Source organism: Chroicocephalus ridibundus, chromosome 8 (assembly GCF_963924245.1).
Source record: "Chroicocephalus ridibundus chromosome 8, bChrRid1.1, whole genome shotgun sequence".
In the NCBI taxonomy this organism is placed as follows: domain Eukaryota; kingdom Metazoa; phylum Chordata; class Aves; order Charadriiformes; family Laridae; genus Chroicocephalus; species Chroicocephalus ridibundus.
In genome coordinates, this window is record NC_086291.1 from 27013459 (window position 1) to 27240265 (window position 226807).

At 38.6% G+C, this 226807-nt stretch overlaps 6 protein-coding genes across 12 annotated transcripts; 3 read left to right on the forward strand and 3 right to left on the reverse strand.

Annotated features, from left to right (window-relative positions):
• Positions 1 to 11932: 11932 nt before the first annotated feature.
• Positions 11933 to 125048, reverse strand: CDC73 (cell division cycle 73). Its single transcript, XM_063343136.1, has 17 exons — positions 124882 to 125048; positions 120051 to 120156; positions 118989 to 119058; positions 117934 to 117996; positions 117793 to 117845; positions 115960 to 116048; positions 113464 to 113680; positions 100773 to 100871; positions 99429 to 99507; positions 88683 to 88747; positions 36671 to 36728; positions 33387 to 33422; positions 32920 to 33007; positions 25347 to 25508; positions 23367 to 23467; positions 21179 to 21320; positions 11933 to 19950 (listed from the first exon to the last, which is right to left on the reverse strand). Exons 1-17 carry the CDS (start codon positions 125010 to 125012, stop codon positions 19914 to 19916), a joined length of 1596 nt encoding a protein of 531 aa, XP_063199206.1. The 5' UTR covers positions 125013 to 125048; the 3' UTR covers positions 11933 to 19913.
• LOC134519249 (beta-1,3-galactosyltransferase 2) lies at positions 58283 to 66602 on the forward strand. Its single transcript, XM_063343137.1, has 2 exons — positions 58283 to 58897; positions 63783 to 66602. Exon 2 carries the CDS (start codon positions 63920 to 63922, stop codon positions 65186 to 65188), a length of 1269 nt encoding a protein of 422 aa, XP_063199207.1. The 5' UTR covers positions 58283 to 58897; positions 63783 to 63919; the 3' UTR covers positions 65189 to 66602.
• Positions 119553 to 119929, reverse strand: LOC134519144 (ubiquitin-conjugating enzyme E2 D2-like). Its single transcript, XM_063342801.1, is given in 4 exon segments — positions 119553 to 119617; positions 119620 to 119671; positions 119674 to 119876; positions 119926 to 119929. Coding segments are annotated over 4 exon segments (324 nt in total).
• A 3837-nt stretch (positions 125049 to 128885) lies between the features above and the next one.
• GLRX2 (glutaredoxin 2) lies at positions 128886 to 132501 on the forward strand. 5 transcript variants are annotated; one of them, XM_063343277.1, is made up of 4 exons: positions 128886 to 128946; positions 129519 to 129588; positions 130994 to 131170; positions 131622 to 132501. In XM_063343277.1, exons 1-4 carry the CDS (start codon positions 128897 to 128899, stop codon positions 131739 to 131741), a joined length of 417 nt encoding a protein of 138 aa, XP_063199347.1. In that variant the 5' UTR covers positions 128886 to 128896; the 3' UTR covers positions 131742 to 132501. The 5 variants fall into 5 exon arrangements, with proteins under 5 accessions (XP_063199347.1, XP_063199352.1, XP_063199350.1 ...); XM_063343282.1 differs by having other exon boundaries at positions 128931 to 128986; XM_063343280.1 differs by lacking the exon at positions 128886 to 128946 and adding an exon at positions 128953 to 129406.
• RO60 (Ro60, Y RNA binding protein) lies at positions 132453 to 145770 on the reverse strand. 3 transcript variants are annotated; one of them, XM_063343276.1, is made up of 8 exons: positions 145552 to 145770; positions 144441 to 144661; positions 144055 to 144201; positions 142463 to 142600; positions 142015 to 142131; positions 141074 to 141187; positions 140443 to 140589; positions 132453 to 139157 (listed from the first exon to the last, which is right to left on the reverse strand). In XM_063343276.1, exons 1-8 carry the CDS (start codon positions 145751 to 145753, stop codon positions 139005 to 139007), a joined length of 1239 nt encoding a protein of 412 aa, XP_063199346.1. In that variant the 5' UTR covers positions 145754 to 145770; the 3' UTR covers positions 132453 to 139004. The 3 variants fall into 3 exon arrangements, 2 of the variants coding, with proteins under 2 accessions (XP_063199346.1, XP_063199345.1); XM_063343275.1 differs by having other exon boundaries at positions 145174 to 145770; XR_010072182.1 differs by having other exon boundaries at positions 139026 to 139157; positions 141081 to 141187; positions 145174 to 145770.
• Positions 145771 to 150647: 4877 nt separating this feature from the next.
• UCHL5 (ubiquitin C-terminal hydrolase L5) lies at positions 150648 to 171284 on the forward strand. Its single transcript, XM_063344376.1, is given in 12 exon segments — positions 150648 to 151272; positions 151275 to 151401; positions 152927 to 152990; positions 154678 to 154783; positions 162586 to 162711; positions 162794 to 162855; positions 162935 to 163065; positions 164669 to 164732; positions 165838 to 165940; positions 166403 to 166516; positions 168039 to 168137; positions 170665 to 171284. Coding segments are annotated over 12 exon segments (1344 nt in total). The 5' UTR covers positions 150648 to 150969; the 3' UTR covers positions 170710 to 171284.
• The last annotated feature ends 55523 nt before the right edge of the window (positions 171285 to 226807 follow it).

Consider the following 226807-nt stretch of genomic DNA (forward strand, 5'->3'; position numbering starts at 1 on the left):
ATGTCCTTCATTTTTCCTATTGTTTGCATAGGCCAATTTCTATGCAGATCAAAAGTTTGACACATTCTAGTGCTTCAAGTTCGTAATCACAAGACAAAACACATTTATATGTGACTGAAAAGTGGCGTGCTCAGTTTTTAATCCATATGAAAAGGGATGGAAAAAGCCACAGCTCCCGTACACATGTCATGAGGGAAGTGAAGGGAAGGCAAAACTTTGTTTTATGATTGCTGAATAGAAACTAAAAAAAAAAAAAAAAGAGAAAATAGCCTCTTCCCCCCCCCCCCCCCCGGAGGCCACTTGAGAACTTCAGCTTATGAAATAAACTGTTCAAATAAACTATTTTCCACTTTGATAATAAAGAAAGAATTGCTTATCTTCCATGGAAATTAGTGGCGTTAAGTAGGGTTGTACCCAATAAAAGTGTAACAAAAAACACCATAGGCTGAATATAAGATGACCTCAGTTTACACAGATAAAGCAATGAAAACACCTTTGTCTGACAGAGCTGTTCCCAACCCTGCAGTCCTTAACGGTGCCAGCTGAACTTTCTCCACCACAGAGTCTCTGCTAAGCAAGGGGGAAGATAAGTTTAGACAGTGCTGGACCCTACGCTCCCTTTCCTGATATTTGCCAGCTACGGCTGTGCCTGTCACTGCAAAGAGCTTAAAAGCACATTCCCTAAACATAGCATGAATTGGATTTTCTAGATCAATTTTGGCTTATATGTGGATCAGTAGAGTGTGTTGAGCTGCCTCCCTCCCATTACTGCATTGCCAGGCCACCCCTTTTGGGCAGGCAGTACACAACCGTATCTTGTTGTTTGGTTATAACAATCTCTATCATGCTTGCAAGCTAGTCTGCAAATTTGTATTGCTTTAAAGATTCATGATGCTATTTCCAGAAACCCCACATCTGCAAACCAACATACACATAATGTCTTCTATCCTTGTTTGGAAACACCAACTTATGATCTATACATATAGTCATAATCAATAGTCATAATCAATACATTACATGAAGTTAATCAGTTTGTCTTATTACAGATCTTTAAATGAACATTGGAAACAGAAGTTTTACTTAGCATAAGTAGGTAGATTGGTGAAGCCTTCCTTAGGCCACAAGCTGCAATCTAGCAACATAGTGAATTTAGGCTGAACTCCTTCTTAGCCCAAGAAGAACGGCTAGTAGTTTTGGCTAGTGACATGGTTAGTATGACTGATACATTGTAACTTAATTAACATAATGAAATTATATAAGTAATATTAAATGAAGATTGTATGCTTGAACTATAATTCTTGGAAATTAAGAAGGAGGCCATTCTACCTGGAGTCAGCAGAGGACAGAAGAATTTCAGGTGCAGTTAGTGAAGAAAGAGACCATTCTACCTAAAGTCAGCAGAAGACAGATGAGATCCAGGTGCAGAGGGGCCAAAGAGATCATGAAACTGTCTAAGAAGGTAAAAGCGCCTGCCCCAAAACTCCAGTCAAAGGGGACACATAACTATTGAACAATTTGATTGGAAAAGAGACACGTATTTGCCACATGAACAGGTGCATGAACATCTTATGTCATAGATTTTGAAGCTTTACAAAGCACAGAAAAATAACCAAGAGGGTCCCTCTTCTCAGAATCACCCAGCTTGAGCTGTATTAAACCAACTGTGACAAAACCTAGGGTCTGAACTCTTTTTTCCAATTGGAGGCTAAGATTGGATCCAGCAACAGCTAGACTCCTCTCTGAGGACTTTAGAAAGCAAGAGGGTCCAGTCTGAACTTCACGACTTGGCTGGAGGGTCATTTCATCAAATCATTTTCATCAAATGATTTTCTTCAACAAAGATGAAGAAAATCCCTTTTTCATCGAATGATTCTCTTGTATGAGATTGGTCAAAAGATATGAAAAGTAGCATTGCTTGATACTGACTAAGTTCCAAGCCTCTCGTGAAATCATTTTTGTACTTTCCCCTGCTTCTCCCTTTTTCCTCACTAGTTTTCTTCTCTGCCCCCTTTCCTTAATTCCTGATATTTTGCTTGTGCTCTCTCATTTTACACCAAAAATTAATGCCCTTACAAGTCATCTGTTAGTCACAAGTCACTCCTACATATTTTTTCAAACGTTGAAAAACAGAGATACAAGAACTGTTCAAAAAGTGATTTTTATTTGCCTCCATACCTATGTGAGGCAGAAGATAATAAGTTTGAAAATAATTTAATTCTTTTGGGGGTGCAGGGAGAAATAACCAAACCAAACCAAAAATGCCCCATAAAACTATTCATGCTTTCTTCTAAACAGAACTTTTTTTATGATCCTGCCTGTGAGCTGAATCTTTCAGAAGCCAACCAGCACCTCAACATGAATTATTTTATGTAAAAAGATTATGTATTAATGCAAAGCACACAATGTCTGTGTTGAGGAAAGACAACGTGGAAGGTGAAGAGTCGATATTTAAAGGCTGTTGAAGCTAGAAATGAGGGAAAATATGCTTAGAGTATAGAAATATCTCACAAAATAGAACTTCTGGGTGTTTGCAAGTTCTGCAAAGGCTTCTGAAGCTGAGGTGTAACTGGGACACAGACTGGACCTGAAAATTGCAGGTTTGGTGTCTTTTGTGGTTTGGGGGTTTTTGGGGGGGCTGTTGTTGCTATAGTTGTTTTTTTAAAATGTACTCAGACTGCAGGGACAGCAAAGCTTTGTCAGCCTTTAATTCCCCAGAGGAATGCACACAATAGAAACTGCTGTCATCTTAAAAGGTGTTTTCTGCTGTCTGTATGCCCCTTCTTTAGCCTTCCCCGAGAATACAGTGCCAGAGGAAAAGCACTACAGTCCTGGATCAAAAGCCCGAGGGATCAGGAGGTTGAAGTTATCCAAACAGGAAAAACCTGTGCAGGTACAGCAAGGCACACCCCCCCCTCCACTCCCCTTCTTCAATTTGAGATCAGCCTGAGGTTTCAGTTGAGCTGTTTCCAGCTATCAGGATAGCAAAATATTTATAAAGTTGTTTTTGGGCTCTTATGTTAGGATATCATACAGAGTCTGTCACTTCTTGAGAAAACTGAGTCACATCACTAGTCTCTGGCAGAAATTATATTTAAAGCATATGTTGCTATCATAAAGTGCTGGTTTTATTTTAGGAAGAGATGACTCTGAAGCAGTCCGCATTGCATAAAGAACTAACAATATTGCCATATGCCCATGCTAAAGATTTGGTGCTGAAAGCTGCCTTTTACTTCTGAAGGAAAAACTGCTTTCGATCTCCTAAATGAAGTACAATAGCACCAACTGCTGCTATCTCAACCGATGACTGCTAGGTCCTATTACTGTAAAAGCATGAACTACTTTCCAGCACAAAGGCTCATTTACCTCATGAATCAGCTGCAACCCATCTTTGGCCTTAGCTGCCAATGGTACTCTTTCATCTCTATTCAGACGCAAACCTCCCTGATCTGTGTAATAAGATAGAAACCACTCGGGGGAGTGGGAGACTCGGCTAGAAAACATCTTCCTGGTTACAAAACAACAACAAAAACATCTCCCCCAGAAAAGTCAGCAGAGAAGTATTTTATTCTTGCAATTAGATATTATTAAACAACTCCTGTGTCATTCTTTAGCTTTGAAATGGCCCTTCCAGATGTTACATATCTCCATCACATATTTCTATGCCTGTCCTGCCTCCTTTGCCTCGCTCACTGATCATGCGCAGCATAGAGATGCACTGAGTAACCAGGAGCAGACTCCACAGTCTAACAAAAGTACTGTTGGAGCTGAGAGCTTTTAGCAGCTGTATTTGTCAAACGTTTTGCAGAATTTGACTTGCACTCCTTTTCTAAATTCTCTATTCTAACAGAATATTTGGGAAAGGAAGCAATTTTTACAGAGAAAAATCCCAAACATTGCACTTTTCTGCTCGATTCTTATTTATACAGTCTTTCACACATGATGCTCCTGCCATCAATAAAATACAGCAGATTGTGTGGGCATGTCTTTTAATAATTTGGAGGTAAAAGTAATGGAGCAATTACAAGGTAACATATACACCTGTAAAGATGTTCAAAATCAATAGCTAATAATATTCAACATCAGTAAGAGGTTAAATATTATTCATCATTTTTGGACCACATCACTTTACAAAGTCTTCACTCTGGTCAGAGATAATTGGCTGTTTTCTAAGTATGATGATGTCCTCTAATCTGTGCTACAATTTGATTATTACAGCTTGGTTGTTTATCTGGATTATGATAACTACAGAACTCCAGAGCACTAAAACTTTCTTGACTGCTACTTTTGAACAATTAGAAATATGTAACAAAATACTTCTGCAAAGCTCAGGGAGGAAATTTTTAAATATTATATACAAAGACATCAGACTTAATTAATGCAAATATATCGATGACATCTGTAAACACTGTTTGGAAAGACAGCACAGCTGTTTTTCACCTCTAACACTTCTACTTTAAGAACGAAACAAATCATATTAAGGTACCAGCTCTAACCCAAAAGTTAATGCCCAGAATCAAAACTAGTGTCCCGAGATAAGCCACTCTCTAGTTTATAATTTGCTTGGGAAAGCCAGGTAACAGCCGTCTTCATTTGCAATGGGTACATATCTTATGCCACCTTCCTACACAGGAATTCGCTTCTTCATTTTGATCCACTGCATTTCCCTATAAAGGGAACAGATTGTCTTAATCAAATGAGGGAACTCTGGAATTGGTTCAACATCTTTCAGGGGCAAGACGTTTTCAGCAATTGTTATTTTTAACATGTATGAACCTGTTCTACTAAAGTTTCTTCTAGCATTGTCCAAATAAACCTGTCTGATTATGTAAATGTTTCATGTGTTCTGCTTTTTCTTTTTTTGAGCTACTTTGATAGCAAATGACGTTCCTGTGACAGTTACAGCAGATTGTATTTTCTAGTACAGTAAAGAAAATCTCTCCAAGCTTTTTCTGTACAGTAGACCAAACCACTCTAAAAATCACTTCATTTTAAGGCTAGAAGAGACTATGATGATCACCCAGCTTCCCAGAGAACAAATCAGAGTTTCATCCTGTAATTCCTACACCTAACTCATCTCAAACTCATTATTCCATAGGCATCTTGAAGAATCTCAGTCTCCAATAAGCAACCATCTAGAGTTTTTCTTTTGACTTTGAGTAATAGTTTACATATCCATTTATATATCTAGGGATCATTGCAAGCAAGAATCCTACACCCTCATACTTATCGGACAGGGCATCTTGGCATACTTCATGCAAACAAGTGCTGAAAGACTGCTCGACTAAGCAGTGAATCAGTCCTTGGTGTCTCAACAATAACAGAAAGCCTCATGAAAGCCTTGAATTTATCCTGAATAGTTCCTTTTATGTTAGGAACGGGGATGCTTCTCAGGAGGTTCATGACCTTGTGCCACAATGACAAGAGGAGGTTCCATTTGGCAGCCTTGTTGCAGGTCAGCAGAATCTGCTGTGCAGAAAGAGGCTTGTGACACGGCCACAGTCCTGGATTTATCAGCTGGCAACACAGGACAGTTGTCCTGACCTCCCCTCTATGAAGAACTGAGTATTGAAGAGAAGACAAATTAATTTATTGAGTAATCAGAAAAAGCAGCGGGTCACCAAAGCACAAAAACACACCATGTTTTGTATGAAGATATTTCATCAGAAGGGATTAAATCGCCTCCAATACCTTGTTAGAGGTGATAGTTATGGGGTAAGATATCATTATAGAAGGGTGCAATAGTAAGGTAAGCAAGTAAGTTACCAGTGGTTAAAAAGAAGTCCCAACAGTATGATCATATTGAGTTCCCTCACAAGACAGCCTTGCTAAAGGTATCTTTACTGTTAACCTTATCAGGAACTGTAAAACGATAGGGTGGAAAAAACAGATGCTTCCTGAAGTTGGTAGGCTGATAGGTAAAAGAGCTCTATTAAATTTCACTTGTCATACAAGGGAGAAATTTGAGATCGCGAAACTCAATTAATCCAAACCATTCAGTGCTCAGTTCCAGTAATGAGAAACGCTGAAAACCTGGTTCACTTTGTGAGATACATGCATCTCAGAGTTCTTTTTACTGCTAGCGAAAAGTACCTTTACTGATGAGAAGCAATAATACCAAGAAAAAGATTGATTCTGCAAAAGAAACCACAGTGAGACCAGATCAGTGAAACTTCAAGACCTCTGTGAGATTTGGGAGCAGAAAACAAGATCTTAGAGTGTTCATAAGATGCATAAAACTATATGGATAATGGATTTTTGCCTTTGCATTAGTCAGTATCTTCAAGTGGAGGGGAAGAAGACATGTACCCTAAATTAAACGCAGAAGGTAACAAGCAGAGACTACTGGCTACCAGGCTTCAGATATAAAAAATAAAAAAATAATCTGATTATCCTGATACCCTGAGACAGAGAAGTCTCAGAATAACATGAAACCTGAAAAAAATGTCCTCAGAATATAGAATCTCCCACTTATGAAAAAGCATAGACTGAGTCAACTCATTCACCAGTGGTTAGAAGATCAAGAAGGCAAACTGAGAGGCAGACGGATCTAATTCTTTGTCCATGAGTCTCAGAGCTCACCTACTTTTTAACAGAGGGAAAATATTTCAGGCCAATTTGTTTGGAATTCACATGAAAATCCCCAGACTCTGAAATGCCCTGCACACTGTTGATCACTGCAATGAGGTTTCTCTGAACACGATTCCCATCCCAGGACAGATGCAGCTATGGAAACAGATTTGGATAAGGAATGGTGGGTGAAAAGATGCCAGCTCTGGATGTGCCCCACCACTGTGACAAGAAGCACCTCACACTCTGAACAGTAGCTAGTAAGGAACAAGGCACTTCAGACAGATCACTATTTCAATTAATATCAAATGTGTACAGTAACATGTCAAGGCTTACAACCGGTTGGGAGTTAGGGAGGATTTGCAAACATGGGGAGCAGGATGACACACAAAAAAAAAGCTAAGAAACCGAGTGGGAGTGAAAAAGGTACTGGGGAGTATTTGAAGCCAAGGATTCCAAAGGGCCTGCTCCTTCTTTGCTGTCCCTTTTCAGTCAAATTGGCCAGGCACCTACATAAACAGGGTTACCCCATTCCCACTACAGTGACCTGCCACAACCGCCAGGAGCTTGGTGAAGAGCCATAGACTCTGGCAGCCTGGCCTCCTGGACTTCTCACCAGCGTGGTCAATACTGTACTGAACACACAGGTCCAAAACACATGCATATATAACGAAGGTCTCTTCGTTATACCACTTCATTGAACACTTCAACAGGTCTCTCCAGTTTGTCAGTCTATTTTTAAGCAAAAAAAGTTATTTCATATTGAGTTGATATATTGGGGGAGGGGGGATTGGAAGACAAAATCTCTTTCCCTCTTCGTTTCATCTAACCATTGAACCCCTCCAGTCTTTCTTTTCACCTCAGTTCTCTAGATTCAACCCTGATTCATGACTACCTTCACTCTGCCACCATGTGCAGCTTTTTTGCCCCTGAGAACATTATTCTTTAAAAAGCATTCAGCATTAATCTGGACTTCAAGTTAAAAAGTTGAATTTACTTCACTTATGTGCCCAAACAGTCTATTGTTAGAGTTATTTTCCCAGTGAATATAAATACATTAAGGTCTGTGAAGGACACCTACATCTCCCACAACTACTGCCCGTAGCACACCAATTTGCAGTAATACCTGGCTCAGTTCTACCATTTCTGTGAGAAATTATCACTTTAGTTTATTAGCAAGTTCCTTATGAAATGTTTCAGATGTAAGGGTTATGAAAATAAATGAGGGCTAATTATATTGGAAGTTGCCTACCTAAATCATCTTGGCAACTCTGAAAATACATGAAGTTCCTATAAAATGCATATTTAAAAAAAGGTTTTTCACGGTATGGTTTTGATTTCCACGTATAAAAGTGTACCACACTGGTTTGAGGGAAGGTTTATAGAAACATTAATTTAGACAACACTAGAAACACTGTGACTATTCTTAAAATGTTTGGATATCAATTAAAAAAAACCCTGCAGTTGTCTCAATAACGGAGGGAAAAATATCACAGCTAACGCTTGAAGAAAGGCAGGAATACATTTTTCCACAAACAATAACTATTATGGGTATAAGCTTACATTTAAAGTACGCTACCATAAGTAGCCTTCTCAATTGGGATCTGAAAAAAATACGAAGCAACTCTTGTGTTTTTCTGCTTAAGCTGAGGTAGGTGTGAATTAAGCAATGCTACTAATCGGCAGGGGAAACAATCAGCAAATAACCTTGATTGTTAATATTTACATAGGAAAATCATCCCGGCCATTATTAGAAGATTACTTAGAACAACATTTAAATAACACCATGTTCTGCTAATTATAAACTGACTGATTAAACTGAAGAGACAAATGAAACGCAGCAACAGGCGCGAAAGCCAAAACTTACCCCTTTCCTCTGCGTCCCAGAGCCTCCCGCTGCCTCGGCCGGGCACCTCACCAACATGGCGATAGGAGAAAGAGGGGAAAAATCACTTCAGTTTTGTTAAAACTGCTGGGGGGGAAGCAGGGTCAGAGGCCTGGGAGCGGGGACAGCTGGGGCTGGGCTGTGGCTCCTGGGCAGGGCCTGAGGCAGCGGGTCCTGAGGCACCTGAGGCGGGGGGTCCTGAGGGACCATTTGCTACAGCCCAGCAGGCCCCCACGCCAGCATGGGTGCCTTGCTGGCTGTCCTGGTTCCGGTGGGGACAGGGTTAATTCTCCCCGGGACGGGTATCCCATGCCATGTGAGCCATATCCACCCTCAGCTGCTGGGGAAAGTCGGGGGCGACCCGGGTCCGGTGAGTGATCGGCAGTTTCGTAACTGTATTTGTATATTCCTCTGTCCGTGTTAGTGCTGTTGTTTTCTTGTTCCCTTGGCTGTTCTGTTAAACTGCCTTTGTCTCAACCCAAGAGTTTTGCCTTGTTTCTTCCGATTCTTCCCATATTGGGAAGGCCCGAGCGAGCGGCACTGGTTCTTTGTTGCTGTCTGAGGCCAAACCGTGACACCGGCCCTGACAGGAGGCAGTCAGTCCGCTGCTGCTGTCGTCCCTCCCTCAGAGGGAGCCAGTCTCGCTTTGGAGCAGTGGTTATTGTTCATAAAGCACCAGTAAGTCTAGCGTCATTGGAGCCCTCGACTCAGTAAGGAACATCAGCGCGTGACTAACTTTAGGTGCTTCTATTAAGGACAGGTACGCGATTAACTGGGTGCCAGCATTGAATGACACATTGCATATCTCTACGAGATACGCAGAATAATCAGTGGTCTTGAAACACCATGAGATAGTAAGGATTTGCGGGCTCATGGAAAAGTCCAAGTCTTAGGAGACCCCCAGGTCTTCCTGGCCACAGACTAGTTTATCCAGAGCCTAATTAAGCCACGTCTTGAGTAATTCCAGTGAGGAAATAAATTTCCACCACTTCATGAGCAACCAACTCCTGTGCTGAATTGCTCTAATGAAGACTATTTTTTTCTTTTTTCTTTTCTTTTGTCCAGAGTTTCCCCGGAAGCAGCTTGTCCCTGTTGCCTCTTGTCCTGTCAGTATGCATCCTTGTGAAGAAAGAACCACTGTCTCCTCTACAGCTACATTTAGGTACAGGAAAACACAGTAGATCTTCCCTGAGCCTTCAAAAAAACCATGTTCGTTTTTCTTCCAGTGATGAAATGAACAACACTGAAGTCAGACAGAGCGTCCAGTCAAAACAGGAGAAACATACTGCATGAACAAAAGACGACAAAAAACGCCAAAGTGCATTCTTAGAAAAAAAAACTAATGCTGACAAAATATATCTCTACCCCTGAAAAGAGAAAGCAAAGTAACCTGTTTACATTGAAACATCTAAATACTACCTCCTTTTAAAAAATAATGTTTTATATAACAGAGAAGTCCCCAAAAGGACTAGTTAGCAGGCTTAAATTAGCCACAAAGCAAACCTCACCACAGCTCCTAGATGAGTACAAGTTTTAGGTTAAAACTACAAGCCTTTCACTTATCCTGAAGGCTTAGAAGATAAGAGGACAAGAGGAAACAGCCTCTATTTATGCCAGGGGAGGTTTAGATTGAATATTAGAAAAAAATTTCTTCACCAAAAAGGTTATCAAGCTTTGGAACAGGCTGCCCAGGGAAGTGGTGGAATCGCCATCCTTCTTTAAAAGACGGGTAGACGTGGTACTTAGGGACATCGTTTAGTGATGGTTTTGTCAGCGTTAGATTGATGGTTTGGACTCGATGATCTTAAAGGTCCCTTCCAAGCTAGACAATTCTATGATTCTAAGATCCTTCCAACAGCAACTGAATTAGCAGTACCAAGAGCCTAAGTTTCATGGATTTTATTTTTAAATTTTTTTTTCAGAAAATCGATGTTGGTCATTCTTGACCTTTTTATGAACAATCTAGAGTGAGCTTCACAGGGTGCACCTACATTGGTGCTGCAGTTTGGATGAGGAACATGTTCCCACAGAAAACCTGAACGTTCCCCACTTGGTTTGCTTGCACTCACTGTTGTTGCACGCTATGCACACTTTCCACATATAATTTAGTTAGATAAATTTACTTTAATACTGGAAATACTTGATCTAGAATCATTAATTTTCATTCTTTGTGCTCTTTTGCAAGCATAATAGTTAAAAAGACGTCTGTGGAAAATTATAGGAAAATCATATTAGCTCTGCATGACACAAATAATGATATTAGGGATTGCACTTTATCCTGTAACTTTGGTGAATCAACTTTATCGTTCTGTTGAAAGATGCACATATTACTTCAAATAATTGGAGTTAAAAGGGGTGCAACAGGAAGGTAGAAGTTAATAGCACAGAATTTCTTTCTGAAGTACACAAGGCACGCCATTTAGAAGCGTAACTCAACAGCAATCATTCATAGACTCTAGCAGACAGCAAGCAGAATTTGTGCCTTCCCAGGCACATATAATATGATGTTTGGACTTGCTACCCTCACAGGAAGGCAAAGAAGTTATCAAACACTGGTGTTGGTGGGTAAGAGCAATGAATTTCTAGAAAATTTGAAGATTCCAAGTAATCCATCTCAAAATTACTACTTTACAGTATCATTTATACCAATCACATTATGGCATTGCTGATGCAAAAGGAATCTGGTCCTATGCAAGCAGCTGCTTTCTCAGACACAGGTGGGGACTCACTGCTTTTTTCCTAACTTTAAAAAACTTAATAAAATTTTTTACATTGTGATCAATTTCCAATAGTAGAAAAACTGCTGTCTTTAGCAGTTATTAGCTACATACTCAGCTAATGTAAAAGCTATGTCAATTTACCTCAGGACCTAAATTAGGGTTTTGCCAGGTCAGCTAGCTTACCCAGGGAGAAAGATGTAAAAGTTAGCTGAGTCAGACAACTACTTCATTAACACTGTTTCAGTTGCACATTCTAATAAAGGCAATAGCATGATGAAAAAGTGGCGTCATTTTTTAGCACGTAAATCTTAACCTGAAAGTTCCCGTAAGACTTTTTCTGATGCTTCAGATAGTAGAGAAACTACATATCACTTCCTCTAACCACTGGAGCCTAAAACCACAGCAAAATAAACAAAAAGTTAAGCTAAGATAAATCGTGATTGCCTGTAGCCACTGTGGAAATATGACTCCTTTGACAGTCCTGAACCTCCTCACCTTATCATCATTTTATGACACAGCAGAAACCCCATTTCCCTGTCTTGTTGATAAAAGCTTCAACGTTATTGCTGGTTTTTTAAGGAGTCTTTTAGTCTGCAGACAATGCCTGCACTGCATTGCCAAGTGTGGTATTGAACATTAAGAAAAACCAGACACTTATGTCTGTATTTCAGATATAAACTTTATCTCATGTTTCATTACTATAAAAAAAACCCAACCAAACAACAGTTGACATGGATCTGATACGGTCAATGACTGTTTACAAGGCCAGCAGTATAGTACTGATCACATGAATTATTTTTACAGAAATAAAAAGTGGGCAGGTACTGCAATACGGCAGAAAGATGGGAGACTGAAAACAAGTGGAAGTAAATGCTATGAACAATGGGCAGGAGCTAAGAAAATTCCGCTACAGGTTGCGATAGTGTGGGAACGATGACGACTTTGCATTTGTACTGTTGTGCCCACAAAATCCCACTTCTAAACACTGACCACAATCCAATTATTTTTGCATTTTTCTATTACGTATTTCTTCTCAGCTACACCATCACCTGCAACGGACATTATTTCCTGTTGCAAGAGATACTGCATACTTAAGGAGATAAAAATTAGAAGATATTTACACCCACCCCCTCCCCTGATGTGACTGGTAACACATCTGAAGGCATTAATCCCAGAAATAACAGTATAAATCACGATTCCAGAACATAAGAAGAGAAACAGATTAAAAAACTTGTCGCATGATATGATGCGCAAAGAATTGTTGGGCGAGCAATGGCGCATTTATTACCATTTTGACTTGCAGACTGTGTGAAAGATGAGAATAGTTTGAAGATACCTGCCTGACATATCAGGACCGTCTTGTATTAAATGGATAAATCCCCGACATACTCAAGGCATTTCACAGATTTTTGGCAGATTCTGTTCTGCTAAAGTTCTCAAAGGCTATTTCTTGCTTTTGGGAATGGCTAGAGAACACAGCCTTCTGCAGTCTGTAACAGTGTAAAAATAAGCCTCCCAAGAGGCAAATTATTAAATGCAGAGTTCTCCTTGCCCATAATTTCTTATGTAGCTTAGTTACCATATTGATTATTGTCTCATGTTGTACGGTCAAATGCCAAATTTGTTCTGAAAAAATAAATTCAACATATGGAGAGCACTGCACTTTAATTTTGATACATTACAAAAGTAATGATGTAAAAAATTACAATGTGCATCATGAGGGATGCACATTTCTTCTCAGTGGAATAATAATGTGAATGTACATGCATATAAGCATAAAATTAGCTGTAATTTTGTACTTACAAGATCATCCAGCTGCCTTGATGTTTGGGGGAAAGAAAAGCTAGACGAACAGACCAACAGCTACTGAAAAAAGCCAGAAAAATCCAGGAGATTAAAAGTGGAAATCAGTCAAAATTCAGGAGAGATTTTTAATCATTGAGTGAATTTGTGGATCATTCAACTTTATAAAGCTTAAACGAGATTACTGGGAAGATAATTTAGGGCATTAATCCACTGAGCACAGAAATAAATTTGTTCTACACAGACTTCACAATGAATTGTTGTAAGCGTATTTCAGTTTAGTAATCTCACTTTAGGAAGATTTTCTATGCTTGGGGTTTTTTTAATCTTTAATCCCATTATTCCCTTTTTAGCAACTTTTCGGCTACCAGACTAATTGCTTCCACCATGCATAAAACAGAGGCTCTTTCATACAAGTTTTATTACAGAATAAAAAGATCATCTCTCTCCAGCGGAACCTGCAACCTAAGTTTCACACAAAATGCAACAAGTGAATTTAAACAAAGTTAGCTCAATGAATGGCCGAAAACACCTACCAAACAAAGTGGCAATACATGACATTCTGAAGTAATTAATTTAATCTTCCACTCCCGCACCTGTGTTATTTGCAGGATCTTCAGCAGCGATATTTGTCATAAGACCAAGTAGAGCACTGCTAACCAACTTTATTCTCTTCATTTAGGTTAAAACCTGCAGATACACTTCATTAGCACGTCAGCATCAAGAAAAGAATGACAGCCGTTCTCAAGAATACCAGAACAAACACCTGGCAGACAACCAAAACTGGCTCCACAATGGAGGATTTGAACGTGTAACAGACCACCTCCTTCCTTGCTGCTGCGATCATGAGTAGGAACGCTCGAATTGAGGCAGGGGTCAGCCGTGACGTCCCGCTACATACAAAGAGGCAGCTGGCGAGGCACCATTCAGTTACACTATCCTTTTCTGTCACCATGCGAACTTTTTAAGGACCATAGAAAACAACCAATTCCAGGCTTTCTGCTCTTGGGATTAGTATTAGTTGTTGTGGTCACCTCTTACGAGATTGTAAATAGCTTTGACAAGTGTTGACTAGCATCTGAAAAACAGGTATCAACTTTTTATTTTCTTCACTTCTCATACTTTTGTTACATTAGATTTGTCTCTCACTAAATCAATAACAAAGAAAACTACTGTGGTGCTCCTCAAATCATTTGCCAGCTGCCGAACAAAGACTGTGAAGCAATTAAGTGGTTAGATATCATTCAGTCTCAGGTTAAGATTGACTCAGCGCAGTGGAGCTCCGGATAATCATTCACCATTCTGCTCTTAATACCTACCTGCAGTAACAGGGAGAAATCTACAGTTAAAGATCCTTAGAGAATAACTACAGGCATAATAACAATTAAAGAATAACTAGTATGCCTTCAATATTTTTAAGTTTAACACCTCAAAACTTAATTACTACAGGTCAAAACTAAACGAGGAAGAAGCACAATGAAGTATTCAGTAGGTCATACTTGCCTTTGGTGTTTTTTTTTTTTAAATATATGTTTTTTTAAAGTTGGCAGTTTGTAACCAACTCTTGGATACATAATAGGGAGAAGCTTGTGCTTCTGCTGCCCTGTTTGTGCACTAACGAAGATGGGGCAGAGGAGTAATTTGTGATTGTGCACTGAGCTGAGATCCTCAGAAAACTTGGAGGTTTGGTAACAGTCCCAGTTCGGGAGACAAATGCAGAATGAACGAGTCAGGGAAGACGACGAGGGGCTCCTGGACAGGATTTCAAGAGGGCAAGAACAAATGAAAAATTAAAAGCTGTTTCTTTAAAGTATTTTTTACATCTCACTTCACTAATAAAAATCCATTCAGTATGGATTCAGGGTTGGTCTTGATTGATGGAAGCAAGAGAAACGTGCTTTTTTTGTTTCTTCTTTCATGGCTAAATTGACTATTACATTTAGAAAGACAGTCCACCTTTTAAGGTCCTCAAGATATTTTTGCTAAGAATTTTCAGAAGTTGGATTTGAGTTGATACTAAACTGTTAACTCAATAATATAGACCAGATCTTAAATAACTGGTCAAGTGGCAAGACATATCCAAAAATGTAAGATTTATCAAAAGTCACTAAACACAAGCTTTGAACAGTTACATTAGAGTTTAAAGGCTTAACCTCATGAGAAGTTTGTGTTCTCCTTTCCTTCAATAGCAGCTGTCCTCAGCAGATTCTTACAAGATTTCATTCTAACTTGAACCTTCAAAACCACCGTTAAAATTTGGGCCCACTGACACAGAATGTATAACCTACAAACTCATTTAACCAAACCTTCAAGTAACTGCAGGTAAAGATTAACCTCTGACGGTTTTCAGTGATACATGCAGGAACCTTGTGAAGCAAGTAAAGTTTTTCTGAATTTGAAGTAAAACATGCTAGAGCAAAAGAATTCACAGATGCAAATAAAAACCATAAACCACGATACTTTTCTTACAGATTTTTATGTACCACCTCATTATCTTTCAGTTTTACATGTGAACTAGTCTCTGCAAGAAAGTTTCAAACATTGGAGATTGTTCTTTGCATTTGCATTCTTATTTAAAAAAAAAAAATCATAAAATTTATTTTTAAAGAAAAAACAACACAGTAAATCAGTCTGGATGCACGGCCTGTCACTGCATACTACCTACCAATGAATTTTGCTCGATTAAGCATCATTATTCTCAAACGTGCCCTCTATGATAGCATCACCACTGAGAAGAATGATCCAGAGACAAGTCAACGACAGCTGAACAATGGACTCGATGTTACCCACTGGACCACAGATCCATTACGAAACCATCTTTATCAAGTGCATGAGCTCCACTAAAAGAACTTCATACCTGAAGGCATCTGTTTTCAATCACTGCCTCAGAATTGTTGTATCATGGTAACATTCTTAGGGTAAAACCAAACCAAAGAAGGTAAACTACACAATTGCTATTGAAGTATATAACTGTGCAGAAAACAAAGGTAAAACTGCCATCTCCCTTCAAAAAAAAAAAAAAAAAAAAAAACAAACTTAAGTAACAAATGAGCAGCTTGGAATATGACATTCAAAGATTCCAGTTTGTGGCACATTTTTCCACAGATTAGCTGAACTGAAACCTACTTGGCCAACAGTTTCTTCAGGCAGGGATTTTAATTTTTCATGAACACATTGCTCTAGTAAAGTACTTGGCATTAGTTATGGCTTTTGAATTAAAATGCATTCATGACATTGAATTTTAAAATCCCAAAGCCATTAATTTTGACCAGCTTTCTCCCTCCCTCCCCTGCACAGTGTTCACAAGAATTAGCAACTAAGTGCATATTTCACCAGCAAAAGAATGAAAGCTGTACTAATAAAACTTACATTTGGAGGTCCCTGCAGAGAATGGTAGTATTTTATACACTAACTGTATATCAAATGAAAGTCAAAAACAAATTTGCTGTTTTGATAAAGGCTTATCTGTCAAATATAATAGTTCAACTTATGATCAAGGGCAACTTAACACACAATGTGCTATCTACGTTTTCTTCTGTGTTCAGAAATAAGAAGGTTTCAGCATTGCAGAAGAGTTCTATAAATTGTCTAACTCCAGCACTGACTTTAGTACCTATTTGTGGAACTATCTTGCTACAAAAATTTTCAGGTAATAACTAAATAGCTGAGCCTACTCAATTGAAGACGCTGATCCGCAATTTCTTCAGCTACGCAAGTCCCTGCGGTCGCCCTACTTTACCTTACAAAAAATTCCCCCTTTGTCTGCTTTGTTCAGGGTAGCATTCGGAAAGCTCAAATAGTACAAATCATAGGTATTTTAGTTTTTAATATGAAATCATTGCTTTAGATATATCTACTGGCCCCTATAACCTTGCTACTAAAGAAATAATCACCTGCTGACAGTATAGGAACCCAATAGCAGACTTCAAACCGGTTTTCATCTTGTTTTATCTTGTTCCATCTCGTTCATCTTGTACTTATGAAACAGCATAGAGTCATGACACGTAAGATGTTTAATAGCAACAGCCAATTTGATATCTGATTCCCATGCTAGTATCATTCTACTGTTCAATAAACTAGTCAGTGAAGTAGCTCAGTTTTAGTTATAAATTTTAATTGAGTACAATTTACACACTTAATACACTTCTAAGTAGTGTGTCAAACTTGCTCAACAATAAGAATGCAGCTCACTAAAACAGATGTCTGGTCCTCCAGCTTCCCCAGTTCTTAGCATCGGTTTTCTTTATTACTCCACATTAACTTGTAGATAAATTAAGCATAACGTAAGTGTCTAAAGTTCCAGCTGTGTTGCAAAATGCTGCTGTAAGGCTAAATTTTTAAGTCCAAGTAGTTTCATCATCTATGTTCAGTTATTTATGAAGGCAGCAGGAATGCTATTCTGACAACCTAATTAAACTTCCAATAATGTCAGCAGGAATCTGATTGCAAAATGGCTCATTTTATAAACATCACTACTTTTATGACTGACAAAAATATGCACGATCAGGTGCCAACTCCTTCACAAATACATATTTTACAACTTGTGTCGTAAATTGCCTGCAAGTACAAAATTCTAAGATGTTAAAGGTCTATGCTCAATCCATAAAAAATGGCACAGTTCATACAAAGATTTAATGGATTTTGCTCTTCTGCCAGTTTCACAGCCATGTAACTTCACTAGTTTCAGAGGAGTTATTCCCAATATATACATAAATTTACATCAAAATCAAGCGATCTCCTGTATACAATACTGGATGTGGGATTACACATGCGTTTAACACACAAGTGAAATACAGGACAGAGAAAAGATAATTGGATCTTGCCTATTTTAAGACTACGATATAGTCTGTATATCACAGTGCTCATAAAGCACACATTTCTTCGGAATTTGGTTTTTAAGTTTGTTGCCCATTGTAGAAGCCATGAAGTGCTGATTAAATCTGAAAAAAAATTACATTTCTAAATGGAAATGTTTGAGAGTTAAAAATCCAAACATGATATCCAAACTATAGAAAGCAGTAATGGAATGAACCCTAAATTGAACCACTTCCTCGTGATAGCAATGGCTGTGGTTATAGCCACTACAGCTTTTCTAATTACAGTACAGCTTAAAAAAAATATCGAATGTTTTAGCTCACTCATGTATGGCATGGATACATTTATAATAAGCTCAAGTATTGGGAAATTCGGTACTGACCAACTGCCCATACAAATAAGACACCTTCTAGTTGTTCTGTATTGCCTACGCTTCTCAGTCACTTTGCAGAATCTATTAAAAAAATCCACTGTCAACTTCTTCTAACCTTGAAGTCACTAAGGATTTTTGTTTGATGGTTTGGTTATTATTTTTATGTTTCCATTAAGACCATTTAAAAATAACAGTCTCGATATAGCAGGGATGGAAATATATAATTAAAAGTCAGACCTCAAAGCCCTCACAAATTTAACACATAGTTTAAAAACCTCTTAAGGAGATGTGCCTTCTGGTTTTATTAAAAATGAAGGTAACATCAAATAAAAAGCAAAACTAAAGAAGAACAGGTAGAACATTTTACTTTTGTCAAACCTTAAATGTAAAGTGTATTAAAAAAACACGGTTTGGAATTTCAAGAACAGGAATATAAACATGTATTTGCTATCCCAGAAAAAAATTCATGCGGGTGTTACAGTATTTGATCATTCTCTACATCCACTGGTATGCAACATCAACTTAATATTATTAAATAGACACAGAGATACCATAAATTCATACAAATACCAGGGTCTTCTGACCTCAGTAATATTGTAGATCAAGCAAATCTGTTCTTTGGTAATTGGAGTAGGTTCATTTTCCATTCCAGTGCAGGACTGTTAGGAGACCATATTAGCCACTCGTCTCAGAAAATCACCACTCCTGCAGGCATAGTCTGGGCTACTTTTGTCACAAGAAAATAATATTACATGTGGAGTTAGAGGTATAAATGCACAGAAGTTAAAATTATTCTTTCCTTGTGGTGGCTGTTTCAGGAAAAAAATTCCAAACTCTCTCCCTCCTCTATTCATTGTTTAATCTAGGTAACATTTAGACTCATATGTTAAGGTATTTTGATAGATGGGAATGTACACATGCACACTTTCAGTTTAAATAAAGAGACTTGTGTGGAGAATTTAAAGTTAGCATGACTTGAAGGTATGCCCATAATAAAGTTTAAAGATTTAGTAAACTGGGACATTACAAATCCAAAAGTGTTTCTAGATTTTTTTCATCTTCCCTTTTTCAACAAAGACTGACAGAATATACATATACAGGTTGACATTTTGATTTATCCAAAACAATTTTCACTTTGCTCAGTATGCAAGTCCTATTGACTAAAATGTAATATAATTCACAACAAAATATTTTCAGTAAGTGAAACAATAAGCAAAGAAAACCAAAACTAAGCTCAGAAGCTAAGTGGTTTAGAAAGCCTGGTAACATCTATGTGTGCGTAAGTGTGTCTATGATTTTTTTTTTATACATTATATATATAGACACACACACACATATATATATACACACACGTGCGCACATGCGCACACACACACATTTGTAACCTGCAGTGAAGATCAATCTATTTTCTAATAAGGAACAAAACACATTATTTAAAAATGTGGCTAATATAACAAAACAGAGAAGAAACTGCTGCTATCAAAATATACAATTTGGATTGCAGACTAGAAGGCTAACAACATTAAAAAAATAGTTTTAAGCAAAACCCCTTTGCTTCTGAATAACAACAGGTATCAACCTGCCATAGCATGAAGCATCCAAACAAGATTTTATAAAAAGTTTAAACTGTGACCCTTCTTCATTTGTAAAGTTCTTGACATATCGTATAGTGCGAGCTCTGGTCTCCAAACTGGAGCCCCTTTCATTTTCCTCAATCCATACTTCAGGGAATAAATGGCAGCTGAAGAATTCAGAATCTCAAGTGAGATTTGTGCTTTACCATGTACCTGAAAAAAATTAACAGAAGACAACATTACTACTTTTTCAGTATTTATAGAAATTCTACTTTCAGGAATAATATGCACAGACTTTGTTAAAACAAAATGCTTAGAAAATTAGGAAGTTGCCAAAGAGATGCAAAGTCTTATATGACATATAGCTCTGTATAATGCACAATATTTATCCTGCTAAAAGACAGTCAGCTAAAACCATTGCTTTGAAGAAAATTCATGTTTTCCAAGGCATCACATGGTTTCTAACATTGGAAGACTCTAGTTCATTCTGGGAACTCAGACATATAGTTCAGCTGAGACTTTTAAATAAGAAGCCACAGAAAGTTTGATGGTTGGAATTATTTTGACAATTGCCATAGGATTTTTCTTTTTGAAGTTCACTCAATCATTCAAGCAGTTTGCTGTGCAATCAACATGAAAAGATTAAACATTCATGAAATGTATGGGCTTCTCCCTTCCCTCAACATTTCTTCAACTGCTTGATGATAAGAAAGTCTCTTCTCTACAACACAAAAAAAGGTATTGCAATGAACTTCCTATCCAGAGAGGGTTCTGAACCACAGAGGAGCAGAGTCAGAAGCAATGCTGCTCTTCACAGAGCTGCTGGTGCTCCTCCTTCCCTCATTCCTCACGAAAAGCAAGGCTAAGTACTTGGAAGGTCCCTAAGGTACAGAAGAATCACTAGTCCAAAACTCATTATGTGCCATATCTTTTTGACTTCCTTCCTCTTCTACCCAGTGCTGTGGACTCAAGGGCATCAGGGTAAGATAACACTTTGTGGCTCTTTATCTTAAGGTAGTTCCTCACCTTTTCTAGACTGTCATCTAGTGAGGTGTTGAGCCTGTAAGCTCAGAACTGCAGTCCAAGGGGAGGGCCGGGGGAACAAAAGGAAAACTCTACACCGCCTCCCTTGTTCTCCATTCCTCTCCTTCTGCCTAAAGGGAGGTGACGAATCATGGTGCTAATCCATGATTAATGGCAACTACCTTTCCTTCAAATTCGTGCCTATTACACTTTGGAGATTATTATTTACAGTCTATAATAAAATATAGCGGTATGTATTTAACTGTATCACCAGGGAAAATCTAAACAAGCAGTATTTTCAAGCTAAAACATTGTTGAGATGTCTAAGCTGTATACAATTCCTTTGTTGCCATAGCTTTTCATTCCCATTAAACATCATAAAAGTGTGAGCATAAAGGTTTTTCAACAGGAAACATACCTGTCCAAAGTTTCCCAGAAGCGCAGAAATACTGGCCTGTCCAAGTGTCTTTTGTGGTAGCTTAGTTCTAACACTGTTACATCCCATTTCTGTACATTTGGATCCAGACGTACTTCATCATATTTGAGATGAAAAGCTTTAACTACAGGAAACAGGAAAACATGTAGTGTACAAACATGACGACTTTACAGTACTTAATTATTAGTCAAAAAGAATTCCCATTCCATCCCTCTTTTTGCAAAATAGAGCCTGAGAACAAAATTAATGAGTCCATCTCTCAAGAAAGTCAACTACTTAGCAAAGGGCACTGAGCTAAATATAGTGGTTGGTGGCCATTATCAGGCTCCCATGCTATTACAGGTTTAAGTGAAAGGGCAGCCCCTATTTTTAGATGCACAGATTCCAGGAGAATAGCAGAAACTCAATGTCAATTCAAGCACATGTTCCTTGGGAAACAAAGATGTTCTTTCTGAAAATCTCTGAATTGTCCAAGAATTAAAAAAAAAAAAAAAAAAAAAGGCATTTCTGAGACCATTGAGAAGGAAGTCTGGCTATTTACTGAAAGTCTGTGTAGAAGACTGACTGCAGAATGCCGGTGCCCCAAATGCTACATGAAGCATTCTGAGAAATTTAGTAACTGCCTATTTTCCCTGATCTACTACTCAGTTAAATATGGTAAAATATTAACAGCTATTTTGCTCTTGGGAAGTATTGTCACACGTGAATTATGTAAAGCCTAAGCATTAAGTGAGTATCAAAATCTTCTTGCGATTCTTCTTGATTTCCTTAGACAAACCATAGTTTTGACATAATCCAGTGCAAAGTATTTAAGTCTTGTACAGTTGCTGCCTCGTAACCAATTTGATGCATTTTCTACTTTGGATATTATTGGAGAAGTAAAGCAGAAGCATTTGTAATCCAGAGGGACTTGGACAGGCTTGAGAGGCGAGCCCATGCGAACCTCATGAAGTTCAAGAAGGCCAAGTTCAGTGTCCTGCACCTGGGTCGGGACAATCAATCCCAAGCACAAATACAGGCTGGGCAGAAAATGGATGGAGAATAGCCCTAAGGAGAAGGACTTAGGGGTGCTAGTTGATGAGAAACTCATCATGAAACTCAACATGAGCCAGCAATGTGCGCTCACAGCCCAGAAAGCCAACTGCATCCTGGGCTGCATCAAAAGAAGAATGGCCAGCAGGTCAAGGGAGGCGATTCTACTCCTCTGCTCTGCTCTCGTGAGACTCCCACCTGGAGTACTGTGTCCAGCTCTGGGGCCCCCAACATAAGAAGGACATGGACCTGTTGGAACGGGTCCAGAGGAGGGCCACAAAGATGCTCAGAGGGCTGGAGCACCTCTGCTATGAGGACAGGCTGAGAGAGTTGGGGTTCATCAGCCTGGAGAAGAGAAGGCTCCAGGCAGACCTTACAGCAGCCTTCCAGTACCTAAAGGGGGCCTACAGGAAAGATGGGGAGGGACTCTTTATTTATTGCTTCCCCCTCCCCCTTTTTTTTTTTTAATCTGTAGGTCAGATACCACTGGATACTATAAAAACATTTATTTTCTAAGGCAGTGTCACAACAAAGCAACAGAGAACAGAAGCTGGCAGTGCAAGAAAAGTGCTGTGTGTATAAAAGCATACTGGGCACAACTGCAATAACTGAAAGAAACTGTTCAGGTCTATACAGTCATAACATCCAGCTCACAAATTAGGAGCATTTTTATCTTAAACTTTCCAGTTTTTGTCAGACAGCAGATCATATTTGTAAAGCTTTCTTAGTGAAATACTAGGCAATTAATCCTCTGTTCAAAGTAGTAATGAAATCTGAAGACAGCCTGTAAACCTGTTATCTATGAAGTGTTATAATATACATTGTCTTTTCACCTTTTTTTAGAAGCTTGGAAAGTAAATTTGTAGACTAGCTATTTCTGAACCTCTTGTAAAGACAACAGCTCTGAGAAGATTTCCATGAGCTTCCACAGGTGAGAACAGAAGAACTGCAGAGGGCACACTAACATTTTCCATCTGTGTGAAGACCTAAGCTCCTGCCTTCTCAACCACCCAAGTCAACAGCACTTTGGCAGTACTTGGTAGTACTCTGCCAGAAGCATAAACAACCCACAAAAAAACCCAAACCGAATAAAAAAATGCCAAAACATTTAAAAACAAGACAAAAAAAACCCCCTTACTTTTTGCAAAGATATCAACAGGTGATCCATCGGGCAAGAGCCAAGGCCAGCCTTTGAACTGCCAAGCAGGACCCTGTACAAACACTGCCACCACACGATCCCTACAAACACAGAAAGAGATGGACATGTTGATGGTCTTGAACATTTAAATTACATGTTTTCTTAAACAGGCAATATATCTTAGCATAGTTTCTTATTTTAGTAACAGCACTACAATGTATTTTATCATACCTCCAGCACAACTGCTTTTTCTCTGTGAATTTTCCTGGACTTTTAGCTCTGTCCCTTTGCAGAATGAGGCCCAGCTTCTCATGTTACATTCATAATAAGTCAAACAACTTTATTTCTGGTAATTATTACTTTGCTTTTATAAAGTGCTCCAACATTTTAGAGATAATCTTCTATGAATAACACTGTAAACTGAGATGCATCAATTTAAAAGCCTTTATTCTGTATACTGTTAACTTCTATTCTAAAAATTTATTAGAAGAAACAGTTGCTAAATTTCTGCCTCCAGTTGCAAAGTGCATCATTTATTGTAAGGGTATGTAACCATTACCTACAGTCCAAGAAAATAAATTTGTGATTAAGAAGAAGCTTTTACATTAATAAAATTTTTTTAAAATAAAGCCTTTGAGCAAAAATGTCCTCCCACTTAAATTCTATCTTTTTCTTGAGCATTTACATCATCCAGTGATGGTTCTTACCTACTTCAACAAGTAATTACCTCCCTAATCTAATTTCCAAATTTAATTCATCATAAAGTCTACCAAATCCCAAATGGAAAAGAATAATCAAGGTGGAGTTTTAGTTTTGGGGATTTTTGTTTGTTTTTTTAAGAGACAGACTAAAGCATTGCCATTTAAAACGATGTTGCAGGTTTTGTTATGGCTAACATCAAAAAAACCAAACCAACCCGTGGCAACATGTTAATTTCCAGATATTAATATCTAATTCTCCCTTGGATAAAAACAAGCTAAAAACCCCAAACGACTTCATCTCTTTGGTCAGAAGCACTTTAGGAACCATTTTAGATGCTTCTTAAAAGTTCAATCATTAAACATTTTAAGTGCTATTTGATATCTAGAATTTCAAAACCACAGATTTCTGATTAGTCCAAGTTCTCAATATAGAGAACAATTAATTTAGGAACAGAACCTTTTCAAATTATTCCTCTCCATTAAGATCTATTTTGGAAGTTACAAAACCCACCGAAAGCATTGTTGTGCGTATCTAAAATCTTCACACTTGTGAGGAAGAAGCAATAATGTTGCCTAATTCATTACATCTAATAACTAAAAGATGTTTCTCCAGAATTGTCCTGTTCAGAGAAGTATGTTTTCATAGCATCAAAGTATGGGCTACAGACAAAATAATGTTTCCAGCTTTTTCCTAAAAGTAAAAGCTATCTACGATTCCCTTTCTGCAACTGGGGCTCTCCCTTCAGAAGTAAGGTTCCATCATTGAATCCAATTCAATGAATCTGATTCAATACTGAAACCACAGGTCAGCCTTTACTGTCTGATGCGTCATCTTTCTTTCTTAAACTATTAAAAAAGTCAGAATGTCAGACGCTGAAAAGGCCTGCAAACGTATCTTCCCAACAGACTCTCATTCAGAAAGCAGATGAAAAAGGAGGATTTTTCTCTCAGACCGTGTTCCAGTGACTTGCACATTACAGACCAGACAACTCATATGAATATTCCCATTTGAATTACTGGAAAATTTCAGGCAAACCTAATACAAACAGTTCCGCTGCTCGTACTGTTAAAGTGTAGAGCGCTGCGATTCTTAAGATCTTTTAAAGAATTTTAGTTTCACATTATTTCCACCTGAAGACTCCTATGCAGTTAACGATCAAATCCATTCTTATATCTTGTATAAATTTACTTTTCAGTGAATTTAGTAGCATTTTATTGGTCCCCTCCACATTCTGCATTCTCCTGGTTAAGAAATTTCTTAAAGGGCAAATTGTTTTACCAGTCTTGTGGCATAAGTTTCAGAGGTTGGTCTACTACTCGATAAGGTACAGTAACGCTGACTGTAGTTCCCCCAGGCTGCATCTGGTCCTTCCTTCTCTGTATTAGAGTTTCGTTCTCTCGTTGACAGCCTTGTTTCTTCTTTTCATCTGATGGTACAAACCTTGGGGAACACAGAAACATTCACTAGATTTCTTTGATGTAATCAGCAGGAAAAGTAACAACTTTATCAGAACTTTGCACTATCGGTAACAGTCACTGAAGCCATCATCTCATCTTCAATATGCCAAGCCTCCATCACTTCTCATTCAGAATAACAAAAAGCATAAGAATAATATTTCATAAGCCCTTAAAACCAGTTGTAGTAAGATGTCCCCTGTCCCTCAAAGCTACAGCCAGGCCCGTTCTTATACATTCATCGCATTCCTCGCCTACCTTACCTAATACATTTGCAGATGAGAAGCCAGACCACAACTTGCTGAATGGCTGTAACTCATTCTTTTTAGCGATGGAGGGTAACACGGGGAAGCTGGGGCACCAAGGAACAATTGCTTCTTGGAGCAAATTTTAGAGCTGTTGCTCTTGGAGCCATCAGAACTATGTTTTCTCAAAAAAGCTGGGATTTTTGGTCAAAAAGGTTTTTGAGTGAGGTTTTATTTTTTTGGATGGTGGTGATTTTACATTATCAATGATCCATCTGGCTACTATGATGGATGATACTACAATTCCGGATTTATTTTTTTTTTCTAAATAGCTTCTCTGATAGATTAAGTGCTCTGAAAGTAAGGATAATGTGATCCTCACGTTTTATGTAATCTCCATATGACAACAGTAAATGCTTAAGATACAACCTCCCCCCCCCAAAATGAATTACAGATCTTTTATTCTTCCGCCCCCCACCTTCAAAAAAAATGAAATTTCATTTCAAGAGTCACTTCTTTGTGGCCATAATAAAGTAAAATACACAGAACAGTTCTCAAAATTGGCATCATAAATGCGAGAGTAGTGTAAGCCTTTTAACTGATGAATCTCCGTGCATTTTGTCAAAAGGAAAGATAACAAAATCATGCATTTTATAGAAGTAAAACTACGTCACAGAAAGGTAAGCCGATGTGACTAGCATCACCTACACCAGGCCAGGAAGAGAGCAGAGCTCAGACCCACATTCTCCTAATATTCTGCTCAGACCCACCCAGCTGCGCTACTAACACTGTTTGCTGCTGACATGCCATTTCCAAAACGTCTGATAAAAAGAAACACTATGTTTCACTTAGCTGCAAAAATTATGAGAATATTGGTGCTACATTTTAAAAACACAGTACTCTACATAATTGGTACCATTTCTCTTCATTATAGTACAGATGGTGCTTTTAAAAAGTTTGCTACATTTTTTGGGTAAGTTGTTTGCACCATTTCTATTTGTTCTCTTCAACCTATTTCTATTTGAATACTAAAACCCAATTTGAATGTGCTTAAAACAGGCAGACTGCACTTCTTATTGCTGGGAAGACAGAAAAAAGAAATGAAAAGCGATTTATGAGGAAAAGTTAGTTACTCAAGCAACTTGAAAACACCAGTTTTTGCTACTATCTTATATCCAACAAGAAAATGGCATCTTGGGGAAAAAACCCAAACCAAACACTCTTTAAGGTAGCACGTAGAAATTGCCAGTAAACCTTCAAGCAAAACTCTTATTTTCTTAACGTAAACAGATGAAGCACCCTTATACTCTTCATGACTTAACAGTGTTTCAAAAATGGAAAGTCACAAACCAATTTCTGAAGTGTGTGTCCAAATGCATACAACTGCACTGGAAAATTAAGCTACGTATTAGATCAGGCTCATCTATCTAGTACATGTAAAACACCACCATTCTAAAGAAAATACAGACAAAAAAGCTATACAGGATACACTGGGAAAAAACACACTTCAGCCACCTAGAATATTATAAAAAGGAAAAAAAAAAAACCCAAAACATAAAGACAGTAATTTCACCAGTAATTGAAGTAATCAGAAAACAGTTAATTTTTACGTATAGTTTACCCACCACAACCGACTGGCACATACAACTGTGTGCTACACACAGAAGCGTTCAACGCAGTTTATTTTGGAAAAAGCTATGAAACGTGCCATCAGAATTAAACATTTCTAATCAAGTTGTTAATTTAAACTCAAAAGCGAGGTGAAACTTTAATCACGATCATACCTAATGGCCTATCCTGCCAGCGTGTTGCAGGCTTTGCTTTGCCAATGCTGACTGATAGGAAACTGTATTTTATAACTTAAAATGAGGATTTGCTTGGCTGCCTTGAGCTTTTAAGAAAGCCATTCATGAGTCTCTCCTCATGCATCAGAACAAAGAAATCTGGGCTGGAAAGATGGAAATAAGATGTTGTTTGTGTTGTGGGGTTTTTTTTAAATAATTTTTAAAATTACAAAAAAACCCAACAAACCTCCTCAAACACCTTCTCCCCAAGTGGGAAGGTCAATATAAAAAGGCAGATTCACCTAAAATGGTGGAGAGCTTGAGATGAATTTTGTTATTACATGTCCCATGCACTGAATGAAAACAAACTCTTACAGAACATGTAAATAAAAACCAAATTGCAGTGATAATCAAATATTCATAAGAACAGCAATCTAAAAGGTCACATTTTTAATTTAATTCATAAATGTGAAGGAGACCAGTTTTAAATGGAAACAGGAAACCTAGCCACCCTGCCAAATTAGACAAGCAATATTGGTATTCTACAGTCTAACAGTTTCCCACTATATCTGAGAACCCTCAAATTTGGCTGAAACAGACAGACAATCTCAACTCAACTTTTAGCTTCAAATGTTTCTGTGTTTAAGAATTTGCTTCAACACTAGTTTATTGACAGTTTCTCTCCATTTCAGCTAGAAACTGTGTTAGAGCCATTAAGGCACCACTCAGTTGTGCCTCAGTTATGCATCTTCTAGACAACAGCTTCAGGTTTATTCACTGTAAAAATCTGAATGTTTTTGAAGACATTTCTCCAGGACAGAACATAAAGTATCTTGTTATCTGAATTTTCTGAAGAAAAAACATCAATGAGCAGATTCACATTGAACAGTACAGAAGATGACTGTCATAAGGAAGCACTGAAGGAAATGGTTACATATATGTACACACACAGAGTACAGGAATAAGTGACAGCTTACAGAAAGTTTAGGAAATATATGCTTGCATTTCCAGGAACCATCAATTCAGTAAGTATAATAAAAGCCCTGTGCTCAAGAATTGAGAATCAATAGAAATTACTGTATAATTATAAATATGATCATGGCTTATTCCATCACTATCTGCACATATAAACAAGCTTAAGAAATCTGAGTATTAAAGGAAAAAAAAAATCTTCTCTTCGGAATTATTTGCCACAATATTATAGCTGGTGGGTTAACTACACATTTGTACTTGACACCTTTTTCATCATCCAACACCCTAGAAATGTGTTCTGAATTCTGACTGTGCAGGAGCTTACATTTTTTTGTTGCTTCTCCAGATTACTATTCCTTAGAAAAAAACCAAAACAAAACACCCAAACCAAACCCATATCTACATAGAATACATTTTTATACCCCTACTAGGAAATTAATAGCCCTCAATTCTCTTGCTGTTAATTGCCAAAATCATTATTCACTCTCTCACTTTACAAAGACGGCAGGTCCTTTTTCTAAGGTCACAGGCAAGCGATTGAACAAGATCAAATTATGGGAGGCAATTGGTAAGATACTATCCACTGAGCTGCCCGAGCTGATCACGCCTAGGCTCTAAACTCACATCACTTGCTGGCATTAACTTTAAAACACTTTCACTGAGGTCAGGGCAGCACTTTCTGGCCAAATTCAGGTATACTGAAAAACGCATGAACAACAATAAGGCAACTCCAATCCTGGACAGTAACTGAGATCATCCTAATATACATTTGATTGTGTTTAGAACTGGAGATTTATTTTTACAACCCCCTCAATATTTTTTTTAGATTACAGTATCAAAAGCTTCATGCACCTATTTTTGCAAGAGAACAAAGGGGTTTTTTGTAATACATCATCTCTAAATCTTCCAGACAGTTTGCTCAATATCAAAGCTGGATAAATCTCAGTGAGTTGCCTGGCCACATATGGTGAAACACATCATGAGTAAAAGCATCATCATAATAAAAATACATAATCATCATCTAATCATTTACATCTGCCTGATAAAATTCTTGCCTCGCTTTTGTTCCATGTAAATCAGAAGCATTGCCTCTGAAAAGCCCAGCTTCAGATATTCTCAAATACTTACTTTGCAAAGCCAGATTTTACACTATAATTACGATATCCAGCGTTGCATTCAGACAGTGAGTAAGAATAAAGTGTATTATATGAAATACTTTTAAAGAAGCTTCCCAATATAAAGTATTGCAGTTCTAATTTTAAATGAAATTACATGTTTTTAATTTTTTAGAAACTCTTCCTTTTTATCTTGTACTTGACTGTTTAAAAAAATAACCTTTCAAAAAAAGGTTATCAAGAATACTTGCATATTATACAGCATGTGAAGTGTATCTATTACAATTATATACAGAAATGTCCCCCTACAATATCCAAGTTGCAATAAATACATCCAACAGACAAACCAGATATCTTTAAAAAAAAAATCTTAAGCCAGTAACATGCTTCCAGTTCATCTTTATATATATTTCATTCTACTCCTGACAGTTTTCCCGCTTTCCATATTCTCTATCTCAAAAAAGAGCATAACATTAGCGATGAATTAAACATGCTAAGCATCACATAAATGTCAGCCAAATTTGGCAAGGGAGAAAAATCAACATACTACAGAGCTATGAAAAGGGTTACTAAAAATATTGGTGTAATGAATTAAGTTTCCTTCAGTCCTTGACAATTAGTACTGGATGCAGACTGTCCCATTTATTTTACAACAAACAACCTAAAACATCTGCCAATGATACCACAATTACTTTTTCTCATATCCAATGCGATAATGTGTTGCAGTCCAGTTACTTATAAAAAAAAAAAATAATACAGCATCCTACACAAAAATTATCCTGAAAGACAGGAATTCCAGCTACGACAGTTTTGATTTTAAGTGGTTTGATCACTAATTACAATTACAGCTAACTTTGTTCCTTATTTTGTTTTAAGAAACAGTTAAATGGAGGGAATCACAAAAGTTTGTTCTATTTATGAAACCCAAATACTTTTTCTTTATTATCACACACTTCAACGATGTGTGCTGCCTCAGGTATCAGGCATGGAAGAAAAAGCTGCCCTGTAAACAGCCGGTGTCACACCTGAATCACAGCTTCCATACCCTAACAGTCCTGGGGGCCTCGTTCTCCCAGAGTTCTCCTACGTTTCTGAGCAGTCTCCCCTGCAATGGCTCTTACTCTTCCAGCTCCTAAAGTCCCCTCTCCTTGTGCTCTATCATTGATCTCCTCTGACAGCTAACACGAGCAGGCTGATTACCTATAGAAATACAAGAAATTTAAATCTACCTGCATCGTCCCCAGCAGGGGTAAGGGAGGGAGTATTAATTTGGGTGTGTCTTAATCTGTCTGGACAATATTTCTTTATTCCAAAAATTGTGGTGATGACATGTGTCTTCCAAATCTCTACTCCTCCTGGCAAATTTAGCTGAGAGTGGGGAATGAGTTAAAGGAGGCGGTGACTTACGAGGCAGAAATTAGATAAGTCTTCTTTCCTTGGAAAACTACCACGTATCTATCAATCACACTTTACATCAAGGCTAGTTTTACACTTTGCATACCTGAACAGCAAAAACAAACCCCGCAGCCATTCCTAAACACACTACTTCAATAAATTAGAACGCAAAAAGTACAGGCCAGGTGGCATATTTTCTAGAAGAGTGCTAGAACTGTCATGGCTAAATTAATATTTTGCTCTTCTGAATTCTGCTATTGCATTTCTGATTCATTAACATACTTTGGCTTCTTCACTTTACCTTTCATACTTTTTAACTATATCAGTGTCCTCCTTTGACCCCTTAAACTTAATTTCTTTTTTTCCCTCGATCTGGAGGCTCTAACAATCCCTGGGGCACGTCTTGAGAAGTTAACTGTAGCTCTACCCCAGTGGAGCTGAAAATAGTGCAAGCCTCCTAGCACAGATATACTTAAGACACTACATACAGGTGCTTTATTCCATTACAGTTATTCCTGGACCAGAAGACACAAATTATATTGATGTAAAATCCAGGGCTTGTACTTGGGAAGTTTTCTCTTAAACATGAAAACTCACATAAACAAGCAACATCCTGTGTCACCACAATTGTATCAGTCCAGTAACTGCTTGCACATTAAACTATAATGTTAAAAGCCAGCCTTCTCGCTGATTAAATACTTCAGAAGAGGCACCAAGAGTCCAGTACACTTACTGGATCTTCGAACCACTTACGTGGCAGTTATCTAGGAACTAGAAACAGCTGGAGATCAGAAGGCACCTGGTATCTCACAGCACAGTTCCAAAAACATTCTAGGACAGCTCCAGTGAAAGCTGTAAGCACCACAATAAGGATGCCTAATTTTGAAGAAAAGCAGCACATAGTTTCATAAAGGACAAGCAAAGCGCTGAAGGTGGAAGAAAGAAGAGCTCTCTGTTTTTTGAGCATACCATTGAATACAGTCTATAACAGTGTATTTCTCTGTGAAAATGACTGCCTGTTTCAGAAAAATTAAGATAGGCAACTCTAAATATCATGATCTTGATCATGACAAGCAGAAAGATACTTTGGGTTTTTTTGGGAGGGGAGTGGGTAAGTGGGTTTTTTGTTTGTTGGGGGGTTTTTTTGTTGTTTTTTTTTGTAGTTTGTTTTTTTTTTTTACCATAATAGTGAATTTTACCTTACTATGAAGAAAGTAATTTGCAGTGTTGATTGCATTCATCCATACTGAATTAAATCTTAGAATCAGATGTGTGACACAATAAAAAAATTTTTACCAACTTATTGCTATTTTGCTGAATGAATTTGCATCAATACTTAATGACATTGCTTTATTCTTATTTTTGTTGAACTTTAAAAAAAATAATTCTTTATTTACACAACCCACTGACCTGCTCAGTTGATAAAGCTGTTTATCTAAAGCAGAGGCTACCCTCTGGTCCCCTTCTCCTTTACAATAACTGTGGTCATTTCCCAAAATTTTTTTTGGAGCTCCATGAGCACATTGCCCTTGCTTATCTTCTCTAAGCCTTCCTCCATTGTAAGGGTGTGTTGATCAGTTGCACATGTCTGCGTATACATTACGTAAAAGAAAAATCGCTGCAGAGATTAGAAATGGTACTGTAAAACTTTCTTCTCAATCTGCCCATTGGGCCCACAGGTCACAACCGTGCAAAAATTCTGAGAATAAGTTTTTGCTTTTTTCCTACTATTCAAGCGGCATTCATTTCTTTTATACTCAGGTCTGCAAAACTAGCTTGTCATGAGACAGCAGATACTCCCTCTTGCCTAATTACTAATTTGGTACTAGTATGCCTTTATATTTGAAAACAGTTTTTTATACAGTATGTTCTAATCAGCTACTTACTTCAGATCTTGCAGAAGGTCCTTTGCATTAAGCATCGTTATTAGAGAGGTCGTGGCTGCTGGAATAATGATTATGGGAGTTCGAGATCCTGTTGAGATAATAAAGTTACATTTGCCTGTGGGTTTTTTTGTTGTTGTGGTTTCGGTTGTTGGGGTTTTTTTTCCTCCCCTTTGTACATTAAAAGAACTGTACATAAAAACAAAACTCCTGCTTAACAGATCATAATAATGGAAAAATACTCAAGGAAAATTGTAGTAAATCTTTTCTAAACTGAAGGTCTTCATTCACCAAAAAAAGCCCATCTCTGTCGGGAGTCTCTAAATATGGGTAGGACCCATATTTAGCAAAACAGATTGCTGTCTGCATTCCACTGCTTGTTTATATTGTTGCTTGTAATTCCAGCAAAAGATAGAGTGGGCAAAATTCACACAAAAATGAAAAGGATCCTGTAACTAAAACTGACTCACCTTTTTTCTGGTTTGGAGGTGGTCTTGCTTGAGAAACTGAGAAGAAAACAGAAAATATGATAGAATGACTAATACATAAATACAAATATCATTGTAAGGCAACATTTCGATGTTTTTAGTTGCAGGATTGAACAGAGAAGAGTCACACTATAATCATTAGATCATTTTCACAGATGCAATACACAAAGTTGAAGAATGGATTTATAATTTGGGTCTCGCTATGCAGAAGACAAAGAGCTTTTGAGCATCTGAAACAGATGTTAAGACAGTTGAGTCAATCTCTCCTCATTTTACTGAAACTAGTCATCCCTGTCCATCCTCCTCAAAGGGTCGAGGCACTACGGCATTGACAAAAATTGCCAGCAGTCTTGAAAAAAGCTGCTTGTAGATCTTAAGTTCAATAGTGCTGAACAAACAGGAAGACAGTTTCACAGAAAACTAATCTTTACAGACCCTCACCTTTTCATTAGTAGTTATTACTGTAGATGATATCTGTAGAATGTAGCTATGAACAATCAAAATCTGAATTTGAGGCGTACTCACGCTAGTTTTCAGATTGCAATTTGAATTACACGAGCAATCTGGATGCCAGAAACAGTGAAACTTGAGAGATACAGTAGCACTCAAGCAAAAAAAAAAAGAAAAACAAAACAAAAACAAAAACAACTAAACCCCAAACAAACACCAACCACCCCTCCAAACAAACAAAAAACACACCAACAAAAAATAACCCCAAAACAAAACAACAACAAAAAACACACCAAAAAACCAAAACCCTCAAACAACCCACCAAAAAATCCCCCACCAAACAATACTAGCCAAATCGAAACCAAAGAGCGTGTCCCCCTCCCCCAGTACAATGTTTCCACTTCAGTCTTCCAAGTTGTGACCTCCTCAATACGGGAGACACTTCAGTCCAAAGTTGGAAGAGCATGTATGTTTCTTCACTTTGGTGCTATTACTGAATAACCTGGCTTCCTCCAAATAAATATTTTGTAGTTCAGGATTCATGAATCCTAATTTTAGGAAAGAACTCTTGTGCTTGATCATTACCATCGCATGTGTTTATCCTAATTCACAACATCAGAAAATAGTAACTAGTAGAAACACTGATGCAGACTAACTCGTCTCAACTGCTACTATGCATGACAAATTTAATTAATTGACTTCCAATTTCATAGCACCAACTTATTCATGTTTATTTATGACCAACTGTTTCAGAAACTGGCTAGAACACTATAAATATTCACAACACATAGTTGCCATTGTTGAAATATTGAGACCATATCCTTAATTATCTTTTCCTGACACTGTCAAGTGCACAGATATAATTGGTGACACTATATTGAACTCCATGAACTTTACCTACCCAACGATTTTTTTTTTTAAATCTATGTTTCTCCTTAATGTAAAACAGTTCCTGAAATATATGTGAAGCATCAGCTGACCGAAAAAAAAAAAAACATAAAAAACCAAAAGCAAACAAAAGAAAATGGGGGGGAACGGGAAAGGGAACGTGTAAGAATTTTGATAGCCCTACCAAGACATGTTAGTGGAAAATTAGGTACTGCAGAAAGGTGCACAGAAAAAAAAAAAAATCTTAAATTAAAAGCACATCTCATAGGTAATTTTTTCAAATCAGTATTGTACAATGGTTTTGTCTAAATTCAACTAACGCTTCTATGTGCGCAGCATCATCCTCCTGGAAATTGCATGTTTTAAATAATTTGACTGCTAAGAACAGAATAACTACTTAATTTAAAAGTGCCAAACCCCCAAATATGGGTCATGTTGGTTTGGGTGGGTTTTTTTTTTTTTTTTTTGGTTTTTTAAAGGAACAGCACATACATTCTTCAGACTAGACCTCTCTTCTTTATTCTCTCTTCAACTTACAATAATATAGAGACAAGATAACGGATTATATTGGCCTTAGAGAAGGGCCATAACAGTATAACCTGTATCAGGTAAAAAAACCCAAAAAACAAACAAAACCAAAAAAAAAAAAACCCAACGAACCACCACTCCCCACTTCTGCCACTTAATGCCCATGAAGTTACAGCTATCAGTAGGGACCTGTGACAATTCAGTCAGATTTCTGCTCTTGCCACTTCTACCCTTTTCATACTGCTGTCTGTCAACTCTATTTGCATTATTATGCTTAACAGGGCTAGTGAGATAAATATGACAGGCAGCATGACCTTTCTAGCACCAAAATAACAAAACAGAAGAATCTGTGAACAACAGCACTCAGGTATGCTGAGAATATTCAATATTAGACTAGATTTTTTTGGGGAAGTATCATGTTTACAATATTAAATCTTAGCATTAAATCCTATTAATAAATCTCAAGGAAGCGTTTAGTAGTCTCAACAAGACAATATTGCAGCAGTACTGTTAGAAAAAGTGTATTAATTTTTAAAGGTAGCTTTGTTTCCAAGAAACCCAAAATGTCCCCTTTCCAATACCTTCATAAAAACAGCAACCATCGCATTGTTATTAAATAGCACCTTTCGCTCAAGACTTTCTTCCACCAAACCAGAAATTCTCATAATAGGTAATCCAGGTGCACATATGCACTTAGCTGTTTAGAAACACTGATCCTCTCATGTACTCTCTGTGCCCTTACACACTTTTAAAAACTCTAAAGGTTTCTCATTAAAACAAAACAAAGTACCTATATCATTCTATCTTTGAATCTCAATTTGAGATTCAATCTGATATACAAAAATGACTTGATAGTTAAAGTCGGAATGAAAAAGCCAGTTGAGGACTCTGGCCCCATTACAAATACTTCACATGTTAAGAAGTGTGAAGAAGTAATGATAACACATTCAGAGAAAGACTTTTTTCTGATGCACTGACAACAGAAGTAATAATTTTTATCTCTCTGAGACTTTTTGAGATTTTCTATTTAGGTTGTTTCTCCTTGAAGTATTAACCAGGTCTCCTGATATATATTTGAGCTGGCATTTGTGAACTACCAAGCTGACAACCAAGAAGTTTGTAATTTTTTAATTTCACTAGTGCATCCTTTCAGTGGGATAAGTGGGCAAGACACCAAAGAGAATAAACCCAAGCCCCAGACTCTGGACCATTTCAATTCCATCTATGCATGGTATAACATTAAGCAGAAAGGTATGTGCTATTTCCAATATGTATGCAATTAAAGGCCACAAATAAATGATCCCCACTTCATTCTTCAGCTAACTAGAGCTTACGATAGTACTTCTTTGAAACTCATACATATCTGGGACAGAAGCACAAATGAAAGCAGGTTACTTTACCTGGTCGTGGTACAGGCTGTGCTGCCGGAGTTTGTGTTTTTCGAGCAGAAGCACCTTCCTTTGAAAAGACAGAAGAGGTATCATTAACAGCTGGCCTTCCTATCATGCATGGTTTTTTTTAAATGAACACAGAGCTACAGAGGGTATCATGAAAATGAGGACAAAACATTTACATTAAAGAGGAGAAACAAAATAGTGAATGTATTCAAAACTCTTTACAGATTCTGTTTTAGACTTGGGAACGACAGACAACCTCACAAGCTTTTAGCAGGTTTACATTTTAACCATCAAATACCAATCAGAAACTTTTTTCTATATTCAAAGAAACATCTTCTATTTATAGTCTTGTTTTATTTTACCTACGATCACTTTCACCAAGGGTTAGTAACTTAAATGCAAGCAGTTGGCTATAGAAATTTCAAAACAACATCTACTTATGCTCTGGATGGAAAACTAGGATCAAGAAAATTGCAATGCATTCCTGCCTTGAAGAGTTTTAGTGCCCAGAAATAGCATTCTTATGATAATTAGTTCTGCTCATGCCTTATCCAATTACCTTAATGTAACAAACAAAAGACTTGCACTACTATTTATTCTTGTTAACTCTGCAGAGTCAACACACCACCTCAGAGAACAATGAGGTCACACATGTCTGGTTCCAAAGCAACACTGAATTCCTGCAACAACAAATTCTGTTCTCAGTTACTTCTGTGAAACCTCATTGAACAAAACATATACTACCAACACTATTACTACAGCTGTAAAAAAATGCTATATATTCCAGCTACTTCAATTTGCAAGGCTGACAGAAAATCTGCTAACATGAAACCGTGAATTTTATCTGAAAATTACTTAAACGCTACGTGAAGCGTATCCTACAACTGTGAGACACTCAGAAAGGTCAGAGATCCCACCCTGGTAAAAACCTGTTTGAAAGGACTCCAATACGACATTATTACATTTGTGTGTCCATGCATAAATAACAATATGTTCTGTAATTCAAGATAAAAAAGCAGGCTACTACATGCAAGTAGCCTCAAGTTCCATGATTTAAATAACACCCAAAGAAACTGCTTTTAAGTCCGCACCATGAAAGTTAAAACTGTTTTTATCTCAAGAACTGTGAAGTACAAATGGAAGAGAAGATCGCTTGACAAGCCCTTAGAAAACACAAATTCACTCAAAATATCTCTTCCCCGAGCTTTAGTCAATGCCACCCGTGATTAGTTACAACAGGCTGGAGCTGACATTTGGTACAGCGCACAGCTTTTGTAACTTCTACAGTCAGCAACCGCCCGTTAATCTTCAGTATAAGGACTTAACCCCCCATTGCAAGAAATGGATTAAACTAGAATTTTTCCTGTACTCTCTTCTGCTTATTAAAATACCAACATTTATGTAGGGCACTTGAGTCAGTAACTGTTATTTTAAGACTTACTTTTTTAGTATTCAAGAAAAGGTATTTTTGCCAGTGTCCTTTCACAATAATTACTCAGAAAATGATAAAAATCAAAATACCACACTGTAAAGGAAGAGCAGCAGGAAAGGCTGACTGCCTTGGAAAGGTGCCTTGTGACTGAGAAACAGCAGTTATTTGAAAAATCACCACCTTTCTTTTAACCAAGAAAGTGGAAATAAATAATGTTTCTTTTAAGACTGTTCCTGTGGTGCACTAATTTCACATTTTGAAGAAATAACAAGAATTCTCCCATAACATTTCCTTAAATTCACAGCATTTCATGAAATGAAAAAAACCAACCAACTATCAAGCTAAAGAAACGTCACTTCCTGCGATGCTAAGTTTCAGGTTTCTAAATCCAATTCAGTTTGCTTGGATGCTTAACTATTACTGTCTGCAGCACCACACATCCATTCCTCTTTCCTCCCCTGCAGAATCAGTAATGCAACTTTTCTGCCTCTCCTTCCACATAATTCAGTGCCTCCAACCTCTCAAACAGACCCTGCAGGTGCTACGGCAGCTGCAACAGGGGAGGAAACCAGAAGCTGCTTCAGAGATTCTGGAGTTTTGGTTACAAAGCTTTCCAAGAATTTCCAAAGTTACAACCGAAGTCTTGCTTTGGTTTCCATACAACTTGTGCTCATGATTTCTCTTGTCACCAAATTTTCCATAAAGCACCAGAATATACATAGAATCATGCCTAACAAATGATCTATTTGGGAATGTTCCCATGCTTTCCTCTAAATTGCCTTCTCTGAAGTGACTGAAGTGAAACTTAGTGCAGAAGCCTAAAAGAAAAAGGCAGAGCTTTAAGAATATTGCAACTGAAAAAAAAAACCCCAAACCAAACCCCCAAAACAACAACAAATCACATTAAAAAAAAATTAAATAACCCACATGAAAATGTCTGATTAATGGTAGGAAATAAATTCATTTAAACGAGTAGACACAGAAGACAGCTACCCCTTCCAGGCCTATGACCTTTCTATTTGTAAGAACAATTTCTGCAAATCAATAAATGATGGAGGTCACAGCTTTCAGTCCTGTAAATCACTGCCTTAGACTGATAATTTCCTGGATGAACCGCAGCTCACAACTCCTGATATTCTGGCATTTTAGCACAGTAGCTCAATTGTCTCCTACTGAAGGCGTAACATCCATTCTTTGTAACTGATTTACATCTCTCTATGATTATCAGTGACCTAATCACCACCTCTTATTATGCAAAAACTGTAGACAATGTAGCAAAAGAAACACTATTTCAAGCCCACATTCCTTAAATGGTTTGTAACGAGGAGAGTATACTGTTTATATGAGGAAAAAACAAAAGTACAGAGCAGTCATGGTTGACAATATACACTAAGTGGAGAAGAAAACCTGCTTTCAATAAGCTTTCATTAGCAGGATTATTTTACTAACACTTTATTCTGTCCTGAAAACAGAAGATATGAGTTTAGATACAGAAGTCATGCTTTTCAAAAGCGTCTAGACAGAGGTATAAGTTTTTCCTAATACAATGCACTAATTTATGACACGAGCTCTGTTTACAAGGCGGGTATAGCCACAGAGACCTACATGATAGGATTTCTCCCAGAGGAGAAGAAAATTAAGTTGATGGAGTAAATGCCATTGCTGTTGGTTCATTCAACCACACAAGGTAAGTGCTGCTGGTAATCTACGGCGCGTTACCTACTTGGAGGCAACTTCTCGTTTACATGCTCCAACTCCTTGTAAAAACAGTAGCTTATTTCTCAGTGTGCGCTCAGTAAGACACTTCAAATCTTCTAATGTGAAGGTTTTAATGTAAAATTTACTCTTAAGTAACTAGCACACTGCAAATTCAAACTCCAGTTAGGGGAGCTTTTGTTTGTGCAGCTGTACCCTAAGCATCAGAAGCAGCAGAAATCACTGTTTAGCTATTTAAAGAACATTCATTTCCTCAAAGTTTCTGAACACTTAACAGTTTTGCTCGAAGATGACATACCTCATTCTTATGCATAAGCCGTTTGAGACTGTTACGGACTATATTATGAATATTCATAAGTTGAAACTAATTTAGTAACAAAACCATGTAATTTGAAAAATACAAATCTTCTTTAAGACGACCACTTAACAATGTATTTTAATCAAGAACGTATTACTTGGTTTAGCTGTGCTAATTTACCATAGAAGGTTATACACAGTTTACTTATGATTTACATTAAATATATGAGTATTTAACCATTCAGAAGCAATAACCTGACATAGAATGAAATCAGGACAACAGATACCGAAAGTTTCATACTTTCCTGAATTTCACCACACCATTTACACAATGGTATATATTTTTCAGTGGAATTCATTCCATTTCAATAACAGTATTTCCTATCATATTAGATGTTTACAAAATGTCTGCTCAATAACTGTTGTTATTTTAGTGTATGTCTTCTGCTATTCAGCATTGTCCTACCCCAAAATATTGTGTTCATAAACCAATGCATGAATAGAAAACAGGTTAGTACATGTGGAAAAAAAAATAAACCATTTTCTCACTTAGAATCAAACAAGGAAAAAACCCCACACCCTGAAGGATGATTGACTTCTACTATTATTGTACGCCTAATTAAGCTTTTAGTGTGTTCTTTTCTTCCCTCATTCCTTCAGACAATTTCGATGTTTGTCTTAAAAATTCAGACACTGCTATGTGCTCTGATAACTTTTGTGAGAGTAAACTATGTTTACAATAACAAGAAGCTTTAGGTCTATCGCCTAAAGTCCCTTAAATTTGTATGTTCTGCGTACAGCTTACTTCACACCTTTCTTTTCACATGTGCATTCATTTTCCCGTCCCTGCTTTTACATCATACAGGCAAGTTCCAATATATTACAAAGACGCAAACTGTTGTGGACAGATTCTTACCACACGTGTCTGTCCTCCAATACATTGAACTTTTCATGTTAAAATGGGTTGAGGATGCAACAACTTTTAAAAGTTCTACTTCTTGCAATAGTAAATCTGAGATATTGCATTACACAGACATCAAAAATTATCTATGATCAATCTACAGGTGTATTTAGTTACCCACCAGTGGGTGGCTTTTTTGTTTAACAGCTTTTAAAATCTTCTGCAGTGTTTGTTGATCTTTTTAATTACAAAAAGTCATTATTTGTGTTAATTTGCAAAAATCAACAATTACCAATATTCATGTGATACCAGGACCTAACCAGTATTTTTCTATATTTTATAATAAATATTAAATCTATATTTTAGATACCTCTTACTTTTCTTAAGTCTAAATGAGCATTAACATCCACAGTTCAGTTACTTTCACTCATTTCTCAACTGGAATCACAAATTGCCTGAACATAATTCATGCTACGTTTTAGGAAATGAACGCTCATGTTTTAAGCAATAAAACATGTTATATTGGTAGAATTTTTTCGTGGAGGCACATTTCACACATACCCAAGACAGCTTACTCTCTTGAAGCACAAAAAGAAGCTACTAAAAGTTTCTTATTGTGGCTTCACAAGGTACAAGTGATGGAAGGAAAAAAACTTAAAGTACTTCATTGCACATTCACTGTCCCAACTGGTTTCCACGTAGAGATCGATCCATAGTCTGTAATATTTTGACCTTTAAAAAAAAAAATTTTAGGAGCAACAGACAGAATTGACAATTTGATGCCATCTTGTGGCTTTTTTAATTTAGCAAATTTAATTTCTATCTCGTTCCTTTATAACATTTAAATTAGTACAAGACGTTTACCCAAAAATCTAAACGTTATTAGGTAACTTGCATGCTCCTGGCACAGTAGTAGTACAAGTAAAAAGTAACACTTGATTCTGCAAGAAGTATTAGCAACTGCTTGCATATGAAACATAAAGCAGCTTTCAGCTTCACCATCCATGACGGAAGACAATTCAACCAAGGACTGTTCATAAAGATGAACATCGTAAAACTGCAACACTTGGATCTTAAATGAGAAAGAAAATAAATATACGTGGATGATAAGCTTGTAAAATTATCTTTAAGAACAGACTTCAATTGATCTAGTCAATTTAGGGCAAAATACACTAAGAACTCATTTTAATTACCAGCAACTATACTACCATTGCCTGAGTGATTTAAGGTATTGAATCTTCGAAAATTCTAGTAAAGCCAGCCTAAAGAACTATGGCAAAATCTAAAACAACTGCATAGTTAAAAATAACATTATTTTTCTAGAAATTAAATCTTGTATACACCCAGGTATGTTAAACAGACAGAACAAGGGGATGACTTCAAAAACAGGTATCTAACATCTGGTCCAGATGCCCTACTTTAATCTTGACAGCAACACCTTTCTATTTCATATAAATAGCTTAGACTCCAAAAACATAGGGCTTTGTTCTAAAAATTTAAAGCCCTTAAAAGCCCTGGGGTGGAAAGAAAAAAAAAAAAAAAATCTTCCAAATAACCAAGAGATCCCGTCCAATCCAACACATCCTATGATTCTAAGCTCTGCCTCTGCAGTCTTCCTAATAATTCTCTGATTTCTCTTCATATCAAGAAAATTTTAAAAACATGTTAAGTTTACTAGTGTTTCACATCATCATTTTACTTCACATGACACTGGTATAGCTTATTTGCATATTTTATGCACAGAAATCTGCATATGCAGTCCCCCAAGACAGCAAGCTTTTAACTGCCTTCCTAATTTTAAACTATGCTGTAAAAAAAAAAAAATACCATTTGATAACAGGATACTGCTAATATCGCAGTCATTTTAACTTCCATTGCTTACAGTATTCATAAAAAGGTCATTTCTACTGTTTACATTGTTTCAACTTCCTTACAGTTAGAAAAGAGAGTGGGAGTTTAAGCAGACTAGAAGATATTTTTATAGAATGAATTTAAAAAGGGGAAAAGTTTACCATTATTTATCAAAGACTTCTGATACCAACTGCCTAAGGAAAACACCACCGAAGCTTCGCTATTTCCCACTTCAACCACTAAAAAAACCTGATGTGACAAAGGGGTTACTAATAATTATATAAATCATATTTATTTCAAAATACAGAACTGCTTATACGGAAGATCATGTCTTATAAAGCACAGTCTGGAAAAAAAAAATAAATCAATGGAACATTGCCAATCCTCAAATGCAGCTGCAAAAAAGAAAAGTTGATGCCCATCTTCTTAGAAAGATAAGGCAAATTTCATTATAGTTTTCAAAATAGTGTTAAAGTTAGCACATACAACAAATTTCACAAGTGTAAGGAAATCAGATGTAGACAGTCTCTTCTGAATGAGTACAGCATTACAATGATGAGAGAGAGGGTGAAAGGAAAAGCAAAGGAGAGTGGCAGAAATAAAGTTACGCTGATATCATCAAGGGACTAACTGAAATTTAGAAATACTAATACCTGTTGTTCCCCAGCATTGAAATTAAATTCTTGTTTACAGATCTGGTCCTTTATTAATCCATTATGAACTAAAACAGACAAATTCTGAAACACCGACAATGTAAAACATAATAAAGTAGCAGCAGGTTAGGCCTGGAGATCAGTGTCATTGAAAGAAATGAAAAACACTCATTGCGATTTCTTTTTTATTACAACCAGGTTAAAAGAAGTTCAGTTTAAACATGGAAAAATATGACTGAATGAACTGGTCTGCTTATAGATAGCTTAGGCAATGTCCTGGTTCTGCAAAGAAAATGGTTCTAAGCAACACATCACAACTGAATCTAAATGAATACTGTTGTGGCTAGTGATCAACTAGGGACAAAACCATATAAATATGCTAAAATAATAATAATAAAAGATTGGATATACTTTTGGAAAGAGTTAATGAAAGCAGCAATTACTGAGATGCCTTAAAACTTAAGCATTACCCTCAAAGCCAAGCTTTCCAAACGTTCCTGAACAGTCGTCAATGAAGTGTGATAGAGCTCCTCCCATCTTTATCCTTGCTCAAAATACCAGTAAAATTAAGATCTTCATCTTGAATTTACATCAGTCATGTAATTTCAAACTGTTGCTATTGCAAAAGCAATTCTGAGCTGAAGAGGAATGTTAGGGACAAAGCCAGATTAAACATGTAGGCACTTCCATTTTCCTGGGGATAAGCTGTTTTCATCGAAAACCAGCAACTCTTAATCCTGAGAAGAGAACTCCACAGGTTTTGTTTGTTTATTTTTTTTTTAAATAAAGGCCTGCCTATAATATACATACTATGTTTATTTAAATGACTCATTCCCTTGAAGTCTGTGAAAAGACAAAAGTAGTATCACTAAAACATTATTTTTCCTTAGAATTCTTTCCCTTTGGGTTAATTATCTGAGCTGGCCTCACACATATTACTTGGCAATCAGTAAGAGTTTTGACAAACACAATTCGAGAACAAAAGAATTGTTTTGTCTTTCTCAAAAGTCAGGTGCAAAGGTTTACACACACTGGTTTTTCTGTATACTAAAATCAGAGCGTGGCACGTCAATTCAATAGAACCAGAATTTAAATCATTGTGAATTTACTATAATTTGCCAATGTTTTAGTCTCCAACTTTCAGCTTCACAGCATTCATGAATCTCTAGCTCCAATATCATCTGTAACCGTTACTCACTCGTACAAAGTGGTTTTTCACCAGAAATATCACAGAATATGGGGCTCAAGCAACTCATTTGCATAAAAGCACTGCTGACATGCAAACTCTGAATATATGTAGAAAAGCACTGTCATTTTTCTATTCAGATCCTGCTTTGAAAACGGTATTCAAGGGAACCGTCATATGTATATTAAAGAAAACGTTGCTTAGTACAGAGCGATGGGAAGATCCCACTTATACCTGCATTCTGTGAGCAACAAATTTGCAAAGGAAAAGGCTTATAAAGACCTCAAAAAGGTTCCTTCGCAACTTCTGGAAAGACTCAAAGTGCTTTGTGTGAGCAGATTATTTTGAAAAAGCTCTGCAGCTGCCTAAATGAACACAGATGGATCCTTAACTTCTGCGTGATTCCCCCCCCCCCCCCCCCCGCCCCCAAAACCCTCAAACTGAACCAAGACCCAAGTGACTGATTAAGTGATGCTATTCTGTCTCAATGCAACAGAAACCGATGAAGCTCATCCCAGACTCTCCTTGGTTATACTGAATCCTGTTGCTAGAACAGAAGATGCTGTAATATTAGAATTCTAATACATAGGAAACTAAAGACTTTAGGTGGTTTTGTGTTTGCTTGTTTAACAAATTACCCAGCACCACTTTTTCGCAGTTGTTCTGATGTTATCATCTCCTTTCTATTCACTGAAGAAAAAGTTTTAATATTATTCCTCTGTACCTTGCCAGCTCTAGCAAACCCAGCACTACGGTTACATATTGCATTATGTTACAAGAAACCATAGTTAGCATGAGTGGTCATGGCCAGAGAGATGAAAGCAATTTTCCAAGTAATCACCTCGGAATACTTAAAATATCAGGAGAAAATCCTGAAACTGTATTCCTTGAGGACCCAAGGCACAAAGCTGAACAGTGGAGTGACGAACTCTTAGTTGTTTGTGTTGCCTAGAAAAGTAACTGCCGAGTTCAAAACCAGCGTGAGCTTTTTCAGGATCAAAAGCTTTAGCTGCAGCTATAATAAATTGTAATAAACAAGCCAAGAGATAAGAGGGCTTGAGCGATGACAGTGATTATTATAAGAATACAACAGACTATAACCACTTCAACGTGGAAAGGGCTATTTTGAACTTTCACAGGCCAGGGAAAAGTCTAGAAAAATGTTCTAAATGTAGACTGTCTTGACGCTCAAGGCTTCCTCCTTTATGAGCAGCTAATCTACTATGCGAGTTCAGCTGCAAAAAAGTAGGTAGCTTTTTTAAACCACAAAAGATGATGATCTTGAAGCATATTATAACTGGCACAGGCTGCTAGTAGTACTAAAGTACCGGTCCATACGGTCAGTCAGGTAATACTGGTAATGAAATTTACGCTATCTCAATTTTTCTTCTTAACTCTTTTTGTATTTCTTTACTTTGCTAGTTGTATGCTAAGGCACCCCAAGAGGGTCTTGTTTGACACCCACGTGCTTTTGTCCTGCTCTTACTCTACAGATCTTATTGCTTTAACTCATTTAAACAGACTGAAGGGAAGAAAATATGTTGTGTACCATGAAGACAGGAAGTGAATCAAAACCGGATGCAAGTAGTTTTTTTGGTAGATGGTGGTGAGAGAACGATGGGCAAACAGACTTTTTTGTTTGCTTTTGAACACTGTGGCTTAGCACCCTTGGATCATGATGGCAGCAAAAGGTATCACTTCTCCATGGCAAGAATGCAAATTTGGTTGTTTCCCCCATTCTCAAATGACTAACGACAGCCTTACGTTTACAGTTTGTACAATCAGAAAAGCCCCTGTGAAATGTTTGCCAAGCACTATGTGTAAACACAGCGTTATTCAAGGTTAAAATACATGGGAACAGCAGCAAAAATTTCAGACAGAGGTTTCTGCAATAAAAGCATCTCTAGCTGGGGGTATGGGATGGGACCTACTGGCGGGATGGGACCTACTGCCAGCCCAGATTCTGTTCCCCATCTCCTTTCCTCACACGTGACAACATAACAGCCTTTGTCAACAGGCTGATAATGTGTTCAGAGGAACTGATCCACACACAGTTTTTAATCACAAGAAGCTGGGAAATCTGACACATAACAATCTGCCCCCAAACACAAAGTTATTGGTCATCTTGTGATTAAGCTTTCAATTCATTAAAAATACTAAATATGAGAGAAAACATCTATTTTGAACAGAAACAGAATGCCTTATATTTTCAATGTACAGGCTTGCTATATGGTGCCGTATGAAAAAGCACTGTTTGGAAAACTGTTATGACGGGACCTGACATCGGATTGCAATGTTTCTTTCTGCCTAGCTATTTCATACACTTTTATCAAGTAAAACACAAGATTTCAGTAGGTTTTGCTTCAAAGAAAACACATCTATGGATCAAAATATTTACGTTCAGATTTCAACAAAATAAACAGATCCATGGAAACATTTTCCCACATTTTTACTCAGGGCATAGAAGCAATTTAGGATTTAAAAGAATAGTCATACAAAATTCAAGAACAAAACCTACAAAGTTCATAATCAGTATATTAATAGTACCTCAGTTGTTAATATTAAACTTCAGGAATTACATAGCCTCTAGCTTCCCATGCTTTATATATTTAACACAGCAAAGCATCATGGAAAAAAAACTTGCTCTCTTCAGTATCCTCAAACGGCTGCTTCACCACTAGTAAAAATCATTAGCATATATTTCTCAGTACGATATTCTGAAGTCTGAGCACTTCCAGAATTTACAATAATAGCATCCCACTTACAGCAGTCACAGGAGCTCTGTCAAACCGTCTTCTAGGCTACCTAGATCTTTTCCTTGGACTGCGCTGTGTAAAAGTTTCACACACACCACCATAATTAAACATCCTGAATAAAAATCTCATGTTTTTGGTACTGTTATATGCCATTCATGATCCTATTCTCCAGTTCTCTTTCCCCCCAGCTTTCCCAGTGAGATCCATGCACTACGTATTTTTCATTATAGAACTCTCGTTCCAGAATTCTGTTTTAATTAAAATATGATTTTATCTACAATTATGAAGGAGCACTCAAATTAGACCATAACATTTTTTACTGCCTCCCCCCTCCTTTCCAAGAAATTCCACTCAGTGCAACTAGGTAACCTAGTTCCCTCCCTAGGCACAGATGCAAATAGATTAAAAAGTTTAAAAAGTTAAAGTATTTTGCAGGGATCGCTACTATGTAGCGCTAAAATCACACTACTGTACACTCTGCAGAAACAGCCAGGAAGCTGCTTGAACCTAAAATTCTGTACTTCTTAGATTAAGCCTTTATATTTATACGACTGGTTCCAAGATTAAAAAAACCTAATAAACCCCCAAACACTACAACAAATTAAAGCCTTCTGTTTCGTATCCAAGGAGAGAACAGACAATGTACTGTTCAACTTTCAGTTGTCTTCATTTAAGTGTGTTCTAAAAGTCTGGCTCTTTGACATAAGTTATACAGCCTTTTGATAGGGCTGTTTTACTTGAAGAAGAAATCATATATGCAGATCAAGCAACAGAATCACAGTATTAACCATCAGATAACAAAGTCACCTGGGACACAAAAGCATTTTAGTCACCCATTATAGATTCACGTGTTGAGGACAAACAATAGAAGAATAGATACCATATTTTCATCATAGCAACAACGTGTTGCTACTTGTGTCCTTCTTGACAAATATTTAGGTTGAAAGAACTGCTCTCAAATTTTTTTCCACTAGCATGCACGCAATAAGATTTGTGTATTATTGCCACAATCTTATATACCAAATAGATTGTGCAAAGTGCTATTGGTATTTGTGTCCTGAGTAAACTTATGAGACACAACACCTTACTGTAGAATATAAAAGCCATGATGTTATATGCTGATATAAAAAACTAACTTTAATGGCAATAAATCATGCATAAAGTTAAAATACAGGAAGGATTCTGGCTGTATCACACGAGAGGAATTTTTCCATTTGGCCTTCTGCCTCTACTTTCAGCTTCCTTTGGCATTATATCTAAATTCCCCATTATTCTTCTCTCTTTAGTAGAGAAGATTAAATTAAGCCCTTCTCAAAGCACTAAGACGACAGCATTCAACTTTTATTTTTTTCATTTTATACACAATCCATATAGAAGATAGACTATCTCCAAGCTTCTATCTATGCATTATGAGATCTGGTTTATAAAATGGCTGGGGCACAGCTGTATTTTTGGTAGTGCAGAAATGCAGTCCTCTTAAATGAAGGTCAACTGACAAGGTCTCGTTTCTCCAGCCCGGGGCCATTCTATTCAAAGATGAAGACAGGATAAGGGCCGTACAAAAACTCTAGAAGTTTTGGAATCTTCCTATTATGCTATGACTTTTATACAGTCTTCATCCATCGCTGCAGAAAAAATAACCCCCTGACTAATAAGCAGACTCAAAAGCATATTTTCAAATAGGTTTTGAAAGTTTTCAAATGGTTGCCCCTCTCTCTCTCTCCCCACTCCCCCTCCATGGGTATGTACACACACATACATACACAAATTCATCTTTAAGAACTTCCCACCGTGCATAAACGTCTAAGATGACAGACTATGCCAGTCAGCACAGACACGGGTGAGGTTCACGGCAACTACTATTTCTGCTACTCACATGTTAGCAAATATCAGTCATCCATATCCATAATGATCCCGCGGCTTTCACAGTTTATCTGAAGGAAATCTGCCTTAAGCAGCAAGACCTCTTCAGCTCTCCTTCAGCCCTCACATCTGTCCTGTTACTTCAAATAGTTGTTTTGCCTTTGAAAAGTCTACTGTCAGTGATAAAATATAAATAAGATTATTTTTTTTCCTACAGCAATCTGTTGCAAAGTAAGATCCCCTCACTGGAAAACTAGGCACTTAGGTGGCAGGAAATAAAACTGAGTAAGCCACTAAGAGCAGGCAATGTTTTGGAAGACAGTTAGGCTTCCAATGCCAAGAATGATCGTGATGAGAAAAGAAAAAACAAAACAAAACCAACACAACAAAGCGTAACAAAATTCCTCTGTTATGACACCCTGGAACTTTCTGTACATGCTTAGGAGGGCTTCACCAGTCACAAACAGATTCAATTTCAGAGACTCATCCAGTAACTTCCTTGTCTTATTAATCTGGCAGTGCTCTACTCTTATGAGAAAAACAGCAAAACAAAATAGCAGCGTCACCTTTTGAGAAAGGGCAGCATAGTAATTTTACGTGTAGCTCGAAAGGCTGGTAATAAGTACAAAACCTCACACGTTTCTATTTATTCCTGTTCTTCTAAAAAGGCATTTTGAAAATGTATGAAAAAAACCAACTATTCAAGAGCTTATACCAGACTATATATTTCTTTCTTATTTTTCAGCTCCTACATTGACACATTATTGGGTAAATGAATATATGCCTATTTTGAAGCAAGAGTAAAAACCCTTATCTTCTCAAACAGACATTTTTGTCAGTAGCTAGTGCCCAGTTTGAAGAAAAACATCTGAAAATTAGATAAAAACAACGACAAGGCACTACCAGTATGAAAATTGTTGTAAAAAACCACCAACTTAGCCATCAGATCTCAATCAACTGGGATCAGATATTCTAGGTAGCACGGTTTCCATTCCACAAGACAGAGGTGCCTTACTTTTGGCGATTTCATGAGCTGAGGGACGCTTCATAGAAACACAGCTAGTTTACTTCCCAGGCCAGCAGGGCTTCACAAGGAGCATCGCCACACAGCATGGAGCTGCTATTTATAAATCTCGCAAGCATCTCATGTATGCTGCAGCATTGTTTCAAGAACAAGCAAGCAATTCTACGCAGAGTCATCAGAGCTTATTAGCTCCGGCCACACGGGACCTGAACCGACTCCACCAGACCATTCAGAGTAGGCTGATGCATCTATTCCCTAATGGTCAACATTCCACAAGGCTTATTAGATTGTGTGCATTATCATGTGAATACACAGATCCAATTTTAATCTGGCGTTGGTCCCAACCAACCTGCTAGTGAGAGAAGTACAGGGATTCAAGAGACCTGCTCTAACTTTCCCAGCTGCATCCAGTGTTTCCCACATTACTGACATACCTCCTTGCCCATTCCCTTCCCTTCCCCCAGCACACCTCAAATAAGTGAAAGTTAATTACACATAACAAAAAACCCCTCCTCTTGTCATTAGGGAAACACAGTATAAGAGTACAGATACTGATGCATAGTTCCAGACAGCACTGTGTAGGGTCAACTGTAAAAAGAAAAAACAAACAAACAAAAAGAAAATGGCAAAGAAAATATTTTTTCACAGCAAAGAACTTCTCCATATCTCCCTATGAGGTGACCTAGATTCTCAAGAAAAAGGGGATTCCCTTTTCGTATTGTATCCAGGCCTCATTAAATTAAGAAGGAATTTTTATTCTATTTTATTGCTTTGCTGGCTTACCTAGATATGCAATAGGAAACAGAGAATGACTGTCATCTTTTTTGCGCTATTATGCTTCTTATTGACATTAATTGAATTACAGGGCTTTTTATATTTGGCAAAATAAGTAACTCCAAGGAATACAGTAAGATGGAGATCCAAAAGTGCGAGGCGGGGAAAGAAAAAAAGAGAGGGAAAAAAAAATATCAGGTTTGGTCTCCAAAAAGCTATTTCTTTTCTTCTGCAATGTAAACCATAATACTTTGCACATGGGTAAAGCACAGGCATGCATTAACCAAAAATTACAGAAAAAGCATTTGTAGAAGTCTGAATGCTTAGTTATGCAAATCCTTGAAAAGAGACTTAAAAGAATCTGCAACATGCAACCCTTCATCCAAGGTCATGAGATTTGTGGGGTTATTAAGAAGATGACAGGGTTTGGTTTTTTTGTGTGTTCTTAAGAGGTTTTGTTGTGGGGTGTTTTTTTAGATGACAGATGCTCCCTATAAGTTTACTCTACTTTAGTAAAACGGATCAGCGATAGAAAGCTTTGCAGATGCTGATTAAGAGTTACAAGGATATATATTTTTCTGTATCTGTAATAGAGATATAATATTTAATTTTCAGCTGAATGTTATGAATTCAGCATTATTATATTAAATATATCCAGTATTTTTTTTCTGTTAGACACACACTTCCCTACAGTATGCGCTAATGATTTTTATTATTATGCCAAGATGGATGAGATGCAAGAGAGCTATCTCTGATTTCTTCTTGTTAGAAGCCACCAAGTTACAGAAAATAAAACATCTGGAATTTAAATTTGAAATATAGTTTACGATAGCAAAGAACAATAAAAATTCTCTAGTTCTGAACCAATATTCTCTATCAATTAACATAATACAAACTGAGCTTTAAGGATTTCCTCTAAATCATGTATTTGAGGACTAGGAGTCCTGGTGACTCTGACTCTACATTAGCAATTTACGTGAAAAATATCCTCAGGACCATGAAATTAATCTAGAAACTTACAGATTACAGAAGGCATTATGAACATTGTTATTCAGACAAAAAGCATGATTTCCACAGTATAGTTTCCTTTTCCTTAGAAGTCACTAAAGGGATGCTATCATTTAAGTTTAATGTGAATTTCTAAAGTGGAAAGAGAAAGTCTGCATGACAGACTGGCAACTAGGGGGATGCAAAGTCATTTTGTATAGTAACTTGATTTCTTTGTTCATGAGAAGCATATACAAATGAGTATTTACTTCCAAAGGATTTTTGCCACAAAAAAGAATTAACTTTGAAACAATTGGTTTGATGATATTAAGCACACTACATGATAAAACTCAGCACATATTAAAAAAAAAAAAAAATCAGCTTTTCATTAATACACACTGACTGGAAACTACTTCAAGTTAAGGGAATCATTAACATGGAACAACATTAGGAAAAAAACAGATACATGATACTGGTTGGCCAAGCTGAAGTAGTTTTACCAAACTAGGTGGTGTGCAGGGTGTTTTGAGTAATTTTAGTTTCCCCAACAGGTCAAAGAAAGGGCGGTAGGGAACTGCTCTTAAAAGGGGACTTATTCTCCATTTTCTAATCCAAGTTTTCTGTTGGATATCAAAAAATATTGCTTAGATCTATTAGAGATAGGACCTCTTGGATCACTGGAGAAAGGATTTTTCCACAGATTTTTTGTTTGTTTGTTTGGTTTTTTGTTTTTTTTTTGTTTTTTTTGTTTTTTTTTTTGTTTAAGCACCTGTGCTTGAAGAAAAGGCTTCAGGCATTTAAGACACTCACTAAACCTTTGTTATTTCTGTTGTAAACCCTCTGTGTCCCACTGAATTAGCTGTAAATGAGGATACCTACAGGATGGAGCTGGAGGAATTAATGTTCTAAAGCTACTGAGGAAATGTGACAGATGGAAAGAGTAAATACAGGTCTCAACCCCAAGACACATGAAATTCTGACAGTTCTGAAAGTCCAGCTCTTCAATTTCACATTATTTAACATTAACTGAACATCTGCATCACCAATTTCAACTTCAAAACTAGGAATTTTTGAGGATGACAAAACGCCTCCAGATTCACATACAAATCATATATACAGGGGAAAAAAATTAGCCAACAGATGAACAGTTGGAGCTGCTAATCTCTTAATCAGCCTCCTCCCAAAAAAATCTTTTAAAAATAAAAATTTACATAGCCCATCCATCAGTCCAAGGAAGACTTGCAAGGCAGGTGGTCTGCATCCTGGTGATGAACCTGATGGGCCAAGACTCCTCTAACCATTGGGAGAAGTGCTGGATGCCTGAAGATAGCCTAAGGGAAAAGGGTCTTTCTGTGCCTGCTGCGGGAAGGAATTGGACAGAGAGAAGGGGTTGGAAGGTGATAACAGCTGGAACAACACATTTTTCCGCTTAGGCAGAAGAGCTGGTGGCCCATTAACTCCCATAGGATGCCACTTTCCTACTTAAAGATATTTGATACTTAGTAGCAGTTCTTCCCCCAAAGTCTCACTTTCCATAAGCATTTAAGTTTTCATTTAAAATTTTCATGCTAGGGCTGTGAGGGTGGGTGTTAGGGGTAACTTTGATCATATAATGCAGGCAGGTGGAATGAAACAAGTCATAAGGTAAGGGGAAAAACAAGAGTCTATTTTCCACAGTTGTTCTTTAAACTGCCTGTGAACGTTTGGTGCTTCTGCCGCTTGGCCTTCCCTCCCCTGCTGTGCTGAATCAAAGCTTCATAAAGTCCCCACTCTTCACAGAATGCAAAAGGAATACTTGTGACAGGCAGAAAATATTACTGCTGGCAGTGGATCGTCACTTCATCAGGGGAGAACCACGCAACCAAAAATACTGCACAATACAAATGAAATTATGTTGTCCATCCCCTGGAAAAAAATAATCTGCATTTAGCACTTGAGATCAGCAATAATTGGATGCAAAGCCTTGGGGAAGACATGAAAAATCAGAATACAGAAAAGAAAGAAGATGTGATAAAGCAAACAACACATTACTGAGGGAAGAAACGTGTCTGGACATCCAACTGCATCCAATATGTAAAATTTGCAGAAGGCAAAACCAGAACAGAAATAAAGTAGACTAAAACCATTTTTATTTTGTCTTTTCAAGTGACTTTTGAAGCACTTCAAACCTGTCTTCCTCATAGGAGGCTGTGGTAGGAGAATGGACTGAATCCCAGTTGGATACCTAGAACGTCAGTTTACTTAATAAAAAAATACAAGCGTCAGAATTATGAAACATTTCCGAAGGCAGACAAAATGAGAAGCACCCTCCTGACTTGAAGAGATCATTCAGTCTTTTCCCCCTCTCACAACTTTGCAAAGTTAGGGGATGTGCTTATATTCCTTACTGAATGATACCCAATTATCAACTATCATTAGCAAACAAAAATATACACATTTCACAATAACTGGAAACCTTTTCTAGTGTTCTGTCACCGTTTCAGAATGATCTATATCGCTGTATTTCTGTTTAAGACACTCAAAGATGAATGAAATCACTAAGTTCATGGCTTGGGTATGATTAGAATAGGGTGCAAAGTCCTGATCATTTATAAAAAAGAAATGTAGCAGGTGTAAACTGGGTTTCTCAACTAGCTAAGCAATGGTGAAAATCTGCTAAGGAAAATAAGGCAGGCAATACTGACACTTGTGGTCATTTCTAGATTGCTGTTTTTCATAGAGTTAAAAACACACTTGTGATAGTTAAGAAACATGTAGAGATCACAAAGTAGCCAAGCAAATTACAAATATTCTACAGCCCTGTCCTCTTCACTCTAAATGACTAATAGCAGAAGAGCAGAATGGCCACTGGCCATGTACATAATAATTCGTAGCAATGAAAATTGCAACTAAGCATTTATGACATTTTGTATTAACACATTTCCAGAATAAAGTTCAAAAGCAAATAACCAACCTTGAAAATGTTGCCACTAATCATTTTGAACTGTCAACTTGAGAGGTTTTCAACACATTACAGCTGAAATAATACCACATTTTACTATGATAAAACAGAATAATCTTTGCAAAGTATTCATGAAGTATCCAGAAAGCACGGTCCACATAGGAACATTCAGTTGACAGGTCAGCTATGATGTACGTGTTTAGTTTAACTTTCATGGGACTCGTGGCCACCAGGCAAAAAGTTACCAAGCAATACACACCTGACTGTCGCGACCACTCTGAATTGATTTGAGAAACTTCTGTTAATGTTGTCAAGAGACAACTTTATTTAATGGCCCATCCTTAGGGTCTGATTTATTTTAAAACCAGTTAGACAAGATTCTACTGATAACCTCTAAAAACAACATGCAGGAAGTTTAAGTTTTTTGAAGAAAATATTCCAAACTTACACACTTTTGTTACACATAAGTACATTTTGCATAGTTCACAGTTGCCATGTGCACAGGTTATTTTAAGTAGATGTCTTACTCCTTGCATCTGCTTCTAGCTTTGCAGAACTCACTAAACCGTCAGGCTTTCCCTGGCCACACAGTAACTCTGTAGCGTTCCTTACACACACGCTGCACATCTTCACATCAGAGTAACTCCTTCTTAGTCTTAATAGATGGCAGCATTTCAAACACTAACGTTGCAGCTTCTAATTTAAGATGTAACCATAGTAACATTACAGAACATACTACTCCTTGGATCAAGAACAAGCAGTCCACTGACCCTTCACGGTGAGATTTAGCCGAAATAAAGCTCATTCCAACCTCCAGCCCAGCAAGATTACTTAAACGTCCAGGTCATATTTCCAGTACAAAGCAAGCTCTGCCCTCCTGAAACACCCGGAAACATAGAGTATCATATAAAAATAGTAAAGAAAAAAATGCTATAAAAGAAAAGGAATATCTACCTGAAACTTCGACCCTCAAAACATGCATCAATCACAGCCAGATAGAAAGTAGCAGAAAAATACAAGCTTTTCCTTACTTTTTGTAAGATGAGCAAAGATCTGTTCATCCTTTAAAAGCAAAGAATAAGTGAATAAAAGAAATTGTTCATTAAGATTTAAGAATTCAGTATTCAATTTATTCATATAGCAAGACGACATGTTCTACACATATCAACAGGCAACGATTCTGCCTGAACTTTACCAGCTGCATACAAGTGATGTTGTCACATAATTAAAAGCCAAAGCTGATGTCTGTTCCCTTCTAAATTTACTTTAAAACAGATTCCATTTAGAAAAAATGGCCCTTGGGATTTTGATATCTTTAATAATTAATAATGAGCATTTATGGAAAAACAAAACCAGCTCTGCCCACCCCAATATGTAAACACACTAAAAAAAACTTACAAACCTTAGGCGATACACTTCAGGTATAGTGAAGCAGTAGTGAACAAATTAAGTGGAAACACTATGGATTTTAATAACCATTCTGTTGAGATTTGGACTTGTTTCCCAAGTACAATGCTATGTGTCTTATCTGAAAATTCAAAAATCGGAGGCAAATTTACATGCTGATATTAAAAAACCCCATTACTTGCTTCTTTGTAAATTAACATGGGTAAATTAACTACATATATCACTTGATATCCTACTCATAGCTCAGAATGCAGCAAATTGACAATATTCCTAGTCAAACTCTGTCACATATTTCTGTACATACAGCAACAGATTATATAAAGTTCCGTATATTATATAGGGTAAGGATAAGAAAGCTTTACGTGTTTAAGTGGAAAATTCAGTAGCCTGAGCACGTATGCAACCTTTCAAAGGGCTGATTCTCCATTATTCATAAATTGTCCCAGAACAGTAAATGGTGCTGGATACAGGTGTCTCCTCTCTCACTCCACCATCCCACTGACACCCCCCCGCCCCTTTATTTAAATACAACATTTTTTAGAGTGTAGGAGATACAAGTCTCTATTGATATGCATGTTATATTTATAATTAATATTTAGGGAATATGCCCATGCTCCTAAAATGTCCACAGATAGGATCACAGGATTTATGGAAATTGTCATCAGGATAGGAAATGCATACATTAAAAACAAGACTAAATTAGCAGAGAAAGTTAGTGTACACAGATGATTTCATTAGGAGGATATAAATCTGATTATGTTTCTACTAAATTATCAGAATACGTACCTAGAATAGTAAACCACATTGACTGCCCGGGGAAGCCTTATTTGCCAGTAAAGGATGTACCTACCCCCAATCCTACTACTTGGAGATACCATATGATAGAGCAATTTATTTTCTTTATCCTTCGGCTATTTAAAAAAAAAAACAAAAAACCACACCACAAAAAAAAACCCTCACAACCACCAACAGTCTAAAGAACTAGTCATTAACTTTTCAAAATAGATTGGACACACAGAGTGGCTAATAAATACTTGGGTAAATATGCTGCTAGCTTCCTATTTTCTGAGCTATTGTGATGTTTTATTTATAACATATATTAAATATAATAAGATGCTTCGGCATAGAAGGGTCAGTCATTAAAAGCACAGAAATGAAAGGAACACAAGTTTCATTAGGACCAGAAAGGCAAATTCTATAACACAGGTATGTCTGTAACAGACAAAAGACATTTCAGATCCATCAATAATTGAAATCAAGTGCCCCCAATTCTGCAATATCAGACTTCGACCTTTACCAAGGAAGAAAGCCATTAACAGCAGAAAGGCAGCTTAACAGCATGTGCTTATACATTAGTGTCGTCTAGTTTAATTGACTAACCTAAAATTACAATAGGCAGCTTTTATAGAGTAAGCATGTGTAAAGGAAGTATGAGCAAAGTACATTTTTATTTTTTCTTAGGCACGAAGGCAAAAAAGATTTACAGTCAAAGAGAGCCAAATGGGTTAAATCAAGCTTCGGTATTTAAATGCCTATAATTCCTTTGCACTGCAGAACAGCTTTTGGAATACGGGAATAGAATGTCTAGCATTAAAAATCCCCTGGAGAATCGTAAGTTACAGTGTCAAGGAAAAGTGAAAACAGTTTGTAAAACCCCTCAATCACTCATTTAATAATCATACAATTTTTATACTATTCACCTATCATTGTGCTTGAACTGATGATGTATCATTTATCAAATAGGAGCAAGAGCCTGTAAAGCTTTCTGGCTGCCTTTGCATTTAGTCAAAATGAATGCAAACAATCACGTGGGATTCAGCCAAGCAGTGACGTTAAATTCTGCTCTGTCAGAAGACAGCATCTGTCAAAGTCCACATTTAAACTGCTGCCTGCCTGTGCAGCAGCTGAAGAACTACGGAATGGATTTTATAGACCAGAATCCTCGGTTAAAGCAGCTCAAACCCATTTCTATTACTGCCTAGCAACAATGAAGGAATAGAGGGAAATCCTATTACTGAAGGCAAGCGAACCACTACGCGCTAGCACTCCCTGCTAACATTACCATTAGAAATATGGATACTGGGGAGAAGAGAACACAGCACTGCATTGTCCGACCAGGGAAACACCAGATGTAAAAGCTCCAGTACATCGTCCGTGAACGCCAGACCGCCCCCGATCTGAAGAGAAACGAGAACTACTGTCCTTTTGTTTGAAGGATGAACAAAAAGCCCCGAGACAAGGACAACACTTATGAGCAAGGAAGGTAACACAGCAACGAGCAGACAGATGGACAGATTGGATACCGTGAAAAGCAATCGCAGGAAGCAGACTGTTGGGGGATGTGCGCATGTTCGATAGCATCTTTTTTGCTGAAGTGATGGCGTGCCAAAACTATTTTCTGTGGATATAATCCTCGCACCATAAATGGCCTGACCAAGGAAGGTATGTCAAATCCTTGTGTGTGATATTCATTTGATTTGTCTGTTACCTTTTCAGCCATTACAGATAACGATCGTTCCTAATTTGCAGAGCCCTGAGATAACATGTCTCTGAACAGGGAGAAAGAATTCCACCAGCAGGTTTTCCTCTCCCACAGCACAATGTCACTGCCTTACACTTACTAAATGCATTTGCTTTCAGTCTGCACAAGGCTGGTGTAGCTGGAGAGGAGGGATTAAAGGGATAATGTTGCTACTGTAATGATTGCTTTTAACTGAGAAATTAAAAACTCAAGCCCCTCTAATATAGAAAAACCAGCTAGAAATCCTCTCAAACTAGGTCAGAATTAATCCTTATCTGAAGTAATCTTAAAGCACCGGTAAAATGGACATGATGTGACACACTGAGAGCACTGAACCATCAAAACAGACCACACGGTCAAATTATGCTATCTTAAAAGTACCTTCAGACCTTTTTACACTTGCATTTTCCCCCCACAACATAAGCAAAATGTCATCAGGCGAATACCAGCCAAGCATATACTGGCACCGTGCAAAAGATTGGACATGATTTAAACTATCAGCAGGGCAATCAGGCACCACATTTTACAAGTAACATCAGGCTCCCCTGACATCCCGAAAGGAAACCTTCAAACAATATACACTCAAAATGGTGAGCATGTAACTTATCTCGTGCCATCATTACAATTTTTGTTTAATATGAAAACACTGACTGTTTAACTTTGATTGTAAAACGACATTCCATCTAATTGCCATTCATTTCTATTTATTGTTGAAATTTAAGTACTTCATCACTAGTGGCAAACAAACAAGATGAATATTTACAGTACAAATTTAAGACCTAAATCTATAGCAATTTAATACACCACAGAAAGAAAGTGCTTATCTGCAGAATCTACCAGTAAGCTATAATAAATCATTAAATGTCAATATAAATGTGCTTTCTTTGCCCAAGGCAATGCTAACACGCAACAAAGCAACTGCAACTGCAAAGAGTTAACAAACCTAAGGACGCAGCATACAACAGTCACTGGTTTCAGACCACTTTTAAGACATTTAGAAGGTAAAGTCTCCTTCCAGAACTTTTAAAACAAAAAATTCTACCCTTGGGCAATACTCTTGGAGAAGCATGCCTAGCTAGCGCTGTGACTTTCATATCTGACATTTAAAAACCTGCACATCAAACCTCATCCCAAGCAGTGTTTTGTGCAAAAGATTAACGCAGTTTGTAAGGGAGCTCAGGCACTTTAGGTGAGGCCTAATATGCAACCGCTGCTGCTGTTTATCAGAATACAGACTCGGGCTGCCTTCTGAACTCTTCCCTCTAATTAAAGAGTTTGCCCACACAGCTAATCAAAATATGAAAATCCAGGACGTATGAATAGGAAGTCGAATGCTTCAATTTGTAAAGCTATAATTATAGAGCAGAACTGAAAGTACAAGGAACCAAAACACCAGCAGAGCACAGACCACAAATAAAAATTCAAGAGGCATTCACAGTTTATATATTTGGCATTCGATAATGCATCAGTGACTGCACAGTCAAGTGCCAAAAAATGAAGCAGAAATACTATAAATCATATCTTCAAAATACAGAGCTACATGCAACAACACACTTTCAGAGGACAAGGTGATTGTATAGAGACCTCTTGCTATACTTAGGGGTTTTTATCTGCTGCCAGTGGTTGGTACCTGTTCACAAGCTTCTGTGAAATGAAATTTTAAGTATTTGGACAAAAGCATAGCACTCTAACCCTAATTAAAAAGTGAGAGGAAAACAGTATTCTTATGACACTATTTGATGTTGTTTTAATACATATTGATAGCTGCTTACATTACTTTTAAACAATGCATTCTAGCATATAGTATTTTTTTAAAGGAGCAATTGCTATCGCCGTATTTCAAATGCTTAATACCCGCTGTATATTTTGAAATGCTTTACACCTGAATTACAAAGAAAAAGAGACTTGTTTTTTGAAGTCAACAGTTTTATGAAGCTGTGAAACAGATGTGGGTCCTTCCCCTATCCATACAATGCCTTTTTAAAGGGCAAACAGAGATCGAAGATTTTCTAGGAAACTCCCACCTTAAAGAAAAACCAAGGAAATACGTTGGAAATTACTCTAAGTCACTTATGACTCCAGTTCCATCCCTCACTGTAAAACTTATTTTAATGTGCACAATGTGAGCAGCCTTAAAGAAAAAAAAAAAAAAAAAGGTTTCAGCCATTACAACTGCCTTTTCTGGGACACTTTCTCACTGTATCATGTGAAAACAGCACCTGAAACAGTTTTCAGTTTACACAAATATTTACATAAGATTCTCACTTTCACCTATTACCATATGAAAATAGGTGCACAGCAAAACACTATCTCAGTTAAAAAATAAACGCAGATTAATAGTGCAGTGCAGATTTGCTGAAGTATTTGCATCTAATAACTGCAGTTTTAGAAGTGGAACAATTCGCTGTGACAAAATTAATCTGAATTCTACTATTCCTACTACTCCACATTCGTGAAATACTGGTTTTGACTTTCTTCCTGAACTGCGTACACATGCAATGGAATGATAATTAATCAAATATTCCCACTGTTGCCCTCCAAACTGGTATCAAACAATTAATTTCCCTGAGATCTAGGGTGACATTTATGTTTGCTTATGCAGAGATATTCTTCCCAAATAGCTGACTGTTCATTTAAAACTCACTGCACACTGCAGAGAAACTAAAAATTATTAGTTCTGAAGGCAGGCTTTTAGTTTCTAAGCAGGCAAAAGCAGGTGCAAGCAGTCAGATAAGCATAAGTCTTCTACATTGGGGGCTTATTTTCTTTTACTTAAGGATAATGTCTGAATTAAAGCTGCATAAAAAGAGTCGTGTGGAATTTCAGGTTAATTCTCAGGCTACATACTTTAGACACACGTGTTTAACAGCTGTAGACTGGAAAAAATAATTTTTATAAAGATAGCTCAGTCTTCAGTAAGTGGCATCATTCCCAAGCAGGTTAAAAAAAAAAAATAAAAATCAGAAATACTTTCAGGGAGCTTGAGAACAAAATTTACGAAGGCTGTGTAACAGCAGAACGACAGAAAAGAGCTTAACAGGTCACAAGGTAAATATTTTGCTATTTCAGAAAGAGAACTGAGGAGCCGTGCCGCCTCTTTAGATGCGTGTAGACTGTTGCAAGGCACAGTTAAAATCGCCGCTCACTTGCTCCTCCTAGCGGCGGCCAGCAAGAGAGACAACTCCAACCCGGCGCAATACCGCTTCCCCCTCGCTTCCAAAGACTGTGCATGAGGCGTCTTCCGCACACCCCTTATTTTGTTTATATATAAACTGACATACAGTAATTAAAATAAAGCTCAGTTATGCGTCTCTCCCTACCCTTTTGAAATACAAATTTTCCTTTACAGGAACCAGGCAAATTGAATGTTGTCACACACATACGATTTAATGATATATTATTCAACTGCCATCTCATCTTAAATTACTTCCTTACAATGTAAAATCCTGTAATTTCCCATATAACACGTCACTTAGTTTCTAAATGCAGAAATTAATCCAAATATTGGTTTTAGAAGATAGTCAAGGAATTAATAAATTATACATTTATATTAGAAATGGCATTTTCTATGGACTCTTGTTCAAGTGTCATCCTTTCTCCTAGACAAAACCCTAGGGCTCGGAAATAAATTAGAGCAAATTGAAAATCACAAACGAATTGCTACTGTGCAGTGAAAGGTTCATTTACGAGATGATATGATCAGCTTTTAATATGCAGCATCATGAAGCTGCCATATTGACTCTGCTCTTGAATATGAAAAAAATTTAAGAGAAAATGAAGCACAGACTACTTTGGCACCTTTTCCTACAGTTACAGCTGCTGGTAACAATACTTGGAATTTCTGTACGATACCAGAATTATAGTAGTTACATATAAATTTATAGAGAAAAAAACAAAAATCATGTTCCTCAGATAGTCTGCCAGTAACTTAGTGCTGTACAATTTTCCTTCCAGTAGATATGAATGTTCACCTAAGATCTCTGCCTACTAAAAAAATCAACAGCTTAATTCTACATCAACTGCATATGAGCCTGGCACAACAGCCAAGCGTCCCATTCAATATTTTCCTTCAATGTGGAGTAGAAGGTTAAAGGTGCCTGAAAGGTGACCGAAAATGCGTTCCCATCCGAGGGCTGTGCAGTGAGGTTACTGGACCCTGAAAATTAATTTTGACAGGTGCATCTTCTCATTGACTTTCTGAACACAGTCGGGGCCGGTGGAAACACGCCAAGCAGTGTACTGTGACTAACACAACTCTGCCATAATCAACCTTGCGCCGTCTGTCCCACCACCAATACATGACCATTTTACAAAAAAGGTTTTTAAACTGTGAGCCGTACTAGCCTCTGCACGTCAAATCAATTTTAATTAATGCCAATAAACCTTCCATCTGGTATCAAGGCCTTTTCATTCAGTCCTTCTCAAACACTGTACAAGGATTTCACAGTCGGGATACATGAAGTTATTTATGTCTACTTCACAATTTTTCCTGCTAACATGATTAATTTATTATTTTTTCTTTTTATCTTTGGTACCCAGGATGTTTGTCAAAACTTTTACCATGAAAAAAGCATTCTTAAAAGCTAACAAACCAAGTCAACTTTAATCATAAAACAAGGTTGTTTTTTAGCATGAAAAAAAAAATTATCAAACTTTGTTCATATTAACATGGGCTGGATTTTTAAAAAAAAACAAAAAACACCTGAAGTCAATTTTATGTTTACATCTACTTTCTCATTGTAACCTTTTATATTATAAGCATGTAAAATTAAAGATTTCTGATTTTCTTTTTCTAAATCTTTGCAGAGTGAGCCATTTGGAGACAATTACTCGACATGAACAAAAGAAAATGAATACCAAAGAATAGCAGCGGATTCAAAAAAGATCGAAAAAGCATTTTGCTTGGCCATTGTCTCATACCCCCATCATTGGATTCTTACAACATGCTTCAGTGGAGAAGACGACACTGCTGCTTTGCAAAGATGACCTGGAATACCAAAAGGTCTCTGTTTCGCACCCATCTCATTGGCCTGGTCTCTCTCGTATTTCTTTTTGCTATGTTTCTGTTCTTCAATCATCACGACTGGCTGCCAGGCAGGGCTGGATTCAAAGAAAATCCCATGGCTTATACTATACGAGGATTTAGATCCACAAAAAGTGAGACAAACCACAGCTCTCTAAGGAACACATGGAAAGACACCGTACCTCAGACGCTCAGGCCTCTAACAGTCACCAACTCCAACAACACGGATCTGTCACCGCAAGGAGTAACTGGTTTGGAAAATACACTCAGTGCCAATGGAAGTATTTACAATGAGAAAGGTACTGGGCATCCAGCTTCGTATCATTTCAAATACATCATCAACGAGCCTGAGAAATGCCAGGAGAAGACCCCTTTTCTAATATTGCTCATAGCTGCAGAGCCGGGCCAGGTGGAAGCTAGACAAGCTATTCGACAAACCTGGGGTAATGAAAGCCTGACACCTGGCATCCAAATTGTTCGTATTTTTTTGCTGGGGTTAAGCATCAAGATAAATGGATACCTTCAGCGTACCATACTAGAGGAAAGCAGGCAGTACCATGACATCATTCAACAAGAATACTTAGACACCTACTATAATTTAACCATTAAAACTCTGATGGGAATGAACTGGGTTGCATCTTACTGTCCACATGTTCCATACGTTATGAAAACTGACAGTGATATGTTTGTCAATACTGAGTACTTAATACACAAGCTTCTGAAACCAGAACTTCCTCCGAGGCACAAGTATTTTACAGGTTATTTAATGAGAGGTTATGCACCTAATAGGAACAAGGATAGCAAGTGGTACATGCCACCTGATTTGTATCCAAGTGAACGTTACCCTGTATTCTGCTCTGGAACCGGTTATGTTTTTTCTGGAGATTTAGCAGAAAAAATATTTAAAGTCTCCCTAAGCATCAGACGTTTACATTTAGAGGATGTGTATGTGGGGATCTGTCTTGCCAAGCTACGAATTGACCCTATGCCTCCACCCAATGAGTTTGTCTTCAATCACTGGCGAGTTTCTTACTCCAGCTGTAAATATAGCCACCTAATTACCTCCCATCAGTTCCAACCTAGTGAACTGATCAAATACTGGAACCACTTACAACAAAATAAGCACAATGCCTGTGCCAATGCAGCGAAAGAAAAAGCAGGCAGGTATCGCCATCGTAAACTGCACTAGAAGGACAACGCTCCCTCTGCCAGACGTACTCCATGTGCAATTTGTAAATACCGCTGAACGCATGTACAGTGAAAATGGATGAGCTTAATGGGACAGCCTTTAGTTGATCCCCATCACATAGTGGAGTCTGAAAATTATTTTTTTAAGTTAAAAAAGTATAGCTCTCGATAACACGAATATTGTGAAACTATAACCAAAAGGTTTTCCCAGCAAATTTGAGGAAAAAAAGAAGGTGGTATATAGGGATTTTTGTGTTAATGTGCAATAATAAGCATGCACACTTTGGTGGTACAATTGCTGATTTATGTGCCAATAAAATATAATTGACCATATTTTCCACACTAAAACTTTGTTTTAAAGATGCATTCATAGCTCTAGTTCTCTCCAATGTAATGATTTCTTGTTATCTAGAATTGCTATAAAATGAAAAATGAGAAACTAAGGAAATGCACAAAGGGCAGATCAGTTTTACCTTCAAATACCACATTCAAGTTACACGCTTCATTAAGGTCCAACACATTTACCAATGTCACTTTTAGTAAGACACTACCAGTTCACCCTAAAACACTAAGTACTCTCTTAAAGTAGGTCCAGTTTTGGGAAGGTTGCTTATTTTGGTTAGGAAGGAGGGATAAACGAAATCAAAGTTCAGAAGATTGCTGCTTTGTACGTCACTTTTGGAAATGCAAGTGATGTTCTAGATTCAACTGTGGATTCAACTAGATTCTCCTCAAAATGCCGACTAAGTTACTTCACTCTCTAGAAGTCATAGGGCGAGCTCCTAAAATCTCGTGCCAAGTAACATTCATCTTGGCATCTTTAATAGCAGATTCAATTAATTTGTGTAATTTCCTCATGTAACTTCAAGATAACTTAAAGGCTGATCAGAAATGCAAAATGGAACTTCAAGTCTTTCACTGTAGTCTCAAAAATGTCCCATTTTGTGGAAAGAGGGAGAAAACCAACCAAATCTTTGTTGATTTTGCTCTTTCCTGCCTGCCAAAAAGAAAAAGGATCAGTCAAGTGAAAAATAGGTCTGCTGGAGAAAACTAAGCCACACACCTTACTTTATAGGTGGGGAAAACTAGGTCATGGTAAATTGAGAGTTCCAGATAGCAATATGGGCAAGAACAAAATCTACGCATTTTTAGAAATTAAAGCCACAACACGTACCACTGAAAATAAGTTGTGAGAAGTAGGTTAACCCTATTTACAGGTTTCCACTTTTTTAAACAAACAGAACTTTTAAAGTTTATTTTCCAACAAAGTTGCAGCAGAGTTGTATCAGATTCAGGTTATTACTGTTTGTCACAGTGCCAGGGTAAGCAATACCCACCTCTCATTTAGCACCAAATGATGGAACTGTGATTAGTTTTCTGTTTGACTGGGACTTTTTAATTGGATAAAATACAAATATTTGATGTACTTTTATTATTTAATAAAATTGATTATATTTATGGTCTTCAGACTTCACTTTTTATGGGAAAGCTGCTCAGGAAGAAATAAATTTCTAGCTTTAACATTACCCTTAGCATAACTTTTTTAGTGTTCCCAACTTCTTAAAGCCTAGTTTTCATACCATGCACAATACAGAGATCACAGCAGGTTTTTTTTCTTCATCATGAAAAGACAAATCATATTATTGAGGACTCTCAGCAGCCCTAAGACTGGCTGTATCCAGGATCTTACACGCATGAACAGACTGTATCACACTGGACTAGCCCTCTGAAGAAATTCTAGGAGCTTTTACTGAAGATGAGAATTTGCTTGTCACCATTTATTTTTTTTTTTTGATCCTCCACTATTTTTGTCATCTGCTGTATTTGAAGTATGATAATAACACTTTTGTGCATTTCTCAAAATACCTCAAATTGTAGAAATGTCCGTTTCTGGGGAAAATAAGTGTGTGTAAAAATAACACCTCTCTACAGAACAGATTGCTCCAACTAGATTGAAAGTGCATCTACCTAGTTTTGGTGATGGCTATTGGCGTTCATATAACAGAGATGCAAGCTGCATTAGAAAAAGTCTTTGGGAGTGTTCTTTCAACACGCATTTGTAGTTTTCTTCACACTCCATCTGCCTGCTTCCTTCCAGGCCCCAGTTAATATCCCAGCTGAAAGCCACCTGGCTTAAGTTAACTATATGCAAGCTTTACACAACAGTGCAAGTTTTAGACAACCAGAGTAAGTGTTGAAAGCCAGCTACTCTCAAGGGTATTTGGTTCTGGAAGATGTACGATCCCATAAATAGCCTCTCCTCAAGTAATGCTGGCCAAGAACACAGTCCATCCTGTGGAACAGGACACTGTTCCCTGCCTTCAGCACTTTCAAGCTAGACTGTGATGTACTCTACTTGGATTTTACCAACTCCAGCTAGTCCAAAATGCTGTTACTGGCTTCTGGCTATAGTCCAAGAGGTTAATAACTAAACCTTAAATAGTTTGGCACTTGAATCATAAAGTTTGGCAGCCAAACAACCTCTTGGGTACTCCACTTCGGAACTCATGCATGATGCCAATCTGCCTGAGCTTGGCAGAATTACAGTACAATGCCTACGAGCTCAATATATCAAACTTTTTTCTAGTTAAAATACTAGTGAGGAGTATAAGATACTAAACAAAAAAAAAACATTTTTAATGCCCTTTTAAGGGTCCAACATAATTTTTAAAAAAATCATAATAAAGTTTGGGTATAAGTTCAAACTACTGTATAAATATATTTGAATCATTATCAAGACAGCCAAAGGTTACTTAAATCATTTGTATCCAAGTACTGGTTTTTTGCACAGTTTGTTACAAAGCTTTCAGAAGCAGTAGGGACAGTTTGTATAATGAAATATGCAGTTATGGAATGAAAGATCTACATTCCATTCTCTGAATGTTTTTACTGTTTTCTAGCTTGTGTTCAAGCTATTTACTCTACTAGAATATAAAAACAGTTCATGTTCAAAATAGTGTAATAACTATTTATATCATTAAAATCTTTAACAGGTTCTCTCACTTCCTTTCCCCATAAAGCAAGACAAAAAAAAAAATGCATTTTCATTAGCAACAGGATACAAGCTTGTATGTAAAAGTCTAACATGTCTGCAGTGCAGTAAAAAAAAAAAAGACAGGATTAACTACTTCACTCATAGAGGTATATAAGTTTGCATAATATTTGCTTTAAGTGTTTTTACTTCTCTGTGTCTGCTTCAGGTTGAAAACAAAGTCATGACGACTCAAAATTTATTATAGGAAAAAAGTATGCAACATCATCAGTACCATCATTATGGCAAAAAAAAATATCTTAGAAAAGTGAAGCCTGGTAACAAAAACAGAGACTGGAATTCTATATTTTTTCAACTAAACTTTCAACTAAATAGAAATTTACACATTGATACTAGATGACAAAAATTAAGTCCCATAAAAAATTGTTATTCACCAACAACAGAACTGTTCCTTTCACATCTCCAATTAATCAGAGATGTGGGTTATTTGCAGATCACACATCAATAGATTTGAGCATGGAAAATGCACAACTACAGGTTTTGGTGTAATACAACTGATCCTATCCCCAGCCATTGGCAGATTTCTCATGGGTAAAGTTCACGATCTGCTACAGTCTGAAAAAAAAAAAAAAAATACAGACAAAGGTACTTCCAAGACTCAATGGCTGATCTGAGGGAAAATTCAGTGTCCATTAAGATCTTCACTTAAATGTTATAAATTATTAGTATGTCCTATAAATTTAAAATTATATGATGGCAGTGATCTAAGAGAGATGAAACAGACTGGCTTTCAGGTTAGCCTTACTGGAATAGCAATTTAAAGTTTGCTTTTCTTTGCAATGCAGTAATATAAAATGTGTCATTCCATATTTACAAAATATTTTCAGAATATATTAACATGTTAAGATATGCACTGTCTCAAAATACATGCTTAATCAGGCACTGGAGGGGAAGGAAGCACCTAAAAGCCACTACTTTAGACTGCCTCCCCATTCTACTAGTTTTCTTGTTACATTAACACAATCCCAATCATACTTCAATCTAAAATAACTACATAATCCCACAGTGCAATAAAATCTTATCTTTTGAACGAACAGTCATTGAAATGTGTGAAGACTTCCTATAGGAGGAGATGAAAGGGAAGATGCTAATATAGAAGCTACTATTTCTTAACATTTGCGCTATTAGCAAGAACAGGCTTGTAACTGATTTGCAAAAGCATCGGTAGTTGTTTATATGTTTTTCCAATTTTAAAACCCATTTCTTAATCCCTATTTTATGCCGTCAAATACCACAAATAAATATTGGACAATTACTTAATTACTCTACTATGATAACTGCACCTATCAAATTTTAAGAGCATTACGATCCTTTTCATTTCAAATTGTTCTTTCAGAACAGCATGCGATTCAGGTGGCACGCAGCCTCACCCTTGCTGACCGCAACGATTTCAGATTGCAGATCATACCCAACAGACAGGGCACTTGCTGTGTTACTACAGATCACAGCCCATGCAGTCCCACCTCCGCTTCCTACGACTTAGCCGCTCTGGGGGGGAAGCACGGGGCGATGCAGGGAAGCCACACCGCCAGCATTGACGTGCCGCACCGTGAAAACGTAGGTCAGAAAGGAGAGAATGTTGTCTTTGCTTTGTACCCACAGCAAGAGTGAAGTCAAAGGCTTTCCGGGGTGGGAGGCTGGGGCAGGGCTGTGGAGAGCAACTTCTTACAGTAGGTCAGTTAAAAAAAGCTCTTGAATATGTCAGAAAACAGAAGAGTGAAACTAAAAACACAGCAACGGATCAACACCTCACAGGTTAAAAACTATAGGGGAGGCGCAGTGGTAAGGGAAAGTATTAAAAGTGAGGCCAAATCAGAAAGCAGGATCTGAATTTCTAGTGACAAGTGTTTTCACTTCTCCCCTTCTGAAGAAAATAAAAACCTATTAGGTAAACCATTCTTTTAACAATTTTTTTAGTTTGTGGTTGCAGTGCATGCTTTTTATTATGGCCTGAACCAAAGGAATTGCAAGACATGACACAATGTCATGAATAGCAGGTCAGTAACTCCACAGAGAGTGTCTTACATATAGGACTGTCAGCACACAGTCAAACTAAAAGCAAAGAAAATTAGATCACTATTATCTAGTATTTATATTTCATTTTTGAAGAAAGTGTTAATTCCAGTCTTCATTTGTCCCTGGTTAACTCAAAAAAAATATCTAGCCTGGTACAATATGGTACCTTCCTTTCACAGTTAAATGACTGCAAAGGAATTTAGCTGAACATGGGATACGGATGAAAACTACCACGTTCCCACTCCGATATTACCATGGCAACAGTTACAAGAGCTCTCTTAAGCATTTAAATCTGACAGTTTTCATGATAACGCTAACTGGATGATAGTAATGATGCATTTTGGTTCATGAGCTAATGGCTGTATAACTCAAACCACAGGGTATGAACCATTCCCTTCGCTTTTCGCAAGACTACACTTGTGGTCAAAACGTTCTGACCAAGACTGTAACCTTGAATTACCACTCTCAAAAAAAAAAAAAATATGTGTCCCTCCAGCACAGGGAGTTCTGATGACTTAGAGCTTTATGTACTCCCAAAGTTTTCCATTTGAATGCTTAAGCTGTGCACAGTTGGTGTACAGTCAAAACTGAAAAAAAAATCTTTGATGGGATTCTTCTCAAAGGGCTTTCATTCGCCTGGGAAGGTTTGAGAGAAGAATATGTTTTCTAAAGAGTGAACTGAATTGCTGCTGGTATCTTCTGGGTATCATTTGCCTGAGAGAGGAGGAGGAGGAAACTGGTGGTTTTGTACAACCTTTACCGGTTTGTAACCAACATACACTTTTTAAAACCAGAAAACACTGTAAGCTGCTTTACGTCACTGGAGGCCAAAGTGTTCTGAAGAATATACAAGTATGCCTCTGAGGACAAGTGCATCAGAACAAGCACATCCATTTCGTTTTAGCCCATTTAACTTTATCTAATATTAATTGACATTTCAACTGCTTAATATGAATATTTGGTGAAGCACTCAATCTGATCTCCCAGATGCTCAGTGTGGGCATAATGGAGAAGTGTCTTTTTCTTTACCTCATTAGAAAGCGAAGTGTGTGAAACACGTTTCTCACGCTAACATTTTAAGGATACCAGCTTTGATATTGTCTTGCAATTAATTCAACTGAAAAAGACGAAGAAACTGAGAACAGTGTGAAATCCTTAAAGGTTTAAAATTTCCCAAGATAACAAAAATCAGACTAGGGGAAACAGCCATGCTTGCAAGGATGTAAGACATTTATCTTTTCAACATAAAGAAGTCCTCAAGAAGTTCAGTATTCACCGTTCTTTCCGTGTTAACACTTTTTAAAGTTGAGCTCTAAGAAATATTTTGAGAATAAGAAAGATTCTAGGTTTCATTCAGGATTTCTGTGTCACTGCCATCACTTACAAAAGAAGTGTGAATTTAGTACACATTAAAAAAATAATCTACGTCATAACTTAACCCTGTTGTGCCATAACATATAGGTTGATGCAAGATGATGAAACAATAATGAAACACTGGAAAACACCATCTGTGACTCAGTCAAAAATTTAGTACTGCCACTTAAAGCAAATGCCAGTCTTTTTATAGGCTTTCCTCCAAAGTCCACCTAGGCATTGATTTTTGTAGACATAAAAATTCAACTCAATTATCCAAACTTCTGAATCAAAAGAATAAACAATTTCCCATTGTATCATCTTTGAATAATTTAAAGTATTGCATTTCATTGATTGTTTTTTTAAGGTAGAAAAGGCTAACATTTTTACATCCCAATAATTTAAAGAAAAAAGATTACAATGCAGTGGTACTCTTAACGTTACTTAAGACTCTAAAATAAAAGTAAATATCATATACATACCTGAGGGGACAACTAACATCTGTTCCTCAAAAAGCAAATTACAAAGCTTATAGTGTAAGCGCACTGAGGCATAACAAAGGGGAAAAAAAAACAGAAACCCAACAAACCCACAGAAACCACATTGTTCCTATATAAATGCATCTTCAACAGAAAAGTATTTTCAAGAACGTCTTTATTAATGTCATGAGAAAATTCTGTTTTTCAAACCTGAAATGATTTTTAGAATTTCACCAGTTTAGCTATTTTGGAAGTAAACCACATTACTTAAAGCTAATCTTCCTGAATTCTCAAAATGGTAAAAAAAAATAAATCATTAGAGGAAGAATGATAATCACAATTCTTTTACTTTACAAACATTATAATTTATTCAGATTTAAAACCCACAGTAACTATTTCATACTATCCAGCCGTGAACTATCCCCTTTTTAGAAGTAGGCAAGTTTGCTTGTTACATCCAGCAAAGGTATGATTTTCTTTCTAATCAAAATTCAGTTGAGAAATGAGTGCTGCAAACAAGATATCCAACTTTACTCAAAGTTAGAAAAGGACTTCTGCCAATAATTCGGGGACTTTAAGCGTGAGTAAAACACAATGCTGTCATATTCATTAAAAAAAAAAAATGCACTGTCTGGGTCCCTCAACCATTCATTAATTTTATTCCCTTCCACCATTTCCTCATTTTCTACTAGTAGAATTTAAACAGTTCAAATGATTTATTGTCCAAATTTCATGCTAGCAGGGTGGAATAGAAAAACTAGAATAAAATACACAATTACATTTCTTCCCTAACCCCCCTCCTATTCATCAAAAAGCTTTATACACATGAACACATACTTTCTCTAACTAACATCTTCTACACACATTCCATAAATCCAGCCTTTTTGAGAAACACTACCTTTATCGCATGTAAGAGTCCTTATGACAACCAGTCAAATATTAATATTTTACCTCTTCCAGTTCTGTAAGAGGAAAAACATCTATGAATCTTGTATTAAAAATTTTTCATTGTAAAAGATTTTACACGCAATTGGGGTCGTCCCCCCCATTTCTTATCACAATATTCTCTTAGACTTGTGAGCACCAGAAGTACTAATGTAATTACTTGGATTCATATCTTGATTTACTCATAGAACAGATGAATCCTAGAATGTTTATGACAAAACCGATCATCATGAGCATTAAATGCCTTTTCTTTTTTCTCACCATCCACGTACAATGGAACTGCAGAAAGCAGTACATGCTATCATATTCTAGCTAGGATATAGCAAAGTGCTTTTGTACCAGGTTAAAGTGCTCAAAATAAAATACTCACTGTCACAGTCATAGCTGGCCTTCACACTGTTTATCATATACAGAGGTATAATGCAATGTGCTGGATAATTTCCATTATTTTCTGTGACACTTAAAGTGTCTTGGGCAAAAATAGCTTTACATATTTGCTGAACATATTTTACACTGGATTTGCTAGTTACTTGAAGTGAAAAATGATCACAATGAGATGTGTTGCCACAGAAATAAAAACTGCCTCCCACCACGGCCAATTAAAAAATTTGGCATTTCGCTAGTTTCAGGCGCCAATACAGACACAAGAATCCATGTTCATAGTTTGCCCCTGGCTTTTGGGAAGTCAACAAAAATAGAATTAATTTTATAATGGTCAACAAAGGTTTCTTATCTTGTTGTCCTACTTACCTCTGACAACTACCTCTTCACAGCTAAACTTTTTCTCAAGTTATCAAAAAGATACGTGGCAACCCACTAGAAGAAAATCTCTGCAAGATGCAATATGAAAAAACTAAGCATTTTTCTAAACAAACCCCATAATAATCTCCCTCCCAACCCAAACACTTCAAGAACATGCTCATGATGAAACATTCTCCCTCAGAGAAATCTCTAACCGGTCCTGTTTTAAATAAGTGAACATCAACTCTCTAAAGATCACTTTTTAAAAAAACCATTCAGAAGAGATGACAGAAACCTGTCTAGTTCTGATAAATACCAAACTACGGTTTCTGAGTTTTCTATACAACATTTTCAAAGCTGACTAATAAGCTTGAGTCCTTTAGACGTCATCAGAAAATTGGTCATATATTGCAGACCAACTCTTTCCTTAACAGTGGCATAAGATTCTACTAGACCAAATCAAACTGACTTGTTTCAATAGTTTGCCAATGTACCAATACAGATTTTAAAAAATCCAATAAGTATAAATAAATGTCAATTAGGATCTGTTATTACCAATACTCCCTCCTGAAACAGCTGATAAAAGTCATCCAACAATTCACAGAAATGTTGCCTGAATTTCCCCGTTAACTGAAAAATGTAAGGACAGAACAGAGAAATTCACCCATACAGACTCAACTATAGGGATGTTTTAATCTGTGACTATACTCCCTATGCAGTATCGGAGTAGAAATTATCAATAAATTTACTGTGCTGCTGCTAACCACCTGAAATGAAAAATATAAAAAAAAAAAAAACAGCAGAAATACTTTGCAATTATTGTCCATTATTCTAAACTTTTAAAATTGAGACACTTCAGTAAGTGTTACATAGTACATCACTTTCCATTAAACAGAGGAATAACAGATGCAAAACCAAGAAAGCCACACTTCTGGGGAAATACGTAGGCAGAACAAGCCCCAAAGACATTGTAAGAGAAAATATTCTGCCCTAAGCAGCTTACATAAGTAAAGGAGGGGACGAATTTTAAGTGGTAGGCTTCAATTGATCAATTTAAGTACTGGAAACGAGTGTTTTTCCTTGTGTAATGAAAATTGAAGTGTGAAAGGAGTGATTATGCCCTAAAATAAACAATCACGCCATTGAACATCCACAGCAATTTAATTTCCTATTTCCTTCTCACCTTAAAGACCCCAAACATGCTATGTAAAATTGAAATCAAAATCAACTACCCTTGGGTTTGCCAATCAAACTAAAACCCGAAGTTAAAAAGACCTGTGCAATGTTTTGGGGTTTTTTTTTTGGTTTTTGTTTGTTTGTTTGTTTTTTTAATATGCACAGAACAACAGCATTATGAAAATTTTAAGAGATACTGACTTTACATGAAATCCAGAAGATCTTGAACTGTGCATGCTAGAAAACGCGCAGTCTTTACAGGCTAGTTAATAAATATAGTTGTAGTTCTACATAATTTACCCATTACTACCTGGACTGAAGAGCGAAAGTTTAATTTTATTCATGGCTCTGATTCAGATCAAATCTGTAATCCTATGCGAGCTAGTACTGAAGATGCCCACAGCACTAACAAATGGGACCTCAGCAATGAGAAGCGGGAAATGCATATGACAGTGCAGGGAAGCTGCTCCCAAACTTAATGGGCTAACCAATGATCTAAAGGTTTACAAAGATTCAAGTAAAGGTGAAAAGTCAAAGCATATTAATTTAAATGCGTTAAATTCCCACATGAATTTTCTAATGCAGGAGTAAATTGGCCTTCACTCACTGTAGGCCACGGAAAATAAACCACATCTGACTAAAGTCATTTTATTCCTAAAGACATCACCCGCCAGTGGCAATTTTATGCATTGTAACTTATGAATGTTGATGTTGTACACTTTGGTAATTTGCCTTAATTTGCTTGAGTGCCTTGATCTAGATATAGCCTTAAGGAATACTTGTATATTGCCGTATTAGATTGCATCATCCCTTGTATTAAGGAGAAAAGGTTATTTCTGAATGGCAGAACTACGAAGCACTTGCTTCAACAGGAAAATGGAGACAATAACCAAAGACTCTTAAATTGCTAATGACCCCTAGCCACGCTCAGGTAGCAACGGCTTCAGTCTGGAAAGACCTGAGGTGTTTAATTACAAATGAAAAATAACTTAAGATTTATCCTTTAAAATAAACCCTGTATTAAGGAGCTCAGCAGCTGCCAGAGAATGCTGGGAGGAAATTCCAGAAGACCCTTGAGTTCCTGAAGGGCACTAACTAAGACTCAAAGGCTACCAAGAAGAAAAAAGGTCGCAAAGGAAGGGGTTTTTTACCCCCTCGAAAGCTACAAACAGCTATTGAGCTTTGATTAACATTTGCATGAATGTAAAGGCACTTCCAGAAGTCTGTTTGTCACAAAATCCCTAAACATGATGGGAATCAGGAAGATCTGATGCTGAAAGTGGCAGGTAACTTACGAACTTAAACTATTAAATAGCTCCCAGGTCAGCAGCAGGCTGGAGGCTACGACAGCTGGATGACAGGGTACAGTGGTTAAGAATCAGTTTATATCAAAGAGATAACACATGTGAACACTGCTAGAAAGCACGCGGGGTCCACCATGAATGTCTCCTACAGCAACTTTCTAATAAGGAATAAGCATGACTTCAGCCAGGCCTTTATCAAGAGAAGAGAAAAATATTAAAAGATTAATCAAAAGAACTGAAAACTAACTGAACATAGAGTTAGATAAGCATATACCATTTCATGTAGAAAGTTTCTAAGTTTTAAATATTTTACAGTGAAAAACAAAGAATTCAAAAGTGAAATACAATTCACATAATACTTGAATTTACACTGAAGTATAACAAATTCACTACAGTTCAGTGTTACAGTGATCAAACTATTACTAAATAAAACCAGACTACACCTTTGTCCTCCACCAAGGTAATGTCACAAAGCACAAGAAGTTTAAAAATAACTGAGAGCCCTCCCTCCCCACCAAAAAACACGAAACCCCAAACTTAAAGGCATAAATGCCTTTCTGTAATGTAACTAGAAGCAAAACATCCCCCCCCGCCCCGGCATCATCTTCAGACTTGCTAGAGAATCTTATTCTACTTCCTTCACCCTTGAGAAAGGAAAACATCTGCCCACCCCATCAGCTTTTAATCTTCTTATGGATAGAATTACTTTAGGGACCTTCTGGGGAATGTGGTAGGAGAGAAAATTGTCTAAGCCTACTTGAGCAAAAGTGAGTCTTTTGTTTAAAAAAAAAAAGTAAAAAATATTCATAACATATTTTTCAAAGCTGTGAACATTCTTTAGTTATGCCACATTTATGAAGTATCAATATATCTCTATGCATTTTAATATAGTTTAAATATGGCTTCACTAAAGAAGCATCACTTTACTGAACATAAGGCAGAAACTCCTAGAAGTTTGCCAAATATTAAATGTCAGGTTTATCAGTCATTTTCATTCCACTTATGAGAGGCATCAGAAAAAGTTACATTATTTCCTTAAAGGTATGATTCTTATTCATAACTGAGAACTTTCACAAATATTAGTATCTTAGTAACTACTGTTTAAATTTAATGCATTCTTGATCTTAACCTGGAGGATGCTGAGTACTTATTATCTTTTATATTCTTTTCCTCTCAGCTCCATATAAAGATGTTATAAAATAATACTTGAAAATATTTTCCATGTATTGTAAATTTCCATCTATAAAAATGTTACCTGCATATGGATTATTGTTATGGTACTCATTGTTTAGAAAGATCTAATACCTACATTCGTATTTGAAAGAATTACAATACACACTGATAATACAAGCCAACTACAGGCAGCTTTCCAGACAAGAAAATAAAAGGACATTAAAAGTCCTGCTGAGAACTGCCAGGGGATGGAATATAAGACGTATTGAATATGTGATTTTCTTGTACAGTACAATAACATGAATATGAAAGCTGTCCATATTAAATATTTAGTACATCCAAACAAAGGTGAGCAAACTGCCTGATTAAGATATTCTTTCAGTCTGAATGGCAACCGTAACAAGCAAGTAAATACAATTTTCCACATATTTCAGGTATGAAGAAGCAAGTTGATTTACACTTTCAAATTTCATATATAAAACGAGCCAACTATAACACTACCCTTTGAAACCAGATGTAACATTACATTACACCACGCAGTCCCTTTAGATTTTTATCTAAGAGAGCATTATCATCCATGTAGTACTCTAATATGCATTTTACTACTTTAATCTGCATTTCACCTGCTGTTCATGTCCAGATATTTTTGGAAGCTTTTTCATGGCATTATTGTCCAAACCTAACTACACATGTGAAACCTACTATAAAATTATTGGTTTGTTACAGCATACGGTGTCACCCTAAAACAGAACAGATTTTATAGACCAATATGAGGTAGCTATATATATTATGTGTATTATAATATATTGTATATATATTAGCTACAAATATGAGGCTTAAGCCCTCATAAAGCTCTCTCCATCCAGAAGTCTTTTGTTTTACTTAGTAAACACAATAAAACACAATTAATCAGGCAGGTTATCTTTTTAGTGACAACTGAATTCCATTTTCATTTCAGTAATACTGCAATCTGTCTGTCTGATTTACATCAACTGCTCCAAAGATAACTAGCAAGTAGGACTGATGAATACGGCTGTACGACATACCCTCAAGTCTCCTTATTCCAAAGTAAAAGGAGAGGGGCTCCCCCCGACACCTCAGGAAACAGATTTGTTAGCAGCATGCTTCAGTGACATTCCCTCCCTTCTTCCACAGTAGGTTTTGAACCTACTTTACAGTTTCAATAAAACCTATACAAAACTTACTGCCTTTGTCAATTTTTATGAGAATTGCTGGCCAGGGCAATGAAACCCTCAAATTACTGCTCCCAAGGAGGGAAAGGCAGGTGGTGCTTTTCCTCTGTCTCCTCAAAGTGGCAGCGCCAAGCAACCCAAAAGCAAACATCTCCAACTCCTCAACTGCACATCCTTCCAGGTCAAGGGAGTGTATGAGGAGATACCCACTTAGGTGGAAGAGAGACTTAAGTGATTCTAGAAAAAAAATACACTACCTTTATTCCCTATGATGAAACCTACAATTAAAAAAAATATTCTAAATTAAAAGTACTATGAATTTACAGCAACTAGACTGACAGTTAACTACAAGCAATCTTATCACCACATCACTTTGCTTAGTCACACAAAATTTTGCTTCACACTTTAACTGAATTTTAAAAGCATATCTGCTGCTTATGCACAAAACCCACTCATACACCTTTACAGAGCGAAAATGTCGCCTGCTTTTAACCTCAAAGAGCCAAAAAAGCGAGGTATTTGAATTCCAATAAGTCCTAAGTCTCCTAAAACAGAAAGCCAACTGAATAGTTCAACGTCCTAAAACTTAGTTTGCCAAACGCAATGGCTATGTGAGGTAAAACAAAAGTGTGCTTTGTTTATATTCATGTTGTATGAAATCTAACCAGAAGTTTTATAACCTAGCTAATCAAAACATGTATTTGTAAAAAATCAGTTGTTCTCAAGGTTATTTATCAACTTCTTTCAATTTACCAACTGCTTTAGATAAATTTGACATTTTAAGTACATTGGACTTCATTATTTGAAATAGTAAGTACTGAAGATCAATATGTTCATACAGTAGGAAACAAGAATCTGAGAATTGCTTTTACACTTAAAAAAAAATCAGAATTTTTTATCTCAAAGAAATTCACGGTCATCCTATGCAATTATCAACTCACCAAGATTAGAAAACAGATGTGGTTTTTTACCCAATTGATATCTTCAGTGTTAAGTCTGAAGTCCTATATATATGAGGTTCCTGTGACTTAGCAAACACTTAAACCAAAACCCTCAAGAAAATCCTTTTGGGAATAAAGACAGACAAAACAGAAAGTGGTGAATGAAAATTAAAACAGACAATATATTTGTCAATGCTTACCTACGTGCACTTTCATACATACACAGGTCTCCCCTTAACTCACTTAGCTTAGCTGAACAGTGTCTTTAAGAGAGTTTTAGATTAATAAAGACCAAAGAACCACCCTTCCAGCAGCAGCGATGCAAGTAGCTTCCACAATAGCATATTGCTCAGTGAAAACATAAATACAGCTCCAGATGGCAGCTCCGCAGATCGCAATCACAGGTATATTCCGGAAGGTACGATCAGTACTGCCTAAATGCTACTTGAGTGAGCCGTAACTAATGCGGAGTTCATTATATAGTCTTTACAGTCATTTACCTAATGAGAAAGCCTACACTGAAACAGACTGTATTCAGGACCACCAGTAGCCAGCCTGAATAAACCAGGACTTTGCCTACAGATTGTCCTAGCAAAGATAAAACAAAACGCATTTAAACGTTCTGAACATGAGGATGCAGATGCAAGAGTAACAGCACGTGGCTGCCTAAAACACAGGCAGATGAACACCTGGATTGAGATGGAAGAAAAAATGGAAATAAAATCACATAAAGTTAGAGACCAAAATATAGTCAGCCTTAATCAATTACCTTCCTAAGTGATGCAAGAAGGAATTGCCTTAAAGACCTATTTTGCTATTCTAACTGGACTTTCTCATCACACCTGTGAAGAAAGTCTGCAACACTGAGATACCCTGTGGTTGGATTCAAACAGCCACATACTGAAAGAGAGTTCAATATAAGCAAAAAAACAAACGACAAAAAAAAAACACCACAAGACAAAACAAACCCACAACTGCAAGAGGAAGGAACAGAGGTGAACCTTTAAAACAGCAACTCCACAACAAAGTCCACAAATTGAAACAACAGTCCTTAAGAACATTCAAAGAGGGCCTTGACAATAAGGACAAAGTACAGAATTTACAAAAACAAAAAAACTCAGAGGAGAATTTGCTCTGGCTCAACTAAGCAGTATTAAGCAGCATGAGTGAGATGTACATCAGACTGGACTTTGAGGCATGTTCCTATGGATGTTGCTAGGGTAACAATCAAGCTATCCGACTTTCCAAGCTCAGAAAAAGGTATGACTATGACGATAAGTTGCATATAAGCAAGTACTCAAAGCAGAAAACTTGTTTCCACAAATAATGACTTGTATCTTACTCCATTAAGAGCAAATCAAGTAGTAAAGTGTCACATGGCCTAACGAAAATGGTGTAACCTCAACAACTGAGCAGAGGGGGAGATCGCGACTGGGTCCCCTCAGATTAGTTACACAGATGACTCAGATGATCATGAAACACTTGAATTGTAACTTTGATTTAGTTACTGTATCATGAATTGCAAACTGTGTTAGAAACCTTCAAAACTGCTTTAAAACTCTTACTCAAAGACAGTGGGATAGCTACCCATGTGATTATTCTGGCAAATGCAGATAAACTTTCAGGGAGAAGAAGGGATGTTAAAGTGAACTACTTCCTGGTCCCCATCTGGCACATGGTCTTTCCTACTGGATCTGTAAGACCTTTATACTGCCTTCAATAGTTATGAATAAGTTACGACACTACACAATAGCTATATTGTTCTTTCCCCATTAGAAGAAATTTAACAACAACCTGTCAGTTGAAGACGCAGCTATTACATATTCAGTAGATGTCTGGATATAGTTTGTAGAGGGAAATATATTGACGACATTGTTTAACATACAAGCTGTGTGAAGCACATGATGTTTGACTGTTCAGAACAATTAGGACAAAGTATAAAAATCTGTAGCTCAAGTTCAGCTGGCATCACTGAGCAATGCCCTATAAAACTTTCATTAATAGATACTACACATAAATCTTAAGACCTGAGAAACACAAATTAATTTAAGCACCTATATAGCATTCAAGCAGAAAGCGGACATCCAATCCAAAGAACACAAATGAAGTTTCCCAGACATTTTTATTTCGGGTCACGTTTCCAAATGAGAGTAATTCCTGAACCATTCATAAAAGATCTCAAGGGACACCCTTGACTTTCTCAAGGGACACTCACAGGGCTAGCAACTCAACTCATATCATTCAGCTTTAGGTCAAGACAGGTCTAGCAAGTCATCTCAAAATTCATAGCAAGGATTTTCAAGGCTCTCAAGCTTTTTGTAAGTAAAGCTCCCTGGATGTCTAAACCTCCACTTCAATGTATACTGAGAAATACTTCAGGTTCTGCTACTTGGCACTCCTCCCTTTGAACCACTCAAGGACCTGACAGGCATGCCACAAGCACACTTAGCACACTGACACAATCCAGTTTTACACAGAACAGTGACTTCAGACACTTTCATTCAGCAACGAAGCTAGATGGCTCTGGGTCTTGCTCCCTCTTTTGTTCCGTAGCATACCAGGCAACACAGCAATGCCTAACTTACAGATGTGTGACAACATCCACTTCTTCTCTTGAATTTGCAGTTCTTAGTCTCAAATTAAAATAAAACCTATTATGAAGAACAGAACAGGCAGTTCTACTGTATAACGCGATACAATGGCAAGATATCTTGGCACTGATGTACATGATTTGCAGTCGCTGAGAAAACGAGTGCAGCATTGTTCAACCTAACACGTTTTCTTGAAAGTGGCATTCGTACGTCATTTTCCTTGGTCTCTATCAGCTTGACTACTTACACTAAAACTCTTTAAGGGACAGTAACTTATTTAATGTTTGAAACACGACTGAAGCAATGAAATGCCAACCACTGAAGTTGTTGCGTGGACCTTAAATATGAAATACAGTAATAGTTCTTAGGAAACCTGGTTGCATTTCATCCACTCTAATGAGAGTAATATAGACACACAAGGCTGCCTATTCTGTTACCCCAGAGCAGTGTAAGGTTGCTGGCAGACTATTCTGCGGAAATATCCAGTTCTCCAGCTGAAGGATTTTTTGAATTAGTGGTCACGTCCTAGCCCTTAACCCTCACGGACCAAGAACCTCATGGTTATGTCTGAACTACAGTTGTAGATAAATATGATTAATATGAAAAAAAACCCTTACAAATCCAATAAAAACAAAAGTCTCCACCCCCAGCATCATCTATGGGACACACTTTTAACAGGCAATTATTAGTTTTCCTCATCTCTTCTTGATGGTTAAAAACTGAACAGCATGCACACAGAGAGTTTACACAATGCTGCTTGGCCTGCGGAGAGGAGCGGGGGCATGGGCAGGCTGGTGTCACACTCGCGCTGAGAATAATGACTGGCTTATGCACAGACTGCAGGAAAATTATGCTCCGCTTCAAAGCCCGTTTCAAACTCTTTCAAAGAGTCTGTTGTTTTGTTGATTCCTCCCTCAATACCACTGCTCTCAAATATTTTAATGAGATTAGGACATGACACAGAAAACCAGTGACGTGTGGATAAGTAGTTATATCTCTCCTATCTAATATTTAAGATGTATTAAGTTTTTATTTGTTTTTTTAAAGGTAAATCGTGTTTATCTGTATATTGAGAGACAATGTCCAATTCCACCATAGGCTTCATTTCGAGTTTGGGCACCAAATCACAATCCTAATTCCTCACCATAAATTAAAAAAAGATCTTGTGAATTTACCTACTTACACAGAAGCATATCAGTTATCTGAAGTCTTTTATATCAAATATGTGCATATAACATGTTGATTGCTTCTGCCCCAACATGCTTCCTCTCCAGTAGCCCAATCTTTAAGTTGCCAGAAACTTGGATTCCCCTTCATTCTACTACACGCTAATCCTTTGAAAACACATCAGAGGTTAAACAACTCTCAGTTAAAATAAAATCACTGAAAATATACCATACCCAAAGATTTTGAGGCCGATAACAGCAAAATTCTTTGATTAGTTAATGCTCAGAATCTGATACTGACCACAAACTGACGAAAAATGCTGGTGACTTTAGAGGTGCTGAACCAGTCCTCCAATTCTTCTGAAATTAAGCCTGCTTGTACAGTGGCTTACACTTTTTATTAGTATTTTTCTGTCAGGAGTACAGAATGTATTTGTTTCAACTGAAGTGTAATGTATTTTCTTTAATTACTGATAGTCTCATGTTTATAGCCAGGGTAATTTTACAACTGAGAGACTGTTGTAAAGCCTGGCAGTTTACACTGGAAAGATGGATGTTAATTTGTAGGAAAAGAATTATCGCTGAACTCAGAAGCACTGAAAACTTTCATCGAATTTCCTCCTAGAGATAGAACTTACATGTTTGAATACACTGCAGAAATCTGCATTTAAGTTTGCTACAAGTGAAGTGCCCCAACTGAAACCCTCACTAACCATACCGATTCTTCAAGTGTAGCCCCAAACTATCTGGTAAGGATAACATCTCAATAGCTAAAAGAGCTGTTGTATCCACCTGCCTACTGAACAGTAAGAGAGAGAAACGCCAACAGTATTTCTGGTTGCTTATGAGTGCAGATGATCAACGACAGATTCCATTACTAGCAGCAAAAAGAAAAAGACAAAGGAAGCTTCTAAGCTTCAGCAGCCGTGAATACTAAAAGAAACCAGCAGGTAAAAACAGGAAAGCTTTCTAGCAATTAGGAAAGGTAACAAAGTAATTTCTACAAGGGCCTATATGCAGATCATATTTGCTTGCACACAAGTTTATAACCACACTGAATCACAGCTCATGACCAGTCAGAACTCAGGAAATCATTCCATAGAACTCCACAGGTTATCACTCTATTCCTTTCTTTCATATTCAAGTAATGAAAACTTAAGAAAAAACCCACAAAGATTAATAAAACCAGCATCACCATGACTATTATTGTCATAGAGAAACACATTATTTGCATGTGCAAGTGTGCAAAAGTCAATCCAAAGCATGCCCTCAGTTTGGAAGAGGATACACGTTAGCACCAATCCATAAAAGCCAGCTCTCTCAGACACTCACGGAACAAGCAGCTTCTCCCGTATCCTGTCATAGGTGCCGATAGCTAGTTTGTTCTGATCTCGACATCTCAAGCTATAGTAACACTTTAATACTTCAAATATTCTAGTTACAGAAACCAGCAGTCCAAAATTCAATTGCATTATATATAAAAGGTCAGACCCACTTTCCAGGCTTCCACTAGATGACACTGGCTTAGTTAACATTTCTCTTCAGAAAAGCAGAAGGCTAATGCCCTGAACATGTCAAATTTACACAAGTAAGAACGAACGTGTTGAGAATATCAGCTTAAGATTCTCTCAGCATTCCCTCACACCCTGCATGGTACAAAAATACTAGCGTACTTATCTTCCATAGCTTTTATTTTATCTCTCTCAAATGGTAAACTTTCCTACTTAAAAAACAGAAGTGTCCCTGCTACGCAGAGGATTATGCTTTGAAGTGAAGACTGCAGGTAGACCTGTAGGTTTCTAGAAGTCACATTGCACAATTTGCAACTGCTGGGTAACTAGCTAGCAAGAGCTACCACCAATATCTTTTTCGTTTCCGAAACATCATTAGGCAAACAGAAGGTGCCACAGGTATTTAAAAAAGGCTTTCTGAGGGAGCTGTCCTGTTATAAACAATTCCAGGTCCAGAATAATGAAATCATGCCTTCACAATAAAAATTCATTAAATAAGACAGTTCTTCCTAAGAGAAAGTAAGTGTGCCAATTAAGCAAAAACCCTGTTACAGGGAAGAACTGCCAGCAGCACAAGTTATTTTAGCTGACATTACTTCAGAAAAAGCCCACCATTCACCATCTGTTCTGGCACAAATTTTGAATACTAAGAAACTTTCCAACATCACTGATGAAAAGAAAGCAGTCAAGATGCAGAAGTTTTTGTTTTGCTGTTAAAAAGAACAAGCAGCAAGAACAAACACAAAACAGAAGTTTTGCACATTTCATAAAAATCATTAGAAAGAATTACAGTAAGGCAGAGTGCAAGTGGAAGACATGTAGAGAGTGTAACATGAAACAAAAAGCTTCTTATGAATTTTACGTGAGTGGGTCATGGTTTGCACTCCAGGTAATAAGCATATGTCTACAAAAGTTTTTTCCAATTGCTAACAAGATCAAAACTTTTGGAAGCTAATGGCTCCATCAACCTTTTAAAAGAGAAAGCTAACCATCAAAACAAAGTGTTTCATTCAAAGAAAATAAAGGACAATGTGTGACACGGAAGCCAAAGGAATCCCTGTAAGAGAGAGAACAAAAGTCAGGGCAGATGGTATTACCAATAATGTTGAACCCTCAAATGAGCCACCACACTAGGATGAAAAAATAAATAAATCTCTTCCAACTTGCAACTCATAACCAAAGTGGAAACTAGAGCAAAAATAAGAAGATACAAAAAAGTGATAAAGAATGAAGATAAAATAAAATGCATAATTCATCCATCTCAAGGCAATATTTATAATTTCAGAAGCAGTAAGAAATTCTTAATGCCCTTCTCCAAACTATTGGTGAGATCTCACTTAGAAGACTTCATGAAATTTTACTTCTCCATGCTCGGAAAAAAGATTAATTCTAACTGGAATAATTAGAGAAAGAAAACTCATGTGGGAACTGAAAGATTATTTCATGATAAGATTTGTTCAGCCAAGAAAAACAAGAAGTTTTATGAGAATATGACTGCTCTCACTAAATACTTTAACCAAAAAAAACATCATAGGTAGCTCCTCTGTTTCTTATAAGTCAAGGAGAACAATGACATAAAAATGAACCTTTCAAATTTCACCATTCATCTGGAAATCAGAGGTCTGAAGTTTGAAGACAGACTCTAACAAAGAGCTACCTAACACTTAAACTCCCTTGAAATGCTTGATGAATTCACAATAGGGATTATACCAATACTATGACGATAGCAAAAGACACCATGCAGGAAGAATGCAATTCCAATGCTATCCTCCATATTCCAATGATTTGGCGAATGAATATCATGTACTTTTCCGTTAAACCTCTAGGGGAAGAAGTTACTTTCCCATTGCCTCCCTCATTTTGTCTATCATAAAAAAATAGGAGCGAACCACCAAGAAACCCTGAATAAAAGCATAATATGAAATTTGCTAACTGGTAGGAGATTAAGTATTCTATACAAAACAGTGATCTGAAGATTATGTGTTAAAATTATGTGGTCCATCACTGTGACAAAGTTTAGACAAAAACAGATAAAATTTCTGTGCCACATACTTAACAGATTTATTTCTCCCCCATCTGAAGCAAAGTCAGCATGTCATCGCAATTTATGAATGAGCTGAATATTTAGGGCACCTTTTTAATAGTCTGGAAAATAAGGCTCCAAAAATCCATTACAAGTTTTCTTAGAAAAACGCTAAATGACAGATGGAGTTTTAAGATTTTTCATGACACCAGATGATGCTTTATTCGTAGTCATGCAATACCTCTTAAACAGTTATTTCAAAAAATTAAAGTTTATGTTGCAAAAAGATTTACTAGTAATTTAATATCAGTTATGTTTTCCTTCTTAATGGAACAAACTAGCAAGGATAACCCTACCTCAAAACTCTAGGTAGTATGCTGAATACATGAGCTAGGATTCCTAGAATAAAAAGCCTTAATTATTTTTTAACTTCACAACAGAAAAAATGTTAGGGTTACTGTGCTACCCTTCACTGTTGCCATTTTTATACTGACAAGCTTAAAACATTTCAGCATTTCTATTTTACTATAATGTTGCCTTTTCTTTTTTCTTTTTCCTCCCCACGAACCAATTTAAAGAGAACCTATTTACTAAGTCATTTCAAGTCACTGCCACTTGAAACAGGCACATTATACCATAGAAACCTGGGTTTGGTATAACAACACTGCTTGATCCCTCATAAAGCAGCCCCAAATTTAGGCAAAGTTCAAGAACAAATATTTGGACATAACTGGTTATTTTTTCTTCCTTCGCCCAATCAATGATCTCAGAGGTCCCTTCCAACCACTAAGATTCTGTGATTCTGTGTGATTCTGTGAATTTCTGAATTAACCTAGAAATAATGCTGTTTAGAGCTAAGTAGATTCCTTCCTTAAAATATTCCCTTTTTTTTTTTCTTTTAAAATATTTTTAAGTGCAGAGGAGGTTGGAAACAAAAGACTTGGGCAAGAACTTTCATCAAACAAGAAAAAGCCCTAATTTTTAAGAAATTTACATTCAAGATACTATTTTATGTTCAAATTAGGAGCGCAAACTAGAAGTAGTGTATGGATTTAGGAGAGTGTTTAGTGCTATTCACCAGATTTATATAAGTATGCAGATGGCAAACACCTTTATGACGACTCTACATTAGTTTTGTAGCATCTGTCCTACTTACCAGTAGATCAAAACAGCATTTGTTTGAGAGCATTCAACCCACTTCCACAAAAGCAGACAAATATTGGCAAAAAAAAAAAAAAAAAAAAAAAAAAAAAAAAAAAAAGGAAGTCTGTTTGAGGGTCTCTTTCTCATCCATGTACGCAGCAATTCCACTGACGGCATTGTGAAGTCATACAAAAGAAGTTCGTCTCACTAGTTAGAAAGCTTCCACAGTAATGCAGAAGTCAAATTTTTCTACCACTAAGTAAATGTATTGTTACCAAATGCAGCATAGGAAACAGCGATATTCCAAAACCCAGTTTTATTACTTCAGTTTTGTGAGTAGAGTTTTACCAGTTATGATTATGAAAGATGTCCTTCATAGACATACATAAGGCCAGCAAAAACAGGGGTATCTTAATATAGTCGAGTACAAAATGGCTGCACCTCCACAAAAAGAATGTGCCAGCAAAGCCTTCCCAGCACACCTTTTTACTGCAGACAGATCCCTTGAGCAGAGATCTCTAAAATGCACAGACCAAACCAAAACATGTTTTATCTTTTCAGAGAGAACTTTCATCAATTCTGTTATTCAACCAAAATGATATTCCAGAACCTCGGACAGGCTGACAGAGATATACATACATATAGGTACACTATCATTCCTTTAAAACATATTTAAGAAAAGACTTACTGTTACAGACTTCAGAGTCATTCCATGATAGGTGCCCATCGTATCAATTTTAAAGCCTTCCGTTTCTGCAAAGGAAAATAGTCTCTTGTAAGTCATTATGAACACAGGGACGTCATGTCTAAATGGACAACACTGGCAATATCTTTGAAGTTATTTTTGCAAAGAACGCATCTTGCTACTGGTAGTGATTTAGATCCTGTTCACAATACAAAACCTGGTTAGTAATCAGGAAATCCATATTTTCTTTAGACAGAGGTCCATTTGGTATTTCTGCTTTCTGTAACAAGAGTAAGCTCTTCCTGATTCATGGAATCATTCAAACCACTCCAGAGAAAGGACAGAAATTTAAATCTTTGTGAGAATATGTTACAACACATCTCAGAAATTCTCTCCACTAGAAAATGAAGCAGTATTCCCAGAATGCATTATAATGCAACATATTCGACTTTTAGTTGTATTAACAGAAAAAAAATAATAAGAAACGAGTTTGCATGCTGACTATAAAAACGTGGCCACTTAACGTGATAAATTCACTTCTGGAGTGCAGAAGAGCGACAATATCATTGTCATATGATATAGAGGACAGAATCTGCATAAATTCACACTAACAGACTAAAGGTGATAAAAAGGGTTGTTTTGGGCTTGGGTTTTTTTCAGTAGTTTTAATCAGATTGAATTTATGCTGAGTAAGTGCCAAAAGCCTGCTCAGTGACTAAGCCTGCTGCCACTAACCTGTTTGGTTTTCAATACTCCCTTTTCTGTCCTCCTATTCTCAGCACCCTACGATCAGACACAGCTCCTGAATATTGCCACCAGGACTTGCAAGAAAACCTTCTTCTTTTTGTAAATTCCCTAGCCTCATGCATCTACTGTCAACTGACCCCATCAACCAACCATTCAATTAATTCGTACTTATAATGGCGTGATAATCACCAATCAAACCGTGGTAAGTATTTGGCTACACTTAAGCAACTTTTGGGCTATTTCAGCTAGACTTGGGTAAAGGTAACTTATACTGGTGCAGAAACAACTATTTGGAACTGGAAGATTTTTGCCATTTATTACACCACCTTCATACAGTGCATCACTACAAAAAAATAACAGACCAAAAATAATGCAGAAACAAAGTAATGCTCATACCTGAACCTACGAAAGGTCCAAGAAAAATATTAGATTTTCAAGACAGTTACAGCTTCTTGCCCTTATCATGAGTAAATTAACTTAAATTGAAACCCAGACAACCTTGAAAACAATGCAGATGTTCTTGGGAAGCATCTATGGTTGCTCATCCTTTCTTCCTTAGATGAGGAAGATTATCAGACACTTGTAGGAAATGAGGCAGAAAAGTTTCCCAGATTTAATAACTCTTCAGTGCCTAGAAAAATATACCTGGGAGTTAAAAAATGATCGTACTCCTCTCACCACTGAGACAGGTATCTACTTCCTGAACACTGTTTTTGGTTTTACCTTTCCCCCCTCGATTATGCTACCACACCTATCACCAGCTGCCAAGCGGAGAGGCCTAGTGTTACCAACCATGTTTTGTTTCACACCTCAGCTCCAGCCCTTCTTCCTCTTGGCTTCTCAAGGCCATCCCTCCCCTTCTGCTGGATTTAACATTTCTGAACTACAGCCTAGCTTCCCTTTATAAACTGATGTTGCCTTAAGCCTTTTCACCCAACCCCAAGATGTAATTATGCATTGAATCTTAGTTCAGGCCTCATACAGCTGAACTTGAGCTAAAGAGTGAAGTTGCATCCAACCAACACTTCCACGGATAACAGTTTTCTCTGTGACTATACATACGGGTCACTGTTTCCAGGCAAAGAGCATATTAATATTCCAGGTGGTGCCTGAAGCTTTGCAAAATACTTGGTAGAGCTCCCCTAAGTTGAAGAGATCCTTTTGCTGACCTGCAGTGACATAAATCACGTGTATGATCTAGGCTGACAGTTGCTGTGAATTTCAGAGGGTCACCAACAGAGGAACCTTTTCCCCTTTCCAGACTGACCTATTATGGGTTTCTCTTCCCTGTGACAAGGAGAATTTCCAACTAGTTCAACCAGATGTTCTTCCCAAACTCCAAATACAGATGGCCCTTAACAAGACCAGAAAAGCAGCATGTCCCATTGTGCCTGGACTGCCACAGCTTCTTTCCTCTCAGCATAAATCCAGGTTCTATAATCAGTTCTACATGCTTGTTCCCTGTTTCAGTTATTTCTTTCCACTGGACTCTTTTTCTACTTTTTTTCCTAATAAAACTTTGCATTCCTTCTCAATTAATTAAAAAAACACTAACCCAAGTCTCCATCAGTGTTGCAAAGGGAATAAAGGCCCATAGAGTCAGCAGCACAGTTTGAAAATAAATGAAAGGGGAAAGGGGCACCTGGCAGGGAACAAGCCTCTGCTCAACTGCCAGTGGTTTCATCTTTTGCAAAAATCTCCCCAAGCCTCTCATAAAACATGTCCTGGATCATTTAATGAGCCACAAGAACCACTAACCAGAGGCCCCGGCTCTCACCAGCTTCCTGCTCCCAGCCTAGTGCTGACCCTTCCTCCCAGCAGCGACACAAACAACTAGGATCCTTAAGAGCTACCTGTTGTCTCAGGCATTAGAGCAGGCACTCACCTGCTGAACGTTTCCAGCAGCTACACAGGCCTTCTAATGACTAAAAAGCTACTCAGGTAGTAAATAAAACAGTTCAGATAATGTATAAATAACGGCATAGTACTTTTCCTTATTAATGTAAATTTAAGAGATGCTAAATGGTCCAAGTAGAACATAGGTACCCACTTACATTCCTGCAAACAGCTACTGCAGCCACGACAAGGTCTACTGTAGATCCCAGGCTCTGCTACCTGCAGGTAGGGTGGGGTGAATAGAAGAAACCACCTCCCAAACTGCCCCCCAGCTCTCAGATTTCCTGCCTCAAACTCTCAAGCACCTGTGAGAGTTAAGCACTGCCAGCTTCCACATAACCACAGTGACCCTCTTAACTGTAACAGCACGGACGCCCTTTTCTCAGAATATAGCTTTTTTGACCTGAGCCTCTCACATTCACCATGTGATGTTCTACCAGTCGGCCACTGGCTTTTCTGACAGAAATAAATACTGCTATAGGCGAGAGCCCTGCCACTTGCACTTTTGTGCCTTTTTATAAGGTCTCAACAGCTTGTACCCTTGCCAACATACAGCAATACCTTCAGCTCCACTCACTGTACACAGCCCGTGCAAAGCAGAAAACAAGTGCTTCCAAGTCAGGGACTCCACAGTTATAGCTGCATTCCCACTCCAAAAACTGCTGTGGGTGTTAGCCAGGTTAATGCATCTGGTTGTAAAAGACATTGAAAGACCAGGCTAGAAAGCAGAGTGGCACTTCTTCCAGAGCATTCTCCGAGGGCAGCAGCTGACCCTGATGCAGCTGCTCAAAAGCAGACCTGGGATACAAGAGGAACCACAGGCCACAGCAGAGAGGAGCAGAACACAGAGCAACCCGGAGCACCAGGGGACGTGCCCCCAGCACACGTCAGAATAAACGCTGTACCATACCCTCTGACTAAGAGCACAAAAGCAGTATGTTTCTCCTCTCCCTCCCAAACCAGCTGAGTCATGCACCAGCACAGAGATGAAATATTAATGCCTGGCCAAGAATTAGCTTGCAACTCCAGCTTCAAAAATCACGGCTTCACTGATGGTAATAGAGGAAGCAGTTAAAATTATAAGCCATCTACTACGAAAAGGGTACTTAAGAAGAGAGCCCTTTAAATAAAAGTATAGCGATGACAAGACTTTGGGCTTAGAATTAGATGCAGAACAACTGTCAAAAAAAGAAAAGCTTACTTGAGAATCTTCAATGCACTGGGATTTTTCAGTAAAATTACAAAGTATCATACACATTTCCTTTAGGCAAAAAGCAGTCCATATTAAATACTTTAAACACAGGTCTAACAGAAGGGAGTAAAGAATGCAAGCAAAGCCCAGCATTAACTTATTGCAACTAACTGTATTGCAACCTTTACTGTTTGCCAAATACAACAGGCATTGTTAAAAACACCGACATTAACAAATGCCTTAAAAACTACATCTTGAGAGACTAAACACAAAAACTAGTACTGAATAATCAGTTCTAATGCTTCAAAAACATAAACCATCGTCAGTTAACATTAAGACTACCTTTTCTCCTCCAGTCATTGCATGTATTATGATCACAATTTCACCACAAACCCAAAGACTATCAAAAAAACCATACACTTTTTCTAGTACCGTTCCAGCATCATATGGATCAATCTGAGTGCCTTCTCTCATTTAAAAGAATTAGACCTGGAAATGAAAATATGCACCCTAATGCATCAGTTTATTGGACTGATTATATTCTCCATCACCATTTGGGCATATGTTCCATTTCCTTGCATGCGAATATTAATGTTCAAAGTGCCTTCCATTTGCTTAAATCCCACTGCTCTACGTCCATCTAGCTCACTCTACATTTTGATTCTGCACCTGCTGCAGCTCTAGCCATCCCATCTGGGTGCAAACTTGAGAGCTGATACAATACCAAAAGAATAATAGCTTTAAAAAGATTCAAATTAACCTGAATTTCTGGAAGGAAGTCTAGGCAAACAGAACAAAAGGAGCATGTCTGAAACACTGAAGGAGCTCAAGTTAAAGACTTTGAACTGCGGATGAATAAGATTGAATAACCACTTCTTTTTTCAGCTGTATACTCTTCAAACTCCAGATAGCAACAGCTCTGCAGACTGCCTGGAAATGATTCACTACCCCACTTCACACCCATGGTAATTAAATCACCAATACCAAATTTCATTCTACATAAGAGTTTACTGAAACCTCCTTTTCAGTAAGTACTACACTCTAACAAGTTAAAGTTTCACGCCTAAATTTCCAAGCTATACTAATTAGTTTATGAAATTCTCTGCACAGTTCAATACATAACAGTTCAGTAATAATCTTACAAGTAATTAACACCCAAGTTCTTAAAAGTTTGTCCCACTACTAATAAAAAAAAAAAATACAGTATGAATCTGTGTGTATTTTCCAGCACTGAAGTGAATGTACTGAAAGTTAGCAAGCTACTTGGTCACACAAAGCCAGAAAATTGTGATAGACCGCAATCTTTGTCCAAATGTGGATCTCTTGCACATATTTTCTGCTAGAAAAAAAAAGCAGAATCCTATAACCCTAAAAATGAATGCAATAAATAAAAGTCTAACAAGGCAGTCAAGTTTCAGAACTCTGGATCTCCTGCTACCAGTTCTCCTGTTCTCTTTGAGCAAACAGCAATCATACAGTTTAAAATAAAATAGTTATAATGAGAAATACTTTAAAAGAAACTTTCTTAACAATGCATAGGAGAGAGGAAAAAAAAGTTTTTATGGTCCAGAATCACCTCAAGTTTAAAAACTTCATTGACCTCTGTTGCCTAGGCTTAACACTTATGACTGATTGAAAGCTAGGCATACTTAACAAAAAATGCAGCTATTTTTGAAAATCCAACACAAGAATAGTTCAAAAAGTGACAATAGTAGGAAGTCAACAGCAAGCTTTCCTAAAGGAAACACTTGGATGTGCTAAGTATTCTTTTCATCATTATGGACTGAAGTCACATGGTTGTATAGCAAAACCCTCTCCAATTTACATTAAATAGGACTAAAAGTTGGGGTGGGGTGTTTATTGGCTTCTGCTATGTTGAAACCTTGACAACAATAGCAGACAAACACGAACAACACTCCTCGAACACCCCTTGAAGACCTAACACTTGGAACAGCACAGAGAAACTTTGCCATCTATCCTGAGAGAGGCACTCAACGGGTCAAGAAAATGTACACCTTCTAGGCTCCCCGGTTCAAGAAGGACAGGGAACTGCTGGAGAGGGTGCAGCAAAGGGCTACCAAGATGATTAGGGGACTGGAACACCTCTCATGAAGAAAGGCTGAGGGCTTTGGGTCTTTTCAGTCTGGAAAAAAGATGACTGAGTGGGAATCTTATCAATGCTTATAAAAACTTAAAGGGTGGGTGTCAGGAGGATGGGGCCAGGATCTTCTCAGTGGTGCCTGGCAACAGGACAAGAGGTAATGGGCACAAACTGGAACATAGGAAGTTCCACATAAACATGAGGAGGGGCTTCTTTACTTTGAGGGTGGCAGAGCCCTGGCACAGGCTGCCCAGAGAGGTGGTGGAGTCTCCGTCTCCAGAGACATTCACAACCCGCCTGGATGCGTTCCTGTGCAACGTGCTCTGAGTGACCCTGCTCTGGTAGGGAGTTGGACTGGATGATCTCCAGAGGTCCCTTCCAACCCCTATCATCCTGTGATTCAAGATTATCATCCCAGAACTATTTCACAGCCTGGAATTACCGAAGAAACATGCATGTGAGAAGGAGGAACTCTGGTAAAGCCACCCAAAAAACAGGGGGGAAAAAACCCAAAGCCTATTGTCCAGAACAGTTTAGTACCTTGAATGTCCTATAGAACAATTGCATCAGCTCAAAGTTTCGGTATACCACTGGCTGAGCTGCGAACCACATACCTTCTTGTGTGCCGCAAATGTTTGATATTTAAATACATATTTATTGATGTATCTCATGTCCTCTCCTCAGTGTCCAATGACATTTGGGCAGAAGATTTTTAAATCCTGAAAAGGATTTAAAAATTATGTTGCTCAAGAAGATATGACAGACTGTAGTTTGAACAAGATGGCCTGTGGCACAAATAAAATACTACTAGTAAAAGTGCACATTAATAAAGTGTAAAAATAAGCTAAAGGGAGTAATATGAAGGAAACGAATTAAACTACAAAGGCAAAAGTAGAGAAAGTTTAGCACAGAATAGAGCTCTAGAGAGAGGACAGCATCACTGCCAGCCAGCATGAAAGAAACAAAACCAACAGGAAGGAAAGAGCAGTTGAAGAAAGTAATTGCAGGGCATTCACCTCCTCACCTCAAAGCTGTTTGAGCAGTTCAGCATGATGGGTGCACTGCCATATAGCATGTTCTTCCCCTGTGGAAATATCTAGGGCATACCAGTCCTATTGCAAGAGACATTCTAACACATTTCCTATGGCATATATCACAGAACTTTAGGAATGTCAAAGGGAAGATTTCTCTCCCCTGCCTAACCAAAGCTGCAGTAACAAGACAGCCATTTGAGAGAAAACTACCAACTACAGGCTCAGGGTTGCGTAAGCAGTTCCATTGACTGCAGGTGTACCTGGTTATTTGCTCTTCAGTAGTACCTTACAATTACCACCCCGCCACCCCCTCACGTTTACTATTAAAGCAAACTAAACCATTCTAGCAGCAAAGCCTGTCCCATCTGGCATGAAGATTTTGAGTAAGACGGAGAGGCATCCTGATACACCACATCAAAAATAATGATCCATCACAAGAAGCAGAGACATTTGGCTGCAAGTCAGCAGCTTAATGCATTTTGTGTTAAAATTCCTAAGTTTACCATCTTAGCTCTACAAGCTTTGCATTGTTTACGCTAAGAACAAGACTGTTAATGGAAAAATTCCGTACTAAGCCACACAAATAATCAAAGAAGAAACAGTTCACCTCTTTGCTGCCTAAACTTTAAATCTTCATGAATACTGCAGTATTATATGAAACTGCAGATAGACAAGAACCTGCAAAGTAGGAGAGGACTACTGTGAATCCTTCCTATAGTTTCAATACCTCTGAGGAAAGAGCAAACAGGTGAGACGCAAATACAAAAGCTTACAGGTGCCGCCCCTCTTGGCTTTGGTTCAACCTTTACAGAATCGGTACTACACACACTGTTCCACGCATCATACAATCCTCCCTTCCATAATCTCTAGCCAACCACACGCACAATCACGTGGAAACCCTTCAGTGTGACACAAATTTACAGGGTTCAACTTTACCCCAGGTGTTACCCATGACTACTAATAAACATGGATACAATGGTATAAAGACTGCAAATTACTATACCTAGAACTCAAATAACCATCCTTCTGTTCCTTCAGCCTTCTTTCCCAAAATCCCCAACACTGCAAGCTTTCCATAAACACATGTAATTCCAAGTTCTTACTAGATTAATCTTAAAAAAAAAAAAAAAAAAAGCCTTTAAGGAACGAGAAATGCCTTATTTTACTTTCATTGACAACTATTTCTGCTTGCAATCTCACTTCTGCACTGAATACTTGGGGGCCACAACTTAATTTTGAGGGCAACTAAATTAAAAATCCTTTAAGGAATGAGTTCGCTTGTGATACAGTTGCAAGGTATGTGTATAGTTGGGGGTTGGACTAGATGACCTTTAGAGGTCCCTTCCAAACCAACACATTCTATGATTCTATAGTTCAGTTTTAAGCAAATCACATTACTAGTGCTGAATGGCATAGGAAAATGTTAATGCATAATTATGGCTTTTGAAAACTACCTGCAATGTGAGTTTCAGTTAAACTATAATTTTAAAGTTATAGATTTATAATAGAATACCCCAGAAGTAAATAAGATCTGTTATTTTCTGAAGTTAATTTGGAGCTGAGGAAGATCTCTAATCTCTCTAGGTCCTCTCCTAAGAATTCCAGACATTAACTACTAATTCTATGTAACTTCCATAAATGCTGTATCAGTACCCTTCATAAGTCAGTCCTGTATTTGAAATACATTCTTTCAAACACCTAATTTATATTTCCAATACTAGCCTACATTTTTCTAACTTGCTATTACACCACTGCTTTCTTAAACTATGTATTTCTTTAAATACAGCTAGAAAACTGAAACACAAAATTAACTCCCCATGTGACTAAACCAAATAAAAGACACCGGAAAGTCACGGCACATGAACGTATCCTAGAAAGAAGCAGACTGATAACGACAACTACCCACGCAGAATATGACCATTTCAGGCGTTTCATAACCACCACATCCCAAAAGAACTTTTCAACTGAAACAAGAGCCGCAGCCCAGCCCAGTCCACTTCAGCACCGACCGAAACCCCAAGACCACATTCTCAGAATTGCATAACACACAAATGGATTTTTCACCAGTATTAATTACAGGCAGAAATACCTTTTTTTTTCCCTGGCAATCATTTAATCTCACCTTTGATTTCTGCTCAGAAGTTTCTACATTAAACCTGCACTGGTGAGCTGCTTGACAAACTCTTCAGTTTCTTTTTTCCTGCCGTGCAAAATCTGTTATTTTCTGTTCCCTCTTGAACCGCACACATGTGGTAAAACCATCAAATACATTCACCTGTTCAGTACAGATGTTGTCTATGTGGGTTGCTTATCACTAGAATGATGTAATTTGCCCTCTAGAAGAACACAGACCATACCTTTACTTAAGTTTCTTGTTGTAAAAGAGTCCATAATGAATTACATGCATTGGTACATTTGAACTGTTACACCTGTCCATTAATTTCTTTCTCCACTTTTTATTTCAGGCTGTCCAGTATAGATATTTACTGTTTCTAACTCTTAATAGGAAATGGTACTAAAAGTAAATAAAAACTACTTGGCAAATACACAAGTTGAAGATTTAAAATATTATCAGAAGCAAACTGAAGAAATTCCCTTGACTCTTATTATAACAATGAATTCTTCATGATACTTGTACTTTTCCAATGCTGAAAAAGCTAGCAAATATCCTACTTGGCTTTTTTCTCCTCCCCACCACGCAACTGTCAATGAATAGTAGTAAATAAAAACCACTGCACAGAAATAAAAGTATATTGAGACCAACAGGGAATAGACTTCAAGAGGATATAACAGAATATCTGACCAAATTTATTATAGTAAGTTTCACACACACAAAACAAAAATCCATAAACCTAAAGGATGTATTCATATGTAAGCACATATTTACAAAACTTCTTTTTTCTCAAATAACTTCAGAGATGGCTATAGTCAGATTCTGAAATTCCAGTATGAGGTACAAGGAAAACATAACCTTCACAAATTTCTTACGGCATGGAATTCTCCTTGGTGTTATATTTCTTGCTTTTCTTTCTCCAGTTACAATCAAAACTATCTAAGTATACTGTAATATACTCTTGCTTTTTATTATTTATATAGCAAAAGCAATCATGTCATTTCAATATAAGATTAAACACAACCAGCTACAGTACAGCACTCCCACGTAATTTGAGAATTCACATACACAGCATATGAATGTTATTCAGTTTCCCTGAACAAAAAAATTATGAGTTAGAAAAACAAATCATCAGTCAAGTTCAACCTTCCGCTCTTTTTTAAAATAAATGAGAATTCTTAAATATTGTAGATTATTTCCACCTTCTTTTCAGAAGGGAGCTAATATTTTGCACTGCTGTTCCCAGTTTGCTTTGTAATTTAAAGAGACATAACAAGCTAATAATATTTACTTGTAATTACTGGAAGCAACCTGTAAAGTAATTGTGATTGCTTGAGGAGGCAATCTATTTCATTTTATGCATCTGACTCATATTTGCAGTTCTACTTTTTTATTAATTACAGATGACCTTCCCCAAACAAATAATTATATTTTTCCCCAAAAAAAAGTTCTGGTTTTAAGCTTTCATTTTGCTTCCTAAGAGGTGGAAATAATTTTTAATAAATCATATTTTTCAACTTTATTACCTGGAAAAGCTATCTTTAGGCATAGTTACAGCCTTTTTTGGTCTTTTCATAGTTTTGAAAAGTAATGGCACAGAAAATCCTCTAACCCGAACTCTGTAACTCATCGATTTCCCTTTTAAAAGAAGCATTGGTCAACTTACCCTCTTTGCCTTTGAATCTTTCCTGATCGTATCTGTTATAGGCAGCTGGAATAGGTTGCTTATTTCGTAAAGTGGGATCCTAAAACAGATTAAATAAGATCTGTAAAGCATACTAAAAGATATTTGATGGTTTTTGAACTTCATAAAGTATTACATGGAACCGTTCAAGAGTATAAAGTTAGTTCACTCTTATCAGAACTTTTCAAATGCATTGAAATTTCTACATGTTTCCCTTCAACATTCACTTACAATCCCACCGAAAGGGAGTTCAGATGTACATACTGAAAGCAATGACAACAACCTGAGGCAAAACTAAAGTAGCAGTAACAAACTACGTTAGCTAAAATCTGTAAGTTTTATGAAATCACTGAGCTTTTGCAATATCTCAAGAATTAGCGGGGGAAAAAACCTGTCAACTGACACCCATGATTAAGCCTTCAGCCACACATACAAAACGTTCCTTGCCAGCCTGATTAAGCAGAAATTCTGCTAAACCTACAGAATAAAAACAAATTTGGAGGGGAAAAAAGGCATTCTAGGAAAAAAAAGTTTTTAAAAAGCACCAATCTAGAGGCACACTACACACCAATCCAGGCTTTTTCATGGATGGCTTAGTTATGTATTCACAACTACTCTGAATGGGACTTTTGAATAGTCCCATGCACAATTTACAAGACTCAACACAAAGCCAATATTTAAATGTTGAAATTCATCTTGCTACATAAATTTAGTTATTTGTTAAATGCAGTAGCAGCAAAACTAAATCCAAGTATGACCAAATAGCTTTTATATCAGACTGCCACCAAGTTCAAGAACATATTAGGTTTAATAGAACTCAATAGCAAACACCACAACACAAAACAATTCCTGTCTAATACCTAGACAGACTTGAACAATAAAGCTCGAAGTCTGTCCCTCCTGATTTATTACAGGCAAAAGAAAGCTGGTTCGAGCTGTTCCCACTCATGAGTCACGTTCCAGATTCTTAAACATTTGCTACCCTATCTGTCAGAAAAACAGCAAAACATTTTGTTTGAAATGGCAGTAGTCTCATCTAGTACATTTGTTGCAAATCGATGCAGGATGTCCCTAGTGTTTGATAGATGCAGAAGCTGGCACTAGCAGTTTAATCTCTAAGTAACAAGAACATATTGAACAAATTAAACCAATATATTCAACTCTTTAAATACCAATAAAAGTAATTTAAGTCAAAGAGTATCTGTAAAGTTATGCTTGAAAGTTGTGCATTCATTGGAACTAAGGCAAAACAAATTTCGTACTTAATAATGACAAGACACGCTACTCTCGCTTCTGCCTTCATATTCCCCAAAGCACTGCTCTTACCGTTGGTGCCGTATTTGGTGCAGGTCTTTGCTCAGGTGCACGGCCTTCTTCTCTGGCTTTTACTGATTGAAGAATTGCAAAAATGTTCTTGGCAAAGTTCTGAAAAACATATCAGATACCCGTGAACCTTGCTGACTGTTTTTCACATAACAACACCACAGGTACAAGACGTCATTTGGTTAATTTGTACTTCACAGAAAAACAAAACCTGTGCACCAATTTTTTTGAATAGATGTTTTCTGATTATTTTTCTGTGACAGGATCCAAATATAAACAGAGTTCTAAGGCATTGCTGCTACCGCCTATTCTTTGAGGCCTAAACTTGCTAAATCTAACTAGCTTCATTATACCACAAGGTAAACCAAACTATTCATAACGTCCTTGTAATCTCCTTCTCCCCTCTCACCTACCATGCCCTTGCAGTCCCTTTGCAACTCTTCGTGCTGTAGCAAGAAGGAAAAACTTACACTCAAGACTTCCTGGACAAGTCTCGTCTCTGAGGCTCAGGTACACATCCACTAATGAGAGCCTGTCTGCTCACTTTTGGCCTCCTGTCTGCCCAACCCTGTGCCACAAGCAGCTTTCCTCCACCCCAGCATGCCCAGCCACTCTTCAGGAAGAGTCCTTATGAATCCGCAGGAGGCTTTCCCTGATCCCCCATGGAGGAGCCTAGGGGAGGCAGACAGGCAGCCACCTCCTGCGCTTTCCAACAAGGCTCTTGACCAGAGCCGAACATCCTTCAGCTGGCTGTTAGCAGTTCACGAGCACAACCCCGCCACGTTGTCGTGCAGTTCTTTTAATATCTATCTTGAATTATGACTTCACTCCATTTGGCACCAAGTAATTTAAGCAGCCGAGCCTTTCATTTTAAATTAGAGGAAGCAAGTACAGAGATGGCATTCACAAATCCTCAATTCAAGTGTGATCCAGGATAATTCCAATAACTTCATGCAGTGTTTTGGCACATAACCAAGTCGTTGAGGCACAACCGGAAAAAAAATAATAATAATAAAAAAAAAAAAAATCGACCAACATTTTTAAAACACTTTCCTCGTGGTAATATTAGTAGGACTGCTTTATTCTAAACAAAAATGTAAACACTAGTTAAACTTTTGAAAGGCATATGCTCGTTACATTACCACTCAATAGGCATTTCGAGCTAGAGAGATATGTGTACACCATGTGTGTCACTGCTGACAATTTTCAGTAATGGTTCATCAGTAAAAGAAACCTTTTATCAGTTAAGCAAAATGGCTTTTCAGAATAGTATAAAGTATTCACAAAATACTTAGATCCTTCCAGAGTATTGTATGCTAACACTGAAGTGGTGTTAATTAACACCACTGCCATTATAAAACAAATGCATGAATTACAGAACAAAAACTTCTGGGGTGAATTTTGTAGAAATCATTTAGAGGGAGCTGTAATGCAAAACTTCTCTAAGCTTATTTCACTTGACCTCAGTCAGCATGTTGTCAGTCTGCTCCAAGCCAGAGGGGCAGGAACTGGAAGAGCACCAGAAACCACTTATAAAGGCACAGCCATTCCTCGAGGAAATCCAGTTCTTTTCACAAAGACTGAAAGAACTCACACAAAACTGTATTTGAATTTCTTTTCAGTCAGAAAAATCCTGGGAAAAAAAGCCTTTAAAGAGTTGTGAGCCATGCACATATGAATTATACAAGGATACTCAAAATTAGCTCCGTTCTTCAGAAAAGAGTCTAAACTGCACACTTTTACTGAAAACGCAGAGATTTCTCCCAAACTGTGGACTGGGCAGCATATCAATCACAATTCTTGTCATTGCTATGCTTTATCACATACTGTCTCTTGGAAATGACAAGCTACTCTGTCTTCTGAAATTCAAGAGGAGGAACTAATTAAATAACAAGAGGAGGAATTTTGTAAGAGTGATTGTCCATGTAGAAGCCAAGTCATCTTTCAGTCACAAGGAAGCTACAACCAGCTTTCACATCCATATTTCATTCATAAAACCTGCAGTTAACACACTCTCAAAGTGAGCCTAAATTTCAAATTATGAATTTTTCAAAGGCATTTTAGCATCTCAGATATTAATAGCCTGAAATTGCATGTCCTGGACCAAATTTTAAATTCTTTAAGGTAAAAAAAAACAAAACCAAAAAACCAAAAAACCACAAAACACCAAAACACACAAGATTTTCTCCCATCTGCTGAAAAGAAGTCACTAATAAGCATGGAAATACAAAGTGTTCACACTGATGTCTTTTTTCCGCAGTATGAAAATGCAGGTCCCCCAAGGCCACGACTAATACCTGTTTGGAAGGGGAAAACACAGCAGTGTTTTAACAAGCACTTGAAATAATATCATCATCTTGCTGTACATTGGCTTGGTCGGGGATATGGGATTACATTACGCTGACAGAAAAATGATCGAGCAGAAAGTCCACTGCAAGTACCAACCGATTTGCAAAGCCCTGCAGAGTTGCAAGACTGCTAAGTTTTCATTGTTCATCCCTTCAGAGATCAGAATATGAATATCCCCTAGCTTCTGACCTAGATTTAGTTAAACTTGGTACCAAGTGCAACATTTTTATTACCAAAAACTTCTGATCTGGGTGACAGAGCAGAAAAAAAAAAAGAAAACAAAATACCTGTTTCTCTGCACTAAGTCTTAAAAAATTCTGAACATGCTTTAAAAACAATGCTGAAGAAAATCCTTAGTATGTAAAAGGACAATTCCATCGATTCTTGTCCTTAGCTGCCTAGAGCGCTGCTACTCCCATGAAAGCTCTCTTTGTTGACTCCAACCATGTCTACACCTAATAATAATTCGTTACACCAGGGAAAGAAGGAAAAAAAAAAAAAAAAAAAAAGGAAGAGGCAAAGTGTTTCAGCAACTACCAAATCAGGCTTTGGATACTGTCTTAAGTAAAACCCTATCGTAATAGATTTTTCCCTCACTCATGCCTCTAAAAAGAAGACACACGCACTAGATGTAAAATGGAAGGGAAAACAATGGTAGCCAGAAGACAATCCATAACAGCAGCTGTGGTCAGATAAACATAACCATCTTACAGAATGGGAACCACACAGGTTCTGTAGGAAAGCCTGCAACAGCATGTAAATTCTCAAAACTTACTGGCACAGATGCTCTATCCCTCGCCAACGTAGTGACTAACAGATCAAGTCGAGATACTACCACTGCTGTTAATTTAACATCAGGCTGTTTGAGGAGAAATACCAGAGCAAGTAAGATCAGCCTGCTCTGCTGGGGAAGACTTAATGAGGTTCCATCACTAACAAGACTCCTTTTGTAGTAAAAATACGTTCATTTAAATATATCACAATTTATTCTAAAAAGTTGCAAACTCCATTCTGCACTACTGCTTATCAACAAAGACTTCTAGTCACAATAGGAGCTTTATCATGCTAGCAAAAAATTAAAATAAAAATTTTTTTTCTAATATAACAATCAAGGAGAAATATTGATTTCAACTTCACAGAAAACAAAAAAAAATTAAAGAAAAGTATACTTTATCTCAATCATCTGAACAAAACCAAAAGATTAAATCTAACATACAAAACTAGAATCATATATGTTGTTACACAGCACCGCTTACAGGGCTTCAAAATTTCCCTATAGCTAAGTTGTAACCAATTTTTAATCAGATTTTACATTCTGGGGCTTCACTATAGAGAGAGAAGAGCCTAGGAACAACCGTATAAACTCAAATAAACTGTTATTTGAGCTGACAATACGGATTTCTTGTTGGACATGCAACCCAGGATGATCAAGAGCTGCAGAACACTATAAACATTGACCAAACTTACAGTAGGGCTGAAGAATGAAGAATCAAGCCCCTACCACACTTCTTTAGGCATTTACTTGATATGCTCAGACATACTGCTAAGTCCTTTGCAGCCACCAGACTGAAAGGCATGAGGCAGTACTGGAAATGCAATATTCCCATCACTCATTTTCAGCAATTCCTATGTAGTGCATGACATGAAAAATGTAAACAGTATTCAGGTGGTCTTGTAAAAGTACAGCAGAAATTACAAAATTGTTCACATAGAACACAAACTGATGAACTGTGTCTTTAAAAAATATTTTGCACATTTACATTTAAAGCACATATTTAAATCTGGAGTCCTTCATTTAAGGCATCACTCACCCATGCCTAAGAAGCTGTATCTTCACCTTGTAAACTATTCACTGACATTGAAGCTGATCTCTCCTCCTTGCTCCTCTATTTTAAAGATAGTCCTAAGCACTACATTTTATATTGTGTGCTAGGTTGCCCTCAGAATCAAAGGATGGACATATGCAAGATTGATATTCAGGGACAGTCGCAAGCAACGGCAAGCATGCAAATATATTGGTAGAACGGCTATGTGAACTATTGGTATTTTCTGCCCTGTGCTTGTTCAGACCATAAAGGTTTCCATCATTTTTGAACCAGCATCTTTCCTCTCCTTAAACAAGAACCCTTCAGATAAAGGCCACAACTAGAAACATAATCTTGAATTATATAGCTGTGATGAAGTAAATCCTCCTTTTTGAATTACATACACATTACCTCTCCCATTTTCCTTATTTGCTTTCATTTGAATAACACGTAAAATGCAAGAGATGCTCAACTGCACTGACAGGCATGTTTGCACAGAGCTCACAGTACCTCTCAAACTACCCTCCATACACTTTTGACCTGTACATACCATACTATAGTTAGTCATACAATAAGCATACTACCACACAGACAATTTTAAGAAGAACCACCTAAATAAATAGGTCGTCTTACTTGCGCTTTCAGGAAAGTAGTGGTTTAAGGAATTTGCAATGAAGTACTGGAATTTATATAGCTAACCATTGAAACAGAGCACATGACTTCATTTTTTTTTTAAACTGTCAGATTAGGGAACCTATAAAAAAAACTAATAACGAAACTGAGCTTGTTACTAACTGCTGGGAAAAGCATAAAAATCAGACACTCCCTTCGACAAAATATTACTCTGGGAATCAAATAACATTTCTTTATGTTCCAGTCAAAAAGTTTGAGTATTACTAGTCTACTGCACTGGATTGAAAACATCTTTTCAGTAAAAAGTTCTACTTCTCACTTGTTCTGTATTATCTTCACTAATTTTCTATAGCAAGAGTATTATATGAAAGACAACTCGAACATTTGATTTTAAATAGCACAAAGGCTAATTCAGAAGTATGAAAGAGCAGCAACACCATAGTATCCTGAAGATACAGCACAGCATAAAATCTACTAAAAAACACCCCTCATAGATAATCTGAGTTTATTTCTCCTGTAAAAGCAGCACATGGAAATACATTTTTTTTAAACAGTTATATAAGAAGTGCTTAAGAATGGTGAGGTCACTGTATAGCCGACCTAAATTTTCTTTCAGAAAACATAATGCTTTATTCCACAGATTCTTCCCACAAATTTGAGGTACCTATTTAGAAAACAAGATTAATTATTGCCCAATATAAATACAACTTTTACAATCTGGCCCATCTTTCCTTTAAGTGCTGTATTCAAAACGTCTGCACTGGTGCCTTGCAGCAATGTAACAGTCTTCCCAGTTTTACTATGTAAGCTAATACAGGATAAAGTGGAGTTTAGGAACTTAGGCTACACCATGTCATTACACTTGTGCACTGCCATTCTAAAACCACGCGCTTGTTCCATTTGAAAGCATTAATGAGGATACCAGTTGCTATTAACCTGGTAAACCTTCACCTTTTCAATTTTGCTATTAAATTTCACCACTATTGTGAATTTGAGTAACATAGAACAATTCTGCCACCTAGAGTCCAAACATAAAGTTGCTTTTAAACATAAAAGTTTCTTTTAAAATATCCAAACTTATACTCTCAGAACTTTTAGCTGTCAAAAGTGACTAAAATACTATTAGACTCACTATAAAATTATTTTAATATAAATATTTTCCAGTTACAAGATCATATAAAAGAAGGTATTGGAATTGTGATCATAATTAGTATTATAATTGTAGTATTAATCCACTCATAGGTGATGTCACTAGTAGGAATGCTCAAGAGGTATTAGAACAAAAATATGAGAATTGAAAGTAACTGAAAAAGCGATTTCTCACAGCATTTACTTCAAATGTTAGTTACTGCTAAAAGGATCAATCCTACAAATAAAAGACATCAATTTAAAAAATAAAGTATGCAAGTACTAACTGCAGTGGTAATATTTTCCGGGTGATAATACAAAACTAAAAATACTGACCACCACAAAGATGAGATTCATTTGGGGAAAATGAGAAGTCCTGCTATTTGATACTTATGCACAGGAATACAGAAAACCACAAAGGGATAACATTCTGAAGTAGTTCAGAGTTAAGACACTATAGTAGATAAATTTGCAATTGTGGGTTACATCCAAGGTAAACACCACATACCAGGAAAGCACTAATCCCTCTAGCTAGGTCAGCTATAAACTCCCATCATCTTACTCAGTTCTGGACTTCTCATCACTATGCACACAAACATACCCAAGAAGCCCAGGGCGGGGAAATAAAATCAAGATTATGGAATTTAACACATACAACTCACAGTCATGCTCTATAAAATGAAGTTACGGCTGAATCCATTCCCTTCTGTATTAATGTCCTTTTTTATGGATACAGTATATACTGCACATCATCCACCTTTTTTTCCAAAGAAAAGTATAGGCAACTAGTACATTACAACAGGACTGCAATAACTAAAGATATCGAAACTGAAAAATTATGAAGGTTTTAATAAAAAAATAAAAATCAAACAACATAAAAAATCGTTTATTTAAGTAAATTGCTTGTTATACAAGGTAAGATTCCTGTGCTTTCAAAACAAAGCTTAAGAAAAGCATGTGCTAGATGGCCTCGTCTAAGTCTTTCACATAAGAACTGAGAATATAAAAATATCAGGATTTAGGCAGAAAAACATCCTGTTTGATTCAGGCAAAGGAAAGGGGAAAAATTATATATAAAAAAACATAATCCACAATATTCTCTTAGTTTTTTGGTAAATATTAAACAGGGAAAAGATTAGCTACTCACATCGTGAGAGAATCAAATTGGTCAGTCTGCAGAAGCGAAGCAACAGCAAGTAATAAACGAGACCTTTGCCTCCACAATCCAACCTAGACCTACCAAGTAATAAGCACTTAAAGAAACAATCTTACATTGACAAAAAGATACAATTTCATGATTCAAAGGTAATGAAACTAGAGGGATCGAGTTTCACCTAACTGATCCCATAGCAAGTTTTAACACTCTAAAGAGTTTTTCCACTATTAACAGATACCTGTATAAAGGAGCCTACATCTATCATTCTTTTATTTTATACACAACTAATTCCATTAGAAAAATGTTTACCTCAAATTCAGATTTCTCATGTCCAATTTCTGTTGTTCCACTTCAGTGCTTTTCCTTGGAGTGTACTCAGGCACACAACGTTAAGACATTGTACAGGTCACTCTAGACTCCTAGTGCCTTACAACGCCTTCAGAAGACTTACACAAGGCTCAAGGAAGACAGCAAAGTAGGGATTTACAGATCTGTTAAAAGAGGCCGAGAAATCCACAAAACCAGCAGCTGGACGAGTCCCATGCAGTTGCTGCACACAGATATATAAATGCGTGTCTGTGTACGACCCACATACACAAAGCACGTATATAGTCATTGTTCCAGCTTCTTAGCCAAAGCGATTTAGAAAGGTTATGCGGTATAACCTTTTAGACTTCCCATATGTTCAACAGGATAGATTATGTTATTTCTCTCCTGTATGTAGGGTTGGAGTTCACTTGTGAAAAGGTAAGTCTAATATTTACTTGCAGTTGCGAATGTATGACTGAAGAATGCTACCCAAAATTTAAAGTTTTAGCAATAATCTCTAGTATATCACTACAAAGAAAAGGAGGTCAGAGCTCACTATTCCTATAAGAATATATTTCAAAAAGTTACAAATTCACAAGGGCAGTATTAGGGCATTTCCAAGATTCCAGTTTTAAAATTTCTCTACTAAGTAGAGCATGTTCAACCCAGCCCGCCCAGTTACCATGCTGCTTATCCAAGAAATATTTCTGAGTAATCTGGGAGATTAAAAAAAATTTAAAAAAAATAATAATTGAGTACATCAGCAGTCGCCAGCAAAAACATGCCCTCCAAATACACCTGTGAATGCTAAAGCTCCAGCTTAGGCTACTTTAATTTGTTCCTACAGGAAGAATTCGAGTGCCACAAGCACATTTACAGTAGAGATGGAATGAGGAGGGTTTTCTTTCAGAAAAGATTGCTGAAGCCTGCTACAGGAGATTATAAAAATCAAAGTATTATTCAGGAATGAAAAGATAGAGGAAGAACATGAAAACAAGGAATCCATTTCAGTTTAAACACAGCTTTTTCTAGGTGTTCAATAGTTTGTTTTACAAAACAGCCAAACATTTATCTAAAAACACATACACAACAGAACTGAAACCTCTGCAAAGCAGTAATTCAAAACTTAACACTCCAAACACTTATGATGGTAAACATTCTATGTATGGGTTCAAAATTTTAGCTATCAGAGAAGATATATCCAGTTCTATATACAATGGTTCTCTCAAATAAATAAGATACAAAAGTAATATTTTGTTATATTTTCCCCTAAGATTCGCAGTTTTGAAAACGTCAGTGTTAATTCTGACATATTTTCACCGGACAATATTTCAGTTCCAAGTGATTTAACATATATAAAAACCTGACAAACTTAACCTGTTCTCCAAAAATAGGTTCTATAGTCAACAGTGCGACTATATTATCAAGAACTCATTCATACCCTTCTAACATGAAGTAACATGCAAGCATCTGAAATTATTATGCCTGCTTTATACAAAAAAGGCCACCAAATAAAATAGTGAGACACAGCAGCAAGACCCCTTGTCCAAATATCAATCTACAGATTAAATAATTTCCACTTTTTCTTCTTTAAACTTCTCTCCCTACACCTGTACTGCTTCTCCTTCCCAGCATATCCAGCTGTATCAGGTCTGAAGATAGCAACTCCCTTACCCTGATTTTTGTGTGTGTTTGTGAAGATTAAGAATGAGAATTGGACTGCATGAAGTGTGAGGACAAACAGAAAAGATTAATTTCTTAAAGCCCCCAACAACTGTGGCTGCTTAAAGAAATGGTAGAGGAATTCAGAAGCAGCTCTACCATCAAGTGCTTTTATCACTTTTGAAATCTGCCTAAATTTTCAGTTGGTTAGACTGTCAGTTGACTCACCGGAACAGCAATGTTATGCTGCATGCCTTTAGCCAAACCTGAAATTAAATTGCTTTAAACAATATATCTTCTCAAATGGTTCTAAAATTAAGATACTATGAGACAGAAAAAAACTCCTTAGACTAAACAGATGCAATTTGGCTCTGAAAAGTGATTACATAAAAATGTCACATTATTCATAAAATCTAGAAGACTACACTACAGACTTGGGGAAGGCCAACAGATGTTTAAAACAGACAGTGCAGGATGACTCACCCACTAGCAATTAAATCAAACACTATTTCCAAAAAGGGTAGAATGGCATAATAATCAGGCAGAAAACTATGGAAAAATACCTGAACAAATTTCTAAGCAAAACATAAAAATAGGCAGACAAATGCAAATTCTAGAAATCTTAAAAACAAAAGAGGACAGAACTGCAATGTCTGATTTTACAAACAACATGAACCTCACAAAAATCTGTAACAAGACAGCCAGGGATCAATGCAACATCTGATCAAAACAGGGTAACAGAAGGGTTCATACAGATAAGTGACCCGTGTGATGCATTATGGAAAGCTTAGTCAAATAATCTATGAAATACAACCAAAGAATGATAGTAAATGAATGATAACCTGTCCCAAATCATTAGGGGATACATTGCCAATATAAATGGGACAGTACAGAGACTTCCAAAGAAGAAAACAGTAATTATGAAAGACTGCAGTTACTTTGCAGGTTGGAGAAGCGTCAAGAAGAGAAGTGATGCAGCAATTAAATCTTTAGCTATCACAAGTAATTGCTTCTTGGAGCAACTGGCCAAAGTAGTCACAAAAGCAAAAGCTCCTCTTGGTTTAGTCCATAATACCTACTTTAGAGAGGTTGCTGGTGAAGGAGTATCAATGCCTTCAAATTCAACATTCTTGTAAACAAAGAAACAAAAAAACCCAACCTACAGCCAGGAAAAAATCCACCACTATAATTTCAGCAAGGGGAGCTACGTAACAACGAAGATGCTATCAAAAGACAATTAAAAGCAGCATCTAAAAGGGCAGAACACAAGTATCATGAAAGATGTAAAAAAAGAACGCTACGTGACTGGAGACTTAAAAAAAGTATTTCTGGAAAAGTTCTATAAAGCAAAAAAGGGTATTTGAAGTAAAAAGCAAACTTCAGAATCAGAAAATGTGTCCAAAAGGAGAATCAGTAAATACTCCATAAACATACTTAAGATTATTACCATCTGCATAGAATTTCAAGCAGCATCTTGCTGAAGGAATCAGTACTTTTTTCAAACACATCAAAAACAGAGGAAACCTGCCAGAAAGCTGATAAGGATGACAGATTATTTTCTTTTTGTTGTTGTCTGATCTTCCTTGTGTTTTTCTTTTGCATCTTAAACTACCTCTGCATCTTTGTTTACCACAGAGAACACTGGGAACGTTCATACATAGGAGTTTTCCTCTGTGGAGACAGAGCTTAAGGAGCTGCCTCAGACTGAAGTAATTTTTGGAAAGAAAGAATAAAATTGACGTTATGGGGTGCTCACTCTATCATTCACCCAGAAGTTCTAGAGGAATTCAGATATTAAAAACTCAGACACTATATGGTATGTAAACTACTGTTGAAGTCCATTTTGCTTTTAAACGTTCCAGGAGGATTCAAGAGACTGCAGATAAATCTATACCAAGCAGATAGTGAAAATTTATAATAAAAAGAATTATCAGGCACATTAGCAATTCAAGTACCATACAGAAAAATCAAAACAGCGTTTGCAGAGGGGTATCATGTTTCCCTGATCAACGTTCTTCAAATGAACAGGCAAGTAGATAAGGAATGATCTGCCTGAGAGAACATATCTGAGTTTCCTAACAACTTTTGAGAAGGTCTTCACAAAGGTTCTTTAAAAAAAAATAAAAAAAAATAAAGAAAATCAACCAAAAAACCCTCCCAACCAACCTACAAAGAAACAAACACCCCTGAGCTGTTCTGGGATAAATCACAACTCTGGGTAACAAGTGATGTTTCCCCATTACTTACTCTCACTGTTACTTGTACAAAAATATAAACATTAACATTCGATGATTTCTGTCCATGCTATCAAGAATGCTCCTGCAATCCTGCACGAAAGAAATAAAGACTAGCTATTATGCCTCTTATATTCATCAGGCTACTCAAAGTAACTGCATGCTGGAGTCCAAGAACAAACTTTATCTCTTGGTTCTTGTCTTTGTCCCTGTGTTAGTTTTTTGCTTAAAATCACTACCTCATCTCACTATTATTACATACTACAACAAAACATGCTACTCTCTCCAGTATCTTCCCAAGTTTCCCTTGGAAGACATGTAAAGATGTGAATGCCACGAATGATTAGCTAAAGGAGTAAAAGCTACACAGACTCCTTCAGTACAAACATTTCCGATGACTAAAACATTAAAGGCTTTTTACCAACTGTTAAAAGGCAATTTATCAGCTGTTCAGCAGTGAGATTGCTACAAATCTCACAGACTCAAAGAAGCTCACAACTCAAACACTCACTCTGTACGCAGCATGCAGGTACGTGCCACATAACTAGGAATTACCCCATAACTCATGAACGCAATTATTCTACCACTAATGCCATGAGACCAGGTTGCGAAAAATCAGTGCTATGTGAAATACTGTTAAAAACAAGACAAATGAAAACTGGGACCTCATTTACTTCTAAACATTATTTTCCTGTGACAGTACTCGAAAAGGAAGTGAACGCAAAGGATGCGATTTGACAATAACCTAAGGAAAACAGACATTTGCAATCTTTTATAAGTTGACTTACTGCTTCTTTGAGAAATTTAGTGCCAGGAGTCACTGCAATAAAGAAAGCCTAACTGTCCAAAGAGAGCAAGCTGTCAGCTGTGCTTGCAACCATGTTCTGGATGGCACATAACCAAGTGCAGCTAAAGACATGGATTAAGGGAGCGTGAAGGGACAAAAATATACAGAAAAGCCTCCTCATGGTAACACTTTCTGGTTTTGTTCATTTTAGCATTTTCTCTCCTTACTTCTTTGTTTTCCACAGCTCAGAAGCCTTTGGATTTTCAACATACACATGTTGCTACTTCTATCAGTTACTGTCCACTTTTGTCCATTGCAAACCCACAGGTACTTTCATACAGCCCTCCCAATCGTAGGGCTCAAGCCAGCTTTGTTTAAGAGGAATTAAGCGATTACTTGGTATCTTTTAAATGGCTGAAGCAAGTATTTTGAGATACATTTTACGCTTATGCTAATGAGGTAAGAACAAACTCTTCTGTCCCTGTGCTAACAGCTCTCCAAGCCTACCTTTACCTAGAACACTGAGCATAATCCCCCCAGTCATCCATAGTTAACAAGCTAGAGATACAGAAAATAGAAAATGCAGTTTGTCATTTGGATCATAAAAATAGCTTGGTCGCCAGAGCATTACCTTGCCTGTGCTTTGTAAGATTGTAGTTCTTGTCCTCCATACTCTCTCCCTGCTGACAATATCTCTGGTTACATCCACTTCAGCATCAACAAAACTTCTCTGTTTAAGAGCAGTTATGTCATCATCCAGATCAGTTTTGATAGTGGATCTTTTCTTTGCCATGATTTTTGCTTTGATAGCAGCAATTTTTTCCACTGACATGGCTTCAGACAAGGACCTAAATGAGCAAAAATAACAGATGAGACTGAATAACTGCACAAACAATTCTTCTGAAAGAATCTGTGAGTTAGTAACTTCATCCTGTTTAAAGTTTATGGCTATGCTATAAATCATAAAATAGTTATCTTACGTATACTTGAATATTACACAAGCTTGGCATTGCTGCTTTGGGCATGAGAATCAAGCTTCTGACAAAAGATTCCATCCTGGTATTAGCACAAAAACCATCCAAAAATCCCAACTATAACAAGCAGAAGCAAAGACTGCAGATATAAAGCATCAGGACTAATGTTTGCATTTACAATGTCATCTGAATTTCAGCTCCCCGTTATTTTTAGTGGATTACAATTTTGTGTCCAGTCAGTCAATCCCTGGCTGCTCTGAGGCTTTCAATGCATTAATCTAAATTTTGGCTGAGGTGCTGTTACGTGGACTTGGCCGCTTGGAAGATGTGTTATCTTTTCAGAGCCTGTAGGCCAAACAAACAACAGATGGTAGTAACTTTGTCCACATTAATCTGTGTTTGAGGTAGCTCGGTTCAGTCCAAGAGTGCAACATCTTTATCTGTTTGCTTTTAATCGTAAACACAGAATTTGGTTGCCAAACGGTGAGCCCTATTGTTTTGCAGGGGAGCTGAAGTAAAAACAAAGGACTGAATTGCACAATCCTAACTGCACATACCCAACTCAATATTACGTGAATTTTTCTTTTGAGATTATATTGAAAAATTAATACAACAAGTACTGGTTGTGAAGTATTCTCCTTTTACAACTAGGCTATTGGAAAGGGAACTTTTTTGTGTTGCTGATCAATAAAGTAACGACAGTGACAAGTACCGAGTTCAAACTCACTGCCCAAAAACGTTATTTGCAGTTTCTTTAACAGGGCAGTCTTTTACATTCAGCATTTAAAAAAAAAATAAATCTGTAAATACAGAATACAAAGTAATTACGAATAATACCCAGTAATCCTCACTGCAGCATTGTGTCACAACTCCAAAACAAAGCTGTGATATACTCAAGCTAGTATCCAAATTAGGATATCCAAATTAGGATCCAAACTAGGTTATACAAAAACAATGTGTGAACTTTCTGATCCTTAGACTTTCTGATTTTTAAGTCAGGTATGACAATCAGCTTTTCTTTTTCTTCCTTTATAATTTCCCTGTAAGCACACCTATATGAGAGACAAAGGAAAAAGACACTCAAAATATGTATTTTTCATGTGATTAGGTGTAAATATGGATTCTATAAATGCCTCAACTGTGCTATATTACTGGTTGTAAGGCTAACTGTTAAATTTAATCCCAGTAAAGGACAGATAAGCATTCACAGTATTGTTTATACTCAAGAGATAAATTTCTCAAGAATGCTGTTGGTCTATCAAATGAAACTACTTATCTGCAAAACTCAATGCAGACAAAGCAGTACATTAATTCATATTCATACACCCTAACTGTAGGAAGCATGACGCCTATTTTACACAACGGGAGCTGACACACTAAAGAAATGAAGCAGCTACTTTAAGGCTTCTGAACTCAGGTATCTGAAAACTACTAGAGTCTGATATCCTACTAAGCCCAAGTTCCTTAGCATCAACAAGATGTCGCAAGAATTTAATTTCCTCTCTGCTTGGCTTTGGGAAGATACGGTGCAAGATTCAAAACCAACTGTCACTCTTTGCAAAAGTCTGGATTGATACAATGGAAGAGGAAAAGTGATGGGCAAGTTTTTAAGCACCTGAATACTGATTACTACTTACGGCAATGACAGTGCATTATCCTCTGGTAGCCTACTGCCTCTTCAGAGGCAAGAAGCTCACCCCTCTAGGGAGTCAAACAGAGGTTGTGTTACCCTTTGATCACTTCTCACAATGTTTTCCTCCTTTTGCATGCAAGACATTCCTCAATACAGCATATTTTTCTTTGAAATAGAGAATCAGCTTCCCCTTGCAGTTCTGCTCATTGTATCCAACTGCTTAAACACCACAGCAGAAGGGAGCAGAAATAGCAGGCTTGTTGGGAGGAAGAGACAACTGTCCACCCACTTCGGAAGACAAACCAAATGACATGCCATGACACCTGAACTTCCACTCAAGAACAGGAACCTGGCCAGCCATGAAGTTCTGCCTCCTCGGGCATAACTAATGATAGCACCTAAGGGAGGGAGGCTTCCACTGAGAGCTGCTGGACAGAAGTAAAACTGGCTGCCTTGAATAGCACAAGAATTATTATCAGTCCTTCAATTAAGCATTATCCATAAGAAAAATTATTCCTACCTGATCTGTTCCGTTTGCACGATACCCTCTTTATGTCCTTCCAACCGAGCTGCCAACCGCTCCTTGTCAAGGCGCACACACTCTTCATCCTAGCAGTAACAGTAATGTTCAAATGTAATGTTTAATTTTTTGTGTATTCTTTTTTAAAAAAACAAACACAACTAGAATTAAAGCTACTCAGAATTTAATTTTTTTTTCATTTGCAAGGTCAATTTTATTTCCAGTTATTTTTCATCTACGCACTAGCATTAACTGTACAGCTATTGGAAATTTCCTCTCAAGAACCACAAAGTGTAATTAGAATAATGAAAAGGAAACTATCATTCCCTCATAAAGAGCCTTTCTCAGACAATTGAGAACGATAGAAAAATCAGTCAGAGAACTTAAAGCTGGCAAACAATGCACACATTCAGGTAGGACAATAAATGGACACGCATAAATATTTAAGGTAAATTTATCAATTGACTCAAATTTGACCTGATATTTAATCAGTGACATTTTTAAAGAAAAGAACTGCTCAGAACTGCTGAATTTTGATGCAGAACTTTTATAAATGACATTCATAGTAAATATAAAAAACAAGTCAAGAGTAAGGAAGCCTCTAGTTACTCAAGCCAGGTTTGAGACAGATGTGTAATTTGAGAAAGCAGGAGAGAGACGTAATCTTATGCCATCTTTTCAGCTTCTTAATGCTGGTACCATTTGTGTTCAATAGGTCTTATTTCCCCACAAAACTTAAATCACCATCAAGGCTGTCCTATTGACAAAAAAGGATGAAGCACCACAAAACCAGTCGTGCCCATGTATCAGAAGATTCTCTACACCAAGATGACATCCAAATAACTTAAAACAGACTTTACAGACTCTGAGCTGCCAGAGTAGGAAAGAAACAAAGAAAGATAAGCTCATTAGGCTCATACGCAGAATTCTTGATTCTCCAAATTATGAGAAAACATACTGGCATCACAACCACATAGGGTAACGTAGACAAAAATCTACAGATCACCAATAGGTTATCTCGCGTGCCATTAAGAGTGCTTCAAGATTTTATGATTCTTATACAGTTATAGCTAAGCACAAGCAATGCTCAAATCCAATTCTTGTATAAGGGAATTTATGTATTTGGTAACTTCTCTTCTAGGAAGAAATCTGAAGTCTCAGTACTCTGAAAATATACAGAGCCAGATTTATAACAACTCACAGAGGAGACAACTGGATGTACATATTAAAAAAAAAATCAAGAAAAATAGTAAGTTAGTTTTTAAAACCAGGCAGAGCTAAGTAATACAATGCGCGTAATAACTAGACACATTGCTTCTATTCAAGAGGCAATTGTGAAAATACACTGTTAAATTAATTACCTAAGACACAGCTTCAGAAAATAGTAGTCACAGGGACAGTTTCATATATTGCTATAAAGAGACTAAAATAGCAGGTAAAACAAGTACATATCCATTGATAGAGGTAAGACCAGCATTTAAGTTATAATGCCAACTCATGGATGGCAAATAACCATAATCAGTCATTAAACAGCACTTTTATTCCAATACCATAGTTCTTAGCAGACAGGCTATAATGCAACAGATACTTACAGATAGGTCCTCAAGCTTTCCCCTTTCACACTACAACATACATCTAGCAATTAAAATTCCAAGTTTAAATCAGAGGCTTAAATTCTAATTCCTTCCAATTCATGTTCACACTAACAGAAGTACTGCGTACACCCAGAGGACAGGCAGCCCAAATGAATTGCTACAAAAACAGATAAATACTATAATTTACCACACCTTCCCCCCGCCCCCGATTTCTGTTGATGACAGTTACTGTCATTACCTCTATTCTTGGTTTCTTTGCTTCTGCTAATATTTCATCTGCTGCTCTTTTAACTACAAGAAAAAGAGGACATTAGAAACGCAAGATTGTAGTAGACTTTGGTAAAATAAACCTCTAAGTTATTTCTTAGTGAAACTATACCTTGAGTGGACCGTTGAAGACCAATTTCAAGTGGAGCACTTCTGTCTATACTTGATGAGGTCGCTGTAATCAAACACAACATTTTATTTAAGTACAAAAGATTTGCAGACATATTTAAGTATAAAAGAAAGAAGGACAACAGATAAATTGCAACAACAGAAATTCTAACTAGATAATAGGTAGCACAGGCCATCAAACACTAGAATTGGAGATATTCAGAACCTGACTGAATATGAAGTTACATCAGGTTACTCAGGGTCATTTGGCCCTTCTTTGAAAAGGGGATTGAACCAGATGATCTCCTGTGGTCCCTTCCAACATAAATTAGTTATTCTATGATCTGTATATACCACATATAAGGAAACAGAGTCACAAAGATAATTACTTTATAACTTGGAATCAAGTTCTACTAGTTAGTCTAGTTTTTAGAATAAAGACAACCTGCTGGCCCCTTTAAAATTATTACAAAATGGTTTACTGCTCATTACAGAAATAATCACATATTCCAGTACACTTAAATTCTAAGACCACCTACAAAACAGAGCAACTTGCAAAAGTAAGCCATATTTATCTCTCTCATCAGAGAAACCTCTTTTCTCTGACTATTGTTAACAAAAATTTTTCAATGATGGAATACTAGGCAAATCTGGCAGACTGACAAAGCAGTGATTCGATATATTTTACTATGCTGATGACTTTATCTGACACACTTACTGCATTAAGACCAATGCACTACCAAAAGACTCCCACAGTCTAGAGAAGGAAAAAGTAGAAACGCTAAGCATTCTAACACATAACTATTAACCAAAGGATGTTAATAAGAATAAAAAAGTATCTCACTTCTAAACATGTATGTAGGAATGCAGCTACTACCTAAACACCATAAAAATAGTAAGTTCAGAACAAAATTAAAAAAATAAAAGAAATCCTAACTTCATTTGAGAAGTCTGAACATATTCAGTCAAGCTGCAAACTGACCACCATTAATCATCCTTCCCCTCCCACCCCTCATTTGTGCCATAAATATGTCTAAGTTAAAAGAAAGTATCACTCACATGTCTCCCCATTTAGGTATGCAAGCAAGTCTTTCCTATCAGGTCTTCTTACCACAGGAATGTTTTCAGTCTGAAAAGACAGTAGACTTGACGTTAAATTGTTATTCCCTCAGAAAGTCTCTTGCTGAAGATTTTTCACTTTTATTGAAAACTACTAATTCACACAAAGATAGGAACACGTGTCCCGCTTCCCAATAAAGCTAACTATCAAGCTTAAAGATAATTCCTAGAGGATGTTCAACTACACAAAATGAAACATGTTGTCTACTATAAAACAGAGAGAGGAAAGCCTTTTTCCTCCTTCACTTCAAACTTGCAAATAAAATTAAGAACTAGCTTTTAACACACATTTCTGTGCCAGGAGTCAATGTTGGTATGCAGAAATAGAGTATTTCGACTTTGTTGTTCCAAGCATGCAGAACATGCAGCACCGCCATATCAGGTAACCATGTGGCGCAGGGGAAGATGAAGCATGAGCTCACAGAAAGCAGTCAAATGGAAATCAAAAGGATTTTCTTTCAGAGTTCCCCTATCTTTATTTGTAGAGCTTATCCAATAATTTAATTAGATTGCATACTTGTGAGTCCACTCCAAAGCTATTCTGCTGTACTTTTCTCTATTTTGTCGAACTTTGCGATCTCAGGCACTAAAAGACCATCTAGATTGGGATCGCAACAGAGAACAAACAGATGGACAAAAGTATTTTTGAAATAGTTAGTGCTGGAGACAACTGTGATTGCAGAATTTCAAAAGAAATGCTGGCATTACTGCTAATATTTGGGTGACAGACTCCTGTTGTAAATGCAACCTGGTGGTTTGAAGGGGATAATCTTGGGAAGTGAACTGTCAAGAAAAATATTCCACCTTGATAAGGACTGTCATTTGATCCTTACGTAGAGGTGTTGCTTTTTAAAATCACATACACACCCTTTGTTGCGCATCTTTTTCCCTTTGCCTAGCCAAATTCATACACTTAAATGCTACTATCGTTCCCTGAAAATAACTATGCACGTATTACTTATCACAAACAAGACAAAATAGATTTTTATACGGTCTACTTACTGCAGCACGGCGGACATAAACAGGATGTGAAAGATGAACATTATTGAGCAGGAACAAGATAGAATCCAAAGTGTAGTATTCCCTGGGTTGGCCCTCTTTCCCTGTCCTGTAAAATTGTGAAATAAAGATTAACATTTACCCTCTTCATTTCTGTCTTATGCACACACTTCTTTAGCAAAGTTCTCTTTTCTTCCCAGACAACAGTTCAAAAAGCAAACAGTATTATTATTATCAGGCTATTGCCAAACTAGTAAACTATCAATCATGTTAACAAATATGAGTGAGGGATATATGTTCTTGTAGCCTCTTTACTGAACAAATTTAAAAGCTGTCTAAAATAATCCAAAATAAGAGCTGGATGGGTTGTAAAACATACAAGACGCAAGACTTGGGAAATCCTAAAAACACATTCTCCCACTTCTCAAACATATTTATTCTGATTATTAAAGGAACTGTCTACCTTATTTGAGATAGCGAGAGGAACATATCTGAACTGCAAATGAAAAAAAAATAATAAAAAAAATGGCATGCTCTTCAGGTGTAACAGCTCAGAATTTTCACCATTAGCGAAAGCACAGCGAAGAACTCAGAATACACAAATGCTTTTCTTGCAATTACCCTTCTCAAATTATCTAGATTGAAAGTGTCCAATAACCTGTTCAGAACTCATTACTAGCAGTAAAGCTGAAAACATTACTTTCGTAACGATGCCTGAGAAAACCAATACATGAATGACATGCAGAGAAAAGTAATTCAAAATACCAGGAGAACGGCAAAATAAAGGATCATTCTATCACTGTTTCTTCCTTCCAAAAACTTAGTCTGGACCAGGTGGGGGTCTATGTGTAGATTTTGTTGCTGAAGAGGAAAGGGAAGAGACATAGTATCTTTCAACCACTAAGAAGCCAGAAGTTGGCCAACAGGTCCAGACTCCTCAGCAAGGAACTGTTTAAGTACTTTACTGTTTCACTGCTATCTTTGATAAGGTGGCATCTAAACATATTCAAAGCACTGGTAGAAACAAAAGCTGCCTGCACATAGACTTGGCTCTGAAGTGAAGTCTGTGCCACATGATACAGTTGTGACTTAATCTAAAGTGTCCGTTTTAAAATGATCCCACTTTGGAATAACTCATTATTTCTTTGAAGTGTGTCATATCCAGTGAACATTACCTAAAGAGTCCAGCTGGTCATCTATTCAAGTTTTTAGCAATATTTAGCAATAAACGGCATAATTCAGAAAACAAGTACCGAACGGTTATCTATTAATTTGAAAATACACTATTACAAAGCCACAGGCATTGCCAAAGCTCAGCAAGGCACAGCTGGTACTTCATCACTTAAATCATACACACAAGAAATCCTCATGCTCATTATGGTTCTAAGAGGATGTTTTATTAGGAGGACAAGACACTGTACATTAAAGGGAAAGCACCAGACAAACAAGCAGTTGTACGCAAGGAGAAAATCTAAGTCTAAACTGACATTTCAGCATCAGTTTGTGTTCCTTTTGGATTTTCCAGACAGAAAGAACCTGCTTAATAAACAGAGAACTAAAGACAAGCTGATCTGAAGGTAGCTTGCTTGTTTCAATTTACAAACCTCCAATGTAGCAAAAGAAATTAATTCTCTTATTTCTCATATTCAGTAATGGCATCAATTACTTAAGAAAAAAATTAAAATCTTAAGATTCAGACCTCAAAGAGTCCAGTACTTATATTTTTGCTTTAATGGTTATTAAGAGTTGCATCTCTTAAAAAAATAAAACTCCAGCTTAAAAGAAATAGAGAAAATGTTGACATAATGCAAGACAAAGTTTCACGTGCTTGTTTTTAAAAGCAGAAATATACCTACTGCTCATCCATTCACCCTCAACCTGTGGGCACCAGGACTTCATTCATTTTTAACTGCTTTATTTCCTCCTTCATATTTCAAAGCATGAATTTGTAAAGAGGTACTAAAGGCCTGTGTCTCGTTCACAAAAGAAAGCGGTAATCTTTAAAACCATAAGACTAGGCATGCAGAGTATCATGAAATGACAATACCCATGACCAGCTGCTCACTGTTTTAAAAACTTCTCAGCTGTGCATACAAACCCCTCTGCTGGGTAAACAAGGTTTCTCTGTTAGATTGATTCCTTCCTTTAGTTTTGAAAGAGATTCTATAATCACTCTTCATCAGCCACAGATGAGCCATTGGATCAAAACACCTACTCTTTGACCATCTAGCTGCCTTCATGTGCCAGCAGGGGTAATTTATGTAATTACTATCTGGAAACCAACCTGGATTAAAATGAGTTTCTGTCTCTTTCCCCCCCCCCCCCTCCCTCCATGTTACTTCTAACCTGGCTCAGTTCCTCGCACCAACTCACTGTTTGGCTGACACTTGTGCTAGCACAGGGGGAAGGCTGCGCAGGGTGGCACTGCTGACTCCTGCCAGCTGAGCTGCTCAAGGAGCCACAGTGTTAAATGTCTACGGGGACTACTTCTAATTCTAGCAGGACAGAATGCCACCAGTGCTGTTTGGACTTGCATTACTCTCTCCAGACTGGCAGTAGAGATGCAATTACAGCAACTGCACTGTGGACACCTAAAACAGAAATCCAGATTTGCTTCATGAAAGACTAAGCCGCTACCACCCGCTCACTGCAAGCATAGTTTGGATCCTGTCAAGTGACCTGGGGATAAAAGGCTTTGAATCTTAAAAGTTTTTGAAAGTGTTCCTCCTAAGTCTGGCAATTACATAAATTAGCAGCTCCTAAACTGCGGTGTCAAAGCTATTGAGGATGGCTTGCAGAACTGGTCTCATTCTTACAGTGTCTTCAATTTAAAGATTAGTCATATACAGTTCCACAGTGGTTCACAAGAAACACTGTGAATTGATAGCAGTCTGATCTACCAGAAGTTCAGAAGCCACTGGTCTGAACCAAGATTTATTAACTAACTTCAAACAAAAAACCCCAAAATTCTAGCAGACATCTACTGTAAGAGGCAAGGACACAGAGCGCTATTTTGAGGTTACTGCTCCTGTTCTGAGCAGAACATCCTCAGCTCATCCACAGTTCCTTCTTGACCACGAAGATAAAGCTGCCTTAATGTACCTAATAAAGTTTTTCTCTCTGGTTGCTGTATTTTGTTAACAATTTCTGGGCCCAATACAAGCTCTCCTAACCAGCAATAGAGTTAGGCTGGCGAATCAGTTTCTCTGTTCCCTACAAAAGAGCACTGAAACTTGTCTGCCTCGTTAACCATTACTTGCTACTGTTTGGGAAAAGCAACTTGTACCAAGGAAACCACCACAATTGTCTACACAGTTGCTCAGCAAAAATAGAACTAAGACTTTTCAAGAATTTTAAAGCTTAGCTGCTTATGCAAATGTTGTTCTTCCTCTTCAGCCTAGCCACCACTATCCCCCCCTCATCCAGGAAGTGCAAATAAATCCCAAATGAGTTTCTGAAAGCCTGAAATAGGTAATGAAATAGCGCATTTCTAGTTTTAAATAGAGTGCAAAGTAAAATTAGTTTAAAAAAAACCCAAACTGTCTACAAGTTAACATAAATAATAGGTTTATTCCCTTTCTCAAACTAGAAGTCAGGATATTGGAACAATACTAATATTCATATCATAATTATGAAAACTAAAAAAAAATAATAATCCCTGGTCACAGGCTGAACTATAAGGTTTTTGGTTTTTTTTAGAAATCTGCAGGTTCTTCTGTTTTTCCATCAAGCTTTACAGGATAACGTACTCTCTTTGATCAGTACCCAAAACATTCGCTACCTGATATTTAACAATAAGCTTTTTTTCTCTTGGATTTAAAAGACATTCATTGAAACTGAAAGCAAGCAGCTGCTAAATTTGGAGGAAAGAAGACTTAAGAACTCCCTTGCACTGAAAGCAATACATATTACACTAGAAAATTCAACAGGTACAAAACCTCATTTTCTAGAGGTTTTCCTCAAAATAAGCATTCAGCTTCAAATTCCTCAAACTAACCATTTAAGCAACAGAAACACCATATTTGTTTATTACGATAAGAACAACCTCTGCACTAGGTCCAGCCCAGAGGCCCCGGCTGGGAGCGGGCTGCAGAGGAGCCTACGCGGTTCCCGGGAGCTCGCAGGTGACCGCCGAGGGAGCGTCGGTTTGGGACCTCCCTGACTTTCCCACACCGGCACAAAGCTCCAGGAAAAGAGAAGTGACCCAGATAAACTAAGAACAGTAAAAACGTAACGCCTGTTTTCCGCACAAAACCCAGGAAAACTTCGAGAAGCCGCCTCCTACCATCTCGTCGCATGAGCCTACGAGACCCGGCCCCGCTGCGACCCTCCAGGCTCGCCTGGGGAGGCCGAGAGCCGAGGAAAAGCCTGGCCCCGGCCCCGGCCCCGCTGCTCTTCCGGCCCAGGCCGTGAGCCCTCACGAAGGGACGGGCAAGACCTCCCAGCCCGACCGGGGGTACCGGCAGCAACGGGCGGGGGGGGGGGGCGGGGCACGGCGCACCCTGCCGCCAAGGCTGCCGGCCGAGCAGCCCCCGTCCGGACGGCCCCCCCGTCTTCCCCTCCAGCGGGATACGGCGGCCGGCGGCACCTCGCCGCGCCCGGGCGGGGAGGACACGCGCGGCCCTGGTGCGCTACCGGGGGGCCCTGCCGGCAGGCGGCAGCCAGGCCGCCCACCCCGCTCCTCGCAACGCAGCGGGAGACGAAGGGCGGCGGGATGCCCCCCCTCCCCGCTCCCCAGGCGCTCCCACGCAACTTCGGGGCAACTTCTCCCTCCGCCCCTCGCCCCGTCCCTTCCCTTCCCCCGGCGCCCGCCCGCCGCGGCCCCGCCGCTCACCCCCAGATGACATAGTTGGTCTTGACGTTCTTGGGCCAGGAGAACTCGCCAAAGATCACCTCGTCGCCCTTCACCACGATCTCCTTCTTCTGCGTGTTGTATTGCCGCAGCACGCTCAGCACGTCCGCCATCTTCGCTCCGGAGCCGCCGCCGCCGCTCCACTCCCCCCCGGCCCAGCCCCTCCGCCAGCCGCTCAAGGACCCCGCCGACAGGTCCTGGGCTGCCATCGCAAACGCCTGAACAGCAGCGGCGGCGCCGACACCGCCGCCTCCTCCAGGGGGCGACGCCGCACCCGTTGCCATGGAGCGGAGCGGCGGCGCCGACACCGCCTCGTCCTCCAGAGGGCGACGCCGAACCCGTTGCCATGGAGCGGCGCGGCCTCGCCCTCGGAGAGGCCCCGCCCCCGGCCCGGCCTGGAAGCGCCCGACGGCCTGACGGCGGCCCGGCCGTGGCGGCGGGGGAGAGAGGTGCCGCCGGCAGAGTCGCTCCCGGAGCCTCCGCCGGGCACAGCCACCCCCGCCGGGCGGCGGCCCGGAACGGCCGCGGTGCCGCCAAGGCACGCAGATCAGCACACCGCTTTGAGGTGACAAACGATTAAGAGTTCAGGCCGCAGGTTGTTAATTGCGCCCCGGCCCCGCCGGCAGCACGCGGCCGGTGGCGCCTGAGGCAGCGCAGGCAGAGAAACACCTCGAGAAAACAGAGTAAAAGCTCTCAAATCTGCGCGCTCATCTCACACCGCAGGTTAGAATGAGTCTGCTGGAACCTGGATATAAGGGCGGGGGAAAGATAAGACAGAAAAATCTCTGCTTTATCAATCGCAGGAACACAATTTAATTCTGACAAGAACAAGCCGTCAAAAGACCACAGCAAAACAGCACTCCTCCAGGCTTGCAGCTCTACCAAGTGACGCTTCACTAAAACAAATACCATATTGCAATTCACGGTATTGTATATCTGAAAAAAATGACATTGTACTTAGTCCGCCTCAGAATTGCACCCTGGTTCAGAATGATGTCACTAATATTCCAAGGTTCAGATTCTCAGCTGACTTAAATTGCCTTAAGTAATTTCCTTCAAATTTCCTTTAGAACTAAGTCCAGTAGTTCTAAACTAAGTCCATAATCCAAATCTGTGTTCTTCTGAGACATTATGTGCCATGAAAGTGCATCAAGACACCCACTAATGTTTAATGAAGTTTCCTAATCATGAAGCAGCATCTCTGCTTCATTTATTTCATTTATTCATTTATTTATTGCTTTTGCATCTGAAGAAGAAAAAAAAAATGGCAACACCACTGAGCAAAATACTCTTTTTTTTACCCTGCAGGGTTCAGGATTTCGCAGAGATCCTGTTAAGGCCATTTGCTCAGCAGAGCAGCCGAAGGACTGCAAGCAGTCAGAGGCCCGTCTGCGCTGTCGGGCATGTTTGTGCTCTCTCAGTGTTCCAGGTGAATTCCTTCTGCTCAAGCATACAAAACTTGGAAGTGCAGCCCTTCACAGCAGAACCCAACAGACCGGCATCCCCTGGGGAACACCAATTCTGGGATTCCAGGCCTGAAGGACACTTTTGTGATGGTTTATTCTAATCCTCAATGCTCAGAATTCTCGTAGCACTTTTCAACATTGTCACGAAACATTATCCTATTTTAAAGCTGCAAAAGGCAAAATCGCATCATTTTTCTTCCTTTAAGCAGTATGTACCAAGACTGACAAAACAAACTAAAAGTCAACAGTTTATATAATTTCTTGTTCCAAGATGTTAGTGATATCACTGTTAGTGTCAGAACTACACAGCATGCTATCTCAAGTACATTTGTAACATTTCACATACGGTATCGAAATAGTCTAATACACAAATATGCTACACCCCCTAATAACATGATGAATTATACCAGTTACTTCCCATATTTAATTTTTTCTGGTACAGAGTAACATTTATGTAGTCAGGAGACGAAACCATAATGAATAAACAGAATATAATTTCTCAGACTGGTCTGGAATGATTGCCGGAGCTACAGCTCATGAAAAATGGGAATAAACTAGAAATGCTTCCAGTGGGCCAAGTCCCGTTTCTCATCCGAAAACCCCACTGCATCACAAAAACCAGCATTACCTCTCAAGAAACACATCCCATACATCTGCCAGACTGCAAATAATACTTTCTTCAGCAAGAAAAAAAGTCATTATGTTCCAATGACACAAAAAAGCCATTCATTTTAGTTATGCTGTTGTCTGTTGCTCAGTAAGCAGTGAATGATGCAGTACATAATCAGCTGCAACACATGTCTGCAAATAAATTTATTTTCATGTTTCAAGAAAATATAGTTCTGGTTTACTTTTCCACTTAAAGATGACTTCATTAGAAGTTTTAAACAGGAGTTTACAAAATAGTTCCCACAGTTTGCTTTGGGGATCACAGTGAGATTATTAACCATTATTTTTATCATTAAATCAGGATTTGATAAGAGATGTCAGAGAAACTATTTTCACATGGCATTAGATACCTGATAGTTTATCATTTTTATCACAGAGATTAGGCTAGAAAACCATTACCTGAAATGAGAAAGCCTGTTACCATTTAGTAAAATGAAAGTCTATCACGTAGGTACAATGTTTCAAATCATATTTTATGACTAGTTTGTCAGAGCTGTAGTCTAACAGGTTACGCCGATGTTTCATATGAAATCGAAATTAAGTTGCAAAATGAGGTTTGAGACCTTATAGGTAAATTCATTAAGAACATCAAGAAAGATTGTTCAAGTGTTAAAATACAGGAGGAGCGAGATACACCATGTCTGAATACACAACATTAATTCTTATATATAAAGTGTGAAAAACCAAAGCTGTGCACATTAGTTCATTTCTTTGCACTATTTTAAAACATAGGACGGATTACTGATGAGTACCGACTACTGATGACTACAAGTGATCTAGAGCACAACTCTGCAAAACTTGCCCTCTCAACAGAGAGGGGCAGAGAAGTTTCTGCAGTACTGGAATCCTTGCCTAGATCCCAGCAGGGAGGCTCAGAGGATATTCCATAGGTGTGCTCTGCCAAGGACGTGCGTATTTCACCAGTGATCCAGGCTCTGTAGCAAGTTAGGTGGGGGTGAAGCAAGGGGGTATTGCCGAGCAGCTCTTACGAGACAGTCTGAGTAAAGAAAAAAAAAAGACACCCCCACATAAAATAAAATCTCCAAATTTTTTAACTCCTTAGGAAGAGAAAATGAATTTTCCAGGAGTCACTAAAAACATTCCACTTATTAGAGGATTAGTCAAACACACTGCAAGCATCACTTCCCAGATACCAGGCCGAGCTCATCATCCTTCAACACATTATTTGTCGCCTGTGAATGCTCCTGTTTCACAGGTAGGTTTCCAACTATTTGAATAACTGCAACGCGGGAAAGAGACGTAAAGAAAACCAGGCCATAGAAATGCTGAGAGAGGAGATTTAAAATTAGTTTTTTATTTGACAAAGCAAAGGCACCCCCAAAACCCCAGCCCCTGGGAGTCAGCCGCAGAGGGCGGGAGCCCCGCCCCGAGGTCGCTCCGGGCCGGCCACGCGACCTCTGCGCCCCTTCCTAACCCCCATCCCGCCGACAGAGCGCTTCGGAGCATCTTTACTACCCCTGCGTCGCAATTCCAGGGCTCTTTTTCCTCAGAAAACCAGCCCGTCACCACCGGTACTCTAACCGCTAACGCTGCCCCGCCGCCGCTGCCAGGTACCCCCGCCCCCAGCGCCTGTCCCCGCCCCTGGGAGCCGCCCCCACCGCTCTTTCCCCGCTCCTTCTCTCCCGGCAGCCCGCCCTAGGTCGCCTTCACCTCCGGTACCGCCGTTGGCAGGGCCCTCACCGGAGGGACGGGGCGGCGCTTTCCGGCGCGCGGCGCCCCAGGGCACCGGCAGCGCGGCGGGCAGCCTCTGGTGCCGCCGGGAGGCGGGGCGGGGGCCTGCGCGCGGGGTCGGACCGCCGTGAGGACTGCGGGGAAGCCCCTCCCCTTCCTCTTTGGCGGCCATGGCCCTGCAGAGGGCGCTGGGCCGGGCGGCGGCGGGGCTGGGGCGCGGGTGGGTCTGTCAGCCGGTTGGTCCGGCGCCGGGGTCCGCGGTGAACCCGCCGGGACGGAGCCCGCTTTCTGTCTTTGTGTCCTCTGAACGCCCGTTCTCGGAGGAGCGGCCTCCAGGGAGCGGCGCGGCTGGCGCAGGGGCTGGGACGGAGGGGGGCCCGGCTGGCAGCGGGAGGCGCAGGCCTCAGAGCGGCACGGCTGCGAGACCCGCTGCTTTGATGAAAACGAGTGGAGTCCCTTCGATTAGAGTCGGGTTGTGGCGTTAAGTACAGCCCGGTGTCAGATTTGACACTCGTATCTGTGTTATCGTTGCGGGGGGCAAACCCAACTGTATTTCTCGTGGAAAGGCAGCCGTTCTGGTTATTCTTATAGTCTGCAACATCCATCTCTATTTTCATCTTCCTGCAGGCATGTAAGAACTACCATGACTTGTGGGTATTGCAGCCGAAGTAAACTTACATGTAATGGAGAAATCATATTAAATATTAAAACAGTACAAAGCCAACCTTTAATTTGTGAACTATAAAATATGTCATTTGAAAGCTCAAATATCTGACTTTAATTTCTTTTTAGTTTTAGAATGGGGAATAGTGTGCCTACTTCTGTAAGATTGTCTAACGACGCTGCTGTGAATCAAATACAGGTAACATTATGCAATTCTTGATGATTTTCAACATTTCTAAAAGTCATAGTTACTTAAAACCTCTTGTGACTTATAAAGGAAATTCTGTAGAATTCTGCCTGTTGAACCTGATTCGTATGTCTATTAAGTTTAACCACAGCCCTGGAACATCATCTTCCTAGGCTACATCTGTTTTACATTTTTTCAGACCTCTGCTCAAATTCAGTACTACTATCAATACTGGGGATTAAACCTTGTAAAATGACTGATACCTAGTAAAGTACATATTTAAAGAGTAAGTTGTTTTTTAAAGTAAATTTATTGATACTAAATGACAGCCTGAAATCACTTGAATTACAGTAAGGGAATAGGGGTATTTCTTTCTCCTCCCCAGAACCCTTTTTTGGCACATCCTGTTTGCCTCATGGACGGGGAAAGCTGTACTAAATAATTCGAGGAGATGCACCTTGTTTGGCAGGCTGTAGGAGGTCTGTGACTGCAGAGCAAAAGAGGGTTCAGGGTTGGCACCATTGCATGCCAGTCATACCACATGCTCTACAATCACTCTACTGTTTTGGAGTGAAGTGCAGGTCATACACAGCTTCAGAGGTGCCAGCAGTGTTTCTGGTAGAGATCGTTAATGCCAGTTCTCCTCTATTTCTCTGCTCCCACAAGAAGATCATAGCATTCCTGAAAGCTACATACTGCTAAGTTTTAAATGATTCCAGGTATTCTACTCAGAACATTTTACTGAAAAGCTTAAGTGGAGCAGGAGAAGTCACTTTATCTTCCATATAGTTCGGCAATCTGCTGAAGTTGCGCCTCACTGCCTAGGGCCCTTGTGTACAGATGCACTTTGGGATCTGGCCAAGCGCAACTGCAGTTCTTGAGGTCCAGAGCCTGACTGGTAGATAGGCAGGAATTCTGATGTGAAAGTACAGGATGCGTCCCTAAAGAAGGTGCTGTGCTAGGCCACCAGAGGTCTTCGGAACAAATGTGGGGTGGATATACTTTGTACCCACCATACAGATGCCTTGATAGAAGTCACTGTTCTGCCTCTTGTTTTTAAAGAAAAGTACTTCATTGCTCACCTTAAGATTCTTGTAGCTGTAGATTAGAAGTTAGGGAAAATTTATAAGCTAAACTAGCTTTTCACTTTACCTTAAAAAAAAAAAAAAGAGAATAGAGTACAGCATAAAGTACAGATTTTTCAGAAGTAGCCAGCCAGCACTGCAGCATGGCAGGGAATTCCTCAGTTGTCCCTGTTAAAAATACCTCAGAAAGCCTTTTACAGAGAGTAATTTTCCTGTATTTGTTACCATAATAGCAGTTTTTTAACTTCTGTATTTATTTTCTTGACTGTTTGATACTGTTAAAATACACTGACTTAAAGCATGCTGACTTGAATGTTCTTTTGAACATACAGGAGGTAATTTCAAATAACTGTGTGGTGATTTTCTCTAAAACAACATGCTCCTACTGCAAAATGGCAAAAAAACTTTTTGAGGATATGAATGTAAATTACACAGCTGTAGAACTGGATATGAATACAAATGGAAGTCAGTTCCAAGACATTCTTGAACAGATGACTGGTGGCAGAACAGTAAGTATATTTTCTTAGACATAACAAGCAAAATAAGGACTTACACAATACACATTCCTGATGGGTTATGACCGTATCAAGTTCTTAAATTCCTTGAGACAAGTAAGCTTGGGATACAAGCTCCTAAATTAAAGACAAGGTACTGCAGAAAAGTTCTGTACCATCTGTGTTTAAAACTTATCTTGTAGTTTCTTAATTTTTTTATGCTCTCACTTGACTCAATTACTTTAATTTATTGCCATCTCCTGTACAGTGACTTTATCCACTTTCGAGGAGCACATGAACAGTTTCCCACCTCTGTAAACACAGAAATGTACGAGTTGTACAGTAATATTAAATATGCATATTTAAGAACATAACTATTGTGTGTATACTAGAGTCTATGTGGGCTTGCTTAGATTTTTATCTTTTTTCCAAGAAATAACTAATGCAATTTTCATTTTCTGCATAGGTCCCAAGAGTGTTTGTCAATGGGACTTTTGTTGGAGGTGCTACAGACACTCAGAGGCTTCATGAGGAAGGCAAACTGCTTCCATTAGTTCATCAATGTCAAGTGAAAAGAAAATCCTGAACAGCCTTAGTCTTCCTTTGTATAATCAGAATTTCAGACAAGTTAGAAGATCACAAAGATACCCTGCATCAGCTGGACTCAACAACTTCAACCCATGAATCATGGATCATTCTCTGACACAGATTTTATGGACTTGGCAAATTACTTGGTGTCCTTGCCTCAGCTTTATCACAACCAAAATGGTGATAAAAAACATTATGTAACTCTTGGGCTCCAAGTGTGGTATAGTGATCTTATTTTATTGCTATTACATCCTGATACTATGCTTTGGAGAAGTACAGACTGTACAAGAAGAATGCTGGAGGTTTTTCGCTGCAAATTATTTTGCTTTCTAGCTTTGTTCTGACAATTACAATAAATGGTCAGTTTAATGGTTCCTTTAAATTGAATTTTTCTCTGAATGCCAAATTGTAATGATGAAGAAAGTATGAAGCAAAAGAATGTTGTAGTGATATTGCTGTATGCGTGTCTGATCACCTGGCTACCAAATTGTGTGTCTGGCTGCTACAGAAAAGGGAATAAAAATTCTTGCAGCTTTAGAGGGGTAGGTGATTGCTTTCATCTTTGCTCTGCACTGTGAAGTATCAGTCTATACAGTGTCATTCATGAATGTCCTCCGGGAACCAGACAGCTCGCTGTCATCAAACTGTGCAGCTACAAACTATGGTATGATCAATCCAACACTATTACAAAACTTAAGACCAAGTAAAATGGGTCTAATATGCATAGAGTTTATTTAGTACTTAAATTCTACAGTCAGAATGCAGTTTACTAGCAATTTTAACTTGCAGTTAAATGCCTAAAAGAAATGTCTAAAATTCAATTGTTTCAGTACAACGTACATCTAAAGTCAGACCAGGCAATGCCAAGACTTGGTTATTTCAAGAAAGTTCATATCCCATCCTTCAGTAAGAGGGACCATTACACTACTAAAGGTGCACAGTTTAGAATAAAAACCTTAGTCAATGAATTTTTACGCTTTTCTTATGAATAAGGCTCCTGTTTTTTCCACTGCTTTCAGCACTGCATGCACCTAAACTACTTTTTTCCCCTCAAGGGAAAAAAGCATCACATTTATCTTCAACTAGGACTGTAAGAGTATCATGTAAATTTGACAGCCTCGTTTTTGTGATGCGGGTTTGAAATAAGTTTAAACCACATCATTTGTAGAAACTCTTTAGTATACAGTTGCCTGCGCTGTGCATCTTTAACGTGTAATGGGCTAATTAAACACACTGACCTCATATTTTTTATTATTGCAGTTTACTGTATTTTGCTAATTTCATCGCTGCCTTATTAAAGTTTTGTTTACAAGGACACATTCATCAAGGTAAACACACAGAAATGTGCATCTCTCCCTAAATTTATACTTAATAAAACAATTTATTTTGCACATACAGTGGTAATGAAGTACTCTTTTTTTTCCTCTGTGTAGAATTCTTCAGCCAGTTATGTTTTCTCAGAAGATTAACAATAGTTGTGCACCTAAAAGCTGGTAAATCCATCATGTAAAAATAACAATAATAGTATGCAAAGAAATTTTTCAAAGACCTTTTCATTTTGTTCTCTGTTTAAAAAAAAGGTTCCAAAAACAGTAGTCTAAAATAACCCTTTGAGTTCTAAGTTTCAGAAATCCCAGGGCATTGTCACTTCAGGCAATATTCTATTCCAGCTGTTGAGAAAACATGCTGTATGCCTGCAGATCCAAGTGAGTGCCCGTTTATTAAAGAAGATATGTCTTAAGGCACTCAAAGGGTTAATTATGTTTCTTTTCAACCATATTAAGGCTCCCCATCCAAATAGTTTCTCATCAAATTTTGTATCGTTTCATAGAAAGTAGCAGCAAGACAGTGCCTTCATTATTGGATGGCACAAAGCCATGTTATGTTTAAGTTATATAAACATGATATGGCTGTTGAAGTGTGGTTCTACTCTAGAAAAAAAAAAACAAGAAAAAAGAGGGACTCAAAAATAGTCATTAAAAGTTTCCGCATTTTTTGCTTAGCATTGTCTCCAGGACAAAGCTTTTTAATTTAAAAAAATGCTTGCCCTGGGATCTGAATGTTAAAAATGATCCACTGAAAGATTCTGTTCTTACACTTAAGACATACCTGCTCATCCAGCCTAAATACCGTGCTCCTAAGAAGCGTGAGAAGCTGGAAACAAATAGCAAGTTATTTAAGCAGACAGAGCTGTTAATGTCCCCATCTGTTGCTTCTTTTTACAGAATTACTTTTTGAAGAGTAGAACTGCACTTTTATAGGAGAATTTAATAGAAAAGACATTTTATTTGTAACTAGTTGTGCTTAACTCTAAGAAGCTGGTAACATCAGGTAAACAGCTATTTATATTCATTATTTGTTAATGAAGCATTTGTAAAAGTTTTCAACATACCACACATATAATATGCAAATATATATATATATTTAAACTTAAATTCAGAATGCAGAAATACCTAAGGAAACCACACTTTACAGTATCAAAATTATAAATCCAAATGTAAGCACACGTATTTAAAGACACCACACCTTCTGCTGAAATTAGCTAATCTTAAATTTTAGCTAATCTTAAATTTTAGCTCTCAGAGCAGCACACACGTAATACACTGTCCCTAGTGTTTTACCTTTCCCCCCATAACTCTTACTTATCAATGTTTTACACTATACTGTATCATGGTAAGACAAACCCCCTACCATTCCAGCAATAAAGTCATTAAAACAGCTTACTTATAGCATATTTGTCCACTGTGAACCAATGCAAATAGCAAAATAAACCTATAAACTGATGAAATGCTTAAAAAAAACAAAAAAAGATTAAAAGCGCACACAAGACAAATGATTCTTTGCTTAGGTTTACTTCTGCATCCTATTCTTTGAAGATTTTTCTCTAATCAATACTGCAAAGAAGCTGCCCATTTATCCAGAATATTGTTTCCCTAATTCTGCATATAACAGCAGCTTGGTAATATTTAACAGAATGGAAAGCTCCAATCCACTGAACTAATTCTAGAAAAAAGCTTTAAATTTCAAAAGCCAATTTTAAGCAGTTACTTCATAAAAATAAAGCCATTCACAGGTAGATGTCAGATTTTTGTAAATAAACAAAGTATACTTTTGTCACTGATCTTTACACAAAGTTTTACCAAAAATCCAATAGATACAACAAATTAAATGTTTTATAAGAGATTTATGTAGTCAAAGGAATGAAAAAAATTTATCCAGTTTTTTAAAATTACGATAAATACGATGACATCAGTTCTGGTATAAGTTATTTCACTAAGCTAGCATGCTCAGTGACAGCAAGAAGGCAGAAGAACAGAGGCAAAAAAAAGGAACGGACGAGAGCTTGTACATGAGAAGAGAGTCAAGTATAGGCCTGAGGTGACAAAGAGATGGGAAAGGAGAAAAAAAGACAACATTAACAGAGAAAAGGAAGGGCAAAGCAAAAAGGTAATCCAAGAAAGGAAATAAATGGAACCAATACTAATGCTTCTGGTACAGTGGCTATGAGTTATTAAGCAGCACAACTTTTTGCAATGGAGAAAAATATTTTCCTAGTGTTTTCACAGACAGAATACATTTCCAAAACTGCTGGTGTTATTTCTTAAGCCGAGAATATATACTTAATTGAATAGCCTTTTAAAGCCATACCCATTCATGGGCCCCAATTAAACAACAAACAATGAAAAAGAACAAGACAATCCCCTAATGATTTATGTTTAACAGTGGTTTTAAGCAGCAAGATATTTTAGGGCCAGTTATTGGTGGCCCTCACATAATGGGCACTTAGACTGGCCCTGCTGACTTCAGATCTACACCTACTTTTAAACTTCTCTTTTTTAAACAGAGGATTGTAGGTAAAGACCCCGTATTTTGCCTGTAATAATAGTCTAATACTGAAGAATTGTTAAGGGGGTCACAGTGAAATGGCAGTCAAACCGAAAGCCTATTGATTCTGTTAGATATCAGGAAACCTGCATTCACCCAGTCTACAGTTGCACTCTGCATTTAGACTTTTTTTTAAATCATGTTTTGAATAAAATTAACTATCTTTAAACTTGCCCCAGTTTCATTTTTAATGGTAAACTGCAGTGCACAATTATAGCCCCATTATTGTTATTTTTTTGTTAGTCAAAGTGTTCCTCCAACGCAAACAACACTATTAACTTGAAAGATTCAGTGTCTCCTCTTTGGTGAAAGAGTAGGTTATTTTTTGTATACTGAACTAATGCTTAAGCTTAGCAACTTTTGTCTTAGCTCACCTTTTTTTTTTTTTTTTTTAAACATTACAGTAATTATTGCCTCTTTATATGTCCAGATATCATTTTGGAAATTATCAGTTTAGTAAGTAAAGACTAACATCGGGACAAATTTATATTATGGCATATGCGTCGCACTGTCCCCTGAAATTCAGTATATGGGCAGATAAAAAAGATCAAGTCCATGGAAAAGGGATATGCAGCATCATTCTTCTACGCCCCTTACTGCAAGATAATAACAAAACTAGACAGAAAACGGTAGACGCAAAGGTCAACACACTATAAAGTTTCATCTGTCAGCATTTACTTCAGTTTCCCCTCTCCGTGAAAATCTTAATGGAGGAGCAGATGACAATATGATCTTGCTGCTAGTTTTACATCGGATAACCAAACCATTTAGAATATTCTATTTCTAACAAGATTTTTTTTTTAGTACAGAGATATGGTAAATATTTAGGAGCATATTATGTACTCCAGCATGGATCTTTAAGATGGTGCATTGCTATCCAGTGTCAATAGATACAGGGAGCTACATTTTCTCTAAGTTCTACTGAAAAGTTCATCTTCACTTACGCTCTAGTTCAAGGAATTTTATTTTAAGCTGGACTGCTTTCAAAGATGCAACACTACTATAACTGTTTATTCAATCTGTTAGTAACTAGTCTAATCTTTTACTTGAAGTAAATTTATGCAATTAACTGCACAAAGTTACTTGAAATACCTGTTTAAGTTTTCATTTTATATTCAGTTCAAAATATTTCCTATTACTTCACAAATACTACTCCAAATAAGAAAAAGTACTTGCAAAAGATACTTATCTATCAGTTATTTTCAACATCTCTAGCTCAGAAGGGAACACCTAATCAGATGTTTGACTATTGTGTAATTTAAAACACATTACTACCAAAACCAACCCCAAAACATCAGTGCATTTACTTCAAATAATTATTAACATGTATTGAGCAAATGAGTTTACTCCTCCTATTAATGGTGTTTGTTTAGAAAGAAGACTACAAGCGGTAAGAAATTTTTCATAAGAAATGTCTAATTTTCTTTTTCAAACTCAAAGTACTATGTCTCAGCTTTTTTTCTCTAGATGTCACCTGACAAGCTGGTAGCAGTCCTGTATTCTTCGAGCATTCTATCAGAGCTGTTTTGTAAGAGCAGTGATAATTCAGAAGTAACTACATTCACATCCACTGAAAGGTAACATTCCTACCATCCGTTCTTTAAGCCATGGCTTAATGTCAGAAAAGGCTTCCCTCACTGTTTTGTTTATTCATTAAGGTAGAGTATAAGTATATAGCAGAAAACCTTCAGTAACACGTAACCTCACATTTTAGCACCAAAAGTGATATCCATCCTACAGAATGTGAGGTTGGAATTTATAATCAATATGTACGAGGCATAATGAAAAGTGTTACAAGTATCAAAAGTATAATATGAACCTGAATTTTACATTTAAAAGCTTGGTGTTTAGGCAGAAAAATATGGTTTTACATGTCATTTATCACAACTGGGTTATTTTTATAAATCATAATTATTTTCAAAGTAACATCAAATTCACTGTTTAAAACAGCCAGAATCAGCATAAAAGAGGCAGACATACATATGTCTTGGGGAAGTTTTGAAAGCATCACTAAAAAAAAAAACCCAAAAAACACCTTTCTCATTTTCTAAGATTGTGATCTACTGAAGAGATCTTTTAACTTGCCCCCTATACACATATATATAAAAACACACACAGAGAATTAAATACATATACACATGAATTGCTATCAATTCCTGTTCCAAAGTGATGAGATACTCACTAGCCTCCTCCTTCTTTACTCACACTCTTACTATCAGACTAAAAAAAAAAAAAAAAAAAAAAAATATCCAGTTTCAATCGCTTCCTAAACAAAATTTTGAGAACATGAAGGAGGCAACTGTACATGTCATAAAAGTTTTTAAGAATTGGTCACTATAAACTGGAGGTAGTTTTGAAAAATGTTAGCTTGAATTAATTTACGAAATCAGAATTAACGTTAATCTACAAAAAGATTTTAAAAAAATGAAATACTCTCCTGTTCGGAAGATTGTTTCTGTATCATTGAACGCATTCCTTTGAAGAAAATGTAGCTTTTTGTTTCTGGTTGTTACCACTCAGCTTTCAAGGGCAGGCCAAGACACATGCACTTGATCTTCCTCACTGAAAGTGTGTCGAGCCTTCCCAGAGTTATAACTAGGACTGAATGTGGCTTCCAAGCCATTGCCAGGGTCTTTTTCTACTAAAAACAGTTCTTAGAACTTCCTGTAAAGCGTACTAATTCTCACATAGAGCTTCTGAAACTGCCCCTCAAACTCCTGAAAACTCAGATGATAATCTAGATAGAAAAAGATTAGCGTGAGCTCTTCCACTTTCAGTTTTATCAGTATAAAATTTCACTGGGTAACTTTTATACTGCATCACAGTCACATGGTCTCATACATGCCAGAAAATACTTCCTTTGTAGATTTGAAGTGTAACAATGGAAACTGTTGAACCTTAGTAATTTGTTTAAAATACAAAGATTAAAAGAAGCCCAAAGAAAAATCCCTCTCAATGAAGTCACTGTTAAACTGACATTATTAAAAATACTAAATGCACTTTTGTTTCCTGCCCCACCCTAAGAGTAATCAATCAATTTATTCTTGCAAACAAGCATTCCACAGCAATGGGGCTGGGGGAAAATTTTTATCTCTTGGTATTTGTGATCTATTATAAATGAAATTAAATTATGTGTTGTGTAACCCTGTAGCTACTTTTAGCAAACTTCCCACCATTATTTTAAATTGTGTGCAACAGGAAAAAAGAGAAAAGACATTTCTCATCCGCTTTTCTTGTTTTCCCCCTTCACAAAAAGGTAACATTCTGATATGTATATAATGTGCCATATTCTAATAAAGTATATTTGTCTGGGAATTCCCAGGGTGAAGTCTGTTGCCAGCAATGGACCCACTGGGAAGAGCAGATGCCTAGAAAATTAAATCAAATCCAAAATGAAGTTTCGAATAACATCCAAAGCTCCTGTATCAAAGCCGCATATATCCAACATGCCTCTGTCATCTGGATCTGCGATCGTAAAACCATTTGAGGTCATTCCACAAACAATCAGTTTAGCAGGAATACCCATTTTCTAAAGGAAGGAAAAAAAAAAATATCAGAACACACATACACAGTAACTTAAACATGCCAGAGGGCCAAATCTTGCTATCTTGCTTGCATAAACCACTGTCTGAATAGGCATACTGACAAAAACTAGATATGCCATAACCAAAATTGCAGACTGCCTGATAACATTACACTGAACCTGCAGTACATGCATTTAAATAAATGCAAATAATTACAATGAGGTATATTAGCACAACTTTCCTGCAATACTAAGATTCATAGATTATTTCAAATGCAAACATTAAAATTGCTATTCTGCGGTTCACTCAGAAAACTTTCAATAATAATTATAAAATCATTAATAGGAGTCAGAGGGTACGTTTTTGCCTAAGGCAAGGATTTCCAAACGTTGGTTGAACAAACACAACAACTGCAGCTTGGACAATTCTGCTAAATGAGCTGAATTTGCAGGTTAGTAACCTGTAAGGTAAAGCAAAGCAAGTGTCATGAAGGCCAGAGCACAGGAACTCTTTGTTCAAAAAACGAATTTAGGAAGGGCATCTAATCTCAACTAAGAAAACTAAAACACAGTGGGCAAGTTAAAGATTTTTCGTATTAATTTCAACTGGGTGGATATGATATGAAGATTAATGTCCATACATACGTGCTTGCCAGAAAGTATTTTTTGTAGTTTAAAAATTAGTTCCTTTAAAGCATAGAAGGTTGTTTGCTGATTAAATAAGAGTTTCTAATTGCAGTGGGCTTAGAGAAGGTGTTTTTCTTAGTTCTATTTTAAAATTATGAAACTGCACGGCTTGGAGTAGCCCCTTTAAAACATAATGAGCTTTATTCTCAAGATACTATCACCTCATCCTATTGACACCTTCCCTACAGGCTTATTTTCATTACTTCATTTAAACATTGTGGTATCTACCGCAGACATCAAAGTTAAATTTAATTCTGTAAGCCAAATTTAATTCTGCAAGAACTATGAAAAACTTAATCAATTCTATATAGAATACAGAAATTCATGTATTCCCTGAATATCAAACAAATTTTCTCTGCTATTGCAGTACACCAAGAAGGGTGGGATAATTACAAATCCTTTTAGCAATTCAGTGGTTTTAAATATGCACAATTAGTGCAATACGTGCACTAATTCTACCTAAAAGCAGAATATATCAGTTTTTAACAATGTATAACTATTAACTGAGAAAAGCTACAACTAGTTCAGTCTCTAGAACGTTTTTAAAACTGGTATTTATTTTGTCCTGTATTCATCAATCATAAAGAGTCAGAAGCACATTTACCTCTCTGTACTCTCTAAGAGCTGTCGCAGGATGAGTATTTCCAGCAAAGGTCTCATTGTCAGTAAATACAATGAAGACATCAGCAGCTGTCTCAGTTTTTTGAGCCCATATCATTGGAAGGGAACAATCAGTGGTACCCATTGGAATCTTGAAAGAAAAAAAAAAACCAAACCCATTAATGCAGAAATTAGTAAACCTGGAAAAATTACTTTTTGTGTGAGCTTCACGTTTTAACACACAGAGAGGCTTCTTTGTTAAACAACAGTTCACTTACTCATTTCATTTCAGTTCTGTTCAGGGTTTTTTTTCTTGATTTTTTTTTTTTTACTTTTTTTCAAACTAACTCATTGTGACCTAACACTGCCATTCTAAATTGCAATGTTTAATATCTGGCAGCTGAAATAAAGACATTTGCTAGACCTTCTCTAAATAAAAGGGAGAAAAATATCCAGTGTTTTACTATACAGACACGGACTAAACCCAGTACTAGAATTGATTACAAAGAAAATACATTGTAACTGCTGAGACTTCTACACTCTAATTTTAGCAACAGCTATTTCCTAACAATTTTTTACAGTTTTTTTAAATTTTTTTTTTTTTTTTTTTTTTTTTTTTTTTTTTTTTTACATACTTCATACATTTTCACTAATACTTGAGGTAACGTCATATCAGCCGTCACTGGGCAAGGGACCATTTCATGTGAAAAGGCAGCAATATGGGAATCCTTCTCAGTACGTGCTACAACCTGAGAAAAAGGAAGACAAAAATAATTTAGTTATATTATTCATGATTTTTAATGTCTGAATCAGTGCATTCCCTACCAAACACACATGACATATCCTTTTGTATTTAAGTCACCATGGCTCCTCAGATGCACTAATTCTTCACTCCACACTTCAAATATTCTGTAATATTACCACAAATATACATTGCAAAAATCAGAGCTAAATAACTGCTCTTATTACTGTCACTAAAGATACTTCCATATTTCTTCTCTCCCCTCTGACATAAAACACTAAACATTTTTAAACACCAACAAAAGGTTGACTCCTCTGTAATATAAATATGCAAGAAGTTTTGGAATATCAAATTGCGGGTGAAGTGATTGTGATACCAGAGCCATATTGATAACTCAACTGCACACAAGAATTATATCAAAATTTCTTAATCCAGTCTGTATTATTCTATGAATGCTTCTGAAAAAAATTAAAATGTATTTTCAGCTAAGATAAATAAAAAAGCAGCGTTGACCAGTTTGATTTATACTAGAAATGAACTTCTTCAAATTGATCCTTCTGAATTTGGTTGGCAGTAACTTTAAGCATCTGGTCTACCAGTGAGAGACACAGTCACCTCTTCTGTGCCCAAAAATATTATATAAAAGTTTCCTTCTAATTTCTAAACAACTTTAGAGCACCTCTGTATCAAAAGGGCAGCTCAAGCTGCAAATAGTTATAAATAATGTGTGGGAGGTGTCCCTGCCCATGGCAGGGGGTTGTAACTAGATGATCTTTAAGGTCCCTTCCAACCCAAACTATTCTATGATTCTATAAAAGAAGTGGAATGCCTCACCATGCACATTACTGCTGCAACTGTGCTAGCATTGAGAACACTGCCCAAAACTTTTTGTGTCATTGATGCGCTGACGTCAACTGCAACTAAGATGCGTCTTCCTGTTGGTTCAACTGTCTAAAAGACAAAAAGAAAAAAAAAAAGAAAAAAGAAAATAGGTAGACATAATTAATATATTCATTTCTTCTTCCATCTTCTGCTTTCAACCCTAGAAGTGGGTTTTTTTTTTTTAATTCTTTCTGGGGTAACATTATGACAATAATGTTGCCAAAAGCTGAATATATCATGAAGTTTTGATTGTTTGTTTAATAAAATCCCAATTCCTAATATTTTTGTTATAAAGTTTCAAAATTGTTATCCACCTAACAAACTTTTCTCAATCATTTTATATGCTTTCAGAAAACAGAGAATTCTTAAAAAAGCTTAACAAACTGGAGAACTAGATTACCTTGAAAGTTTTGTAAAACGAGGCATCTAAAGCTTCTAAAATGTCTTCATCAGGACGCCACCACAGCTTCCCTCTGCTTCCATGTCCAGCTTTGTAGGTTTCTAATGCAACCAAAATATGGAATGGGTGTATTCTACCCTACAGGCAAAAGAAATCAACAGGAAGTTTTTGAAAATCTAAACTCCTTAACAACAACAAAAAAAAAAAGTAACAAACTAAAATTAAAAATAAGATCCTACTACAAAAATCTCTGGGTTAGTAGATTGTTACTTTAAATTTGAAGATTTTATGCAGTCTTTACACAGCTGTTGTACGAACTGATACTTGTCAGTTACTAGTAATGGACCTCATTCCTTTTTCAGAATCTCCAATGAATTCCAAATGTTATCTTATGTCATCACCAGAACTTTGGTGAAATTTCACAGCTCTATCTATGATTGTCCAATGCTGTCTTTTATTACAGTCTTACAGTAAGAGAAAGTCCTCATCCTGCTAAAGGGAAAGAAGTTGAGCTAGAGAAATAACAAACTTGAAAGTTTTGTATCTGATACAGTAAAACTGGACAAACAAACTCTTTTCAGAATACAGCATTAATTTTCCTCCTACTATAAGAAGACAGTACAAACACTTTATTCTTTTTTTGCTTTCCCTACATAAACTCAATCACTGGCTGCCACACACTAAGTATTCTAAACCACATCTTTGCTTTACTGATTCATCAACATTTTGTAATCTTTTTCCTCAAGGAGATTTTCACTACCAGCAGCAAACCTTAGCAAATCTGAACGCCTGCCCATTTTCTTTCTTCCATCAAGGTATTGTGCCACCATCTTTGCTCTCCCTTCTCCAGTGCCTAAGTAACTATGTACGATTAAAGCAGAAAGCAGAGAAAAGGAAGTGCAGTGGGATGGGAAAAAAAAAAAAAAGGATTTATGGTTGTTCTTCTCAATTCAACTATGGTCTTAAAGAACTTTGGTGTCCTGATTTTAATCTCCCCAACTCACAAAACTATTAGAAAAAGCCACTTATGTTCTCTGTCTCACATTAAATTCCTGAGAAATTTTGTTCTCCCTTTGGGAGAAATTTTTGTTTTCCCTCTTATTTTCTTACCTCTTTGATGGATAGTAAAGCAATCTGAAAGGAGAAAGTCTCCTTGTTCCATCTTCTTCCTCCTCTCAGCTGCTAGGCTAGTTTCTTCATTCACTTCCTAAGATGCTACACAAGTGACTTCCAGTCACTTTTTAAGCTTGTATTGCTGATTCTAAATTAAAAAGACTCAGAAGCAATGGATGAACCCAACAGGCAAAGCTTGCCACAGCCCTAACTTAAGAAAAGATCCTAGCTGTCAATCTACTTAATTTGTAGAAAAGTTTCAGAAACAGAGGGTGGGGGCGGAATCAAATGAGAAATGACAAATACAAGCTTTAAAATCGAGGTGCAAGTATTCCACTGCAGTTTTTTTGAAAGAATAAACTACACATTTCCTCCAAAGAACATCCCTTTTATTTTATAAAGGGGTTGCCTGAAGGAATGCAGTTTAGGAAGAGATTAAAAACCACAAAGGCTGTCACTGATTATGAAAGAGTTCTTACCTTTTTTAGCAGTTTCTCATTTCTTAGTCTTTCACATACTATTGCCACTTCTGAACCTCGTGGTTCAAGCACTGAATTTGCTGTCAGTTTTCCTAAATTTCTCAACAATACAGAAATAGACATTTCCTTCAGCAATGCCTTCCAAACCTACATTCAAAGAAAGAGAAGGGGGAAAAAAAAAAGATGAGATTCCCAAACCACAAGAACTGACATCTGTACATTAAATAAGTGTGTTTTAAAATAAACGTACAGGTTATATTCTTTTAAATTAGCATCTTGGGTAAAAAAACTTGAAAAACAGCACAGGACTATTTATAGAAATCTAAAGTTAAGATTCTGAAAAGTGTTACTCTAAAGAGAATACAAAGCTAACGAAGTTCACCTACCTCTTTAGATTTCAGATGGTTTGTCAGTAGATGCTCTCTAACTAGACCATATTCCTCTATTAGATGAATAACTTCCAATTCATCTTTTGTGCGTTTTACTTTTTCCACAGCCTCCAGGTACTTCAAGAGTTTTTCAGTCTCAGCAGAAACTGCTTTGTCTTTATAAGCCTCTTGGACATCTTTCCACCCTTTGGTAATATATTTAGTGACTATAGCAATTCCTATTGAAAAGAAAAATATTTTCCAAGCAGGATTACCATCTTTATACTGGCGTTTATCATTCTAGCAAGCAAATGAATTAGCAGGTTTCATTCGCAGACCTGCCAAGCAGCTATAAAAAAGGTCAGCAACACACAACTTAAAGTAGTAGTTTAATTAGTGTATTAGTCTCCTTAGAATTAAGGAGCCTAACGTATTTGAAACCAACAGATCTTCCCAAGTAACAAAAAAGTGTTACTTCACCATTTGTAAGCAAACAGGAACAAATTGAGGGAACTGTATTATTTTATCTTCTCTTGACATAAGGAAGAAAAAGAAGCAACAAACTCTGTTTACCTTGAAGATAAACAGGTCAGTTTCTGATACGACCACTCACATTTTTACTGTGCAATTTACAGGATACCATCACTAAGAAATCATAAGTCTACAATGGTACTTGGGTTTCCAAAATAGTTCCACAGTAAATATAACAGGTTTAAAACACAGTATTTTCAGGTAAACAAAAATTTATTACCTTCACTGGCAGGTTTTAGGTGGGACAACCTCAGAAGATCTTTATGAGACCAACCACTTCTTTGTTTATATTTTGTAACTGCTAAAGCAACAGCCATGCCATTCTTTCCATTGTACCAATCTGCAACAGCTTTCCTCAGTGCACGGCCCCACATGCCACATTTCATGCCCTCCTTCAGATCTTTTTTGAATTGGATGAAAGTAAAGAGGTGGGTTGGTATGCAACACACCTCAGGAACAGCTTTAAATGCTGCTTGTTTTGTTTTTGCATCAGAACACTGTGAGCAAATTGCAAGGGCAAAAAGCAGGGGCTCCTGTTTTGCTGCTCTGCCTTCTTGACTAAATGTCTTTATTTCTTGAACAACTTCACAACCTCTACCTTCTTCAATCAGTCTTATTAAAGCTTCTGCATTTTCAAAGCCCAGCTTCTGCTCCTTGATGTAATAAGTACCACCTTCTGAACCAAAACACAAGAAACGCTGCAGTCGATTCATATCGGTGACATGCCACACATAACCACTTTCAGAGTTCGGCACCTGCTTTTCATCTGGGAGTTGCACTTGGTTTTCCTCGTCCTCCATTGTTTACACTTCCAAGAGGTCTGTTGAAAGAACAACAAAGTTATTAAGAACTATTGTGAAAACCTGATGGCACTAGTCTTTTATCACTTCTTAGCAAAGTAAGCATGTTATCTATACACTTGTAATTTTTCCTTCATAAATTTAGTAAGACTATACTCTAAGCGTGCAATAATATGTATCAATTAGGGGAAAAAAGAGACATAAAAATTCTCTTGAGTTAGAATGGTGACAAAATTATTTGCTTAAAACCAACTTAGAAACTACTTAACCCAAATAAGCGGCACACAGAAAACACGGCTGGTGTTATGCCTTTTTGCCACTAATGTATTACACCGCTTTCTTGGGTAGACTTTTTGAATGGCATACTAAATTGCTCAAAACTCAGAGCTTGCCCCACTCTATTTTTGCTGAAGAATCGGTAATGCTGACCAATTGAAGAAACGTGATGCTAAAATAAAGAACTAAAATACTGAAAAACTGTTTAGTCAGAACACTTTCTGAGAGTTTAAATATGGTGGGTTTCAGTGAGGCTTAGACAACAGGTTTTCAACAAGTGACAGTAGCTCAAGAAAAAATTATTACAGGCTCAAATACTCTGCTGTTTCAAGTGAGATCCAAGAAAACAGAGACATTACAACAAATTTACATTTGAGGTTAAGAAGCAAAAAACATCACAAAAATTCACAGTCTTTGAGGTCTTTATACACTCCTGAGTTGCGAGAGAGTTCAGCTGTAATATTTGTAGGCAACAACACTGCTCTTACTTGAAGAACATCTAGCATGGTAAAATTCAAGCCACCACATTTAAACTGAAATAAATGCAGGTGAAATTAAATCAGCAGGGGGAAGAAAATTCATCTTCATCACTATCTCCAAAACATTAACATGACAACAACAAATTCAGTTTTCTCATTCTCACCAAACAATAAAAGGACACCAAAAAGCACCAAGAGGTCCTATTTAAAAAACAAACAAACAAAACACAAAACTGCATCAAACTGCATATGTATCTTAAAATACAGACACGCTAAAGTCTGAGCACACATAAATGACATTTCAAAGAAATCCACCTAACAATTTTTAAGTATTGCAGATATCTACTTTTGACGTGCTTGCTGGGATACTGAAGATAAAAGCCATGTTGCTTCATTTACCAGGATGAGCTAGCACAAATAAATGTCACTAATGTAGACAGAATTTTTTCCCCTGTTAGGTAACACACTGATGTACAAACAACTTCCCTACTTTCTCTTTGACAAAAAATTTTGCTTTCTCTGCAAGCAACTAGAAATGTAACCTTCCTCCATTCTTGCCTGTCTGCAGTAATGTGCTATCTGCATCCAGAATTAAATAATAAATAATCATCAGTGCTCCCATTACACTCTATATGCTGCTAAAATCATAGAAGCCATATGCTGATACCTGATTTTAAAATGCAGGTTTCAGTTTAAAATTAACTAAGAAATATCTTTCATGGTATTATTCAGAACACCAGTGCTCAACTATTTTTCTCAGTGCTTAAATATTCTAACCATGTTTCCTGCCAAACCAATTTAAATACACATCACGGTTGAGGCGACTTTTTCGCTGACATCTGAAACATGCAAATACACTGAAAATAACAAGGGTGGTATTCGCAATGCATGAATACCATATCAGTATGTTTTAATGTCTAAATACGTTTTATTTCAATACATTTCAATTAACTGGTTTCATTAAACAGTAAGTAATGTTTCATAATAAACATACAAAACCTAAACAAAAAATCCTGAAATCACAGTCAGTATCCATTAGTTTATTTATCAGAAAAAAATGGTACTTGGAAAGATACTGAAAACCACCATTATCTCGAAGCAAAAATAAGAATGGGAAACAAAGGATCATGCATGTACATCTCCATATACATGAAATCTTGAGAATAATTTCTTGTTGCATCTTTCATACCCCTGCTATAACAACTATTACTACATTAAAATGAGACTAATGGGAAAATTATTTTCAGCCACCTATGGATTACCAAGACTTAAACTGAACTGGAATAACCATGGCCTTGGTTAAACAAAACATTTATGATCTCACTTTGCCGATTATATTAAGAAATACCAGCACTAGTTTGAATATTTAGAGTTTCTTCCTATATTTTTCCACATGATATGTCCATTTCGTTGTAATTCTCACTTGGAGAGTCTCACTTGTCCTCACATGCTCAGTTTTATAGTCACTAATACAAATTTGCTACCATTGTCATCACCACCCTGAGAATGGGAACAAAACCTAAATGAAGTAATTATAACCTTTCTAAAATTACAAATAAAATTTAACTGGTTTGAAATCTAGATTTATTTATAAAATACTGTAACAAAAGATCAGTATTTCCATCAAAGGTATCAGCCTGAAAGGCAAACTGTTCACTACTTCATTGTTACATGAGAATATGTAGTGTGATGTTAATTGTATTGTATTAAAGAAGTTTGAGGCTAACCATCAGAGAAAAAAATTCTCTTTCTGTTCTTCTCTATTAAACTGTATAACAAATCTAACTTATGCATGTTAATAATGGATAATTTTTATGTTTACTGTTGTATGGACTAGGCTTTTGTACGGACTCATAGCACTGAAAAGCGGCATGTACTAGAATCCATAGAATTCTGACACAAACTCATATTTTAAAAGATAGTTGCAAATGTACACTTCTAGTTTTTCTAAAGCTACTTCCAGTTTTTCTGAAGCTTAGCTTTTTAATTTGCCTTCTTAGGAATATACCATGAGCTACAAAAAAAGATGTGTTATGATTTCCACCTTTTGTAAAGCTTTACTTTCACTCAGCCCTCAAAGTCATCTTCTCAGATGGAACATCGTATTTCATAATGGAATGAATTACCTGCAGCACTTATCCCATCAAAAATACCTACGTAAAGTCTTCCAAAACCTTTAATAAAGTTATTAATGCCTTCTGCTAAGCAATCTAGGATACAAAACAGACTTATCTCAAATGGCTTATTGCTGTCTTGGGGATTTAAAAAGAGCTTCAAACCAACATAATCTTTTGGATCCTAATACGAATTGTAAGTTCTTTAAAATAAATTTATATTTCAAAAATTACCTTTGAAATCTGCAGTAGCTGATGCAAAACAATAATTTCACTACTAAACAGTCACACTAGAAGTATCAAATTTAAACTTTGTCAGATCTACTGGAAAAGCACTTATTCGGTGTTGAACCATTTAAATCAAGTTCGCCATTTCTAACTCCTATTTTACATTTCAACCTCAGAAGTTTCCAAAGCTATTCTCTCCCTCTAACCAGTCCCTCTCCTCTGCCCAGACCTCAAGCTTATTTTCTCCTTTAACACCTGTACCACACAGACAACTTTCACCCTCACAGATGAATAAATGCAAACATGCACTTAACGTATGCTCTACCATAAACCTACTCTTCGTTTGCTGAGCTGCAGCAGTAAACCTGAATTTCAAACACTCATGGAGGATTTATCAATGATATTGATAAAATAATAAGCATTTAAAATTTCTGAGCCACCTGAATGCAAACAGCAACATGAAAGGTCTTGAAAGTCACAGCCTAGATATTTTATAACGAAAACCACTGAACTACAATTCATGGTTGCTCACCATTATTAATGAAAGAGAAAAAAACACCACGGGAAGTTTTATTATATTCCAAACACCACATAAATTAATCTATAAGTAAAATATGGCTTTGACTGGTCTGAAACAGCCTATACAGCACTTACATCTTGATTGAGTCAATATCTTTATGTTGCTGTAGCATAACATGATTGAGTTTGTAAATTAACCTCTGTTATTTTCTATGACTTGTACAATTCACCCCTAGTTTTCCTAAGAAATAAAATGTCTTACAGTACAAGTTTCAGGCACATATGGAAAAAAAAAAAAACAACAAAACACAACAAAAAATAAACCCAAAAGCACAGATCTTTAATAGAACTACAGGTTATAATTTCAGTTCTGAAATTTAACTTCTATGTCAACAATGATGAATCAAACTCTGTAGTGAAAACATATGGAATTAAACTTTGACCAAGTCAGATCTATAGTGAAAAAAAATACATTAACATTTTAAAGACAATGCTTCAAATTGTCTTCAAATACTTCAAAACCATATACGCTTCATTCTATAAGAAATTGCATTCTCCCACTCTGCTCTCAAAAGTTTTGTATTAGCATTAAAATGAAGATTACAAAGAACAATTTCTAGTTTATTGAGTAGAGAAGCTATAAGCATTACACTGAGCTATGTTTGCAACAAAATACACCTGCACTACAACAGAGCTCTGACAACAACACGAGTCCTCATACCTCAGAACATAAGCACCCCTATGTAAACAGGAATGCCAGGAGAACATTTCCCAAATGACAAATGGCATGGTCACCAGTATGGTGGCACTCTAGGGCACAACAGACTACATGAACCACGTATTTGCTCAAAAAAAACTACTAGAGAATTTGCTTAGTAGTCTACTTGCTTAAAAAATTTACTGAGTGGAGTGAAAAGGTAGCTTAGCTGACGTCAAAAAAGATTTTGGGGAAAAAGCATCTAAAGTTGATACCCGAAAAACCTCTAAGTTTAGCTACCAGTTTTCACGAGGATGATAAATACAAGCAGACGAGTAACCCCAACCCGACGCGCCCTTTAATCCCCTCACGGGGTTTCCAACGCCCAGGTGCCGAGCGGGAGGTCGCCATTGACCGAGACGGCCTCCCCGCACTTTTAACACCCACGCCCCGCCCCGCCGGAGGGGCTGCCCGCTCCCCGCCGGGGCTCACACGGAGGGCTGAAGCCCACACCCCCGCCGGGCCGCAGGCCTGCCTGGCCGGCGCCCGCCCGCTCCCCCGCCCTCAGCGCTCCCCCGGGGAGGCGCCACTTGCCTGCGAGGCCGCGGCCTGGGAGGGGCCGCGGGGCAGAGCCTGCCCGGGCCAGTGCGGCCTCCGACGCCCAGCAGTGGCGCGGCTGCCGGACGATAGGGAAGGGAGGGCAGCCAGGGGACGGCAGGCGATAGCGGAGCCGGCTCCGGGCACAGGGAGGGTACACAGGTAGGGGCGCGTCTCCCGCTCCAGCCGCCGGAGGCTCCTCGTTCTCCCGCAGCCCGGCCCCGCCCCGCCGGCGCCCTGACAGCATCCCCGGGACCCGGATGGGGCCGCGCCCACCGCCCCCCGCGGCCGCGCCTCAGTGCCCGGATGGAGCCGCGGCGCCGGGCCGGAACCGCGTCCTACCGCGGCGCAGGGGGTTTCCCCCGCCCGCTCTGCCGCCAGAGGAGCGGGGCCACAGGGCGGAGGCGCGGCCTCTCGGTGGCCTGGGTGGCGGCGCCACCGCGGGCGGCTGCCCCGGATCCGATCCACTCCCCGCCACCGCTTCCTGCTCCCGCCCCGCCTCACCATAGAGATGACAGGGGCGGCGTGGGCCGCAGGGCCTGCCGGGAAGGGAGCGGCGTGCCTCGGCCTCGCAGTTTGAGCGGCCCGTTCGGCGGCGGCTCCGAGCCTGAGGGAGAGAGGGAGGGAAGGAGGGAGCAGCGCCGGCCGCCGCCATCATGTCGGCAGGGAGCAGCGCCGGCGAGTGGTGCCTCATGGAGAGCGACCCGGGCGTCTTCACGGAGCTCATCAAGGGCTTCGGTGAGGGAGAAACAGAAGCGGGGTCGGGGTCGCGTCGGCGGGCGGTGGGGCTCTGAGGCCGCAGCCGCGCGAGTGCGAGGCCGGACCGCTCGCCGCGTCCAGCGGGGCGCTGCCCGGCTCCTTTGGCCAAGGGCGCGGGGCCCCGGTGGGCTGAGCCCGGCCGCGGCGTGGCTGTGAGACGGCCAGGCGGGCGAGGAAGGGGACGCGGGGTACGGCGGAGGCTCGGCTCGGGCCGGGGTCTGGCGGAGCGAGCGCTGCCGCCGGCGTGCGGGGAGCGGCGGGAGACGTGCTCCTGTGGAAGCTCTCGGCGTGGCGGCGGACGGCCGCGAGTGGGAACGGCCGCGTCTCGGGTGACCTCTGCGTGGCTGTCCCGGCCCTGCCCACAGCACCCAGCGCCTCCCGCTCTCCAGTGCCGACCTTCCCCAGCAGCCTGCGGCTCTCGCACTGACCCGCCGCAGGCAGCGGCCAGTCTTCCGGCCGAGGGAGGCCGTGAGGGCCACGAGTCCCGGCTGCGGCCTCGGGCAGCCCCGCCGCTGCCCGGCCGTTCCCGCGCTCAGGCGGGTGGGCGCCCCGTGGCGGGGAGGGCTGTGGCGGGGAGCCCGTCCCGGCACCCAGGGCACGTGTACGGTGCTGCCGGAGAGCTGGGTAAGCACGGGCTGACTCGGGGCGGAGAGCAGCGTTTGCTAAGGGCCACCAGATGCCGGTCGAGTGCCAGCAGCCTGGGTTACAGAGCCGCCGGGAGAGGGGCGATATGGGAAAGGGCTGTGACCTCGCTGAGCTGTGCTGCTTGCCAGTAGGCCAGGCAGCCTGCGAGAGGCTGCTTTGGGTTTTGGGATATTAAATTTTGTGTTGAATTGCATTTAATTTCTTTAGCAATACTGTTGTTATATGGTTATAACAGTAGATAAGTCTACATAGGATTTTGACCAAGGAAGCAAAATGATTTTGTGCTGGATTACATTGATGTATAATTTCTGTCACTTCTTTCTCTCACAAGTGAAGTCCAGGCATGCTTCTCCTTTTACGTTTCTATTTAACTAATAGATTAATCTTCCACATACTGGGTATTTGAACTCTTGGGGTTCTGGAAAGATCTTGCTTGAGTGTATTGTTTACAGTATTTTCAGTCTACTACCATTGTCTTTCTCTGGAGTAATTTGTTTTAAGTTTTTCTTTGGACTAGCTGACAGTGTCTTTAAAAAGAGTATTATTTTCAGTTGAGCAAAGGATGCGAGGTGACCAAAGATATGTTAACCTCCTCTGCTTCTTTTTTAAATGCAGCTGTATTATAAAGACAATATCACCATACACAGGAGAAATTCCTGAAATAATTTCTCTTGACCTGTCTTGTTTGTTTGTTCTGGTTTTTTTAATGAAGATGCGTTAAAGCCTGTAAATATACTTTTTCATAACCTGGACATACAAGTTTTAAATGTTACCACAGTTCTTTCATGTGTTTGTCTTTACTGGCTGTGTCCCTTTTAAATGGAGTAGTTGAAGAAACCTGTATCTTTCCTTGTTTCAGGTTGTAGAGGAGCACAAGTTGAAGAAATATGGAGTTTGGAACCAGAGAACTTTGAAAAATTGAAGTAAGGCACTTCTCTGATCTACGTGGGTTTTATTCACATCTGTATGAAGTCGCTGAAAGAATGTGTACTAACTTCAGTTGGTTCTGTTTGTTTTGTTGGGTTTTTTGTTGTTGTTTTTTCTTCCATTTCTGTAGAAGCTCACTGGGATTTTGATTTAATTGAATACCTGCCTTGGTACTTAATCTGGCTTTTCTAGTTTTGGAAAGAGAAGGTAATAGCAGCTAGAATGTGAAAATAGATTTCTAATAGTTTTGTTATTGGTTTTCATTATATCGTTTGACAAACTTCTGTTCCTTGCTTTATTTCCCTTCTTCCTCACATAACATGTTATTGTATCTGTTGCCTTCAATTATTTTCGTGTACTTAGGTACTTTTGTAACTCGTTTTTCCTGCAGAACCACTTCCATATGTATGTGAAGGTGAATAGTCTTGGTGTAACTGACAATGACTGTTATCATACAGAACAGTTCTGCCCTCGTTAGGCAATATTAATTCTTCTACCATGTTGTCCATGATGCATTGTTATCCATGTTCACATACAAGATTTTAAGAGAAAAATGTCATCTAATCCAGACCATACTCTATTCCTGTGCAGATATCCCATGCTTGTATAATTAATCTTTCAGAAGATGTAGTTTTAGAATTTTTGCCTGACTGAAGATATTTGACAAGTGACACCTGAATGCCCGAAACGTTACTTGAGAAGTGGTTTATCTGCTTCATCAGAACATTACCTGTTTTGTTCATAAAGTAACAGTTGTCCTTGCTTGTGCTGTTAGATGTGTATCTTTCTAGTCATGAGTGATGACCAGCTTCCTTCCTACACATATGTATGATATTTTAGCTTAAATAATAAGAGTTAAAGAATATAATAACATGTATCATTTTTTGAATTCTCTCAGTGGACCCACTGTTTAAAAAGACATCTCAGACTTCTGGTCAGAGCTTAGGAAAAGTTTCTCATGCAGTACAGCTGTATGCTTGCCTTTTGTAGATAAATCTTTTGTGGCAATGACCTTAAATTCTGGTTGATACGATGAATGAGTTTTTGCTTAATTGTAGTTGTAGATTTTTGTAAGAATCGTTTTCTTTACTAGTAAGTTTTTTGGTTTATGGGAATACTAAATACAGTGTAACATGCAGTAAAAGCTGTTTACTATGCAAGACATGCAAGTCTGAAAAGCAAACACAATTTCAGTAGAAGGGAAAGCTGGGCTTCTCTTACTTCTCAGGGAGATAACTCAAAGCATGAAGTTTCACAAGAGCTACTGTTATCTTCGTATATTTCATTTATGCCTAAGCATTACCAAAACTTTAGTTCCAGCTCCTGTATATGATTGACAAAAGTTTTGATAGCTATTTGTCACTGACAAATTCAGAAGAGTGTTGTACAACTGTAATAGTTACAATAACCAGGAAGACTGGTCCTGACTTATGAAAATTACTGACTAAATGCTAATTCAGATTGGGATTGTTTAGCATATACAGAAAGAAGCCTGAAGTATGTTCTGCCTAATTAAAAGATCACATCTGAAAATTTCAGTGCAAGTTCCCTATGTTTAGAAAGAAATAATTAAGACAATTACTGTACAAGCATACAGTTAAATTATGTAGAGGTTTCTGGCTTTGATGTTTTTCATTAGTACAGGTGATATTTTTTTTTTTTCCTATCAATTTTATTTTGTAGGCCGGTACATGGGCTGATTTTCCTCTTCAAGTGGCAGCCTGGAGAGGAACCAGCAGGTTCTGTTGTTCAGGATTCCAGACTGGATACAATATTTTTTGCTAAACAGGTACGGCAAGTTCAGATTTTTTTTTTTTTGGATATGTCATGAAACATGGCTTTTAATACCAAAAGATAAATGAGCTTTTTGTTGATATGTGCACAAAAATACAAGGTGAAATAACATTTAACAAATTCTGTGAGACGAGGGACTGTGTATTAAAAGATGATTAACAAAGCAAATCAAATTTATCCGTCAAGTCAGACAAAAATATCATCGGGTATGGAAGAGTAAAGCTCTTATTTGTCAGCCTACTCTTATAAGAGTAAATTAACTCTCTGTGCGATAGAGAATTACTTGATAAATGTTCTCAGCAGAATGAGCAAATTATTTTTTTGAAACCACTTTCAACAAATTCCAGGAAGAAATATTTATTTTGGTCCAGTTTTTATTTCTTTTGTTTCTCAAATGCTCTGCAGCCAGGGCAGCATAGCTTTAGGATAATACTTTCCTTTAAGAGTTTGCAGACCGTTTTGGCATGGAAGTTTTAAGTATTTAAACCAGTAAGGTAAGTTTAAATTAGAAATTATAGGAAAAATTGTTCTTGCTAATGTGATTCATTACTGAGTAGTACTGAAATTCTGTGTAAGCTTTGACAGGCTGCTGTGTGTATTGTTTGCAAGCAAGAAAAGCAAGAGAAAGTAACCAGAATGAAAGTAGGAGGACTAAAAAAGTAGGAGTAATAAATGTGTTTAGTTCTTTATAAACACCTGCTTCTCAAACAGTGATAAATGTAACAGTCCAAACAAGAAGTGTAACCCTACATGTGTTAATAACAAAGCATTCATATCAAAGGGCAAATTATTAGGCTTTCTATGAAGACTGACACATAGACTGGATGTTGTTTTGGGTTTTGTTTTCTTTTTTTGATTAGCGGTGTTTCGTTTTGGTTTTTTGTTTTTTTCGAAAAAGGAAAAGTGTTTTGTGTGTAAATTTCAGGATATAAAGAAGTCTCCACACACTTCAAGCTAAAAGTATAGAAATCCGGAAGACAATGGAAACATGAGGTTTATCTCTAGCTCTCCTGGCTAATCTGTACGTGTGCTTCTGTTGTGCAGATAATCATCTTTAATTTGTTTCTTTTATAATCAGCTTACTGTTTCATGCTATTGTGGAATTGGTCTTTTTTGATACTGTTTTCTTTGTTCTTCCCCAGCTGCAGCTCTTGAGTACTGCCAAGCAGTATCCACCGTTCTTATGATACAATGATCAGCAGTAGTTTGTCAAACGGCTTTATAGGTTGATGAGACTGATGGATACTGATTTAGGCCGTGATTTGTAGCTAATCAGACATGCTGTTAGTGATCAGTAGGCTATGGCTACAGAACAGCCTTGATGCAAAGAACCTCAGGGAAAATCCTTGATATAACTCTCAAAGGGTAGTTGTGTGGCAGGAGGAAATAGCTCTGATATGAATCTAGAGAGGTTTTTTTTTAAGATGAAGGTGAATTTACCCTTATTCAAGGAATTTCATCTTTCTTGTTTCCTGTGAGTAGGTGAGGTTCTCCCAGAATTGCTGTTCTTGTGGATGCTGAAAAGTTGCAAAGCACTTGTCTGCTTGCTCCACTACTTTTGCTTCCCCACCCCTCCACTTCCATTTCCGAAGCGTGACACTTTGTTTAAAAGCAAGTACCTAAGAGGAGCTTTGTTGAGCTTTAAGTTGGGATTGCAGAATGTACATCAGAAAATTTGCATCATGTTAGACTTGCTAGCAAAACCAGAAAATAAAGGCTAACAATGAAAAGTCATCTTTATTTTGTAGCTTTCTTTGAACCATTCATATTTTACCGTTTTCTTAAGCCTGAAACCTCTTTGTGGAGGTGTAGGAACTTTCAAATCCTCACCACCCTTCACCTGCTGCCTTTAAGGAGAGTGTGCTGGAGTGACTCAAAGAATTCATTAATTTCAGCATGGAAAGCAATTTCTAGAAGTGTTCACTATTTTAAAATAGTAGTACCTAGTGTGCCACTTGGTGGCGTGGAATATGTTTCATAGAATCATGGAATGGTTAGAGTTAGAAGGGACCTTAAAGATCATCTAGTTCCAACCCCCCTGCCAAGGGCAGGGACCCCTCCTACTAGACCAGCCTGCTCAAAGCCCCATCCAACCTGGCCTAGAACGCTTCCAGGGATGGGGCATCCACAGCTTGCCTGGTTTCATAAGTAACTTGCAAAGAGTTTAAAGTTAGAATATCTTTTTCATATTTTATTATTGTTTGTTAGCCAAGTGCAGTGGCTTAGCAAAATCAAAACGTACATATATTTGACATACAAATGCTCGTGTTTCATGTCAGTTCAGTTTTGCCTGGACTGAGGTGTTTTGACTGAACAACTGGTGAAACAGTCACAAAGAAATACAAATTAAAAGTCATCAGATAAATGAAATAAACTGGTTTTGATATTTTGGGGGGATTTGTAATACCAGTTTAGCTCTGGTGACTTTCCAGTTGGAGGAAGTTAGCCTTAGTTAGAGATCCAACTTGACAAGCTCATTTTGAGGACTGATCATGTTTTCTCAAGCAAATGGCTGATGAGCAGGATGTCTTGGTCCTCCCAGCCGATCTCCTTTTGACTTCATGATTCTGTTCCTCTCTTGCAATGGCTCGGCTGCTCATTGAACTTCCCTGAGCCAGTGCAGCTCATCAGCCAGCAGTTTTCTGTAGATTCTCTGTGCATATTTTCTTGGCTGATCTCCTGCAACATTATGAGATATATTTGTTCAGTGAGTCTGTACAGGCCAAAGCTTGTAAAAGGTAAGTGAGAGAGAACAGCAGTTTCTTTATAGTAGTACTGAAGTTACTGCATTTCTTGAAATCGCAGTCTGTGAATTCTTCTGAGTCACCCAGGAGCACAAGTGAAGACAAGCATTAATATTAAATATTTCTATTGTAAAATAGCAAAAAATGGAACTGTGCTCATGTGCCTCTGCTATTTTTCTCTGTGCATGTTAAGTCCAATTTTATGGTGACTTTGAGGATTGGGTTTTGTTATCTTTTGAGAATCTTCTTCATGTCACAACTTTTTTTTTTTTTTTTATTCTTAATTACAAAAGTGATGAGTAAAATAACCGTATATTCATTTGTAGGCTGGAACCCCAGAACATATAGATTTGTTTTCTGGGTTAGCAAAATTATTATGACACTTAAGATTATTGGTCTGTTGATTTGTATCTTCAAAACTGACATGACACTGGAGCCCTAGAAATCTCAAGAAATCTTTGGCGCTCTTTCCTTTCTTTCTTTTAAATGTTACTGTCTAAAAATCTGTTTTACTGCAGAGAAGTAGTCTTGTTCATGCAGGATTCAGTAACTGTTAGTAAGTAACAACAATTTAGTATGGGAAATAGATAATGCTATTGCAGCATGGCTCCATTTCTGTTCAATTTTAAATAGATGTTCCATCTTAAACGTTGTTTCATTTGGGGGGGGCAGTGGGACTTTAGTTAGATGTAAAAGGCTACAGCTGTCAAATTGTTAAGCAAAACATGTTTAAAACTGCGTTAGGAAGCACAATTTTGGTAAGCAGCTTGTGCATGCTCTCCTCTTACTCATATACACTTTCATAGCGATGTTGTAGTTAAATTCCAAATGACAACTAATCTAGTTCAAAGTTAAATCACAAGTATGTTGGGGGGGTTTCAAATTTTAAAGTCTGTCTAATATGCATGCAAATTAAAGGATTTTTTTTTTTTAATGGTCACTTTTGTGTGCACTCGTGTTAAATTTGGCCTCCCTGTTATGCCTAGGTATGATTTGGTCCTCTATTTGAGGCCACAGAACTCTGGATGATCTTACATACCCTTTGAGCTAGGATACCTAGGCACAATGAGGTGAGTTAAGGATACAATTTCAGCCTTAACTCTGAATTTCCTGATTCTGTGTTGCTTAAGTAGCCCTTGCTGTTACATTTACACACAGTGGCTACACAATTGTACCACTGAATGTATTCAGCTGTCTTCAGCACTGTTTTGAATAGCTATATTCTGTGCTGATCTCTGCAGAATTGGAAGTGTCTCTTCACAAAAGAGTGCCATTGTTGCAGACTTAAGTACTAAAAATTTTTCATTTAATAAGATCTTCAGGTTTTATTACTGAAGGATTAGTATCATGCCTTTATTTTGTGTCATGTATTTATGCTGCACTGTGATGATAAAACATTACAATTGTGATATTAAAACATTAACTTCATTAATTGGGAATAAAATCCATATACCTTCAGAAGGAGGATCTTCTAAATGATACTGTTAATAACAAAACTTTGGTCTTTTTTTATCTTTGTCCACTAATGGAAGTACATAGTATGTGTTTTTTAACATTTCCAATACTTCAGTTGATTTCAAAGTCAAAATTTTTGACATTTTCAGGTTTGGTAGCATTAAGAGAGATCAGCGATCCATGTTAAAGCTAAACATGGGATAACAGATAACTTGTAAGAAGTAAAATGAACTTGCAACACATCTAATCAAAATCCGAGAATTTCAGAAATTGAATATAACTATAGGAAGATTATATATTTATTCAAAGGAATAAAAATAAATAAATAAAATTATATAGGGTATTTAAACAAGAATAAGTTCCAGAAATTTGTCCTAGAGCTGAATTTTTCATGTTGAGCTTTGTAAAGCCAACTGTTTTGTAACATTGGGATGCTTAGTAAGTGAACCCCAGTGATTTGCTGGTTATACTACCAGTTGCAGGGCAGAGTTGTCCGCAGCTTTTTGAAAAACAAAAATCCATCAGATAGAGGATGCAAGTCAAGAACTTAAAATGCTTCATCCTTAAATTGATCCAGAAACTCGGGTTGGATCCGTAGGGAAAGGTGCATGCTTATGAAGTTATACATCTTAACTGAAGAGTGTGCCAGAGTGCCTATTCAAGTGGTTCCTTTGTTTTAAGCTGCGCTTCACTTGGTGATGTGGTAATGTTCTCAGGTTTTTTATGATCATCTCACTAATGTGCATATACGTGTGTGTGTGTGTATATTATTATTATTTTCTTTCGAATATTATTAAATCACCTTGTAGCTTTGCTAGCAAAATCTTTGAAATATGGGTAGTTGATCAATCAAATGTGTCACCAGGACTCCCTGGCCAGAAACATACAGGCAAATGCTGGGATTTCTGAACAAATACAGAAATCCTCGCAAGTTTTCTCAAGTCAAAATAAAAATCCGGGACAACCTGTGTATATTGTCATGTTGTCCAAATGCAGAAAATGTTTTCTGCCGATGCTGGAACACCTTAAGTAAGGGATACATCGTATGTTAGGGTAGGTGGGTAACCTGACCAATTTCTCTCTCAGAGGATTCACTAGCTTGTGTGTATAGCAGTGCTGGGCTGGCTGTGTGCATTGATAGGATGCTGTGCCCATGTGACAAATAAACCTTGCACTCATCTACGTTAGGTACTGCAGTCACCACCTCCTCCTTGCTCTGTGCTCTTTACCCTGCCCATCAGTTACTACTACCTAGGTAACACCTTCTTCTGTCTTGGTAATTCTCTCATCATCTAGATCCAGGAACATACTCTTTTTATGCATATCACCTTCACTCGCTTCTATTCCTCTGCCACAGGACTATTCTTGCTGCCTTTTCCCTATCTCCTGCATGTCACTTCCTGAAGAACGTTTGTAGTTCTATAATGTATTTCCGCTTCAACAGCTAGGGGCCACTGGTCTGAGATCTGCATCTGTTGCATATTGTTTTCTAGCAGTAAGACAAGATTGTCTGTCTTGGTCCTCATATACTTTAACAGATTCCTCTCATACTGTAGTTGGAATACAAAAACATATTTATGCTGAAAGGCATCTCATTTTATGAGACCACAAATTCCCTGCAGAGTTTAATTTTTACACTTATTTTTGCCGCTGATTAAAGCTCCTGCATCCAGCTGGTCCAACACAGTTTCTGTGTTGATCTTGCCTCTAGGCACAAAATCTCTCTTAATTTCCCTTCCCTTTTTTGAAGCCATCATTGAATTAGTGGTCTGTCAGAGCAACTGATTGTTCCATCTTTATTTTTCAGTAAAAATGGTTACCACTTAGTGCTGTCTCTCCCTATAATGTCCTGTATTAGTTATCATTTAACAAGTACAGTTTGCTGTAGTGACTCTCCCTTCATTATAATAGCACTGTTCTTCACCACAGGTATCTCATCCTTTCATCCTAGTACTACTTTTACAACTGTGCCTGATACCATTCTCTAGTCATATCTCAGAGAATCTTTAGTTCTTGGTTCCTTTTTTATGTTATTCAATAATTCTCGTGAGTTATGTCATTCTAATAGTCTGTGCTTTTTAAGTTTTCTGTTGCTGTTCATTATTTCACTGTCCTTGATGAATATTCCTTCTACGGCCTTTATTTTGTAGTTGTGTGAACTCTAGCCGTAGGGTTGTGTACCTGCGGTTTGTTTAATTTGAGTTTCAGTTGCTGTAATTTGTTCTCTGTATGTAGTTGACTCCCTTGATTACCATTTAAGTCAACTAGAATGTATTTTTATTAATTTAAGAAATGCTTTATTTCTTTATCTGCACTATAAGACATAATCTGGACTGAGAACACCTGAAGTATGGACAATTAATATATGATGTTGCTTACAGTATGAACATGTAGGTTTTCCTTTGTTAGAGACTAGCTTTGATTGCAAAGTATGTTGGTTGGTTTTTTCTCTTTTTTTTTTTCATTTTCATTCCCCATTGTTGTTGGAAGTGGTTTCATGTTCACAACCCTGAACTTAATTTTCGTTTTTTTAATACAAAATCAACATCCTCTCTCCCAGTCCTAAGGTTTAAGTAGCATTTTCAATTGCAAGATAGTCTCATGGACTGAAGATACGTTATATTTTCTAGCCTATAGCTCACTGAGAAAAAAAAATGCTAATGTGAAGTCTTTCTTGTATTATGGCCTTATGCCATTTGATTACTGTGCTTTTAATTAAATCTCAGATTATATTTAATAATCCTTGTAGTCTCTCTTGTTCTTTAAATACTGTATTTTAGTTTGGGTATTGCTAAAGACATGGCTGTAATATGAAAAGATTTGTTTATATTTTCTAAAAATGGAATATTTTAGAATAAAGGATTACGTCTAAGGAACAGTGTCACACAAACTAGTAACTGTGAGCTTGAAAAGGATAGGTATATTGTAAATCAAGAAACAAGCAAAAAATCTAAAATTTCATATGCCTTATTATTCAACAAACCATCTTTTAAAAAAATCTTTACATCTTGGAACACCTCTAAATTTTATTAGTTTATCCCTAAGATATTTGAAGTTTTTTGTCCAATACAACCTGCTTGTAAAAATTCTAGGTTCCATAATGTGCTTTATTGCCCCAAATGAATTTTTCTTTTTTTTTGAGCTTCTACTCCTGGTAGGAATTCTGAATATTTGAAGGACATTCTCTATGGAAGAGTTGACTTTTTTTTTTAAGACTGTACATATAATAAAGTAATTTGGGCACCTTCCTTTGAATAGTACTTGATTTGTTTTTCCACTGAGCTCGCTGTATTTCTTCTATGTCCTTTATTAATCATTTTGGGGAGCTGGTGAGACAGTATAATGACAGAGTTTCTACGCAGAGGTGTGAAATATCAGGTTTTTATCAATGAATTGTGTGACACCATCCAGCGTTCATTTTATTAGTCTCCTACGGCAAAGGCTTTTGTTAGACTTGATTTGCTGCCTGTTTTAGAGTGAAGCTCTAATGTGAATCAGTATAGAAAGTATGTGTTTGCAATGAAAAATGTTGTCCAGCTTAAATTAAATTTTTATCACTAGTACTGAACAAATTCTCAACACTTTTTTTTTTTTCTAGGTAATTAATAATGCTTGTGCTACTCAAGCCATAGTAAGTGTACTACTAAATTGTGCTCATCAAGATATCCATCTAGGAGAGACTTTGTCAGAATTTAAGGAATTTTCACAAAGTTTTGATGCTGCGGTAAGTGCCTACTATTTTCTGTGTTTTAAGTGTTACGGTGTTATATCTACGTTGGCTTACAACTTAATTTTGTTACTTTCAGATGAAAGGTTTGGCACTAAGCAACTCAGAAGTGATTCGGCAAGTTCACAACAGTTTTGCCAGGTAACACATGTTTTAAATCTAGGCAAAATTTGAGCAAATTCTTTTTAATCTCAGATTTTTTTAATCATTTTCTTTGCAGACAGCAGATGTTTGAATTTGATGCAAAGTCTTCAGCAAAAGAAGAAGATGCATTTCACTTTGTAAGCTATGTTCCTGTTAATGGACGGCTATATGAACTAGATGGCTTAAGGGAAGGACCAATTGATTTAGGTAATATTTTACGTTTTTTCTGAACATCCTTCATGTTAACAATAGCTTATTGCAACAAATTGGTTGATGTTATAGGATCAAACCAAGTTATTTATTAAAATAAAGGTTATCTTTAAAGTTTTTTTAGCATGCTATTCAGGCTCGTACTTCTCTGTGGTGGTGGTTTTTTTTTTTTTTGTTGGTCTGAAAATGCAGTTTTCTTCCTCCTTCCTCCAAATTTCTGGTTATCTCTCATTCAGTAATCAAATAAACAGGCCTTGCAATCCAGTGGGCTTCTAATACCTTAATAGTTTTGTTGCAAGAAGGAAGTTTACATAACCTACTTCTCATGGGTGTTTGCTCTCTTTACCCGAGGAAATGTGTTGTTGTTCTGAGCTGTCTGTAATGAAACCTGGTAAAACTATGTAATCTTTTCGACTTTCCTTACTGATATTGTGCAATTCCCTTTGCTAGTATTTTTCCCTATGTCTTCCTTTTTGTGATATTATCACCCAAGACAATTCCTATGTCATGTTTTCAAAGCTAGTTTTTTTTTTCCCAGGTTGATTGCAAACTATTCATTTATTTTATCATTTCTTTCTTCTGTGGGAGCATGTATACAGCTGACTCCATACACCTTTTATACATTATGTGGCTGGTGTTTACACACTATCCTCTTTCTTCTTAGGTAGCAAATATTTTTCTTTATGGTTTAAAAAAATAATAGCTACTTATAGCATAGTTTTATTCTCTGTAAGACTTGTTCCTGTTTTGTGTCTTGTAATCGTTCTTAACTTGTGGTATGTGGGCCATCTTGTGCCTTGAAAACATTTATGGTGCCTGTACGTGTCTGTGCTTTCTTTTGAGTCTGATTTCAATCTCAGTATGTTCCATTTCCAGATTGTTTTCACAATTTTTTGATAGTTCTATTTATTTTTAGTAATGGCTTGCTACTAAATCTCATCTTTAGTCAGGCTAAAGAGACTATACAGTCTGCAGACCTACCAGTGACATAACTTTATATCAAGATAAACGAGATAATAACTAAAAGTGATTTCAAAAGTTGATAATGCCTCTTTAACAAATTCAAGACCTTAAAACAAATGAAGAGACTCATGATCTTTTGACCATAAAAGTTATCTATCATATATCCTTTTATATTTTTTCTGTGTCTGACTTTTTAACATTGTGTTGCATCTACATAGTATTGACTCTTTATTTTGTCTAAATGGAAGAGCTGTAACTACCCATACTTTTTTCTTTTGCTGTCTACTTTTATGTTGTCATACCAATTAGTTTCTTTTGTGTCATAAAAATCTTATACAACATACTTTTCTTTCCCCTCTGTTTCTTGTTATCAACAAATTAAGCTAGATGCTTTTCCCCTTAAAATTTAGGTTTGCTCCATTGCTTTGGCCAATACGTTATCCAAATATTGTTATTAAAAAATGTGTCTTACACCTCCTAAAAAAAATCACCCAAGTAATTTGAGACTGTAGTTGCCAAGAAAAAACTTGTTACATACTCTGAAGTTGCTGCGTAAGCCCGAATTATACAAGTCTTGAATTTGCAATCCATTTTGCAAAGAAGATTAATGTCTTTTTTCCTTTGTGTTTTTCCCTAGGTGCATGCAATCAAGATGACTGGATAAGTGCTGTACGGCCTGTCATAGAGAAACGTATACAAAAGTAAATGGTCATGATGCTTTTAAAATATAGCACCTTGTATATGTTTAAAAATTCCTTATTCTTAATTTCCTTCAATTAAAGGCTTTCAACTGAATTTCTAAGGAATGACGCTTATGCATCATTTTTATGTGCATATCACTGTGTGACTTCAGAACCTATTGCCCAACATGACCCAAATGTGATGATAGATAAATCTCAAATACGCTGTGTTCCTGTATGGTTAATCAAAGTAGGTATCTGTGTAGTGAAGAGAGATCCTACTAGTACTCTGAAAAAGGAAGAGCAAGACTATTAACTCTGTTAGACAGCTGTGGGTCTGTGCGAGGGAAAAATAACAGTGCCATTACCATGGATTAAGTTTGGGGGTGCACTGATAATTAAAAATACCAGAAAATAACCATATCCACACAGCTGGTATTTACAGAGAACAAGTTTTCCTTAAGTATGTGGCTTGGTTTAGAAATTTAAGCTAGAAAAACGTACTATAGAAATTTCCCTACTTCTTGGCTAAGACCCCAAGACTGCAGCCCCAGACATGTTGGAAATAAAGTTAATTTTATGTCAGTTTTAGAAGTTAATTTTCAAAGTCTTTTATTTGAAGAGTTTTTTTGATAAGCAAAACATTGCTACCAAATCGTATTTGGAGAATTTAAACTCTGAAAGGCCTGCTAGTCTAACTGTTGAATGTACTTTTCACATTGTATGAAGAAATCTCCAATGTTTTCTATGAAGTAACAGTAACAACAAAGTAGAAACAATTGTGTGCAGCAGTCTTGTGCAAGTTTTGTTGTCAACTATATAATGTTTTGTTTTCTTTTTGGTCAGTTTCAGTATTTATTTTTTCTGACCACAGACAGGAATAGTAATATCTTGGGAGAGGATCTTATTAGGAGTTACATATTGGATAGTGTTTGTCTGAGGTTTGATTTTATTTCATGGCAAGATTGGATCTGTAGCACAACTTAATTTAATAGATCCATTTGTTTGTTTTTTTTTTTCCACAAAATGCATTCCCTTATAATGAAATTGTGGAGGAGGTTTTGAGTTGTCATGTCAATGATTAATTTTGAAAGTGGGGTTTTTTTTGTTTTTGTTCCTCATTTAGATACAGTGAAGGTGAGATAAGGTTTAACTTGATGGCTATTGTATCTGACAGAAAAATGATATATGAGCAGAGGATTGCAGAATTACAGCAGCAACTTGCAGAGGTATGCCATGGTATTTAAGTTATTGGAGTAGTTCTCTGATAATAGTTCCGTGTCTTGGCTTTATTATTCACCACCTTCTTTCCTTGCTCCAAATGGAGTATCACTAAAAAAAGCAGGGAATGATTACTACATGTCTGTCCAGTACAGCGCAGTGCTGTGTGGATGCCCTGATGCAGCTCTGGTTAGTTCTGAGTGAGCTAATTTGAGCGCTCGGTACAGCATGGCCATGTCATTGTGGCTCTCTGTCTGGACTAGTTTGCTGTGGTAGTGGAACTATTCTTTTCCTAGTACCTGAGCTAATCTGCTAATAACTAACTGCAGAAATTCCTTAAATGTTCCTGTAACTGTAAGCAAAACTGAATCTTTCTGTGATAGAAACACTCTTAAGACAAGACTTATTTTTATTAAAAAAAAAATTTAAAATGCAGTAACATCCATTTAACTTTTTCTGTTTTGTGGAAGGAGGAGCCTATGGATACAGATCAAAGTAGTAATATGTTAAGTTCAATACAATCAGAAGTTGCAAAATACCAGATGTTAATTGAAGAAGAGAACCAAAAATTAAAAAGATATAAGGTATGTAGCCTTTGCTTTTCTGATGAAACTATTGGAAAAGTTGTAAGGAAAAAGCCAGCTGAAGGAATTGGACAGGTACTAGAAAGGCAACGTTATGTAAATCCATGTTGCGTTCCTCAATTTACAGGTTAATTACCAGTTTGCTTCCTTTTAGCATAAGGCTTACAAGTCAATTCGTAATGGTCTTTGTAGCTCCCTTTGCTTTGCCACTTCTTCCTATCTTTCTCACTTTAAAATATTTTTTAAGCACAGTGAGTTCTAGAACTTCTACGAAGAAATTGCTGTATATGCCCCAGAAGGCTGATCAGCCTTTTCTTGCTCGAGTTGCCTGTTACACCACTCTGTGTAACAGTGGCCTCTTCCTAAGTAGGACTTTTAACGTGTTAGTCATAACCTTTTTCTACAGAGCATTCATATAAGCTCTCCGAGCTCTCATTGTCAGTAATTAACAGTGCTGATGCATCAGTTGATAATGAAGGCCAATCAGGACATTCGGTGAACTTCGTGCATAGATTCGTTCTGTGTTGGCACGTACATCTTCTAATCTGACCTATAGGTACTTGCATAGCTTTTTGTGGTGAAACTCTCCTAGGGTACTTGAATTGTTCCTTTGTAGTTGTTAACCTGCTGTCTTTTCCTCTGTGGGAAGTAGTGCAGACACAATTGCCATGTCCTGCACTTTCCTAAATAAGTGCTTTGAGTGTGTACACTGAAAGCACGTCATACTTTGAAATGACATGGGATATTAAAGAAAATGAGATATGGGAAAGTTCCTCCGAGATCATCACTTGCAACTTTTTTGATAATTCCCTAATACTTTTAAAGGAATGTTTCGAGGCGGGAAAAAAAGCTGGTTAACCAAATTTTTTTTTTTTTTTTTTTAATCCCTTAACCCATTTTGGGGGGTATAGAAAGTTCCTATTCCATGTGGAAATATTGTGGAAACTGCCTAAAAGTCCACACTTTTATGTTAGGATGTCTACTTGGGGTCTATGGAGGTCATTCCTCTCAGTTGAAAAACCAAACAATCTCCTACCTTTCTGGAGGGCTGAACCATTGTAGAAGCTGAAAAGTGTTTAGTATAACAAAAATGCATATGCTTTTGCATTGCAGAAATGTTTAAGTCTTCAGCCTAAGCTGGGGTCACAACTACCCAAGGGACTGTAAAAGTACGTAGGTTGAACTGCAGTTTAAGTTGAGGAAAATGTGAATAGTTTAGATAACAGTACTTGTCTGTTACAGCAGTGGCTAAACCATACAAGCTACTTAATCATTGAGGGGTTTTCGGCTTGTATGACAAGAGACTGTAATAAGAATTTGTGCCTTAAGCAGTAAATTCATCTGGCATATACCTTCTTACTGTGTACTCATAATTTTATTACTTCGACTTGATTTTTAGCTGGCTGAAATTTAAAAAAGAACTCCAGCTCTTGGGGCTGGGGAGGGGGTGCAATGGTGGTGAAGGGAAAAAATCCCCATATAGCCATTTAATACTTCTGTTAATGCTTTTAATTTATTTTAGATTGAAAATATTAGAAGAAAACATAACTATCTGCCTTTCATCATGGAATTATTAAAGACTCTAGCAGAGCACCAACAGTTAATACCATTAGTAGAAAAAGTGAGTATTTCCTAGCTGACTTTTAAGAAACAATGTAAGTATAATTCAAGAAACTATAATTTTTCATACCTTCTACTTAAAATTAAAAATGCAGTCAAATATCATGGAAGCATAAATGGCATGGGTTTATTTATTTAAATGACTACATTCAGATATATTGCTAGTTTATCTGATAGTCCCTTGCAGTTTTCAAGAGGCACAATTCCAATGGAGATCGGAGATTGTGGGACCAACCAACTTTGCACTATTATGCAAAGACAAACTGTATCTCCTCTTTGATAACCTAAACAAATTTTTCTAATGGTGTTATAGGACGAGGCAAATCAATAGCAGCTAAACGATCTGGAAAGCTGCCTGTTGGAAAAGGACCTGGGGGCGTTGGTCGACAGCCATCTGAATATGAGCCAGCAATGTGCCCAGGTGGCCAAGCCCATCCTGGCTTGTATCAGAAATAGCGTGGCCAGCAGGACTAGGGATGTGATCATTGCTCTGTATTTGGCACTGGTGAGGCTGCACCTCAAATACTGTGTTCAGTTTTGGGCCCCTCACTACAAGAAAGACATTGAGGTGCTGGAGCGTGTCCAGAGAAGGGCAACCAAGCTGGTGAGGGGTCTGGAGCACAAGTCTTATGAGGAGCGGCTGAGGGAACTGGGGTTGTTTAGCCTGGAGAAAAGGAGGCTGAGGGGAGACCTCATCACTCTCTACAACTACCTGAAAGTTGTGAGGTGGGAATTGGTCTCTTCTCTGAAGTAACAAGTGATAGGATGAGAGAAAACAGCCTCAAGTTGTGCCAGGGGAGGTTTAGGATGGATATTAGGAAAAATTTTTTACCCTGAAAGGGTTGTCAAGCATTGGAACAGGCTGCCCAGGGAAGTGATTGAGTCACCATCCCTGCGGGCGTTTAAAAGATGGGTAGATGTGTTGGACTTGATGACCTTAAAGGTCTTTTCCAACCTAAATAATTCTATGATTCTATGATCACGTTACAGGGCATAAGATGCTACAATTCAAGAGACATGATTTGGACTTTTCTACAGGAGAAATTATAAGTCCTATTAAATTTGTGATGTGTAGCTCCAGTTAATATGTGGTAGAGTTCCCCATGCTATCTTGATGCCCCTTTTTGAACTGAAGATTATTTAAACGTATACATACACAGATGTGTATGTACAAGATTGATCCCTTTTGGATTCTTTAATATTCAGTTTTGTTGATTTATCTAGCTGTCAACACTAGATGGCAACCTTTGCACAGAGGTTCTGCTAATTTAGGTAGCTTGAAATTTGTTCTTTTCGCTTTCTCTGGTCTTACATTGATTTACTGGCTCATTGTTTTCCGCTTTTTTAGGTGTCTAGCTATTAACATTGATTTACTATTAAGGTTAGTACTAAGGCTTGTTTATTAAAGTGTGTCTGTCACTTTGGCAAGGTTATTAAACTGGATGGCTAGTCAAGTACTTGAATTGTAATAAGATCAGTGCTGGCTTGTATATCTACTCGTGTGCTATAGATGGTATCCCTAGTTTTGAACTCGCACTGAAAAAGGATCTCCGTGTTATAATGAAAAAAGAGCTAAATATTATTTAATGAGTACATTCATTAGCTGACGTACTTAGGAAAGTACGTTTGCAAGCCCGTGGTTTATGACAGTATCTTTTGGATTCAGTTTTCAATCTTTTCCTTCTTGGGTACGTTGTGGAGTTTTAATCTGGTGTCATGTTAACAGCAATTACTTATAACAACATCAAGTTGCTTTTACAAGTAAATTTCCAGTGGACTCGAGTGGCTGGTGATAACATACCTTAATTCTAAATCACAGAATTAAATCCTGTTCTGTTCAATAATAAGTGGTACCAAGCAGCAGTCTGAATGAACAAATATTTTGACAGAAAGGTGGCTGGTATTGCATCTAAATTGTCCTCTCTTTTTGCCTAATCTTTTTTCACGAAATTTATAAGGAGGGAAATGCTAGTTCCCTGTCAATTTGAACCATCTATCAATTATATGAGAATCTGTTCGCAAATATCTTGGTGGGAACTCTTGTGGGGTTTTTTCCACTCTGCTCTTTTGAAAGATCTAAAAAACAAAGATCTTGATTGCTTCGGAGTTTAATTTGTGATAATCAGTATATCTGAATGCAGTGTTTTCATGTGCCATAAAATGTTTTCATTAGGAAGAGTTATTTCTATGTTAAATAAAGTGAATATGGAGGTATGAAAAAGGACGGTTAAATTATGTTTTAAAAATAGTGCTGTTTTTTACCTCTCCTTTTCCTGTATGGAAGTTACCTAATCTTATAGTTTCTTTCATGTTATATATTTAAACCTGTATGGATTCTTAAAAGGCTTTATATATGAACTGAGTGAAATAGTAGTAGGGTACTTCTGAAGGGTCTAAATTTACATTTTAAATGTCTCTTTCTACAGCATATTTTGTTGATTGTTCAAAAATGTAATGAGTAGTCATTCAGAACTCTAAAAAGACCTTTGTCTTATCAGAGTTTAACATCATGTCCCTTTGTTTTTTAGGCGAAAGAAAAACAGAATGCCAAGAAAGTTCAGGAGGCCAAGTGAAGATGACTTTGCAAAATACATGCAATTATGTGCTTCTGAAACTATTTTCATGACAACAAATAAAACTTTTCATAAACTTCAAATTTTGTCCAGCGCACGTTTGACAATTGTAACAGTTTGTCTTGTACTGTATGCACGGGTCTGATTTTCTTCCTTCACCTGCATCTTGTGCATGTAGTACTGCTAAGTAACGTTTAGGTTCTCTTGGTCAAATTCGGTATTTAACAGTCTATCTGATTTCTGAAAGCTTGGGAAGTGAACCTAAAAATGTGCAAGGAAAATATATCGATTTTGTCCCACTTGAATATATGATAATGATACAAATGCCAGAGTTTAAGTATAAGCATGAGCTTTCTTTGCTCATCCCTACTAACAATGATAATGCTATCCAGTTGTTCAGTGACATGCCCTGTACCTTTGTTTTTACGAAGTATGTGTCTAATTTTTCTACAAAATTGAAAAGTATGAATTTAGCTGTAGAAACATTTGCAAAGACCAATGTATAATCTCAAAAGATCGGCATTGCTTTAGTAGAAAAGATAATAAATATTCCCATTTTTATTTTGGCAAACTTTCTTCTGTGGTATTTTCTTATTGGATAAGATGATTAGATATGTATTGGAGATCATCAGCCTTGTGACTTTGAGTCCATGAGTTTTAAATTTGAGTTAGAAGGAAGGGACGCTATTGTTTGGGGGAGTTAATATTCTTGGATATAAGGTAGTACTGCTCTAGAGTATGTTAGTCTTTAAAACAATGCTTTTTAACTGACGTTGGGAGGTAATTTAATATAAGAAAAAAACTTGTATGGAAGATTCTTGTTGATAACAACATTGTAATGGAAGGTGCTTGAACGGTCTTCCATGGACCAAAGAGAATGTGTCGGGATTGGAGCTCACAGGGTATCCTACCTTCTTAGTGCTGCTCGTATCTGAACTGTGAATAGGCAGATTATTTTGGGTAAGGATAGTAACAGACCATTGTAACAATACATAATACTTGAGTCTCTGATATATATCTCTGATATATACACTGTTAGGGTATATAAATTTGTTTAGAAAACTTTCAGTTTCTTCATGAAAGACTCAGATAAGAAATAGAAATTAAAACAAGCAAAAGAACTTGGATTGCTTGGAAGATATTTACACCCAGTAAAAGATGTTTGCTTTGCTTACAGGCATACTTCATTGAACTCCAAGGTCCTTTGGTTTTGTCAGCTTATATGACGAGAATATACTTTGTTTAGAGAATTTTTTGAAACCCCAATATAAAACAAATTCTGTTATCTGTTGGTGCTTCATATATGTTGCATGTATATTGACAGGATAAAATTTTGTCCAAAGAAGCAAAACATATACTGTGCTCTCCTGCTCCTCAAAGGATCCGCTTGAGTCATTGCTGTGGCTGAAAGGGTAAGATCTGTTTCAGAGAACATGAGATCCGTGTCTGTTTTGTACAAAATTGATCAGGCTGATGAGAACATAAGCTGTGTGTGAGTTCCCTGCTTTAGTAATTCATTGCAGCAGTGTTCTTTAGGGAAAGAGAAAGACTATTCCTCTCTAAGAGGCATTTCTGATCTTAAAATTATATTCTGAACTCTATTTCAAACTGTTGAAAAGATTTGTCTGTCTCTTTAAGTGGTAGCCTGATGATTCCTGCTGTACCCTGACGTTCTCGGAGAATTTTGATACTTTCTACAACAGAAGTTTGCTATTCCATAATTGATGTCAACTTAAATTCTACTGAAGTCATTCCATTCTCTTTTTATTTGCATGCTTGGACATGTACAAGAGAAGGAATTGTGCTAAAGCAGCAAATTATTTTTGCAATTGTCAACAAATTTTAATAGTAATTTTTTTGAGAAATTGGAATAATTTATGTTGCAAGCAAACTGTCTGGATTTGTGGAATAAAGAGAGTATGGATGTAAAGATCAAATTTTTAAAAAATTTGTTAGTCGAATGTGTAAGTGAAAAATGTTTGGGGTTTGTTTTTTTTTTTTCAAAGGGTATTTAATGCAGAAGTAGAACAACTCAAAACAGTGTACTTTGTTATATTAGAGAATCTTTTTTTTTCCTGATAAAAACCTGTATGCTAATTTTTGATCATTTTCACCAAGCTTGTAAACCCATTTTTCATAATGTGTACTTTGGTTTTAAAGGCAATTATTTGTACAATTGCCTCTAGGACAGTGTTACATGAATGTAAAGCTGTATGTGAAATTGATGAATTACCAAATTAAAGGTGCCAAAAAAATCAAAGTAGAGATTTGGGCCTTAATCCATTTTACAGTTTTAAGATACTGTATTTTGCTGTATGTAGACTGGTGAAAGGTTTATGTTCTGATTTATTTCAAGGGCTGCTGCATTCTGCTGGTATAAACTTACGGTGTGGCTTAGCTGTCAACTGAAATTTGGGTATAATGGGAATTAACAGTAAGTTCAGCTTCTATGAAGAATTTGGCCACGCAGCTGCTGTTTCCTGTTGCCCAGAAGAGGTCAGTGTTTCTCCCATTTGCCACAAGTTTAACATAAAATCCCAATGTAAAACTTCAGTGTGATCTCATAGTGGTGTTCTCTGGCTGCCAGTCTTAACATAGTACGTAAAAAATTTAAGAATCCTGCTGTAGCCCGATTTCTTCTTCACTGGGTAATGTTTTATATTTTGTACATGAGTTATTCTAAAATACAAATTTGGTATACGGATAAAATTTAAAATACAAGCCTGCATGTTCAACAGTGTTTTGATTTATGAGTGAATAGCTGCACGTTAAAATGCAGTAGTCTGGTTTTTGGCTAAGAGGGTGAGAAGAAAGAAGTAAGACATACCACTAGACTCATTCTTTGCTTCAGAGAAAAATATTTCTTTTCCCCAGTGTATTACTGAAAATAAAATTTATTTTGGTCACAGAAAAGTCAGATAGAATGAACTTGCACCAGAAGAGTTTGTTGCCCCCGAGCAAAGTATTGGAGGAAAGATTGGATCCAGATGATTGTGGTACTGGTGACAGTCTTTTGCTCTGTGAAAGGAGACAGAGATTTTTGAAAAGTAAAAATTGGCAGACATACACAAGGCCAGTGGTTTTGTATCTTTAGAATGGATGTTTATACTTGTTTACATCTGTTCATGAAAATGACCTGTTACTGGCATTTCTTCCATTTGAATTGCAACATCCAAAACTTCTACAGAAATAATTCTTTATTGGCTGTTTTATTTAGTAGTGCAAATGAGCTTATCTGTGTTGTCTTGAAAGTTCATGACATCGCTTTTAATAAATGGGTATTGGAGGGAAGATGGTCATGCTATCTGTACATATGCATGTCAGCTTCTTAAGTGTCAGATCGAATAGCAGACTTACTCATTCTCGTGATGCTGTAGAGGTAGAAAACAGAGGATGTGAAGTCTATGGATACTTTTGTACAATTATCAAATGTAATCAATAAAATCAGGGTCGCTCCAGAAAGTGAATCCCCTCTTAGATGAAAGGGAAATCTGACTTAAATTCTTAAGTTGACTGTTATGATAGAGAAATCCTTATTTATCCATTAAAAGATAGAGGAAAATGATCCCCTCCCCTGACACACATACACAAAGAAAGAACTGGAAGAAAAAAAAAAAGTCATAAACATGGAAAGTGTATTATATTGTATTCACTTATTTGTACAAAATTCTTTTGAATGCCTTTTCTGGAGTGTTTTCTGAAATTGGAAAATTTCAATGGATCATTAATGATATTTGAAATTTGTCAGTTTCACTGACAAATTCTTATTTTCAAGCTACATTCTAAGACAATGTTCATAAACCCTCTCTATGCTTCCTCAAAACTTTTCCTGTAGAAAAAGTCCTTCTTTCCCTCCCACAACTTATGCTGCGTGTGTGTTACCTTGCTACCTTGCAGGGTAGTACTGAAGGTCGTTGATTAGCTAACAATGGATTTATCCTTGAGTTTCCTGGATTGAAGTGCTAGAAGTCGTTATCTTTGCAAGACTTTTGGTCCCAGTGACTTAGTTACATCTGCAGTGTTGGTATACCCTTAAAAGTGAAGAAGCGACAGATAAAATAACAAGTTTTTAATTTATTTTAGTTGCAATAGTGGTGTATATTCCAAAGAACTGACCTTTGGGCAGTAAGGTTATGAAAGCTACATGAATAGAGACTAAAAGTAGAATACTACTTAAGGGAAAGGTGACTAGATAGCGTGTATTTACCTTCAACCATATGGGACTAAGCTAAGTAATTTTTTTATCCCTAAGATTTGTAAAAGTATTTTTATCAATATCTTCTGTTGGCTTTGGCAGTCTTGTCATAGCACTACGTAAAACATGTGATTATCAGCAAGTGAAGGAGCTGTTTGAAATGTTCTTGACACAGTTTTGCACAACTGACATTGTGATGATAAATTGAAGTCAGTGTTTTACCAGCAGCCACTAATGAAATCTTTAAGCATAATTGCATTTGTCATTATTAAGGAAAGTTGTAAAAGTGCGTTACCCTGCATTTGTTACAGGCTAAGGAAAATATACATGAAAAATTATGTTAGCTCACATTATTCATAATAGTTTGACTTTGAACCTGAGCTTTAAGAGCATTCACCGTGGTTTGTGTAGCGCGTCCAGAGAAACTGCAGATCTGTAGTTATTTCTAGATGACTGGCTGAGGAGAAGCAGTTCTCTGCAGCACAGTGGACTTTAAGGTATTCTGTCTTGTTCCCTGACCAAGTAATAGCATTATCACAAAAACTTCAAAACACCAAATCACCTATTTCTTTCTAGTTATACTCGCCAGAAAATAGAAATCCTGCCTCTTTAGCCAGTGATATAGGACTTGCTGGTGTGATGAATAACAATATTTACCTGTCCAAGATGTGGCACGTGTTAATGTACGTCATATTTGTCAGACTTCAGGTGTGGTCTTACAGCGTGGACTGGGCCCTTTATGTCCTTTATCCCAACATCATATAAGTAAATCAAAGTTTCATGTTAATTATGCGGCTTTTGTGGTTAGACCTGGTGAATGTAAAGAAATGAAATAATTTTTACACATCCTTCAAACTATTCCTGTGATGGCTGAAGTATTTTTCAGTTGATTATCTTGCAACTTCCTTAAAAGTTGGGTTACTACTGGGTTTGAAGGGAAACACTTCTACATTCTGGGCATTTCCAAAGCCTTGTGTAGTACCTACCTAACCAGGTCGGTACTAAAACTTTGACTTTTCACCTTAAACTCAGTCACGTTGTATATTTCTACTGGTAAGTAAGTGGCTGATCAACCTCTTCATAAGTTAAAGCATGTTTTAGTATGGCAGTGGTAGCACCCAATCTTACTGGATTTGTAAGGCAGCTATATGGAATATTCTGGCTTCTGATGAACATCAAACAGAATGTTTCAGCCATCTTCAGAATTGGAAATACTACTTCAATCCTGTCTTGAGAAAGCTGAAATTCTTCATCCCGCTACTCAGTGAAAATAATGCTTGCTTAATAGCAAGCCTGAATAGCTTGAAAGCAAAGATTTTTGGAAGAATTAGAGTTGATGCTGAAGCACATACTGTCAGACTGTTTTTTGGATCTTGTATATGAGGAAGTCCCTTCCAAATGAGTGGGCGTAAGTAGGATGGCTAAGCTGCATCAAACTGGCAGTTACAGGCTGTCAGTAATGTTAGCACGGCTAAGCTGCATCAAACTGACAATGCAGTTACCCCTAGAGTAAAATAAATCTGCCCAACAAAAAATACTTGTTGGAACCTTGATCAACTTCTTTATTTGTTTTCAACCTCAAAAGGAGGTTAATAGGAAAGTTCAGTGAAGAAGTGTCAAGTTTATAGCCTGTGTTCACTAAATACCTCTGTGAAAGAATCCTGGTGTTCCCGCAAAAGCCTTTTAACGTGATTGGCTACTCCGAGAGGCTGTCTCTCTTGTAAATCCTTACAGAGTGCTCAGAAAAGTTTAAATAATTATAGCAACAAAAGTTTTATTAATAGTGGAAGTATGTTACAGATACTAGGAGGAGCAAACAAAGTTATGTTAAAGAAAAAAAAGTTAGTAAAAATTAGATTGTTAAAGATGTATGGGTTTGATCACTTTGTGCCTTGCTAGTGACACTTCTTTCTCTTAAAATTTATGTATTTCTGAGGTGGGAACTATGTGGGATTACAAAATACAGATTTTTTTTCTTTTTTTTTTTTTTTTTTCTGAGGCCCCTGAGCATTCTTGTGAAATAAAATTTAAATAGAGAAGCAGCATCCTCAGAGAAACAGCTATGGAGGAAATAGTTATGTTTATATGTTACAGTTATCTTTCTTTTTTTTTGGTGAACACCTAATAGGGGTATTTAAATCAGTCATCTGTATGCATTGTTTTGGTTTGGTTTTTTTTTTCATTTAGTGTATTTTTATCATTTAAGATCAAAAATAGCAACATAGCTCATAGTAAGTTCTGTTAGGATTCTCAATCTTTTTTCGTCCAGAAATCTCTTACTTAGCAAAAGTGGTGATAGTGCAGAGTCGTTCCCACAGAGTTGCAATTACAAGCTTAAGTGAAAGTGAGGTAGGTTTCTCTGTTGTGTGTAATAGCCTCAAATGTTGAGGGGGGGGAAAAAAAAAAAAAGTTCAGCCATGGAGCCTTTTTGTCTGATCTGGATAATCTCACTTTCCTCTATTAATAAGATCTAATACGGTTTGTTATATTGAAGGCACTTTGCAAGTCTAGTTAAATGTTTTGCCATGATAAGCAAGTATTTTCCATATTTTGTACAGTTTGTTTATGCTTTAGTTACATCAATTGGAGATTATGTTAATATTTGACTTTTTTTTAACTATACACATTGCTAATTGCTACGCTTACGTCTGACAATAACTAAGCAATCATCTGCAACTTTATCAGTATCTGATATTTGCAGTTCAGTGAATGAATAATAAAGTGTGCTTTTAAGCAAATATTTTTATTAATTTCTGCTTATGTTATTGATGGCAGTCTGGCACCAAGATAATTGCTGTATCCCAATTTAAACAAGAAAACATGGAATAACAAGATATTTCTCATGAAAATAATTTCTGACTTGAAGATCCAGTAGCACCTCTTATTTGAAATACTTTCTGCAAGTGTGTGCGCAAGTGTGTATGTGAACTACTATTTCTTCACAGCAAATGCTAAAAAATTATTTTCAGAGTAACACGTGAGATTTCCTTGCCTTTAGTGGATGATATCGTACCACGTAAGACCAAGCAGTTCGTAGTTCAGTGTTCCCTCTCAGTGTAGTTCAATAGCCTCCCAACTATGTCGCTGGTTTCAAAAAATAAAGCACTATCCTGGCTTTTGAATTTTGTTTCCCAATAGAAAAATTGTTTTCCAAGAGTGGAAGAGAATATTATGGGCTTTTTCTTGTACACATCTTTCTTATTCCACTTTTTATTTTTCCAGTAACGCTTTGGTCATTACCCAATCACTTAGAAATCTACAGAGCATTTCAGGAAGTTTTGTGCTCAATATTTACTTTGAAGTCTAAACCTGGTAGCACTAAGAGGTGATCTAAACATGACTACAGATTCCTAGATTACTGTTGAAAATGCAGTTTGTTTATAAGGGGTAAAAAAAAGAGATTTGAAAGTGAAACTTCTTCATCCACTTTATTTCTCCCCAGTTCCATCTTTTAAATGTCACCCTGTCCTCCAGCTCCATATCCCCACTCACTTAATACGAGAGCAGGGATTTGCTGTCTAAAGTGATGAAGCATCATCCAATATGTGTGTTCAGGAATCGTATATGTCTGCTAGTGATATTTATTTTATCCTATTTTATCAGAAAGGCGTTATCTGGCTAAACGGACTGTGACTTTAATCCTGGAAATGCTCTAGTGGTGGAGGGAAAAGAGAAATGTAGGTTGTTGCAATAGCCCTGGGGATGATGAAAGCATTTATGTTTATGTCTCGTCTTTTAACTTGGAGCTGTGGTGTGGGAAGAAGTGGTGTCTTTACAGTGACTCCTGTCTTCCTCCAAACCATTGTTTTTTCAGTTCACAGAATATTTATACTGTCAAAAGTTACCAGCATTAGGTGATGTATCAGTTTTCCCTTTGACTTTTTTCACTCTGATGTAAACTCATTTCCAACTCTCTGCTAAAAAGTAAAAGGAGAGTGAGAGATGCACTGAGTGTTCTATATCTGTCTCGCTGCCTTACCTGCTTGATTACGTGAAGGAAAAAAAAAATCATTAGAATTAAAAGTCGATACATGGAAGTGAGACAGACATTCCTGTCCCACTCAACAGGAACTGGTAGAGACTATTACTTAACGTTGTCTATATACTAGCCAGAAAACTACTTCTTGCTGCCTGACAGATGATAAAGAGAGAGCTTGTCTTAGGGAAGTTTTCACGCTATGCTGAGAAATGGAGAGATAAGGACAGTAGGATTATGCAGTCCCAGATACCTGAGGCTCATTATCCAGAACTCCTCTGTGTGTCTCTGCACAGTATTACATGTGCCATGGAAAAAACAATGGGGGAAAGGAGGTCTGTGCAGCTTCTTCTCTGACGCGTCATCCAGTTTAGTGAGCCTATAAAAGCAACAAACCTAACAACTGAATGCATGGACTTCACTCGTCCAGGTTCTTCTCTACGTATTCACACGTCAGAAGGGTGGGCTTTGCCGATGTGACCTTACTGACCAGGTGTTATTCCTCTGTCGTGCTAGTCTTCAGATGATGGGTAGTGGTTACCTAAGAATGTTGTGAGACGCTTGAAAATTTTCATTGCACTCTGAAGAAAAGGTCTCTCCCACTACCTGCGCACCATGAAGGGTCAAGTATTTATTGTTAAGATCTTGAAACTGTCTGTGCACTCATAATCCATGCTTTGTAAGAACTCATTTTACAATTACTACAGGACTGACTTTGGTCCCCTTTAAGACAATTTGGATTGTGTTCAGTGATTGAGGCTTTTTGAAGTTCAACAGTTATATCTTGCAGCATGGAATTGCTTGTTAGTTCTAAGAAAATAAATGAGAATCCCTTACTCATCCATGCATGCACACATAACTTAGATGGCCTCATATGAAAACAGAGAAATTTCTATTTCTGGGAAGTTGAATTATTCTTACTGAACCTGCCTCCCCTTTGTGGAAACAGCTGGTACACCAAATGCTGGTGCGGCAGATTTCCAGCATGTACTTGGAAGTACGGGAGTAGTCTTGCTAGATCTCAATCTCCGGCTTTATAACTTGGTATCTTGGCCAAAGAATATTGAGAAATGTCTCTCACTCTCTCTGCCTCAGAGTTTGCCTTGGGGAAAAAAAAGAAGAAACGTCAAAAAGTTGTATAACATTTCTTGGCTCTGGTGAAGGAGAGGAAGGAAGGTCTGGAATAAGGTGGTAAAACCAAATGGGGAATAACAATGGGAAAGCCTAAGAAAGAATAGATACAGAAATCGTTAGTTGTTTCTTTTTTGTTTTCTTTTATTTTCGCGGAAGAAGGGAGGAAAGTTGGATGGAAGGTACTTCCTTCGGTGATCAGGAGATGATTAGTAATTATGTGGCAATCTTAAGTGTAAAGGTGCAAGTGAAGTCTTTGGATGTAGGGTGTTTTGGGGCGAAGGAGGTTTGCTGCTCTTGCGAGCTGCTAGGGTGACCCTTCCATTCAGTATGTAGCATGTTGAAATAACTATCTAGGCTTTTCACGTGTGTGTATACATTTATATGAGATCTTGCGTCTGAATTTCCTGAAATATTTTTGAGGCAAATATTTGGCTTAGACAATCTTTTTGTTCATAGTAAACAGAAGATCTGTGCAATAAATTTGACTGATTTGTAATAAAATCTACAAATGCTAATCCCTGTGATAGTCATTTTTCAGTACAGGAAGCATATAGTACAGGAATCCTGAGTGTGTCTTTTTGGGTGTAGTTAGACTTATTCATGTTCCGCTATGCTGTTTCTTTGAGTAGTTTTTCAATATATACAGCCTCTTCTTAGTACTTTATTTTGCATTTTTCCACAATGTTGAGCATCTTATAACATGGGCTCGAGCCTAGGGAATGTTGAACCTAGCCTTTGACTCTTAAAAATTCATTCTTTAGTTTTATGTCAAACAGTTCCCTATCTGAAGTATGCTGTTACGTGAATAACTTGCAGTTTGCTTGAGGAAGTTAATTCTGTTGGCATTTGCTGCAATTGTTTCTGTTAAGTTCCTGATGTTAGGTAATGAAGAATCTAAACCTCTTAGTATGTTTGAAACATGTGAGAGTCAGACACGACAACAAACACACCAGTGAATTCCATAAGCAGCAAGAAATTTGGCCTGAGGATAGCAGTGGATAATGCTGTAGTATGATTCATTTTCCACTGAACCTGATTCACTTCTTGTGACTCATAATAAATCATTGATTAAACATCAAATCATCTTCCTCCCAGTGCAAAAAGCATAGAGGTGTCCAATAAAAATAATCGGGAGATTTGGTTCTGCCCAGGGAATCTGTTCAGCAGTTGCTTAACTGAAGGTATTCCAGTCGTTCGTGAAAGTTCCCATGAGAATTTCATTGTAAATTCCTGGTCAGAATGAACGTATAACACTCCACATACCAGAAATGTCATCCACAAGTTTCATCAATTAAAGTAAGGAAAAATACCGAAGCAAGTAATTGAGAGCAGTTTATAAGAAAGATATAATGAGCACAACTGAATTTCGATTTACTTGTAGTGTGACAAATTCTTCCTTTTCTCTCTCGGAAGTTTTATGAACATAGGAAGCATTCTGGATAAGAAGTGTGTTATGCACATGCAAACTTTTTAACCAAAGTTATCTGAAAATCCAATCTCGGAACTGAGAAGAAAAAGGTCAAAGGAACAAAGTTTGAGTATAGAATTTTAGTCTTTGCTTTATGCTTTAACTTAAGAGGGATATATTTTCTCTTTGCAATCATTTCACTACGTATCCTTAAACGAATGCTTTTGACTTGCCATCGTTGCATAACAAACATGGAAAACGACGTGACAAATGAAGAGGGGAAAAAACTGTATCTATGGTCCATGCCTAAAGGAAGCATTCCCCCCTTCCTCCCACCTCATCCCTGTGTTTCTGTTTTAATGGTAGCCTTGAAGTTTTGAAGATTCCTGAACCTCTTGCGCTTAATGCGTGATCCAGAATAAATCCTCTGGTTGTTTTGGCTTGAGAAGAGAACTTGCCAGATCCCAAGTGCATCCCTGCTTTCCTTCCCCCTCCCATTGCTATGTTTAAGGTCCCTGCGTTGCAGCCGTGCCTGGCTGCGTACCCCATTAATCCACACCCTGGCTCTGACCCACAGTCTTGACTCTCTGGCTTGACTTCAGACATGCCTTATTGCCGTGGGCTTCCCTGGTGATCGCTATGTGTGCCTGACCCTGGCTGCTGTCTGCATACCTGATCCTGAGCCCTTACCGGCTGCTTCAACTTCTTGGCTTGACCTTGGACCTTCCTCGTGCCCTGTTCTGTCCGAAGACCTGGACTGTGCCTGAGCTGGCTCCCATCGCTGGACCTGCTCTGCTCACCTTGGCCAGCTACGCTTGGACCGTGCCGCTGTCGGTGCGGGCGCTGCCCTGCCTGCCGCCCTGTTAGCCCCGCTCCCAGCTCAGCCTCCCGGGCAGAGCCGTCTGCCCTCGCTGCTCCGACGTGTGCTGCTCTGTGCCGAGCACGACAGCCTGATGCGTTGAACTGTATCAAACTACCGCGTACTCAATACCATCAAAATCACAGCTGTGTCTAGGACTTGATGATTTTTAAATCAAATTTATAAAAAAAAAAATATAAAAAAATCTGTGCTTATCAAATAAGGTCTTAAAGACTCCTCAGGTATTTGTGGGGCTTATCTGTGTAATTATATTAGCGGTGCTTGCTGACAGCACTGTCCTCTGAATCTTAGCTTAATATTTTGATTCCTGCTTCTACGGTGGCTGTTTTTCATAGAAATCGCAGTCCTTCTAGCTCTCTGGAGCTTAATGTGCTTCTAGAATTTGATTTTTCTCCTCTTCCTTCGCTTGGTGCTGTACTTCTCATGCTTCAACTCAGTCAGATTCGGTGACTCTAGAGAGACCGTTCGGTGCTCACGCTGTACTGCCGATGTTGCTTTTTCTAGCTTCTGCCTTCTTCCTAGCTGGTGATCCCAAGATGTAGTAACATTTTAATGCAAAAGCGATTCTCAGTAACTTTTATGAAGGAGCTGTCCTGATGACAAACTATTCAAATCAAATTTCTAATAATTTCATGGTAGTAGTATGATACATAGCTGTCCCTTATTTGTGCACCTCCTTTACATGCTCAAACCCCTTCAATATGTGGGAAAGTCTAATTTCATGTTTTTCTTTCTTAGTCAGTTACCAAATGGGATTTGAACTACCGATGATGTTTTGTGTGGTTTATAAAATATCTTATAAACATGTAATTTTTACAGTAAAATAGAAATGCAAAAGTCAAAGCCAGAAGAGAATATGTGGTTGACCGTTTCAGAAATATTTTTTGATTTATTCAACATAGGATACTGTAATCTATGGTCGGCTTCGGAGGCCTGGCCCCTGACAGTGTTTGTGTGAGGGAAAGGGGGGGAGGGGGGGGAAAAGAAGCTTGTTGTTTTCCCTGGAAATGATGCAGCAGTGCTTTGAAGTGAGATGAGACACTTCCAGTAGATTGTTATCCTTTCTGTGTTTCATGACTCACTCAAAGCTGCATGCTGTGCCATCTGCTAACAGTTTGAAGCCACCAAAAACCTATTAACAGTGTTGTCTGGATTACTTGACAATAAGTGTGACTAAGCGTGCCTAGAGCTTGCTATAGACTCAGGATACCAAAAATGGTAAAAATTATGACCACCCTGGAGGAAGCCAGGTGTAATTGAAAGGGCTTAGTGCACTGGAGAAATTGGACGCTCTCCTGTCTTGAGGAGAAGTTAGCAATGTTTGTATACAAGGTGATGCTGGAATTGAAACGCCTTGGAGAGTTTATGGAAAACTGAAAACAAAAAGCTGAAAAATGGCGCTCAATACCAACAAAGACGACTCAGACTGGAAAAACAAGAAAAGTGGCCTTTTCTATCACACAGACAACTGTTTGGCATCTCCTGCAGAAGTGGAAGGGACTTAAAAAGAACTAATGAGAAGGGCAAGAATTTATATAATGCTAGAGCTACTTGTTTTTCATGGTAGAGGGAGCTGTATTGTAGTAATGTGCATGCAGTATTTGCATCAGGATAATTGCATCCTACGTTCTGCCATAGCTCTTTCCAGAACAAATGACTACAACTAGATACGCATGAGATAAGCAAGTTAGATAGTACCATCAAAGAAAATGTCCTGAGACTTTTGTTCTGACACATCTGGGGCAGGGATTAGAAAGTTTGTAATGAAGGCAGGAGGAACACCTGAAAATGTGCTTTGGTTGGATGGGAGAACAAGAGAAGTGAAGAGAACCCTGTTTCTTCGTGTTGTAAGGAAATAAGAATTGTTCATTGTTCTTATAACTCTCACACCAATTTTCATTAACACTAATGTCTCAGAAATGATTATTTTTCATTGAGCAGGTATAGATGGCTGCTTTTCTGCTATGCAATACAGAGTTAACAAACTTTCTCTTCTGTCTGTATCCATACGTTATTGTAGGTGGCAGCCGCAGATGTACCCAGGTATGCAGAGCCATTCGGGCATCCTTTCTGTTGATGGTAGCTTCTCTTTCGCCGCAGAGCTACATTCAGTGACTTCTACCTCCTGCATGGTTTATTGCATACGCAAACACAATGTACAGGAGATAAGGTTTATGGTTCTCAAGTGCTGTAAAATCTGCTCACAGCAGACACAGTGGGTACATTGTTATGCTTCAGGTTCTATTTTAGATAGCCTGAATTTACAGTCCTCATATCTTGGTAAACATAATCCCTTGCTATATGGCAAAAGGTTAGCTCTAAAGATAGTAATCTTCACTGTGATGAAGCCAAAGTCCAGATCTTTGTTCTGGTATAACAGCTTGGTTTGTCCATATAAAATCCTTCATTTTAAAATCATACATTCATATACTTCCCCCTCCCCAAATATTTAATAAAAAATCAGATGCATCAAGCCATTCCACTGGTGAGAAAAACTGATGTGGACTAATGGCTTTTTTAAAGATGAACCATGTTAATTGGTTATGGTTTATATGTTTCAATTAGTTTTGGCCTTAGGTCTCAAACACAACGTAAGGAAGTTTTTAATAATCCTTTGCTTTCTTGTGATGATGTCATAATCAACAGTGGAGTTTAAGAGCTTCACGACTTTTTTAGAAGTTGTCACAATGTACTTGAAACTTTTTTTAGTGTAAGAATACTTTTTTCCCAGCATTTGACTGATTCCTAGTTCTGCAAATATTTATGTGCATATGAAGAGTCTTACTGAAGTCAGATTTCTTACATAAATAATTCATGTAGACATGTAGGAAGACTTATGCCCGCATATAAAATTTACTTACTTGATTAGTTCGCTGTCTTTAAGTATTGAAATACTTGCTGTATTTCTAAACAGTTTTCAAATAGGAGATCCTAGTGTCTAGCTGCAGCAGATAAGAAATAACTCCAATGTTTTCTTTCACACTGTAAGTAAAACTAAGTTCAGAACAGTTCTGAGTGATGACTTAAAAATGAGATGTTTAATTTAGACTGGGCTTTAGTCCATATTGTTCATAGTCCATTATTTATAAGAGGGTTTATGCTTTACTGTTCTCATGAGTATTTACAAACTTGGTAAACGCTTCGCGTTTGAGGTCACCATTTCTTTCTGCTAAACTGTGTATTGAACAATTAAAGTGAAAAATCTTCTGTTTTTTCACTTTAAAAAAGTACTGTTCCTGTTCTTCATTTTTACTTAAACTTATCTTTATTCTTTGTTACTCTTGTTATTCCTTTCCTGACCTTTTTTCTTTTGCAACGCGGTCAAGAAAAATATATCAATTTCACAAGTTCGTGATAGAAGGTAGTTGAAGAAAAACAGAAAGTTGAGTAATATTTATAGATGCAAAGGCTACTTCGAAATTACAAAGTATTAAACGAGTCTGCTTTGCATGAAGTACTAATTAATTAAACCAGTCCTAATGTATGCTTTTGTATTTTGTATCTCTGAGGATAAAGCATACAGTAATAGACTTTTAAACTTGAAAACTCCATTTCTTTGACTAGTATGTAGAAGTGGGAGACAAAGGTCACTTTTTTCAGTGATGGTTTGGTCTCTTTGTCCAGCTTCCTCAGTGGACTTTGGAAATATTGGAAGTATTAAGGCATGGTTTTACTTTTAAGTGTGTGATGTACCATATGCATCTTTAGTACGTACAGAATTATGAAGCGTAAACACTAATTAGGTTTGTATTTTTATGTGGTTTGCTGTTAAAACTACCTTAGGATTTACCAAATAGTCCAACTCTTCTTGTCTCTCAAGGATATAGTGTGTAAAACTAAATCAAGTTTGGACATGCCTTTCTTTGGGAGCTACAATGAGTGTTGACAGATGCCATCTAGTTTTACTGGCTGATTCTTTTTATCTTTTAGACCACAGTGCAGGCTTAACGATGTCCGACATCCAGAAAGGCTGATGGGGGAGGAACTAGTCAGCTGAGATATATTATTTTCCAAAGATAATGCATATCAGGAACTTGGGAGGATGAGCTTGCTGCAGAGATAGCTCTCCTTTCTGCCTAAGCCAGGCAGGGGGAGCACCAAGTCTGGATATCCTCCTGCAGTGGAGCCACTTCTGGTTTACAGATGTGCCTTCAGAATACCCTGTCCTCAATGAGTATTTTGTCCTAAACTCTGAGAGAACAGAGCTGATAGCACAGGATCCTCTCTAACTGTTTGCTCCTCATGTTTTCAGGCTGTATCTACATAGCCTAAGTTGGCTACAGTATGACTGTGACTTATTGTGGTTAATTGGAGTAAAAATGTGGAAAATGCAGCCAGCAGAGACTGATGTGGAAAGCTCTTTGCTACTTACCAGAGTGGACAGTGTTTCTGAGTTTTTATTGTATTGTTATTTTCTGACTTTATCTAGACGGAGGTACATCTGCCCCCACTGTTACGCTACACACAGTGGCCTTGCTGTGGGAAAAGGAGGATTTCTGCTTTCTTCCTTGGGGAATGCCTTAACCACGAGGAGGTTATGGAGCGGGTAAGCACTATCACTGCTCTTTTCCTCTGCACGTCTCTAAAAGAAAAGTGTGAATCCTGTTCTTCCTTGGAAAGGAGAGTTGTAGGAACGTGTTCATCAGGCGTGCGCTGGACTCTATGCACACTACGTCACCCTCATGTTCTCCTGACCTTAGTGTCCTGTGCTGGCAGAGGAGGGAGGGGGAGGATTTACAACGGCATTGCACTGGCTGTTTGCTCCAGGCCACTTGCAGGAGTCTCCATCTTCCTGGCTGTTTTGGATACTTAAGTTCTCCATCAGTGTTGTAGTAGTGAACGGCACTTTACTGGAGTTTAGAGACCATTTGACTAAAAGATACAGAATTAAACCCTCAGATTCTTTAATGGAGTTGGATGCCAAGAGTTTCTGTGAAAGTCATTGCCCTCAGCCACTTCTACACATCTTCTCTGGAAACATGTATTTTACATGATATGTTACTTCTGGAACTGTATCTCTATTAACAGCACCGAGGAGAATCAATGTGCACAGCATGTCAACAAATGACATTTGCTCAATTACTGCTTCGCCTCTGCTGGCTTCTTGGCTTGAAATTTTCATACCCAGTTGCTATAAAGCACTGCTGTAGCATGTTGGATTTGCCTATTCTGCACTGACTCCTTTAGGAGGAGGTCTAAGTAGGCTAGATGTGGCTGAACAGTGTTTATAATTGGATTCTAATTTACAGCGTCTAACATGATTTGGCTTTAAGCATGCAAAGAAAAATTAACTTTTTATTACAATTCAAACAAATCATAATAAGCGAGTCGCTGGCAATAGTCTTTCTGGTGTAGAGAATTCTTAACTCTTATCTTAACTGACTAAGAGCGTATATTAAATTATCACAAGTTCCTAGAAGTTAATATTAACTCAATTAGATGGAAATCACCATTATACTATATTTTGGAAATTCATTAAATAAGGAAGTTTGCGCTTATGTTCAGTTGCGTCAATTCTCTTATGATCCATTTTGTTTGCATCTTTATCTTTCTTCAAGTCCTTGGCAAGAGACCAGTCATGCCTATAGTTAGAACACTATCTAAATTGTTAACAGGAATGAAAAAAAACTGTAGCAGCATCCCATTTTGCCTCAAGACTTGCAACTAATGACTTTCTGGGTTTGTTGGTTTGGGGTTTTTTTTTAATACAATTTTCCCTGTATGTTTGAGTTTGTTTATTTAAAACATAAACCTGGTGGTGGTGTGGTTTGTTTTTTTGTTTTAGTTTTTTTTTTTTTTTTTAAAAAGCTTGCGTGTAGTCTGCTAGCAAGGTAAGATATCCACTGTCGCAGAAACACATTCTCGCTTGTCAGTCACGCATTAAGTTTCTCAGCACCCGTCTTGGTTTTGGGCACACAAAAACCACATGACCGACAAACATGAAGAGCTTTCATTATTTCATAGCTTTTTTTGAAGAGAATAACTTGTTTTCATGAAGTTCCAGCTGTAATATCCTATTTGTATGCATAGCTCACAGGGTATTTTGTTATAGTTTTCTGTGCAAAATAATATTCTTTTTGTAAAGTTTGGCTGTGGAGATGGAGAGCTGCAAAGGTTTGAAATGCCATTCATGGACTTCACGCTGACATGTACCCTAGAGCTGTTGACTAATAGGAGACAAAGTTTAGCCATGAGAGCCTAAAGTACAGATGTTGTTGCCGAAGTGGAGGTTCTTATACACTTAATCCATAGCGCATCTGCCGAAAAGCTGTCATGAGAACTTCTGGGTTTTTTTTTAAATTTTATTTCAGCAGAAAAATTTGATCAGTCATGAATATATACAACATTTTGATTTGGAAGTATTACTTAGCCCCTTCCTGAAAAGAAGATTCTGGAAAAACCTACTTTTTAAAGTTTAATTTGGATAGGTACATTCAAACGGAATCCTTGGGCTCTAGCTGATGGTGCAGCGGAGCCGCTGAAAGGCTCCAGTTATGCTATAATAGATATGATAAAGATATGGTATAAAGCAAAAAACAAAGTTAATAGGGTGCAAGAATGTCAGATGGCACCAGATAGCTTATTGCTTCTGCAATCAGTGATGCAAAATCAGTTTGCAGCGATACTTGTTCCCATATATTTATGGAATTGCAGGAATAAAATCTAATGAGGCTCCTGAAGGCAAAAAGTTTTGGTGTTTGTTGTTGGTTTTTGTTTCTTCCTCTGCTGTTTTGGGTTAACAAATTCACACAGAAGAGGAGCAGAAGCAGTTCTAGCATGAATGGAGTATTGCACATTCTTACATGTATGTGTAGGTATGAGTGATTTATTTTTTTTTTAAACAGTTTTGACTTATGCGTGTTTGCATGTCAATGTTAGTTTGCATAAATGGAACCTCAGTTGCATAGAGACAATGACAGACCTGCAGAGATGCTCCCATCTCTTTTTCTATTCTTTGTTTTGAACTTAAAAAAAAAAATAATAAAATCCTGGAAGTTAAAACACAGTCCTCTAATTATGGTATAAACATGTCAGCGAGAAGAAACAAACAAAAGAACAAGAGATCTTGTGCCTCTTCCTTTCATCCCAAACCTTGTCTAAAAACCTGAAGGTACTACTCACGTTGTTGCCAAGTTATCCTACTTCAAAGGGATGCTCAGGATTTGTAATATTATTTCCCTAGAAACCTAGGCTGTGTCTGATTTTCTTTTTTCTTTTTTTAAGTGCTGGCTTTATTAAATTAGTGAGGATCTTTTCTATTTATACAATAGCTGTTAGATAAAGAAACTATATACTTATCTTAGGCATACCTCCCATTCTGTTACAACTTGAGTACTTTTTTTTTTTTTTTAAGTACTGCTAGAGCAGAACTTCAAAAGCAGTCAGTGTCTTACTCTGGTTCTTCTAGTGCGTCATTGTTAGAAACTGCATCTAACTCAAAAATATCCATCCTCAGCCTGCCCTTTCAGAGCTGTCCGTAATGGCCCGTGGTTTTGCGAGTTCCTCCTTTTAAAAGGAAACGTCTCCTGTTAAATCTCTTGCATGAGACTCACCGCACCGTGACCTGAAGCAAATGTTTGTCTCGTATTTCATAGTATGGGCTGGCTGGTGGGAGAAAGCAAACCTGAGCAAACGGAGAAGATGTGTGTGTCTTGCAAAAGTAACCGTAACCTATTTTTATCAGGATCCAATCTTTTTCCTCCTGTCAGAAGGATGTAAACCTGTATAAATAGAGGCCTGCACAGGTTCTGACGTGGATACGTTACCTACAATGTGGATGTCGGAACTTTTGTCCCCTGCTCCAAAATTTCCTCTACTGAATTTCACAGAACCGAGTAAATTGTCTGAATTCAACAACTCCTGAAAAAAATTGGGTAGAGCATCTTTTTATGCGTGAGGGCAGGAAGCCTTTTTATGAATTGCTTCCTTTGCCTTTCAGGTGGCTGCAGTGTTGCACCCAGGATTGCACCCAGGGCATCTCCGGGAAACGTAGATCTTGCCGCTGGCAGAGGCGGTGTGTTGGCTCCTCAGCAGCAAACTGAGTGAGAACGAGTCCTGGCATAAATAATAACAGCAGCCCTGGTTATATAGGGGATGAAGTTAGTGGGCGATGTTTTGTCTTTGACATCGGTTTCTGGCTTTGCCCCGTTGCATCAGGCGTGCTGTGTTTCCAACACAGATCTCCAGGTTGGGTTTTATGACGTGGGGCTTCCATGGCCCCTGCTGACAGCAGGGAGGTGAGCAGTTTCTCAGTTTTCTTGGACTGTCTGATCAGCTTTTCGGTGTGCTCTCTGAGACGGCTCAAATGTACCGTGTTGTGGGTGTCTCTGCTTCTATCCTGAGACTTCTCTCAGGAAATAGCTAAGCTAATTTTAGAAGCAAAAACAGTCGAAAGAGGCCCATTGCAAACGCAGCCAGAGTATCTCCCGTCTAATCAGTTATGAAATCTGATTGATGCTAAAGCTTTTTCTTAGCAGAATGTTTATTAATCTTGGAGGGGGTGGGGAGAAAAACAACACAAGAGATCTTTCACGAGGCAGACATAAATGAACAGAAGCTCTTTAAAAATGAACTTGTGGGAACTGGGAGATTGATGCAATACATCACAGGGACAGAAAGGCCAGACGACAGTTTTCCGAGTACATGTTGGCATAAAATCAGATAGAGAGAAAAGAAACTGTGGTACTTTTTGCCTGACATGACCTGAGGAAAAATACTGGCTGTTGTGCAGCTCTTGCATGCTTATCTTGGGCATATCATGTTCTGTGGTGATTAAAATACAATTTCTGGTGACAGCAGGAACCCAAATGCCCTTCTGAATTGTGTGCAAAGTGCGACAGTTGTTCCTTCAGCCCAGGTCATGTTTCAGGCTATGTTTTAGCAACAGCTTTTTATTGCATTTGATTCCTATATTGTTGCTCTGAATGAAAATAGAGGAAATAACAAAATCTTCTAACAATATTCTGTTTATAAGGGATAAGGTAACGTGGTGTCAGGGTCTATGAATGTTGTATGGATTCACACTGTGCCAGGAAGGCAGGGAAGACAAAACTGAAATGACTTGTATATTTTAACACCTTTCATCTAAGTTCTTTTACTTGTTTTTTTCCAAGTTGTGTTGCAGAATGAACGGCTGCAGGAGAATACTCTTCCCTTGCTTTTTTGCACCATGAGGAGAATTAGTGTTATTTCCATAGCAGGACTACTCTTGAGGGCTCTACTCTTCTTAGGCTGTCTACAAGAGCCTGGGAAACGAGGACAGCGCTAAAGAAGGTGTACAAGCCCCTTCACTGGTGTTCTGTCCTGTGTCTCATCCATTTTATGGATTTTATTTATCTTTACCATCTTCCAGTTCACTCACCGGGGTTGGGGTTTTTTTTGAACATATGGAGGTTTTTTCCTTATTTGAGACTTAAATAACTATTAGTAGACTTGAAAATGTTACTGGGCTACAGGCATGAGAAACAGACTTTAGCCTAAACAGAGTAGGTTTGAAACTTAAAGGTTTGAGCCTGGCTTTAAACACCCATGAATTTTTGGCTGCATATTATAGCCCAAGTTACAAGGTGCCGTCTTATTTGGAACTGTACATACATTTTCTCCTCTGATTGCTACATGCAAAACAACCAATTTCCTCTCATTTTCAGTAAGATGATGCTTCCTGGTCTTCCTTGTAATCAGCTTCAGAAAAAGGGTATTTTGTACTGAGAAGAGCGAGCTGTCATAAACCTAGTGTCATGCTAGAACACTTTGTTAAAACTGATTGTGCCTCAAATGTCATCTTTGGGAAGACTTTTTTTATCTCTTTAGTCTGGGCCAAAATGAACACTGATGAGCTATTTCTTGTGTGATTGAACTTCTCGGGGCACAACTGATAACAGCAGTAACAGTCATGTAGTGTACAACCCGTTACAACCCTCTGCTGTAGAGCTCTTGCCACAAACTTTAGTGGGAACAGATGAGTCTGTGCTGAAAGCTCTCGACAAATCCTAGTCAGAGCATTTTTTGAGAACTGTAGGACCTATTCCAGGATATATGTAAAGACCCAGCGTGAGACATGGGAGTGAGAGCCCAAAGACACAGAAGCTGTTCCACTATTCATGTTCTTGAAATTACTTTGGTGCTCAAGTCACTTCTGAGCCAGAACCAGTCAGATATTAGACCTCAGCAAACTTGTGAATGTCAGAATTATTTTGGGGAATTAGGATCCTTCATTGTAACCACATATTTTGCCAAGATATGTGTGGCCCCAATTCAAAGAAACTGTAAATACTACAATTTACCCAAATTATTGTTCCCTTGCTATGCCTAAACTTCAAAGAAAAGCAGTTTCTTAATAGTTTGTATGATGCTATAAATATTTTTTTACTGCATACTGAGAAAAGAATAGCATTTTATGAGTCATACTTATTGTGGGGTCTGTGGACAAAGCTTTCAAGGCCTGATGTGTTCCCACAATATGGAAAGGCCTTAAGGTTCAACAGTCTTGCTTCTTCTAACAATAAATCAAAGATAGATTCTTAAAATACTTCGACATGAATGGCTGAACCTACTTCAAGAAACACCTTGGTAACTAAGCTGCTATCAGATCTGAGCACAGGAAGGGAACTATATACAAAGCCTCATTAAGGGTCAGATGAAGAAAAATGTTTGTCCGGAAATTTCTTGGGTTTTCTTGGTGTCATCAGTTGGTGTGTTTGAGATGATGTATTTACTGAATGCTTTAATGTGTAACTGCCAGGATTATTCTGGAGAGGGTTGGGGGAGTTTGGTTTTGTTTTTTGTTGGTGATGGGGTTTTTTTTGTTGGTTTGGTTCTTTTTTTTCCAAATTGCTTACTTGAAATGAAGCCTGCTTAAAAGAAGTGACACTTGGCCATAATTTATTGCAAGGCACAAATCCTGTTCTGTTACACCGGTCTAATCCTGCTGGAGTCCGTGGTAACAAATAGAAGAATTTGGCCCTCATTGTTGTAATTTAAAACTTTGAGCCAAATTGCAAGATAAGCTGTCTCTATACCATTTTGGTCAAAGATTTTAATGTTTCTCTTGTATGAGAATTACTGAATGTGGAAATTCCAATTAGAGTGTATTTTTTGTAAAATGACAAAAACAAAACCTGAAAAGACAGCACTTTTCCAGGTGTCCAGTTCCTTGCCTACATAAGTATCTTCTTCAAATAAATATCTTTGAGTAACGTGAAACAGCACTTGATCCTTCCAGTGCTGTAGGCATTTTGCTGTCCTATGTAAGTATCAAAAGATGTGAATTTCAGTGGATGCATCTAGATGGTTAACCAGGTCTTGTTATCAAACAGCTGAAATCGTCATCAAACAGATGAAATAATAAACCACATTCCATCACTTGACACAGTTTTAGCTTCCGTACCTATCTGTCAGAAAAGAGAAGTGATCAGAACTGCAGTGAGGACAGGATCGCTGATGACTGCTGGAAGTGATTGAGGAAGGTTCTTTGAAGAAATTCATCATGTCATCAAATATTTCATCTATAAACTTCTATCCATTTTGCAATGGATCTGAGGAAAGCATATGACACGCTGAACTACACTGAATGATCTTCTGACTGACCAAATCTATTCCATAACATTGTCAAGAAGCCCAGTAAATACATATGGGAATAATTTCCATTTATATGCAAGAGCAAATATAACTGACCTTGTAATACATTTCTGCAGACAGTCACGTCTATGAACTTTGCATCTGCAGAGATCACATTCAGATTGCCTCAAATGTTTTGCCCAAACACAAAATGCTAAAATGAAACTCTCAGTTTAACTGTTCTTCACCCTTTTGAGAATGAGGTTCTCTTGAAAAGCTTGGGTTCCTTGATTTTGCCCCTAATTGGGAGCAGCAGTCTCTTCTCCCCACTGTGCTTCCATTTTCTGTTTTGGTAATGTGTAATAATCTCTCATTCCTTTCCATTTGGAGACTAGAGAGAAAGATGCTAAGTTACCATAGAGTTTGGGAGGTTTCTTTAATTCCTTTTTGAATCAGATTTTTACAGGATGGGGCGAAAGTACCTTGAGTGCACCCTCAGCAAGTTTGCCAACAACACCAAACTGTGTTGTGCAGTCGGCATGCTGGAGGGAAGGGATGCCATCCAGAGGGACCTCGACAGGCTTGAGAGGTGGGCCCGTGTGAACCTCATGAAGTTCAACCAGGCCAAGTGCAAGGTCCTGCATCTGGGTCATGGCAATCCCAGGCACATATACAGGTTGGTCAGAGAATGGATGGAGAGCAGCCCTGAGGAGAAGGACTTGGGGGTGCTGGTGGACAAGAAGCTCAACACGAGCCGTCAATGTGCACTCACAGCCCAGAAAGCCAACCGCATCCTGGGCTGCATCAATAGAAGCATGGCCAGCAGGTTGAGGGATGTGATTCTGCCCCTCTACTCTGCTCTCATGAGACCCAACCTGGAGTACTGTATCCAGGTCTGGGGTCCCCAGCACAAGAAGGACATGAACCTGTTGGAATGGGTCCAGAGGAGGGCCACAAAGATGATCAGAGGGCTGGAGCAACTCTGCTATGAGGACAGGCTGAGAGAGTTGGGGTTGTTCACCCTGGAGAAGAGAAGACTCTGGGGACGCCTTATAGCAGCCTTCCAGTACCTAAAGGGGGCCTACAGGAAAGATGGGGGGGGATTGTAGCGATAGGACGAGGGGTAACAGTTTTAAACTGAAAGAGGGGAGATTTAGATTATCTATTAGAAAGAAATTCTTTCCTGTGAGGGTGGTGAGGCACTGGAACAGGTTGCTCAGAGAAGCTGTGGATGCCCCATCCCTGGGATTGTTCAAGGCAGGTTGGATGGGGCTTTGAGCAGCCTGGTCTGGTGGGAGGTGTCCCTGCCTATGGCAAGGGGGTTGGAACTAGATGATCTGAAAGCAGACACAGAGATGCTACGTAAGGACAGGATGAAGTCATGAGTAAGTCAGTTTTCTGTATCTGTCCTTCCCTAAGAGACAAATTAATCTCTTTGGGAACCACTGTGAAAATTCAGATTGACCTCCGTAGGAGATGAATGTAAATATTAGCATGCCTTGAGTAACAACCAGCCTGATCCCTGTCGATCAGCTCCCTCTATATTTTCCCTAGCTAGTGTCCCAGTTTCTCCAATGCAAGTTTGGCTTCAATAAGAATTATTAGGTAGAGGAAGCCAGTCTCATGACTGTACCCCTGGTCTATGAGTCTAGGACTCTATTCTTTTGGCATGTTTGGAGGACTGATCTCCACGGCTTTGCAAACTTCTGCATTTTCAATCTTGCTACACAAATTCTTCCCAATAGTCTCAATTGGACAGGCATACCTCGCAGCTCTAACAGTAACCAGCTTAAACCAGTCAAATCCCATCTTAGAATTTTTTAGGAGTTTCTTTTTGTCCTAACGCTTTCCTTCTGAGACATTCTTTCAGGATCTCACTGTTGTACCAGTCAGGTACTTTTCTCCTACCTCCAAATGCAGCCTGTTCCCAGGCCAGACATTCTTTTGGTCTTAACTTGAAGAAATACGTGCAGAAAGTGATCATTGTTTCTTCTCAATATTTCTTCCAATGGGCGTTTGCACCCATTATTGAAAACACGCATCTAATTTCTAATTTAAATGTACCTAACTTTTGTTTCTTGTTTGGCTTTTTATAGTAAACAAGGAAGCCTTTCCCTCAAAGGGCTGATTTTGGCCTCTTCATTCATAATCAACTGGTAACTTGTGTTCCTACACTTTACACTAAATCTTAGATTTGTGCGGAAAACCTGGCAAAAGTTAACATTTTTTTTCCTGTGCAGTATATGTGCAGAACAATCTTCTGTGATCCATAGAGGGAAAATAAGGATTTATTTATTAAATTCATGTGAATGTTATTCAAATATAAAATACATACAGTGGTGGGACATAAGGAAATCTTGAATTGTCGAGTTTAAAACTAGTAGATGTGAAATGACCGACAATTTCTCAATACTATTTCCGGAATAAGGCTGAAGGATTAGTGATGATCTCTTCGCTAAAGTTCTCTCCTACATTGTAGGTTATTTATTGATTAACTTGCTTATTGGGACTATTGGCCAGTGGATGTTTTAAGATGGGGCTGCTGAGACTATGAGCACCGCTGACCTACAATAGCTTTAGCACTTTTGAAGTTATGACTTTAGAAATGGAAGCTCTGGATTCTCTTAAAGTTTAATAACAAAACCCCATATATATATTGGGGGGACAAAACAGGGAATGTTTGTTTTTCACTGAAATGTCATGGATTTGTACAAAATGCAGTTTTTTTTGTTTCTTTCGGTCACATAATACACCAGCTGATAATAAAGAAAGTAGGAAAAAAAACCTCTATGGTTTTCAGATCTCATATTATTTACGTTAAATCAGTGTGCAAGTTAATCCTGTAGCACAGCAGAAAGGATCTTATTACAAAATCTTGCCTCAGACAAAATGTGGTTTCTAACTGGACTTTATACGATGAGATCAAACAGACCTTTCACTTGGTTGAGGTATTTTTATTTCTTGCCTGGAGGAGAGTGGAGGGAGGAGGAGGAGAAGCAAAGGAGAACTAAGACAAGAATTTGTCGGTATGTTTAAATAGATCAGTCATAGAAATCACATGTGCATCAAATGCACTTGGTCCTGGTCTTTCAGTTTGAGGATCAGGATAAAATATTGAATCACTGGGGTCAGAAAAGAGCAAAGGCAAGGGAAACCAATTCCATTGTCAGCAAGTATGTTTCCAAATATAGTATAGTTTAATTGTCTTGCCTTGTTAGGCCTGTTTTCTAGGATTTAAAAATAGCCGTGAACACTCTTTAATCAGGACTTGCAAACGGTGATCTGGCAGCGACCTGTGTTGAGCATCCTGCAGGTCTGTGCCGTTTGGGTGGTCACAGCGGGGGCAGATTTATGAGTTTTCCTGAATACCTCCTGGAGAGCTGGGAGGCCGCTGTTCTTTTTGGCAAATAAATGAATGCCAGTTGTGGTAGTGACAAAACTTAAAGTTGGGCCATTGCCCTTTGCCTTCGGACAACTGCCTCCAGTGAAAAACAAGGAGGTGGGATTTATCTCACCCGCTTTTAGAAGCGTAGGTGCTGCTGCTGAGCCGCTTGCCTCGCGCTGCGCTAATGGTGCAGAGAAACAGCTTCCTCTGGACTGTCATTCACTTGCTCTATTTTAAACATCTTTCCATTTAAAGCAGGGTAAACAACTTTGAAATGTCTATTTCTCTTCACTAACCTTAAAAGAAAGCTAGGCAGTGAATCCAAACATAGAATTTTTTATTTAAGAGTATGAAGTTGGGCAAAACCCCCTCCCCCTCAAAAGAGGCCATTGTTAGAGACTCCTTTCTGCTTATTCTATTCATCAGAGCCCAGGTGAGGATGTTAATTTTGCAGCACTTAGTCGAGATCCAAAAGAAACCTTTATGGCCTCTGGAGACCTGCTGGAGGAGCTGCCGTAGTGGCAGGTAAATCAAATTCTCCGACTCCAAGCGCTTCTTGGGGGCCTTGCACGCGGTGGGGACAGAAGGCTGGAGCGCAAACGGGCATCTGCTGCCTTTACCTCTTCTCTCCCCTCATGCCTAGTATAAGGGGAATTACCACAATATATACCCTGCTTTATTAAAATATTTCCAACTGATATTTACCAAACTCTCAGATTTAGACCATGCTGGTCTAAAAGCCGTATGTCCGCCACTCCACTGCTCTGTGGGAAAAGAGGGATTTTGGGGACGAAACTGCCTAGCGATTCATAAACATTTTTAAGAGTTGCTAGTTAGTCCAAAAGAATTCTGCCTACCCCTTTGATTTACTGTATTCACATATGTGGTTATTTTTCAGTGCTCTTCCTATTTATACTATCCTTAAACTTTTCTAAAGAATTTAATGAACTATTGTTTCTCTAACTGTTTAAAAAGAACTTCTTGCTACAGGCATTAACTTATTTATGTAATTGGGCCAAATCTTAATCGAATGTATATCCGTATCATTTCACTAATTTCAGTGAGAAAGAACTCACTGGAACTGGTAACAGAACTGGAACCATGCTGATTAAAAGCAGATGGTGGCATGACCCAAGAACAGCAGAAATGTTGTTATACATGTTTATAATGTCCTCTGAAATGGAATAAGAAAATTATTGAGAAAATTTCTGGAGGGAGCAAAATATTGCGTTATCTCTGCATATTGTATTGTCGTCTTCAGAAATGACTCTGAAGCAAGAATGACTCATTTTGGAAATGGAATGGAAACTCCAGTAATGGAATATCCATGAAAGGGCTGAAAACTGGATGGGTACAGTCATTACTACAAATGGATTTCCATAAGCTTTAACAGGGGATTTCAGTGAAATATCCAGGTGCTGACTTGGGCAAGTCATTAAACGTATTGGGAAGTGGGGTTGCCTGAGTTTGATCTAGTGGAATAACTAAGACTTCTTCAGTCACAAGAAGTATTACAGTGTGGTCCTTATTTTGGTTCCCATTGCCCTTCCTGCGTCTCCTCTTTCTTGCATCGCCTTGTTTATAACTTTTCCTTGTGCCTTGCGGGGTAGTAGTTAATGCCTGCAAATATCGTTAATTTGGTGCTTGACTGAAGTAAATGAGAATGGGGTGGGGGAAGAAATCTGTGCAGCCAGAGGAACGCTTTTATAATCTGGTAAAATATTTTCAAGATAAAAGGTAATCCCTGTGAAATGAACTCTGTTCCTAAATGGTCAACAGCATATTAGACTCTGGACTGGTTCTTCTCAAAGACAAGCTGCTCACGGAGCTCATCATCAGTCATTTCAGGGCAACCAGCGTTGTGGAAAGTTAACTGCTACAGGTATTTCTTCTTTTGCTTGGGGCTCAAGTTAATACTTTTTTTTCTTTTTCCCCCCTCTCTCAAATATTGTTGTATTTGAGATCTCCCTGTATTGTACAATCACTTTGAAAACTGTCTTAAATAAGCTCTTCAGCACTTTTGTCTCTTCAGTCTCAGTAGAAGTGCTCAGTTAGAGGTTCTCTGATCTTACCCTGTGGCTTTGCGCCAATATTGTGCCCTGTTATTAGGTGAAGTTTTTCTTAAGCCCTGGCCTTTCTAACTGACGTGCAGTGAGAGGGACACTCATGAGCACCGATGGTGCAAAAAGCAGTGTCCTACTCATACGAGCATTAGTTACTGCACACAAAACTTTATTGTACTGTAAAGTTTCATTTCTTTTCTCTCCCTCGGTTTGAAAAGTTCTGATATTTCTTGCTCTCTTGTTCTATACTATTTATAACCTCTAGCTACCCAGGTCACCCTCACTGTAGCTCCCCTGCTAGTTTAGAAGAATGTTATTGTCTTCTTTCTGTCTAAAATTACTCTAGTGTGCTTTATCTTCTCTGTTTCCCCTTATTATTCTTCCTCAGATCATTGTTCTTGATGTTATTTCTAAAATGAATGTATTGATTTCCTGTCTCTCTCCCTGTCTTTTGTTTATTAAGATGATAAATGTTTTAAGAAAGTCTGTCGTTTATTACATAGATTGGATCTCCTTTGATCTTACAAGAAAATTGCTGCGCCAAATTTAAGAGCTGAATCACAAGTGTAATAACTCTAGAAGAGACATCGAACACTTCTGTGTTGTTTCATTACTTCATTTCCAGGTTGCTGGTAACGAAGGACTATTTGTTTTCCAGGAACAGCAATGCGAGGGCTAGCACTTACTTCTCTGAAACTAGCTCCCAGGAAGTCAGACAAACTGCTTCTAAAAAGATGCTGCTTTAACTAAAGAAATAATCTTCTTTAATTTTCTTTGGCTCATAATTGGATATGTGCCAAGCCTAAAAGTTTCAGGTCCATAAATATGCTACTTCTTGACCGTTCAAGCTTCAGAGTTAAATGATCCCAAAACCAAAAGTCGACTGCAGCTCATGAACTGCTGCTGCTTTGGGTTTAAAAGCTATAAGCATGGGAAAACGAAGTTTTACTTTCCTACCTGGAACCCTAAACCAGCTTAGGCTTCTTCGATCTGGTAAACTGTTAAATGTTTTGATTTAAAAGTGAATGTTTTCTCTGACAGTGTTGCAGCCGAGTCTTAGTTAGTGTAAACTCTCTGCTGCTGGAGGAACCTCCTGCCTCAGGGTGCAGTGCCTTCACTGCTATGTATAAACCTTGTCTTGAAATCAGAACTCAGTATCTGATGTCTGTCTGCTTCTGCTGGCGTGCTGCAGTTAGACTTCTCTGGAGAAAAGCAGTCAAGGCTCGTCCTGCAGAACTGAATGGTCCTTGGGTGCAAAGGAAGGGAAAAGGGGCACATGAGTAACTAAAGCCCGTGTGAATCTGAGGAGACAGGGAGGAAAGGAGCTACGAAAAAGAAAACCAGATGAAGGACATGGACCCACAAGAGCGGGGAAAGGTGGAAATGGAGAGGTGGGCACTGCTCCTTGCTGGTTTGCTCAGAAACATGAGGAGGACGGTATCCCAAAGCATCCTGCTGGAGGCGGAGGCTACAGCGCCTGGACCCCGTACCCGAAGGTCAGCGTGGGCAGTGCTGGACCTCAGTGCAGCTATGGCACCGCTTAAGGGTGTGATCTAAGTAGTCAAAACAAAAGATAACCCAGACCAGCTGGGGAACATGGCTGGATACCATTGACTTGAGTGGAATTTCACTCCAGCAGAGGTTTACTCCAGTTGTGGTATTATATTTGGAAAGATAAACATGAATGCATGCTTATATCCTGAATGCAAGTTAATCAAGTTAGATAAGACAAGACAAAGTAAATATAAGTGATACCGTAGACCAGGATGCCAGCTGATCTTGTGATCTGACAGGTCACTTCTCAATATTTGTTCTGCTAAAAGGAAAACTTATGTATTTCTTTGTAATGTTTGTGAATGGATTCATGTATTTGTCTTTGTGCTTTTCTGCTGCAGCGCCATAAACGAGATAACGGGTGATTAATGTACCCTGTTAACAACATGAGCACTCTGAGTGACACACCAACTGCTCCCACTGCAGCCCGGCAATGACTATAGCAAGAGGAAGATGCGTTATGTGTACAGTATGTAAAAGGATCTGTGGGGAGTTGAGGATGTTTACACAGCCATAAAGAGAACAGGTGTGAGTGTGACTCCAAAGAAAACCAACATCCTGTTTATCAAAGGAAGTCTCTTGTTTTCCATGAAACGAGTCGTTCTTGTGTTTGCATCTCTGGACAAGAGAAATAGGGAGCAATAGTAAAAATAGCTGCAGTATCAAACCTTCTTCCTGACGGCTGCTTTGCATGGGGGGTGGTTGAACGGCTCGGCTCGGGCAGAGAGAGGTAGTTGTGCATTTGGCTTCTGGGTGGGAGCCCTGCTTTGTCTCCATGCAATAGAATAATTTCCATCTGCTTGGTTGGAGCAGAAACCCTCTCTGTTACTGACAATACTTGGCATAGTGTTGACACTAGGACTACAATTTTCCATTGTTGTTTTGACCCCTGGATAACTTCTTTTATGGACAAAAGTTTACTGGCTGCGCGTTTTCTATTTAATGTAACTGGCATTCTGCCATGTTGGCCTTTCTGCTGCATTTTCATTAGCAGAAGGAAACTGCAACACGGTGGCTGTATGTAGACGACTTCACTCATTTCTGGTAAGGCCTTGCTGAGTGGCACCAAAGGGTAATGTCCTGGCCACTGGAGACGTAAGCTGTAGAGTTAACTCTACATCTCGGTGATTTCCAGATACAAATTAGAGATGGAAACCTTTTTTTTTTTTTTTTGTCTCTTTCAAGCCAGTGAAAGTCATCTCGGGCTCCCAAGAGTCAAGGAGCATTTTTTCCATCTTGTATATAACAGCAAACAATAAACATTCTATTAGACCCCACCAGGGCTGTAGCAAGAGCAGCGCCGAGGCTGTGATGCATGTGTGCAGCTTTGCAAAAGGTTTTATTCGTGATGCTCAAGATGGAATAAAGCCACGTTCCCTCTTGCCCAAGAGAGCTTGGAGTGGAAACTCAGTGGGGACGGACACTGGATGCCTATCCCAACGGCTCCCACGTGTAGCGAGCGGTGGGGAGCCCGGCTGGGAAGAAGGGGCTACGGGGAGTATGGGTCGAGGCTCCGGCTGGGGGGTCAGCAGCGGTGGGAGGGAAGGAGGAGCTGCAGCTGCCCCGTCACCCTTCTCGAGGAAGAAGGAGCATGTTTGGGCAGCGGCTTTGCAGAAAGCAAATTCGTAGGTTTAAGTTCAAACGGCCATAGAGCATTTACAAAAAAAAAAAAAATTAAAGAGAAAAAATGAAAAAGAAAAAAAACCCCTCATAATTTTGTTAGTTTTAGGCATGTGCTACTATTCACATATGGTGAGCCTGATAGCTTGATAGCTTTTTTTTTTTTTCCCTGGATAATGGCAGTCATAAACTAACTTTAAAAAGAAAATGCCTGCCTTTATATATGTTGCAAAGCTATTTAAACTGTATTTGCAAATGTAACCCCTGACTGAACTTTGAAATGTCTGCTTCTAGAAATACAAGCCAATGTCTTTTTATAGCAGCATACTGACGAGGATAATTTATGTATTTCACAGTATAGAAAATGCTGGAGGCAGTGTTATTTTTAGCTGTGTAACCTTTAAACATATTTGTCTATATACTAGTAAATTAGTTTTTAACAGGTGAATGACTTAATATAGCAAGGCAGATGAATTACAGATGTGGATAACGTCTGTCCAAATTGCTTTTTTTCCTGGCTCTAAATTATTCATCTGGGGTGGCCAGAAGCCAGCTATGGGGATTATTGATAAAAGTGAGTTAAGAATAGATTAGAACATTTCTCTTGTGAAGTATAATGTTTCTCTGTTGACTGCGTTATTTTTCCATCTTCCATTAAGCGCTACAAGCCAGACTTCTTTAACCCAATTTTAAACTATTCATGTTCTGTTTTAATTACATTATTATAAACGCTTGAGTTTCTTGTTTATAGGGTGAGGGGTGTTCTTTTAAAAGAAGTAACATTGTTGTAAGCAAGAAGACAAACATTTCAGCATTTTGCTTAGGGTTAGATTTTTGTGGAGAAGTTAAACTCTGTTATTCTGAGGACTTGCCAGCTGCCTGACCTGGGTGGCTGAAATGTGCAATACCCATTAATTTTAGTCCATGGTGCAAGGGGAGTCACTATTCTCCTGTGAGTGTCATAGTTTTAGACCAGCTGTGGTTTTGTGCAGGTTTTTTTTGTTCTCGGTCTCTCTCTTCACTGTTGCTCTTTGTTTTTAATAAATCCTGATTCCTGAGAAGATTAAAAAAGTCTTTGGCCTGTACCAAAAGATGAAGGGATGGAGTTACATATGGGGAAGTCACGCGAAATGTGATAGTGGAAAAAAGCATCATTCATTCTAAAGCATCAAATAAATGAGGTTTTCGTCTACAAGATGTGCAAGAAAGCTCTAATAACAATGAAAAATAAATGAAGACTGTACAGCGGTGTAATAGATGTGAAGTGATTCTTTCCCTGTGAAGGTCATAAGGACTCTTCTCTACTGTAATGCGGTGAGATTGAATACTTTGTTGCGTCTGAGATTTATTTAGGCTCCCACCTGCCATACAGAGGTTATAACTGAAATCACGAAAATGGGCCAGAAAGGTAAAAAAAAAAAAAAAAAAAAAAAAGATTCACTAATGAGGAAAGAAAAAGGTATGGCAACACTGAGTTGTCCAAAATCCTGAGGTTTCTTATGGAACAGAGCTGGAGTATTTGAGTTCTTGGTCACCTTTCTCAGCTATGTTATGGTGACCAGCTGTACTGAAGGAGTGGTAAAAATGGAACATTGACTGATTCTGGTGTTCTGTACCAGAAGCGTGGAGAAAGGACAGCAGGCAATAATCTGGTAAGCACTAGGGGTTAAAAATTCAGATCTGAACTCTGACCTTGTCTTCTTGTGTCGTCAGCATACATTTTCTTAGTTGCTTTTCCCAAACGTAAAACGAATATAATTCTTATTCTTATGTATACTGTCATTCTTTTATTGCCACAAATGCTTTGTTTCAGTCCAGAGATTAACATTTTCTGTTGTGCACTACATTTGCATGTGACTTTTAACTGTAAGATAACTGTAAAACAAACTGCAATCCATCAGCTGTGCTGGTAATATAAGAGAAAGCGTTGTCCTAAACATCCTTCCTGGCAGCCTCCCTGCTTCTGATCTTTCTCCAACTCTAGATTCCTGAGCTATTGGATATGGTGGGTAACTTGATAATGTGAGTAAAGAAAGTTCGTCTTTAGATGAGTGGAGGCTATCTGAGGTGCAGGTTGCATATATGAAGATACTGTATTTAAAATTTCCAGCCTTCTTATTTTCATCTGTCCTGTCTTTAAATTTGTGTGTAACTGGGACAACTGGAAATACCGTAATGGTGTGAACTGTGGTGGTGCCTCCTGATGAAATGTCGTTGCCATTGCAGTCACTATCCAAATGGTTTTCTCCTAGAAAAGGAGATTTGGTAAGAAATAGCAAATGGGGCCTCCGTGGGAAATGGAAGTGAATGACAAAATGATCCAACCCTTATTGAGGCAGTGCAATAAATTATCAGAGTGAACAAAGTATCATCGCGGAAAGTTGGAAGCAGAAGATAGCTCCAGTGTGGTTTCAAACTGATGCTGTCTCTCAGAAGATTTTTTTTTTTCCATTTGTTAATGTGCTAACTTATGATATGTATCATATCATTAGACATTTGCAGGTTTTTAAGATTGCTGTTGTTATTCCACCAAGTCTCACTACTTCTTACCTTCCAGCTGTTATTCTTCGTGTTCCGGCCAAGGAATATCTTGATGGCCAGGATGAAATTTTTTAGGTGTTCAGGGTTGTTTACAGTGGCAGTCTAGCCCGTGCAACAGCTTCTTTTGCTGTTTTATCTTCTTCCCTGCCCTACCTCTTCCTTCCTCTGCCCTTTCTGCTCCCTCTCGGCTACACAGTCCTGCCCCATCCTTGAACTAGTTCTGAACCATAACTGAGCTAATTTATCTTTCCAACATAATATATAACGTCTTGCACTCTTTTCTGGATCATCTGCAGTTTCAATGAGTTAAAACAGAAGGGCCTGACAAGTGCCGGAGCAGATCCTGGGCAAACTGGCTGAGAGCAGGGGGATGGTGAGAAAATAGAGGTCCGTGCAGAGGGATTTTTCAGAAATGTCGTGGCAGTCAAGTCTTACGGGCATGGCATCTGTTTGTACCCGTTCTGCTGACAGACTGTAGGGGACCTGCAGGTCTGTGCAGAAACACTTGGCCAAAAACACAGCAGTTTGGTGAAAACGTATGGTTTAGAGAGTACACGTCAGCATGAATGCAGGCAGACCTGGGGAGCAAGCCCCGCGTGGCACAATGGAAAATACATCCCCAGTTAACCTTGGCACTGTTGTTTCCGTTCTGCCCGTATGAACAGTTTTCTCTTCCTGGACTTTGCATTGTGTTTCCCTGAAACGTTTCAGTCTCCCTCATGGAAATTATGCAAATGTCAGCGTGCGCACGTAAAAAAAATCTGACAATGGCACAAAAAGTACAGGACTGAAATAGGTCTTGCTAAAAAAAATAATAAAACCATTCTATGTAGCAGTGGGAGAACTAATTTCCCCCTTACATATTTAAATCATTAGGGGATAATTCTGTTTACTAGTCTGCAAAAGTCTCATTCAAAAAACAAACTATAAATTTTAAGGAAGTGAGCGCACAAATGTTGTAACAATGATGAAGTGAAAAAAAGGGAATCAAATCTAAGAGCGAATTCATTTGCTGCCCCACATCCTTAACAACTGGAAGAGTTTTGTTCATGTTTCAAAACAAGCTGACCTTCTAGCAGGGGCCAGGCATGAAGCTTTTCGCCAAAGGTGAATGGTTTGGAAAACGGAGCGTGTGTGAAAAGGGAAACAATGGAAACTATTCTGTGTTTGGAGCGCGCTCGGGCTAGAAAGCAGCTATATAAAAATGTCAGCCTCTGACTAAATAGGTCTGTTTTCTACGTGTGTGTATAACCAGCCTCAGCTTGTTCCCTGTCTCCTGTCCTGCGTGCAGGTTGTTACCGTCACTGCCGGCAATATATAGGGCTTAGTGTTTCAGTCGCTTGGTGCTTCGCAGACGATGGCAGATGAAGTAGATGCTGGCCCAACCCTGGCCATAAGAGGAATTGCTCTGCGAAGAGGGGAAGACTGCAGTTCCTTAATTCAAAGAAGGAAACCTAGGTGGAGATAGCGAGTATTCAACCCAAAAATTTAAGCACAGAGAAGCATTTGATTTGCAGGCTTTTCTTTGCAGATCTCTTCTTGCTTCATCCTTCCAGCTGCTTGCAATGCCACTGGTCCCAGCAGCGTCCCTGCTGAGGGCGTTTGCAGAAAGCTGGGGCTCTGCAGTAACAGAGCTGCCACCCTGCCCCGTGAGATGTAGGTGTCCCTTTGCCAGAGCGTCTGATGGGCAAGGATCAGGTCTGTCTTCCACGAGTGTCACTCCAAAGCTTCCAGAAAGGGAGCACTGAGACCTTACGTCTAGCACAGCGTATGAGTAATGCCACCAAAGTCAATATAGCATCTCCTAGCGTTTTGCTGATGGCTTGAGGTCCTAAACTGTGACAGAAGCCATCCACAAAAAACATCTATTTTGACGTAAATATGTGTATTACACATTGCTACGTTTATACTTCACCTTTCCATCAGATTTTAAGCTCATCTAAGAACTCCTGAGGTGTAAGAGGCAGGTATAAATGACCTGAAACTGAGTGTCATTTGTCTGACAGGGGAAGTTAATAACGTTAGTCTTTGAGGGAACTACTGCAAGAAACATAAATAGGAGCAGAACACTGTGTTCTTGTTCGGTGTCTTGCACTAATCCTGACACGTGAGCAATCTACCAACACAAATAACGTTATCAGATCAAAATCTCCAGCCAACAATAAATCACTCCTGGCGTTAGCAAGGCTCTCGCTGTACAACAATGTGACCTGCAGTCAGGAAGAGACTATATTTTGTCAGAGATGCTTGCATTTGGCAAGAAATGAGTTGCACCAGTACTTGTGAGGTGTGCAGCTCGGGTTGGGGAAAACCAATAGAGTCACAGGAAGGTGTAAGTTTATCCAAAATACTTATCGATGAGGTTATCTTCCAGCTACCCAGAATAGCTGCAGAGGCCAGAAAGTGTTTACCAAACACAGCAGAAGTGGGTGGACAGCAGATGATCGGTGGCGTATGGGTTATAGCTCAGAATTGAACATTATTGATTGCAAATGGCTCACTGCTAGCTTATGTTGGCAAAGGTAAACCTCTCCATACAAACAAGCACAATACTTGAAAAACTGACTGCAGGTTTTCTATCTATCTATCTATCTATCTATCTATCTATCTATCTATCTATCTATCTATCTATCTATCTATCTTATCTATGTATCTATAGATAGATAATGAAACCTGCTTTCAAAGTTACTGGCATTCCTATCTACAGAAAAAAATGTCAATTCCTCTTAAAAACTCTTTGAGAATAACAATCATTGTAGAAACTCCAGTATAATACACGAGACTCTTATTTGTCCCCTTTGAAAGAAGCTGGATGTGGAACAACAAAGTTAAGTGGTATTTTGTTTATAGGGATCTCAGTGGCAGTGGGTGTTTTGTTCTAACTGAGCGCCTACATGCTACCAGCATCCATCAATGCATTTCACATAGATCCCAGACCAGGGGCTCTAGGGTTCTCCCATTCCCTCCCCTGCATTTTCCAAGCCTTTGTAATCCCAATCACAGACTGTATCGAGAGTCACAATGGGTGGATAAAGCATTAGCAAGAATATGAAGATACACTGTTTCTATTGAAAAAGTAAGAAGTATTTGGTTCAAAATTGTTGGCTAGGGTTAAACTCTTTTGAGGTCAATAGTGCGGCTGTACTGACCCTACTGCAAGACAAGTTATTCCAAGAGAGCCGGCACAAACATTCAGAGCTACTCAGGTAGAAAAAGCAGGCTACCAGAGACAAAATACCACACTAAATGCACATATTTACTCTTTGTAAGGAGAGAGCAACGGGAGAGAGAGAGATAAGGTAACTTCTCCTTTATGCTGTGCAATTGCATCTGAGAACACAGCTTATCTTTTTGTGAATAGTGTCAAAGAACCTGAACTGTGTGGGGAAGTAAATAAGAAGGGAACTGCGCTTTTAGATGTACAGCTGATGGCAGAGGACGTTCCCTGTACTTTCTGCACTGTACAGAGGAGTGGGGGGGGAAGGTTGCACGAAGGCAGCACCAAGCAGTCAGGACTTCCTCCCCGAGAATGCCCGGTGAATGCCACAGAGCATTGCCTGTTACACAAATAGATATTGCATCGGTGCAAAAATTATACGTGTCCGTCTGTGTCAAAAGAACACAATAATGGGTGCAAAATCGGGCATGCAAAAGAAATGCTTGAATTAGGGTTGCTTGTAAAATTTTGCTTAGCGTTCCCTGAGAATATGCATCAAGACATGGTCTTTAAATCTAGAATTCAAGTACTGGTTTGATTTCCAAAGACACGCTAAATGCATGCTGTTGTCCTAGTTTGGACACGGCTGTGTCCAGCTTGTACCCCCATCTCTGTGCAGATCATTCACAGGTAGGTGACATACGAAATCCGCACGGAACCGGTATTTTTTGGTGCCCTTCTGCATTCTCTAGTTTCTGTACTGCTTTGCTGTTGCACGGTACGTCTATAAACATAACCCGCAGTCACCTTTTGTACTTTCTCATTTTCTCCCCAAACAAGCATGGTCTGGTCTGGACTTTGCAGTAACCTCTGATGTACAAGCAGTCTATCTCCGGTGATGCAGGAAAGGAGTCGCAGCCTCTCTCAGCAATGCGGGCGTGCTGGTAGGACGAGATGCGGGGCTCAGCCTTCAGTTTTGAAGGCAAAAGTGGAAAACTTTGCACAGACCAAAGGGCATGAGTTATTCACTTAACACATGCAGAAATGTTCTATGGCTGCAGGGTGGTGTCAGGGATAGCGCACCCAAAATAAAACCTGGGTTTACCTGCAGCAGGGGATGGTCGGTAATGGAAATGTCATCCTACCTTCCCCTGCAGTGGCTTGCAGCACTGCTCTCTAACTGCCTGGCTCACAGGCACGACCTCGTTCAGCTGCCGTCGAACTGTTCCCTCGCTTTGAAATTTATCTGTGAGCCAGTTCCTCTGCAGAGCCCACCAACGGCAGCACGGAACCGCCTGGCTTTGGAGACCTTCACTTCATAGCGCTTTGCTAAACCATCTCAGAGGTTTGTGTGTGACACCAGCAGTTTCTCTGAAAGAATAATCAAAAGTCCTCAAAGTGTTTAAGGAAAATATGGCAAGAATTTGAGTCTCGTGTTAGAAAAGTTGTTTGTATCATTCCTCAGAGAATTTATTTATAAATAATGTTGTCTTACATTAACTTCTTGTGCACCCAGTCCTACCCCATCCTCTTTCTGGATCTTGAAATGTTTGGATAGAAAGTACAAATGTATCTTATTATGCTTTCTTATTTTCTGCCTCTTGCATTTACAAAGATGCAACAAGGTTTGGAGCTAAACGACAGCGCTTGTTTAAAAATGTGCAGTTTCAGGGACTCTTGCGTAAAATGTTTGAGTTCTGGGTTCTGCTTGTACTTTATTTTTTCTGTCTCTAAATTGTTCTTCTCGATGTCATCCACATGGAGGAGAGCTTTTGTGTGATTGAAAAGTGACGTAAACCCAACGTGTTTAGGCCAGTTGCATCCACATGCCCAGATCCTAAATCCATGTAGCTACAGGTGTGGGGTCTGGACAGTGCACTTCAGGAAAAACCTGCCTTTATCCTGGGATTGAGTTGGCATCTGTAACAGCTCCCTGCCCCACTCCACAGGTTGTCCGTGGAAGCCAGAACAATGTGCTGCTCCCAACAAACACCCAGAAAACCTTGAAAATCTTCATACCATCACTAATTACATCTAGGATTAGAATCATAGAATCATTCAGGTTGGAAAAGACCCTTGGGATCATCGAGTCCAACCATCGACCCCACTCTACAAAGTTCTCCCTTACACCATATCCCTTAACACCACATCTAAACGAGTCTTAAACACATCCAGGGATGGTGACTCCACCACCTCCCTGGGCAGCCTATTCCAGTGTCTGACCACTCTTCCTGTGAAGAATTTTTGCCTAATGTCCAGTCTAAACCTACCCTGTTGCAGCTTGAAGCCATTCCCTCTTGTTCTATCGCTAATTACCTGTGAGAAGAGACCAGCACCAGCCTCTCTACAGTGTCCTTTCAAGTAGTTGTAGAGACCAATGAGGTCTCCCCTCAGCCTCCTCTTCCTCAAAGTAAACAGTCCCAGCTCCTTCAGTCGCTCCTCATAAGATTTATTCTCCAGGCCCTTCCCCAGCTTCGGTGCCCTCCTCTGCACTCGCTCCAGCACCTCAATATCTCTCTCGTATTGAGGTGCCCAAAACTGGACACAAGACTCAAGGTGTGGCCTCACCAGTGCTGAGCACAGGGGGACAATCACCTCCCTACTTCTGCTGGTCACAACACACAATAATCTTTTTTTTGTGTGTGCGATCTGCGGATTACACACACGCAAAAAAAGCCCTCGTGCTACCTGCACTGAATTGAGCACAAGGTGGTTCAGCGAGAAGCTAGAGAGGCTGGTGCCCAGCGAGGGACGCGCAGGCGTTGCCACACTCCCTGGAGATGTGACGAATGTAGCAGCCCGTTTCCTTTCGGCACCAATTGTGAAATCACTTCTTTGTCCTCATTGAGGCAATTCTTACCCGCTCTTGCGGTAGTCTGCGTGCTTTGTGCGTGACCTTGCTGTGTCAGCAGGCTGCCGTGGGATCTGCTGTCGCCACTGCTGATGGCAGGGGCTGGGACGCGGCTGCCCCTTGGGGACATTGATGAAGACCAGGGGCTGCTTCCCCCCTTGTGCTCACACACGGGTTAAACGAAGAACGATGCAGTGCCCGTTTCTGGGTTTGCAACCAGCTCCACGCTTGTATACCACCTCTGCTGTCTGCCTGCAGGTTTTTCCATGATGTGCCTTTATTTTGGCAGTTTCATTTGATTCTCTCCGTCTGAAGCATGAGGTTCATACATCAAAAGGGGATCCCACCCCCGCCTGTAGGGTTGTGTCCATAAATGGTATTTAGATCTATAAACCGAGTAAAACAGTTGCTATTTTAAGAAGCTGCTGCTGAAAGTCTGGCTCTGACCCTCCACAACTAGGTCTAAATAATCATTTTTAAACGTTCCACAATGGTGAGAGTTTGTCATCTTCCAGTAGCCCCCTGCGCTGCAGCAGCAGGGGCTCCAAACAAAGGCAATGACATCGCACCATTTTGTTAGTCCTAAACACTCATAATAAGAATTTAAAAGTAAAGACCTTTTAAATAATAAGAAAAAGAGGATTTGGACTGGAGGAGGATGGGGGGGGTTATTAGCTTTGTAGTCTCTCGTGCTTTCGGAAGTTGTATTTCAGCCTTTGCTCTGCAACCACAAAGGCTATAAACATGTTTTTAAAAGAAAATTGAATTTGTCATGTTAAACCACAGCTCCAAGAACTGAGGGCTCTCATAAAAGCTAAAGAGACCCCAGAAATTAGAAATGCTGCCTGAGTACAACGTGCTTTTAATCTACATCTGGTTCTAAGCCTTAAACTTTCACTTTCCATTTTCCCTTGCTCAAACTTTGTCAACTTAATCTCACTAGAGTGTATTACTAAATACACACTTAATTAACGTGCTGTGATTGTTTTCTGCCACTGCTCTGGTAGCGGCAAGGGGTTGTTTCCTCACTGCCCTACTTTTACTGCTCCGCTCAGGAAGCCGTGTCAGAAGGACGTGTCAGTGCCACCGCGCTGACATCTGTCACCATGTGCGATGACATCTCTGTGTGAATCAAGAGGGAAGGGCGAATTTCAATATGTATATCCTGGTGTGCTGCAGTGACTGATATGGAAAATATTAAGAGGCGGCATAATGAGTAGTGTGTGTGGGAGTGCTGGGTGTACGTGGGCCTTCACTAAAAAAAGCCTCACACCGTCTGACAATTGTTTGAATAAGTCTTAAATCTACAGAGTGAGAACAAAAAGACTGCACCTAAGCTTTCTGGGCTGGCTTATATGAACAGCAAATCAAACAGAAAGTATCGGGTTTCTGTTCTTAAACTGAACGTGTCTTTTTGGTTCTGCGCAGGGTGATGTGCGAGCAGTGAAGGCTGCATCTTTCCGTAGTGCGGGGGGGGGGTGATGTGGTGGGGAGTCGATGGGAGTCCCCGCTCCTCTTGGCTGGAGGCGTGGGAATGCGCACAGACGCTGCAGGGTGAACACCGCCTTTGTGCTCGCTGGGACGTGCAGGTAGAGCGCAGTCGGCTGCAGGGCTGTTACCCCGCCGTGGCTCGCGGCAGGAGAGGTTATCAAAGCCCACTCTGCGGGTCAGATTCCAGGTGCAGTGCAAACACCTCCTCTGAGAACTATGCGCGTAGGTGTAATGCCATGTGCCGTCAAGTATTTGAGAGCTCTGAATCACTTCTTAACCTTTCTCTCCATCACCTAAGTAGTTGGAAGTGACGAAGAGTTTTGCCACCAGACCCTGCCTCGCCACGCACTTTTGCCCCAACCCGAGAGCTAATTCTTGCAACACCAACATGGAAGGGGACGCAGGGAGCCAGCTCGCTTTCTGCTCCAGAAATGCCAGAGCTGGCATCCCGCTGAGGGTGAGAATGTGTGGGTGAGAGGATAGGATTGCAACACCCTAAATATAGATGGGAAGTCCCCAGCTACGCTGCTGTGGGACCACATTCCACTCTCTGACAATAGCACATGATTTTCTAACCACATTTTTGCAGCATAATGCTGTTTTTACCTCTTTCTCAAGTGCCTTGTGCCATGCTGTTCAAGCCCTGCGTGTGCTAGCAACTTTGGTGTAGTACAGAAACATATCCCTGACATAAAGCTGGGCAAGTACTTTCACGTTGGGGTGTACGCGCTTGTCGGTGGTGTTAAATAAGTTTGTCCTGGGCTCTTGCAGTGGGCGTGCAGAAAGAGAACTTCTAATCACACGCATTTTTACCATTTGTGAACGGCTGTATTTTTGCCCCGTCTTTAGCTGCACAATTCAGCAACCGGCAGTGTGCGCTTACAGGAGCGTACAGGCGGGACAGATAAAATATGCAGCTCCCAATTCCTGATTGCAACCTCAGCGAAAGCCTTGAGAAGCTTTTCAGCTTTGCTTTAACCCATTCCCAGGTCTGCCCATCAGCCGAACCTCCTAACTTTTAAGGGTGCTCTGCACAACAGCCCGAATCGCTTTGAGTCAGGGTGTCGAAGGGGGCAAATACAAGATGATCCCTCTCCTTTCATGCCCTGGTTGCAGACCACTGCTTGGAGATGTCTCGCAATCAGGTCTAATAATCACTCAGCCCGACTTTGGGTGGTTGGTTGGTTGTTGTTTTGGTTTTGTTTTTTAAATCTAGCTAGTCATATATTAAAGCTGTTGATATTTTCGGCCCATGGATGATCCAGAGTGTAATTACAGAGTGTGTGAGGACGTGCTCCCGCTTGTTTGTTTTAGATCTGCCTCCTCGCAGATGCAGTTGGGTGACAGACGCTTCCCGTACTGCATGAAGCAAGCAGGGTTTGTTTTGTTGTTTTTTAACTTCTCTGTAATTTGCAAAATGATAAACAGGCCTCTCTGCCACCTTTTTTTCTCAGCTTAAAGTATTAAACCCTCTCAAAACTGGCTGTTGGGGAACAAGGTGTGAAGTCCTTCCCCAGGACGGACCCTCCACCAGCTCCCGGCCCGGCGGGGAGATGAGTGTGGATCTGATTTCACAATCCATGTCCTTCTGCTTGTTGTCTTGTTTCTATGGGCTTTTCTGTGGGAAACAAATCTCTGAAAGGGAAAGTTGTCCAATACAGTAATGGGATTTCTCTTAAGCACTCGCTACTGAAGGCAGAGGGAACCCAGGGAAGCCAAAATTGCTTTTGAAAGCAGTTCTGACGTTGCCTGGGAATTTTGTACATCTCTATGTTTTCCATCTCTTCCCAGTAACGTATGGCAATAAAATAAGGCCTAGTGCTAGGAAGTTGCTCTAGGGTTAGCTCAGGTTTGTTTAAAATTTAAAGCGATGCCTTAATGTCTCTGTTCCTGGAACCTTACTCCAAATGAAAGTCCATTTTAGCTTAATGTAATTTCCTGAATGGGCTAAACTAAGTAAGGAAAAGAAAGACAACTGGGTACCAGCATCTGAATATTTCTATCCTGGACTGGGTACTGTGGAATATTTTATTCCACATTAACTATTCCAGCAAATTCTCCTGTGAAGAAAATGCTTAATGGAACTGTGGAAACAATTAAAACGCTGGTTTTTTTCCCAGTAAACCGAAGCATCACTGTAACCTCATTGAATTGCTTCATATTTTCCCAGACTGAAGAACCGAGAAGGATATTTTGGACAGAAAAGTCAAAATTTCTGTTATGCTGACATTTATAAATGCCAGTCTTTATAACAACCATCTCTTTTTTTTTTTTTGGCAAAAGCTTGTGCTATTTAGATCAGAATCGTCTTTTGAGCGACAGGCCTCATTTTAGTTTGAGAAGCAAGAAAGACATAGCAATAACTTCCCTTTTTGTAACAGAAGAGTGCTAGCCTTGTTGCATGACGGAGCCAAGTCTACGCCAGGGTGTATTTCCTCATTTCTTTAAATATGTCCCCAAGATCTAGGCTATTTCACAAAATTAGTTTTCTCATCTCCAGTTCCCCGCACACCCGCTCAGGGGGACGGGCATCAGGGAGGCTGGAAGATCTTCTCGTGGCTCATCTGCTCCCAGAGCTGTTATTATTGAACGTGGTGACCATTTTTCAGGCAGTGCTTCTCAGCAAATACCTTTCAGGAAGCAAAGACAGAAAGCTGCAGAGCTGAAAAGCTGATGTTGGCTGCTAACAGCAGGTAGATGAGAGAAAAAAAAAGCTTTTTAACAAACTGGGGTTGCTCCAGGGCCAGGAAGAAAGGTGCAAAGCACACGGCTGCCGGGGCTGCCCCGTCACCCCTCTCCACACCAGACCGTCTAGGAAAACATGGCAGGTTCTTCTACAAGAGTTAAAGTCACAGCTTTGACTGCAATTTGTACGTATGCCTAATTAACTCAAAATTAATGGCCCAGAACCTATTACAAGAGTTGAGCCCAGTGATACAGAAAAAAACCTCCCTTTTAAGTTTAGGATAATATTTTTTTTCCTAAAATAGTGTCGGTTAATCTTGAAGATCAAAGAATTTTAAGCAAGTTTAATGTATATATTTCTTTTGCCTTTGTTTCTTGTACACATTGTTGAGGCTTTCTGAACACCCAGTACTATATTTCTTCAATTTTCACGTCCGACGAGGTTTAGTTTAAAAAAAGAAAAAAAATTAAACCCTCCTTGTTGTATTTTGCTGCAATCTTACAAAATCCACAGACAGAAGAGGCCTCAGATGGAGCTACGAGAAAGGATAAAGTTAACGCTTCTGTGGCTGATTATTTGGTTTCAATTTTGGGCTTTTCTGAATGGCTGAACTCGAGGGGAAGATCTATTTATCCAAAACAGTTGTTTCATATGTCTCTTGTTTTAATATTAGTGAGTATTGGTATCTTAAACACAGTCTTTAAAGATGGCAACTCCTATCTAAGCACTAACTGATAGGTAGAAACGTATGATCCGTCCTTAAAGTAAATGGGATGATTTCCCTTTGTACTGGGTCTAGCTATTAGTCAATAATTTTGATACATTACCGAACTCCAGTCAGAAAGAAAAATGCTTTTAACCACCTACAGAGCGCACGGGTATCTTGTAATGTACCTCACTGTGCTTTATTTTGGGTCTAAATCAAGAGTTGTGCCGGTCAGCCTTTTGTATCAGCAGACATGAGGGCAATTTTTGAAGCCGAGACCTCCAAGCGGATCTGTAGGTCTTGGAGGGCTTGATCCCCACCCTGGTGAAAGCAAGCGAGACGGTGTCACTGCAGGTCTGACTTGACTGAATTGAAGCTGGCTAAGCTTCCAACACCAGCTTGCTTTCAGGCAAACACAGCTTCTTGTGAAAGGTTAATCAGAAACGTAAATGCTGACTGCGTGAGGAATCTTTTTGGAAAACACACACCAGATGCTTGCCCCAGGAGGAGAGCGGCTGCTGCGAAGGTTAATGGAAGGAAAGTTGTGCTGGTGGCGTGCAGCTCAAGACGTGCCTGTCAGTTACTGGCGATAGTTCATGACACAAAAAGAATACATTTTGAAGGCATTTCGAACCAGAAACCTGGTTCCAAGGTCATGTCACTGTTATTTTCTGTCCCCTGGATCCAGCTTTCAGTGACCAAGGACAGATCTGTTTCTTTTTTTGTAAAAAAAGATGTCGGAGAAAAGAAGACATTTGACGTAGCTGACTTCATTTACTCCTGCCAAGGAGGAAATGTGGGTGAAAGGGATTCCCTGAGTTTTGCAATACTGCAGCTATGGCAGTAAACAGAAACAGTAGTCGTGGAATCAGAGAAGACTGCAAGAATAGAAATAATTATCATCAGACATTAGGGTTTGGGAAAGAGAAATAACCTGACACACGAACTTATCCAAGTCTTTCAGTGTTTCTGAGACTGCAGCAGGGGTCAATCACAGCGCTTCCTCGCTGGATCCCTGTTGGGGGGTAATGTATCCCCTGCCTCATTGGGAGAGATTAAATTAGGAGGTATGGGTAATTTAGAAACACATATGCACTCTAAATAAATTTTCAATGGAACTTGAGCAAATTTTAGGTGAAAGTTGAAGCTGTTCAAGCAGAACTGTTGAAGCCCTTGCTTTAATCGGAATTACTTTGGTCTTAGTCAAAGCGTAAGTGTGGCAACTGCAGAAGAGGCCATACAGTCAATAATAACAACGGCTTCAGCGGCTGCTGCTGAGTTGTGCCTGATTCCAGTAAATCATTTTCTCTGTTACAGGCAGTGCGTGAGAGGGGGAGAATATTTATAAACGACACAGTAAGAAAGATGCAGCAACAAACTAAGTTAAAACTAACCCTCATCTCAAATATACTGGATCTTTGATTAGCATCCTAGATCCTAACTACTTTGGGAACATATCCCTGCTTGGTGGAACTGAAATACTGTAGAAAGCAGGAAATTCAGCTGGCAACCTTAATTGCTGGAAAAACTGGCTCCTGGCAGTGGATTTGTAGTAAAGAATTATTCATTCTGACATTTGCCTTATAAAAATCCATACATCGTAGACAGCAGTCCCTATTCCATAACGGCATGGGTTTTACTGGAAACTGCACTCACCACTGGAAAGCCACTAAATACATGAAGATGTACTGCTGGAAGATAGCAATGTGCGTCACTGCGTTTCTAGCTCGGTTTGGAAAACAGGTAAGCTGCTTTTGGAAAACAATGGTGCTGAGAAGCATTGTCCGTTTATACTTTTGCCCGTCTGAATTATGGCCAGTGACTCAGATCAGGTCACGTTGCCAATGCGCTAAAATTATTTTCAGGCCGCAGTTGAACCTTGGACCTCCCAACAGGGCTGTTCAGCGTCAGTAGGTATTCAGGTGATTTGTAACGTGAAACCATTTATTGGCTGTTAAACCAGCCAACGAGACCTTCTCTTTCCTAATGACCGACCCAAGGTGCCCCTTCCCTATTTGGGTGTCACCATGTTCACAGCTTTGCTGGTGACATCTACCATTTGAACGTTGCTCCCGCAGTGGCTGAATGTCTCCTGATGTGCTCCTATGTGATCGGTCTGGCTGGGTTATTGAGGAAGGAGGGGCAGAAAATCAGCAGTGCCATTTCCAGGTGAATGGCATTCCTTGCGAAGAGGCTGGTGATGTGCCAGAGGAAGGTGGAGGAAGAGTATAAAGGGAAAGTATGACAAAATGGTGACGAGGGACTTGAACCTCGAGGTCGCTCAGCCCCACCTTCCTGTATCTCAGGCCATGGGCTCCCACCAGCATGTTCCTCTCTTCCCCATCACCCTTACCTAGCATCTGGGAGGCTGCAGGGTAAGTTGGATCAGTGATTTGATCCCATGGAAAACAAATTCACCAAAAAAAGAAAAATTTCCTGCCTGACCAGCCTGCTCATCCAGCTCCGCAGCAGCTGCACAGCTGCTAAATCAGATGCAAGGGCAGTGAGGGACGTGCAGGGACTGGGGAAGGGGAGGGAGCGGGGGAGTGTGACTGTCCTGCTTCCCGGTAAAGCAGCTGCTGCTGGTACGTCATACCGAAGCGTAACACGAAAACCATATCCTTCATTTCCCTGAGCAAATTTCCCTGAATCCGTGCTGCTAGCAACGCCCGACAATGGCAAGCTCACTGAGGAGGGCTGATGCTGTCCCAGCAGAGACAAATGTGCTCTGTCAGTCACTGAATACGGCGGGGATGGGAAGGCTGTGACCAAACAGCTGTCACCAAGCTGGCGATGTTGCCCAAAGTCCTTCAATATGCATGTTAACAACACGTTGAGATTTTTAAAAAGCTACCCAGATGTGGCTGGTTTTGGTAAACGGCTGTTAAAATAACCCTGTGTATCCATTTGTGGTTATATCAGTTCTACAAGTGGCTTGTTCCAGGAAAAAGTAATTTAGGCCATATTAACTCCCACAGGCACAAGCTACACTCTGTTGTCAGTGAAGCAGCAAAGCAGCTGCATTATTTCTGTCCTTGGGGAGTGCAAGCAGTGATGCTTCTGCCAGCTCCTCTTGATCTGAGGGGGGGAATATTTCCTATCTGTTGGCAATCTGCTATCAACTACACCCACGCTTCCTTAGTGACATTTCATCCACACTCCTCTATTGTTTGTGGCACTAAAACCTCATGCAAACCCTGCAGCTGCCATGTCCTTTGCCTGTAAATAGCACTTTGTTCCCCTGGTATTTGTTTGTTTCTGGTGGTATCAGTTCCCGGCCCTCCCAGTGCCACCAGCAGCACCTGCCCGAGCCCAGCCTTCCCCCCAGGGCAGCTGCAGGGCCGATGCTCCACCAGCCTGCGCTTACTCAGAGGAGCTGCTGCTCTCTTTGGATGATATTTCCTAACTTGTCGCCTTGCTAACGACTGCCATCATCGTTAGTCACTTACTAATTCCTAGTGGAAAGTATGTTCAACATGGACTCCCCTCCGCATCCGCGCTGATTCTACGTGCTCATGTGCTGAAACCTTTGCTCGGTGGTGATTCATGTGGCTGAAGCAAATGCTTGGCAGGTTTGTTCTGGTGGCCAGCCAGTCCCTCTGCAACGTCCTGCTTTGACCATGCTGCCTGCCACACATCTGTCCTGACGGAAATGCTCTGTCTTCTCTAGGGAAGCCACTTCCCATGCCAAGGGCATTTCTCTTTTTGTCTCTTCAATCCCATTGTTCCTGTCATTACGTGAGACTGAAGGGCTGGAGTCATACTTTTTGTTCTAGAAGCATACCGGTGACTGCCAAAGTGGTGTTTCAGAGAGACTCACCTTAGTCTGAAGTTTCTAGGTGCTACTTTTGGGAGCTGGCTATTACAACCCGATTATAGGCATACTCCCTGCTTTGCTGTTTCAGTTACGTCTCATTAGCTGAGATCTTCTGGATGCTCTAGATTGATATAATGGCTCTGCACAAAGCTGAGGATATCTATTGAATATTTCCTATTATATCATTCCGCCTCCCATATATGTCACTTAACTAATCAGTGATTTGGTTTCCCCATCTCTATCAGAGAGTGAGGCAGCGGTGATCAACCTGCTGATGGATGTAAAGCCCCATGCTGGGAAGGCGCTGGAGAAGGGCTGTAGGTATCCCGGGGTGCAGTGCCGGCGGTTAGATGTGCAATCTCTCCGAGCTGCTCATCCCTCTGTAAACCCTTAGCACTGTAGAGGGCACAACTCCACTGATGCACTGTGATTATTTGACACCAGATCCAACACCTTGCTCAAACCCTTGATGGACGCCATAAAAAAACCAGACTTTGCTCAGCAAGGCTCTACGTAATAGTTACTCAGAGTTAAGTACGACAGGAACATTGCAGGGCAGGTGCATTGGCTGGGACGTGGGGTACAGCCTGTATAGTCACTGCTTGCTGCTCCTCTTGATACTAGGCATTATCATTAGTTTGTCACCCTGATAAATGTTTGGTTTTCTCACAGGAGTGAAATTACTGAAAGAGAATAACTAACTGGTTTATGGCGCCCAGTAGAGCTGATTAAAAACGATATTTCTTCTGATTCCAGCCATGAAAAGGGAAGGCAGTTAGGAGCCACTTTCAGGAGGTTCCCCCAAAACTGGCAGCCTTGAGAAAAATATACAAAGAGATTCGCTAAAGTGCTTGTGTGTGCAGCGTAGGTGCCTTCTGCAGAAGTTATAGCGCATGACCATGCCAAGAGACAAGTGACCTTTCGGTGTGCAAAGACCACTTGTTCCAGAGCACAGCGTTTTTTATACCATTGTAAATTTTTGTTTTTGTAAGGAATCATACAAAAGGAGAAATGGTTTGGAAGTGTGTTTGTGTTTCGGAACACCACACTTCAGAACAATTGTGTATTCTTATACTTTCTCAGAGCCAAACAGCTCCAAGACATTATTATGCAAGTGTAATATTTTAGATTGTGGGGAAGAACGACTTGGATGGAGTGAAAAAGAGAAGGGAGGTTGGCTAGGAGGGAGGGCTGGTGCTCTTCAAGCTGTTTCAGATTTTGCATCTAAACACTTTGCTTAAATGTTGATCTCCAGGAAGATGATCTGTTTGTCTCTCCAAGGTATTAAATGTCCAAATTCCACTGCTCTGTTCTGGATGTGAACTTCCTAAGGCATGGTGTGAAGGCTTGTGCTTGGTGACCGCTGCCAGCATCAAGAGGGTCCCTGTGGCTGAGTGAAGTCCAGTTTAGCTGGGAACTGCCCTAGGATCCAATTTTAAAGAAGATACGAAGGCTGATACCAAGTACTGTTCTCACACTTGTATCCACCTCTTTACAAATCTGCCTGCTGGCAGACTGTGCTACTCCGGACCTTAATTATCAGAGTCCATGACATTTTACTGCACCAAATGACCCCCCTGGCAGCTCCAAGGTACAGAGCATGCTTAACCTAGTGAGAGACCAGCAGCAGCCTCTGAACCTTTGGGAAATTGCTCTGAAAAAAAGCTCTGCCACATGGGCTTTCCCAGGTGTTGGGAACAGTTAGCTTTCCAGATGATGGCAAGCGATTGCCAAGGCTTTGAGCTTCTCGGCCTTGATAAAGCATACATAGAGTGATTAATCTTGGGGATAACATTCTACAGCATTTCTACAGCACCCTGCAGATGTGACAGCTTCTATCAGGATTGAGAGTCCTGGCCCGGTGAACAGTTAGCAAATGTCAGTCGTAGGTAAATGGAGAAAGCGATGTAGTGTACTGTTGCTTTAGTGCTCGCAAAAGACGCATCCGCTGGTCCTTCCTCGCTGACTTATGGGAAAAGTCATATGGATGCCGAGCTGCCTCCTGCCTTAGAGAGTTCCTCAAAATGACAGACTTGGCCTTAATTTGTAAGTGTCCCTCTAGAGGCACAATCTAGTTGTCAGAACTTCAGCTGAAAGTTAATTTGGTCCCTTTGTGTTAGGCTAACCCAACCTCTTCCCACAGCCACCTCTGTAGAGCACCGTGTTTTTTCCTGTAAAAAGATGAAGCCAAGAGGCTTTATCGGGAAAATTTTGTACATTTTCAATAGCTACCTTTGTGTTCATACAGGCATTAGCCTGTTGAAACAAGCGTGATCTCTGTAGCATCATAAAAATGCTGCAGTTGGATCATGTAACTATGTCACTCCACCCTGCCCTCTGTGACTATCTGATCCTAAGGTCAGGTCCCATCTTGTCCTCAGCTTTCAACTGTGACCCATTTACGCTGTGCATTTATCTGGCACTTTCATCTTGAAGGGCCACCGCTCCCGAGTGAGCTGAACTCTCCTTTCGAAAACAGAAGGACCCCGCTCCCAAACCCAGCAGCCTGCAGGGAGGACGAGCGGCAAAAGCGAGGTTTCAGTCTGACGACGGCACCAAAGGCAGCTGGAAGGGTCCTGCCTTGCCTGGCAGTCATTCCTCCCCTTGCTCAGACGCCTGGTCCCAGCCCACAGTGGGTATCAGGGAAAGTAAACAGCAGGAACCAACCGCAGCCAAGTCAGGAGACAGCTCAACTTTGCAAACAGACGTATTCAGGCTGGGCGGACGCCAGGGAGGGCAGCCACACACGACAGATAATCTCTCTGACGCAGTACAGAGCCTGCTGAGAGCAGGGGAAGCCTCCAACATCTGCACATGCCACAGCTGCAATGGCCCCAGGATGGCGGGGATGGCTGCATGGCTCCCCCCCAGCGCCCCTTCGCCTCTCGAGCTCAGACCCATCATCTCCAGCTGGTCCCAGCAAAAGGGTTAACCCTCCCAGCCTTTAAAAGCAATAGTTGAAACAGTAGGGTGCTCGCACAGCTCCTCGCTGCCTCTCTGCAGTGCACGCACCCTGCCACGCTCCGGTTACTTCGATTTCCCTTGGATGTCCACGAAAGCGAAGGAACACACCAGCTCCATAAACAGCCCGCTCTGCTCCTGCGTGCCTTTTCCATATCAGACAGCCGACTTTCCGAGCACTATAAATATTATATTAGTACCACATCCCCTGAAAGCCCAAAGTCAGGCTTCCATCCAAGAAGCCACAGAGCTGCCCTCTGGTCTAAATCCGTAATGCAGAAACACAACTTATTCCGCTCCAAGGGGGAAAACTGGCTGAGGAACATAAGTACTAATTTCTGTCAATTAGATTATCTTGAATGGAATAGTTAATATTTTTAATGGAACATTATTTAATTGCTGCTCATGGGTACTTTGTAGCTGTCGGAAACTCTGATCTAAGTTATTATTTTGATGACAGATTGCCAAAGGACTCACGATTTAAACTCCTACGTAGGATAACAGTGGGACTATTTTCCCTGGGTTTCTGTGCTGGCCAGCCATCATTTCCCCGTTACGGCTCTCAGGGTAATGGCAATTAACACATCTACAGAAGTGTCCAAGGCTAATTGCGGAGGGTGTTCACCACAAATCCTACTGCAGAGCCTCCTCAAAAATGCAGACTGCTTCAGGGTTATGAGCCGATGGGGCCACACAGCTAGAACAGTAAGCCTCAGAAAAGGGCTCCTTCATATTTCTGTCAGCACCCTGAGGGCGCTAATGGATTTAATTGCCCCCAACCACACCTGCTGCCCATCAGCCAGGGCTGCATTTAAGCTCAGCCTTGAAGGCTATGTGTTTCCCCTGAGTTGTGCTGTAGGTGTAATCTCATATCTAGCTTGCTCTCCTGGACAGATCAAGGACCTACGTTGCAGGTATGTCTATCACCAGCTCTGTTTCTGGCCTGTCTCTGGGATGGACCTTGGTTTGATGTAGTAGCTTTACCTGGTAGTTTGCTCCTGACACATATGAGCCCCTAGGGACACCGGGTATTGCAGTGCCGGTGGGATGAGGAGGAGCCTTTGGTAATGTTTTGTCACCTGAAGGAAGATGAATTTGGGATGCTGTCCTAGATTCTGACCAGTTTTTCCTCGTTGAACCATAGTAAGTCAAACTTGCCTCCCCCCCCCCCCCAAAAAAAAATCCATGAAGATCCTAAAACTACTCCTAAAGGTCACTTTTTTGCTCCATGCAAGTCTCATCCAAGAAACCCTTCTGCACACATACGCGTGCCTATCAAGCCCTTTAAACCGTCATTAGTGTCCCCTTCTCCAAATGGAGATCTGGAATTTCAAGTGGAAATGCAGCTTTTATTTATAGTCTTGGTACGTTTTTTCAGCCGCAATATATAAATACATGGAGCAAGAGCACTGCGTTGCTGTTTGTTTACTGAGTGGCATTGCTTTCCCATTCGACTGGGTGGTGAGTCAGGATCACTGTTGAGCTCACCCTGTTCTCAGGGGTCCTCTCCAGCCTTTGGGCCAGAGAGCACTTACCAAGGGTCAGCTGCTCTGGTGCCGCACTGTAGGAGATTACTTTACATGCTGTCTTCTTGATAGCATGGAGGACTCCCTATCAGATTGTCCTATGCTGCAGTGTCAGCGCAAGCGCTTAAAAAAATAAGCTGTGGCTGGATCCAGACAGTTGAATCTCGTGACCTAGTTTCCAAAATCATGAGACTGGCTTAGAAAATTAGAATTTTTTTTTAATGACCGCATAATCTTTGCATTAAGTTCTGGTTTGGGGAATTACTAGGGATACTCCGGTTGTGACTTCAAATTTTTCTTCATAACCATAAGGGTGAGAAATGTGGGGTTTTTTGTGATGTGAAAGCAGGGGATTCGCTTGCCTCTAGCAGATAAGAAAAGCACCAGATATTGCAAGACTGCTTTAAAACCAGTGATGCACGGACAGTTAAAAGCTGCCTTTATTGCAGATTTGCTGGCGTTTTTCAGCCATTCTAGATGCCCAGACTCCACGTGCCAACATCAGTTATGCTAGCAGTGCATGAACTGGTGTCGGCTTTCTTGGGATCAGCCAGGACTCGCTGTGCGGCAGGAGGCTGTACCAGCAGAGCTGGGGTGCCGTCCTCCCCACCGCCCTTTAGAGATGTCCGTGTCTCGCTGTCCTCAGCCTTTTGCAGCAAGTCCTTGCTCTAAAAATGTTAAGCTTGTTTACAGACTTGCTGAGGACCCGTGTTGCTTTGCAGCTACAGGTCCTGGACCGTAGTTACCCATTGGGATGCCTTCTCCTTATTTTCCTGCCCAGGTATTTGCCACCAGGGATGCGGGCTGGGGCAGTTTTGTAGCCTGATGGAAGCTGAAAAAAGGACCATGCTCTGGCCAGCTGCTTAGCAGCACCCTCACCTTTGGCCTGTGGGACCCCAGTTCTGCTGCCCTCCCTTTGCCATTCCCAGACCCGTCTTTTCCGCGCTGTTGTGGCGAGTTCAGCTGTGCGCAGCCCAGTGGGACCGGGGCAGGAGGGTGAAATGTTCAGCCAGGCTGTGGGGAATGAGCAGTTTATTATTTGTTGCTATTGGATACTGATAGCAGAGTACCAATTTTAACTGCAGCTATAAGGCTGCCCAGAGTACGGCACCAGCATCTCTTAAAGCGATTGGTGGTTTTATATTTCTCCAGGAAATGTTCACGGCAATGTCTCAGGCGTTGCAGCACACCCAATGTGCCAACAGTGCCCTTTTTTCTGGTGAAGCTTGGCAGTTGGGAAGACAAGGCTTATCAAAAACTGGAAAAGTAATAATCGGGAGGAACGTTGTGTGCACTGATATGTACTAAAAATAAGGTTTTCTTTACTATTATTATAAATTATTTTTTTCTCTATCGATACACCAAACTTTTGCTGCAAAGCTTAGCCCTGAAGCCAGGGCTCTCAGACACTGCAAACAGACCACGCCAGGGACTCGGCATGGCTTGGCTGGTTTGCTACCCTGGTGGCATGCTTTGTGGAAGCTACGGATCTGCCTGCACAGGCTTCCCAAAGACCAACGTTCATGATTCAAATCTTAAAAATATACAAAAGCAGCCCTCAGGCAGTGATGCCCTGCCTAACAGCCCCACCTAATTTCCCCTCTGAACTACATACTGTGCTATAAGTAGTTCCGGCACCTGCTGAAATGAGAAATGTTTCTTTCCCTGAAACCAGACACTAGCAGTGGTTAATTACCACAACCCAAATTGGCACAGATTAATGCAGCTTCACTGAAGGCAATGAAGCTTCATGGAATTATTCCTGCCCTGGCTCCGAGTCATTAATAGGTATAGTTCTGGCTATTTTTATGCTCTTTGAATTATTTTGTTAGATTACAAAAGCAATTATCAGCCCAAATCTGTTTTTCCTGGTTGGGGAAAAAAAAACTTTCTCTGTTGCAGTAAATTATTAGGCTGATTTTTTTCTTGTGCCTGTTTTATGAGGACTTAACTCATCAGCAGACTTAGCTGTATGAGAGCCAGCTCTCACAGCCCCAGAAATGGGGCTATATCAGAGTGGGGGCTGTACCAAATTTGCCTTTCCAGGTGTAGAGGCAGTATAATAGATATACATATCTCTGTATGTATATATACACTGCTATATATTCTGCAATATGTGTATACATGGCATGAAGCGGTTGTTTTTGAACAATTTTTGGATGCGTTATTGAAATGGGAAGTCCCGTAGCTAGAATTTTCTTGATGATTGGAGAAGTGGACCGTTATGGAAATGACTGCTGTGGCTATATGAGAACTAAACAAGTAAGTAAAACTGTGACCTGAGGAGTGGAGTCAAAATAGCTGGAGCCAGGACCTAAATAGCTTGAGTTCGGACAAGTCACAAAACTAACAAATTGGGGTTTACAACTGCGGGGCTGTTCTGAAAATCCTGCTTTTAGATGTTGTCAGCTAGAAAAAGTGACATGGGATTGTGATGACCATTAACTTTCTCCCTCAGAAGCACTCACCTAGCACAGAGTTAAGTGCTTTTATTGTAATATTACCTCTACTGATTCTACAGGTTTTACGGCCTGAGACTAAGGGCCTCCTAAGCCCCTTTTTAAAGCAGAGGTCTGTTACTGCTGTAGTGC

Coding starts and splice junctions, on each gene's coding strand:
- GLRX2 (XM_063343277.1), top strand. CDS start 128,897: ATGGCCCTGCAGAGGGCGCTGGGCCGGGCGGCGGCGGGGCTGGGGCGC. Junction 128,947..129,518: donor GCGGCGGGGCTGGGGCGCGG/GTGGGTCTGTCA, acceptor ATTTCTTTTTAG/TTTTAGAATGGGGAATAGTG. Junction 131,171..131,621: donor AGATGACTGGTGGCAGAACA/GTAAGTATATTT, acceptor TTTTCTGCATAG/GTCCCAAGAGTGTTTGTCAA.
- CDC73 (XM_063343136.1), bottom strand. CDS start 125,012: ATGGCGGACGTGCTGAGCGTGCTGCGGCAATACAACACGCAGAAGAAG. Junction 120,157..124,881: donor ACCAACTATGTCATCTGGGG/GTGAGCGGCGGG, acceptor ACAATTTTACAG/GACAGGGAAAGAGGGCCAAC. Junction 25,509..32,919: donor GACCTTCTGCAAGATCTGAA/GTAAGTAGCTGA, acceptor GTGTTCCCCAAG/GTTTGTACCATCAGATGAAA.
- RO60 (XM_063343275.1), bottom strand. CDS start 145,753: ATGGAGGACGAGGAAAACCAAGTGCAACTCCCAGATGAAAAGCAGGTG. Junction 141,188..142,014: donor TTGCAGCAGTAATGTGCATG/GTGAGGCATTCC, acceptor CCTTTTTCTCAG/GTTGTAGCACGTACTGAGAA. Junction 139,158..140,442: donor CTCTTAGAGAGTACAGAGAG/GTAAATGTGCTT, acceptor TCCTTCCTTTAG/AAAATGGGTATTCCTGCTAA.
- LOC134519249 (XM_063343137.1), top strand. CDS start 63,920: ATGCTTCAGTGGAGAAGACGACACTGCTGCTTTGCAAAGATGACCTGG.